The sequence below is a fragment of the Ovis aries genome, chromosome 6 (genome assembly GCF_016772045.2).
Source record: "Ovis aries strain OAR_USU_Benz2616 breed Rambouillet chromosome 6, ARS-UI_Ramb_v3.0, whole genome shotgun sequence".
Lineage (NCBI taxonomy): Eukaryota > Metazoa > Chordata > Mammalia > Artiodactyla > Bovidae > Ovis > Ovis aries.
In genome coordinates, this window is record NC_056059.1 from 80417668 (window position 1) to 80706025 (window position 288358).

The 288358-nt window shown below is 35.7% G+C and overlaps 1 protein-coding gene across 6 annotated transcripts; it reads right to left on the bottom strand.

Moving 5' to 3' along the window:
• Positions 1–38818: 38818 nt before the first annotated feature.
• TECRL (trans-2,3-enoyl-CoA reductase like) lies at positions 38819–228523 on the bottom strand. 6 transcript variants are annotated; one of them, XM_060417641.1, is made up of 14 exons: positions 228243–228523; positions 185333–185384; positions 159964–160008; positions 154836–154939; positions 144536–144651; positions 138904–139009; positions 137600–137672; positions 126447–126490; positions 113777–113834; positions 92910–92995; positions 92318–92363; positions 91147–91270; positions 83163–83259; positions 73462–79341 (listed from the first exon to the last, which is right to left on the bottom strand). In XM_060417641.1, the coding sequence occupies exons 1-14, from the start codon at positions 228519–228521 to the stop codon at positions 78937–78939; spliced, it is 1635 nt and encodes a 544-aa protein (XP_060273624.1). In that variant the 5' UTR covers positions 228522–228523; the 3' UTR covers positions 73462–78936. The 6 variants fall into 6 exon arrangements, with proteins under 6 accessions (XP_060273626.1, XP_060273624.1, XP_060273625.1 ...); XM_060417642.1 differs by lacking the exon at positions 159964–160008; XM_027971027.3 differs by lacking the exons at positions 73462–79341; positions 83163–83259 and adding an exon at positions 86687–87145.
• Positions 228524–288358: the final 59835 nt, after the last annotated feature.

The window sequence follows — 288358 nt, forward strand, 5'->3', positions numbered from 1 at the left end:
TTCTGGTTTCCTCGGTGTGTATGCCCAGCTGTGGGATTGCTGGGTCATAAGGCAGTTCTATTTCCAGTTTTTTAAGGAATCTCCACACTGTTCTCCATAGTGGCTATACTAGTTTGCATTCCCACCAACAGTGTAGGAGGGTTCCCTTTTCTCCACACCCTCTCCAGCATTTATTGCTTGCAGATTTTTGGATCACAGATATTCTGACTGGTGTGAAGTGGTACCTCACTGTGGTTTTGATTTGCATTTCTCTAATAATGAGTGATGTTGAGCATCTTTTCCTGTGTTTGTTAGCCATCCGTATGTCTTCTTTGGAGAAATGTCTATTCAGTTCTTTGGCCCATTTTTTGATTGGGTCATTTATTTTTCTGGAATTGAGCTGCAGGTGTTGCTAGTATACTTTTGAGATTAGTTGTTTGTCAGTTGCTTCACTTGCTATTATTTTCTCCCATTCAGAAGGCTGTCTTTTCACCTTGCTAATATTCTCCTTTGTTGTGCAGAAGCTTTTAATTTTAATTAGATCCCATTTGTTTATTTTTGCTTTTATTTCCAGAATTCTGGGAGGTGGATCATAGAGGATCCTGCTGTGATTTATGTCGGAGAGTGCTTTGCCTATGTTCTCCTCTAGGAGTTTCATAGTTTCTGGTCTTACATTTAGATCTTTAATCTATTTTGAGTTTATTTTCGTGTGCGGTGTTAGAAAGTGTTCTAGTTTCATTCTTTTGCAAGTGGTTGACCAGTTTTCCCAGCACCACTTGTTAAAGAGATTGCTTTTACTCCATTGTATATTCTTGCCTCGTTTGTCAAACATAAGGTGTCCATAGGTGTGTGGATTTATCTCTGGGCTTTCTATTTTGTTCCATCAATCTATATTTCTGTCTTTTTGCCAGTTTCATACTGTCTTGATGACTGTGGCTTTGTAGTAGAGCCTGAAGTCAGGTAGGTTGATTCCTCCAGTTCTATTCTTCTTTCTCAAGATTGCTTTGTCTATTCGAGTTTTTTTCTATTTCCATACAAATCTTGAAATTATTTGTTCTAGTTCTGTGAAAAATATCACTGGTAGCTTGATAGGGATTGCATTGAATTTGTAAATTGTTTTGGGTAGTATCCTCATTTTCACTATATTGATTCTTCCAATCCATGAACATGGTATATTTCTCCATCTATTAGTGTCCTCTTTGATTTCTTTCATCAGTGTTTTGTAGTTTCCTATATATAGGTCTTTAGTTTCTTTAGGTAGATATATTCCTAAGTATTTTATTCTTTTTGTTGCAATGGTGAATGGAATTGTTTCCTTAATTTTTTTTTCTACATTTTCATTATTAGTGTATAGGAATGCAAGGGATTTCTGTGTGTTTATTTTATATCCTGCAACTTTACTATATTCATTGATTAACTCTAGTAATTTTCTGGTGGAGTCTTTAGGGTTTTCTGTGTAGAGGATCATGTCATCAGCAAACAGTGAGAGTTTACTTCTTCTTTTCCAATTTGGATTCCTTTTATTTCTTTTTCTGCTCTGATTGCTGTGGCCAAAACGTCCAGAACTATATTGAATAGCAGCAGTGAAAGTGGGCACCTTTGTCTTGTTCCTGACTTTAGGGGAAATACTTTCAATTTTTTACCATTGAGGATAATGTTTGCTGTGGGTTTGTCATATATAGCTTTTATTATGTTGAGGTATGTTCCTTCTATTCCCGCTTTCTGGAGAGTTTTTATCATAAATGAATGTTGACTTTTGTCAAAGGCCTTCTGTGCATCTATTGAGATAACCATATGGCTTTAATTTTTCAATTTGTTAATGTGGTGAACTACATTGATTGATTTGCGGATATTGAAGAATCCTTGCATCCCTGGGATAAAGCCCACTTGGTCATGGTATATGATCTTTTTAATGTGTTGTTGGATTCTGATTGCTAGAATTTTGTTGAGGATTTTTGCATCTATGTTCATCAGTGATATTGGCCTGTAGTTTTCTTTTTTTGTAGTATCTTTGTCAGGTTATGGTATTAGGGTGATGTTGGCATCATAGAATGAGTTTGGACGTTTACCTTCCTCTGCAATTTTCTGGAAGAGTTTGAGTAGGACAGGTGTTAGCTCTTCTCGAAATTTTTGGTAGAATTCAGCTGTGAAGCCGTCTGGACCTGGGCTTTTGTTTGCTGGAAGATTTCTGATTACAGTTTCAATTTCCGTGCTTGTGATGGGTCTGTTAAGATTTTCTATTTCTTCCTGGTTCAGTTTTGGAAAATTGTACTTTTCTAAGAATTTGTCCATTTCTTCCATGTTGTCCATTTTATTGGCATATAATTGCTGATAGTAGTCTCTTATGATCCTTTGTGTTTCTGTGTTGTCTGTTGTGATCTCTCCATTTTCATTTTTAATTTTATTGATTTGATTTTTCTCTCTTTGCTTCTTGATGAGTTTGGCTAATGGTTTGTCAATTTTATTTATTCTTTCAAAGAACCAGCTTCAGGCTTTGTTGATTTTTGCTATGGTCTCTTTTGTTTCTTTTGCATTTATTTCTGCCCTAATTTTTTAAGATTTCTTTTCTTCTACTAACTCTGAGGTTCTCCAATTCTTCCTTTTCTAATTGCTATAGGTGTAGAGTTAGGTTATTTATTTGAGTTTTTTCTTGTTTCTTGAGGTATGCCTGTATTGCTATGAACCTTCCTCTTAGCACTACTTTTATAGTGTCCCACATGTTTTGGGTTGTTGTGTTTTCACTTTCATTCATTTCTATGCATATTTTGATTTCTTTTTTGATTTCTTCTGTGATTTGTTGGTTATTCAGAAGTGTGTTGTTCAACCTCTATATGTTGGAATTTTTGATTTTTTTCTCCTGTAATTGAGATCTAATCTTAATGCATTATGGTCAGAAAAGATGCTTGGAATGATTTTGATTTTTTTGAATTTATCAAGTTTAGATTTATGGCCCAGGATGTGATCTATCCTGGAGAAGGTTCCATGAGCACTTGAGAAAAAGGTGAAATTCATTGTTTTGGGGTGACATTTCCTGTAGATATCAATTAGGTCCAACTGGTCTAATGTATCATTTAAAGTTTGTGTTTCTTTGTTAATTTGCTGTTTAGTTAATCTGTCCATAGGTGTGAGTGGGGTATTAATGTCTCCTGCTATTATTGTCTTATTTTTAATTTCCCCTTTCATACTTGTTAGCATTTGTCTTACATATTGTGGTGCTCCTATATTGGGTGCATATATATTTATAATTGTTATATCTTCTTCTAGGATTGATCCTTTGATCATTATGTAGTGGCCTTCTTTGTCTCTTTTCACAGCCTTTGTTTTAAAGTCTATTTTATCGGATATGATTATTGCCACTCCTGCTTTCTTTTGGTCTTTATTTGCGTGGAATATCTTTTTCCAGCCCTTCACTTTCAGTCTGTATGTGTCCCTTGTTTTGAGGTGGGTCTCTTGTAAGCAGCATATAGAGGGGTCTTGTTTTTGTATCCATTCGGCCAGTCTTTGCCTTTTGTTTGGGGCATTCAACCCACTGACGTTTAAGGTAATTATTGATAAGTATGATCCCATTACCATTTACTTTATTGTTTTGGGTTCAGGTTTATATACCCTTTTTGTATTTCCTGTCTAGAGAATATCCTTTAGAATTTGTTGGAGAGCTGGTCTGGTGGTGCTGAAATCTCTCAGCTTTTGCTTGTCTGTAAAGCTTTTGATTTCTCCTTCATATTTGAATGAGATCCTTGCTGGTTACAGTAATCTGGGCTGTAGTTATTTTCTTTCATCACTTTAAGTATGTCTTGCCATTCCCTCCTGGCCTGAAGAGTTTCTACTGAAAGATCAGCTGTTATCCTTATGGGAATCCCCTTGTGTGTTATTTGTTGTTTTTCCCTTGCTGCTTTGAATATTTGTTCTTTGTGTTTGATCTTTGTTAATTTGATTAATATGTGTCTTGGGGTGTTTTGCCTTGGGTTTATCCTGTTTGGCACTCTCTGGGTTTCTTGGACTTGGGTAATTATTTCCTTCCCTATTTTAGGGAAGTTTTCAACTATTATCTCCTCAAGGATTTTCTCATTGTCTTTCTTTTTGTCTTCTTCTTCTGGGACTCCTATAATTTGAATGTTGGAGCATTTCATAATGTCCTGGAGGTCTCTGAGATTGTCCTCAATTCGTTTTTCTTTTTTCCTCTCTGATTCACTTATTTCTACCATTCTATCTTCTATTTCACTAATCCTATCTTCTGCCTCTGTTATTCTACTGTTTGTTGCCTCCAGAGTGTTTCTGATCTCATTCATTGCGTTATTCATCATATATTTACTCTTTTTTATTTCTTCTAGGTCCTTGTTAAACCTTTCCTGCATCTTCTCAATCCTTGTCTCTAGGCTATTTATCTGTGATTCCATTTTGATTTCAAGATTTTGGATCATTTTCACTGTCAATATTCAGAATTCTTTTTCAGGTAGATTCCCTATTTCTTCCTCTTTTGTTTGGTTTGGTGGGCATTTCTCCTGTTCCTTTACCTGCTGAATATTCCTCTGTCTCTTCATCTTGGTTATATTGCTGCGTTTGGGGTGGCTTTTTATATTCTGGTAACTTGTGGAGTTCTCTTTAATATGGAGCTTCCTCACTGTGGGTGGGGTTCTATCCATGGCTTGTCGAGGTTTCCTGGTTAGGGAGGCTTGTGTTGGAGTTCTGGTGGGTGGAGCTGGGTTTCTTCTCTCTGGAGTGCAGTGGAGTGACCAGTAATGGGTTATGAGACATCAAAGGTTTTGGAGTAACTTTGAGCTGCCTGTTTATTGAAGTTCAGGGGAGTGTTCCTGTGTTGCTGGAGAATTTGCGTGGTATGTCTTGGTCTGGAACTTGTTGGCCCTTGGGTGGAGCTTGGTTTCAGTGTAGGTATGGAGGCATTTGATGAGCTCCTATTGCTTAATGTTCCCTGAATTCAGGAGTTCTCTGATGTTCTCAGGCTTTGGACTTAAGCCTCCTGCTTCTGGTTTTCAGTTTTATTTTTACAGTAGCCTCTAGACTTCTCCATCTATACAGCACTGATGATAAAACATCTAGGTTAAAGATGAAAAGTTTCTTCACACTGAGGGACACCCAGAGAGGTTCACTGAGTTACATGGAGAAGAGAAGAGGGAGGGGGTAGTTAGAGGTGACTGGAATGAGATGCAGTGAGATCAAAAGAGGAGAGAGCAAGCTAGCCAGTAGTCACTTCCTTATGTGCGCTCCATAGTCTGGACCGCTCAGAGGTATTTATGGAGCTATACAGGGAAGAGGAGAGGGAGGAAGTAGACAGAGGTGGCCAGGAGGATAAGAGAGAGGAATGAAAAGGAGACAAATCCTGCCAGTAACCAGTTCCTTAGGTGTTCTCCACCGTCTGGAACACACAGAGATTCACAGAGTTGGATAGAGAAGAGATGGGGGAGGAAAGAGACAGAGGCCACCTGGTGGAGAAAAAGGAGAGTCCAAAGGAGGAGAGAGTGGTCAAGCCAGTAATCTCGCTCTCAGGTAAAATGGGGTAGTGAAGTTTGGGTTTTAAATGTACAAAATTGACAACAAAAAACAAACAGCAAAGATTAAAAATCTAGAGTAGAGGTTGGATTTTCAAAAATACAATATTAAAGAAAAGAAGTAGAAGGAAAAAAGAAAAAAGAAAAAAAAAAAAGCCGCAAGAATTATTAAAAAACACCAACAACAACCACACAAAGACTACATATGGTGTTTGTCTTAAAAAAATAGAGTCTTTTTTTTTGAAAAGTAATAGTCGGTTATAGAAATAAAAATTAGAGGAGAAATAGAATACAACAGTTAAAAAAATAAGTTAGAAAAAAAAAAAGGAATGATTGTAAAAATAGTAAAGATATTTCTGGCCCTTCTCTGATGTTGTGGGCAGTGTGGGGTCACTTCCAAGGCATTTCCCTCTGTTTAACTTCTTCTGTTTGCTAGTTTTTTAGGCTCACTAGTTCAGTCACGCTGTGGGGAGGGGGTGATGCTGCAAACAAATAGCACTGTCATGTGCACACAGTGTCTCAGCCCCACTGGACCTGTCCCTTCTCGAGGCACACAAACCACTCCGGTTCTACGATGCTCAGCCGGGAACCTTCTGAGGCCGGCCCTAGGCTGCATGCACCTCCCTGGTCTAAGCCGCTCAGGTTCGGTGCTCAGATAGCCCTCAGAGGCACAGATTTGGTTGGGACTGTGTTTTGTGCCCTTCCCAGGTCCAAGTAGCTCAGGAGTTTGGCAAGAGCAGTCGCCGTGACTTGTCGCCTTTTCTGCCTCTGCTGCTCAGTTTTCTGGGTGTACCGCTGGTGCCCCTTGTGAGGCAGGTGGTGACTGTCCAGCACCCCCAGAAGTCTTAGCAAAGAAGCCTGCTTGCAGTTTGGTAGGTAAAGTCTCTCTGGGGCTGCAATTGCCCCTTTCCAGCCCTTATGGCTCTGGCTGCCTGTCCCCAGCGGGGGATGGTCTGCAGCTGGCTATTTCCATTCTGTCCTTTGTTCTGTGCGCGGTCCTGGTGATGTCTTATGTTCGAGCTTTTCTCGTGGTAGCTATCTCACAGTCTGGTTTGCTAGCCCAAGTTAGATTGTTCTGGTTACGCGTGGGGTGATCCTGCCTGATTCTTACAAAGCACTGCAGCCCATGCCTCAGGCTCTTCCCTGACCTGCCCCCACTTGCTAGTGGTGGATGCAGGTGTCTGTGCTGCTTTTCCACTGGGGGGAGTTACTGTTGGGCTTGTAATCTGTTGGTTTTAATTATTTATTTATTTTTCCTTCCTGTTATGTTGCCCTCTGTGTTTCCAAGGTTCACCACAGACTCAGCAGGGAGAGTGTTTCCTGGTGTTTGGAAACCTCTCTTCTTAAAATTCCCTTCCCAAGATGGGCTTCCCTTCCCGGGACAGAGCTCCCTCCCCACCTCCTTTGTCTCTTTTTTCATCTTTTATATTTTTCCCTACCTGTTTTTGAAGACAATGGTCTGCTTTTCTGCTTGCCTGATGTCCTCTGCCAGCATTCAGAAGTTGTTTTGTGGAGTTTGCTCAGCATTGAAATGTTCTTTTGAGGAATTTGTGAGGGAGAAACTGGTCTTCCTGTCCTATTCCTCCACCATCTTAAGACCCCTGAATACTGAGTTTTAAGGCAGCTTTTTCACCCTCCTCTTTCACTTCCATCAAGAGGCTGTTTATTTTTTCTTCGCTTTCTGCCATGAGGGTAGTGTCACCTTCATATTTGTGGTTATTGATATTTCTCCTGGCAATCTTGATTTCAGCTTGTGCTTCATCCAGCCCTGCATTTAACATGATGTACTCTGCATATAAGCTAGAGTGAGATATTGTATATTCTTGCTGATTTTTTATGTCTAATATTTTTTTTTAATTGCTAAGAGGAAGGAGGCTGATGAAGTCCCTAATACTATTGAGGATAGTTTTATTTTTCCTTTCAGTTCTATAAGGCTTGCTTCATGACTTTTGAGATTCTCCTGTTTGAAACATACCCATTTAAGGTTATCATACTTTTCTTGTGGAATGGCCTCATCAGTATGAAATGTTCCTCTTTGTCTCTAGTCATTTTCTTTTCTTTTTTTTAAATTTAATTTTATTTTTTATTTATTTATTTTTTTAATTTTAAAATCTTTAATTCTTACATGCATGCCCAAACATGCCCCCCCCACCTCCCTCCCCACAACATCTCTCTGGGTCATCCCCATGCACCAGCCCCAAGCATGCTGCATCCTGCGTCAGACATGGACTGGCGATTCAATTCTTACATGATAGTATACATGTTAGAATTCCCATTCTCCCAAATCATCCGACCCTCTCCCTCTCCCTCTGAGTCCAAAAGTCCGTTATACACATCTGTGTCTTTTTTCCTGTCTTGCATACAGGGTCGTCATTGCCATCTTCCTAAATTCCATATATATGTGTTAGTATACTGTATTGGTGTTTTTCTTTCTGGCTTACTTCACTCTGTATAATTGGCTCCAGTTTCATCCATCTCATCAGAACTGATTCAAATGAATTCTTTTTAATGGCTGAGTAATACTCCATTGTGTATATGTACCACTGCATTCTTATCCATTCATCTGCTGATGGACATCTAGGTTGTTTCCATGTCCTGGCTATTATAAACAGCACTGCCATGAACATTGGGGTACATGTGTCTCTTTCAATTCTGGTTTCCTCGGTGTGTATGCCCAGCTGTGGGATTGCTGGGTCATAAGGTAGTTCTATTTGCAATTTTTTAAGGAATCTCCACACTGTTCTCCATAGTGGCTATACTAGTTTGCATTCCCACCAACAGTGTAGGAGGGTTCCCTTTTCTCCACACCCTCTCCAGCATTTATTGCTTGCAGATTTTTGGATCGCAGCCATTCTGACTGGTGTGAAGTGGTACCTCATTGTGGTTTTGATTTGCATTTCTCTAATAATGAGTGATGTTGAGCATCTTTTCATGTGTTTGTTAGCCATCCGTATGTCTTCTTTGGAGAAATGTCTATTTAGTTCTTTGGCCCATTTTTTGATTGGGTCGTTTATTTTTCTGGAGTTGAGCTGCATAAGTTGCTTGTATATTTTTGAGATTAGTTGTTTGTCAGTTGCTTCATTTGCTATTATTTTCTCCCATTCAGAAGGCTGTATTTTCACCTTGCTTATAGTTTCCTTTGTTGTGCAGAAGCTTTTAATTTTAATTAGATCCCATTTGTTTATTTTTGCTTTTATTTCCAGAATTCTGGGAGGTGGATCATAGAGGATCCTGCTGTGATTTATTTCTGAGAGTGTTTTGCCTATATTCTCCTCTAGGAGTTTTATAGTTTCTGATCTTACATTTAGATCTTTAATCCATTTTGAGTTTATTTTTGTGTGCGGTGTTAGAAAGTGATCTAGTTTCATTCTTTTACAAGTGGTTGACCAGTTTTCCCAGCACCACTTGTTAAAGAGATTATCTTTACTCCATTGTATATTCTTGCCTCCTTTGTCAAAGATAAGGTGTCCATATGTGTGTGGATTTATTTCTGGGGTTTCTATTTTGTTCCATTGATCTATATGTCTGTCTTTGTGCCAGTACCATACTGTCTTGATGACTGTGGCTTTGTAGTAGAGCCTGAAGTCAGGCAAGTTGATTCCTCCCGTTCCATTCTTCTTTCTCAAGATTGCTTTGTCTATTCGAGGTTTTTTGTATTTCCATACAAATCTTGAAATTATTTGTTCTAGTTCTGTGAAAAATGTGGCTGGTAGCTTGACAGGGATTGCATTGAATTTGTAAATTGCTTTGGGTAGTATACTCATTTTCACTATATTGATTCTTCTGATCCATGAACATGGTATATTTCTCCATCTATTAGTGTCCTCTTTGATTTCTTTCATCAGTGTTTTATAGTTTTCTATATATAGGTCTTTAGTTTCTTTAGGTAGATATATTCCTAAGTATTTTATTCTTTCCGTTGCAATGGTAAATGGAATTGTTTCCTTAATTTCTTTTTCTACTTTCTCATTATTCGTGTATAGGAATGCAAGGGATTTCTGTGTGTTGATTTTATATCCTGCAACTTTACTATATTCATTGATGAGCTCTAGTAATTTTCTGGTGGAGTCTTTAGGGTTTTCCATGTAGAGGATCATGTCATCTGCAAACAGTGATAGTTTTACTTCTTCTTTTCCAATTTGGATTCCTTTTATTTCTTTTTCTGCTCTGATTGCTGTGGCCAAAACTTTCTAGTCATTTTCTTTACTCTGTAATCAAATTTGTGGTTACGTTATTGTAAAGTAATGTTTGCATGGTAAATAATCTTTTTTTCCATTCTTTTACTTTGAACTGACCTATGTTACTGAATTTGTGGTAAGCTTTTCTCATAGTTTCATATCATTAGAGAATTCTACTCTGCCAATATTTATCTTTTGGTGTATTTTACCATGTGTGTTTTTACATTATGTCCTTACAAAGAAACAAACATGCATCTGTATATTTACAGAAGCTTTATCCATAATCAACAAAAACTAGAATTAGTCAAAATCCCCCTCAGTATGTGAATGGATGAGGAAATGGTAGCAAATGTATAAAATGCATTACCACTTAACCATTAAAAGGAAAGACATATCATGCAACCAAATGCATCAATGAATTTAATGCATATTGCTAAATATTATAAAAGGTGGTGATCTGATAAGGCAACATAATTTATGATTCCATTTATATGATATTCTGAAGAGGCAAAATTATAGGAATTCTAAAACAATCATTGCATGCTAGGATTTGGGGATGGAGGTTTTTAATACATGAATCACTGGGAATCTTTAAAGCACTGAAAGTGTTCAGTATTGTACAGAATTCTTTAATGTCATTATGCGACACTATGCTGTGGTAAAGCCCATAGTACTTTACAACACAGAGAGTGGACACTAAGAATTAAAATTTTGAAAAAAAAAAGTCTTTAAAGAATGCAAAATGGTACAACACTTTGCAAGATAGTTTAGCAGTTTCTTACAAAACTAATCATACTCTTACCATAAGATCTAGAAGTTGTACTTCTTGATATTCCTCAAATGAGCAACAGTTTTGTCCATACAAAAACCTAATGACAGTTGTCTCTACCACCTTTTTTCATATTGCCAAAACTTGGAGACAACCAATATATCCTTCTGTAAGTGAAGAGACAAATAACTGTGTTATATCCAAACAACTGAATATTATTCAGTGCCAAAGAAATGTTGAATATATGACATTATATGGTTGTCAAACATTCCATGTATAAAAACCTTAATGTAAACTTTGAACATTAAGTGATAATGACATGTGACTGTAGGTTCATCCTTTGAAATAAATGTACAATTCTGGAGCTCAATGTTGACAGTGAGGATGGCTGTGTATGTGTGAGGTCAAGGGACATGTTAGGAACACTGTGATTCTCCTCAATTTTCCTGTGAATCTAAAACTGCTCCAATATCTCTTTAAAAATTCATTAAGGTGTTTAAAGAATGCCAGTTGAAAGTTAGCATGTGACAACAAAATTTAACTGTACCACAGATATGTAAAACAACTTCCTGAAGCGGATGGGGAAAGGTGCTGATCTAAGAAACCTGGCAAATGAGTAGATTCTGAGAGACTAAATGCAAGAGGAGCTACAAAGAAGCTTTGTGCTATGGTTAATAAAAGTTTTGTCCCCTAGGATAGCAATTCTGATGTTGTTGTATGTGCATACTACAGTTAAACAATTAAGTAAAAAAATGTGAGATGGTGGAAGCCAGAACTTTTACTCCTAGAGTGGGAATTTATAAATAAGAGAGGGAAAGGGTTAGGATTATCCATGTGGCAATGGATTAACTTGGAAACATCTGTGTAAACTCATGTTTAGCTTAATACAAATACAAATGGTTGCATAAAACCAATACAGTATTGTAAAGTAAAAAATAAAAATAAATAAAATTTAAAAAGAAAGAAAGAAATACTTATAGATATGCAGCTATATACTGGCTTGTATACTGGTTGTTAGTGTTAGTTGCCCAGTCGTGTCCATCTCTTTGAGACCCCATGGACTGTAGCCTGCCAGGATCCTCTGTCCATGAAATTCTCCAGACAAGAATACTGGAGTGGGTTGTCATTCCCTTCTCCAGGGTATCTTCCTGACCCAGGGATTGAACTGGGTCTCCTGCACTGCAGGCAGATTCTTTACTGTCTGAGTCATCAGTGAAGTCATCATATACTGATTGATAGTAGACATATATATCAATATTTCCTTCCTCTCTCAGCTTAGAGAGACTTGAAGCACAGAGAATGCACAGCAAGGGAAGCCCATCAAGGAACACACCTGTTTTCCAAATCGTGTGTTTTTTTTTTAGTACACTCTCAATGAAATAAATCAGTTGGTAATTAACATCCTTGATATGTTGTGATGAAAACACCACTTTAATTTTGGTCTTCCTCCAATCACACACATACACCCAGTCTATGAGAAAATTTTAGATAAACTCCAACTAAGAAACTCTACAAAATACCTGGCTAGTATTCCTCAAATCTATCAACGTTATCAAAAACAAGAAAAGTTGAAACTCATCGCAACTGAAGAGACATGATCAGTAAATATATTTTGGTAACCCAGATTAGTGCAATTGACATTATTTTGCTAGTCCAGCCTGAAGGAGATCAGTCCTGGGTTTTCATTGGAAGGACGGATGCTGAAGCTGAAACTCCAATACTTTGGCCACCTCATGCAAAGAGTTGACTCATTAGAAAAGACTGTGATGCTGGGAGGGATTGAGGGCAGGAGGAGAAGGGGATGGCAGAGGATGAGATGGCTGGATGGCATCACTGACTCAATGGACATGAGTCAGAGTGAACTCCGGGAGTTGGTGATGGACAGGGAGGCCTGGTGTGCTGCGATTCATGGGGTTACAAAGAGTTGGATACGACTGAGCAACTGAATTGAACTGAACTGAACCCAGATTAAATCCAGGAATATAAAAACAACAATAAGCAACAAATAAGGAAATCAAAATAAGCTATAGGTTTTAGTTAAAACTAATGGATGAATAACTTAAACTGCACAATAATAATTAAGATGTCAAGAAATGGGAATACCAGACCACCTGACCTGCCTCTTGAGAAATCTGTATGCAGCTAAGGAAGCAACAGTTAGAACTGTACATGGAACAACAGACTGGTTCCAAAAAGAAAAAGGAGTAAGTCAAGGCTGTATATTATCACCCTGCTTACTTAACTTATATGCAGAGTACATCATGAGAAATGCTGGGCTGGAAGAAACACAAGCTGGAATCAAGATTGCCAGGAGAAATATCAATAATCTCAATTACACAAATGACATCACCCTTATGGCAGAAGGTGAAGAGGAACTAAAAGCCTCTTGATGAAAGTGAAAGAGGAGAGTGAAAAAGTTGGCTTAAAGCTCAACATTCAGAAAACAAAGATCATGGCATCCAGTCCCATCACTTCATAGGAAGTAGATGGGGAAACAGTGGAAATAGTGTTAGACTTTACTTTTGGAGGCTCCAAAATCACTGCAGATGATGACTGCAGCCATGAAATTAAAAGACAGTTACTCCTTGGAAGAAAAATTATGACCAACCTAGATAGCATATTCAAAAGCAAAGACATTACTTTGCCGACTAAGGTCCCTCTGGTCAAGGCTATGGCTCTTCCAGTAGTCATGTATGGGTGTGAGAGTTGGACTGTGAAAAGGCTGATCACTGATGAATTGATGCTTTTGAACTGTGGTGTTGGAGAAGACTCTTGAGAGTCCCTTGGACTGCAAGGAGGTCCAACCAGTCCATTCTGAAGGAGATCAACCCTTGAATTTCTTTGGAAGGAATGATGCTAAAGCTGAAAGTCCAGTACTTTGCCCACCTCATACAAAGAGTTGACTCATTGGAAAAGACTCTGATACTGGGAGCAATTGGGGGCAGGAGGAGAAGGGGACGACAGAGGATGAGATGGCTGGATGGCATTACTGACTCGATGGACGCGAGTGTGAGTGAACTCCAGGAGTTGGTGATGGACAGGGAGGCCTGGCGTGCTGCGATTCATGGGGTCTCAAAGAGTCGGACACGACTGAGCGACTGAACTGAACTGAACTGATGCTTTAGGAAACTGAGTGATGAATATATGAGAACTCTGTATTATCTTCAAAATGTTTCCATAAGTACAAAATATTCTGAAAATTACATACCCCAAAATTTGGAGAATGATTTAGAGCACAGATTGAAAGGAAACAGAAGTCAAGTGTCTGCTATAATAATCCATGCATCAGGTCATAGTGGTCTGTCTAGGGGAAAAAAAAAAAAAAAAAAAAAAAAAAAAAAAAACAAAAAACAAAAAACAATAAGGATGGAAAGTTGTAAACATCTTACAGAAGTATTTAGGAATTAGAGTAAAAGTGATTAGCTGTTTACTGGGATATAGTATACATTGTCAAGGAGTCAAGCACTGCATGCAGATTTTTATGACTAAGTGAATATTAGCAAGTGAATCTTGAGCAATGATTTAAAACTAAATGCATTTAAAGAGTTGCCTTACTGTTATGTTAAAAGAAATAGCAGATGAGTGTTTGGCTATGGTCTTTGGTTTTTGTGGTGGGTTTACATTTATTTACATCATGAACATATGCTCAAATGATAAGTAATTTTTTTAACTACTTACCCTCATTGAGATGGTTAACATATTTTGAAATTGTTTCCCCATTTAGATGTTCATACATGGTTTCCCTGTTTATGTGTGAGTGTGTGTGTTAGTTGTTCAGTCATGTCCATCTCTTTGTGACCCTATGTACTATAGCTTGCCAGGCTCCTCTGTCCATGGAATTCTCTAGGGAAGAATGTTAGTTGGTGGACGATTTCTTCTCTAGGGGATCTTCCCAACCTAGGGATCAAATCTGGATCTCATGCATTGTCGGCAGGTTCTTTATCATCTGAGCTACAAGGGAAGCCCTGTAGCTTCACTGCTTATAACTCTGAGATAAAAAGAAATAAGAATTTTTATCCTGCTATTGTGTGAAAATTTTATAAATCTTAATTATGTTGAATTGATTCCTCTTCAGGTCTACTAGGTCTTTCTACTTTCCTGTCCTTTCTGTTAATTTTTGAGAGTTTGATATTGAAACTCCAACTAAGAATCTTAACTTACCTGCTTAAAAGTAATTGTAATATATAGTGGAACTGTATATAACTCTGTTCTATATTTTCCAAGTCTCCTGTAAATGTATTATCATACTTTCATTCATTAAAAAATAAAAAAGAAAGAAAAACAATATTCAAGTGTAATACAAAAATTTTTAAATGAGTATTGAAAACTCTCAGTATTCTTTCTGAACTTTACATGAGATTGCATGATAAATGATTGAAATGTTACGTGCATTGTACTTCCACTATGGTGTAAGTTGAGTTAAAACTATTTTCACTCTGCAAGGAAATGTGCCCCTTGCTACAGATTTAAGAGCAATTATTATTAGAGCAAAATGTCTTGATCAATTTCATAGACATAAGGTACATTTTCTGACCCAAACAAACACATCAAAACCTAATGACTTTATTATAAAATAAATTATTCACTCAGTTCATCATTTGAATCTCAACCAATTCTTCTGAAGTAGATTTGTCATCACACATCTCTGGCACAGCTAGTGCCAGAACTAGTAAAAATATACTAATGTTATGATGGAAAACTGCAAGGATCTCAGTCACATCTGATTCTTTGCGAACCCATGGACTGTAGCCTTCCAGGCTCTTCTGTCCATAGGATTTTCTTTTTTTGTTGTTGTTGCTTGTTTTTGTTTTATCTTTTAATATAAATTTATTTATTTTAATTGGAGGTTAATTTCTTTACAATAATGTATTGGTTTTGCCATACAATCTGCCATGGTTGTACCTGTGTTCCCCATCCTGAACTCCTCTCCCACCTCCCTCCCCATACCATTCCTCTGGGTCATCCCAGTGCACCAGCACCGAGCATCTTGTATCATGCATACAACCTGGAATGGCAACTTGTTTCACATATGATAATATACATGTTTCAGTGCCATTCCCCCAAATAATCCCACCCTCGCCCTCTCCCACAGAGTCCGAAAGACTATTTGATACATCTGTGTCTCTTTTGCTGTCACATACAGGGTCATCGTTATCATCATTCTAACTTCCATATATATGTTTTAGTATACTGTATTGGTGTTTTTCTTTCTGGTTTACTTCACTCTGCATAATAGGCTCCAGTATCATCCACCTTATTAGAACTTATTCAAATGTGTTCTTTTTAATGGCTGAGTAATACTCCATTGTGTATATGTGCCACAGCTTTCTTATCCATTCATCTGCTGATGGACATCTAGGTTGCTTCCATGCCCTGGCTATTATAAACAGTGCTGCGATGAATATTGGAGCACACGTGTCTCTTTCAATTCTGATTTCCTCAGTGTGTATGCCCAGAAGTGGGATTGCTGGGTTATATGGTATTTCTATTTACAGTTTTTTAAGGAATCTCCACATTGTTCTCCATAGGGGCTCTAATAGTTTGCATTCAAACCAACAGTGTAAGAAGGTTCCCTTTTCTCCACACCCTCTTCAGCATTTATTGCTTGTAGACTTTTGGATTGCAGACCTTCTGACTGGCGTGGAATGGTACCTCACTGTGGTTTTAATTTGCATTTGTCTGATAATGAGTGATATTGAGCATCTTTTCCTGGGTTTGTTAGCCATCCGTATGTCTTCTTTGGAAAAATGTATATCTTGTTCTTTGGCCCATTTTTTGATTGGGTCGTTTATTTTTCTGGAATTGAGCTGCAGGTGTTGCTAGTATACTTTTGAGATTAGTTGTCAGTTGCTTCATTTGCTATTTCTCCCATTCAGAAGGCTGTCTTTTTATCTTGCTTATAGTTTCCTTTGTTGTGCAGAAGCTTTTCATTTTAATTAGATCCCTTTTGTTTATTTTTAGTTTTATTTCCAATATTCTGGGAGGTGGATAATAGAGGATCCTGCTGTGATTTATGTTGGAGAGTGTTTTGCCTATGTTCTCCTCTAGGAGTTTTATAGTTTGTGGTCTTACATTTAGATCTTTAATCCATTTTGAGTTTATTTTTGTGAATGGTGTTAGAAAGTGTTCTAGTTTCATTCTTTTACAAGTGGTTGACCACTTTTCACAGTACCACTTTTTAAGGAGATTATCTTTTCTCCATTGTATATTCGTGCCTCCTTTGTCAAAGATAAGGTGTCCATAGGTGTGTGGATTTATGTCTGGACTTTCTATTTTGTTCCATTAATCTATATTTCTGTCTTTGTTCTAGTACCATACTGTCTTGATGACTGTGGCTTTGTAGTAGAGCCTGAAGTCAGGTAGGTTGATTCCTCTAGTTCCATTTTTGTTTCTCAAGATTGCTTTGGCTATTTGAGTTTTTTTGTATTTCCATACAAATCTTGAAATTATTTGTTCTAGCTCTGTGAAAAATACCGTTGGTAGCTTGCATTGATAGATTCCTTTGGGAAGTAGACTCATTTTCACTATATTGATTCTTCTGATCCATGAACACGGTATATTTCTCCATCTGTTAGTGTCCTCTTTGATTTCTTTCATCAGTGTTTTATAGTTTTCTATATATAGGTCTTTAGTTTCTTTAGGTAGATATATTCCTAAGTATTTTATTCTTTTCAATGCAATGGAGAATGGAATTGTTTCCTTAATTTCTCTTTCTATTTTTTCATTATTAGTGTATAGCAATGCAAGGGATTTCTGTGTGTTGACTTTTATATCCCTCAATTTTACTGTATTCATTGATTAGCTCTAGTAATTTTCCGGTGGAGTCTTTAGAGTTTTCTATGTAGAGGATCATGTCATCAGCAAACAGTGAGAGTTTTACTTCTTTTTTTCCAATTTGGATTCCTTATATTTCTTTTTCTGCACTGATTGCTGTGGCCAAAACTTCCAAAATTATGTTGAATAGTAGTGGTGAGAGTGAGTACCGTTGTCTTGTTTCTTGTTCCTGACTTTAGGGGAAATGCTTTCAAATTTTCACCATTGAGAATAATGTTTGCTTTGGGTTTGTCATATATAGCTTTTATTATGTTGAGGCATGTTCCTTCTATTTCTTCTTTCTGGAGGGTTTTTATCATAAATGGATGTTGAATTTTGTCAAAGGCTTTCTCTGCATCTATTGAGATAATCATATGCCTTTTCTTCTTCAATTTGTTAATATGGTGCATTACATTGATTGATTTGCAGATATTGAAGAATCTTTGCATCCTGGGATAAAGCCCACTTAGTCATGATGTATGATCTTTTTTTTTTTTTAAATTAACATTATTTATTTATTTATTTATTTTATGTCCAGGTTTGATGCATGTATGATCTTTTTAATGTGTTGTTGTATTCTGATTGCTAGAATTTTGTTAAGGTTTTTGCATCTATGTTCATCAGTGATATTGGCCTGTAGTTTTCTTTTTGGGGGCATCTTTTTCAGGTTTTGGTATTAAGGTGATGGTGGCCTCATAAATTAGTTTGAAAGTTTACCTTCCTCTGCAGTTTTCTGGAAAAGTTTGAGTAGAATAGGTGTTAGCTCTTCTTAAAAGTTTTGGTAGAACTCAGCTGTGAAGCCGTTTGTACCTGGACTTTTGTTTGCTGAAAGATTTCTGATTAGAGTTTCAATTTCCTTGCTTGTGATGTGTCTGTTAAGATTTTCTATTTCTTCCTGGTTCAGTTTTAGAAAGTTGTACTTTTCTAAGAATTTGTCCATTTCTTCCAAGTTGTCCATTTTATTGGCATATAATTGCTGATAGTAGTCTCTTATGATCCATTGTATTTCCGTGTTGTCTGTTTTGATCTCTCCATTTTCATTTCTAATTTTATTGATTTGATTTTTCTCCCTTTGTTTCTTGATGACTCAGGCTAAAGGTTTGTCAATTTTATTTATCCTTCAAAGAACGGATACAGCTTTTGGCTTTGTTGATTTCTACTATGGTCTCTTTTGCATTTATTTCTGCCCTAATTTTTATGATTTCATTCCTTCTACTAACCCTGGGGTTCTTCATTTCTTCCTTTCTAGTTGCTTTAGGTAGAGTTAGGTTATTTATTTGACTTTTTTCTTGTTTCTTGCTATGTCTTGCTATGATCCTTCCCCTTAGCACTGCTTCTACAGTATCCCACAGGTTTTGGGTTGTTGTGTTTTATTTTCATTCATTTCTGTGCATATTTTGATTTTTTTTTATTTCTTCTTGATTTGTTGGTTATTCAGTCAAGCATTATTCAGCCTCCATATGTTGGAATTTTTAATAGTTTTTTCTCCAGTAATTGAGATCTAATCTTACTTGCATTGTGATCAGAAAAGATTCTTGGAATGATTTTTTTTTTTTTTCACCAAGGCTAGGTTTATGGCCCTGGATATGATCTATCCTGGAGAAGATTCCGTGTGCACTTGAGAAAACGGTGAAATTCATTTTTTGGGAGTGAAATGTCCTATAGATATCAATTAGGTCCAACTGGTCTATTGTATCATTTAAAGTTTGTGTTTCCTTGTTAATTGTCTGTTTAGTTGATATATCCATAGGTGTGAGTGGGATAGTAAAGTGTCCCACTATTATTGGGTTATTGTTAATTCCCCCTTTCATATTTGTTAGCATTTGTCTTACATATTGTGGTGCTCCTATGTTGGGTGCATATATATGTATAATTGTTACATCGTCTTCTTGGATTGATCCTTTGATCATTATGTAGTGTCCTTCTTTGTCTCTTTTCACAGCCTTTGTTTTAAAGCCTATTTTATCTGATATGAATATTTCTGCTCCTTCTTTTTCTTGGTCTCTGTTTGAGTGGAATATCTTTTTCCAGCCCTTCACTTTCAGTCTGGTATGTGTCCCTTGTTTTGAGGTGGGTCTTTTGTAGACAGCATATATATGGTTCTTGTTTTTGTATCCATTCAGTCAGTCTTTGTCTTTTGGTTCGTCATTCAACCCATTTACATTTAAGGTAATTATTGACAAGTATGATCCCGTTGCCATTTACTTTGTTGTTTTGGGTTTGAGTTTATACACGCTTTCTGTGTTTCCTGTCTAGTGAAGATCCTTTATCATTTGTTGGAGAGCTGGTTAGGTGGTGCTGAATTCTCTCAACTGTTGCTTGTCTGTAACGATTTTGATTTTTCCTTCATATTTGAATTAAATCCTTGCTTGTTACAGTAATCTGGGCTGTAGGTTATTTTCTTTCATCACTTTAAGTATGTCCTGCCATTCCCTCCTGGCCTGAAGAGTTTCTATTGAAAGACCAGCTGTTATCCTTATGGGAATCCCCTTGTGTGATATTTGTTGTTTTTCCCTTGCTGCTTTGAATTTTTGTTCTTTGTGTTTGATCTTTGTTAACTTGATTAATATGTGTCTTGGGGTGTTTCACCTTGGGTTTATCCTGTTTGGAACTCTTTGGGTTTTTTATCTCATTTATTGCATTATTCATTATATATTAGCTCTTTTTAAAATTTCTTCTAGGTACTTGTTAAACCTTTCTTGCATCTTCTCAATCCTGTATCCAGGCTATTTATCTGTAACTCCATTTTGTTTTCAAGATTTTGGATCATTTTTACTATCATTATTTGGAATTCTTTATTAGGTAGATTCCCTATTTCTTCCTCTTTTGTTTGGTTTGGTGGGCATTTATCCTGTTCCTTTACCAGATGGGTATTTCCCTGCCTCTTCATCTTGTTTATATTGCTGTGTTTGGGTGACCTTTCTGTATTCTGGCAGTTTGTGGAGTTTTCTTTATTGTGGAGTTTCCTCACTTTGGGTGGGGTTGGACTGGTGACTTGTCAAGGTTTCCTGGTTAGGGAACCTTGTGTCAGTGTTCTGGTGGTTGGAGCTTGATTTCTTCTCTCTGGGGTGCAATGAAGTGTCCAGTAATGAGTTATCAGATGTCAGTGGGTTTGGGGTGACTTTGGGCAGTCTGTATATTGAAGCTCAGGGCTATGTTCCTGTGTTGCTGGAGAATTTGTGTGGTATGTCTTGCTGTGGAACTTGTTGGCCCTTGGGTGGTGCTTGGTTTCAGTGTAGGTATGGAGGCATTTGATGAGCTCCTGTCTATTAATGTTTTCTGGAGTCAGGAGTTCTCTGGTGTTCTCAGGATTTGGACTTACGCCTCCTGCTACTGGTTTTCTGTCTTAATCTTACAGTAGTCTCAAGACTTCTCCATCTATACTTCACTTTCAGAAAGTCCCTTGATCCGGCTTATACTTCTCAAGATCTATAGGCCCCTTGTTATGTAGCCGGTGCTAACTAAAGGGTTTTAATCTATTGCACCCATCACTTCCAAGGCAGTTCCCTCTGTTTTTGCTTCTTCTGTTGGCTGGTCTCTTCAGTGTCTCATTTCAGCCCTGACACACGGGGGCGGTGGTGGTCACTTTTTTAGGCTCCCTTTTTCAGTTGTGCTGTGGGGAGGAAGGAATGCCTAAACAGATATCACTGGCGGCTATGGAGAGTGCTCTCAATGTCTCAGCCACACTGGGTTTGCCCCCACTCCCGGTGTTTGTGCTTTCCCTATCTACACTGCTTAGGCTCTAGGTTGCTCTGCCAGGAACTGTCTGAGGCTGGCCCTGGGTTGTATGTACTTCCCAGGTCTAAGCCACTCAGTTTCAGGTACTCAGTAGTCCTCATAGGCGCAGACTCAGTTGGGCCTGTGTTTTGTGCCCTTCCCAGGTCCGAGCAGCTCAGGTGACCAAGTGTTTGGCAAGCACAGGTGCTGCGACTTATTACCTTCCCCACCCCTGCCACTAGGTTTTCTGGGTGTACAACCAGTGCACCTTCTCAGGCGGATGTTGACCATCCAGAATCCCAAGAAGTCCTGGTTAGCAACTAAGCCTGCTTGCAATTTGATAGATGATGCCTCTCTGGGGCCATGATTGCCCTCTTCTAGCTCTGGCTGCCCTCAGCTGCCTGTCTGGTAGGGGATGGGCCAGTCCTCAACCCTCAGTGGGCTAGCTCTGCTCAGTCCTTTGTTCTGTGAGTGGGCCTGGCAGTGTCTTAGGTTAGGTTTTTTCTCTGAGAAAACTATCCCACAGTCTGGTTTGCTATCTCTTTAGTTCCCTCAGATTACCCTTGGGTCATTCAGGCCCTGTCCTTACTGTAAGCAATGCAGCCACACCTCCTTGTCCATCCCCTACTTGCTAGTGGCAGAGGCAGGCATCTGCACTGCTTCTCTGCTGGGAGTTACCATTGGGCACGTAATCTTTGTGTTTTAATTATTGATTTATTTTTCCTCCCAGTTATGTTGCCCTCTGAGGTTCCAACGCTAGCCACAGACTCGCCAGTGAGAGTGTTTCCTGGTGTTTGGAAACCTCTCTTTTAAGATTCCCTTGCCAGGACAGACCTCTGTCCCTACCTCTTTTGTCTTTCTTTTTATCTTTTATGTTTTTCCTACCTCATTTCAAAGACAATGGGCTGCTTTTCTGAGTGCCTGATATCTTCTGCCAGCATTCATAAGCTGTTTTGTGGAATTTACTCAGCATTCAAATGTTCTTTTGATGAATTTGTGGGAGGAAAAGTGGTCTCCCTGTCCTATTCCTCCACCATCTTAGGACCGCCTTGTCCATGGGATTTTCTAAGCTAGAATACTGGAGTGGGCTGGCCATTTCCTTCCCCAGGGGATCATCCCTACCCTGAGATCAAACCCAGGTCTCCTGCCTCAGAGGCAGGTTCTTCACCATCTAAGCCACCAGGAAAGCCCTAGGAAAAAAAATAGAACTCCCTTCAATTACGAAAAAAAAAAAAAAAAAAAGTAAAAGCTATAAAGCTGACTATCATTAAAAACACAGGTCTCATTACTTAATTTTAAACTTTTTGGTTAACATTTTTAGTGAGACAGATGCATCAACAATATGACATAGATAATTTATATGACACAATTCTCTCACAGTACCTGGACTTGCAGATGTTACTTGATAATACTTTTTTTTTGCTTTGGGGAGTAATAAGTTCTCAGTTGTAAAGCTGATGTCAGCAAACTCTATGACTTTGATCTTCATAAGGTTATGCCTTAAAAATTTATGGGACAGCTATATATGAAATCAAAATCAATGTACTATTTTCTACAGTGAGGCAAAAATGAGTTATCAATATAAAAGTGTGGAACACTATAAAGGCTGCAGTCTCACCTCACTATTCTTATGCTTTCTTTTAATAAACTGTTCATGCTTTTTCCTTACAGTTTATGATATTAAAAGGACTCTTCTGTAAAATTACAGCAATAAATTTCACCTTATGCTGGACAGATTTTATTTCTTTTCTATCTGACATCCTGTTTTGCAAATAATAAAGACATGACAAAATTGAGTAAAGATTTATCTTGCCTTCATAAAATACAATAACTGCCTTACTTAGTTAAAAAATGGCAATGTAAAAGCAGAGCTAAGTTTAGATTATGTTGCTATTATTTATCACAACCCAGAGATAAGTGTATTAAGGTAAACCAAAATAGTTGCTTTTATCATCATTGAATATTTAATTCCTTGTATTTCAAGATAAAGTGGATTTCTTTATTACTAGCATTTGGCAAAAGTTGTTAATCAGTTATTTAAAAAAAATGCATTGTTTACTACCATCTGCTGTCGCATCTGTTTTACAAATCCATGGCTGCAAAGAGATTATATATAGTTTGAACACAGAACATATAGTTTTCAATGTATTTTGAAATGCTAAACAAAGATTTTTTTTAAATAGTATCTAACACCTGAATTTTCAGGATTTTTGTTATAACACCAAAAAATCACTGAACCATGTCTTACTTCTGGAATAAACTTTCTTATATATGTTCTGATTTTATTTTTTATAATTTGTTGACTTTTGTGCTCAGACCAAAATAACAAACCATCATTTATCCCCCCTTAACTATCTGATCATTAAATACTATTACTAAACATTGGTCACTAATACCAGTAAAAGTCCATCCATTGTTGCTCATTGTTTCTCATTTTCAATGATACTGCTCCCATTTTCTTGGGGTTTTACATGCCTCCTACCTGGTTTCTCTGCCTTTGGTTAATTCGGTAATTGTCACAGTCATATTGATTTTACACTAGTAGTTTTATTTTCCCACTCTTCTGCTTCAAAAAACTCCCAATAAAAAACCTCAAACTTCTTATTTTGTTGAATGTTATTCATATATGACTATACTATTTATTTACTCCTAATTCTCACTCTTTAACTATAATGACAAGATATAAACCTCTCTGTACATAATTTAAATTTCTCTGTACTTCTTCCTTGTAAAAATATTTAATTCCTTATTCTGCAAGCATTCCATTTTCACTCTAACTGTTCACCACATAGACACTGCCTACTTCCCTCTCTTCTACACCCAGCATATTTTATACCTGTTATGCCCACTTTCTTGAAAAGCTTTGTTTTATGAATTATAGAATTCACCACTAAAGGGAGACTTATTAGGTACCCACACTCATCCATCACCCAGCATAGCTTGCAATCATTGCTTTACACATGTGAAAAATAAACCAGTTTTTTTTAACTTCATCTGTTTTACCTGATATTACTTTCAATCAACACTCTGTGTATCATAATGCTGAGACACAGAGCTGTAGTTCTTTGTAATTCAGTCTGCCATGAAAAAGTATGATATTAAAGGCTATGGAATAACACATGAACTAGCAAGTAAAGAACTTATTATGTCTCACTAAGGTCTCACTAAGGAGGCCTATTTCAAAACAAAACATTGTGTTTTATAAATGGGATAAATTTCCAGGATTTACATGAAGGCCACCTAGTTCTGAGATCTCTAGATAATGCTGCCTAATCTCCCACAGTAAGGTCACTTCCATCGGTAATCTATAATATTGGCCTACAAAATCTTATATTTTATAAAGATCCCAATTTTTCCCCCACTGTGTCCACAACCCACACATTCTCTCAAAAACTTCTGACCAATTTATATCCCTGCTAAACTTGACTACTTTGTCTTTCAGATTCATCCAAGCATCCCCTCATAGCCTAAATCTCTTCTCTACATGTTCCCTCTACCGATTTTGCTCTTTGTCTCTCCTGTGAGGATAGTGCTTCCCCCTTGGTGTTACTAAATATTGGCTAGATTCTCCTGGCTCAATACCTACCAGTAAGTCCCAAAGGTTGAGTGTGGGACTCTTTACTTATCATTGCTATTTTCACAACCCTCACCATAGGTGAAAAGATAAGAACTAAGGTTATAGTTGTCTAATTTAGAATACTAACAGTATGTAGAAATTAATAATTGCATCTCTGTGAATTAGTATTTTACAAAACTAGTGGCAGAATAATTAAAACATTTTCAAATGCTAATATGTCCTTAAAATAAGTTTTAGACTTAAAAACAGAGTTTTAATTGACTGTCTATGGAAGTTCTTTGCAATGTCTGTGCCTGTCCGTCAAGTCTGCAGAATAAGAAACATTCATGTTTTCTATTTGGAGCTTTCAGTACCTTTAAGAATTGTTATTGAAATTAATCATTATGTAACATAATGAAGTTATTTTTTTCCTTCCTAATTAAAATGTTTCAGTGAAGCTGTTGCTTCAACAGAAATGACAAAGGAATTTAAAACTACCTTTTTATAATCTAAATATTCAAAACACCTCATATTAAGGACCAATTTAAGATTTGTAGTTCTCTTCAGTATTTTAGTAGTAGACAAATTTGATTGAATGTGGAATGTGAATTAAAAAATAAAACAGATAAGATCTATGTGTCAGTAAAGCTTATTACAGAAATAGTCTCAGAGTCTTCCATTAAGAGGCAACACCTGCTTTAGTTTAAGCTCAGGTTTGTCAGTGTAAATTTAATATAGTGAGCAACTAATCCAGCAACATGCATTTATATAAAACATGATCCATGAAAACCAATTATGGAAAACATTGACTCTGAAATATGCATGCCTCTGTAAAGCTTTGTTTTTCATTTTGAAACAAATTTTTCTTGGCAAGAATGTCCTATGATTTTATTTAAAGGCAAAACCTTACAGATGTTATATATCCTCATTTTCACTTTATTCTAAATTTTAGTTTTAAAATAAGATGATGTCTTCCTAAAGAAAATTAACATAATTGCATACCATTTTAAAAATGGATAGGAGGAAAAAAAAAAAAAAACAACTTAAAGAACTTGCATTTCTGGATCATTCCTGAATAATAGTTATCATTTCACTCCAAATAAAAATAAGCAAGTATAGTTATTTTTAAACATAGCCCTGTTCTGTACTTGAATCTGAGTCTTTAGAAAAAAAGAAAAATATATAATGATTAAATGAGACATCTTAAGCAATTTAGTACACACGTGAAGCATATTTAATACTTAAACATCCACTTTGGCTCTATATGTGCTCTGCAGAGGGCTGCAGTTTTGATCCAGCAACTCTGTTGCATAGGGATCCTACTCCCCGGATTGTGTAGGCCAAGGGCAGAGTCCCTAGTGGCTTTAGGTAGAGGTCAGCTGGCCTACAGGAAGGAAGTAAATTATGGCTCCCCCCTTTGAAGCAAAGGAGGCAGTCCTGACAATCTTTGAGTTGCCTTTAGGGTTTGTTCTTTCCTTTGTCTAGAAATAATGATCTTTACAGCCAAGTAGTTCTATTGTCTCATCTTGTAAAATCCAAAATATCAGACAACTTTCCTTTTTTCCTTCGGATCTCCTTTTCATGCAATCAAACTAGTAGTTTTCCTGCTTTCTTTATCAGATAGTTAGTTGGCCATGTTCCTAATCTCTTCTGAGTGTGCTTGCTCATTTTCTGCATTATTGATAAGCTGAGAATTTCTGAATGTATGTTCTAGTTCCTTTTTTATTAATAATTTGGTCTTCATGTTACTTCTCTCTTCTCACATTTTACTGTAACCAGACAGGAGGAACCATGTTATTCCACTACTTTACTTTGAAATCTACTCAGCTAAATATCCAATTGAGTTTCTCACAAATGCTACCTTTCAGAAAGTTATATAACAGGAACACATTTCAGTGATTTTTTTTTTTCTTGTCGATTTAAACAAGCATTGCCTTTCCTCCAGTTTTCAACAACATGCTCCTCATTTCCATCTGAGACCTCTGCAAAATCTTCTTAATATACATATTCACAACCATTCTGGGCATGATTATTTATGTATTCTCTAGGAAGGGGGAATCTCTGGAGCTTTCTCCTATTCTTTGAGTTCTAACCAGAATTGCTTTTCAAATTCCCTTCACAGCAGTATCACATTCATCAGTTCAGTTCAGTCACTCAGTCGTGTCCAACTCTTTGTAACCCCATGGACTGCAACATGTCAGGCCTCACTGTCCATCACAGATTCCTGGTGTTTACTCCAGCTGATGTCTATTAATGTCCATTGAGTCGGTGATGCCATCCAAACATCTCATCCTCTGTTGTCCCATTCTCTTGCCTTCAATCTTTCCCAGCATCAGGGTCTTTTCAAATGAGTCAACTCTGTGCTTCATGTGGCCAAAGTGTTGGAGTTTCAGCTTCAGCATCAGTCCTTCCAATGAATATTCAGGACTGATTTCCTTTAGGGTGGACTGGTTGAATCACCTTGCAACACAAGGGGCTCTCAGGAGACTTCTCCAACACCACAGTTCTAAAGCATCAATTCCTTGGTGCTCAGCTTTCTTTATAGTCCAAAACTCATATGCATACATGACTACTGGAAAAACCATAGCTTCAACTAGACAGAACATTGTTGGCAAAGAAATGTCTCTGCTTTTTAATATGCTGTCTATATTGGTCATAGTTTTCTTCCAAGGAGCAAGCATCTTTTAATTTCAGGCTGCAGTCAACATCTGCAGTGATTTTGGAGTTCAAAAAACATAAAGTCTGTCACTTTTTACACTCTTTCCTATCTATTTGCCACGAAGTGTTGGGAATAGATGCCATGATCTTAGTTTTCTGAATATTGAATTTTAAGCCAACTTTTTCACTCTCCTCTTTCATTTTTATCAAGAGCCTGTTTAGTTTTTCTGTGCTTTTTCCCATAAGGGTTGTGTCATCTGTATATCTGAGATTGTTGATTTCTCCTGGTAGTCTTGATTCTATCTTGTGTTCATCCAGACCAGTGTTTCTCATGAGGTGCATATAAGTTAAATAAGCATGGTGACAATTTACAGCCTTGATGTACTCCTTTTCCTATTTGGAACCAGTCTGTTGTTCCATATCCAGTTCTAACCTGACCTGCATACAGATTTCTCAAGAAGCAGGTCAGGTGGTCAGGTATTTCCATCTCTTTAAGACTTTTCCAGAGTTATATCTATTACTTTGGGCAAGAATCCCTTAGAATAAATGGAGTTGCCATCATAGTCAACAAAAGAGTCTGAAATGCAATACTTGGATGCAATCTCCATAATAACAGAATGACCTCTGTTCGTTTCCAAGGCAAACCATTCAATATTACAGTAATCCAAATCTATGCTCCGACTGGTAATGCTGAAGAAGATGAAGTTGAATGATTCTATGAAGACCTACAAGACCTTCTAAAACTAGCACCACCAAAAGATGTCCTTTTCATTATATGCAACTGGAATGACAAATTGGAAGTCAAGTAACACCTGGAATAAAAAGAAAATTGGCCTTGGGATACAGAATGAAGCAGGGCAAAAGCTAATAGAATTTTGCCAAGAGAACACAGTGGTTATAACTAACAATCTCTCCCAACAGCACAAGAGAAGACTCTACACATGGACATCACCAGATGATCAATACAGATATCAGATTGATTATATTCTTTGCAGCTAAAGATGGAGAAGTTCTATACTGTCAGCAAAAACAAGACTTAGAGCTGACTGTAACTCAGATCATAAACTCCTTATTCTCAAATTCAGACTTAAATTGAAGAAAGTAGAGAAAACAACTAGACCATTTAGGTATGACCTAAATCAAATCCCTTGAGATTATACAGTGGGAGTCACAAATAGATTCAAGGCATTAGATCTGTTAGCCAGAGTTTCTAAGGAACTATGAACAGAGGTTTGTGATATTGTACAGGAGGCAGGGATCAAAACCATCCCCAAGAGGGGGAAAAAGGCAAGATAGTTGTCTCAGGAGGCCTTATAAATACTTGTGAATGGAAGAGAAGCATTCTGGGAGGTGGATCATAGAAGATCCTGCTGTGATTTATGTCGGAGAGTATTTTGCCTATGTTCTCCTCTAGGAGTTTTATAGTTTCTGGTCTTACATTTAGATCTTTAATCCGTTTTGAGTTTATTTTTGTGAATGGTGTTAGAAAGTGTTCTAGTTTCATTCTTTTACAAGTGGTTGACCAGTTTTTCCAGCAGCACTTGTTAAAGAGATTGTCTTTAATCCATTGTATATTCTTGTCTCCTTTGTCGAAGATAAGGTGTCCATAGGTGTGTGGATTTATCTCTGGGATTTCTATTCGGTTCCATTGATCTATATTTCTATCTTTGTGCCAGTATCATACTCTCTTGATGACTGTGGCTTTGTAGTATAGCCTGAAGTCAGGCAGGTTGATTCCTCCAGTTCCATTCTTCTTTCTAAAGATTGCTTTAGCTATTCAAGTTCTTTTGTATTTTCATACAAATTGTGAAATTCTTTGTTCTAGCTCTGTGAAAAATACCACTGGTAGCTTGATAGGGATTTCATTGAATCTGTAGATTGCTTTCAGTAGTATCCTCATTTTCACTATATTGATTTTTCTGATCCATGAACACGGTATATTTCTCCATCTATTAGCGTCCTCTTTGATTTCTTTCATCAGTGTTTTATAGTTTTCTATATATAGGTCTTTAGCTTCTTTAGGTAGATATATTAAGAAAATAAAAGCAAAAATAAACAAATGGGATCTAATCAAAATTAAAAGCTTCTGCACAACAAAGGAAACCATACGCAAGGTGAAAAGAGAACCTTCAGAATGGGAGAAAATAATAGCAAATAAAGCAACTGACAAAAGCTAATCTAAAAAACATAGAAGCAACTCCTGCAGCTCAATTCCAGAAAAATAAATGACACAATCAAAAAGAGGGCCAAAGAACTAAATAGACATTTCTCCAAAGAAGACATACGGATGGCTGACATACACATGAAAAGATGCTCAACATCACTCATTATTAGAGAAATGCAAATCAAAATCACAATGAGGTAGCATTTCACACCAGTCAGAATGGCTGTGATCCTAAAGTCTACAAGCAATAAATGCTGGAGAGGGTGTGGAGAAAAGGGAACCCTCTTACACTGTTGGTGGGAATGCAAACTAGTACAGTCACTATGGAGAACAGTGTGGAGATTCCTTAAAAACCTACAAATAGGACTGCCTTATGACCCAGCAATCCCACTGCTGGGCATGCACACTGAGGAAACCAGAATTGAGAGAGACACGTGAACCCCAGTGTTCATCGCAGCACTGTTTATAATAGCCAGGACATGGAAACAACCTAGATGTCCATCAGCAGGTGAATGGATAAGAAAGCTGTGGTACATATACACAATGGAGTATTACTCAGCCATTAAAAAGAATACATTTGAAGCCGATTATACAGAGTGAAGTAAGCCAGAAAGAAAAACACCAATACAGTATACTAACACATATATATATGGAATTTAGAAAGATGGCAATGATAACCCTATATGCGAGACTGCAAAAGAGTCACAGATGTAAAGAACAGATGCTTGGACTCTGTGGGAGAGGGAGAGGGTGGAATGATTTGGGAGAATGGTATTGAAACATGTATCCTATCATGTAAGAAGCAAATCGCTAGTCTAGGTTCGATACAGGATACAGGATGCTTGGGGCTGGTGTACAGTGATGACCCAGAGAGATGATATGGGGAGAGTGGTGGGAGTGGGGTTCAGGGTTGGGAACTCATGTACACCTGTGGTGGATTCACGTCAATGTATGGCAAAACCAATACAGTATTGTAAAGTAAAAAAATAAAAGTAAAAATAATAAAATAAAAAAAAAAGAAGAGAAGCAAAAGTTAAAGGAGAAAAGACAAGATACATTTGAGTGCAGAGTTCCAAAGAATAGCAAGGAGAGAAAAGAAAGCCTTCCTCAGTGATCAATGCAAAGAAATAGAAGAAAACAACAGAATAGGAAAGTCTAGAGATTTCTTCAAGAAAATTAGAGATAGCAAAGGAACATTTCATGCAAAGATGGGCCTGATAAAGGACACAAATGGTATGTACTTAACAGAAGCAGAAGATATTTAGAAGAGGTGGCAAGAATACACAGAACTATACAAAAAAGATCTTCATAACCTGGATAATCATGATGGTGTGTTTACTCACCTAGAGTCAGATATCCTGGAATGTGAAGTCAAGTGGGCCTTAGGAAACATCACTAAGAACAAAACTACTGGAGGTGATGGATTTCCAGCTGAACTATTTCAAATCCTATAAGTTGATGCTGTGAAAGTGCTGTACTCAATATTGTCAGCAAATTTGGAAAACTCAGCAGTGGCTGCAGTACTGGAAAAGATCAGTTTTCATTCCAATCCTAAAGAAAGGTAATGCCAAAGAATGTTCATACTACCGTACAATTGCACTCACCTCACATAATAGCAAAGTAAATTCAAAATTCTCCAAACTAGTCTCAGCAGTACATGAACCATGAGCTTCCAGATGTTCAAGCTGGTTTTATAAAAGGCAGAGGAACCAGAGATCAAATTGCTAACATCCATTGGATCATAGAAAAAGCAAAAATTTCAGAAAAACATCTATTTCGGCTTTTTCACTATGCGGAAGCATTCATATATATGTTTAATTGACTGTAAAAGCTTACATCTTCAAATACTAGGAAAGGAAATGAAGAAATATAGTCTAACCTGGGTAAACCAAGACATAAATATAAACATTATTAAATATGCTATTTAGCATATTAAAATATTGTTTAGAAGAGGCAGTGTGACAGTTCAAAGGAACTGAGGTTCACAGTGGGACTGACAGGGTAATGAGTGTTGGTGGTGGGGGTAAGGGATTCCTGCTTTTAGACACTGGGCACTACCTTAATAAAAAGAAATAAATAATTTAAAAAGAAAAAAAAAAGATTTGGGGCCAAATATAAACTATTACTATAACATAAATAGCAACTAACAAAACAGAAAATATAGGTATTAACAGAAGAAAAATCACTAATCATCACACAATCCAAAAATAAATAGTGTTCACATTTGCTGCAGGTTTTGCTTTTTGTTTTTCTGTCTTTTCTCCATGAAAATATTTTTTTTCTTATTTTTACATAGCTGTGTTCATACAATTGACTATTCTGAATTTATTTATGTATTATCATAGCAAAAACATTTCCCCATGATCATATTATAATTTAAACATACTTTCAATGGGGTGCACTATAGCAATATTGAGTAGCTGTATTATAACACTTTAAAAATTGAAATACAGTTAATTTACAATATTATTTTCAGGTTTACAACATAGTGAATCAATATTTTTGTATATTATTTCCACAAATTTATTACAAAATGAAATCTTTGTTTCCCTATGCTGTACAATATGTCCTGATTGCTTTTTTTTTTTTTTCTTTTAAATGCATGGTAAAACAAGGGAAGGCTCTTAAAGTTTCTTTTTGTAAAGTATCACAGCTCAATTTTAACCTTTTTAGAATTTTTGGCTAAAGCTTGTAACCAAAGATTGCTACATCTACCTTAATAGAGTGCAGAAGTATACTCCTCTCTCAGTGAAGCACTGCAAGTCACAAGGCAATATGTGGGATGTAGGAATCTTTTTCCAGATACAGCAGATAATAATTTATAAGTATATGCATTGCTTTGGGGGACAATTCACTTGTTTTCACTAACCACTTTCTACCAAAAGGTGTAGTACTTTGAAAATCTTGTTCAAGTCTACTTTGTGTATCTTGGGAGATTTTCTCATTTATGTTGCCCCCCAAAATCATTACATTTAATGTCAAAATAGCTTATCCATGAATTGTTATATTAAATAAGACTTTTTCTCATTGTTATTTTAATTTGAACCATTTAAAATGTATTTTTCCTATTTACTCATTAATAAACAAATAGCTTTTAAAGACTTTAACTAGGAGGCAATATAAAATGTGAAAAAATAAATAAGAAAGTATCCCTGTTTTTAAACAACTGCCCATAATATAAGAGATAAAACATACTCGGGTAGTGTCATTTCTTATGAAATTTAACATAGTAGGTGGTATATATAAGTGGTTTGATTTTATATAAAATGGTTTGATTTTGAATGTAATGAATTTAGGCCAGTATTCCTCCATTGATTGAGCTGAGTAGATTTAATCCATGTGGTTCTTTACTGTTCTCTGAATATACCTCCTGAACCAGAAAATCTCATTCAGTAATATGAATATGTATGTGAAAGAAAAATTTTCTATCTGGCGATTTGTTACTTAATATAGATATTCTGAGTAAATATAAAAGTGTCACCCTAGTAGCTCAGTTGGTAAAGAACCTGCCTGCAGTGCAGGAGACTTGAGTTCAATCCCTGGGTTAGGAAAGTCCACTGGAGAAGGGAATGTCTACCCACTCCAGTCTTCTGACCTGGAGAATTCTATGGACTGTATAGTCCATGGGTGTCACAAAGAGTTGGACATGACTGAGCAACTTTCACTCACTCACAGATAAAATATTTCAAAACAGATGAAAAAGTGATTAATATACTTCTGATTGGCATAAATACTGGTTTAAAACAAAATGTTTTCTTTTCAATTTTCTGAAGATAAGCTTTCAATCATGTTAGATGGTGGACGCATTAAAGCACCAACACTTGAGATCTCAAAAAATGACACATGGTTTAATTATTCTGAAGTACAGGTGGTTGAACAAAATTATTGCTGCTAAAATCCAAATATATGTTTCATTAAACTAATAGAAGCAGTTAGAATTTTATTTTAGTTTCAATATTTGTGTGTCAAAGAAACTTCTGCCCTTCTGACACCAATAATGTTACTAAATGAATTATTAATGTCAGACATTTTATGAAGTACTTTTTAAATATTTAATACAGCTCCTGTGAAACAGTCTAGCTAGTTCATGGTACAGACTAAAGATCTTCGGTTTAGAGAGTTTATGTAATTGACAAAAACTCAAAAGGCTAGAAGCCAGAGCTTACCTTCTGGTCTGTCTCTTCCAAAGTACCTGCCCCTGCTCAGTTTTGCTTAGTTGTGTCCAACTCTTTGAGACCCCTAGACTATAGCCCACAAGGCTTCTGTGTCCATGGGATTTTCCAGACAAGCATACTAGAGTGGGTTTTCATTTGCTTTTCCAGGGGATCTTCCTCACTCATGGATTAAACATTCATCTCCTGTGTCTCCTGCAGTGCAGATAGATTCTTTACCACTGAGCTGCTGAGGAAACCCCCAAAGTAACATACTAAATATTTATGTTGCATATCATGAGAAATGCTGGACTGGAAGAAACAAAAGGTGGAATCAAGATTGCCGGGAGAAGTAACAATAACCTCAGATATGCAGATGACACCACCCTTATGGCATAAAGTGAAGAGGAAATTAAAAGCCTCTTGATGAAAGTGAAAGAGGAGAGTGAAAATGTTGGCTTAAAGCTCAACATTCAGAAAATGAAGATCATGGCATCCGGTCCCATCACTCCATGGGAAATAGGTGGAGAAACAGTGGAAATAGTGTCAGACTTTATTTTTTTGAGCTCCAAAATCACTGCAGATGATGATTGCAACCATGAAATTAAAAGACGCTTACTCCTTGGAAGAAAAATTATGACCAACCTAGATAGCGTATTCAAAAGCAGAGACATTACTTTGCCGACTAAGGTCCGTCTAGTCAAGGCTATGGTTTTTCCTGTGGTCATGTATGGATGTGAGAGTTGGACTGTGAAAAGGCTGAGCACTGAAGAATTGGTGCTTTTGAACTGTGGTGTTGGAGAAGACTCTTGAGAGTCCCTTGGACTACAAGGAGATCTAAGCAGTCCATTCTGAAGGAGATCAGCCCTGAGATTTCTTTGGAAGGAAAGATGCTGAGGCTGAAACTGCAATACTTTGGCCACCTCATGCGAAGAGTTGACTTATTGAAAAAGACTCTGATGCTGGGAGGGATTGAGGGCAGGAGGAGAAGGGGACGACTGAGGATGAGATGGCTGGATGGCATCACTGACTCAATGGACGCGAGTTTGAGTGAACTCCAGGAGATGGCGATGGACAGGGAGGCCTGGTGTGCTGAGATTCATGGGGTCGCAAAGAGTCAGACACGACTGAGCTACTGAACTGAACTGAACTGAACTGATGGTTCTTATGTGTATCTTATGTGTTACATAGTTTGGAAGATGAATAAACTGAAAGTTTGGAAGCTGGCTAGTAAGAGACAATTAATAATAATTAATAATTTTTAAGATATGTGGTAGTAACCTGAATTTTAAATTTTCAGTACATATTGATTAAAACAAAAATGTGTAGCTTTCTGCATAATAAACTGTTAAATACAAGTATAGTGCTATTCTAAATGTTCTTTTGGGTTTTTCTGTAACATCGTATGGAAAAACTCTAATGATCATTTTTGCCAACCCAGTAATAAAAAAATTTAGTACTGCTGTTACAAGCAGGTATCAAAGAGAACATAAACAGAGAGCATTATATTATAAAGTTAGAAAATTATTTAGAAAATTATGCAAGAAAAAATTGGATACTCCAATATTATGGAATTATAAACATCATTTTCTGCAGATTTTCAAGGGATTTTAACTTAATTATTAACATTCAGATGATGAATTTAGGTGTAAATTATAGGAAAAGTATATATTATCACTTTTGTTGTTCATAAATGCTAATAAAATGAAACTTTTTATATGGAGTTGATAGGATTATATTATATAATTAATGTCAAATATATCACACATTTTGAATTCTGGCTTTCTTTTCTTGAATTTTAAATGATTCCTAACTTGTATACAGGTTTCTGACTTTCCTGGGTTTATAATTGCAAAATAAGTAAATAAAATATAACTCCAATTCTATATTTGAAAAACTGTAAATAGATTGTCAAAGTTAGAATCCATTGTATATTTTGGTATTTGAAATATTGTCAAGATATTTTCAATTAAAAACAAAAAGTTAAAATCAACAGGTGTTACCTGAAGTCGAAAAACATTAAATATACACAAATGTATTAATATTGTGTGAAACACTATGCACAAGACATGTATTAACATATTTAAAAATAATCATTTAAAAATGTAACAAGTGATTAATATGTTATATAGCTAATGTCACAACCTGATGAACAACATTAAAATAAAAAAGACTAGTAGAAGTTAAGAAAAAGAAATGAAGGCCATACTGGGCACATACATGATTATTTTTCTTATTAACATTTTTCCAACCAATTTTTTGTTTGTTTCTTGCATTGCATGTGAAATTTCTTTCAGCAATAACTTCAGTTAACATGTTTTATTGATATTCACTTTCAGACACTATTTTAACAGATACTGAGGATATAATAGTTAACAAAATAGGAATGTGATGTCCAGTCACAGGACTCTGCCATTCTAATACTATAATTGTGACTGTTGTACTTTTATATTAACACAGATAAAATTTTATTCTACTTCTTCTTTAGAAAATAAAAATGACCCTTCCATTTCATTGTGTTTTCATCTACTATTTTGATACTAAATGAGAAAAAACTGAATAAGAGTATATTCTGGGTGTATTCTAGAAACCATCCTCTGAACTTTAAGGAAGATCATACATAGCATCAAATATAATGCTGCATGTAAGTTAAGGTTAGGTGACATCTATTTTCCTTCAGCTCAGTTCAGTTCAGTTCAGCTGCTCAGTCGTGTCAGACTCTTTGCGACCCCATGAATCGCAGCACGCCAGACCTCCCTGTCCATCACCAACTCCCAGGGTTCACTCAGACTCACGTCCATTGAGTCGTGATGTCATTCAGCCATCTCATCCTCTGTCGTCCACTTCTCCTCCTGCCCCCAATCCCTCCCAGTATCAGAGTCTTTTCTAATGAGTCAACTCTTCACATGAGGTGGCCAAAGTACTGGAGCTTCAGCTTTAGTATCATTCCTTCCAAATAAATCCCAGGGTTGATCTCCTTTAGAATGGACTGGTTGGATCTCCTTGCAGTCCAAGGGACCCTCAAGAGTGTTCTCCAACATCACAGTTCAAAAGCATCAATTCTTCGGCACTCAGCCTTCTTCACAGTCCAACTTTCACATACCTTCCTTATGCAACTGCAAAAAACCGTACAAGACATGACCACATATAGCTAAGGGAGAACAAAGAAAGGTTAGCAGTGTTGTCAGTCTCTAGTACATCTTCACTATCAAGGAATTAATACAAATTGCTGCCATGATCTTTGAAATCTTTTCAAAAAGATTATGCATAAACGTAAATAAAACATAAAATTAATGTATTCTCTTAAAGCAAAACTTAGCTCTACTAGGCTTCCATCTTTTGAATACTTCCTGGATTATCAGGGGGCTTCCCTGGTAGCTCAGCTGGTAAAGAATCCACCTGCAATGCAGGAGACCTCAGTTTAATTCTTTGGTCTGGAAAATCTGCTGGAAAAGGGATAGGCTACCCACACCTGTATTCTTGGGCTTCCCTGGTGGCTCAGCTGGTGAAGAATCCGCCTATAATGCAGGAGACCTGGGTTCAATCCCTGAGTTGGGAATATCCCCTGAGAAGGGAATGGCTACCCACTCCATTATTCTGGCCTGGAGAATTCCATGGACTGTATAGTCCATGGGGTTGCAAAGAGTTGGATACAACTGAGTGATTTTCACTTTCACTCTGATTATCAGGTGTCATATGATTTAATCACAAAAAATCAGAGCAGGCAGAGATTGGTCACAAAGCAGCAGGCGCAGTTTGCAGCATAGCAACAACACCCTTGACTGAGGATCTGCTTTCTAGCTCTTTGGGAAGAAAGAACCCTACTTTTGAATATCAGTTTTCTCCAGGCCTTGGGCTAAAGCTATTACAATTAAAATTTCTTGTGTGCTTTTTACCTTCCTAAGATCCAGGAGAAAAGAGGAAAACTTTATATTTGTGTTAAATCTTGTGTTACTTGAAAGAAAATTACTGCAAATAAAGATAAAATATTTCTTTACCAAATCCTGATAACCACTTAAACTGTCTTGTCATGAATTTTAAATAAAATATTTTAATATGTGCAAGAATAAATACAATAATATTCAGTAATGGAATTTGTACTTAATGAGTGACATCTATTTCACATTTTAACTTTTTCAAAATTAAAGAGTAACAAAAAATTTAAGAAATCTCTTCTAAAACTACTTACTTAGATTTTTAGTTTAAAACTCTTATTAAATAATAGGATGAAACTTTTTAACCTATGTTACAGAGAAAGGGTACTTTATAATTTGATGCAAGCAATGGGAACATTATTTTGTTACTATTATAACTCAACTGTGCAAATTTATGATTGTATCATAAGATGGAACGTGTTGAATTCACGTGTTCTCCCTGACATCATTTAAATTGATGCCAAGTTTGGAAACTTGTCATTAAGCTTGCAATAGTATATACTTATGTTTAAAAACTCAGCAAAAGAGTGAGTTTTATATGACTTATTTATTTATTTATTTATTTTGCCTTAAAACCTATTATTGCAATTGACTAGTGAAAAATGCTACCATAAAAGAGATGCTTTTGTAATTTGTTAATATTTCATTTAAACTGTTTCAGGAATGAATACTAAATGATAAGAAAAAGCTGTAAGGATGTATCACTGAAAAAGAAAGAACACAATAGAAAAAAAAATATTCTTATCTATATATAAATAATGGCTAAGCTGTTGTATCCTACTGTTCCTGATAAAAGGAGAGATCCTTTTTGTGCATATTTTCTGACAGAATGAGGACGTTCATTTTATCCCTGATTAGCTGAATAATGTCCAGTGGCATTTTCTCCATCGATGCAACATAGCAATGACAGCCTCATCTGCTGTTCATCCTGGCCTTCTTCCCACCCACCCCTTACTACAATCCCTCCCTCAAACAGACTTAAGGAGATCAGTATGTTCCAAAGTCAAAATATAAACTGCAATTTTCTTCTGGCTTACAATACTAAAATGAGACCATTTTCATTAACATTTCCACCTACATTATGCTTTTTAAAGTGTGCTTTTCTAAGAAAGTTATTAAATCTTATAAGAATTAATTCCTCACTAGGTGAAATTTTTGTTTAGATAAGATTTAATTTTAATTATACTTTACCTTGGTTGTATATTTGTATATATAAACTGGATCTATGTTGCTTTTTTATCTTAAATATATTTACTTAATTTAATGTATAAATAGCAAATATGGCTTTGAAGGATATTTGTAAGAGGAAAATATATGAAATAATATTAACTTAATGATAAGCTAAATAACCCATTGAAAACATATCTTTTAATTTTCTTTTTACATCATCGATACATATAAAAGGCAACCTTGAGAATCTTCAGTTCAGTTCAGTTCAGTCCAGTCGCTCAGTCATGTCTGACTCTTTGCGACCCCATGAATCTCAGCACGCCAGGACTCCCTGTCCATCACCAACTCCTACAGTTCACTCAGACTCGCGTCCATTGAGTCAGTGATGCCATCCAGCCATCCCATCCTCGGTCGTCCCCTTCTCCTCCTGCCTCCAATCCTTCCCAGCATCAGAGTCTTTTCCAATGAGTCAACTCTTCTCCTGAGGTGGCCAAAGTATTGGAGCTTCAGCTTTATCATCATTCCCTCCAAAGAAATCCCAGGGCTGATCTCCTTCAGAACATACATAATAAAAGTAAACACATTGCTTTCACCAAAATGAAAAATGTTACTGTCTTGAGTTATAGTGGAATATAGCCTGCTTTCTTAATAACATCATGTAATAGCCATTTAGAACAAAGGGTCTTTCTGTATAGTCTGAACAGCTGCAAGAAATAGATGAAGTGGTCACATCAGGAAGGGAAAGATAGCCTAATACATTTCCCAAAATATGTCTCATGGTTCATTAGTTGTATTGAATGTTTCATGTATGGCATCACAGGTTGTTTTTGTTTCTATAGATTTAGAAAGTACTGTATGAAACAAACTCAAATGCATTTCCTTCTTTTTACTTGATTTAATAGCAGTATTTAATGTGCATTGTGGTTCTTTCATACTTCTAAAATCTAATGAACATGAAACATTTTCCCCAGAGGAGCCCATAGAACTAATTCCCTAACCACATATTCTTCTGGGAAATAATAATTTAATATATCTTAGCATTCTTTAAAATAATAAAGAACAGCAAAATAAATGGAAACTTGAGAAAGAGAGTTATAGTTAGCACATAATTCAATTGATTTCCGAAGTAGAAACTTCATATATTTCTTGTTGTTCAGTCACAAAGTCATATCCGACTCTTTGCGACCCCACAGTTTGCAGCATGCCAATCTCCTCTGTCCTCCACTATTTCCTAGAGTGTACTCAAATTCACATCCATTGAATCAGTGATGCTATCTAACCATCTCATTCTCCACTGCTCCCCTCTCTGTTTGCTTTCAATCCTGCTCATGATCAGTGTCTTTTCCAATGAGTCTGCTCTTCAGGTGGCCAAAGCATTGGAGCTTAGCTTCAATGCTGGGGGCCAAGACGGGAGATCCCACCAATGGCAAGGTCATGCAGAAGAGTCTGGTGGGTAAGGCAGGATCAGAACTCTAGGGGCTCTCTGATTCCACCCATGGCAAGGTCATGCGGAACACAAGGCAGATCAGGACTCAAAGGGATCCCCTAGATCTGCTTGAGCATCTACCCCAGAATCAAAATCTGTCTGTTTACTGTTTGCTATATTATACTCTTGACATTAATGGAGAGATATCCCTGACCACCTTTCTTTGGAAAATTAACTTAGAGCTCCAGTTAATAGTCTCTTGCATATAAAAGGAGTGTCTTAGCTCAAACCCCTCTGATGGCTCTCTAACTTGCTTGACAGGTTTACCCAGACTTTTACAACTACACATGTGATTATTCACAGCCTCCCAACCATGAGAGGCACTGGAAGCTTAAAACATCTTAAAGATATAGGGCTTTTTAAAGAGCTAAGAATTATATTGGTGAAGGGTTTCATTGTTGTTAATATTTGCCACCAGGCCTCCATATCCTTTATATTTTAGGCACCTGGGAGAATATTAATCAATGTAATTGGGATGTAGAAAGAGGAATATAGTAGTTTTGATATTAGCAATACTAGACTTTTGAGTTAATGAATTCTCTCTTTGTTATAAATCATTATACTCCTTTTTATGTAGAAATGTAACTTTATCATTTTCCAAGGACAAAGCAGATTTCAGAAAAACATCTTAAGGGGAAACAAGTTTTCTGGTTAACTAACCTTTATCAAGAAAGATGGGGCCATAAAATGTTAACAAGGCCACCTGGCCAGAAGATGATGTAAATCACCTAATACCTGTGTATACAGATAGGTATGCAGAGAGGAAGCCTGGTCTCGATAAGGGTCAGAGCTGCTGACCCTGCATGACTCAGTTTCTTACATTTATCTCTATGTACAGCCCAAAGTATAAAAACTTCCCTGAAAAATAAAGTGACCGACCAGTTCCATGAAAGCCTGGCTCCCTTGTGTCAATTCTCTCTCTCTCTCTCTCTCTCTCTCTCTCTCTCTCTCTCTCTCTCTCTCTCTCTCTCTCTCTCTCCCTCTCCTTCCCTCTCTTTTTCAGGCTGATACCTTGGAGCACAGAGGCTCTCTGCATTCACTTTTTTGCCTGGGCTTCTAAGACTTGACCGGGAAGGTGCTCTGTGTCTTCACTCCTTCAGGAGACTGAGATGGTGCCTGCGGCCTACATGAACAGAGCAAGTCCCTCGTCTGGGGTTTTATTGGCTTTCTGTGTAAACCAAGAAATATCCAGCCTCCATTCTATACTCTCTCTCCCCTCCCCCATTGCTGACGCTATTCCTCCTGAGGGAATCTCTGGATCCAACCAGGGCTGGTCCCCAGTAATTCATCATTAGTCCTTCCAATGAATACGTGGGGTTGATTTCCTTTACAATTGACTGTTTTGCTCTCCTTGCTATCCAAGGAATGCCTAGGAGTCTTCTCTAGCAGCACAATTTGAAAGCATCAATTCTTCACTGCTCAACCTTCTTTATGGTACAACTCTCAGCTCCATATGTGAATGCTGGAAAAACCATAGCTTTGGTAATGTGAACCTTGTCAGAAAATGTATGTCTCTGCTTTTTAATACACTGTCAAGATTTGTCATAGCTCTCCTTCCAAAGGACTCTCAAGAGTCTTCTCCAGCACCACAGTTGGAAAGCATCTGAGGGTCATTTCTGTTTTAGCCCAGCCACTTCATTCTTTCTGGAGCTATTAGTAATTGCATTCCACTCATTCCTGGTGGCTCAGTTGGTAAAGAATCTACCTGCCAATGCAGGAGACACAAGTTCAATCTCTGTGTCAAGAAGATTCTCTGGAGAAGAAAATAACAATCCACTACACTATTCTTGCCTTGGAAATCCAATGGACAGAGTAGCCTGGCTGGGCTATAATTCACAGGGTTATAAAAGTTTAGAACAAAGCTTAGTGACTAAACAACAAGAAGAGTCTGGCCTACAAGAGATACTTAAAGTTTTCCAGGCTCTGCAGTGAAGGGCACACAGGAGAAAGGAGGGAGTGGATGAGGGTGTCTATCCACCATATGGAACACACCAGTGACCAAGATAGTGCAAGTTCATTATTGAATGCAAATATGACATAGGAAACAATTATGGGTTAAATTGTCTCTCCAAAGCTCATGTATTAAAGTCCTAAGCCCCGGAAACTCAGATGTCTTTATTTGGATGTAGGGTCTTTATAAAGGTAATCTAGTTAAAATGAGGTTATAATCTAATTCAACATGACTGATGTCCTTTTAAAAAGAGGAAAATTGAACTAGAGACATTCTTAGCAAGATCATGATGTGAAGAAACAAAAGTAAAGACAACTGTCTACAAGGAAAGAGGCTTGAAACAAATCCTTCCCTCATTACCTTCAGAGAAATTCAACCTAGCTAACACCTCAATGTTTAGACTTCTGGCTTCCAGCTAAGATAATACATTTTTGTTAGCTAAGCCATGTTATCTGAGCTACTTCGCTATGGTGGCCCTATGAAACTTGTACAGAAACTCGCATCCCACTTTATGCTATTTTATTTAGGTCTACATTGTGAGCAAGCACATATCTAAGTTAATAAGTTTTTTTCTTCATCTACTTTAAGTGTTGTAATATTTCATAATACAATTAAATGTTTGAATTATAAACCATTTCCTTTTACTCTATGAGGTTTCTGAAAAGTGAAAGTGAAAGTCTCTCAGGCCTGTCCAACTCTTTGCAAACCCATGAACTATAGAGTCCATGGAATTGTCTAGGCCAGAATACTGGAGTACGTAGCCTTTCCCTTCTCCACGGATCTTCCCAACCCAGGGATTGAACCCAGGTTTCTCGCATTGCAGGCGGACTCTTTACCAGATGAGCCACAAAGGAAGCATTGGGTTTCTAGGTAAGTCAAATAAATCTAATGGTAGAATATCCATTTTCCTTTGATTATCAGTTTATTCTCTAGCTGAATGTTTGCTTGCTATGTTCTTTTTAAATTGCTGGGTGATTTGTATGTCACTAAGCTAAAATAAAAATTTCCCCAAATTCCAGGAAACATAGAGTCTAATTAAGCTATGTTACAAGCAAATAAATGAAATATGATTAAAAAAACATAAATTCAATGTGAATAATTAAAAAAATAATTAATCATTGAAAAATAAATCAATGGTGTATCTTAAGATTTAGTTTCACTCCTGCTGGTATTCTTTTCACATAAAATCTGTGTATGTTAATGTATATGAATTAGTTTTGACTCAGAGTCTATAGGCATGTTAGTATTATGGTGATTCATAGTATGCATTTCATTTATAACATTGCTGTTAATGATTGATTATAAATAATAAAACAGTCCATAATTTATAAAAATATAGTAGTAAAAATTTTCCATTGACATGCAACACAATTGCACTGTAATTTAAAGCCAATCTGAATTACAGATTTAATGTGTTAGATTCTACACTTAAATGTATATATATTTATATTTTAACACATGTGGGGAGATGATACCAAAATAAAATAAAATATACTCAAAATCCTATTCAGATAACGTGCCATATAACATGACAATTCATATTACTTATTACACTGGGTGTGTATTTAAATGACAAGTTGAAAGTTATCAAATAATAAATTCCAGTAATTCTTGGGAATGTAAGACAGGCTTTATAAACACACACAAACACATCAGTACTGTTCAGTTCAGTTGATTTCAGTCGCTCAATCATGTCCGAATCTTTGCAACCCCGTGAATTGCAGGCCTCCCTGTCCATCACCAACTCCCGAAGTTCACTCAAACTCAAATCCATCGAGTCAGTGATGCCATCAAGCCATCTCATCCTCCATCGTCCTCTTCTCCTCCTGCGCCCAATCCCTCCCCGCATCAAAGTCTTTTCTAATGAGTCAGCTCTTCACATTCGGTGGCCAAAGTATCAGAATTTCAGCTTTAGCATCATTCCTTCCAAAGAACATTCAAGACTGACCTCTTTTAGAATGGACTGGTTGGACTTCCTTGCATTCCAAGCAACTCTCAAGAGTATTTTCCAACACCACAGTTCAAAAGCATCAATTCTTTGGCACTCAGCTTTCTTTGCAGTCCAACTCTCACATCCATACAAGACCACTGGAGAAACTATAGCCTTGAAAAGACAGACCTATATTAGCAAAGTAATATCTCTGCTTTTGAATATGCTATCTAGATTGGTCATAACTTTCTTTCCAAGGAGTAAGCGTCTTTTAATTTCATGGCTGCAATTACCATCTGCAGTGATTTTGGAGACCCCCCCCCAAAAAAAAAAAAAAGTCTGACACTGTTTCCACTGTTTCCCCATCTATTTCCCATGAAGTGATGGGACCAGATGCCCTGAATTAACCTTCTGAATGTTGAGCTTTGCACCAACTTTTTCACTCTCCACTTTCACATTCATCAAGAGGCTTTTTAATTCCTCTTCACTTTCTATGATAAGGGTGGTGTCATCTGCATATCTCAGGTTATTGATATTTCTCCCGGCAATCTTGATTCCAGCTTGTAATTCTTCCAGCCAAGCGTTTCTCATGATGTATTCTGCATATAAGTTAAATAAGCAGAGTGACAATATACAGTCTTGACGTACTCCTTTTCCTATTTGGAACCAGTCTGTTGTTCCATGTCCAGTTTTAACTGTTGCTTCATGACCTGCATATAGATTTCTCAAGAGGCAGATCAGGTGGTCTGGTATTCCCATTTCTTTCAGAATTTTCCACAGTTTATTGTGATCGACAGAGTCAAAGGCTTTGGCATAGTCAATAAAGCAGAAATAGATGCTTTTCTGGAACTCTCTTGCTTTTTCCGTGATCCAGCAGATGTTGGCAATTTGATCTATGATTCCTCTGCCTTTTCAAAAACCAGCTTGGACATCTGGAAGTTCACAGTTCATGTATTGCTGAAGCCTGGCTTGGAGAATTTTGAGCATTACTTATTACACATGTATATAATTTATAGTAATTCTTTTATAATAGTTTAACTTTGGAGATGAGGATAGGGTAAACCCTACGGCCGAGAGGAGGTACCCTGCATCCGAGGCCAGGGATGGTGGCCAGGAGGAGCCACTCTTCATCTGAATTCAGGAGAGCGGCTGAGAGGAGCCACCCTGAGTCTGAGGCCAGGGGTGGCATCTGAGGCTAGGGGTGGTGGCTGGGAGGAGTAACCCCACACCCGAGGCCAGGGCGGTGAATGGGAAAAGCAACCCCACTACGAAGGAACGGTGGCTGCGAGGGTGGAGGAGGGCCTAGATGAGCCATCCCACATTGAAGGTCAGGAAGGGTGGTGGTGAGGAGATACCCCTCATCCAAGGTAAGGAGCAGCGGCTGTGCTTTGCTGGAGCAGCTGTGAAGAGATATCCCACACCCAAGGTAAGAGAAACCCAAATAAGATGGTAGGTGTTGCAAGAGGGCATCAGAGGGCAGACACACTGAAATCATACTCACAGAAAACTAGTTAATCTAATCACACTAGGACCACAGCCTTATCTAACTCAATGAAACTAAGCCATGCCCGTGGGGCAACCCAAGACGGGCGGGTCATGGTGGAGAGGTCTGACAGAGAGACCTGGAGAAGGGTCTGGAGAAGGGAAAGGCAAACCACTTCAGTATTCTTGCCTTGAGAACCCCATGAAGAGTATGAAAAGGCAAAATGATAGGATACTGAAAGAGGAACTCCCCAGGTCAGTAGGTACCCAATATGCTACTAGAGATCAGTGGAGAAATAACTCTAAAAAGAATGAAGGGATGGAGTCAAAGCAAAAACAATTCCCAGCTGTGGATGTGACTGGTGATAGAAGAAAGGTCCGATGCTGTAAAGAGCAATATTGCATAGGAATCTGCAATGTCAGGTCCACGAATCAAGGCAAATTGGAAGTGGTCAAACAGGAGATGGCAAGAGTGAACGTTGACATTCTAGGAATCAGCAAACTAAAATGGACTGGAATGGGTGAATTTAACTCAGATGACCATTATATCTACTACTGTGGGCAGGAATCCCTCAGAAGAAATGGAGTAGCCATCATGGTCAACAAAAGAGTCTGTAATGCAGTACTTGATGCAATCTCAAAATTGACAGAATGATCTCTGTTCGTCTCCAAGGCAAATTATTCAATATCACGGTAATCCAAGTCTCTGCCCTAACCAGTAACGCTGAAGAAGCTGAAGTTGAATGGTTCTATGAAGACCTATAAGACCTTTTAGAACTAACACCTAAAAAAGATATCCTTTTCATCATAGGGGACTGGAATGCAAAAGTAGGAAGTCAAGAAACACCTGGAGTAACAGGCAAATTTGGCCTTGGAATGCAGAATGAAGCAGGGTAAAGACTAATAGAGTTTTGCCAAGAAAAGGCACTGGTCATAGAAAACACACTCTTCCAACAACACAAGAGAAGACTCTACACATGGACATCACCAGATGGTCAACACCAAAATCAGATTGATTATATTCTGTTTAGCCAAAGATGGAGAAGCTCTATACAGTCAACAAAAACAAGTCCAGGAGCTTACTGTGGCCCAGATCATGAACTCCTTATTACCAAATTCAGACTTAAATTGAAGAAAGTAGGGAAAACCGCTAAACCATTCAGGTATGACCTAAATCAAATCCTTATGATTGCATAGTGGAAATGAGAAATAGATTTAAGGGCCTAGATCTGATAGATAGAGTGCCTGATGAACTATGGAATGAGGTTTGTGACATTGTACAGGAGACAGGGATCAAGACCATCCCCATGGAAAAGAAATGCAAAAAAAGCAAAATGGCTTTCTGGGGAGGGCTTACAAATAGCTGTGAAAAGAAGAGAGGCGAAAAGCCAGGGAGAAAAAGAAAGATACAAGCATCTGAATACAGAGTTCCAAAGAATAGCAAGAAGAGATAAGAAAGCCTTCTTCAGCAATCAGTGCAAAGAAATAGAGGAAAAGAACAGAATGGGAAAAACTAGAGATCTCTTCAAGAAAATTAGAGATACCAATGGAACATTTCATGCAAAGATGGGCTCGATAAAGGACAGAAATGGTATGGACCTAAGAGAAGCAGAAGATATTAAGAAGAGGTGGCAAGAATACACAGAAGAACTGTACAAAAAAGATCTTCAAGACCCAGATAATCACGATGATGTGATCACTCATCTAGAGCCAGACATCCTGGAAGGTGAAGTCAAGTGGGCCTTAGAAAGCATCACTACAAGCAAACCTAGTGGAGGTGATGGAATTCCAGTGGAGCTATTTCAACTTGTGAAATGTGATGTTGTCAAAGTGCTGCACTCAATATGCCAGCAAATTTGGAAAACTCAGCAGTGGCCACAGGACTGGAAAAGGTCAGTTTTCATTCCAATCCCAAAGAAAGGCAATGCCAATGAATGCTCAAACTACCAGACAAATGTACTCATCTCACATGCTAGTAAAGTAATGCTCAAAATTCTCCAAGCCAGGTTTCAGCAATATGTGAACCGTGAACTTCCTGATGTTCAAGCTGGTTTTAGAAAAGGAAGAGGAACCAGAGATCAAATTGCCAACATCTGCTGGATCATGGAAAAAGCAAGAGAGTTCCAGAAAAACATCTATTTCAGCTTTATTGACTATGCCAAAGCCTTTAACTGTGTGGATCACAATAATCTGTGGAAAATTCTGAAAGAGATGGGAATACCAGACCACCTAACCTGTCTATTGAGAAATTTGTATGCAACAGTTAGAACTGGACATGGAATAACAGACTGATTTCAAATAGGAAAAGGAGTACGTCAAGGCTGTATATTGTCATTCTGCTTATTTAACTTACATGCAGAGTACATCATGAGAAACCCTGGACTGGAAGAAACGCAAGCTGGAATCAAGATTGCTGGGAGAAATATCAATAACCTCAGATATGCAGATGACATCACCCTTTTGGCAGAAAGTGAAGAGGAACTAAAAAGCCTCTTGATGAAAGTGAAAGAGGAGAGTGAAAAAGTTGGCTTAAAGCTCAACATTCAGAAAACGAAGATCATGGCATCTGATCCCATCACTTCCTGGGAAATAGATGGGGAAACAGTAGAAACAGTAGCGGACTTTATTTTTTGGGGCTCCAAAGCAACTGCAGATGTGACTGCAGCCATGAAATTAAAAGACACTTACTCTTTGGAAGAAAATTTATGACCAAACTAGATAGCATATTCAAAAGCAGAGACATTACTTTGCCTACTAAGGTCCATCTAGTTAAGGCTATGGTTTTTCCAGTAGTCATGTATGAATGTGAGAGTAGGATTATGAAGAAGGCTGAGCGCCAAATTTGATGTTTTTTTTTTTTTTTTATATTTCAACATTGTTTAGTAGAACATTTTCGTTATTTTTCAAAGATAAGTTTTTCAAGGGAAACTGTTTTGAACAGTTGTGGAAATATTTGTTCATTATGTGACATCACAGGTCCACTTACTGTTTTAACATAAAATTACAGAAATATAGAATACAATGAAATCATCTAGGAAAAAAAAAACAAAACAAAGCTTCCTCAAATGATTTCTGATACAAAACATCCTATAAAGAAGTTTCCTACTGGTTGGTTACTTGCCCATGTAACAAGTAACGGTGGGATCTCTCCATTCACACTACAAGTGTGAATGGAGAGAAAGTGTGAACACAGGCTGTGGGATATGGCAGGAGTTCTTTTTTGGAGTTAATGGTGTAATTGTTTTCCTAAGATAGAATTGTTTAAGTGTTCTGTTAATTAAGGGACACATAAAACAGGCAAGTACAATTCCTAATGTTCAATAACACCTGAAAGTTTGACAGCTCTTTTTATTCCACAGATATCTGAAAAAATTCTAACAATACACATTAATTTGCTTCACTTTCACATTATTCATTGTCTTATCTTATTGTTTCCTAGGCATATAGGGTTTTTATTTCCCTCCCAATTTCCATGTATTTTCTTAAGTCAACAGTTTTCACCATTTGGAATGTGTTCTGGGCCAGAATGGCCTCACCTGGACTTGCTTTAACCCACTCCACTCTATTTTCTAGTGGAAGGACAACATTCCTTCTACTTAAATACATATATTCTCCATCCACGCTGAATCCACTCTATCCATGCACACAGACAATGCATCTACTGTCCCAGCCCCTCACTCACTATTTGTGTGAATTCTTAGACATTTTCCCCATATACTGAATGAACAAATGCTTTAAGCTGTAGAGTGCTATATATTTTTTTTTGACACTGGTGTTTCATAGGTCACTAATCTGAGTTAGATAAAGCAAGGGAACATTGCAAGTGACTTTTTCTCCACCAAAGACAACAAAGCAAGTTATTACTTTGAAACCATACCTCCTAATTGTCAGAATCCCAGCTCCTCTGACACTCCCCGCCCAAAAGTCCCTCCTGTTTCCCAGCTGGCAACTGGAGGAAGGACTTCATAAACTTCCCTGGCTTTAGCAATCAGCCCTATCAACTATCACAAATAGCATATACTTTTCATAAGACAGGCACACTTTCCTGGCTGATTCACACCTCCTACTTACAGCTGCCATTGCAGCCATGGTAACAGTTCTGTTGCTTCATATTGTTGCCTGTGAAGTCAGCCAGAAAGAAAAACACCAATACAGTATACTAACACATATATATGGAATTTAGGAAGATGGCAATGACGACCCTGTATGCAAGACAGGGAAAGAGACACAGATGTGTATAACGGACTTTTGGACTCAGAGGGAGAGGGAGAGGGTGGGATGATTTGGGAGAATGACATTCTAACATGTATACTATCATGTGAATTGAATCGCCAGTCTATGTCTGACGCAGGATGCAGCATGCTTGGGGCTGGTTCATGGGGATGACCCAGAAAGTTGTTATGGGGAGGGAGGTGGGAGGGGGGTTCATGTTTGGGAATGCATGTAAGAATTAAAGATTTTAAAATTTAAAAAAAAGAAGCAGCTAAAGAAGGTGTAGGGACCAGACTGTGGAGGAGAGGCTACTAAGCTGTGCTCACAGACCACTCCCAGGGCCTAGCCCTGCTAAGCCTTCCGGAGTGGAAGGTCCCACCTTGATAGAGCTCTGCTGGCCTTGGAACAGTGCAAATTTGATGTTTTTGAACTGTGGTGTTGGAGAATACTATTGCGAGTCCCTTGAACTGCAAGGAAACCAACCAGTCCATTCTGAAGGTGATCAGCCCTGACATCTCTTTGAAAGGAATGATGCTAAAGCTGAAACTCCAGTACTTTGGCCACCTCATGCGAAGTGTTGACTCATTGGAAAAGACTCTGATGCTGGGAGGGATTGGGGGCAGTAGGAGAAGGGGACAACAGAGGATGAGATGGCTGAATGGCATCACTGACTCGATTGATGTGAATCTGAGTGAACTCTGGGAGTTAATGATGGACAGGGAGGCCTGGCGTGCTGCAATTCATGGGGTCACAAAGAGATGGACACGAATGAGTGACTGAACTGAAGTGAACTATCTATATCTGTATTGTATACTTTGTTTTCTTACTAAAGCTAATGTTTCACCAAATATCCTAAGATTAAAGGCAAGATAGATATGCAGATGATAAACGATAGTTGGGTGTATGGATAGATAGATTAAAATTATGCTTTTGAAATTTAAATTTTACATAATGCCACCATGAAGTGGTGTCAATATTTGCCTGGTGAATTTATGATCTCAACAAATATTGATTGCTAATATTAAAAATAATGTTAAAACTCATTTTGATAAAGGAGATGAATATTATGACTGGATTGGGAAATATCTCACTAGTGGTGGAGCAAAATAAGCTATGAAACTAAAGATATACAATGCAAGATTTGGAAATCCTGAATATATCCTTGACTATTTAAATCCAAGAGATTCCTAATAAAGCAAAAACAAATAATCTACTTGTATATGTCTTTTGCTTCAGTCACCTCCGACTCTTTGCAACCCATAGCGTTTTGCCTGCCTGGCTCCTCTGCCAATGGAATTCTCCAGGCAAGAATACTGAAGTGGGTTACCATGCTCTCTTCCAGGAGATATTCCCCAACTAGTGATCAAACCTGCATCTCCGGCATTGCAGGTGAATTCTTTGCCACTAAGTCACCATGGAAACCCATCTAGTTGCATAATGGAACTCAGTTGCTGGTATTATATAGAATCATCAGTGAAGTTCTTAAAAATGCAAATACTGAGTCTTCACTTGATTATATTGTGGTAAAGTAGATTGAATCAAGCTAATAGTATATGTATCTTTATCAAACTTCTCAGATGTCTGTGTTATACACTAAAATTTAGAGAAAGAATCATTTATAAATAATGTCATTTATGTACATTTTAATGAATCAATTTATAATATTTATACATACATTTTCACAACTGGCTAAAATTTAAATTAATTAAAATATAAACATTAATTTCACTAGTACACTGGAACTAAAAATGAAGAATTTCTTCTAATACTGAGATATCTTACAAAAACCAATCAAGGATTTATAAGATAAGTATCAGTAATTAAATGTAAACAGACTCTTCTTATATCCTCTGAAAGAGATTAGGGAGAATTGATATAAATTCTGCTTTTAATGAATGGTAGAATTCATCAGAAAGCCCATTTGGGACTTGTGTTATCTCTTTTGGAAGATTATTACTTATTATGTTCATTTATTTAAAAGATATTGGATAATTCATATCAATCATGTATTCTTGTATGAGTTTTGGCAAACTGTGTCTTTCAAATAATTGATCCATTTCCTTCATGTTGACATATTTGTGGACGTCAAGTTGTTCATAGTATACCTTTATTATCCTTTTAATTGCCATGTGACCTGTAGAGATGTTCCTTTCATTTCTGATGTTAGTAATTTGTGCATTCACTCTTTTTTTTCCTTATATAGCCTAGTAGATATTTATTGAATTTATAGGCCTTTTCAAATTTCAACTTTGTTTAAGTGTTCAATTCACTTTGGTTTAATCTTTGTTGTTTTCATTATTTAGAGTAGTTTTCTTATTCACTTTATTTATTTTCTAATTTTATTATTATTATTATTATTATTATTAACTTTATAATATTGCATTGGTTTAGCCACACATCAACATGAATCTGCCACGGGTGTACACGTGTTCCCAATCCCGAAACCCCCTCCCACCTCTCCCCCAACACCATCCCTCAGGGTCATCCCAATACACCAGCCCCAAGCAAATAAATACTATTTGTTTTACTTTCTGTTGATTTCAATTTTAGTCTACCATACTGGTTGACTTTGTTTTTGTTGGAAGGGTTGTGAATGTAAAATATCAACACAGCTCCAAAAATAATAAAGAAGCAAGAAAAATGCTCAGACAAGTATTGTTGCTTCTCAATTATATCTGTGACATTCTTAACACTAATTTCTTCCACCACAACCATTTCTTCTTTTAGTGACAGTCTGCTGTTGGCACAAGGAGAGAATGACTAATAGACCAATGCTACATATTAGTGAGTCCAGGAGTAGGAACAAATAGACACACATATATACATGTACATGTACACTCAGGCATTTGATCATTTGTTTACCAATAATGTATTCTTTGGAACAGTAGGAAAATGATGCTTTTATTAAATAGTGCTAGGTCTGTTGAATATACTTATGGAATACATCAGTGAATATCATTTCTACTTAACATAAGTATAAAAATTACAAATAATTGCAGCTCTAAGTGAGACAGATACAACAGTAAAATATTTAAAATATAAAATAGAAATATATCTTAATTACTTGAGTGAAGAAAAGATGCTTTCCACTATAAAAACCACTAACCATGTAAGATTGATAAATTTGATTTCTCAACATTTTAAACTTTTGTTCTTATAAGAATATGAAAAAGGCAAGCCATTGATTAAGGAATTACACTTGTAATACATATATTCACAAAAATATTGAAACCAGAATATTTAATAAGCTTCAACCAGTGAAAGTGAAAACAACTGAATGCCCTCATCCCATCATGGACAGAAAAAGGAAACTTTTTTGGGGGGGATAGAAAACTTTTTAAATGCACTTTACAAAATAAGATATAAAATGTCCTCTCTCTCTCTCTCTCTCTATATATATATATATATATATATATATATGCAAATATACCAAAATTGATAACAAAAGATAAATATAAATTAAATGTCATGACATACACAAATTAAATGATATATAACACAGAAAATTAAAAATTAATCAAGATTTAGAAAGAATGCAGAGTAATTATGTTTATATGCAGTGAAATGAGAGTATAGTTGCTACAGTTACTTTGGATAATGACTGACCCTAGTTAGAAAAGCAGGACAGCGTTTGAGACCCATAGTACAGAAGTACCCCAAGTGGCCATTATCAATAGAATATATATATATATATATATATATATATATAACACATTTTACACTGTAATTTTATACAAGGAAAAATGACTGGTTTTTGCAATAGTAAACAGTATGTTAGTATCTCTCAGAAAAATGTCTGAGCAAATAATGTCAGACACAAAATCTATTTCTCTATGATTCATTCTTATAAAATGTTCAGTTCAGTCAGTCAGTTCAGTCGCTCAGTTGTGTCCAACTTTTTGCGACCCCATGAATGGCAGCATGCCAGGCCCCCTGTCCATCACCAGCTCCTGGAGTCTACTAACTCATGTCCATAGAGTCGGTGATGCCATCCAGCCATCTCATCCTCTGTCGTCCCCTTCTCCTCCTGCCTCCAAATCCCTCCCAGTTTCAGGGTCTTTTCCAATGAGTCAAGTCTTTGCATCAGGTGGCCAAAGTATTGGAGTTTCAGCTTCAGCATCAGTCCTTCCAATGAACACCCAGGACTGATCTCAGGAAGAAGCAAATGTAATAAATGGTGATAGGAACTTGAACAGTTTGGGTTCAAGGAAATGATATGATCCAGGTTTCTGACATACAAGTAACATTTTATGTCTTGATATGTTGGATTGTTATAAGAGTGTTTTTACTCTAAATCTTCATTGAATAAAAATAATGAATTAAGCATTTTTCTTTAGGTATGTCATTGCTTCGATAGTTTATTTAAAAATACATTGGACTTCCCTGGTGGATCAGAGGATAAAGCATCTCCCTGCAATGCAGGAGACCTGGGTTCAATCCCTCGGTTGGGAAGATCCCCTGGAGAAGGAATTGGCAACCCACTCCAGTACTCTTGCCTGGAAAAATCCCACAGATGGATACGTCTGGTTGGCTACAGTCCATGGCACGCAAAGTGTCAGACATGACTGAGTGACTTCACTTTCATGACATAAAACTAAATTAGAACTTAGATAAAAATAACTATATAAACTTGTGTGCTTAATCACTTCAGTCATGTCTGACTCTTTACAAGCCTATGAACAGTAGCCCACAAATCTCCTTTGTCCATGGGACTCTCTAGGCATGAATACTGGAGTGGGTTGCCATTTCTTCCTCCAAGGGATCTTCCTGACCCAGGGATTGAGCCTGCATCTCAATTGGCAGGTTTTTATCACTAGTGCCACCTGAGAAGACTTTATACAAATATAACAGGAATCAAATAAGATTATAAAATAATGAGCTGAATGGTCAACTCAGAAAATTATTTAAAAAAAAGAAAGAAAGAAAAGTATCTCAGGAAATCTAAAATAGAGAAGAAATATTTTTTTTAAAAAAAGGAGCAAACGAAAAAGAAAATAGAAAACAGATTATTTGAGAAGATTAGTAATATAAAGATATAATTGACATAACCCAATACAGAAGAAAAACATTGGTTATAAGTATGTGGTATAGCTTGTACTGTCATTCAAAGAGAAAAAGAAAAAAAAATAATATGTGATGCTGTGAAGAATGGCTGAAAAAAAAGGAGGAAACCAAAACAAAACCACCTAATTGTTTCAGAATATCACATACATAAGTCAAATTCATATTTATAAAGCCCTTTTACACAGCTGTATCACAGAAATATTCTCATACACTTTCTTTTATTGAGTTTTCAGAATTAGCATCTATTAATAATACATATTGCATTATTAATTACACTAATAATACATTAATAGATCCTAAATCTGAAAAATTAATTACAGCATTAATATATATTAATAATAGATCCTAACTCTGAAAAATCAATAAAAGAAAATGTATGAGAATATTTATGTGATATAGCTGTGCAAAAGGGCTTTATAAATAATTCTTTGTAACTGTCATGGAAAAAAGGAATATAGTTACAACAAACAACTATTTCTGTTTACTGAAGAATACAATGAATAAAGTTAATGAGCACATAAGATACTGAAAGATAACTATAATGTATAAAAATAACCAGAGAATGGTATCCAAAATGTATAAAAATAACTAAGTAACATAAAGACAACAAATATAATCAAATCAAAAGGACTTAAAGTCTTTTGTATTGACAAAAGAAAACAAACGAGCTAAAAATGTAATGCCATGGTGAAACTAGTTAGTAACTGGAAACATGAGAGAATGAAATATCACTTACAATACTGGGGAAAAAAAATTGAAAGCAAAATGAATGCCATCTGAGAACATACAGCACAAACAAGATATTTCCAGAAGCAGCATTTAAGGATGCATTTCAGAGTGAAGGAAGATAATTCCTGAAATATAAAGAAAGGATGAAGAAAGCATGAAGTAGCATGCATCTGTTGCTATTTAAATGATGCATTGTATAAAATAATGACAAGAAGTTTATAAAATTTGAAAGTTTTCCATTTGTTTAAAATTCTTGCCAAAATTTCAAATTTAAACCTTACAAAAAGAAGAATGTAAAATATGAATTTCAAACCAGAACAGTATAAATTTCAAAGGAAATGAAAAATTTGAATAAAAGAAATTAAGATAAACTCCAGACTCACAATGTTAGCTCATTTTAAAAGGGATAAAATATACAAATAGAAACTGTACAAAATTGAAAATAAAATAAGATGAGAGAAACAAGACCAAATACATTAACAAGCATTACAATTGCAAACTGTGTAAAATTGAACTGTAGTGCTGGAGAGGATGCTTGAGAGTCCTTTGGACAGCAAGGAGGTGATCAAACCAGTCAATCCTAAAGGAAATCAGTCCTGAATAATCATTGGAAGAACTGAGGCTGAAGCTGAAGCTCCAGTACTGTGGCCACTTGATGTGAAGAGCCAATTCTTTAGAAAAGACCCTGTTACTGAGAAAGGTTGAGGGCAGGAGGAGAAAGTGATGACAGAGGATGAAATGGTTGGATGGCATCATCCAACTCGATGGACATGAGTCTGAGCAAGCTCTGGGTGTTGTTGATGGACAGGGAAGCCTGGTGTGCTGCAATCCATGGAATTGCAAAGAGTTGAACATGACTGAGTGGCTGAACTGAACTGACAGTTGCATGTAAGAATTAAAGATTTTAAAATTTAAAAAATAAAAAACTAAAATTAAAAAAAAGAGAGACTAAATGCAGAATTCAGAAAATTAAAAACAATTGTTTATCAGAAAATAAAATCCAGCTGCGTTCTGGCTATCACACATACACACACCTAAAAATAATAATCCTTTAAAGCTGTAAATAAAAATATTTAAGTATATATTCTAGGCAAATATAAACGACCCCATGGACTGTAGCCTATCAGGCTCCTCCATCCATGGGATTTTCCAGGCAAGAGTGCTGGAGTGGGTTGCCATTTCCTTCTCCAGGGGATCTTCCCGACCCAGGAATCGAAACTGGGTCTCCCGCATTGCAGGCAGACGCTTTACCATCTGAGCCACCAGGGAATGGTAATAGAAGTCTTACATGACTGTATAAATGCCTTTAACATTTGCTTCTATGCACAACATTTATTAATAATGAATGGAGTCACACAGAAGGGGAAAAAAAAACAGTATAAACTTTTATGTTCCTTACATGATTGTCCTAAATATTTATAAAGCAAAAATTAATTTAACTGCTGGTTTGATGAAAAATAAACACCCAACTAATTGGCTGCCCTTCATGCAATAACCGAAAGTTCAAATTAAATATAAAAACAACTAGAACAAACTTAAGATTTTGGATGTCGAATTAAAGCTGCCAGTTTCTATAAAGCTGTCAAAACTTTAAAGAAGGGTTGATGAACTAGTGTTCATAAGTACAGAAGTTCTTTTCTTTTAATAATGAAAATATTCTAAATTTTGATAGTGCTGTTGATTTTATCACTCTGTGAATACATTGGATACCACTGAATTATGTACTTAGTAATTTTATTCATTTATTTGTGTATTGATTGCGCTGGGTATTTATTGCCTTGCAGCCTTTTCTTAAGTTGCGGAGAGCAGGGGCTACTCTCTAGTTGTGGCGTGCAAACTTCTCATTGAGGTGGCTTCTCTTGTGGGGCATGGGCTCAAGGGCACAAAGGCTTCAGTAGTTGCTGCTCCCAGGCTCTAGAGAACAACAGGATGAATAGTTGTGTCACATGGGCTTAGTTGTTCTGAGGCCTGTGGGATCTTCCAAGATCATGAATCCAACCTCTGTGTCCTATATTGGCAGGTGCATTCTTTACCATTGTGCCACCAGGGAAGTCCTGAATTACGTAGTTTAAAATGGAGAATACTATGGACTGTGAATTATAGTATAATTCAATAAAACTGTTGTGTATACATAAAGAAAAATTTGAGGACAGGATTGGCATAGGATGATTTTCTGTTTTTCTTTGATTTCTAGCCTGAAATTAGGCCTCAGCTGCAGCCCTGTATGGGGCAGATATTTTACCCTGACATTTTACAATGGGACTAAACTGCTCATATTTCTAATTTATCTCTGAAAGATACAGGCATGAAGCACACAACAATGGCCCAATGAAGGGGGAAAAAGAAAAACAACACACACACACACACACACACACACAAAAGAGCTAGAATTTGAGCCAAGTATCAACCAAGAATTAAGAGGAAATAAAAACATTTTCTGGGCTTCCTTGGTGGCTCAGTTAGTAAAGAATCCTCCTGCAATGTGGGAGACCTGAATTTGATCCATGGGTTGGGAAGATTACCTGGGGAATGGAATAGCTACCCACTCCAGTATTCTGGCCTAGTGAATTCCATGGACTGTGTAGGACATGGCATTGCAAAGAGTCAGACACAACTGATAGACTTTCACTTTCAAAGACATTTTCAGATAAAGGAAATCAAAAGAATCTATTACTGGGAGATGTACATTATTTAAAAAGTTAAAGACATTCTTTAGATGAAGGGAAATCATATTTGAAGGAAAGTCAAATCTTCTTGAATGAATGAAGAATATCAGATATAGCATGTATTGTGGAAAATATAAATGATTTATATTTTCCCTTAGTTCCAGTAACATCCATATATCCTTTCAAAGCAAATTTAATAGCATAATGTATGTGTGGGCTTCCCCAGTGGTGCTGGTGGTAAAGAATCTGCCTGCCAATACAGGAACAGAGGTTCAGTCCCTGGGTCAGAAATATCACCTAGAGGAGGACATGGCAATCCACTCCAGTACTCTTGCTTGGAGAATCCCATAGACAGAGGAGCCTGGCAGGCTACAGTCCATGTGGTCAAAAAAGTCAGACATGATTGAAACAGCTTAGCAGGCACGTATGGATACAATACATAGGATGTAGATGGCATAAAAGTCAATGAGATTGGAAAACGGAAATGTAGGGTACCTATATTTCACATAAGACAGAAATAAGTAACTATTAATGCATTGTGACAGTGACAATCCACTCCAGTACTCTTTCTAGAGAATCTGATGGACAGAGGAGCCTGGTGGGCTGCTGTCCATAGGGTCGCACAGAGTCGGACATGACTGAAGAGACTTAGTATGAATGCATGCATTGGGGAAGGGAATGGCAACCCACTCCAGTATTCTTGCCTGGAGAATCCCAGGGATGGAGGACCCTGGTGGGCTGCAGTCTATGGGGTCGCATAGAGTCAGACACGACTGAAGCGACTTAGCAGCAGCAGCAGCAATGCATTATGAAAAGTTAATGATCCATTTTTTAAAATATAAATTTATTTATTTTAATTGGAGGTTGATTACTTTACAATATTGTATTGGTTTTGCCATACATCAACATGAGTCCGCCACAGGTGTACACGTGTTCCCCATCCTGAACCCCCCTCCCACCTCCCTCCCCGTACCATCCCTCTGGCTCATCTCAGTGCACCAGCTCCAAGCATCCAGTATCATGCATCAAACATGGACTGGCGATTTGTTTCATATATGATATTTTACATGTTTCAATGCCATTCTCCCAAATCATCCCACCCTCTCCCTCTCCCACAGAGCTAAAACAGAGGGAACAGCCTTGGAAGCGACAGGTGAAATAGATTAAAACCCTGTCATTAGTACCGACTACATAGGAAGGGGCCTATAGATCTTGATAAATATAAGCTGGACCAAGGAACTATCCAAAAATTAACTGGCCCCACAATACCCACAACACCAGAGAAAGTCCTAGATATATTTTTATTATTTTTACGCTCATCCTTTTTTTAAATTATTTTTTTTATTTTAAGTCCTCTGTTACTCCTTTAATTTTCACTTTTATAACCTACTACCTTGCAAAAAAATAAAAATAAAAAAGGATCCATGTTTTAATACCTATAGCAATGAAGGAGGAGAAAAAGTAGAGGAAGGAGTGAAAGAAGGAAGAACAAGGGAAAGGGAGGAGAAAAGCAGCAAATAGGTATATTTTAAAATATTAGTAATAATCACAAAAGAGGAAGAAAAGGAAGAAGAGATGCAAAACATGGGGTAAACAAAGGGAATTTTAAAATAGTAGCTGTAAATATAGCCATGTAAATAATTACATTTAATGTTTACAAAATTGTCAAAATGGACATAAAAGCTAGTTCCAACTAAATGCTATATATAATAAGTGTATTTAAAAAATAAAAATAGATGTTTTGAAAATAAAAAGAAACATTATATTGTATACAAATCAAAGGAATAAAGAGAATGGGATGGTTATATTAATCTAACATACGTTTTAACACAAAAAGTAGTTCCTGAGATAAAACACTTTTTGTAATGACAAAAGGACTAGAAGAAACGAACTTGCAAAAGTTATACTGAGTGAGTGAAGTCGTGTCTGACTCTTTGCGACCCCATGGAATGTAGCCCACCAGGTTCCTCCCTCCATGGGATTCTCCAGGCAGGAGTACTGGAGTGGGTTGCCATTTTCTCTCCGGGGGATCTTCCTGACCCAAGGATTGAGCCCAGATCTCCCGCATTTCAGGCAGACGCTTTAACCTCTGAGCCACTACCTGACTTCAAATCCTATTATAAAATTTTCTGAGGAGTATTAGTATAAAGCTTGACATATAAATCAATAGGCTAGAATAGAGAACCTAGAAGTAGATCCTCATGTTTATGATAATCTGATTCTTAGCAAAATTACCAACTCAATCCTATGGAGAAAGAAAGACCATTTCAGCAACTGTGCTGACATAATTGAATGTCCACCAAGAAGAATACAGAACCGAACAAAATAATACTTTTACTCTACCTTATACCATACCTCTCAAAATTGAGGTTAATTTAAATATAAATTAACTATAAAGATTTTAAAATAAAACAGAAGGTCCTAGTGATTTGGAAATATGTTTGGAAAAATTTGTTTCCAAAAAGTTTGGAAAAAATTTCCTGGAAAAATTGCAGAAGAGAAAAATCATGTTTGTTTTCCTTTTAATTGATAAATTAGACCTCATTAAAATTGAAACTTTTGGGGTCATCAAAATATAGCACTTGAGAAGTTTTAAACACATGCCACATAGTGGAATAAAAATATTTACAGAGAATAGATTTGATGAAAATTTACAGTACATAGTTATTTACAACATATATTTGGGATATTTAAAATCAATAACATTAGTAGTAGTGTTAGTCAGTCAGTCATGTCTGACTGTTTGTGATCCCATGGACTGTAGTCTGCCAGGCTCTTCTGTCCTTATAATTCTCCAGGCAAGAATACTGGAGTGGGTAGCCATACTGTCTTTCAAGGGATCTTCCTGATCCAGGGATCAAATCTAGTTCTCCCAGGTTGCAAGGAAATTCTTTATAGTCTGAGCCACCAGGGAATCTCAAAATCAATAATAGCAAAAGAAAATAGTAAAAGAAAAAATCCAGTTAAATAATAGGCAGTATTTTAACAGAAATTTTATCAACAGATAGAAATGCCCAATAAGCACATGCAAAATTACTCAACATGATTAAGTTAGTTAAGTCGGTCAATCGTGTCCAACTCTTTGTGACCCCATGAATCGCAGCACGCCAGGCTTCCCTGTTCATCACCAACTCCTGGAGTTTACTCAAACTCACGTCCATCGAGGCAGAGATGCCATTCAGCTGTCTCATCCTCTGTCGTCCCTTTCTCCTCCTTCCCCCAATCCCTCCCAGCGTCAGGGTCTTTTCCAATGAGTCAACTCTTCCCATAAGGTGGCCAAAGTATTGGAGTTTCAGCTATAGCATCAGTCCTTCCAATGAACACCCAGGACTGATCTCCTTTAGAATGGACTGGTTGAATCTCCTTGCAGCCCAAGGGACTCTCAAGAGTCTTCTCCAACACCACAGTTCAAAAGCATCAATTCTTTGGTGCTCAACATTCTTCACAGTTCAACTCTCACATGCATACATGATCACTGGAAAAACCACAGTCTTGAATAGACAGACTTTTGTTGGCAAAGCAATGTCTCTTCTTTTGAATATGCTACCTCGGTTGGTCATAACTTTCCATCCAAGGAGTAAGCGTCTTTCAATGTCGTGGCTACAGTCACCATCTGCAGTGATTCTGGAGCCCCCCAAAATAAAGTCTGACACTGTTTCCACTGTGTCCTCATCTATTTGCCATGAAGTGATGGGACCAGTTGCCATGATCTTCGTTTTCTGAATGTTGAGTTTTAAGCCAACTTTTTCGCTTTCTTCTTTCACTTTCATCAAGAGGATCTTTAGTTCCTCTTCACTTTCTTCTGTAAGGGTAGTGTCATCTGCATATCTGAGGTTATTGATATTTCTCCCAGCAATCTTGATTCCAGCTTGTTTTTCTTCCAGTCCAGCATTTCTCACGATGTACTCTGCATATAAGTTCACTAAGCAGGGTGACAATATACAGCCTTGAAGTACTCCTTTTCCTATTTGGAACCAGTCTGTTGTTCCATGCCCAGTTCTGACATTTGCTTCCTGACCTGCATGTAGGTTTCTAGAGAGGCAGGTCAGGTGGTCTGGTATTCCCATCTCTTTCAAAATTTTCCACAGTTTATTGTGATCCACACAGTCAAAGTCTTTGGCATAGTCAATAAAGCAGAAATAGATGTTTTTTCTGGAACTCTCTTGCGTTTTCCATGATCCAACAGATGTTGGCAATTTGATCTCTGATTCCTCTGCCTTTTCTAAAACCAGGTTGAATATCTGGAAGTTCACAGTTCATGTATTGCTGAAGCCTGGCTTGGAGAGTTTTGTGCATTACTATACTAGTGTGTGAGATGAGTGCAACTGTGCAGTAGTTTGAGCATTCTTTGGCATTACCTTTCTTTGGGATTGGAATGAAAACTAACCTTTTCCAATCCTGCATCCACTGCTGAGTTTTCCAAATTTGCAGGAAATGTGAAGTAAGACTACAGTGGGTCATTTCTTTTAAAACTCACTCTGTGAATGAGCAATACCACTTTCAGGTAGTTATCCAAGAAAATGTAAAATGTATTTCACAATAGATTCATATGAGAATATTCTTAGAAGCTTTATTTTAGTAGCCAAAATTGAAAATTACTTTGTTATCCAACTATTGAGGTGGGAGGTGTGCTTACATGAAACACCCATAGCAAACTGAATGACTCTCAAAACCTTATGCTACTGAGATAAACTTTTTTCATAGAGCAAATATTGCATGTTTCCATTTATACAAAGTTTTTAAAATGGCCATTTATGTATAAATGGTCCTAACTAAATTAGTAAATGTGCTCATTTATTTTTTTTCAGCTTTAATAAATGTTTGAATATTTTCAATGTAGAAATCTTATAAATTGGTTATAAAGAAACAACAAAGTAGATATTTCTGTAACCAGATGTCATATATGGATTGCCAAACAAAGAAAACAGAATATTTGTTTAGATCTTGTCAATTTTTATCTGTAAGCAGCATTTAACGTTAACACTCTTGGCTGATACATTTTTTTAACTTGATTTTTAATAAATACATGGGCTCTTTCTTTGTTTTTTAAAATATTTTACCAATCCCATCACAATTTTCTTTGCTGAATGATCTTGTGTTTTTGACCATCACAGGAGTGTGCCAGAATCAAGAGATTTTATTCTCTTCTGTTTATAAACATTATTTTGGTGCATTCATTTTGTCTCTTGCTATAAAATACTAGGTACGTATTTTCAACTCACAGTTGTATATCTTTTGACCATATCACTCTTCTAAATTCCAGAATTTTCCTACTCAGTAATTCCATTTAGATGTTGAATTTCATCCAGAATTTATAATATCCAAATGCTGAGTCACTGAAATTTTCCAAAACACTCTATATCTGCAATCATCCATATTTAGTTCATTACAGTGTCATTATTCCAGTTGGCCAAATTAAAAAACAAAAACAAAAACAAAAACCTCTTCCTTTATTACTCTTTCTTTTTCTCTAATACCCAGTTCTATATACTAGACTATTGTATTAAATCTGTCTTCAAAATATATTCAGAACTTGGCTTCTTGTCTCAATCTCCACTTCTAGGACCCTAGTTCTAATTACCATAATTTCTGCCTGGATTTTCTGCACTTTCCTTATGGTTGCCTTTTTTCCATCAAGTCTATTCTAAGAGCAGATAATCCCACTAAAACAGAAGGCAGAGAATGGTGAATATGTTATAACTCACTATTTGATATGAGTAAAAGCTCAAACTTTACTCCATGATTTAATTCTATTTCTCTTCTCTGACTTCATCTGCTACAACTCTCTCTCAGGCTTGATTACCTCATTCAAGCCATAAGGTCATACTTGCTATTTTTAAAAACTACTAAGGATATTCCTAAATGAGGGGAATTGTACTGACTGTTTCCTATGACAGGGAACAGTACCTGTTTTGATCCCTCCCTCCCATCTATGATGTCTGTGTACAAAAATTACATTTCAATGAGGCCAAGGTTAATCAGTTCATATAGTTCTGTAAATGTTATGTAATGTTAATGATAGCCATTACCTCTTTTTTTTTCTCTCATGCAATTTATCATCTCCAATTTACATTTAATACTTTAGTCAGTATATTAATAATTTCTTGCCTGTTATTAAAAAAAAAATCAACTCACTGGGAGCTGGGAATGTTGTCTATTTTCTTCATTAACATTTCCCAAGTGTAAACATCAAGGTTTAAGGTATAGAAAGTACCAATAAGTATTTCTCTAGTCACCAAGTTTAAATAACATTATCTAGTGTGTCTGTGTATTAAAAAATAATGAACTAAAGAATACACATTTTTTTAGCATGCAAAAGATATTTCTGTAATTTAAAGGCAAACTGGATCATTTAAGATTGTAAAATTAAATAATTGATATTAAATAGCATGTTCTGATAATAACAAAATTTGGATATACACTAATAACAAAGAAATATATACTTGAAACATAATTATACATTTGAAGACTCACAAACACTGTCATAAACACAAGAGAAGGCTCTAAACATGGACATCACCAGATGGTCGGCACCAAAATCAGATTGATTATATTCTTTGCAGCCAAAGATGGAGAAGCTCTATACAGTCAGCAAAAACAAGACTGGGAGCTGACTGTGGCTCAGATCATGAACTCCTTATTGCCAAATTCAGACTGAAATTGAAGAAAGTGGAGAAAATGACTAGACCATTCAGGTATGATCTAAATCAAATCCCTTATGACTATACAGTGGAAGTGAGAAATAGATTTAAGGGACTAGATCTGATAGAGTGACTGATGAACTATGGACAGAGGTTCATGACATTGTACAGGAGACAGGGATCAAGACCATCCCCAAGAAAAAGAAATGCAAAAAGGCAAAGTGGCTATATGGGAGGCCTTACAAATAGCTGTGAAAAGAGGGAAATGAAAAGCAAAGGGGGAAAGGAAAGATATACCCATTTGAATAGAGAGTTCCAAAGAATAGCAGGGAGAGATAAGAAAGCCTTACTCAGCAATCAATGCAAAGAAATAGATGAAAACAAGAGAACTGGAAAGATTAGAGATCTCTTCAAGAAAATGAGAGATACCAAGAGAACATTTTATGCAAAGTTGGGCTCAGTAAAGGACAGAAATGGTATGGACCAAGCAGAACCAGAAGATATTAAGAAGAGGTGGCAAGAATTCACAGAAGAACTGTGCAAAAAAGGTCTTCAGGACCCAGATAATCATGATGGTGTGATAATTCACATAGAGCCAGACATCCTGGAAAGGGAAGTCAAATGGGCCTTAAGAAGCATCACTAAGAACAAAGCTAGTGGAAGTGATGGAATTCCAGTTGAGCTACTTTAAATCATGGAAGTTGATGCTGTGAAAGTGCTGCACTCAATATGTCAGCAAATTTGGAAAACTCAGCAGTGGCCACAGGACTGGAAAAGGTCAGTTTTCATTCCAATCCCAAAGAAAGGCAATTCCAAAGAATGCTCAAACTATGACACAATTGCACTTACCTCATATGCTAGTAAAGTAATCCTTTAAATTCTCTAAGCCATGCTTGAGCAATACATGAACTGTGAACTTCCAGATGTTCAAGCTGGTTTTAGAAAAAGCAGAGAAACCAGACATCAAATTGCCAACAACCACTGAATCATCAAAAAAGCAAGAGAATTCCATAAAAACATAGTTTTCTGTATTATCGACTATACCAAAGCCTTTGACTTTGTGGATCAAAACAAACTGTGAATAATTCTGACAGAGATGGGAATACCAGACCACCTGACCTGCCTCTTAAGAAATCTGTATGCATGTCAGGAAGCAACAGTTAGAACTGGACATGGAACAACAGACTGGTTCCAAATAGGAAAAGGAGTACGTCAAGGCTGTATATTGTCACCCTGCTTAGTGAACTTATATGCAGAGAAACATCATTAAAAACACTGGGCTGGAAGAAGCACAAGCTGGGGTCAAGATTGCTGGGAGAAATATCAATAACCTCAGACATGCAGATGACACCACCCTTATGGCAGAAAGTGAAGAAGAATTAAACAGACTCTTGATGAAAGTTAAAGAGGAGAGTGAAAAGTTTGGCTTAAAGCTCAACATTTAGAAAACTAAGCTCATGCCATACCATTACATTATGGCAAATAGATGGGAAAACTTTGGAAACGGTTGCTGACTTTATTTTTCTGGGCTCCAAACTTACTGTAGATGGTGATTGCAGCCATGAAATTAAAAGACACTCACTCCTTGGAAGAAAAGTTATGACCAACCTAGACATCATATAAAAAGCAGAGACATTACTTTTCCAACAAAGGTCCATCTATTCAAGGCTATGTTTTTTCCAGTGGTCATGTATTGATGTGAGAGTTGGACTATAAAGAAAGCTGAGCATCAAATAATTGATGCTTTTGATCTGTGATATTGGAGAAGACACTTCAGAGTCCCTTGGGCTGCCAGGAGATCCAACCTGTCCATCCTAAAGGAGATCAGTCCTGGGTGTTCATTGGAAAGACTCATGTTGAAGCTGAAACTCCAATTCTTTGGCTACCAGATGGAAATAGCTGACTTATTGTCAAGGACCCTGATGCTGGGAAAGATTGAGAGCAGGAGGAAAAGTGAATGACAGAGGATGAAATGGTTCGATGGCATCACCAACTCAATGGATATTAATTTGAGCAAGCTCTGGGAGTTGGTGATGGACAGGGAGGCCTGGTGTGCTGCCATTCATGGGGTCGTAAAGAGTCGGACATGACTGAATGACTGAACTGAACTGACTGAAACATCTTCATAATTAACACTTGAGTTAAACTATAGCAATAAAAATTTTAAGTACTGTAAACTATGCTGTAAAGAAATGACAATTCTCAATATTTATATTTGTAAATACCTCATGATTCAAAGAAGAAACAATAATAAAATTTTAAATTAATTTGAGATCTCCCATGAGGGATATATATTTTGACTGCTAGTATCAAACGATTTATAAATAGTAAAAATGTATTTTTAAATGGACTTGTAGGAAATCACAAAAAGAATGACAAAATTAAAAAGTGTGGCAGATTTTATTTCCTAAAGCTGATTGATGAACTGTGTGTGCTTCCAACAATGTAACTGACTATTGGTGTTCATTTGCTTCCCTTGAATATCAGCAGAAACTTTGGAGTATCCATTTAAGTAGAGGATATTGGAATGATGCTAAGTCAATTCTGAGGCTTAGTCTTAAAAAGGATACAGTTTCCACCTTACTTCTCACTCTCTAATGAGATGACTTGGGGGACCTGTGTGGGCATGTAAAAAAGTCCAAATACTTTGAAGTTTCTGTGCTAAAGAGATCACATGTAGACACCACATAAAGTAAATATTCCAAAAGAAATTCAGCTGTACTGGTCCTTAGCTCTTTGGATTTTCTCATCACCAATTACCAGACTTGTAAATGAATACATTTTGAGATGATTCCATCTTCTGGCTTTCAAACCTCAACAGAAGATGCCAAGTAGTACAAAGACAAACATCCCCCTACTGTGTCCTGTCAAAATTTCTGGCTCACAGAATCTGTTAGCATAATAGGTATTTGTCAACTTAGTTAAAACTGGAAACTATATTTTCTATTTTCTTCTTTCATATATATTTCTTAGAGTTAAACAAAACAGGAAAATGGATAAGACTCAAAAGCTGGAAATAAAGAAACATAACTTTTCAAAGGTCTTAGGACCACATCAGAGCTAGACATAGCTAGATTTGGAGTCCAGAATCCAGGTGATATTTCAAACTACTGGCCCCAGCAGTTAATTGTGGATCAAGTCAGCTGCCAATTCTTTCACTGAAATTGCATCAAAAATAGCTAATTCCACAGATCTCTCCACCAGATTTTCTTTCATGGTCTCACTTTGAAAGCTAGACATGCACAGCTTCTAAGATTTCCCTTAAAGCTGAAATCAGTGCAACTGTTTTAATGCCTAAGACTATTATTGACAATAATTTTACCTTACCTCCCAGTTCTTATCTATTTTATTTCATTTAGCCAGTTCCAATCACATTCATGTAATTCCTGATTTCTGTCATAAACTCTTTAGCCCTCTAATATTTTAAATAGTTCTGTGCTAATTGCTAAGTCATTTCCATTGTGTCCAACTCTTTACCACCTTATGGACTATAGCCTGCTATGCTCTTCTGTCCATGGGATTTCCCAGGCAAGAATACTGGAGTGGGTTGCCATTCCCTCCTCCAGGGGATCTTCTGGACCCAAGGATCAAATCCACATCTCTTATGTCTCCTGCGTTGGCAGGCAGGTCCTTTATGACTAGCACCACTTGGGAAGTCCCTGTCCTAATTAAGCACTAATATAATAATGAGTTTATTACATATTACATAAAAAATGTCTATGGCAAACTGGGTCAGAAAGAGCCCCTGGAGTAGTAAATGGCAACCCACTTCAGTATTTTCCTCTGAAAAATTTTATGGACAGAGACTGGTGGGCTATGATCCATGGGATTGCAAAGAGGCAGACACACTGAGCAACTGAGCATGCACACTCACACACACACAAGTCAAAAATAAACCTTTTTCTAGCTTGTCTTAGAGACTGCATCACTGGAAAGGAGACTTTGAACATTAAAAAAGGCAAACAACTTATACTAGTATTTAACCTTCAAGAATTTTCATACATTCAGCATGGAGTTGGCAAAATATTTTTGCAAAAGATGAGATAATGCATATTTTAGATTTTATAGGCCTTATAGTCTCCATAACAACTACTCAACTCTGCAGATGCAGCACTAAATCAACCATAGACAATACATAAATGAATGACTGTCACTGTGTTCCAATAAAATTGTATTTGCAATAAACTTTTAATATGACAAACTTGGTCCATGGACCATAGTTTGCTGAACATGGTCTGTAGAATATGGTTGAAATAAAGAAAAAGAAAGCAATCTGAAAATCTGTTCTATTTTGGATTCTACTTAATTTAAACTCACAAAACTGCTCTGTGGAAACCATATTTTATTACATATTTCTGTTGCAGCCATTCACTGCTTTCTAATTTGTATTACACATGCATTTTTCTTCTGACACTAAATATCTTAGATACTTCACTTTCACTTTTGAAATACGCAGCCCATTTCCAGCTAAAATCTAACTCCACATATCAATTGACAAATTACATATATTCACAGTCTCTTGTGTATCAGTTCATACTCCTCTGACTATCCTCCTGTATTTATTATGGAAACTTGGTATATGCATGGGATCCCCCATGGTAAAATGTCAGGGGAAACAGTGGTACATGAAACTCAAATTGATTGAGCCCCACAATTCTGAACTTCAACTTGCAAGCATATGTGAGGATTTATTCCCTTTACTCCATGCTAATAATATAGCACTTAAAGAGTGAAAAATATAAAGAATAAATGAAACGCTAGTTCAAAGAGCCTGAAGAATTTGTTAACATTCACATCTTGTGGACTTCACCTCTTTTAGGCAATGGAATCTCTGATTTATTTGGTTACCTTTAGAAGAAAACAAATTACTGTGACATTCCAGAAACATTTGTAATTCTGTCCACAGGCAGCTTAGAGCCTCTCTTTCATTAAGACTCTACATTCTGTAGCTGCTGTTGTCTATTAAAGTCACAGTAAACACTTCTGACAGCCAGCTGTTCCTTTCTTATACCCTAACTAAACTGCTTAAAGTAAATCATTAGTTAGATTAAATCCACATACATTATATTTGCCACTCAAATGATAAAAGTATTTATCTGCAAATATCAGTAATGTGGATTTTGAGTAACATAACATACTTCTCTGAGAGAAGAATTACATTTCATGTTACAAAATTTACTCTTAATTGTACACAGACTTCAAATACTACTGAGCATCTATATAACTATGTTTTGGCTTTGAACAGTGACAGGTTAAGAAGATTCTTTTGTTATGTGAAATGGTATTATTAGAAATGTTAAAGTGCTATCAGTCAACTGTAGCTGTTGATTGTTCATTTAAACAAAGGTTAAATTTAAGGTGTTCAAAATGAATATCATTCTTTTCCCTAAGTAAAAGATGATATTTTCATCTTTGAATTTAATTCAGACAGTTATTAATAAGTGAGATGTTTATATATTTTTGGCATCCTTAAATCCCCAGTAATTGTACATGTGCATGTGATTTTTTTTTTTTTTGGTGAAAATAAGTCTATAGATAATAGTAGATTAAAAAATGGAACCATGAACCAAAACGATCATTAAAACAAAAATGATTGTTATGATGTTAAGATCCAAAATATAACTTTTAACCCCATTTCTTTTCATTTAATAATAAAGCAGCAACATATGTTTTAACTTGATTGTGGAAACTTAGACTCTAAAAATAATTTTGTTTCTGGATTTAAATCCTTTATATTTAAAGACAATTTTCATGTCACATGCAAAAGGCATTACATGAGACAATACAGAAATGACAGCAGAATTAATGCCTTTTCTTGAAATCAGTCAATAACTAACATTAGGTAACAAATAAGTATATTGTAAACCAGAATTCTTCATTGTGGTTCTAATAATGACATGTGGCCCTATGATATAGAACAGATTTTAGAGCTTTAATTTTCGAGGTTGTCAAACTTTGGTCTGTGCCAGGGCACCAATTATTTCATACCATTTGAAAATTCCTGAACAAGTGTTTATTGGTAGTTTGATTGACTTTGTTATTTAGATGGCTTTCTCCTTCAATATATTTTGAACCACAAAATCAAGACTTTAGAGCACCCTCATCTAGAAAATGGGTCTGGGTTAGGTTAGGAGAACTAGCAAATAAGGCATATTTATAATTATCCTTAAGAAACATTCAAGTTTAAAATGAAATAAAAACTAGTTTCAGAAGAAGGAATGAAACAAAAGACATTTAACCTTCCTGATTCTGTAGTTTTATCATATGTAAAATCTCTTTTTGCTTGAAACTGCTGTGATTTCAGTTCAAAAAAAGTCTAGCAAATGAACCATGAAAATAATATAGCATTGACCAGGATAATGGATTACAAAGGATGTAATAAGAATTGGTGATTCCTTCTAAGAGGAATGAAGCTACCAAACCCCTAAGGGCAATTTCAGTCATCAGCTAGTGAGATATTTTCACTTCAGTTGCCAAGTAAATTTAATTGAGCAGAATCTGGGCCTGTAAACTGGACTTAATAAGGTACAATGAAAACTCTAGGACTTCCCTGGTGGCTCAGATTGTAAAGTGTGTGCCTAAAACGCAGGTGACCCAGGTTCAGTCCCTGGGTTGGGAAGATCTCCTGGAAAAGGAAATGACAACCCACTCCAGTATTCTTGTCCGGAAAATCCCATGGACAGAGGAGCCTGCTAGGTTACAGTCCATGGGGTTGCAAAGAGTCAGACATGACTGAGCGACTTCACTTTCACTTTCTTTTTTTTTTTTTATGTGTAGAAATTCTTTTTTAAAAATATAAATTTATTTATTTTAATCGGAAGCTAATTACTTTACAACATTGTATTGGTTTTGCCATACATCAACATGAATCCGCCACAGGTATACACGTGTTCCTAATCCGGAACCCTCCTCAGGTTCGATGCATGATACTGGATGCTTGGGGCTGGTGCACTGTCACTTTCACTTTCAGTTGAAACTCTAAGGTAGAGTATCTGATGTTAATGAGGCAAACAACCTACCTATTCCTCCAGGCATATTGAATAGACCTAAGAACAATACTTCATGGCAAATAGATGGGGAAACAGTGGAAACAGCAGCTGCCTTTATTTTTCTGGGCTTCAAAATCACTGCAGATGGTGATTGCAACTATGAAATTAAAAGAGGCTTACTTCTTGGAAGGAGCAACCAACAAAGCCAGCATATTAAAAAGCAGAGACATTACTTTGTCAACAAAGTCCATCTAGTCAAGGCTATTTTTTTTCCAGTGATCATGTATGGATGTGAGAGTTGAACTATAAAGAAAGCTGAGTGCCAAAGAACTGATGCTTTTGAACTGTTGTGTTCGAGAAGACTCTTGAGAGGCCCTTGGACTGCAAGGAGATCCAACTAGTCCATCCTAAAGGAGATCAGTCCTGGGTGTTCATTGGGAGGACTGATGTTGAAGCTGAAGCTCCAATACTTTGGCCACCTGATACGAAGAGCTGAATCATTGGAAAAGACCCTGATCCAGGGAAAGATTGAGGGCAGGAAGAGAAAGAGACGGCGGAGGATGAGATGGTTGGATGGCATCACTAACTCAATGGACATGGGTTTGGGTGGACTCTGGGAATTGGTGAAGGACAGGGAGGCCTGATGTGTTGCAGTTCATGGGGTTGCAAAGGGTCGGACACAACTGAGCGACTGAACTGAACTGAAGAAAAATACTTGATAAATATTTTAATTGGCCAAATGATCCACTCTTCATTGCCATGGAGAAAGAGCAGAAACAGACTCCAGAGGAGGTTTACCAGAGACATGAATCTTCTGAATTATAATAAATACATGAATGCATCTGAGATAGTCTACTGAAAAAAAAAAACAAACAATATGACTCCTCATTTTTTAACTATAATGAAACACTTGATTATGTATCCAGTATAGAAATGTATGGATATTTTATTTCCAAAAGTTTTATCTTTTTGTTTATATAATTTATACCAGAAGAATTGACCCCACCTATCTCAGTCAAATGGTACAATTAATTGCTTATATTTTGAAACATAATTTTCAGCTACCACTGTCAATATTTTAAAAATAAGTTCAAGGGTGCTAATGAGGACTATCCTCTATCATGTCATTTAAAAATAAACATGCACAGTTGAGATTAACAAATACAAACACCTGGGTGAAAGAATTACAAATGTAAGAGATATAAATAACTACAACATAATTATATTTTTAATTATTTATGGTCTGTTAGAATGTGATTTTAGATCACCTTTACTGGAAAAGCTATTAAGATTTGTTTTTTCTCTTAATATTAGCCTTTTTAGAAATTTGGTAGTTATAGTTTAAATTAGTAAGGTAAAAGGTATACACATTAATCATATAAATGAATATAAAAATTGAACATCTAAACAGATTCTAGGTTCAAGGATTACCTGTGTTTGAAAATCTGATAATTTGATAGGAAGCAGAAGGTGTTTCCTATCAAAAGCACAGCAATCTAATGCACAGCTTCTTTCAAATCCTGAATAAGTTGCCTTCATTCTTTCCACTTAAGAAAGAACCAGGTTGAAGTACAAAGATTTTTTTTATTTGAAAATATTCAGTTTCAAGATTTTCCTGTGTAGACAGCAAAGTTTTCTTTCAATTCAGTGGACATAGTTCTATAGCTTACTATTTTCTCTTGTCAGAGAAATGGAAGAACACGGAAACTGAAAATTTGAGGCTATCAAGATATTTATTATGACCTACATTGTAGTGTAGTTTCCAGAGACTCCATTTGGTTAACTTAATACATAATCAATCTTTGGACATGTGACTTGCAGGTCCCAAGCAATAAATACTTTCTGTAACATTAAGTGGACTGTGCTTTCAGGCAAGATTTCAAGACCAAAATAAAATTAATATAAATCATGAATAAAGATGATATTTATAATTACATCATTTAAAACAGAGTGTGAACATTAAGGGAAGAGATTAAAATTCACTTGGCTAAGGCTTTGGAAATGTATCAATTATCAGACTCAGGAATGAATGGATAGAATAAATAGAAAAGTAACAAGAATTATTTTATTGAATGCCTATTATATAATAGAGGCATTATGCATGTAGTGTTTCACCTAATCTAATAATTTTACCATACATTTAGTATCTTAATTCCCATTTTCATAAATAAGAAATCAAAGATAAGTTTAATTTAAAGATTCCATGTGTTCACTTAAATAATGAGGACAGTTAAAATCTCATCTAGAGTTTAGCTTGGAAGGTATAAAGCTCTTCTGCAATTGAGCATGTTTGGGAAGGAACAACGACTCCTATATTCCAATATAAGAAAAAAAATTTTAAATGAGTTTTCTTTAAATTCTCAAATACCTTACCTTGGCAGCCCTTCTCTAATTAAAAATCAACTCTGAAACATAAAATCTGTATCGCCAGTCCAGGTTCGATGCATGATACTGGATGCTTGGGGCGGGTGCATTGAGCTGACCAAGAGGGACGGTATGGGGAGGGAGGATGGAGGAGGTTCAGGATGGGGAACACGTGTTTACCTGTGGTGGATTCATGTTGATGTATGGCAAAACCAATACAATATTGTAAAGTTAAAATAATAAATAAATAAAATAAAAGGTGAAACAAACAAACAGACAAAATCTGTATAAATTAAAGATTTACTCTGCATGCAGTGTTGAAAATGTTGAAAATCTAGTATGCTAACAATATCTTTATTGATTTTAGAAATTTACCTCAAAACTGGAAATGTGCAAAAATTACTCTTCTGGTAAAATTATCTAAAAATTAAATAGGCCTAGAGAGTACTCCCCCCTGGAAGAGGTCATGGCAACCCTCTCCAGTATTCTTGCCTGCAGAATCCCCATGGACAGAGGAGCCTGGGGGTTTACAGTCCATAGGGTAGCAGAGAGTCGGACACAGCTGAAGTGACTTAGCAGCAAGAGCAGAAAGGACTCATAAATGTAAGCTTTGAGCATACAGAATCTCAAATTCAAAGATATATATGTGTGTGAAATTATTAATTATGAAAGCATGAATTTTATGTGTAGGTCTATGTAAGAAATTGATGGGGCCCAACTTTTGTGCAGCAGGCCCTACGTATCTGCAGACACAGAACTCACAGATAAGGAGGGCTGACTATAAGGGACTTGAGCTTTAGAAAATTTTTATATCCGCGGGGATCTTGAATAAATGAACAAAACTGATGAATAGCAAACTAAAAGTGTGTGTATTATGTATGTAAAACCAAACCAAACTAAACCAAAAAAAATCCATCAAATTTAGAACAGTCCACTTTAGGAAAGCTGAGTATGCATTTACTGCTGGGCAACAGATTCTTCTTAGTTCTTAGGAGAAACCTTTCCCCTGTTCTGAGTACAGTGAACTTCTTTGTTTTGCTTGACAGTGTGCATTATAGGGCATTTGGCCAGTTCCACCAGTATATCTGTCCCTTCAGGAAGGGGAGAGGATCTTCACCTGCATCATAAGGGGGGTGCATGCTATTCATCACCCCAAATCATCTATGGGGTGAGGCCTGCTGGCCATGGGAGTTCTGCACACACTATAGATACTGATTTTGTTGTATCTCATTTCCTTTCTTATGTAAAGCATTGCTCTACCAGTGACTTGTGAGTTGAGTCTTTCTTGAAAACTCCACACCTGTAAGAGTATGCTTAGTTATGTCTGTGAACAAATACTTCTGATGGTTGGCATTATGACTTTTGCCATCATTTTTATTATGGGAAACCTCACTTGGGACTGGTAGTGTGGATCTTCCTTCCCAACAGATAGACTATCCTGTTTATGTCTGTGATATCTAGTTGTGTGATTCAAGTCCTCTCTCTGTTTACTTATCATTTGTCTAGTTGCTCTTCAGTTAAGTTCAGTTCAGTCATTCAGTCATGTCTGACTGTGACTCCATGAATTGCAGAACGCCCGGCCTCCCTGTCCATCACCAACTCCCAGAGTTCACTCAGACTCACATCCATCGAGTCAGTGATGCCATCCAGCCACCTAATCCTCGGTCGTCCCCTTCTCCTCCTGCCCCCAGTCCCTCCCAGCATCGGAGTCTTTTCCAGTGAGTCAGCTCCGCATGAGGTGGCCAAAGTACTGGAGTTTCAGCTTTAGCATCATTCCTTCCAAAGTAATCCCAGGGCTAAACTCCTTCAGAATGGATTGGTTGGATCTCCTTGCAGTCCAAGGGACTCTCAAGAGCCTTCTCCAACACCACAGTTGAAAAGCACCAATTCTTCAGTGCTCAGCCTTCTTCACAGTCCAACTCGCGCATCCATACATGACCACTGGAAAAACCATACCCTTGACTAGACGGACCTTAGTTGGCCAAGTAATGTCTCTGCTTTTCCATAGGCTATCTAGGTTGGTCATAACTTTTCTTCCAAGGAGTAAGCGTCTTTTAATTATAGGGCTGCAATCAACATCTGACGTGAGTTTGGAGCCCCCCAAAATAAAGTCTGACACTGTTTCCACTGTTTCCCCATCTATTTCCCATGAAGTGATGGGACCAGATGCCATGATCTTCATTTTCTGAATGTTGAGCTTTAAACCAACTTTTTCACTCTCCTCTTTCACTTTCATCAAGACGGTTTTTAGTTCCTCTTCACTTCCTGCCATAAGGGTGGTGTCATCTGCATATCTGAGGTTATTGATATTTCTCCCTGCAATCTTGATTACAGCCTGTGTTTCATCCAGTCCAACATTTCTCATGATGTACTCTGCGTATATGTTAAATAAACAGGGTCACAATATACAGTCTTGATGTACTCCTTTTCCAATTTGAAACCCATGTCCAGTTGCTTCCTGACCTGCATACAGACTTCTCAAGAGGCAGGTCAGGTGTTCTGGTATTCCCATCTGTCTCAGAATTTTCCACAGTTTATTGTAATCTACACAGTCAAAGGCTTTGGCATAGTCAATAAAGCAGAAATAGATATTTTTCTGGAACTCTCTTGCTTTTTCCATGATCCAGTGGATGTTGGCAATTTGATCTCTGGTTTCTCTGCCTTTTCTAAAACCAGCTTGAACATCAGAAAGTTCATGGTTCACGTACTGTTCAAGTCTGGCTTGGAGAATTTTGAGCACTACTTTAATAGCATATGAGATGAGTGCAATTGTGCAGTAGTTTGAGCATTTTTGTCCATTGCCTTTCTTTGGTATTGGAATGAAAACTGACTTTTTCCAGTCCTGTGGCCACTTCTGAGTTTTCCAAATTTTCTGGCATAACAGCACTTTCACAGCATCATCTTTCAGGATTTAAAATATCTCAACTGGAATTCCATCACCTCTACTAGCTTTGTTCGTAGTGATGCTTTCTAAGGCCCACTTGACTTCACATTCCAGGATGGCTGGCTCTAGATGAGTGATCACACCATTGCGATTATCGGGGTCATGAAGCTCTTTTTTTGTACAGTTCTGTGCATTCTTGCCACCTCTTCTTAATATCTTCTGCTTCTGTTAGGTCCATACTGTTTCTGTCCTTTATTGAGCCCATCTTTGTATGAAGTGTTCCCTTGGTATCTTTGATGATCTTGAAGAGATCTCTAGTCTTTCCCATTCTGTTCTTTTCCTCTATTTCTTTGCATTGATCGCTGAAGAAGGTTTTCTTATCTCTTCTTGCTATTCTTTGGAACTCTGCATTCAGATGCTTGTATCTTTCCTTTTCTCCATTGTTTTTTGCCTCTCTTCTTTTCACAGCTATTTGTAAGGCCTCTGCAGTCAGTCATTTTGCTTTTTTGCATTTATTTTCCATGGGGATGGTCTTAATCCCTGTCTTCTGTACAATGTCACAAACCTCATTCCTCAGTTCATCAAGCACTCCATCTATCAGGTCTAGTCCCTTAAATCTATTTCTCACTTCCACTGTATAATCATAAGGGATTTGATTTAGGGCATATCTGAATGGTCTAGTACTTTTCCCTACTTTTTTCACGATAAGTCTGAATTTGGCAGTAAAGTATTCATGATCTGAGCCACAGTCAGCTCCCAGTTTTGTTTTTGTTGACTGTATAGAGCTTCTCTATCTTTGGCTGCAAAGAATATAATCAATCTGATTTTGGTGTTGACATCTGGTGATGTCCATGTGTAGGGTCTTCTCTTGTGTTGTTGGAAGAAGGTGTTTGCTATGACTAGTGCATTTTCTTGGTAAAACTCTATTTGTCTTTACCCTGCTTCATTCTGCATTCCAAGGCCAAATTTGCCTGTTACTCCAGGTGTTTCTTGACTTCCTACTTTTGCATTTCAGTTCCCTTTAATGAAAAGGACATCTTTTTTGGGTGTTAGTTCTAAAAGGTCTTATAGGTCTTCATAGTACCATTCAACTTCAGCTTCTTCAGCGTTACTGGTTGGGGCATAAACTTGTATTACTGTGATATTGAATGGTTTGCCTTGGAAACGAATAGAGATCATTCTGTTGTTTGTGAGACTGTATCCAAGTACTGTATTTCAGACTCTTTTGTTGACCATGATTGCTATTCCATTTCTTCTGAGGAATTCCTGCCCTCAGTAGTAGATATAATGGTCACCTGAGTTAAATTCATCCATTCCAGTCATTCTAGTCATTATAAAATCTGATAATGAAATCTTTATTATTTTAGAAATGTTTGTATCTGTTTCTTGAATTCTGTAACTATATGCTTCGTGTTATATGATAGTTTATTATTAGGGGCATCAGTTCAGTTCAGTCGCTCAGTCATGTCCAACTCTTTGTGACCCCATGAATTGCAGCACTCCAGGACTCTGTGTCCATCACCAACTCCCAGAGTTCACTCAGACTCATGTCCATCGAGTCAGTGATGCCATCCAGCCATCTCATGCTTGGTCGGTCCCTTCTCCTCCTGCCCTCAATCCCTCCCAGCATCAGAGTATTTCCCAATGAGTCAACTCTTCTCATGAGGTGGCCATAGTACCGGAGTTTCAGCTTTGGCATCATTCCTTCCAAAGAAATCCCAGGGCTGATCTCCTTTAGAATGGACTGGTTGGATCTCCTTGCAGTCCAAGGGACTCTCAAGGGTCTCCTCCAACACCACAGCTCAAAAGCGTCAGTTCTTCGGCACTCAGCCTTCTTCACAGTCCAAATCTCACATCCATACATGACCACAGGAAAAACCATAGCCTTGACTAGACGGACGTTAGTCAGCAAAGTAGTATCTCTTCTTTTGAATATGCTATCTAGTTTGGTGACAACTTTTCTTCCAAGGAGTAAGCGTCTTTTAATTTCAGGGCTGCAGTCGCCATCTGCAGTGATTTTGGAGCCCCCCCAGAAGAAAAGTCTGACATTGTTTCCACTGTTTCCCCATCTATTTCCCATGAAGTGCTGGGACCAGATGCCATGATCTTAGTTTTCTGAATGTTGAGCTTTAAGCCAACTTTTTCACTCTCCTCTTTCACTTTCATCAAGAGGCTGGTTAGTTCCTCTTCACTTTCTGCTATAAGGGTGGTGTCATCTGTATACCTGAGGTTATTGATATTTCTCCCAGTAATCTTGATTCCAGCTTGTGTTTCTTCCAGTCCAGCGAGATATTTATATTTTCTATGTCTTCTTGATATATTGAAACTTTTATTAACATATGATGTCTCTTTCGGATCTTGCAAACTCTTTTGATTTAAAGTAGTTGATTTGTCTTATATTAGTGTTGCCCAACCTTGCATGGAATACCTTTTTCAAGCATTTCTCTACCTATTTATATCTTTGGATCTAAAGTAAATCTCTTGTAGATAGCATATATATGAATCATGCTTTTCTTTTTTGTTAAATTCATCCTGCCAGTATCTTTCTTTTGATTGGAAAGTTTGTCCATGTATATTTAAGCTACTTACTGATAAGGAGGGGCTTAATTTTGCTATTTGTTTTCTATTATAACTATCTTGTAGCTTTTTTTGGTCCCTCATTTCCTACATTACTGTCTCTTTTTTGCTGAGCTGTATTTTTTCTAGTGAAACATTTTAATTCCCTTCTGCTGTCCTTTTCTGTATATTATGTAATTATTTTTTTGGTTACTATGGGGTGATATTTAGCATTCTAACATTAAACACTCTAATTTGAATTTATACCAGCTGAATTTCAGTAACATAGATAAACTCTGCTCAGTTACACTTCCATCCCCACTCTTTTCACTTATTGATGCCACCAAGTTATATCTTTGCATGTTGTGTGCCCAAAATCATAAGGTAACCATTTTTAATATATTAGTATCAAATTATTCAAAAAACAAAAAAAGAGTTACAACCCAAAGTTATAATAATACTAGCATTTTACTTTTTTTATTTTTAAAAAATATAAATTTATTTATTTTAATTGGCAGTTAATTGCTTTACAATATTGTATTGAATTTGCCATATAACAACATGAATCCACCACAGGTATACACGTGTTCCCCATCCTGAACCTCCCTCCCTCCTGCCTCCTTGTACCATCCCTCTGGGTCGTTTCACTGCACCAGCACCAATACAGTATACTAACGCATATATGCGAGACAGCAAAAGAGACACAGATGTATCAGTTCAGTTCAGTCACTCAGTCATGTCCGACTCTTTGCGACCCCATGAATTGCAGCATGTCAGGCCTCCCTGTCCATCACCAATTACTGTAGTTCACGCAGACTCACAGTTGTTGTATAAATTCAACAAATTCTTCCTATTTGGAACCAGTCTTACTTACATTTATTATAAACTTAAATCCACATGTTAAGTTGTAAGTGCTTAATAAATAATGACAAGTAGTTATAGTCAGGGCTTCAAAGTTTAAAAGTATATGTGTACCTATTCTTCTCTAATTGATCACAGGTGTGGAGAATTAACCAGGGAAACAGCTTTTTAAACCAAAATAGGTTAAATAGCAAAATAGCTAGATGAATAATTTGCTTTCAATTTTTCTCTTGATGAAATATGTTAGATAGTAATGAGGTTACTTTATTTATGACAATTATATGTTTCAAATGTTAAAGGTGCACAGATGAATCAATAAACATATCTTCTGGACCAACACAGATATACTGGTGGAAAATGTGGAAATGTTCCAGTTGATCCAAGGGCTGGCAGTGTGCAGAAATGAGAAGGTTTTACTGTAATCAAGATCTTCTGTGGTTGTGGGATGACTTCAGGTACTGGGTTTTCAATCACCAGCACAAAAAGAAAAAAAAAATCAGTTTATCAGGATAATCTATTAAAACTGGAAAGTCCTCTAATAACATAGGTCTAGATATGTAACATAACTTTTCGTTCATGAAGTGAGAAGCCAAAGTGAAACTGCACAGTTGGTATCAATATAGAAAATCACCAAATGCACTGTTGTGCCTATTGCTGATGCTTATGGATTACATAGTTTGGGGGATTTTCCAAATGAAAATTTTGTGGATATTGATAGCTTTCACCTCTTGAATCCTAAATACAATTACATGTTTTTGTTTTTGCTTTTTCATGATCATTAAGTAATGATAGAAGATTGTTTTAAAGTCTATAATGATTATGTTTTATTTTTCTCATATACCCTATAATTAATTTCAGGACTATTTGGACCAGTTTACTACTTTATAATTTCCAAATTATTATCCATATTTCTTTAATCTCATTGTCTGCTGATGAGTGGGGCTGTGCTCCCTCCCTGTTAGTTGTTTGTCCTGAGGCAGCCCAGTTCTGGGGTCTACAGGCTCTATGGTACGGCTCCTGGAGATCTCCAAGAAGAGGTCTTATGCCAACATGTGCCTCCCAGGACTACTGCTGCCAGTGCCCCTGTCCCCATGGCAGGCCACTGATGACCCACATCTCCACAGGAGACCCTCAAACACTCACAGGTAGGTTTGGCTCAGTCTATCACAAGAATAGATTTGAAAGTTTTTCTTCTTTCTCCATGCTCCTCTTGTGGTCCCACTGCTTGATCCTGTGCTTCTCTCTGGGGAGAGGTGTTGGTCTGGCTGATTCACTGTTTTAAACATTGTGCATTCAGAATCATGGTTCTTTCCTGGGGCTCCCACCTGTCCTGGCACCAGCAAAGGACAGGGAAGCCTAACATGCTAAAGTTCATGGGGTTGCAGAGAGTCAGACACGATTTAATGACTTAACAACGACAATCCTATTTCAGCTCTACTAATAACTGACAGTGTAACTGTGGACAGTTTAACAATCCTATATAGCCAAGATTCTCAATGACAGCACTATTGCCATTTTTAACCAAGTAATACTTCATTGTTCATATTGAGGGCTGTTGGAGGAGGTATATCGTGTGTATTGAAGGAGGCTTAGCAGCACTTCAGGATTCTTTTCTGTTGTTTCCAGTAGTAACCTCCCAGTCATAGCAATCAAAAATACCTTAAATATCATAAAATATTTTCTGGGGGACAAAAGCACCACGTTTGTAAGCCACTGATATAGACACTCTTAAAATCTACTGTCTTCAACAATACTATTAATATTTGAAGCTTATTAAATGAAAATATGTAGTTCCTGATGGTCAGTAAATGTTAGCTGTTCTCATTGTTTTGATTTTGTTACATGTTAATACATAGATTTGTTTTTCTTTTTGAAATATGTGTCTATAAATTACAGAGATATGTTTCACAAAGGAATATTTTATTATCTATAAATTATACTTATATGTTTCCTGTGCCTGCTAGAAAAATAAATTATGAATAAAGTTGTGACTATATTACATTTTTATAGGAAATGGAAGAATAAGAAGGCGTGCCTTATTCAAGTGGGTAGGTACAACTCTGTGCTTTTGAGAAGACAAAGATGGCAAAGCCCCAAGAGGAAGCAATAATTATTCTTGTGAAATTTGAAAACCCTGAATATTACTATTAAACAAGGAGATGCTAATTGGGTGAACGGAAATAAGTAGTAAATGTAGATGTGCACAGAATAGATACTTTTGGAAGTAAGAATATAGATGTTGGAGCTGGAAAAGTTTTGCTAAGTAGAGAGAGGTTACTATATTTCTTTTTAATATAAGCAATATTGCACATCTTTTTTGTCTTTTCATCCTAGCTAGAGTGCAGGTCACTATGACCTATCATCAAAAAAGAGAATCTCAAACTGAGATAAAATAAATCATGTTTTAATCTATTCTCATTTATTAGTGAAAGGGATAACTATATGTAATATGGCTGGGAAATGAGCTCAGCATCTTCATTATTTTGGGCTACTATAACAGCATACCATAGACTGAGTACCTTAGGGGGAGAAATATTTCTCACAGTTCTAAAGGTTGGGATCAGGGTACCAGTGTGATTGAGTTCTGATGCAAATGTTGAAAGGGATGAGGATGTCAAATAAACAACTAGAAGAGTTTGTGCAAAGCTACATATGATAATGTTTATTAATCTTGCATGTTTTGAATGAAAAAAAATGAATAAATCACAGCAATTGTACAGTTAGTCTATATTTTTAGAAGTCATGCTCACTTTTCTTTTTGAGAGGTCAGTGGTAACTACAAGATAGCAGAATGGGTTGCAGGGAGGGGGCCTCTGGGATGCTGGAGCATTCTTTTTCTGGAATAATCTGAAAACAGATTAAATGTTACTAGATTCTTCTAAATGTATTCCTATGTCATCTCTTTTACCGATAACAATTTTCCAGAAGAGATATAGAATATCACATTTCTAAAAGCATATCTAAAAGCATATTTCTAAAAGATTCCATTGTAATGCTTGTTACCCAGCATATATTTTTTCTTAGTTAGAATTAATATATATATACTATACTGTCCTCTTTAAAATTATCTTGATGCAAATTTAAATGTGCCAACTCCTCATTTTCTTATCTTCTCTGACAAATTTAAATATTCTAAAATAATACATCAAAGTAATGTTAGATCCAGACTGGTCTAAGAGTTATGCATGTCCTCTCAATATCTCTCCAAACCCAGTACAGTTTACTCAGTATATTCTAAGTATAGTGGGTGATTTGTTGATCCTCAAACACACCAAGGTTTTGCTGTATCAGTGCCTTATATAAATCAGTTTTATTTGTCTCAGACATTGTTCCAGCAATACTTCACCTGGTTAAAATACTCTATAAGTGACAGCTGAAAGATCACCCAGTTAGAGAGGAAATTCATGGTCTCACCATATGTCTCATTCTGCCCCTCATATTAGTCTTTATCTGTCATAGCATATAATTCATTTCCTTATAACATGATCACAGTCTAAATTTACTTTGCTACTCACTTGATTATTATGTTCTCATTTTCTCTCTTAAATGAAGTTCCAAGAAACCAGAAACCCTGTTTACTTTATTCAGAAGGGCTCAGAACTATTTCCTCAGAAACCAAATACCAATAATTATTTTAACAAATTACTTGACATTATGTTGTATAAAAACTAAAAACCAGTAATATAAATCAAACAAAGATGTTATATAATTTTAGAAGTAATAATAATTGAAAATTACTTGACTCTATGACCATTCCCTATAAGCGAAAGGATATTATAGGTTGCTTACCTCAAATATCTCATTTTATAAAAAGAAACCACATATCTAAACAGGTTAAAAACCTTAGCCAATGTATAATATTTAACAATAATAATTCATAAATTACTTACTCTTTTTCTATAAATTTATTTATAATGTAGCAGTACTTGGATTAAAAAATACTCATCAGTATTATATATCCTATTGTACTTTTTATTGAATTAACCAAGAGATGATTAGGTAAAATATAACAATTCCATCCACTTAGAAATCCTGCCAGGGAGTATGAGAGAGCTTTTGGAAAAAAAATCATTTGGTGAATGTATAGCAAGTAGAAAAATGAATTGTAAGTAAGAATTCATTATAGAAATAACATTTATTTCCAGGTTTAGTAGAATGACAGGATATACAGAAAATTTTGCTTTGTCATTGTTGTGAACATATCTTATATTCAATGTAAAAAGTAAAAATTTTAGGTACCAGTCATTTCTCAGTCAAATAATATAAAAATATTACTTCTATATCACCAAGAAAATAAATTTTTATGCTTATACATTCATTTTAAAAAGTATTTCTGAGTATATTTTTCTTACATATTTTTAAAACTTTTATCAAGCTACCGTTAAAAACCAAAATCCCATTTTAGCAAGGAACTTCTGACTCCAAAAGTGATTTTGTACATTTCCATGATCAAACCTCCTCTGAAGGAAAGCTAATTATAGGTTTCAGTATGCACCTGGGTGAAAATAAACTTTTAAGCAGCCTTTAAAATAAATGGTTTTTAATTATTATCATTATGCAAAAGCTGCATAAATGCCTTTAATTGTACTTATAAAGTAACATTTGTTATAATCACCTCTAATATCCAGGAGAAACTACAACATTTTTTTGGGGGGGAGGGAGGTGGGAGGGGGTTCATGTTTGGGAACACATGTAAGAATTAAAGATTTTAAAATTAAAAAAATTAAAAAACTAAAGAAAGAAAAAAAAGAAAAGGAAATGCAAAATAAAATAAAATAAAATAAAATAAAATTAGAAGTAATCCTCATTATTGATTTTCAGGTCATTTTATTAGCACAGATATCATAATTGAAATACATCAACTGCTAAAATTTAACATGTATTGATAGTTACTCAAAATTGACCTTAAAATTTCCAGAAAATAAGTTTAATTACTAGAAGAAGAGTAAAAGTCAGTATGCACGATATTCAACTATAATGTTGAATTTTGTGATTTGATTACCCTTCAATATTAAGCATAATATTTTTCAAAGAGAAGTAAAATTGAAGATGCACATTTGAAAAATAAGACTATATTTCATCTATTTAAAAAGATTTTATGCTTCCATTTTGTATTGTATCTTTTAAGAAATGATATTGCTAAAAATTATTGTGTCTGTCTGTGTATGAGTTAGAGAATAATGTTTCCACAATATTTTGCTAAAAAGCAAAATGTGCTAAGGGTCTATTTTTATTTAAACTTAGAAATTTTAAAAATGTGAAAACAAATTAAAAATATCTTTAAAGTAGCAACTTGAGGTAGAAATGATGAAAGGGTGATCAAGAAAGGCAACAGGTCATGATAATATGAAGTGGTGTAGCAGCTGATTCAACTTTAGTTTCTTTGTATTTCTTTTGATTTATCTCCCTCTTCAGCTACTTTTTATAAGAAATGTGTAAAAGATGAAGATGTGGCATTTTAAAAACACTTTCATTTTTTTTTTTACTTTTGTGTTGAAAAAGTATTATTCCAGACAATTATTTAAAAATTAGCTATCAATGACTAAATTTAACTGTGATGCTTCTTTTTAATATTGTATGTAATTACAAATCTAGTATCTGTCAGAAAATTCTAACTTTAATTCATTAAATCTTGAATACCTATATTATAAAACTTCAGTGAAAGATATTAGCTACCACTCTAATACTTCAAATTGAAGACAGAAACTATAGCTTGCAGGCATTCTAATTGTTACATAAAATGATTTGGAGGTAGAGGCTAAGATCTGTGAATTGTGACTCTGCTTACTGCTGTTTAAAAATATCTCCAGCATTTGCTTGGAATAGGGCCTTTATTAGTAAAGACATAATAATTCCTACTTTGACCTTTTTAGCATTCTTTTTTTTAATTTTATTTTTTACATTTAAGCCATACTGTGTGGCATGTGGTATCTTGATTTCCTGACCAGGAATCAAATCCATACACCCTGAGGTGGAATTGTGGATTCTTAGTTTACTGGACTGCCAGAGAAATTCCTAGTAAATTCTACATTAAGAGAGGCAGGTTTATTTGAAAAACTCACTCCAGTCTGCTTTGGCTTGTTTTATCCTCCTGAAAATCCCTTAAGTTGATTCACATAGATTTGTGTTAATAGAAGAGAGTTACTAAACACCAAATAAATGAGTGGATAACTCCATTTATGAAAATATTATTGGACATTAATCATTAGTTCATAGATCTATCTCAGAAGAAAGACTCATGGTATATTTGTATATATCAAACAGCAATGGTATATTTCAAGTTTTTAAACTTTTTTTATTTTATTATTAATGGTATGTCCCACAAAAATGATAGAAATGGAGAGTAAATGCATTCTAATGTAAAATAATGGAGAAATGGCCTGAGAGAAAACTGCTCATGTGAAACAGGACATTTAGTACAACCATGGTAGATAATTTTTAACAGGAATATACAGATTGAGGTAGTAGCCATGCCTATGAAGACCAAGGAATAAAAGAACCAAAATTATCTTTACCAGTTCAGTTCAGTCGCTTAGTTGTCTCTGACTATTTGTGACTCCATGGACTTCTGCATACCAGGCTTCCCTGTCCATCACCAACTGCTGGGGCTTACTCAAACTCATGTCCATTGAGTCGGTGATGCCATCCAACCATTTCATCCTCTGTTGTCCCTTTTTCCTCCTGCCTTCAATCTTTCCCAGCACCAGGGTATTTTCAAATGAGTCAGTTCTTCCTATCAGGTGGGCAAAGCATTGGAGTTGTCTTCATATATGTTTTCAATTAAATTAATTCTGCTAGCAATGTATTTTATCCTCATAAGTTATATAGGGGCTTCCCTGGTGGTTCAGATGGTAAAGAATCTGCCTGCAATGCAGGAGACATGAGTTAGATCCCTGGGTCAGGAAGATCACTTGGAGAAGGGAATAGCTACCTGCTCCAGGATACTTGCCTTGGACATCCCAATGACAGAGGAGCCTAGCAAGCTACAGTCTGTAGATCACAGAATCAACAAGATTTAGTGACTAGCAATTACAGCAATAGCAAACATAGTCCAATACTTCATAGGGCTCATTTCCCCAAACACTGAATGAATAAGGGAATATACACACTTTGTAATTTGCATAACCTCATTGTGAATTGATTTCTTGGGCTATAGAGCCAGAACTATTGCCATGGGGAAAACCAAGTGGAGCCTCTGAAATTACACTCATTCTTTTGTAAGTATAAACAAGCTGCATCCCAATGAATGATTCAGTTCAGTTCAGTCACTGTGTTTCCTCCGACTCTGTGACCCATGGACTGCAGCACGCCAGGCTTCCCTGTCCTTCACTATCTCCTAGAATTTGCTCAAACTCATGTCCACCGAGTCGATGATGACATCGAACCATCTTATCCTCTGTCCTCCCCTTATCCTGCCTTCAATATTTCCCAGCATCACGGTCATTTCCGATGCATCGTCTCCTCACATCAGGTGACCAAAGTATTGGAGCTTCAGCTTCAGCCTCAGTCCATCCAATGAATATTCAGAACTGATTTCCTTTAGGATGGACTGGTTGGATCTCCTTGCAGTCCAAGGGACTCTCAAGAGTCTTCTCCAACATTACACTTCAAAAGCACCAATTCTTTGGTTTTCAACCTTCTTTATGGTCCAACTTTCATAACCATACATGACTACTGGAAAAAACATAACTCTGACTAGATGGACCTTGTTGGCAAAGTAATGTCTCTGCTTTTCAATATGCTATTTAGGTCACTGATAGCTTTTCTTCCCAGGAGAAAGCATCTTTTAATTTCATGGCTGCAGTCACCATCTTCAGTGATTTTGGAACCCCATCCAAAATAAAGTCTGTCACTGTTTCCATTATTCCCCCATCTATCTGCTGTGAAGTGATGGGACCTGATGCCATGACCTTCGTTTTGTGAAGGTTTGTTTTATGCCAGCTTTTTCAATATGCTCTTTCATGCTCATCAAGATGCTCTTTAGTTTCTCTTCACTTTATGCCATAACTGTAGTGTTATCTGCATATCTGAGGTTATTGATATTTCTCCCAGCAATCATGATTCCAGCTTGTCCTTCATCCAGCCTAGCATTTCCCATGCTGTACTCTGCCTATAAGTTAAATAAGAAAGGTGACAACGTACAGCCTTAATGTACTCGTACTTCTTTCCCAGTTTGAAACCTGTTCATTGTTGCAAGTCTGGTTCTAGCAGTTGCTACTTGACCTGCATGCAGATTTCTCATGTGGTCTAGTATTCCTATTTCTTTAAGACTTGTCCACAGTGTTGTGATCCACACAGTCAAAGGCTTTAGTGTAATAAATGAAGCAGAAGTAGATTTTTTTTTTTTTCTGGAATTATCTTGTTTTTTTTTTTTTTTATGATCCAATGGATGTTGGCAATTTTATCCGTGGTTCCTCTGCCTATTTTAATTAGTGATTAGTGCTACGCCTAAAGAGTCAGACTGAACTAAGTGACTAACACTGCCCTGTTAAGTGGCCATATAGGAACTCTGTTTCCTAGTCGATATGGCTGATGATAGCATCTAAATTGTTCCTTTCTCAAACAATGCAACTTATTTTTAACCAATCCCATATTCTTTGATGGTGACATTATATGTTCAGTTCAGTTCAATCGCTCAGTTGTGTCCAACTATTTGTAATCCCATGAACCACAGCACACCAGGCCTCCCTGTCCATCACCAACTCCCGGAGTTTACCCAAACTCATGTCCATTGAGTCGGTGATGCCATCCAACCATCTCATCCTCTGTCATCCCCTTTTCCTCCTGCCCTCAATCTTTCCCAGCATTAGGGTCTTTTAAAATGAGTCAGCTCTTTGCATCAGGTGGCCAAAGTACTGGAGTTTCAGTTTCAACATCAGTCTTTCCAATGAACACCCAGGACTCATCTCCTTTAGAATGGACTGCTTTGACCTCCTTGCAGTCCAAGGGACTCTCAGGAGTCTGCTCCAACATTCATAGTTCAGTTCAGTTCAGTCGCTCAGTCGTGTCTGACTCTTTGCGATCCCATGAATCGCAGCACGCCAGGCCTCCCTGTCCATCAAAGTAGAGATGAGGCCTATTTGTCTTTCTCTGTTTAAAGCATAGAATTTTTCACTTGCTAATATCTTCATAATCTTTACATTGACATAAAAATCACAATTATTGAAAATATACACACAAGAATTTTAGAATTTGAGAATGTAGTTGCATTTATAAGATGAAAGTATTCACCTATTTGGAAATACAGCAGCATATCTGCAGTAGAGTATTACTGCAAATAATTGTGATTTCATGCTTTTATGCTGAACAAATATTAAAATATGCTGTTATATTGTTTTGAGATATTTTAATAAGGTGCACTTGGGAGTACTAAAGCTTTTGAATAGAGGATTTTGTTATTTCTTGAATAGTTGGTCACATATCTTAATAAGAAACACCTACAAAATGCATTTAGACCTACCTTTACCAAGAATATTTTGTCAAATATCTAAATATCTAAGAGCTTTAATAATGATATTTTGATATATGTATGTCTACCTATCTATCTATTTAGATACATTTATATCCAATAACTGGAAAGACTCTAGAAATTAACCAGTGTAAAAAGACCCAATTTAAATATGAATAAATTTTTCCTTTAAGCTTTTAACTAATATGTATTTAATTTTTAAAATATAATTCATCTCTTTGTCAAAGTATATTTGCATATTTACATGCACAATCTTACACTCACTACATGTATTTGAGAAGACATAGAAATTTAAAAACATGAAAATAAAGGAAAATATCTTTCCATTCTTAATGCAGAGGTTAAAAGCGTCTGCCTGCAATGTGGGAGACCTGGGTTTGATCCCTGGGTCACGAAGATCCCCTGGAGAAGGAAATGGCAACCCACTCCAGTATTCTTGCCTGGAGAATCCCATGGGTGGAGGAGCTTGGTGGCCTATAGTCCATGGGTGGAAAGAGTTGGACATGACTGAGCAACTTCACTTTCACTTTCACTTTATCTTTCCACTCTTAATCTCAACATTTTAATGCATACTTTCCTCATCATCACCTATTGTCCATTTGAAATATATCTATTTCTATATTCACATATAAACATGATCTATATGTAAATATATATATATATATCAGCATAGTATATTCAAATGTTTAATGAGTAATGTCTAGAAAATATTTTGAATGTTGTATTTCCAAAATGATATACAATATATATTATGAATTACCAAGATGCATGGCATATTACAAATATTTAACTTTTAATATAGGTAAAATTGAACTACTGACATAATAGTTTCAAGACATCTGAAATTTCTCGATAACATATTGAATAGAAACAAAAAATCACTCTCAAAATAATATGTAAAATTCAAGTTTTTGAAATATTGCAATATTCACTTTATAGAATTCAAATATTTTAAATTTTCTTAAGCCAATAGTATTATGAAAGATTTAATGAAGTAAGAACATATCATTCAAGTATCAGTCCCTTGCAAACATACTGGATGCTATTTTCAATTAGCTGTATCTATAATTTCAATTTTTCATTTTCCTCAAGTTTATTACTCTAAATTCAGCTAAATTTTGTTCTTATGTATTTTTACTCAAGCAAAAATACTATTGTTTGTGAATTTATGGAACATAATAGGCAATTATCTTTTGTCAAATTTCGTTTAGTGAGTTATTATACTGCTTTTCTGTACATGAGATAAGATCACTTATTTTTCTTACAGTATGAATGGAATCATTGCTGATTTCCTATGCATATAAGAATTGAATTTCTTCAGATAAATCTTATGTTTCTTTTGTGCCCACAGAGACATCTGGATACTCATCAGAAGTGTAAAAATCCCAACTAGAAGAAAAAAAAATATTGTTTCTTTTTTATTTTTATTATGGACATAACAAGTTATGCTTGAAAAATAATAGCTCTTAAAACATTTCCCAAGTGTCATATAGTTCTCTATCAATTTTTCCTTATTTATATTACCTAGCATCATATACATCCTATCAATACTGCATGGTTGAATAAGCATAAAAATATAGAAATTGACATAATTCTACATTTTTTATATCCCAATACCACATAATATTTCCAAAGAAGAAATTCTTAAAATACATTTGAATTTTTCAATAATAGTTTTTCATATGTATATAAAACACTTCTTCTACACACATATATACATATAAGACAAATCACATTTTTGTACAGTGTAACAAGAATGAATGAAATTGAAATAATATATATCCCTTCTAATAAAATGAGTTTATTACAATTTAACTTCTTTGTGTGTTAAAATGACCAGCATTCAAGGTGACACATTCATGCCCCCAGCCTTCCCTTCACAGATGGATGTGAACACTTGAAGACACAGTATGTACAAGTCTGTGTGCATACATGAGAGAGTTTAAAGTGAAGTGTGTTATTACCACTTCTTTTTAACAAAAACTTGTCTCTTAATAAATATGTTTGGACTATATTTTCTAGTTTGGATTAACCACAGTTCGGTCTCCCTGGTGGCTCAGTCAGTAAAGAATCAGCCTACATGTGGGAGACCTGGGTTGGGATGATCCCTTGGAAGAGGAAATGACAACCCACTCCAGTATTCTTGCCTGGAGAATCCTATGGACAGAGGAGCCTGTCAGGCTACAGTCCATAGGGTTGCAAAAGAGTCACACACACTGAGTGACTAGGCACAAGCATGCAATCACAATTATACAGACATGCATAGTAAACAATGTTTCAATATAATTTTATACTGATAAAAAATCCAAAATATAAATAAAGGCAAAAAAATCCCATTGCAAACATGCCTAATTTCAGTACTACAGCAATTTGTTCTCAGAAACCACTTCTCCTAAAGGTGTATCTACTTCAATCATTAGTAAACCTAGGTCTTACCTGGCAATGTTTGAGTCATGATTGTGAAACTAATCCATGATCCAATCTGTTAGATTAAAACATAAATTGACAAATATTAATAGTCAATCTAGAAATTTGTTCACTTGTGAACAATTAAATAGGCATTGATTAGGTATTTTAAAAGCTTAAAACAGTGGAAAATTTTAAGTAAAAATATATTTCCCAAAGTTATCATTTCATTGTTAAGTATGATAGTGATTTAAAAACTCATAAAACAGTATCATTTTCCTAAGAAAATGAAAGATATTATTCGAAAATTTTTTTATAAAATTCAGAGGCTTCTTAAGACATTTAATGTGCTGTTTATAAAATTTTCTTTAAATATAGATGGATAGATCCACAAATACTATTTATTCTGCAGGAAAAATTGTAAGTGAAATATTCTAATTTTCTATGCCTATAACTTCAATTGAAATCTGTGTCATAATCTATATTTCTGTCTATGCCTGTATCTACAGACTAAACATAAATATATATCAGGCATGATCTATAATACATGTAAGTACATAAACATATGTAGTTAATATATTATCAAATAAAGTTCAGTTATACACATGCATATATAACATACCTCATAGGTGTAATTAGGACATGAAACCAGGAAAAACATCCATGTAAAGGGGTTATAATTTGGACTTGGAAAACAGGCATTATTTCCTTTTAAAAAGTAGAGTACAATGTCAGTAATGTTTCATATTTCAAATACAGTCATTTATTTATTATATACTTATAAATTCCCTACAACAACTATATATCATATGAAATCTTCATATATTTATAGAAACCTGTTTTACAAATTATTCAAAGGAGACACAGTTTCAAATGTCATAAACTTTTGACTCAAAAAATTCCTTATCATTTTCTGACCATGTCTACAGCTATGTTGCAGTAAAATTACAGGATGTCACCACAATAATCAATTCCTTAAGTTTTAAAATTAAAGGATATATAAACATTATTTTGTTTATCATAATAGTTCAGCAGTATTGCCTACTGAGATTCACATTATATTTTAATACTGCTAATGTATTATAACAATTGCTTGCCTCTTCTTATTTTCCTTTAGTGTCAAGAGAATATACTTTTGGTTGAGATTATTAAATACCTCAAAACTCTCTTTCTGTTAAATTAGTAATGATCCAGAGGGAATTTCATAAGTGTGTCATTTGTACCAGAAAAGTATGAAAATCTCTCATAAGAGGATTACAGTGTATATCAGAATAGTTAATATTCAGAAAGTGAAGTCGCTCAGTCATGACTGACTCTTAGGGACCCCATGGATAGTAGCCTGCACCGGGCTCCTCCATCCATGAGATTTTCCAGGCAAGAGTACTGGAGCGGGTTGCCATTTCCTTCTCCAAGGAATCTTCCCAACCCAGGGATCGAACCCAGGACTCCTGCATTGTAGACAGATGCTTTACCATCTGAGCCACCAAGGAAGTCTCATATTCAGAAGTACCACACAAATTATTTCTGCTTAGTAACCAGGATTGTTATTTACAACTCTCATTAAACTTAGCATATTATCCTTTATTTCAGTTACTTTTTGCCTTTAAAATTTTTCAAGAAATATTTTGTATAATTGATTCATAATGATATCGATTTGAACTTTGACCTGTGACATTTGTAAAAGTAAATGTGAATTATAAAATTACTGTGTATTCATAGCAAGACTTAATTGGATAACTAATCTCTTCTATTTAGATTCTAAAGTCTTAATGAAATGTCAATATGCTGTTTTCAAAACTGTAAGGATTGTTGAACTATCAAAGTGAAAATATATTAGGCAATGTGCAAATTTAATGGACTGCTTATTTCAAGATAAGGATATATATATATGCCATTTAGTAGAACAGATTCTCTTGGTGACATTTATGCAAACACCTTTGTGTAACATTCATGTATTTATCAAGTGAAAGATGATTAAGGAATCTATCCATGTTAACTGACTTTCAGAAGCAGAATGTGAACACAAGGTAATTTGGGTTAAAGCCAGTTTATGTCTGTTCAATCCCTGGAGGTAGTGGAATGAACAGGGTCCACAAATACACATTTCTTCCAGATGTGGCTTGTAGATTAGATAACCAATGTGTCTTATGATACAAAGAAATATATGTATCTAGGTATTTTCTTCAGTGTGTTAGCTGCTATTATTATAGTAATATGTAAGTTTAGATATTCAGTTCAGTTCAGTTCAGTCGCTCATTCGTGTCCGACTCTTTGCAACCTCATGAATAGCAGCATGCCAGGCCTCCCTGTCCATCACCAACTCCTGGAGTTCACTCAGACTCACATCCATCGAGTCCGTGATGCCATCCAGCCATTTCATCCTCTGTCATCCCCTTCTTCTTCTGCCCCTAATCCCTCCCAGCATCAAAGTCTTTTCCAATGAGTCAATGCTTCGCATGAGGTGGCCAAAGTACCGGAGTTTCAGCATTAGCATCATTCTTTCCAAAGAAATCCCAGGGTTGATCTCCTTCAGAATGGACTGGTTGGATCTCCTTGCAGTCCAAGGGACTCTGAAGAGTCTCCTCCAACACCACAGTTCAAAAGCATCAATTCTTTGGCGCTCAGCCTTCTTCACAGTCCAACTCTCACATCCATGCATGACTACTGGAAAAACCATAGCCTTGACTAGACGGACGTTAGTCAGCAAAATAATGTCTCTGCTTTTGAATATACCATCTAGGTTGGTCATAACTTTTCTTCCAAGGAGTAAGCATCTTTTAATTTCAGGGCTGCAATTACCATCTGCAGTGGTTTTGGAGCCCCCCAAAATAAAGTTGACACTGTTTCCACTGTTTCCCCATCTATTTCCCATGAAGTGATAGGACCAGATGCCATGATTTTGTTTTCTGAATGTTGAGCTTTAAGCCAACTTTTTCACTCTCCTCTTTCACTTTCATCAAGAGGCTTTTTAGTTCCTCTTCACTTTCTGCCATAAGGGTGGTGTCATCTGCATATCTGAGGTTATTGATATTTCTCCCGGCAATCTTGATTCCAGCTTGTGTTTCTTCCAGTCCAGCATTTCTCATGATGTACTCTGCATATAAGTACCATCCTAAAGATCAGTCCTGGTTGTTCATTGGAGGGACTGATGTTGAAGCTGAAACTCCAATACTTTGGCCACCTGATGCGAAGAGCTGACTCATTTGAAAAGACCCTGATGCTGGGAAAGATTGAGGGAAGGAGGAGAAGGGTACAACAGAGGATGAGATCGTTGGATGGCATCACCAACACAATGGACATGGGTTTGGGTGGACTCCGGGAGTTGGTGATGGACAGAGAGGCCTGGCATGCTGTGGTTCATGGGGTTGCAAAGAGTTGGACACGAATGAGCAACTGAACTGAACTGCACTGAATCTAATACTTAACATTACTATGAAATGTTTCTCAGTGTATAGTTTCTATTTATAATTAATCTTTTATTATATTAAAAGTCTGAATATATTTTTACATTACAATGCTGCAGCTACCCAGATTCTTCTCTAGGTATAAAGGATTTATTCCACAGCTTTGGGATTTACTGCTGGCAGAAAGCCTTTAACTTTTAGCATCCCCTGTGAAGATAACCTGGCTGAAGGGAACAAACTCATGCAAGGTCACACTCACTGTTTGGTTTATCCTTATCCATTATTGGATCAATGTGGCAAATTGATGACTTAATTCAGAACAACATTGTTTGTTCAGCCCAGCTTTAGAAGGCCCCTAGATTCATCTGATACTCTCACTGAAACTGTGTTACTCTCGATTTCCTACCCAGACATGATTTCTTTCTTTCCATCTATCAAATCACCCTAATACAACTCCTGAATGAAAATCTCTGTTTCAGTGTCTGTATCACAGAAAACTGAACCCATGGTATTTGCCACAAGAAATGGCCCCCAAAGCAGATACTGGAATGGCATTTAAGAGTTGAATGACCTACTGACCAGCCTGTGGTGAGTGCCCCACTGTTGATGGCAGGGGCCAAACAAAGGACCACTGTTACAAGGTAGCCTTGCAAACATAAAGCCTTTTATCCTGGTTTGCTGGTATTTTATGCTCTTGGAAAGGATTGCTTTATTTGGTACAATAGAATTTAGTGGTGACACTATCAGTGTTCTTGGTGAAGATAGCTAAAACTGAAATGGATAAAAGCCATTAAAAGCCAACTGTAAAAACTGGAAGACCTCCTTGGTAGTATAATGGATTGGCCAAAAAGTTTATTTAGATTTTCCATAAGATGTTATGGAAAACAGAAATTAACTTTTTGGCCAAACCAATATGAAGAAGCTCTAATCTGCAATGAGAGAAATGAAGAGTAACTGAAGACCAGCCCTGGAACTTAATTGCAAGAGTAATCAAGCACCAAAGAACACACAACTTTATTCCAAACCAGGTTTGGTAAGCTAAGTTGTCATTCATAGAATATTAGGCTGTACAGATTTTCATGAACTGCCTGAGCTTGTAGAAGTAGGCTGCTCTTCCCTGTTCAAAATTAGTGCACTCCCTTAGGGGAACTAGTGATGCAATCTATAATTCATCTGACTACAAATCAGAAAAATTAACATACTCCCTTCCTTAAAATTAATACAGAGACTATTAAATTGCAATAAAATCCCTATCTTCCTCATACCCTCTCTTAACCTGTATGCTATAGCTAGTGTGACAGTACTAAATGACTTACCACAGGTTATTGTGACCAAATAAGAGAAGAAGAATGTTATTCCCCAAGGGAATTACAGAACCCAGCCAGCGTGAACTAGCACATTATAGGAGAATTTAGCTATAATTGGATTCTGTTGATGCTGGATAACAGAGAAAGTGAAGTTGCTCAGTCGTGTCCAACTCTTTGAGACCCCATGGACTGTAGCCTACCAGACTCCTCCATCCATGGGGTTTCCAGGCAAGAATACTGGAGTGGGTTGCCATTTCCTTCTCCAAGAGACAAAGATGGAACCTGGGTCTCCCACATTGTAGGAAGCAAGATATAAAAATGGATAAGGGGTTTCTGCTATTGGAACACTCTTATGGGATATAGGAATTCAGTTCAGTCACTCAGTTGTGTCCATCTCTTTGCAATCCCATGGACTGCAGCATGCCAGTCTTCCCTGTCCATCACCAGCTCCTAGAGCTTACTCATGTCCATTGAGTTGGTGATGTCATGCAACCATCTCATCCTCTGTCTTCCCCTTCTCCTCCAACCATCAATCTTTCCCAGCATCAGGGTCATTTCAAATGAGTCAATTTTTCACATCAGGTGTCCAAAGCATTGGAGTTTCAGCTTCTGCATCAGTCCTTCCAATGAATATTCAGGATTGATTTCCTTTAGGATGGACTGGTTGGATCTCCTTCCTGTCCAAGCCACTCTTAAGAGTCTTATCCAACACCACAGTTCAAAAGCATCTATTCTCCAGTGCTCATTTTTCTTTATAGTCCAACTCTCACATCCATACATGACTACTGGAAAAAAACATAGATTTGACTAGACTAACCTTTGTTGGTGAAGTAATGTCTCTGCTTGTTAATATGCTGTCTAGTTGGTCATAGCTTTTCTTCCAAGGAGTTAATCTTTTGCTAAGCTAGTACAAACACATTAACATACACCTGAAAGCATGAACAAAGCAACAGTCCTCAGTAAATAAGGGGGGAAAAGTGTTGTGATTTCACTGGCAAACAGAAAAAGGTGTTAAATTGCTTAGAAAAGTGGAGGTCTTTGGGTAGATAGTCTAAATAAGGCCAAAAGGGAAGTTCCCTTTCCATGGAAGGAAAAAAATAATGTTCCCCATTTTTCATATTCCCATAGTATTCCCCATGTTTCATTGGAAAACCTAGAGGACACACCATTTTCCAAAGCTCTAAGAAAAGTGTTAGTGCAAGGGCATCATCATTACTAAGATCAAGGTCGGCTCTCGGACATCCCAGACTGAATATAAGTGATGTCATCTTAGAATGGGATGATTTGTAGTAACCGGGATTAAAGAATTCTTCCTTCTATCCCAAATCAAATTCATTTCTATTTGCGGCACTTCTTATAAGCCAAAATTAATGGGAAGTTCAGAAGTTACTTGATCCACAGAAAGCATGGCTGGTTATAAGAACACAGTGTTCTGAAAGGTTAGAATTGATGGATACACCAAAATGATTTTCTAAATTTAGACAAAATAAATTTGAGATGAATAATCCAGAGACATGGGGAAGCTAGTTCAATACAAAATTCCCTTTCTTTCCCAGGTTTTAGACTTAAACGAGTTGTAAGACACTAAACTCATTGATGAAATAACAGTTTGGGACCCCAAGGAGAAAGACTCCAACATGGAAATAACTGTAGATATATATAAGCATTCTCATAACCATTCATTAAAATAACTTCACTAAATGATATACTGGCATCTGTTCATGGAACTGTGTACTAGTGAGAATAGACTATGCCCACATTTTAAAGACAGCTACAATCTCAACATTCAGAAAATTAAGATCATGGCATTTGGTCCCATCACTTAGATGGGGAAATAGTGGAATCAGTGGCTGACTTTATTTTGGGGGGCTCCAAAATCACTGCAGATGGTGATTGAAGCCATGAAATTAAAAGATGCTTACTCCTTGAAAGAAAACTTATGACCAACCTAGATAGCACATTCAAAAGCAGAGACATTACTTTGTCCACAAAGGTCTGTCTAGTCAAGGCGATGTTTCTTCCAGTAGTCATGTATGGATGGGAGAGTTGGACTATAAAGAAAGCTGAGTGCCAAAGAATTGGTGCTTTTGAACTGTGGTGTTGGAGAAGACTCTTGAGAATCCCTTGGACTGCAAGGAGATGCTACCAGTCCACACTAAAGGAGATGAGTCCTGGCTGTTCATTGGAAGGACTGATTTTGAATCTGAAACTCCAATACTTTGGCCACCAGATGCAAAGAGCTGACTCATTTGGAAAGTCCCTGATGTTGGGAAAGATTAAGGGCAGGAGGAGAAGGGGATGCCAAAGGATGAGATGGTTGGATGGCATCACCGACTCAGTAGACATGAGTTTGCATAAACTCCAGGAGTTGATGATAGACAGGGAGGTCTAGAGTGCTGTGGTTTATAGGGTTGCAAAGAATTGGACATGACTGAGTGACTGAACTGACAACTTGATGGCTCATTGATTATATAATCTGCCTGCCATTGTAGAGGATATGGGTTTCATCTCTGAATTGGAAGGATCGTCTAGAGAAGGAAATGGTTACCACTCCAGTTTTCTTCCCTGGGGAATCCCATAGAGAGAGAGGTCTGTTGGGCTACAGTACATAGATTGCAAAGAATCAGACATGACTTAATGACTAAGCAGCAACAATAATCATAGTCTACTTCATAGGGCTCATTTCCCAGGCACTAAATGAATAATTGGAATATACATAGTTTGTAGTTTGTATATCCACAGTGTACATTGATTTCTTGAACTTTAGGGCAAGAGCTATGACCATGGGGAAAACCAAGTGGAAGTGTCTGCAATTGTACTCAGTCTTTGATAAATATAAACAATCTGCTTCCCAATGAGTGATTAGTGCTACACTGAAGATCCAAAGCATGCTTGTATGATATTATTCATTATATCATTGTTTAAGTCACTTCACAAGCTCTGCAGAAGCCAGATATATTTTGGAGGGTGACAGTGGAGTACTGCAGACTTATCACATATTATCCAACATTTCAAGTGATGCGCACATGGTCAGTAGCTAAGTCATATTACTGCCAGGTCTTTTTTTTTTTTTTTTTTTCCTGCTTGGTTCTTGTGTCCTTAAAGCAAAGAATTAGGCTGACAGACTAGTCACAGCTCAAGCAGGCAGGATTTACTAAGCAGGTAGTATTCTCTGGAGGTTCTTGCCTCATCGTAGCAAAGAATTGTAAGGCACACTAGTTAGAGCTCAAACAGGCAAGATTTGTTAAGAAGGAGGCATGCTGTACAATCTCAAGACAGGAGAGTGGACCAAATCCTGGAGGAGTATTTTCAACTCCTTTCCGCTTCCCTTTTTATACTTTTTGTCTCTTCCCCTTGGTGGTTCCTAGGGCTTGACTGGCTATTCCTCAAGCAAATTAGGGTTTGTACTGGTGACCAGTCAGGGAAGGGAAGGTAAATAGAGTGTTCAAGGCCAACCCGGGAAGGAGGCCTGTTTGGGTGTGTTTTCACGCCTGAGGTTCTTACTGTGGCTGTGGTTTTTCTCAGGCCTTTTCTCTTTCTTTCTTTGTCTATTTCATGTTGTTGTTGTTGTTGTTGTTGTTGTTGTTGTTTTCCTTTCTTTTTTACTTTCAAGGGCTTTTTAAACTGCTCCTTCTTCTGAGTGCCATTTTGAACTCTTTTCTTTCTACTCTAACTACCTAATACTACTAGTTAGATTAACCCAGCCTTGGGTCTATGGATATAGACTATGAATTAAAAAGAAAAAAAAATGTGTTTTTCCATCTCTATTACAAAGGGAGGTCAGAATAGTTTACTTTCCTTTAAAATGAGCAATAGCACAGAATTTCAGTTTTTGTTTTTTTCTAGAATTATTATTCCCACCCTTTACCATGAAATAGTCCAAGAAGGCTCTGGCTGGGCATCTCACTGAAAATTACTGTATCAATAACATTATGCTATTCATACTGAGTGAGTAAGTGGCTAATATGTTGGTGGCCTTTTAAAGACATTTGTGGTCCACAGAAAGTGTGGGGGTTGCTAATAAACACTACAAAGATTTAGGGGCCAAATGATTGTGGGGCATCCTCTCCAAAAGGGAGAAAATATAGTGCAGTGTGTACCTCCTATCATTAAGAAGGAAGCAAACTATCTTATAGGCCTTTTCCAGTTTGGCAGGTAGCATATTACACACCAAGGAAACCTTGGAACTAACTGTACACGATGGAGAACAAAAGCTATGAAAATTTAATAGGGTTCAAGGCAGAAAATTGCAGCAGTTTCAAGTTTTAGTGTAAGCACTCCTGCCCTTGGACTTATAATCAGATAGATTCTACATATTAAACTTATCAGTAATGGAAAAAGTTAAGGTGTGGGACTTATGTGTAACCTGCTGTTATATAATGATGTAAAAAGATGATATTTTGCCTCTAGCATTTGGACATCTCATGATATTCTCTCGACCCAAGAACAAGGGCCACAACCATGTCCTGATAAGCTCCCTTCAGGTGAGTGTACACATCACACCATATATAATCCTTGAAGTGTTAATTGTGCCAGTTGATGCTGGAGGGAATCTAGAAGTTTGTGAAAAAGAAAACTGGTGCAAATCAGTTGTTAGATGAAGGCCATGTGCAGCAGTGAAGGCTGTGTAATTTCCCACTAATGTCTCTCTTTTAAATTTCTACTGGTAGCAGAAAGGTTTTGAGTAGTATACCCTCTGAAAGGTTGGCCTTGACAAAAGAAAGCTGCCTTATCCAAGATAATTTCCTCATTTTCAGGGAGCCCCAAATCCAATCTAAATTTTTTCTAGTCATTCCAGCTTAGGCTAATTCAGAACGATTGCTCCAGTTTCAAATAACCCAACAAAAATCGCAGAGACCATCCTTGAGAGAGCTTCACAGCTCAGTTTCCTACTTGGCATAAATTTATCTCTCTCTCTCTCTCTCTTTTTTCAGTACTTAGTAATACAACTTTAAAAGCTTGTTCTATGTGAAATTGTTATTTCCTGGTGAACACATTTTGTAGATCTTGCTTAAACAGTCAGTGAAAGATAGTTCCCATCCATTATTCATGTCTACAGCATATCTAAGATATAGAGATATTAGTATAAATTCCAATGAATACATAAGTGGGGAAATAAAAATCTGGAAGAAACAGAGACTCCATTAGAGCTGACACAGGAACTGAGAGTTGGATAAAAATTTTATGTAAGGAAAAAATTGCAGTGTGTGTGTGTGTAAATGTCTATATTTCATGATCAGAAGAGGTTTTACTCTCAGAAGAGGTCTAAGAATTGATATTATTGGAACACTAAATATAGAGAAAAAACACACAATGACTTGACAGTAATGAGTCCAGAATTTCTCATCTTAGAAGACACTGCTTCCAAGAAATGAGATAATGCTTGAAGGCTTAGAGGGGAAAGAAAGTAGGAAACACTTCCAGAAATTAAGAAATTTAGAAAACAAAAGAGTATATAGAGAATCAAAAGACACAATGAAACATCCCATGTCCTCCAGAGCACACTTTATCCTTTAGAGACTTCACTTCATCACCACATCTGTGAAAACATTTGTTATTTCTGTTCAAGGACAATCCATACACTTAAAATGAACATAATTTGATCAATATTCACATAAAACTTTTATGTGAATAAAATATAAAGCAACAATTTTTCCCAAGTGATAAAATGAATCCTCTCCAAAATAAAAGAAAAAAATTAACATACAGAAGCATTTGCAGATAATAGAGAATGTAACAGTGATGAAATCCTAGAACTCAAAAAAAATATATATGTATATAACAGGAAGGAAAAAGAGTTGATTGTTTTTGAGAATTAAATTGTAGAACATTAAAAAAAAGTAATATGGGTGGAACATATTTCAGTTTGTGTAAGGGTGGAATGATCAATAGAATAGGGGATATTTAGTAGATAAACAAAAACAGTAAAAAAAAAAGCAAAGAAATGAACAAAAAGCTAAATATTGAAAGCAATAGAAATATAAAATAGAAGCAAATGTAACATGTTCACCCCACTATCTTCTCACCATCCACAGTGTAACAAATAAAATTTAAACTATAATGCAAGAATAATAATACAAGAAAACTTTCTAGAACTTAAACAAGACCTGAGTCAACCAACTAAAAGATTACATCATGTCTCTGGGAAAACTGGGTTTCCTGGAGGCTCAGACGGTGCTGAATCTTCCTCCAGTGTGAGAGAACCAGGTTTTATCCCTGGGATGGGAAGATTCCTTTGGAGAAGGAAATAAATGGCTACCTGCTCCACTATTCTTTCCTGGAGAATTCAATGGAAAAGGAACCTTGTGGAACACACTCCATGGGATCATGAAGAGTCAGACATGATCTAGAATTATCAGCTCTAAAACATATTCTATGAAATTCAGTACACAATTAATAGACTTTAGTGATAATGAAAAGTGTTCTGAGTCTCAAGGCAAAAGACCAAGCCAATTAACCAAGGAGAGATTGCACTGGCTTCTGACTTGGCAAGAGCAACATACAAAGCAAGTTAAAGAGTGCATTAAACATACACACACGCACACACACACACAAGTCTTTCTTACATAAACATGTTCAGAGTTTGAGAATGTGATGATTTAAAATTTTCAGATAATGACAGCATATTCTAGGTGAAGAAACTTGAGCAAGTCACCTTGTTAGAGGCTCAGAGAAAGGAATAAACTTTTTGATAGTCGTAGGCTTGTCAATGTTGATATTTTTATAAAATTGCATTGTGATCTGTTTTTATGCTTAAAAAAAATCAGACCATCACAAGCTTTTTATCTGGACTTCACATAATTCCAAAGAGAAACCAGTAGATCTATGTATTGGGGTCAAATGAAAATAGTATTTAACCTCTTTGTTAAATGTAGGTTTTACTTCAACACAAATGCAGAAAACAGAACACAAAAGTATTTGCAATATTATGTTAAATTTTTTTCAGCAAGAGAAAGTACACATCCTGGGCCATAAATCTAGACTTGATAAATTCAAAAAAAAATTGAAATCATTTCAAGCATCTTTTCTGACCACAATGCAGTAAGATTAGATCTCAATTACAGGAGAAAATGTCCAAAGAGCAGTTGCTGCACGGGCGCAGGAGGGCCTAGAGGAGCAATTCCATGTTCAAGGTCAGGAGGGGCGGCTGTGAGGAGATACCTCTCATCCAAGGTAAGGAGCAGCAGCTGCGCTTTACTGGAGCAGCCATGAAGAGATACCTGACATCCAAGGTAAGTGAAACCCAAGTAAGATGGTAGGTGTTGCAAGAGAGCATCAGAGGGCAGACACACTGAAATTAAACTCACAGAAAACTAGTCAATATAATCACACTAGGACCACAGCCTTGTCTAACTCAATGAAACTAAGCCATGCTCTGTAGGGCCACCGAAGTTGGGCAGGTCATGGTGGAGAGGTCTGACAGAATGTGGTCCACTGGAGAATGGAATGGCATACCACTTCAGTATTCTTGCCTTGAGAACCCCATGAACAGTATAAAAAAGAAAATGATAGGATACTGAAAGAGGAACTTCCCAGGTCAGTAGGTGCCCAGTATGCTACTGGAGATCAGTGGAGAAATAACTCCATTAAGAATGAAAGGATGGAGCCAAAGCAAAAACAATACCCAGTTGTGGATGTGACTGGTGATGGAAGGAAGGTCCGATGCTGTAAAGAGCAATATTGCATAGGAACCTGGGCTGTTAGGTCCATGAATCAAGGCAAATTGGAAGTGGTCAAACAGGAGATGGCAAAAGTGAATGTCAACATTCTAGGAATCAGCAAACTAAAATGAACTGGAATGGGTGAATTTAACTCAGATGACCATTATATCTACTACTGCGGGCAGGAATCCCTCAGAAGAAATGGAGTAGCCATTATGGTCAACAGAAGAATCAGAAATGCAGTACTTGGATGCAATCTCAAAAATGACAGAATGATCTCTGTTCGTTTCCAAGGTAAACCATTCAATATCATAGTGATCCAAGTCTAGGCCCCAACCAGTAACACTGAAAAAGCTGAAGTTGAATGCTTCTATGAAGACCTACAAGACCTTTTAGTACTAACACCCGAAAAAGATGTCCTCTTCATTATAGGGGACTGGAATGCAAAAGTAGGAAGTCAAGAAAAACCTGGGGTAACAGGCAAATTTGACCTTGGAATGCAGAATGAAGCAGGGTAAAGACTAATAGAGTTTTGCCAAGAAAATGCACTGGTCATAGCAAACACCCTCTTCCAACAACACAAGAGAAGACTCTATACGTGTACATTATCAGATTGTCAACACAAAATAAAATCGATTATATTCTGTTTAGCCAAAGATGGAGAAGCTCTATACAGTCAACAAAAACAAGACCAGGAACTGATTGTGGCTCAGATCATGAATACTTTACTGCCAAATCCAGACTTAAATTGAAGAAAGTAGGGAAAACCACTAGACCATTCAGGGTTGACTTAAATCAAATCCCTTATGATTATACAGTGGAAGTGAGTAATAGATTTAAGGGACTAGATCTGATAGAGAGAGTGCCTGATGAACTATGGACAGAGGTTCAAGACATTGTACAGGAGACAGGGATCAAGATCATCCCTATGGAAAAGAAATGCAAAAAAGCAAAATGGCTGTCTGGAGAGGGCTCACAAATAGCTGTGAAAAGAAGAAAAGTGAAAAGCAAAGGAGAAAAGGAAAGATATAAGCATCTGAATGCAGAGTTCCAAAGAATAGCAAGGAGAGATAAGAAAGCCTTCTTCAGCGGTCAATGCAAAGAAATAGAGGAAAAGAACAGAATGGGAAAGACTAGAGATCGCTTCAAGAAAATCAGAGATACCAAGGGAACATTTCATGCAAAGATGGGCTTGATAAAGGACATAAATGGTCTGGACCTAACAGAAGCAGAAGATGTTAAAAAGAGGTGGCAAGAATACACAGAAGAACTGTACAAAAAAGAGCTTCAAGAACCAGATAATCACGATGGTGTGATCACTCACCTAGAGCCAGACATCCTGGAAGGTGAAGTCAAGTGGGCCTTAGAAAGCATCACTACAAACAAAGCTAGTGGAGGTGATGGAATTCCAGTGGAGCTATTCAAATCCTGAAAGACGATGTTGTCAAAGTGCTGCACTCAATATGCCAGCAAATTTGGAAAACTCAGCAGTGGCCACAAGACTGAAAAAGGTCAGTTTTCATTTCAATCCCAAAGAAAGGCAATGGAAAAGAATGCTCAAACTACTGCACAATTACACTCATCTCACACACTACTAGTAAACTAATGCTCAAAATTCTCCAAGCCAAGCTTCAGCAATATGTGAACCATGAACTTCCAGATGTTCATTCTGATTTTAGAAAAGGCAGAGGAACCAGAGATCAAATTGCCAACATCTGCTGGATCATCAAAAAAGCAAGAGAGTTCCAGAAAACATCCATTTCTGTTTTATGGACTTTGCCAAAGCCTTTGACTGTGTGGATCACAATAAACTGTGGAAAATTCTGACAGAGATGGGAATACCAGACCACCTGACCTGTCTCTTGAGAAACCTATATGCAGGTCAGGAAGCAACAGTGAGAACTTGACATGGAACATCAGACTGGTTGCAAATAGGAAAAGGAGTATGTCAAGGCTATATATTGTCACTCTGCTTATTTAACTTATATGCAGAGCGCATCATGAGAAACACTGGTCTGGAAGAAGCACAAGCTGGAATCAAGATTGATGGGAGAAATATCAATAACCTTAGATATGCATATGACACTACCCTTATGGCAGAAAGTGAAGAGGAACTAAAAGCCTCTTGATGAAAGTGAAAGAGGAGAGTGAAAAAGTTGGCTTAAAGCTCAACATTCAGAAAACAAAGATCATGGCATCCAGTCCCATCACTTCATGGGAAATAGATGGGGAAACAGTGAAAATAGTGACAGACTTTATCTTTTAGGCTCCAAAATCAGTGTAGATAGTGAGTGCAGCCATGAAATTAAAAGACGCTTACTCCCTTGGAAGAAAAGTTATGACCAACCTAGATAGCATATTGAAAAGCAGAGACATTACTTTGCCAAAAAAAGTCTGTCTAGTCAAGGCTATGTTTTTTCCAGTGGTCATGTATGGATGTGAGTGTTGGACTGTGAAGAAAGCTGAGCGCCTAAGAATTGATGCTTTTGAACTGTGGTGTTGGAGAACAGTCTTCAGAGCCCCTTGTACTGCAAGGAGATCCAACCAGTCCATTCTAGAGGAGATAAGCCCTGGGATTTCTTTGGAAGGAATAATGCTAAAGCTGAAAGTCCAGTACTTTGGCCACCTCATGTGAAGAGTTGACTCATTGTAAAGAACTCTGATGCTGAGAGGATTGGGGGCAGGAAGAAAAGGGGGTGACAGAGGATGAGATGGCTGGATGGTTTCACTGACTCGATGGACGTGAGTCTATGTAAATTCCGGGAGTTGGTGATGGATAGAGTATCTTGGTGTGCTGTAATTCATGGGGTCTTAAAGAGTCGGACACAACTTAGCGACTGAACTGGCTGAACTGAACAGGAGAAAAAGTATTAAAAATTCCAAAATATTGAGAGTGAACAACGCTTTGCTGAATAACCAACAAATCACAGAAGATTTCAAAAAAGAAATTAAAACGTCCATAGAAAGGAATGAAAATGGAAACACAGCAACTCAAAACCTGTGGGACACTATAAAAGCATTGCTAAGGGGGAAGTTCATAGCAATACATGTATACATCAAGAAACAAGAAAAAAGTCATATAAATAACTTATCTCTACACCTAAAGCAACTATTAAAGGAAGAAATGAAGAACTCCAGGTTTAGTAGAAGGAATGGACATGACTGAACACACACACACGCACAGACACACACACATCAAACTATACCATCTTAAGAAGACAAAGGTATTTGAGTAACTGTTAATATTTGTAGTAATGAGTATAGCTATTAACTGCTAACCAGACCTCTGTTTTTTTGTAGACATTTTAATGGCATCCCACTCCAGTGTTCTTGCCTGGAGAATCCCAGGGACGGGGGAGCCTCATGGGCTGCAGTGTATGGGGTCGCATAGAGTCGGACACGACTGAAGCGACTTAGCAGCAGCAGCAGCATATTTGAAAATGCAAGGTTAGAGGAATTTTCAAAATTTTCTTCAGAGTTCAGGCACATGGTAAAAGTTTCAAGCAAAATGATAATTTAGATGTTATAAAATTAATGATAGATGAAGAAATCAATACCTATATGTATCTTTTACAAACAGAATATACACTAACTCTGTGAATAAACCTATTGAGGGGAGCATTAACCAAGAGCAGTCAAATGTACTAACACAAATAAGTAATTTTTGCTAAAGTTTGAGAATGCCTTGTTTATCAGAATGTGACTTGCTAATGATCTTTGAATACTACTTTTTTTTTTTAACTGATGAATAAAAACTCCTCTCCTCTTTAAAGAGAGTTGGTTTAGAGTAATACCTTCAAATGTTGAAGTCAGTTTCTCTGGCAACACTTCCAAGTTCAAAATAAGAGCAACTAAATAAACAAGTCAGATATATGAGTGACTCTTTCTTATGAAGAGGTGGTATTGTCAACCACAAAGCCCACTAGGGTCCCAGGGAAAAATAATATGGAACCTAGTTGGTAAGATAAAGTTAACTTCTTCTTTGGGCTTAGTCTAGTTTCACTTGCCTGAGGGGGGCCTTGTGCAGAGACTGTGCACCTAACATGTTGGATTAGAGTTCCCAAAGGAGAACCTCAGTGCCCAGTACCTCAGCTCAGCTGGCAGTGTGCAGAAAGGCCCAGCAGGACTCTGCAGTTCAACATGGTGGGGGCGGGTCATGTGCAGAGATGCTGCACACAGCACTGTGATCTGAAGCCTGAGTAGCACAGCTCAACCTGCCCTGCCCCTGCTGCCAGAACTGCACCTCTTCCCCAGGACAGAACCCTATAGTAAAGCTCTGCCCGCAGCTAGTTAGGAAGAGGTGTATTCAAAGCATCCAGCTTGAGCCTGTCTATTTTTTGATCAAAGATAAAGCTTTCCTTGCTTCAGAACTGAACTCAATCTCCATCTATTGGCAGGAGCAACACCAGGCAGGAGGCCCTTGTTGGGGCCCAGCTCTAAAGGGTGGGTAACAGTGAGTGCATTGTGTGCTAAGTCAGTTCAGTCGTGTCCAACTCTGTGACCCCATGGATTGTGGCCTACCGGGCTGCTCTGTCCACGGTGTTCTCCTAGCAGGAATGCTGGAGTGGGTTGCCATTTTCTCCTTCAGGGGGTCATCCTGACCCAGGGATCACGTCTCTTAATGACAGTATCAGTACTGAAAAATGGAAGGTCAAGACTTTAAAAATCAATAAAGAAAGTATTAAAAAAAATGGGGGCAGAAATAAATGCAAAAGAAACAAGTGACCATAGCAAAAATCAACAAAGCCAAAAGCTGGTTCTTTGAAAGGATAAATAAAATTGATGAACCATTAGCCAGACACATCAAGAAACAAAGGAAGAAAAATCAAATCAATAAAATTAGAAATGAAAATGGAGAGATCAAAACAGACAACACGGAAATACAATGGATCATAAGAGACTACTATTAGCAATTATATACCAATAAAATGGACAACTTGGAACAAATGGACAAATTCTTAGAAAAGTACAACTTTCCAAAACTGAACCAGGAAGAAATAGAAAATCTTAACAGACGCATCACAAGCAAGGAAATTAAAACTCTAATTAGAAATCTTCCAGCAAACAAAACCCCAGGTCCAGACAACTTCACAGCTGAACTCTATCAGAAATTTAGAGAAGAGCTAACACCTATTCTACTCAAACTCTTCCAGAAAATTGCAGAGGAAGGTAAACTTCCAAACTCATTCTATGAGGCCACCATCACCCTAATACCAAAACCTGACAAAGATGCCCCCAAGAAAGAAAACTACAGGCCAATATCACTGATGAACATAGATGCAAAAATCCTTAACAAAATTCTAGCAATCAGAATCCAACAACACATATAAAAAGATCATACACCATGACCAAGTGGACCTTATCCCAGGGATGCAGGGCTCTTCAATATCTGCAAATCAATTAATGTAATACACCACATTAACAAATTGAAAAGTAAAAGCCATATGATTATCTCAATAGATGCAGAGAAAGCCTTTGACAAAATTCAACATCCATTTATGATAAAAACTCTCCAGAAAGCAGGAATAGAAGGAACATGCCTCAACATAATAAAAGCTATATATGACAAACCCACAACAAATATTATCCTCAATAGTGAAAAACTGAAAGCATTTCCCCTAAAGTCAGGAACAAGACAAGGGTGCCCACTTTCACCACTACTATTGAACATAGTTTTGGAAGTTTTGGCCACAGCAATCAGTGCAGAAAAAGAAATATAAGGAATCCAAATTGGAAAAGAAGTAAAACTCTCACTATTTGCTGATGACATGATCCTCTACATAGAAAACCCTAAAGACTCCACCAGAAAATTACTAGAGCTAATCAATGAATATAGTAAAGTTGCAGGATACAAAATCAACACGCAGAAATCCATTGCATTCCTATACACTAATAATGAGAAAATAGAAAGAGAAATTAAGGAAAAAATTCCATTCACCATTACAAAGATAAGAATACTATACTTAGGAATATATCTACCTAAAGAAACTAAAGACCTATATTTGGAAAACTATAAAACATTGGTGAAAAAAATCAAAGAGGACACTAATAGATGGAGAAATATACCATGCTCACGGATTGGAAGAATCAATATAGTGAAAATGAGTACACTACCCAAAGCAATCTTTAGATTCGATGCAATGCCTATCAAGCTACCAATGGTACAAAAAAACTCAAATAGTCAAAGCAATATTGAGAAAGAAGAATGGAATGGAGGAATCACGCTACCTGGATTCAGGCTCTACTACAAAGCCACAGTCATCAAGACATTATGATTGTGAAACAAAGACAGAAATATAGTTCAATGGAACAAAATAGAAAGCCCAGAGATAAATCCACACACCTATGGACACCTTAATAGAGAAGGCTATGGCACCCCACTCCAGTACTCTTGCCTGGAAAATCCCACGGACAGAGGAGCCTGGTAGGCTGCAGTCCATGGGGTCGCAAAGAGTCAGACACGACTGAGCGACTTCCCTTTCACTTTTCACTTTCATGCACTGGAGAACGAAATGGCAACCCACTCCAGTGTTCTTGCCTGGACAATCCCAGGGACGGGGGAGCCTGGTGGGCTGCCGTCTATGGGGTCACACAGAGTCAGACACGACTGAAGTGACTTAGCAGCAGCAGCAGCAGCTTGGACACCTTATCTTTGACAAAGGAGGCAAGAATATACAATGGAGAAAAGACAATCTCTTTAACAAGTGGTGCTGGGAAAACTGGTCAACCACTTGTAAAAAAATGAAACTAGAACACTTTCTAACACCATACACAAAAATAAACTCAAAATGGTTTAGAGATCTAAATGTAAGACCAGAAACTATAAAACTCCTAGAGGAGAACATGGGCAAAACACTCTCTGACATAAATCATAGCAGGATCCTCTATTATCCACCTCCCAGAATATTGGAAATAAAAGCAAAAATAAACAAATGGGACCTAATTAAAATGAAAAGCTTCTGTACAACAAAGGAAACTATAAGGTGAAATGACAGCCTTCAGAATGGGAGAAAATAATAGCAAATGAAGCAACTGACAAACAACTAATCTCAAAAATATACAAGTAACCCCTGAATCTCAATTCCAGAAAAATAACACAATCAAAAAATGGGCCAAAGGACTAAATAGACATTTCTCCAAAGAAGACACACAGATGGCTAACAAACAAAAGAAAAGATACTCAACATCACTCGTTATCAGAGAAATGCAAATCAAAACTATAATGAGGTACCACTTCATGCCAGTCAGAATGGCTGTGATCCAAAAGTCTACAAGCAGTAAATGCTGGAGAGGGTGTGGAGAAAAGGGAACCCTCTTACACTGTTTGTGGGAATGCAGACTAGTACAGCCACTATGGAGAACAGTGTGGAGATTCCTTAAAAAAACTGGAAATAGAACTGCCTTATGACCGAGCAATCCCACTGCTGGGCATACACACAGAGGAATCCAGAATTGAAAGAGACACATGTACCCCAATGTTCATCACAGCATTGTTTAGCCAGGACATGGAAGCAACCTAGATGTCCATCAGCAGATGAATGGATAAGAAAGCTGGGATACATATACACAATAGAGTATTACTCAGCCATTAAAAAGAATACATTTGAATCAGTTCTAATGAGGTGGATGAAACTGGAGCCTATTATACAGAGTGAAGTAAGCCAGAAAGAAAAACACCAATACCGTATTCTAATGCATATATATGGAATTTAGAATGATGGTAACAATAACCCTGTATATGAGACAGCAAAAGAGACACAGATGTATAGAACAGTCTTTTGGACTCTGTGGGAGAGGGAGAGGGAGAAGGTGGGATGATTTGGGAGAGTGGCATTGAAACATGTATAATATCATATAAAAAACAAATCACCAGGCCATGTTCGATGCAGGATATTGGATGCTTGGTGCTGGTGCCCTGGGATGACCCAGAGAGATGATACAGGGAGGGAGGTGGGAGGGGGCTTCAGGATGGGGAACATGTGTATACCCGTGGTGGATTCACGTTGATGTATGGCAAAACAAATACAATATTGTAAAGTAATTAGCCTCCAATTAAAATAAATAATTTAATTTTTTAAAAAAAGAGAAAGTACAGATAGTTTCAAGTCATATTCAGTTGTTTTATATATACAAATGTATAATTTGCTGTCAATCAAAAAGTTAGTTATCAAAATATGTGAATATTATAATAAAACAGTTATGTTATATATCATATATAGCTTTTTATATGTTCATAGATAGTCTAATATAAATTTCCTTTGTAATTTTACATATTATGTAAAAAAATATTCTGGAACATATTTCATATATCTACTTCTCCAGCCTGCTAGAAACTTTCAAGAAAATGTTGGCAATTTCATGGCAATGGTAAAACAAACTTTAACACACAAACACACTTGCAACTAGATAATGAAAATGTGAAACCCAAATGTTGACCACTGCTATTTGAAATTACAATTAAGTTATATATAATGTAAAATAAGTCATTGTGCTATAATTGAGCCTGAAGGAGAGTATTGATTTACCAAAAATACCTTGAAATTATATAGACACTCTGTGTGTTCAGTCACTCAGTCCTGTCCATCTGTTTACGATCCCCACGGACTCTAGCCTACCTGGTTCCTCTGTCCATGGAACTTTCTAGGCACTGTAAATATTTCAAATCTTTTAGCAGAATACTAAATTCAATGTTCTCTCAGGTATTGCTATTCCACTGCCACTAAATTTGTCAGAGAAGATTCACTTTTTTTTTTCAATCCTGTTGAATTATAACAGATATTGTCCCGACCAGATTAAGATTGAAAGTTAAACTAAGAAATTTGAATAATCATCAATAGATTTCACAGTTCTTTACATCTTAATCATGTTTTTTTTTTAAATATGCTTAAAGAAAATGTGTGTGTGTATGTGTGTGTGTGTGTGTGTGTGCATGTGTATACATACATTTCATTTTAGAGAAACCATAATTAGGGACTATAATTTAGATCAACTATTTTGAAAAATTAGACATAATAAAACAAGAATTGGGGAACACAAACTTTAATGTTTCCAACCATTGATTTAAAAAAATAATAATTCGCATAATTCACTCTGGAGAAGATTAAAAAAGTGACTAACCTGTGTGACTGGGATGAGCCAACACTACATTGATGAAATGATTTCCAGCTTCACAAATCTGCAAAACATTTCAACATTTTGGTGTGATATACTTGGGTCTCTTTAAAATATATATTTTTATTTTTTATTTATTTATTTTTTATTTTTTAATTTTATTTATTTATTTATTTTATTTTTTATTTTTTTAATTTTAAAATCTTTAATTCTTACATGCGTTCCCAAACATGAACCCCCCTCCCACCTCCCTCCCCATAACATCTCTCTGGGTCATCCCCATGCACCGGCCCCAAGCATGCTGTATCCTGCGTCAGACATAGACTGTTGTATACATATAGAATCAAAAGAATGAGTCACATTGAGGTAGAGATTTTGAAGGTATCCTCAACCCCATTTGATAGCTATATTCAGATTGCCTTGTTAATCAGGTTCTGTTGATCATCTGTTCTTTATTTGATACAATGGGATACAGGTCTTATCACTGAAGATAGATTTGGCATAGGTTTACATATTCCGTTTGCTAACACACTAGCAACCCTTCCACTGCAAGGGTAGTAGTATGGTTCCCAGCTGGTCTCAGCTTAGTTTAGAAAACCTAGTATAAGCAATACTGCCCCACACAGGCACTTGTTGTTTGTCTATCACCTGACCTTTTAGTCAGGTACACTTCACTAGTTGTTCCTGTTTAGCACGTTACAGTGGAATCAGTGACAGACTTCATTTTTTTGAGCTCCAAAATCACTGCAAATGGTGATTGCAGTCATGAATTAAAAGACACTTACTCCTTGGAAGGAAAGTTATGACCAACCTAGATAGCATATTAAAAAGCAGAGATATTATTTTGCCAACAAAGGTCAGTCTAGTCAAGGCTATGGTTTTTCCAGTGGTCATATATGCATGTGAGAGTTGGACTGTGAAGAAGGCTGAGAGATGAAGAATTGATGCTTTTGAACTGTGGTGTTGGAGAAGAGTCTTAAGAGTCCCTTGGACTGCAAGGAAATCCAACCAGTCCATCCTAAAGGAGATCAGTCCTGGGTGTTTATTTGAAAGACTGGTGCTAAAGCTGAAACTCCAATACTTTGGCCACCTCATGGGAAGAGTTGACTCATTGGAAAAGACCCTGATGCTGGGAGGGATTGGAGGCAGGAGGAGAAGGGGACAACAGAGAATGAGATGGCTGTGTGGCATTACCGAATCTATGGATGAGTTTGAGTGAACTCTGAGAGTTGGTGATGGACAGGGAGGCCTGGGGTGCTGCGATTCATGGGGTTGCAAAGAGTCAGACACGACTGAGTGACTGAACTGAACTGAACTGAACTGATGACCTGCCAAGAAGTTTAACTGTTAATTTCTCATGAGTTAAAGCTATTTGAGTTTGCAACATGTATCCTCTGAAGATAATCCCTTTGTCTGTTATATACATTTGACATAATTTAATGCAAAGTATGTATTCAAGATATAAGTATTATGTTATTTATAGTAGGTTATGTTATCCAAAATTTTTGTTGTTTAGAGTATCCAACTTTTCATATTAATGTACCCCATAAATTGCACACTGTTTTAACTTGATGGCTTTCATGCTAAAATCTTTTGCAATATATCTGATTTTTTTTATTTTCAATAATTTCTGAATTCATTTCTTCACATATACTAATAGTCCTATAGATTTTATTTTGTAGGTGACTTTAACATAACTGGCATATAATTCTACTCTGTAAATTTTAGGAAGAAATAGATTGAAAGTGAAAACAAGACTCCATTTATCATCATCTAGAACTGTTGTACAAAAAGTCATTTGGAATAACCAACTTCAATACATTAATTCTCATAGAAGAATAATATTAGCAAATATACAAAATGTAATAAAATATTTGAAGAGTTACAAAATCATGATTGTTAGCAATCATATTTGTGCATAAAATAATTGTAGAAAAGACTTCTAGTTTTTTATTTTACCACTAGAAAGACAAAGCGAAAAATTGAATTTGCAGATTATTATTTTATATTTGAAATGATTTACACATTAATGTAATTAAGCTTGTAGGCTTTTTGCTAGATGGACCTGTGTTTGAAACCTGAGTCCTTTGTTTTTCATTGTTAGAGATTAAATGATTTAGATTTATTCTACATTGATTTCACTCCTCTTAGTTTCTGGGTCACATAGTTTCAGCATTACAAAACATATAATTTAAAAAAATATATAATTACCAAGTTTAATGTTATATTTGTCTAAGTTTCAGGTAGACTACTACTAGAGTAGCCTTGTAGCACAAGGCAATAACTTGTCTTTGGGTGTCTTTATTCCACCATCGCTACAATCAACCCCAAATATATAATATACTAACATAAGAAATATGAGAGAAGGGAATTTTAAAACTGGTAAATAAACCAAATTTTTTATTTTGCTATCTACTAATGAAATGTTTTTCTATATATATATTCTAATGGAAAAATCAACTCTATATGCTTAAAGACGCTTAGTTTACCATTAATTTAGCAACTCTACTGGAATTTAAATAACAGTTGTAATATTCATAATTTTTACCTTAAGCACTGGTTTTCAAAGTCTAGGCAATGAATTACTCCAATACATACAGGTGTCAATGCTAATAGATTGAAATAAAAGTATTTGATTTAATTTCTTCTTGAGTCAGCACTAAGATTAGGAAATTTAGTCTGTGCTATAAAACTCAGCTTATAGTTTTATCACTGATTAAAATTTCAGGGCACATTAACTTTGAAACATTGGAATATTTCTCAGCATGATTCACATATTTCTCCGGAGTTGATTCTTCCCTAAATTAAATATCTTCATTTGGTGTATTATATGTTAACACAACAATTTCATTAATATTAGAGCTCATGGGAGTTGCTAATAGTAGATTTTATTTCAGTTCAGTTCAGTTCAGTCGCTCAGTCGTGTCTGACTCTTTGCAACCCCATGAATTGCAGCACGCCAGGCCTCCCTGTCCATCATCAGCTCCCGCAGTTCACTCAGGCTCACGTCCATCGAGTCAGTGAGCCCATCCAGCCATCTCATCCTCTGTCGTCCCCTTCTCCTCCTGCCCCCAATCCCTCCCAGCATCAGAGTCTTTTCCATTGAGTCAGCTCTTCGCATGAGGTGGCCAAAGTACTGGAGTTTCAGCTTTAGCATCATTCCTTCCAAAGAAATTCCAGGGTTGATCTCCTTCAGAATGGACTGGTTGGATCTCCTTGCAGTCCAAGGGACTCTCAAGACTCTTCTCCAACACCACAGTTCAAAAACATCAATTCTTCGGTGCTCAGCCTTCTTCAAGATTTGATTTAACAGTCCTTAAATTGCAAATTATTGTAGATAACAAAATATATGAATACTTTCTACTTTGAGCCATTTATTGCTCTTATGTAGCACGTATTATGAAGGAAGCTGTAGACAATCATAAATAGTAAGGAAAAAATGTCCAAATATATTTACAGAAGTTATACCCAAATATTATATACAAAAGAAGCATGATTTTCTTCACTATAGTAATATAAAAAACAAATATGAAAATATTTCTGTCAGGTTGCTCATATACAAATTGATAGTCTGCAACAATTTTACTTTTTTTTCAAATAGTTTAATATAACTGAAAATAAGTTTATATATTTTAAACAACTGACATAAAGAGAGATAAGCAACTCACAGATATTATCAGAATTACTGTAGTTGTGAAGAACAAGGTGGCCTAGATTTTAAAATTGTACAACAGTCTGAATATGCTTAATACTACTGAACTGTACACTAAAACTAGTTAAGATAGTAAAACTTAAGCAATTTTTTTTACCACAATTAAAGAAGTCACTAGCTAGAGTGCTGTGAGAAAGAACATTAGAATGATAAATGATAAAAATTCAAAAGGACTTATATCTGAATGCCTATGGGTGGCTTAAATTAAAAATTATTCACTTTTGCTTTATTTTATATAAATTTATTGATTACTTGTTGCTCACACTAGCATTCATTTAAAAAATAGCATGGTGTTGAATGATTTAATAGTTCACTTTCTTCTACAGAATTATCATTAGGTGGATAAATATGAAATATGAAATTTCAAGCTAGTAGAATAGAAAAAAATACATTTTTACATAGAAAAATCATTTTTTAAACAATGTTTTCATTCAAAACATTTGTAATCAAAACATGTTTACTTTCTTCAGCACCCTTTGTACTCTCAGTTCATTGAGATTTCCATTTTATTTTTAATCAGCACAACTAAACATTTAACAATGTAAAGTGTGGGAAATGTTAAATTTTAATAAAACACGAAGAACCTTGGTTAATATATTAGAAGTGACATATGCATTATATTGTAATCCATAGAGTTTTCTGAAAATGCAGGCGTGTGTGTGCATGCTTAGTCATGTCTGACTCTTTGCGACTCCACAAGGCTCCTCTGTCCGCAGTATTTTCCGGGCAAGAATACTGGAGTGGGTTGCTTTTCTCTACTCTAGGGGATATTCCTGATGACCCAGGGGTGATGGAAGTTACATCAGCTGTCTTGGCAGAAGGATTGTTTACCACTGAGCCACCTGGGAAGCCCAAATAGGACTATCCAAATTAAATCCCATTGTTTTCAGGTTGAAAGGTGTGATTGATTCAGAATATACAATATTTCAACCTTAAGATTATTATTGTTTACTACTAGGTGAAGTATACCCTTGACTTTATCTGCAGTTTCACTCTCTGTGGTTTCAGTTACCCACAGTCAACTGTGGTCCAAAGTATTGAAAAGAAAATTCCAAAATTTAAAAATCCATAGATTTTATTTTCTCGAACATTCTAAGTAGCATGATGAAATCTCAGGTCATTCTACTCTGTTTGGACATTCTCTTAGTGTGCTTAATTTATAAATTAAATTTTGCCATATGTATGCTGAGAAAAAATACAAGGTATGTATAGGGTTCTATATCATGATATGTGATATTTTATATCATATATATCTCTGATATATGAGATCTTAGACATTCAATAAGTGCCTTGAAATGTGTAACCTATAGATAAGGGGAGACAAGTATATTGTTCCTCAACATGTTGGCATTGTGGCGAATATGCCAGTGGTCAATGAGCAAAAGGGTCAAGGGAGATCAAGTTTCTGGGATATATAGTTTATATATTATTCTCTTAACAAGCTTCATCATGTTAACCATTCTCAGCTTTAAATAGTGAAAGTGATGTATCCACAGGGAAAAAAAGAAAACAGCATAATACAGAATTTATTGCCATCAGCTAGTCAGGCTGTCACATTGTGAATGTAAAATTCTTTCAGTTTCCATGGTAAAAACAAGCAGTCTTTATTTTATGACTGCATAATATTTTTATAGGATAAATATAATCTATCTTATTTCTGCATACATGTTATCCTTACAGTTTATATGTATTATTATTGGCAACTCGAATATCTTATAACTATCAAGCAATTTGATAGTCATTTTACTAACTGATTTGAAACACAGAATCTGCTAAAATGTTTCTATCACTTATAAGCTTGAACTTCAGATATTTTTATTTTGTCTATTTATAATGATGATAATAAAATAATTATAATTTTATCATGTTTATTTTTCCTAATACATATTTCAAGAATAAAGACAATTCAGGATAAATAAATAATTAAAAAAAAGTTTCACCTATAAAATATATCAATGCTTTTGATCTTGGGAATTTAGTTTCCTCTTGTTTTTTCATCTTGTAAGTGTTCATTTATACTTTAAGGGATAAGACATCACATACACTGTAACACTGTATGACAATATAAGCTAATATTATACTGTTTCAGCATTCATGAAGTCTTTTAACTTATGATAATTTATATTACTGTGATCACAAAATTATAGAACTATATATTAGTCCATTTATTAAAAAGATAACATACATGTATTACAGAAGAAATGCATTTGATATATTAATTATTAAAATATTTAAACATATATTGTTGAAAATTATGAATGCCAACCTATAATTTTTTCATTGAGTTAATTTTTTAAAGCAGTGTAAAATACACAGCAAAGTTGAGGAGAAGTTACACAGATTTCTCATACATCCCCTCCCCCTGTATATGCATAACTTCCTTCTTTAGCAACAATTCCCACCAGAGTGGTACTTATGTTATATTTGATGAACCTGCATTAATACATCATTATTACCCAGTGAGCACAGTTTACATTAGAGTTTGCTTGGTGTTGTACATTCTGTGGATTTGGACAAATGTATGACATCTATGATTCTCTATCATATAAAGTATTGTCACTTTACTCTGTACTTTCCCCTTCCTGTTTATCCCTCTCTCTCGAACTCCTGGAAACCACTGAATTTTGTTTTTTAACTATCACTACAGTTTTGCCTATTCCAGAATGTCATAGATTTAGAATTGCATGATATATATAAGCTTTACAGATTGGTTTAAATATACCTTTAAGATTTAAATATACCATTAAGTTTTTCATGAATTGATAGCTCATTTCCTTTTAACATTGAATGCTATTTCATTGTCTGCATGTACCATAGTTTATTTATCCATTCACCTATTGAAAGCTAGCCGTTACTGCTTCCAAAATTTGGCAACTGTCAATAAATCTGCTTTAAACATCCCTGTGCAAGGTTTTGCATAGAGATATGTTTTCAACTCCTCTGGAGAATACTAAGAAGCATGATTTCTGGATCACATGGTAAAAATAAATTCAGTTTTGTAAGAAATACCAGTCTTTTTTAAATGCCTTTACTGTCCTCATCAGCAGAAATGATAGTTCCTGTTGTTTCACATCCTCTTCAACATTTGTTATAATTAATGTTCTGGATTTAGGCTATTCTAATAGGAATATTATGATATCTTATTATTTTAATTTGCATTTCCTTAATGAAAATGATGTGGAGCATCTTTTCATATGCTTATTTGTCATTGCTATACCTTCTTAAATGAAGTGCTGGTTAAAGTCTTGGTCCATGTTTTACTCAAGTCGTTTTGTCTTTTGTTAAGTTTTAAGAGGATTAAAAAAATATTTTGGATAACCATCTCGCATCAGATGTGTCTTTGCAAATCTTTTTTCTAGTCTATGCTTTTTGTCTCATTCTCTTGATATTGTCTTTGCAAATCAGTTGTATATTTTAATAAATTAGATTATCAGTTATTCCTTTCATGGATTGTGTTTTGTTTAGTTTAGTGTTTCATTGTCAAGTCTGTGATCCATTTTGAGTCAATTTGGTGATAAGTGTAAGTTCCAGGTCTAGATTTTTTTTCTTTTTAATATGTGTATATCTAGTCATTTCAGCATCACTTATGACTATCTTGGCTCCATTGTATTGTTTTGGCTCTAACCAATATACTTTTCTTCTGAAAATGAAAAACTAAAGGGTTTTAAAGAAAATATCAAACATCATATTTATATTATTGTATAATAAAACGATACATTTGCTAGTTATTTTATTAATTTTTCCATAAATCTAGCATTTTATTGTATAAAAATGCCTATAACAGATGATATTTTAAGTCAGTAAATTGTAACTTAATTTTGGAATTGATTTAATGTTTAAAAATAGGATATATTTATTTCTCTAACACATCTCATTACCACAGTCTTGGGGATATCTGCATTTTTTTAATCCATAGAACTTTTATGAAATATTGTGTAACATAATAGTATGCACATATACAATAAGAATATAGTGTAAGAATAGCACAATAAAGTAAAATTTTAAAAATAAATATATTTTACACATAGTAACTATGTAGTTCATTATTGTCAAAACACTAGTGATGATTATTTTTTAGACTTTTTTTACATTAGCTCTGATATTATATATTAATATATGTATATAATTTATAATTATATATTTTTATAGTTATACTTCAAATGACAATAGTAACAGCTGATTTTAATTTAAATCATTATTTTGCTTAGGTATAAGTTTTAGGTGAAAAAATAAGGATTTTTATAATAAATTATGATGTAATAGCAAAATAAAATATCTGTATTAATTTATATAATCAATTTCTTAAACTAGTTTTTTTAAAGCAAGTTATTTAGGAAGCAGCAAGTTCAACCTGATTTAGGTACAAAACTTGATTCCTTTTTATGTTATTATTGATATCAGATATATCAGTGACTTTGAGAAGAAACTAAAATGATAAGAAAACGGTCATTGATTTTAAATCTCCAATAAGGAGTAAATGTAAGTTTTTTTATTGATGTCTCCCAATAGTCAGAAAAGTATCAGAAAAATATCGTCACGTCTAATTCTGAGCAAAGTGATGAAAATATTTAAGTTTGGTACATCCTTTTTCCTCTCACATTTATCTTATCCACGAATACTAAATACAAGCACTTCCCTAGCCTTTCTGTGGTTTCCACAGCAGGGTCCCACTCTCCCCCACCTTTATTAAAATCTATCATATATCATTCCCAGAATCTTCTTCCCTAATCAGAAATTACTGTTCCATACATAATGATTTTTTTCAGCTAGATGTTATAAGAACAGCTATAACTTCTTGATAAGAGCCCAATTTATTACTTTTCCAAGAGTATTTGCATTCTAATAATGAGAAAAAAAAAAGCTCAACCTAAATGAGTGAATAAGTAATGGTGACAATAAAGACACAGAAGTAAAACCAGGGAGAAAAGTTATTTCTATCACGCAAATATGAATGTTTCTCAAATTTTAGTTTTCAAATTTAAATTTTAATTTTTATTTATTTATTTAATAATTTAATTCAGAATTATTTTTTCAAAATTTAATTTTCCCTCAAAATGTAAATTTTACCACTTAAAATGTAAATAATAGGCTCTATGAACTATCAAGTTTGATACCTGGGTCAGGAAGATCCTCTGGAGGAGGGCATGGAACTACATTCCAGTCTTCTCACCTGGAAAATCGCATGGGCAGAGGAGCCTATTGGGCAGTAGTCCATAGGATCACAGATTGTTGAACACGACTGAAGTGACATAACACACATGCATATGAACAATAGGCTGTTATGTTCTTAATGATACAGTGCATGTGTGCTCAGTCACTCAGTCATGTCCAACTCTGATATGGTAGGAACCTTCAATTTTAGGTGATTATATACAAACTTAATAAACACATTAGTTGTTATATTCTAATATAACAACTAATTCTAATTTAGAATCAATTTCCTAAAATTTATATCTTGCTATCCTATTTTATTTGTAAAAGTTAAATGGATCTTACCTACATTATTATTAAAAAGTACTAGGACTAGCGGACCTTCTATTTCATTTGTTGTTGTTTTTTTGTACTTTTCCACTATAATTTATTACAAGATATTGACTATTGTATATTATAGCTTGGCTTCCCTGGGGGCTCAGACAGTAAAGTGTCTACCTGCAATGCGGGAGACCCAGTCTGATCCCTGGGTTGGGAAGATCCCCTGGAGAAGGAAATGGTAACCCACTTCAGTACTCTTGTTTGGGAAATCCCATGGATGGAGGAGCCTGGTAGGCTATACAGTTCATGGGGTCACAAAAAGTCAGACACAACTGAACAACTTCACTTCACCTATTGACTATTGTCCCTGTACTATACAGTAGGCCCATGTAGTTCATATACAGTTGCTTGCATCTGCAATCCCAAACTCCTAATTTATGTCTTCCCCCACATCACTCTTTCCTTTGTAACCATAGATTTGTTTTCTATGCCTGTGAGTCCGTTTCTGCTTTTTATTATTTTATATTCAACATATATGATATAATGCAATATTTGTCTTTCTCTAACCTACACCACTCAGTGTGATAATCTCTATGTCCATCCATGTTGCTGCAAATGGCATTTTAAAATTATTTCTTATGACAGAATAATATCCCATAAATGTATATTTATATATACCACATGTTCTTTATTCATTCATCTGTCAATAAACACTTAGAGTGCTTCATGTCTTAGCTATTGTAAATAGTGCTAGTATGAATACTGGGATGCACATATCTTTTTGAATTAGTGTTTTCTCCAGATGTTTGCCCAAGGGTGCAATTGTTGAAACAAATGGTAACTCTAGTTTCAGTTCTTTAAGAAACCTCCATACTATTTCCCATAGTGACTGCACCAATTTACATTCCTACCAGCAGTGTAGGATGGTTCCTTATTCTATTGAGGAATATTTTAAACTAGTTTCATGCTGCTGCTGCTGGTGCTAAACAGACAGTGGCACAACCTGCCCCTCTCACAGCCCTCACGGTAGTGTATGTTCTTAACTAAATTATTAATTCTATGTGTATACACACACACACACACACACACACACATATTTGTGTGTATTCATAGATCAGTTCAGTCACTCAGTCATGTCTGAATCTTTGCGACCCCATGGACTATAGCATGCCAGGCTTCCTGGTCCATCACCAAATCCTGGAGTTTATTCATACTCATGTCCATCGAGTCAGTATCCACACATATAGAGGTTCATAAGAGAGCTTTTTTACAAAGGTAAATGTTCAATTTGTGCCTGTATGAAATGGTGGGGTATAAGTTGTTCACTACAAACTTCACAAAGGATCTTGTCATACATGTGAATCATGTGAGTTAATCAGTGTATTAGGGATAGGAACAGAGTGAGTTAATCTATTACGGGCAAGAATGAGGGAAAATACTAGTGAAGAATAAAAGCATGGAATTAATATATGACATGCAGAACTAACTATGTTCCTAATACAGTAATTAAGGCACTTCAGAAATTATGAAGAATCTTTTGTAATCAGATTTATTCATATCAGCTTCAGGTAATGCATATGTTAAGTTAAATAGAATGATCTAAAGACTTGGACTGAGGACAATTAGTAAAGAGCCCTGTTTCATTCACAAAAATAGACTTTATTTTAATTCAGAATTAATTAACAATTAAGCCAAAGTATTTTGATTGATCATCAGGTAGACTTGTAAAACTTTTTGCTCTTAGTAGTTTGTAAGTTGGTAAATGTGAAGCTGCTATTCATGGCGTCGCAAAGAGTCAGACACTACTGAGCGACTGAACTGAACTGAACTGAAATGTGAAGATAACAGGAAGAATTACTGAGTTTAATTTTTTCCCAAATTTTATTGTATTTCAAATAATGCTAATCATCCTTTAAGATGAGTTCAGTTCAGTTCAGTCGCTCAGTCATGTCCAACTCTTTGTGACCCCATGAATTGCAGCACGCCAGGCCTCCCTGTCCATCACCATCTCCCGGAGTTCACTCAGACTCACGTCCACCGAGTCCGTGATGCCATCCAGCCATCTCATCCTCGGTCGTCCCCTTCTCCTCCTGCCCTCCCAGCATCAGAGTCTTTTCCAATGAGTCAACTCTTCGCATGAGGTGGCCAAAGTATTGGAGTTTCAGCTTTAGCATCATTCCTTCCAAAGAAATCCCAGCGTTGATCTCCTTCAGAATGGACTGGTTGGATCTCCTTGCAGTCCAAGGGACTCTCAAGAGTCTTCTCCAACACCACAGTTCAAAAGCATCAATTCTTCAGTGCTCAGCCTTCTTCACAGTCCAACTCTCACATTCATACATGACCACAGGAAAAACCATAGCCTTGGCTAGATGGACCTTAGTCGGCAAACTAACGTCTCTGCTTTTGAAGATACTATCTAGGTTGGTAATAATTTTTCTTACAAGAAATAAGCGTCTTTTAATTTCATGGCTGCAATCACCATCTGCAGTGGTTTTGGAGCCCCCCAAAATAAAGTATGACACTGTTTCCACTGGTTCCCCATCTATTTCCCATGAAATGATGGGACCAGATGCCATGATCTTTGTTTTCTGAATGTTAAGCTTTAAGCCAACTTTTTCACTCTCCTCTTTCACTTTCATCAAGAGGCTTTTTAGCTCCCCTTCACTTTCTGCCATAAGGGTGGTGTCATCTGCATATCTGAGGTTATTGATATTTCTCCCGGCAATCTTGATTCCAGCTTGTGTTTCTTCCAGTCCAGCATTTCTCATGATGTACTATGCATGTAAGTTAAATAAGCAGTGTGACAATATACAGCCTTGACACACTCCTTTCCTATTTGGGACCATTCTGTTCTACCATGTCCAGTTCTAACTGTTGTTTCCTGACCTGCATACAGATTTCTCAAGAGGCAGGTCAGGTGGTCTGTATTCCCATCTCTTTCAGAATTTTCCACAGTTTATTGTGATCCACACAGTCAAAGGCTTTGGTATAGTCAATAAAGCAGAAATAGATGTTTTTCTGGACTTCTCTTGCTTTTTCCATGATACAGTGGATGTTGGCAATTTGATCTCTCGTTCTTCTGCCTTTTCTAAAACCAGCTTGAACATCAGGGAGTTCACGGTTCACGTATTGCTGAAGTCTGGCTTGGAGAATTTTGAGCATTACTTTACTAGCATGTGATATGAGTGCAATTGTGTGGTAGTTTGAGCATTCTTTGGCATTGCCTTTCTTTGGGATTGGAATGAAAACTGACCTTTTCCAGTCCTGTGGCCACTGCTGAGTTAAGATGAGTAGAACATTTTAAATAAAACACTTAGAGAGTAATGACTTGATTATAGGAAGCTATTTGATTTATTTCATTTAATACCATTATGTATATGTATAAAAATAAATCATATTTTCTGTATGACAAATTCTCAAATGCAGTCTATTTGAATTCATAATAATGCCATGATTAGAGCATGAATAGCAAATAATATAAAAAATACATACCAGAAAATTGATAGCAGATACTGCAACTTGCCTGTATCCAAATGCTAGAAAGCAAAAAAAGATAAACAACATTCATTTTTTGGATTTACATACTGTAGACATATTTCAGGCAAGATTTACTGACTATCACTACCCTCTAAATTGAAAGCACTGTGTGATATGTAATTGAGCTTTTGGAATGATATTTTTGCAATCTGCAGAGATGGTAATATTCTTGCTTTCTACATACACTTTTCTTCTAGTGACCTAATGATATTTAGAATATAAATGGAGTCTATTTGTAATTTTATTATTAAACTTTTTAAAAGCAGGTTTGATCTATCCTGTTTGCCACTAATTCTTAATGAATTAATTTAGTTTTATTTTTGGCTGCATTGAGTCCTCTTTCCTGTACACAGGCTTCTCTCTAGCTGTGGTGTGGGGGCTTCTTGTTGTGGTGACTTTTCTTGTTGCAGAGCACAGGCTCTAGGCACAGTGGCCTCAGCAGTTGTGACTTCAGGGCTCTAGAGAACAGGATCAGTCATTGGGATACACAGGTTTTGTTGCTTTGCACCATGTGGGATCTTCTCAGACCAGAGATTGACCAGTGCCCCCTGCATTGCAAGATGGATTCTTAACCACTAGACCACTTGGGAAGCCACTTGTTTGTCACTGTAAAAGGACATTAGTATGACCTAGTGTGTAAATGAAATCAATAGTATTATCTTTTTAATGTTCAACAATAAAAAGAAAAATGCTAATAATAATAATTTTTTATGTCAATGTATGGCAAAAACCAGTACAATATAGTAAAGTAATTAGCCTCCAATTAAAATAAATAAATTTAAAAATAATAATTTTTATTTTTCATTGATGTTTTCCAACAGACAGTATTTTAAGTGTTTTATATATTTTCAACTTGAAAACAAATACATGGAGCAAATACTATTTTTCTCACCATTTGATAAAATATATATATGTATATATACTTTACATAATTTGTCAAATCTTGAAGAGTAATGAACAAAATGGAATTTGAAGCAGAGTTCTACATTCACCTTGTTTATACTGGACAAGTTTGAATATAAAAAATAATGCAAATGGAGTTTTCTAATAAGCTCATTATCTATTTAATAGTTGCATTTCTTCTAGTTTTATGTATTGGACTGGCCAAAGAAATCCATTCATGTTTTCCAGTAACATCTTATGGAAAAATTGGAAACTACTTTTTGGCCAACCAAATAAATTGTGTTTATTTTTGTAAACATATCTACAAATTACACATTAGTGTAATTACTCATTTTGAATCTTGGATTTTTTAACATAAGAATATATTTATAGAATTTTCTGATATTATAAACATTCATTGTCAAAGGTATGATAGGAGGACCTATGCAATATTTAATTTAAGAGCTAAAAGGAGGGATTTGTTGTAATCAGGAAGATCAGGGAGGACTTTGAATACGTATATGAACTTTTATCTAAAAAGTGAATAGATGTTAACACGGAAGAGAGGGGTTCAGAACCATTCATGCATCAAGATATGCTTTGTTTTCATTTTTTGTTTGGTTTTCATTTTTAGTGAGAATAAATAACGATGTGATAAAAAGGTATTGGACCTAAGAATGTAATTTTAAAATATTTTTATATTTATTTCCCAAAATAAGTTGTAGATAATATAATTTGAAACAAGCTTTCTAGAAAAAATATTAGATACCATTAAAACTGTCTATAATGTTTTTATAATTTGTATAATACTTCACATATAGATCGACAAAACATAGGTCATTTTTTCTTGAGTGCTTCTGAGACTAAACATTTTTATATATTTATTAAGTTTCCTGTACACATGCATTCTGGTTTGTAGTTAATAGAGTGTTCTTGCCACTGGGCAGTTCAATTATGATAATATATTTTCCTTATTTATTTCAAGCATTGTTCAAGTATATAAAATGATATTCTTAATGGTATATGTGTTGGAAATACATACCAATAGATTGCTTTTCATTTAAGTTAATGTGTGTAAATATGCAGATGTTATGTACTTTATGCAGTCAAATCTATTGAGAATAAGGCTATAAAAATGTGAAACTATTTGTACAGAGAATACAGAAAGAAGTGAATAAAATAATTGATACAATGGGTAAAGAACAATAATTTAAATTATAACAACATAAAAATAACAGAAAATTTTAATAATCATGTTTGTAGTAAATAAAAAAATATCCTGAATTAAACACGAGTATGTATTGGGTTGGTCAAAAAGTTCCTTCACATTTTTAAGTTAAAAATAAAAGACAAATTTTTCATTTTCACCAAGAACTTTATTGAACATCATATTCACCATTTTGTTCCACTATTTTCTGCTATTTTTCAAGAAACTTCATAATCCCATCTTCCCAAACCTTTTTATTTTCTTGAACAAAGAACTATCCCAGGTGCCTTTTACAGCCTTACAGGGAATAGAATTTTTTCCCTTAAGAGGATTCTGTAAAGATCGAAATAAATGGACACCCAGAGGTGCAACATCTGGTGAATATGGCAGATGTAAATCTTTAACAGTTTTCACCTAGTCATCAAAGAAACATGCAGTCTTATGTTATCCTGATGGAAGATTACACATTTTCTACTGATAAATTCCAGACAGTTTTCATCAAGTGCTGCTTTCAGTTGGTCTAATTGGGAGGAATACTTTTTAGAATTAATCATTTGATTTTTCAGAAGGAGTTCATAATAGAAGCTTTCAATTCCACCATATACACGACATAGCATCCTTTGGATGAAGACCTATCTTTGGTGTGGTTGGTGGTGGTTCCTTTCCCTTGCTACGTAGTCACTTCTGTACTACATGATTGCACAGTATCCACATATCATTGCCTGTCACAATTTGTTTTACAAATGGAGTGTTTCTCTATATATTTAAATAAAAAATCACATGTGGAAATGTAGTCAAGAAGATTTTTTTCCCCTTAACTTATGTAGAATACAAACACCAAAGCTATTAACATAACCAAGTTGGTGCAAATTATTTTTGGCACTTTATTTGGATAAATTGAATGTATCAGCTATCTCCCATTGATTTTTTCAGTTAGTGTCTCAGTTTGATGACCATCAATTGCAACTGGTCTACTCAACCATGGAGCTTCGTCCAGCAAGAAATCTCCAGTACAAAACTTTGCAAACCATTTTTGACACATTTGATCAGTCACAGTACCTTCTCTATACATGGTGTAAATCAATTTTTGTGTTTCAGTTGTATTTTAACCTTTCTTGAAATAATAACATAAAAGGTGCCAAAAATGTTGCATTTTGTGTTCCATCTTCAATATTAAAAAGCTACATAAAAATTCACCAATTTCCATAAGTAATTTTGTTAAAAAACTGCACACTGTAATGACAGCTGTCATAATAAAATATAACAGAATTGTTTTGAATGAAGTTAAAGACAATTAAGCAGACTATAGATATCTTATGGGAAAAAATAAATGAAATTTTTGGCCAGCCTAATGTCAAAAGAACATATATAAAGTGAAAGCACAGAAAAATATGATGAAAAAATCAGACACACATAAAAATACAATCATTGTTTCTTTCATTTTTATAATTGTAAGGTTAAATGAAAGGTTACATTATATTGTAAGCATTCAGCTTTTACAGAAAATTTTCAAGGGAAATAGTACAAAAATTAGCTCAAATCTTCTGCAACTCTTAAGTATCTGAACTTAATACAGTACATAGTTTGATTACAGTGTTTTAATCTAAAATAACTTCTAACTTCTGTAATTAGTATGCTCTTTTATTTTCATTAAATATAATCATTTAATAAGATTCTAAATACTTGGCTGAAAAAGTTTTTATATGCATCTTTACTCTTTTTTTCATAGTCTCTTCTATAATGTTAGTATTTTTTTTATTTTACTTTATTTTACTTTACAATACTGTGTTGGTTTTGCCATACATTGACATGAATCTGCCAAGGGTGTACATGTGTTCCCAATCCTGAACCCCCCTCTCACCTCCCTCCCTATACCATCTCTCTGGGTCATCCCAGTGCACCAGCCCAAAGCATCCTGTATCCTGCATCAAACCTAGACTGGTGATTCACTTCTTATGTGATATTATACATGTTTCAGTGCCATTCTCACAAATCATCCCACCCTCTCCCTTTCCCACAGAGTCCAAAAGTCTGTTCTATACATCTGTGTCTCTTTTGCTTTCTCACATACAGGGTTTTCATTACTATCTTTCTAAATTCCATATATATGTGTTAGTATACTGTATTGGTGTTTTTCTTTCTGGCTTACTTCACTCTATAATAGGCTCTAGTTTCATCCACCTCATTAGAACTGATTCAAATGTATTCTTTTTAATGGCTGAGTAATACTCCATTGTGTATATGTATCACAGCTTTCTTATCCATTCATCTGCTGATGGGCATCTAGGTTGCTTCCATGTCCTGCCTATTATAAACAGTGCTGAGATGAACATCGGGGTACACATGTCTCTTTCAATTTTGGTTTCCTCGGTGTGTATGCCCAGAAGTGGGATTGCTGGGTCATAAGGCAGTTCTATTTCCAGATTTTTTAAGGAATCTCCCACACTGTTTGCATTCCCACCAACAGTGTAAGAGGTTTCCCTTTTCTCCACACCCTCTCCAACATTTATTGCTTGTAGACTTTTGGATCACAGCCATTCTGACTGGCATGAAATGGTACCTCGTTGTGCTTTTGATTTGCATTTCTCTGATAATGAGTGATGTTGAGCATCTTTTCATCTGTTTGTTAGCCATCTGTATGTCTTCTTTGGAGAAATGTCTATTTAGTTCTTTGGCCCATTTTTTGATTGCATTGTTTATTTTTCTGGAATTGAGCTGCAGATTCAATGCTGATTTAGGAATATATTTTAAATATCTAGTTTTAAATTTCTTGCTCAAAAATTTTTATGTTTTTCTATGTTTTCAGATTTAGTTCATCTCATTCAAAGATAATGTAGTTTGTACCACCTTTTTTTTTAAGATTCCACATATAAGCTTATTTACAAACCATAAATAGAGTCACAGAATAGAAAACATAATTATGGTTACAAAAGGGCAAAGTGGGAGAGGGACAAATTGGGAGACTGATATTAATATATACACAACTCAGCTGATAAAGAATCTTCTTGAAGTACAGGGAACACCAATTTGATTCCTGGGTCAGGAAGATCCTCTTTAGAAAGGATAGGCTACCCACTCCAATATTCTTGGGCTTTCCTGGTGGTTTAGATGATAAAGAATCCACCTGCAATGTGGGATATCTGGATTTGACCCACGGGTTAGGAAGATCTGGAAAAGGGAGCGGCTACTCACTCTAGAACCTTGCCTGGAGAATTCCATGGAAAGGAGCCTGGCGGGCTACAGTCCATGGGGTCTCAAGAAGCAACTTTCACTTCATTTTATGTATAAAATAGGGGCTTCCTTAGTGGCTCAAGGGTAAAGAATTTGCCTGCAATGAAGGAAACACAGGTTTGATCCCTGGTTTGAGAAGATACCCTGGAGGAGGGCATGGCAACCCACTCCGATATTCTTGCCTGGAGAGTTCCACGGACAGAGGATCCTGGAGCACTACAATCCATAGGGTCACACAGAGTCTAACACAACTGAAGAGACTAAGCAACAGAAGCATATATAAAAGAGATAACAAGAACCTCCTGTATAACACAGGAAATTCTACTCAATATACTGTAGTAACATTTATAGGAATAGAATCTGAAAATGAGTGGATATATGTATAACTGATTCAATTTGCCTTATAGCGGAAACTAACACAATGTTGCAAATCACTATACCCCAATAAAGAATAAATTAAAAAAAATAAATAAAGATAGCGTAGAGTAGTCCTGCTTTGGAGGAACAGTGTTGGATTTTCCCTGTGGCTCAGTTGGTAGAGAATCTGTCTGCAATGCAGGAGACTTGGGTTCGATCCCTGGGTTGGGAAGATCCTCTGGAGAAGTGAAAGGCTAACCACTCTAATAATCTGTCCTGGAGAATTCCATTGACTGTATAGTCCATGGGATTGCAAAGGGTCAGACAGGACTGGGCAACTTTTTCATTAATTTCGTTTTCAATGTAAAATCAAAAAGTTTAACCTTAAGCTCTAAGCAAACATTATAAAAGGGAAAGAATCACTCTTTAAACATCTTTTGCAGATATAATGAATGCAGAGTAGATCTTTTTGTAGATTAAAGCAGAAAAGTGAAATTCTGAGGAAAAAATTAAATGTAACAAATGTCATAATCATATGACAAAGTTAGATCTGTTGGATCCCATTATTAGGCTTCAATGTGGGCTAATTAGCCTAGGCCCACACCACTATTGCTACAGACTTAATGGTGCTCCCTAATAGTTAGATGTTGAAGCCATAAATTTTGATATAATGATATTTAGAGACTCCCTGATTCTTCAGTTGGTAAAGAATTCTCCTGCAATGCAGGAGACCCCAGTTCAATTGCTGTGTGAGGAGATCTGCTGGAGAAGGGATAGGCTACCCATTCCAGTACTCTTCCCTTGTGGCTCAGCTGGTAAATAATCTGACTGCAAAGCTGGAGACCTTGGTTTGATCCCTGAGTTGGAAGATCCCTGAAGATGGGAAAGGCTACCCACTCCAATATTCTGGCCTGGATAATTCCATGGACATAAGCTAATTATTGTAGGGATCCCATTATTGCTATAGGTTTAATGGTGTCCCCTAATAGATGTTGAAACCATACACTTTAATAAAATGGTATTTAGAGATGGAACTTTGGGGAATTAAGTTTAGATGTGGTCATGAGGAGAGGGCCCTTGTGATGGGACTAGTGTCTTCGAGAAATGCCAGCAAGCTTGCTTTTGCTTTTCGCCATGTGAGCAGTCACTGATAAGGGAGTCATCGACAAATCAAGAAGAGAGTCCCCACTAGAGAACCCCACCTGCCAGCACCTTGATCTTGGACTTTTCAGGCTGAATATTTGTGAGAAATAATTCTTCTGGATTAAGCCAATCTGTGGTATTCTGTTAGAGCAATCAGTGCACACTAAGAAGCTATCAATTTAAGAAGATGAGGCTTTTTCTCAGTTCAATTCAGATGCTCAGTCGTGTCTGACACTATGTGACTTCATGGAATGTAGCACTCCAGGCTTCCCTGTCCATCAACAACTCCTGGCACGTGGTCAAACTCATGTTCGAGTCAGTGATGCCATCCTGCCATCTCATCCTCTATTGTCCCCTTCTCCTTCTACCCATCTTTCCCAGCATCAGGGTCTTTTCCAATGAGTCAGCTCTTAGCATCAGGTGGCCAAAGAATTGGAGTTTCAGCTTCAGCATCAGTCCTTCCAATGAATATTCAGGACTGATTTCCTTTAGGATGGACTGGTTGGATCTCATTGCAGTCCAAGGACCTCTCAAGAGTCTTTTCCAACACCAGTTCAAAAGCATCAGTTCTTCGGCTTTCTTTACAGCTCAAACCTCACATACATACATGACTACTGGAAAAAACATATCTTTGGCTAGACAGATCTTGTTGGCAAAGTAATGTCTCCACTTTTTAATATGTTATTTAAGTTTCTCATAGCTTTTCTTCCAAGGTGCAACCGTTCTTTAATATCATGGCTGTAATCACCATCTGCAATGCTTTTGGAACCCAAGAGAATAAAATCTGTCACTGTTTCCATTCTTACCCCATCTGTTTGCCATGAATGATGTGACCAGATATGATGATCTTAGTTTTTTGAATGTTGAATTTTATGCCAGCTTTTTCACTCTCCTCTTTCACTTTTATAAAGAGATCTTTAGTTCTTCTTCACTCTCTTCCATAAGGTGGTGTCACCTCCATATCTGAGGTTACTGATATTTCAAATCCCAGCAATTTTGATTCAAGCTTGTGCTTCGGTCAGCCTGATATTTCTCATGGTGTTTACTCTATAAGTTAAATAAGCAGGGTGACAATATAAACCCTTGACATATTCTTTTCCCAATTTGGAACCACTCCTTTGTTCCATGTCCAGTTCTAACTGTTGCTTCTTAACCTGCATACAGATTTCTCAAGAAGCAGGTCAGGTTGTCTGGTATTACCATCTCTTTAAGAATTTTCCAGTTTGCTGTGATCCACAGAGTCAAATGCTTTGACATTGTCAATAAAGCAGAAGTATATGTTTTCCTGGAACTCTCTTTCTTTTTCTATGATCCAATGGATGTTGACAATTTGATCTCTGTTTCCTTTGCATTTTCTAAATCCAGCTTGAACATCTGGAAGTTCTCAGTTCATGTACTGTTGAAGTTTGGCTTGGAAAAAAATTTAGTATTACTTTGCTATCACGTAAATGAGTTCAATTGTGATGTAGTTTGAACATTCTTTGACATGGCCTTTCTTTGGAATTGGAATGAAAACTGACCTTTCCCAGTCCTGTGGCCATGACTGAGTTTTCTAAATTTGCTGGCATGTTAAGTGGACCACGTTCACAGCATCATCTGCAATTCACATGTGTGGTAACTGAAATCTGAAGTGTGGATTTAGGGGCTGGTATTATTTAACTGAACTATAAGAACTGAAATACATGCATATCAGAGCCATGCAAAGCATGCAGTGCCTATACATGATATTCACTCTCCATTTGGCATAGTTATTGTAATGCTCTATTTATCTTCACAGAATTGGAATCCTACTTACATCATATTTATTATAAAGTCTTAAGCATGGTAAAATTAAGCTTTTAGCATCTTAGTATTCTAATATATAATGGGGATTATTACCTGTTACATAATGATATTTTTTCTCATTTAAATTTTTTTGTACTTTTAAATTGGAGGATGATTTACAATGTTATGTTGGTTTATGCCATACATCAATGTGAATCACCCATGATTATATATATATACATATACATATATATATATATATACACACACACACACACACACACTCCCTTTCCTCTTGATTCTACGTAACCCTCAAATGTTGTTTCTAATTACAAAACAAATAGCGATTTTACAGTTCTTGCCAAATAATAAATTTTCTATAAGTATTTTGCACACATTAAGCACAGTTAACCTCTATTATTTTGCATCATATATATGAATGCTGCAATTTTCAGAGGCTCCTTTTCTTAAATACCATGAATCAACAATATATTTATTTATTTTTCTGTTCATATTCTAAAGTTAGAAAGCACATTTTCAGATAAAATATTTTAAAATATCAGAGTTTTGTGAGATCAAGATTGGGGAATTTTTTTCTTTCATATTCATAGTTCATTGGTTAATATTTTGTTGTTCAGTTGCTCAGTCATATCCAGTTCTTTGTGACCCCACTTAGTGCAGCACACCAGGCCTCCCTGTCCTTCACTGGAGCCTGCTCAAACTCATGTCCATTCAGTGAGAAAAGACAGCCAACCATCTCATCCTCTATCATCCCCTTTCTGCCTTCAATCTTTCCCAGCATCAGGGTCTTTTCTGATGAGTCAACTCTTCGCATCAAGTGGTCAAAGTATTGGAGCTTCAGCTTCACCATTAGTCCTTCCAATGAATATTCAGGGTTGTTTTCCTCTAGGATTAACTAGTTTGATCTTGCTATTCAAGGGACTTTCAAAAGTCTTCTTCAACACCATAGTTCAAAAACATCAATTCTTTGGCACTCAGCCTTCTTTATAGTACGACTCTCACATCCACACATGACTACTGGGAAAACCATAGCCTTGACTAGATGGACCTATGTCACTAAAATAATGGCTCTGCTTTTTAAATGCTCTGGGTTGCTCTTGCTTTTCTTCCAAGGAGTAAGAGTCTTTTAATTTCATGGCTGCAGTTATCAATGACAGTGATTTTGGAAGCCAAGAAAATAAAGTTTGTCACTGTTTTCATTGTTTCCCCATGTATTTGCCTTAAAGAAATGGGACTGGATTCCATGATCTTAGTTTTCTGAATGTTGAGTTTTAAGCCAGCTTTTTCACATTCCTCTTTCACTTTTATGAAGAGGCTTTTTATTTCCTTTTTGCCCTGAGAGTGGTGTCATCTGCATATCTGAGGTTATTGATATTTTAAATCCTGGAAATCTTGATTCCAGTTTGTGCTTCATCCAGCCTGGCATTTTGCATGATGTACACTGCAGAGAAGTTAAATAATCAGGGTGAAAATATGCCATACTCCTTTCCCAATTTTGAACCAGTCAAGTTGCTTCTTGACCTGCATATTCTTAGGAGGCAGATGAGGTGGTCTGGTATTCCCATCTGTTTACCGAGTTAAAGTTCTGAACACTGAAATCATTTACTCTGATGGCTGAAGTAGATTTGCTGAATTTTGGCAAAAACTCTGAATAATGTAATTCTCTGTGTTACTATTTCAAGTAAGGATATTAATTTAACATCTTTAAGTTTATCTTGTTTTATAAAATCTAAAATAAAGCTCGAATACATAATTTATATTCATTTATTTTCAAACTTAAAAAGTAGAAACTGACCACAAAACACTCTCAGTTAAGTGTGAAATATCACATATAATACTATGCGTATTATAATACATAAATATAATACAAAGGATCTGCTATGAGTGCCTTTTGGACTACAGGAAAAGATGATGAAAGGTCCACTGAAGATTTAAAACAATGTAATTCTTTGATCAGGACATGTATTTCTCCCCCAAGAATAGGAAATAAGGGTTTAGATTTTGTTACAGTGTGCATTGCACTAAACTGGTTCATCTGCATCAAGGGATAAGACATTCAATAAAGTTATAGGAAGCAATATGTCACAAGGGGAAAAAAAAAGCCTTTATTTTTCTTTTTGAATTATATTTTAAAAAATAACAATTATTTATTTAAAAACTCCTGACAGTTTATTGTACATAATTATGTGATTATGTGGAATTTTTTTTTATCTTTACCTTTTCATTTTACTATCTGTCATTTTTGAGATTTATAATCAACTTATATTTTTGCTACAGTTTCTATGGAGAGAAAATAAATCAAAATATGTCAGTCAAATTTGATCTTCTAATCCTACATAAAAATTTAATGGAGTATGTGTGAAAGCAATTTAAATTTATATTTTTTCATTATTTTCTTATTCATTTATGTGTGCCATGTCATGCATCATTTCTATGTAGTTTAGAACAGAGTTTTGATGTTGGCAATTTAGTATGGGGATAGTTAAGAAGAAATTCTACATACATGGTGGTGTATACCGTGGATGATTAATGTAGTAGGCAATCCAAGAAGTGAATCCCCAATAAAAGGCACAACTCTACAAATAAAACAAAATAAAAGTTAAGGAATATATATACATATAACGTCATTTGAATCCACCCCAGACATTAATATTCTACATCACAGTATTTTGGTCTAAAAAGGTTATAAATTTTCTAAGCCTGATAAATGGAATGCTTCTTCATCGAGTCAAGTAACTAACATCTTAAAAACACCTATCTGATATTATTAAGAAAATACATTTCTTTGCTCAAACCTTGTTAATATAAATGAGTGTTTAGATATAGGGAAATGTAGAAATGTATTTGGGGAAGATTTTTCAAGAATAGCTTTTGTCTGTCAAGTAATAAATAGGAGGGAAGTAATAAAAATAATAAATTAATCTATTAGATAAGATTTACCAATAGTCATATCGCCAAAGTAAATGAATAAAAGCATGAGTTACTCAATGTTTTTTGATTGATTATGAAGAGAAATGGACTAGTTTGGGTTTACTAGGTTATGATGCTGATGTGATGAATGTTAATACCTTCTTTCAAAAGAGAAGCCAGTCTAAATGATTTTTTTAGGTTTCTAAGAGTTCAAGAGTTTACTCCTTCATTTTAATGACAAAAATAGAATAGCTCCCTCTTCAAACATTTTAGAAAGTAAATATTTGCTGAAACCCAGGAAGGTCTTAAAGATATAATTCATTTTGAAACCAAATTTTAAATAGGAAAATAAAATCAATTTAAACTGGAAAATTGAGTCATACCATATTGTCTAATGTACATTTCCATGTCAATATTCCACAATGTTTTCTGTTTTCTTGATAACTATTTGACAATTAATAGCATTTATATTCATTATTTTGGGGGACAGCAAAGATCCTGCCATTACACTGACAACAACCACAAATAGAGGATATAGCATCATCATTTTAGTCATACAAATTTATATTTATTAGGGGGTTTATGTATCAGATTCTTCGCCTTTAAGTGGTACTTAGTCTGAATTCAATGCTAAGTATTTTCACAATTAAAGGTGCCTAAAAGTACCTTGTAACATAAGGTCATGGCAAATATTTCATGTAACATTATTTGTTAAGGGCAGCTCTGATGAACCAGATCACTCACAAAATGGCATTTTAGCAGTTTAAGATATGCTGATACACCTGAACAGAAAAATCTAAGCTTGAGAGAAACAGCATGATTAAATGATGATGCAGATGATCCTCTACATAAAATTTATCAAAAATAATTAAAATTACAGAACATATCAGTGCCCACCTTTAGCAAAATTTTCAAAGACGTATGTCCTGAAGAAACCTTGTGAACAAATAAGGTTTCCAAAAGGTATCGGATATAATGTATACAATGACAGAAGCAGGCCAAGCTAGAAGGAAATAAAACACAACTCCATTAAATTCCCTTCCAAAAATCTGGATCACCTTATGCATAAGATGTTTTCTTTTTTCTTTCTTTTTTCTTTTTTTTTTTAGTTTGCTATTACTTTCCTTTCTATTTTTGAAGATAAATCTCTTAAAGTTAATTGTATTGGAGTACAGTTAATTTACAATGTTGTTAGTTTCTGCCTTTCAACAAAGTGAATCAGTTATACATATCCACTATTTTTAAAATTATATTCCCATATAAATTATTACAGAGTATTGAGTACAGAGTTCCCTGTGCTATATAGTAGGTTCTTATTCATTATCTGTGCTATATTTAGTAATGTATATCAATCCCTGTATCCCAGTTCAACTTTTCCCCATCTTTCCCTTTTGGTAACTATAAGCTTGTCTTCTACATCTATCAGTCTATTTTTGTTTAGTAAATAGGTTCATCTATATTAATATATTGTAACTTTCTCTTTATCAGGAAAATACTGGTTTTGATAACTAAAAGACAAATGTTAGTTTTCATGTTTTTATTTTATTTATTCTACAAAATTTCTAAATTTAATAATATAAATACTATTACAACAGTTTCTTTAAATTTACTTCTGATGACACTCAATATATTTTATAACACCAATCATAAACAGTATGTTCACATCTTTCCAAGGAATGACTATGCATATATATATATATATATATATATATATATATAAAGTACTTATAAATTTGATCATATGAAAATGGTTTAAATTTGAAGCAGAAAATTTACAACCTACTTAGAATACATTTGACATGTTATAATATTGAAACTAGCTTTTCATTGCCTGGTTGTTCTTTAACAAGTACTGCAGATTGAAAAAGTTTAATTCACTTCCTATGGGTTCAATGCAGCTTTTTGTTTGTTTGTTTGTTTTCTTGCCTAACATATTGCAATATTTTGTATCTCTTTATGTCATTTGTTTTTGTTGCTTTTCTAACTCATCACCTCTTCTTGTCATTTGTATAATTAATATTTAAAAAGTCAATGTCAAATACAGTTTACAGTTGTGTTTCCTTGTTTATACTTAAAATATATTTCCATTAAAATACACACCTATTTTATGAATAAACATGTAAAATTTCAACAACTATGATTGCTATTCAAGAAAATCAATATTTATCAAAGATTATAAATTTAAACCAATAAATGTTAAGCATAAAAATCCGCATTTCATCTATGACACATAAAATCAAACACTGTACATTTATAAAACCACAATGAATTGATGATTTCTGGTACTAATGAGCGATTTGGGAAAAACAGATAAACAAAAAGCAACATACCTTAATCATTAGTTAATATATCACTGTTCATTAATTCATAAAAATAAAACTGCACCTGTTATGGGAGAGATGTTCTATGTGGTGTAGAAATTTATGAACAATAGGTAAATTCTGAGGGAAGTGAGAGAGTAGAGTGTATATATTTGGGGACAAAGCTTTCTAGAGAGTAACAGAAACAAAAGCAAAGGTTCTGATATAGGAAGTTGCCTGTGGGTTCAAGGGACTGACAAAGTCAGTATCTCTCATAACTTGTTGGTTTAGTTGTAGAAGTATTTGTATAAATACCTGAGAAATATAATTTTACTTTTTTTTTCTACTTTACAATATTGTATTGGTTTTGCCCTACATCAACATAATGATAACCCTGTATGCAAGAGAATTTTACCTTTTCTAAGAAAGCAAAAAATTTATCTTTTGCCCAACAATGAAGCAGAGCACTGAATGAGAAATTGTAGTTTAAGCTATGATTAAGTAAGTTCACTTATTTAATTTTTATTCTACCATTAGGGCATAGAGATTAGCATAGCAGATAGCAATGCCTTAATAGTTGGATATACACCATTTTGTACATTATTGATAGCTCACCAAATATGATTTCACTTCAAAATATTTAATTATGGTCAAAAAAGTGAAAGTCACTCAGCCTTGTCCAACTCATTTGAGACCCCATGGACTATATAGCCCATGAAATTCTCCAGGCCAGAATACTGGAGTGGGTAGCCATTCTCTTCTCCAGGGGATCTTCAAAACCCAGGGATCGAACCCAGGACTCCTGCATTGCAGGTGGATTCTTTACCAGTGAGCCACCAGGGAAGCCCTAATTATAGTTGACCTCTATTCAAACATAAAATCTTTCTCTTTCCAGTGCTAAGCTAACAGAACATCCATAAGTAGATTTGGATTCATTTATTTTTCCCAGTTATAATATTTGAAGATTTCTTATGTTTTATCAACGAAGTTTCAAGATATGTGAAGTGAAGTGAAGTCCCTCAGTCCTGTCCTACTCTTTGAGACTCTATGGACTGTAGCCTACCAGGCTTCTCCATCCATGGGATTTTCCAGGCAGGAATACTGGAATGGGTTACCATTTCCTTCTCCAGGGTATCTTCCTGATCCAGGGATGAAACCCGGGTTTTCCACATTGGAGGCAGGCGCTTTAACCTTTGAGCCACGAGGGAAGCCCTAATTATAGTTGACTTCCATTCAAACATAAAATCTTTCTCTTTCCAGTGCTAAGCTAATAGAACATCCACAAGTAGATTTGGATCCATTTATTTTTCCCAGTTGTAATATTTGAAGATTTCTTATGTTTTATCAATGAAGTTTCAAGATATGAGGACTGTTAAAAAGAAACTTTATTAAGTTGCAAGGCAGTCATTGTATCAGGTTTCTTTTGAGGAAGAATATGAAAGCAATATTCAGATAAAAGTTTGTCAGTGTAAGAGAATTTGCTAACAGTGATACTGAATTGCAGAAGGCACAGTGTAAGAATTCCAGGAATTGAGGAAAGTTCAGTAAAAGCAACAAATAGAAGGTTTTAGGGCATATTTAAATGGAGTGTGAGATATGAGGGATGATCTGAATGTGGGGAGTTCATAAGGGCAGTGACCTAACCAAAGACAAAGTATCCAAATATCAAAAGCTGTTTTGTTGTTTTTTGTTTGTTTGTTTTGTGTTTGTATTTAAGGCAGATATTCAAACTGTGGATACTGAGCACAGGAAAGTTTTCTCCGGCTACTTTTTCATCCCTGATGTTGCAGTTAAAGCCTTAAGGAGATGCACATAAGGCATATGTGCATCTAGATCACTAGATCCCTCTGCTGGGAGGGACCATGGCAGTTCTAAGTATGTGTCTGCTCTCTAAAATACTATTGACTGAATAAAGAACATCTGCTTTACATCAAGCCGTGGGCCACCATTTCACTACTTGAGGAGCATAGTGATCATGTTATTTGTCCTTAGTCCTAGTATGCAGATTTGTCCTTAGTCCTAGTACGCAGATTTGTCCTTAGTCCTAGTATGCAGAGTTATGTAGGAGATTCAAAGAATTTGGGGGCAGTTGAGTCACAAAAGGAGTGTAACCTAGCAGAAAAATGCTCTGGAATATGATTCAAAGTGAGTTAGAAGAAGTAACATTGGATTATATGTCAGGTGAATATGGGGTTTGAAATTTTATCTTTTTAACTTTGAGAAATGACATCATCCATCCTGAAACTGAATTGCCTTAGAGATTTTGGGATTATTTTATAAACCTCTACTAGACACTTAAATTTCAAAAGTAGTTTGTGTGTACCTACTCTGAATGATTTCATATAAACAACATATTTGTGCTTTAGGAAGAATGCATTTATCACTGAGATGGTACAAAGCATGCCATGTTTGTGTTTAAAAATAGCAACCAACTATTAGTCAATTCCTTTGAGAATGTCGCTGGGTAAAAGAAGAAAAAGGTCTTCTTTCCATATATATCTGATGCACATTATTATAATATGTCTGATCTAAAAAATGAGGGCAATTACATTCTCCAATAAACTCTCCACCCAAGACTCTTTCTAAATGATTTGGGAATTCTCTTCACTTAAGAAAAAGAAAGACTGATTTTCATGTTACTAAAGGACCTGAACAACTTGTCCTATACTAACCAGACAATGATCCCTGAGATCCAACCTTCCCTTGCTTCCTGTGCACATGCTCCACATGCTTTCTCTCTGCTCCTACAAAGCATCAAACTTCTATGTACCACAGATAATTTCCATATGAATATTTCTCAGATTTACTAGTTTGGCAATCTCACATATCTTCAGAAAACATAGAAAATATTTAAACATAACTTTCTTTAAAAAGCCCATCTCAGAACACACATCCAGTTCAGGTTCGTTTCTTTTCATACTCTAAAAAGTCCAATGAAAAATAAATTTGTATGTAATTGTTTCATGCCTCTATTCTTTCAAAACATTACTATTGAGCATTTTTTTAAAAATCATGTAATGTATTATTAACAGAAAAGATTGAACATCAAAAGACACTCATTATATAACAAATTCATAGAGTGAAAAACACAAATGACTATGTAAATATATAATTTTAAAGTAATAAAATGTAGGGAAACATTTAGTAAAATATTTCTCATGGAAGGAATAGAAATGCTAATACTGATAAGAAATATTGAGCTTTATGTGAAGCTTGAATAAGAGATAAGAAAGTGAGAGGCCATAAAGAAAGGTTGGAGGAAGAGGGATGGCGTGTGTAGATGCCCTTGTGCGAAAGGGCATGGCAAATATAAGAACAAGAAGGGTGGGCATTGTGGCTGTAGTACAGAGGTAAGAGTGAATGAAAGATTAATTTGATATGGGACATCAGGAGTCAAGTTATTCTCTATCATATAGCATCCCTATGATCTGAATTTTGCTTCTTAATTCACTTAGAGTTTAGGCATTTGCTCAGATTCCTTTTCTGAAAAAATGAATTGGTAACTCTACATATCAAAGTAGCATCTTGAATGACTATTCTCTTTAATTTGATATGTGATATAGGGGACAGAGGTAAAGAATTCACCTGCAATGAGAGACCCAAGTTTGATCCCTGGGTTGGGAAGATCCCCTGGAGAAGGGAAAGGGTACCCACTCCACTACTCTGGCCTAGAGAATTCTATGGACTATTACAAAGAGTTGGACATGACTGAGCAACTTTCACTTTCACAGAGAAAGAGGTTATTTCCATAGTATGTAAAGAATCATATATTCATCTTTGATAAGTGTCCCTGGTCTTTTTTTTTGTATTTTATATGAGAGTTAAATTTGATTTTGGCCTTTAATTTACTAAATGTAAATTTTAAAACCTTTTTTTGTTCTTCTAGTTTATCAGTTCACTTATTATTGATTTTCTATGAAATTTTGCCCATATTTTTAGAGAAGTATTTATATTCTGAGCCCTATATATGACCTCTAAACTTTGTAACATTAAGCATTTCATTTGCTTGTTGCTTGTGATCATAACTATCAGAACTTACCTCCACTCTAAGGTATACTTAATATGTTAAGTATATTAAGTAATAGGTACTTGTTTATAAACTTGCAAAAAGATATTTCCCTAAAAGTGAATTCATGTTCATTGAGTTTACAATATTTGATAACATAATATACTGTGTATTAGTCTGTCTCCTTCTTAATCTATATGCACCACTTGAATGTATTACTTACTGTACCACTGGGTGACATAATCTTCTAGAGCTCTCTTTCATGTCATATATATATGGGATCCTCAAATAAAAGAGGAGATATATTAGCAGAGGTCCTGTGTATTCAGCCAAAAATACCTGAAAAAAGAAAGTGATTTAGTTTAAACAGTACATTTTATAGCTTCCCTGGTGGCTCAGACAGTAAAGAATCTACTTGCAATGCAGGAGACCCAGGTATAATCTCTAGGTCTGGAAGATCCCCTGGAGAGGGGAATGGCAATCCACTCTAGTATTTTTGCCTGGAAAATCCCATGGACAAAGGAGCCTCATGGATGACAGAACACCTGGGATCTCAAAGCACTGGACATGACTGAGCTGAGAGACTAACACAGAACCATGATAAACATGTCCCCAGACTTACCCTGTTATATAAGCTGGTGAAATGGATAGGTGAGCATCTGTTCTCTAAAAACAACTAGACCAAGTGCTGTCACAAACAACAGGAAATCTTCCTTAGAAAAATTAGCCAAGAGTTAAGGTAAAGGACAATTATAAATAATAAAATAAAAATATTAGACATAAATATAGTGATGTCTTCATAAATAGTACACATTTAATCATATGTTTTTAATATAAATTTATTTATTTTAATTGGAGGTTAATTACTTTACAATATTGTATTGGTTTTACCATACATCAACATGAATCCGACACAGGTATACAAGTGTTCCCCATCCTGAACCCCCTCGCTCCTCCCTCCCCGTACCATCCCTCTGGGTTAAATAATTTCATTTAATCAAATGCATAAGCGCATTTCTCATGTCTTTCCAGCCCCATACTAAATAAGTCTTCTATATTAACCATCCCTGTCACTAAATGGAATGGGAAATAGCTTTTTGCTGCCATGTCATCTAGAAGTCAATCAGTTTGAAAGTGAAAGTGTTAGTCGTTCAGTCCTATCTGACTCTTTGAGACTCCATGAACTGTAGCCCACCAGGATCCTCTTTCCATGGAATTCTCCAAGTTAGAATACTGGAGTGGGTTGCCATTCTCTTCTCCAGGAGATCTTCCTGACCCAGGGATCAAACCCAGGTCTCCCGCATACCAGGCAGATTCTTTGCCATTTGAACCACCAAGAAAAATCAATTTGACCGTTGTTCAAACTGAAATAATTCACTTCTCTCTCCTGGAAATTTTAATTTTTACTGAGTCTGAGTGAGTAGTTTTAGAGGATTGCTTTCTGAATTTTGGAGATTCTTTTGGAATCTGCCACAAGTATGGCAACCATGTATGTGGAGAGAGATATCCAATCTATAGAGAGACAATCATAAGATTTGGAAAGATAATTGGAAACGAGACACATGATTTCAAAAAGATTAATTGGCTGATTTTCTGATGGCTTTCTGAATCTGGTGAGTGTTCATCATTTGATTTTGTCTTGATGCTAAAACCAGCTTAAAGTCACATTCTGAAATTTTCAGTCAGAAAAGGGAAAATAATTTCCCTATGAGTTTTCAAAGAGAAAAGCAGAGAAGAGAAAGAATACAAACATGACAATGATAAATTCAACTGCCACTTCTATTTTCCTTTGTCTTTGCCAATTTTCATCATTTCTAAGGAAGGAAACTTGAAGCTGTACATATTTTGCTCAAATATGCAAGTGGGCACATTGATTTTTTTATTATTAATTATGTTTTTATCTCTGTTTATAATTTTGTGGAACTACATGATTAAAGTATATGATATATAGGCACATACATATAACCATATGTATATACATACAGATGTATAAATATTTATATTGTAACTGTCTTGTTATACATTTTTAACAATATTTATTATCTCACAAGGTAAGAAATATTTTTATACGAGGACAAGAACAATGCAATAAGTTTATGTTTATAAATCCAATAAACTCAGTACTAAAGCAACCTTTTAATGTATTAATTAATGGCATAAAACATTCTTGATTATTCAGATATAAATAAAAATATCTTCTGAATGTTTGAAAATAGAATCTAGTTAATACTTTGGAATAATTAGTATAATGATTGTTTTAAAATATTTATTTCGATGTCTCTGACCTAGTCAAGTCAATTTAAAGCAAATTCTATAGTAAGATGTCAGAAATGAAAAACGTTGTAAACAATAGTCAACATGACCAAATATCACTATTTATTAAGTTGATAAACATATTGTCACAAAGAGGAAGTTTATTTGGATCAGAGGAAATTAAACTATAATCTTATCTCCATCATCTCTTAAAAAAATTGGACATCCTGCTATCTTATAGTAATATGTTCTAGGAGACCCAATATTTTATCACAAATATTGTTCATTCTGAAACACTGGGATTAGAAGAATGCCAAAGTGTAAAGGATATATTCTGATTTAAAAGCCCTGGAGGGTAATTTAAAAAAAAAAAAAAAAAACCTTTTGGACAATGCATCTTTCAAGAAAAGTGTATATTTGGGTGCAGATAAGATGTTTGATTAAACCTAGAAAGTAATCAGAAAATAGATATATAATTTTAAAAAGCCAGTTATATAAATGTTGATAAAACAGATTTCTGAAGCAGAAATTTCTCTTCTACTAAGAAAAGAATAAAAACAAAACTAAAGATGAAATAAATATATAAACAAAATATATATTTATAGGTATGCAGCCTGGTGGATGAATTTACAATGATGGAGAAAAAAAAATCCACTTTAATCCAAAATTTATTAGATATTTTATTTTCAAAATAAGCAAGTACGCTTTCTTATTTTTAGTTTGACAATATATACTACTTCTAAATTCAATTTATTTCTAATATCAAATTGTTTTCATACTTCCCCTTTATAAAAGTTCTCTGTTTCAAAATAATGTGTTGCTTTTAATGTAAAATTCACTATTTCCACTGATAAAATTCACTAATTCCACTATTTCCACTAGCTATGAAACTGGGATTTTTTTAGAACTTCTCTAGAATATTCAACTTGTTATGTTTAAAAATTGAAAAGGAATAAGACAATAAACTGTTTTAGAAAATATAAATTGTATTCAACTGTAGTTGTTGTAAATATTGTAAAGTGATTAACCTCCAATTAAAATAAATAAATTTATATTAAAAAATAAAAGAGTCTCCAGAGTAGTAATCAACCAGGGGTATGAAATTTGGTAAGAGCCTGATGTAAAGACCAATCTTTTGAGGGTACTTAAGAATGGAAGAACCATAATTACTGCTTCTTGTCTTTCAAAGACTAAGGTGGCTATAAAAACCCCAGAATTTGGGTTGGAACATAGAACAGTTAAAACTTAAGAGTGAGGATCCAACAGGTCTGTCTTCATAGGTACTTCATATGTACATATGAAACTCAGCCTGAAGTCATTTCAGTCATGGATTGGAATGAGATGACCTGTACTCAATAGTACCAGTAGTCCATCTGCAGAATGATAAATTATATTTGTAAGGTAAAATAGCCCAAGGCTTCTTCAAGTAATCTTTAAAATTATTAATATAATTTTTCTGCAATGTCAGAAATCTGCAGTTAGACAAGTAGTGACGATATCCTGACCATAACCAAAAGCAGCAGCAGGCATTGAAAATAGGTGAACTAAAGGTTCACATAACAGAATTATCAAGCACTTACTTTTAGAAAATAATCTTTTAATGTTCAAAGAAAAATAAAAGTTTGAAATTTTAGTGATATTTGAAAACTTTGGAAAGAAAAATATGATAATGTAATATGAATCCCAAAAGGAGAATACAAAGAGAATAATGGAGAATCAAAAGAAGAGATTATGCAGTTTTGTCAAATTAGATATAACTATAAAACCAGGAACTCAGATAAAACAATAAACCCAAAGCAGAATAAATAATACCACAATCATAACTATGTGTACCATAATTAAATAAAATTAAAAATTTGAATAAACCAGGGAAAGACTTTAAGGAGAACAGTAGACTTTTCAACAGAAATAATGGGAGTCAGAAATCAAACTAATAGTGTTTTGAAATAAAGACAGAAATAGCTGCCAATGTGTTTTTCTGAAAAAATATTCTCCAAGAATATAAACTAAATGAATACATTTTAAGATGAACAATAATTGGGAGAACTAATCAAAGACAGAATGGTAATACAAAATTAAGGTGTTTTTCAGAAAGAAGGACAATGATACCAGATGTAACTTCAGTATTAGAAGGAAAAATTAAATTGCAGTAAAAATATTAAAGATTGACCATATGAAAAATTATAGTAGTGTATTTTTGCTTTAAAATATATAAAGAATTAAAATAATTCACAATAGAAAACTCAGAAGGAGACCAAATACCTCAAATAAAACTCATTCAACTATTAATGCATTATCTTCACATTAGTAAACAATTTTATTAGTGTTCAATAGTTTAAATGCACAGTGTAATCTCTTGGGTAATCATTAGAGTTATTGAAACATAGGATATAGCTACATCTAATTCTGCTTCATTGACTATGCTAAAGTCTTTGACTGTGTGGATCACAACAAACTGTGGAATATTCTCAAAGAGATGGGAATGCCAGACCACCTTACCTGCCTCCTGAGAAGCCTGTATTCAGGACAAGAAAGAATAGTTAGTACTCGACATGGAACAATGGACTTGTTCAAAACTGGGAAAGGAGTACATCAAGACTGTATATCCACACCCTGCTTATTTAACATATATACAGAGTACATCATAGGAAATGCTGGGCTAGATTCACAAGTTGTACTCAGGTTTGCCAGGGGAAGCATCAACAACCTCAGATATGCAGATAATAATTCTCTAATGGTAGAAAGTGAAGAGGAGCTAAAGAGCCTCTTGAAGCTGAAAGAGGAGAGTGAAAAAAAAGTTGGCTTAAAACTCAGTCAGTCAGTTCAGTTGCTCAGTCATGTCTGACTCTTTGTGATCCCATGAATTGTAGCATGCCAGGCTTCCCTGTCCATCACCAATTCCTAGAGCTTGCTTAAACTCTTGTCCATCAAGTTGGTGATGCCATCAAACCATATCATCCTCTGTCATCCCCTTCTCCCCCTACCTTCAGTCTTTCCCAGCATCAGGGTCTTTTCTAATGAGTCAGTTCTTCACATCAGGTAGGCAAAGTATTGGAGTTTCAGTTTCAGCATCAGTCCTTCCAGTGAATATTCAGGACTGATTTCCTTTAGGATTGACTGGTTTGATCTCATTGCAGTCCAAGGGACTCCCATGAGTTTTCTCCAACATGACAGTTCAAAAGCTTCAATCAAGAACAAGACCAGTTTCCCCCACAGTCAGTTTCTCCCATTAGGAAGTTTCCATAAGCCTTTTATCCACCAGAGGGCACACAGAATGAACACCACAATCACAGAAAACTAATCACACTGATCACAAGGACCATAGCCCTGTCTAACTCAATGAAACAATGAGCCGTGTCAAGTAGGGCCATCCAAGATGGACAGGTCATGGCGGAGAGTTCTGACAAAAGGTGATCCACTGGAGAAAGGAATGGCAAACCATTTCAGTATTCTTGCCTTGAGAACAGCATTAACATTATGGAAAAACTTAAAACTCAACATTAAAAAAAAAAAACAAGGATCATGCCATCTGGTCCCATCACTTCATGGCAAATAGATGAGGAAAGAGTGGAAACAATGTCAGATTTCATTTTCTTGAGCTCCAGAATCACTGTGGACAGTGACTGCAGCCACAAAATGAATAGATGCTTTCTCCTTGGAAGAAAAACTATGACCAACCTAGACAGAAAGCAGAGACATCACTTTACTGACAAAGGTCCATATAGTCAAAGCAATGGTTATTCCAGTAGTCATGTATGGATGTGAGAGATGGACCATAAAGAAGGGTGAGTTCCAAAGAATTGATGCTTTCAAACTGTGGTGCTGGAGAAGCCTCTCAGGATAGAAGCCTCTCCTATCCTTGAACAGCAAGGATCTCAAACCAGTCAGTTCTAAGGGAAATCAGTCTTGAATATTCACTGGAAGGACTGGGGTTGAAGCTCCAATACTTTGGCGAATTGATACTAAGAGCCAACTCATTGGAAAAGACCCTGATGCTGGGAAAGATTGAGGACAAGATGATAAGTGGGCAACATGGAATTAGATGGTTGGATGGCATCATTGACTCAATGGACATGAATTTGAGCCTACTCAGGGAGATAGTGAAGGACAGGAAAGACTGTTGCACAGAGTCAGACACGACTTAGCAACTGAATAACAACAACCAAAATACCAGAGAAGCTAAGAGTACGGCGATTAATCCAAATGGGACAAGAAAAAAAAATTAGAAATGGATTATAAGATATGTGAGACAAATTAAAAGAAAACATTAGGCCTGGTGATTAAAAATAGATAATTATTTACAATAAAAATTCTATGATTAAAATGTAAAATATAAAAATGTTAAATGATTAGAAAAGCTCAGAAGAAGAACTCCTAGGCCTAGGGCTAGGCAAATATTTCTTACATAAGAAAGTGAAGACAAGATCCTTTAAAGAAAATGTTAATAAATTATGCTGCATTAAAATTGAAAACTTTTTGTACAGCAACAAAAATCTTGTTAAAATGATGAAAAGACAAGCTAAAACAGAGAAAATATTTGCAAACCATGCATTAGACAAAAGACTTGTATGTAGATATGTAGAATATTAAAGGTAATCTTACAACTCAACAGTGATTGCAGAAAATTAAAAACTTATTTTCATATAAACACCAACACACAGGTAGGTTGTTGCTTTATTTGTAACAAAAAATACCGAGGACCATTCAAATGTCTGTCAGTGGGTGAATAAACAAACCCTATTATATACATATAACCAAGTACTGTTCACCAATAAAAAGAAGCATAAGTATTGATATACATGCAATAACCAAGATGGATCACAGAGTCATTATACTAAGAGAAAAATAAACATCAGTCTCAAAAATTTTTCGATTCTGTTTATAGAACAATCACTACATGGCAATAATATCGAGATGAAAAACAGATCAGTGGTTGCCCCAGGATAGATTTATCTGTGTAAATACAGAGGAGTAAGATGAGGGAGTTCCTTTTGAAGGATTGAATAATTCTATATCTGAATTTGGTAGATACATGAATCTATGCAAGAAATAATATACATAGCAATAGTAGTCATGTCCAATTCTTGTGACCCCATGGACTGTAGCCTGCCAGGCTCCTCCTCTGTCCTTGGGATTCTCCAGGCAAGAATCCTGGAGTGGGTTGCCATTTCCTTCTCCAGGAAGTCTCCTTAACCAGGTCTCAAACCCAGGTCTCCTGCATTGCAGGCAGATTCTTAACCAACTGAGCTATGATGGAAGTTCATCATTTGCATAGGACTATACATACACATGCTTCCCTTGTGGCTCAGATAGTAAAAAAAATCTGTCTGCAATACAGGAGACCTGGGTTTGATCCCTGGGTTGGGAAGATCCCCTGGAGGAGGGCATGGCAACCCACTCCAGTATTCTTGTCCAGAGAATCCCCATGGACAGAAGAACCTGGCGGGCTACAGTCCATGGGATCGGACACAACTGAGTGACTATGCACAGCATGTACAGACACATTCATGGAGATAAAAATGATGAAAACGGAATGTGATCTTTAGTTAATAAGATTTGTATGATGGGAATTATTTTTATTTTAATTATATTAATTTATAACATTATTTATCCTAAGTCTTCCAATTTATCCTAAGTTCCACGAGACAAGAATTTTCTCAACATTCTGCAGCAAACTCTTGCTTCTTGAAAAATCTTATTAAATTGCTAATTTTGACCTTGCTAAATTAAAGAGATTGTTGCTTACAAAAAAGAAAGCATAATAATGCTTTTATTATAGGAGTGAATTTTAATATTTTATAAATGTGTTCAGTTCAGTTCAGTTCAGTTCAGTCCAGTCGCTCAGTCGTGTCCGACTCTTTGCGACCCCGTGAATCGCAGCACGCCAAGCCTCCCTGTCCATCACCATCTCCCGGAGTTCACTCAGACTCACGTCCATTGAGTCTGTGATGCCATCCAGCCATCTCATCCTGGGTCGTCCTTTTTTCCTCCTGCCCCCAGTCTCTCCCAGCATCAGATTCTTTTCCAATGAGTCAACTCTTCGCATGAGGTGGCCAAAGTATTGGAGCTTCAGCTTTAGCATCATTCCTTCCAAAGAAATCCCAGGGTTGATCTCCTTCAGAATGGACTGGTTGGATCTCCTTGCAGTCCAAGGGACCCTCAAGAATCTTCTCCAACACCACAGTTCAAACGCATCAATTCTTCGGCGCTCAGCCTTCTTCACAGTCCAACTCTCACATCCATACATGACCACAGGAAAAACCATAGCCTCGACTAGGCGGACCTTAGTCGGCAAAGTAATGTCTCTGCTCTTGAATATACTATCTAGGTTGGTCATGATTTTAAGAATGTTAATTTTGGTAAAATATTACTTTTATTGTGCAATTTAGTTGATATAAAGTGGGTGTGATTGCAATGTAATGTGTATATTTTTATCATTTATCATTTGGAGCAAAAAAGTGTGAACCATAGGGTTGATTTTTAAATATCCAGCCTATTTTCGTAGTTCTCTTTGTCACCTAAACGACTTTCCTCTCAGATAAGCTATAATTTTCTAGCACAGTTGTCACAGAATTCCACCTTAGCTTTTTTTTTTTTCCCTTAGTGCTTATCCCAATGATGCAGCCGAAATTTATTATGAATTACAGTTACTGCCACTCACTCTGACACAGCTTCTGTAGATAAAATTCCTTTTTCATCATAAATGTAGGCAAAGATTCTTTGAATATTTTAACCTTTGAAGATCAAAATCTCTGCTTGTCTAAAATCTCTTTTAGCAAGGGTCTGTAGATATCACTTTTAAACTCTAAACCCTTTGTTACAATATGTATGAGTTATTAGCTTTTTGGTAAACATTATGACATACTACACAAAGATTCAGAATACTCTATACTTCAGTTCAGTTCAGTTCAGTTGTTCAGTCATGTGTGACTCTTTGTGACCCCATGGACTGCAGCATACCAGGCTTCTCTGTCCATCACCAACATCAAGTTGGTGATGCCATTCAACCATCTCATCCTCTGTTGTCCCCTTCTCCTCCTGCCCTCAATCTTTCCCAACATCAGGGTCTTTTCCAGTGAGCCATTTCTTCCATCAGTTGGCCAAATAATTCTAAACTTAGTTTTATTTATTTTTTAATGCAACAAATTAGTACTCAAAGGCTCAATAAATCTTGGAAACTAGAGCAACCATTTAGCCAAACACACTAAATGTAATTATCTAAATGCAAGAAGATAATACAGGAAAAATTGGTGGAAAATTAAAGCATGTGACATTTTGATTAATGAATATAAACTTGAATTTCTCATTATGAGATTTATATAACAATGTATAAATTATCTTGTGTCTTTAATAATTTTAAAAGTTGATTGTTTAACTATACAGGGAAAACTCAAAACACTATGCTGGCAAAAGAAAGCCATTTTGAATAGAAAATATTAAAAGTAATCACATCACAAATATGAATTTGAATGTAACCAGAAAAAAACATTAAAAGTCTGAATAACATAAAGAAAATAGCTTAAATTTCATTGAAAAATGAATGATTGCACTAATTTTTGTACATCAGTGTCAAAGTTACTCATCAGATTTACTCCTTCACTTCCTGTCACTAAATACCACATAGCTTCTTGCTACTGAAGATATCCCATCTGTCTATTCATTACTCATGAATCCTTCAGTACTTGTGAAGTAGTATCAAGTATTTTCTGTTTCTTACTTCTCCTGTTTTTTAATATGGTCTTCATTCTTCTAATGCTATTGGATTCAGTTGCCACCACTTTGAAATACCTCTTTCAAGAAAGTTGAAAGAACATCCCAACCCCTCCAACTCAAATAAGTCTTATTTCTTCACCCTCAGTTTTTAAAATGTCCTCTCCACTGTCTTGGGACATTTTTTTTTGAATATTCTATCTCCCCTCTTTCCAATGACAAATGTGTCTTCTTTATACTGAGGCTCCTAGAAGGAAAAGATGAAGAAATACCAAGTAACTGACAAGACATAGGGAAAATAGAAACGAGGCCATCAGTCATGAGATAGATTGACATTTAGATTATAATTATCTTTCTTCTTTCAACCATTTTTTTCCCCATTTCTCCAGTTCTTGAATGGAAATTTGGCCATTGATCATGGTAAGAATGGAGAATTTAAAATACTTTTAGTGCAATATTTTGTTTCACTATGAATTTGTTTGATAGAAAATATCCTCTCTCAACAAATCATTCACATCAAAATGTGGGACATCTATATTGTATTTTAAATTGATACTTACTGTAGTCCAACTGACTTGTTGACCTAGGTCTGTAAAATAGAGTGTGACAATGGAGGAAGCTGCAACACTTTGAACGGTTAAGTTGTCCTTCAGAAAGGGCCCACCTTAAACAATAAGGAAGTAATATTTTAATATAATTTTGAGGGAAACAGATGATAAACATTTTTAATGTGAAACCAGTGAGAGCTAAGGATAAATTTTATATAGAAATTGCAATTTATAGTAAATCTTTAAAGTAAGATAGCATATGAATAAACCAATTTTATAAAGTATATCTGGCAAATTTTCAAATACATAGTGGTTTTCTAATGCTATTTAAACAAAGTAGAGGTTACCACTAGCTACTATTGTGTTCTGAGAAAAATGTAATTTTAGATAATATCATAATCAAATATGATAAAGTATATTTTGAAGTATAATTTTGTGTGTCGGTACACATACATATCAACTGTTCTATAATTGATTTTACTGTAAGATGAATTAGATGGAGTCGAATTTTAAAAGTCATTGCAAAGCACCTGGGGACGGGCTTGATTCATCTTTCAAAAAGATCATTATGTTTGCTATATGGTAACTGGGAAGAAAGGAAGCAAGATTACTTAGGAGAAAGTCAAAATTCACCAACCAGGGTATGAGGCTTATTCGGACTTAGATGGCACTGGTAGAGATGTTAAAAATTCATCAACCCCCCCAAAAAAAAGTCATCAACCCCAAAAAGTTTGATCTTAGAGCAAGTTTAATCTGTGAGATTCAAGTTGAGGTAATTTTTTGTCCTGAGCACTTAACTGCATTTTAATATCATTAACTGACAAAAAGAAGAGTGAGGAAAGAGCAGATTTGCACTGGATGAAACAGAGGGATGGTACAGGGAGGGAGGTGGGAGTGGGGTTCAAGATGGGGAACACGTGTACACCCGTGGCAGATTCATGTTGATATATTGCAAAACCAATACAATATTGTAAAGTTATATATATGTATATATATATATATATAAACATAAACAGCAAAATATACCAAAAAAAAAAAAAAGAAAATTTCAGTTAGGGTACATTTAGTGTGAGATATCTATTAGCCCTTCAATTGGGAGCTGTCAAGTAGGCAGTTGGGTGGCTGTATCTGAAGATGTTTTCAAAGTCATTAACAGTTAAAGCCATGGGGCATGGTGAGATTATTTATGCATACAGTTTGAAATGAAGGAATACAAACTGAGACTGAGTTTCCTAGCACTCCAGGCTTTTGAAGTCAGAAGACAAACATACAGCAAAAATTATTGAGAAGAAGTTTCTCATGAAATAAGAGGAAACAGAAGTGATGATGGAAAGTGTGTGAAAGAAATGTTCTGCTCTTAAAAATGAACACTAGGTAAGTTTGCAGTTGTTTACTGAAAGAAATGTACAAATATGTCTTTTTTAGTATTGTTTGTAATAGCAAAATGTTGTAAAAATCATAATATTCATAAATAAGATATGGATAAATATAATCTGTTTCTTTCAAACAAAAGTATATTATACAGAAAGAAAAATGAGTAGATTAGAACAATGTATACCAGCATAGATACATCTCACAAGTACAATGATATTAATGTTATTATTTTTATTTGTATTATACTTTATGCTAAACTATTTATGAATTATACTAACTCTACTCATGTACAAATTTCTTTTCATTCTTTATTATTGAAAGAAACAGGAAGATATTAAATTTTGACTATCAGGTGATTTTCAAAATATAATATTTAGATTTATAATTATGCTTATAGGTATTGTGTATAAGATAAAAATAGGCAATTGTTATATATTAATTTTGATAAATCCAACATGAATATAGTAAACTATGACTTCCTTGCCTAGTTTATGATATATGGCCTCAAAAGAGATCATCTTAGTGGGCCAGAGTTAATAACAAATTCTTTAAATCTGAATGGAGTCAGAAATATGGATACCAAGATTCAATATACTGGGAAGAGTCACTATACTATTGTTGGTTTAAAAATGCAGAGGGCTACATGGCAAATAATTAAAGTGACTTCTAGGAACTGATAGCCATCAAGGAATTAAGGATCTCTGTCATAAAAGCTAAAGGTGGATTCTGCCAATAAGACTGAAGGTAGAGGTAAATTTTCTCAGAAGTCTAGATGAGAATTCAGTGTAGCTGATACCTTACTCTAAACTTGGATACCTTGAGTAGAGAATCCAGCCATATTATATCTTTGAGCTAATAAATAATTGTTGTTTTAAGCTGCTGAGTTTGTGGTAATTTGTTGCACATTGATGAAACATGGTTCAAGGTAAAGACTTTGATATACAGCTGATCAGAATGTCATTGTGACAGTCACTCATAACAAGAAGAAATATTGATAAGGACTGCTGAAAACTTCTTTCCAAAATGCACCTATTGACATCATAGTTGCCCACTGTTCTATCCCCTTTGCTGACATCAAAGAACAGAATATTGGCATTTTTTTTTGAAATATGGAAAATCAATATAGTATTTGGGTGAAACAATGTGAGAGAACCAGACATATCATTAATCATATCACTCTTAGACACAGTAATCAGGAACCCCTTTCCTTGGCATTCTATATCTATGTCCTTTTCCAGTGGGAGAGGAATATGTGGGACCAAGAGAATGCACCTAATGGAGCCCATGCCATTTATACCATAATTTGGCCTCTTAAGGCCCCTAAATTTTCTGCCTAAATTTGCTCACGTAATATATCTTTTGGGAACATTTTCTCCCAAGAATGGGCCAAACCCTGAGGTGCATACTTCTAACCGTAGAAGATTGTATAAAGGGTATGTGGATGGTTGGAATCGGGGATGGGAAGAGAAGGACCAATTCAATATATACTTAAACCTTCTATTAAACAAATCTAATGTTTCTAAGAATTAGAAATTTAACCCCATACTTCCAGGACATTATAAATTATATTAATCACAGTTACGAGAGAACACATTTTAGTTACCAGTTTGTATGACAGATTTATTTCAACAATGCCTGCAATTATTCACAATTAGCTTGTTCTTTTATTTGTGTTTTAGCAGTCTTTTGTGTACAGAAACTGTAAAAGACTCTAAAATAACATGATATAATTATTCATAGTGCACTCATTCTGGCAAAGATACTCTGGCAGCAGATATGTAATATTCATGCCTTGCTTTGTTTTGGTGTTATCTTTTTCCTTAGTATTAATAGTTACGACTATGTTTAATGAGGCATTAACCATGCACAAATCATTTCAGTACTTTATAAACATAATCTTACTTACACACTAGCCACCACCTGCAAAAAGCACACATACACACAAACACACACACACACAAACCATAAGTTAGATTCTTTATTAGCTCACTTTACAAAAGAAGATTCTGAATATAAGTAAGTAAAAAGATAGGTTTTAAATTGCATTATTCCAAGTAAACATTGTGCCATATCCTGCTTATATCACTAAATTCATAGATTCCTTTTTTCAAATATTTCATCACATTCTTATCAAAGAACACTTACAGTATACTAACACATATATATGGAATTTAGGAAGATGGCAATGACGACCCTGTATGCAAGACAGGGAAAGAGACACAGATGTGTATAACGGACTTTTGGACTCAGAGGGAGAGGGAGAGGGTGGGATGATTTGGGAGAATGACATTCTAACATGTATACTATCATGTGAATTGAATCGCCAGTCTATGTCTGACGCAGGATGCAGCATGCTTGGGGCTGGTGCATGGGGATGACCCAGAAAGATGTTATGGGGAGGGAGGTGGGAGGGGGGTTCATGTTTGGGAATGCATGTAAGAATTAAAGATTTTAAAATTTAAAAAATAAAAAACTAAAAAATAAAAAATAAAGCATGAAAAAAAAAAAAAGAACACTTGGAGGGTTATACATTATTCACATCACACACTGGTACTTCCAACCAGGTATATGAGTGAAGGGAAATAAAATGTCCACATTCACCAGAAAAGTTGAAGTAACAGAAATTCCTCAGTCCCTTATAATGTCCTTCAAATTGAAATTACAGCTGACATTGATGCTTGTGGTATTTTTTTTTTTAATTTATATAAGAATCAAGTTCAGAAAATAATACCATTATTCCATTTTATGTTATTTCAGCATCCATGTGTTGAAAGGCACATCCTTTGCCCCATAGGAGCAAAAAGAAACAAGACAATGATTCTTCTCTTTAAATCTCTAGCTGGATGAGAATTTGTCTTGAACACTTGAGTTTAGAAAAATGTGAGACCTCAAGAAACGGTGATTTATAAAAATATTCTGGATAACTGTGTTTTCAACATAGACATCTCAGAAAAAGTTGGAATATTTAAGATAGCAATGAAAACAACAAAATATCTTAGAGAAATCCAGAGAAATCATTTGTCCCTAAGTGAATATGATATCTAAGAAATGAAAAGCTGAATATTAGCAAAGTACCAGAAAAATACAATGCAGGTCAGGATTGTGTAGAACAATTTAAAGATTGAAATTTCTTGAAAGACATCTCTGTAGATTTATTATCATGAACCTGAACTGAATATTCCTTAGAAATTTCCAATCTACCCAGAGCTTTTATTTAACAAGTTCAAATGTAAGGTCAAGTGATGTGATGTCAATAACAATGATTCTTAGCAGGACTCACATTTGTGTATATTTAGCGCACAATTTTTAAATTTTATGATCAGAAAATAAGGTTTGGAATTTTGAAATACTTGAGGCTTATTAATGGAAACAATACTTCTCCCTATAATTCATTAACGCTATTCCTCCTTACCTCCCTTATTCTGCTTTTGAACAGAAAAATGGGAGAGAACTGAGCTGTACCCCTAACACTATATTAGGAGGCAGTAGACTGAGGGGATATAGCAATAAAAGCTTTTGAGACAGATGTTAGTTCAGATCCTGACTTCAATACACAATGACAGTGAATGTATGAAATTTATTTCTGTGAGACTAAAATTCTTCATAAATGTGAAACACTAGCTTTTGAGGAGGCTCAAATAAAACAATATATTTAAAGTATTTATTATAATACCTGCCTTTTGATAAGCAATAAATAAATATTGCCTATTGATGACAGAAAAGGGATTCTAAATTAAATAAATAGATGAGTGAAATTATTTCTTACCACGTTCTAGCTGCAGGCCTACTCGAGAAGGATACCACTGTGGACCTATTCAATGAAAAATGACATTTAATTGTAAGCACATGTGTAAGCATATTTTAAAAGCAATAGTTTCCATTAGAAGACAGATTAGGAGGTGGGAGGGGGGTTCATGTTTGGGAATGCATGTAAGAATTAAAGATTTTAAAATTTAAAAAATAAAAAACTAAAAAAAAAAAAAAAAATGAAGACAGATTAGATCTCAGGAGGTGATTAAAAGTGATTATCCATTGTTAGAAATGGAGATAGTAGTTATCCTTTACAGGGTAAACACTATGGATAATTCTGGAAGAAAGCATGATGGGTGGGTGCTTTAGTCATGATGATTTTCTGGTTACGGTCTAGGAACTTGTTACACAGATGAATTCAACTTGTGGACGTGTAATAAAATAAGTGACCTATGTATGGTGGTGATTTAGTCACTAAGTTGTGTCCAATTATTGTGACCCCATGGACGGTAGCCTGCCAGGCTCCTCTGTCCATAGGATTTCCCAGGCAAGCATACTGGAGTGGGTTGCCATATCCCTCTCCATGGGATCTTCCTGACCCAGGAATTGAACTCAGGTCTCCTTCATTGCTGGCAGATTCTTTACTGAGTGAGCTATAAGGGAAGTTGATCTATGTATAACTTGTGCAATTCGAAAATTATTCTTAAAAAAAGTCTTAGATAGCTTCATTTAAAACTGGAGAACTTTGACCTCAGTCAAAATTTATTTAAAATTAACATGCGGAACTGAGTTATTTTCTCTATCAGGAATAAACCACTCTATCAGAATAGTATGTACTACTGACTTTTAGTATTATGAGCAAAATAATTATAGCAGAAATATCACTTTACTGTCTTCTACATATAATACTATAAGTAATAAGTAGAATACTAAAATTTCTATATGATTAGGAAAGTCAAAATATTTTTATTACACACTGCCATAATAAAAAAGTTGATTCACAATTATCAGAATATTTTTATTTTCTCTTAAAATGAAATGTTTATTATTACTTTAAAGGCTGTGCTGAAAATTTAATTTTGAGGTACAATTTTAAGCAAAGTCAATTCATAAATAATAATTTAAAGTATTGTCAAAAGAATATTACACAATTGTTATTTCATTTTCAAAACATTACTTTCTAAATTGTCAGTAAGAGTAATGATAACGTAATACAACAGAATTGCAGTCAATTCTTTCTAGATTTACTGCAAAAATTCCTGCAATTTACACATGCAAGTTTTCATGAGTAAATAACTCATAGGTCAAAACTTGTAATCAGAAGTTAAACTTTATTAGGCTTACATCTAAACAAAATTTAATAATAGTGTGGCAAATGAGAAATATATAAACATTTAACTCTGACATTTGATTTTTTAAAATTAGAAAACATTCAGGTAAAGAAACTATTTTTTTTTCTGTATTTACTACTATTTGTTTTATTTATATAGCCATTTGTTGTTCTGAAATGCATGCTAAAAGTATTTGTTGAAAAGAATTTTTAAATACCTATATTTATTACTCATACTGAAAATATGCTACCAAAGAAGTATGATGGATACAAATGCAAAGAGATATCTACAGTTTAAAATGAGTTTGCAATTATGGATATAGAAGAAAATGTAAAACTTATGAAAATCCATTTATATTTGACAAATAGTCATTGACTACCTATGATTATACATGTTGTCAAGTTCAGTTCATTTTAGTAATATTGGTGTAAGACATTATTTTCAATAGCACGTTTTGAGGTTTCTGGGCTTTGGCGACTCAGATGGTAAAGAATCTGCCTGCAATGCAGGAGACCCAGGTTTGATCCATGGGTTGGGAAGATCCCCTGGAGAAGGAAATGGCTACCCATTCTAACATTCTTGCCTGGAAAATTCAATGCATAGAGGAGCCTGGCAGGCTACAGTCCAAGGGGTTGCAAAGAGTCAGATATGACTGACTGAATTTCACATCACTTTTTCCACATTTATAACATCTTTTTAAAAATGGGAAATATCAATGCAAAAATAGTTCAATCATTCTAGGCAAATAAATCAATCTGTGACCTAGATGAGTCAATTCTGGCTGTATCCACAATGATCAATCAGATAATTTAGAAGCTGTTAATGCCTTCAAGGAAAACCGCTTCCTTTCAACCCTCTCAATAAGATATAAATCTCAGTTCAGTTCAGTTGCTCAGTTGTGTCTGACTCTGCAACCCTATGAACCACAGCATGCCAGGCCTCCCCGTCCCTCACCAACTCCCGGAGTCCACCCAAATCCATGTCCATCGAGTAGGTGATGTCATCCAATCATCTCATCCTCTGTCATCCCCTTCTCTCTTGCCCTCAATCTTTCCCAGCACCAAGGTCTTTTCAAATGAGTCAGCTCTTCACATCAGGTGGCCAAAGTATTGGAGTTTCAGCTTCAGCATCAGTCCTTCTAATGAACACCCAGGAATGATCTCCTTTAGAATGGACTGGTTGGAATTCCTTTCAGTCCAATGGACTCTCAAGAGTCTTCTCCAACACCACAGTTCAAAAGCATCAATTATTCTGCACCCAGCTTTCTTTATATTCCAAATCTCACATCCATACATGACCACTGGAAAAACCATAGCTTTGACTAGACAGACCTTTGTGGACAAAGTAATGTCTCTGCTTTTTAATACGCTATCTAGGTTTGTCATAACTTTCCTTCAAAGGAGTGTCTTTTTATTTCATGGCTACAGTCACCATCTGCATTGATTTTGGAGCCCCAAAAAATAAAGTCAGCCACTGTTTCCACTGTTTCCCATCTATTTCCCATGAAGTGATGGAACTGGATGCCATGATCGTGGTTTTCTCAATGTTGAACTTTAAGCTATGACTATAAATCTACTTATAAAATAAACATGGAATTTAAAGTTTATGATCTTTGAACACTGTGTCCCAGAGAAAGAGCTACTAACTGCTACGTAAACCTTTAGATTAGTTTCAATCATGTTTTCTTTTTTTTTAATATAAATGTATTTATTTTATTTGGAGGTTACTTTACAATATTGTATTGGTTTTGCCATACATCAACATGAATCTGCCACAGGTATACATGTGTTCCCCATCCTGAACCCCCCTCCTTCCTCCCTTCCTGAACCATCCCTCTGGGTCATCTAAGTGCACCAGCCCCAAGCAACAAGTGTCATACATTGAGCCTGAACTGGTGATTCGTTTCATATTCAAAGAGCAAAACATAACATTTTCTGATATTCTCTATGCTTGTTGAGCTTAGATGGAATAGGCTGGAAAAACATCAAGAAAAATAGACAGTGTATAAAGGATAAAGACATACATTGCATAATGAATTTTAGCATGTGTGAATAGTCCTGAAAATTATAATACTGAGTACATTGAACTCGGACAGCTGGCTCACAGCTGAATTAAGACTATGTAGTAGCTCTAATGCATCTACTAGTATCTTAATTTATTTAAGATGTTGAACTCGACTTGTATAATTCCTAATGTGCACTGACTGAAAATCAAAGCAATCTTCATTTTGAAGTGTCATCTTCTCTTACTCTAAGCAACAACAATGAAAAATTTTTTGATTGGTTTGTGACACGCAACAAAAAGTGGATACAACTGGCAATGACCAGCTCACTGGTTAGACCAGGAAGAGGCTCCAAAATACTTCCAAAGCCAAACTTGCACCAAAAAAAAAAAAAAAAAAAAAAGGTCATAATCACTCTTTGGTGGTCTGCTGCTGGTCTGATCCACTATAGCTTTCTGAGTCCTGGCAAAATCATTATATCTGAGAAGTAGGCGCAGCAAATCGATGAGATGCACAGAAAACTGCAATCCATGCAGCCTGCACTGGTCAACAGAAAGGACCCAATTCTTCCCTATTATAATGCCCAACCTCAGGTCACACAACCAATGCTTCAAAAGTTGAACAAATTGGGCTACAAAGTTTTGCCTCATCTGCCAAATTCACCTGACCTCTCACCAACCACTTCTTCAAGTATCTCGACAATTTTTTGCAGAGAAAACATTTCCACCACCAGCAGGAGGCAGAAATTTTATGCTACAGGAATAAATAAACTTACTTCCTGTTGGCAAAAATGTGTTGATTTTAATGGTTCCTGTTGATATTTTGATTAATATAGGTGTGTTTGAGCCTAGTTATAATGATTTAAAACTCACAGTCCAAAACCACAATTACATTCACATCAATCTAATATGATTAGAATTCTTCTGTAGAATGTTGATCAGCAGTATAGATTTTAACTTAAATACTTAAATTCATGTCTCCAGATATTCAATTTTAGAAATAATAAAAGTCAGCAATAGACTTGATTTTTAATAATGAAAATCAGAAATCTTTAATTATTGACTCACTGATGGCATGTGTTCTGTCTTTGTTTTTATGAGAAGCAGGAAGTATTAGGCACTCAGTCATGTCCAGCTCTTTGCAATCTCAGGGACTGAAAACTTAGAGTCAGTTAATATTAATAGTTAGATTGTACAGACTAAAGCTTGCATAGGTTAAATTATTTAATGTCATAATTTATAAAGTATCAAAATTATTTTTCATCAATCTTAATTATAGATGGAGTTGGATACTAACTGAAACCTATATTCATAGTAATACTGAAAGAGGAAAAATGTAGGAGAAAAAATACTGAAGGAATTTTTCAAAAATAATAGTATCCTTCATGAACTAAAACTTGAGTCCCGTACTTAAGACTTGGTATACCTGCCACCTAACCTGTACCCTTATTATTTGATCACTAATCCTACTAGGAAGAAGATGGCTTCCCAGGTGACACTAGTGGTAAAGATTCTGCCTGCCAATGTAGGAGACGGAAGAGACATGAGTTTGATCCCTGGGTCAGGAAGATCTCCAGGAGTGGGGAAAGGCAACCTGCTCCAATATTCTAGCCTGGAAAATTCCATGAAAAAAGGAGCTTGGCAGGATACTGATCATGGGACTGCAAAGAGTTAGACATGATTGAATGACTGAGCACTCACATTAGGAGGGATAAATTTCAAGAAGAGTTAAGGATTAATTAAATAAACCACTTCACTAATGCGGTGGAATATTCCTGGTGGACCATGCAAAATATTTGGGGAAAGAAAGGAGTGATCAATTTTGGTTGTCTACATCTTGAGTGCTTTGAGACTGCTGTGATGAGATAGGATGAAGAGTAGAAATAAATAGAGTTCTGATCTTAAAAGTATGCTACGCTATGCAGGGCTGGCATCAATGACATTAATAACCTCAGATATGCATATGACACCACCCTTATGTCAGAAAGCAAAGAGGAACTAACGAGCTTCTTGATGAAGATGAAAGAGGAGAGTGAAAAAACTGGCTTAAAAACTCAACATTCAAAAAAAAAAAAAAAAAAAAGAAGATCATGGCAAGTGGTCCCATCACTTCATGGCAAATAGATGGGAAACAATGGCAACTATGACAGACATTATTTTCTTGGGCTCCAAAATCACTGCAGATGGTGACTTCAGCCATGACATTAAAAGATGCTTGCTCCTTGGAAGAAAAGCTATGACCAACCTAGACAGCATACTGAAAAACAGAAACATCACTTTTCCAACAGAGGTCCATCTAGTCAAGGCTATGGTTTTTCCAGTAGTCATGTATGGATGTGAGAGTTGGATGATAAGGAAGACTGAGCTCCAAAGTACTTATGCTTTTGAACTATGGTGTTGGAGAAGACTCTTGAGAGTCCCTTGGACCTTGAGGAGATCAAACCAGTCAATCCTAAAAGAAATCAATCCTGAATATCCATTGGAAGGACTGATGTTGAAGCTCCAGTACTTTGGCCACCTGATGCAAAGAGCTGACTCATTAGAAAAGATCCTGATGCTAGGAAAGATTGAAAGCAGGAGAAGAGGATGGTTAGATGGTATCACTGACTCAGTTTACATGAGTTTGAGCAAGCTCTGGGAGATTGTGAAGGACAGGAAAGCCTGTCATGCTGCAGTCTGACAAAAAGTCAGACACGACTGAATGACTGAAGAACAACAATGCAGGGCTGGCTCTGTTGAAAAGTTTGGTGGAAGTAAGAAAATGTTGTACAAGTTCCTATGTGGCTCGGTTCAGTTCCTAAAATTCCAGAACTTCATGTCAGAGAAAAAAAGTGAATTTGTATGGATTGTGCACTGTGATATGCCACTAGATACAGGTGTTTCAGTCAATCTGGGAGATGATAAGTACTGAGAGGAAGAAGCAAAGAATCTATTTTCTAGATAATTAATATATACAGACTATTAGGAAATATATTTGAACTGCTCAGAAAAATAAATATGCTACATCAACAACCTTTAGTTAGTAAAGACTCAAAAAATGTAACATCATAGATTTAAAATGTGCTAATTATTATTTTCAATAACCCATTTGTAGAAAGCAAACTATATGATTAATGTGTTCCTATGTAATATAGATGTGTTGATATTATAAATATTCATTTTTCAAATATATGTATATATAAAAGAATTATACATATATAAAACAATATAAATTCATTTAAAGTTAAAAAAATGGATAAGGATAGTTACATCAATGGGTGAATAACAGGACCTTAATACAAAAGAAACATTTTTTGTTTCAAAATTCTATTTGTAATGATAAAGTCTGGTAAAGTGTGAATATGCACTAAAGTTATTATAATGTAAAATCTCTTAGTGATATTCCTTGTGTGAAAATTAATAAAGGAAGGATATCAACAATAGTTGATTAAGATGTTTGAGATTTTGGTGATAAATTGTTGAGCATAGAATACTATATTTCACATTCAATGGACTTTTTTCTTACCATGGAAAATGATATTAATAATACAAACAAAATAAACAAAATTAGAAGGCCATTAAGATCCTATAAGAAAGAAATGTTTAAAAAAAACTTTAACTCATGAAACAAAGTGGCTTTAATCTAAAATGACTTCCTGAAATGAACTAAAAAAACTGCAATTGTAATTGAAAAACAAGTGTCAATCCAATAGTTATTAGGTGCATTTCAAATGACATTCCATTTCAGGATAATCTTGTAAGGCAAGCAAATAAAATAAGTGTATTGTGAAATAAAGAAACTACAAGCACAAAGTAAAATAAAGAACTTAACTTTCCAGAAAAGAGATGGTAATAGTCTGCTATGCTTAAATTCTATGAAACCATATCTGAGCTTTGAATATATATCTACATGCAACACTTTGAAGAAAACAGGCAAGAGGCAGTTCATAAAAAACATCAAGCATGGTGACTGATCTTGAAATTTTGCTTTTCATGTGATGATTCTGAAACATTGTATACATTTTATCTAAAGAAAAAGATTTAGGGAAAAATGAAAGTAATTTTTAAATCCTGAAAAACTATTAAATAGAATACAAAGTATTAAAAACACCTTTAGGGTTATTTGGAAGAAGGAATATTTGCACAAGGTCAAATTTCATTGAAAGTAGTTCAACCACTGTTTTCCTCTCATGCATGGGTGAGTGAGTGCTCAGTCATGTCTGACTCTTTACAGCCCCATGGACTATAGCCAGCCAGACTCTATCCATGGGATTTTCCAGGCAAGAATACTGGGCTGAGTTGCCATTTCCTTCTCCAGGGGATCTTCCTCACTCATGGATGGAACCCATGTCTCTTTCATCTCCTGCATTGGTAGGCAGATCCTTTACCACTGAACCACCCAGGAAGTCCTGGTTTCCTCTCATAGACATATGTTAATGTGAATATTTACAAGATAATGTAGCATAAATAGCTGTATTTGGTGGGAAGGCAGACTGAAAAACTTTTAACCAATATATCACTTCTCAAAAAAATATTAATTCAGTTCAGTTCAGTTCAGTTGCTCAGTCATGTCCGACTCTTTGCGACCCCATGAATTATTATTAAAAAATGAATACCTGAAACTTTGCATTAGCTTTTGTCAGTTATCCTAATAGCATATATTTTTAATCCTTGTTAAAGATAAATTAAATTAAGAAAACTGATTGGCCTAATAAGCATAAACTGCTACACATAGCAAGCATAATACTTATGCATAATAAACTGATAAATAATTTTTCATCATAGATATATAATAAATAATTTTTCAATACTTTTACATTATTCATGCTATACTGTAAATGTGTTTGAAATATATCTATTATTAATCACATATGTGTCCATAAGTTCTTACAGGCTGTTCCATAACATCTTACTGGAAACTTTTTGGCCAACCCAATATATGAACAATAAAAAAAAATAAGGCCAAGAATGATTAAATTGTAGGACTAAATTTAATCAATTTAATCAATTTGATTTGATGTAATGGCTAATCTTGTCTAGCATCTAAGGATCTCAATTCTCAATTTACTAATTTTCTAATGTATCATTTTTTTTTCTGAGTGTTTTCAGTCAGTAAATATGATAAAGAGGAGTAAAATAAAAACAGTAAGTGCAGGAAAAGGAAAATTAACATATGTAGCCACTGTTATTCTTCAATTTCCTGATTGTTTCAAGGTTTACCTGGGACTTTTATTTTATTTATGTATTATTTGTTGACATATAGTTGATGAACAATATATGTTAAATATATACAATATAGTTATTCACAGTTTAAGGGTTGAGCTCCATTATTAGTTATTATAAAATATTGGCCATATTCCCTATGTTTCAGAGTATATCCTTGTAGTTTATCTTATATATAATAGTCTGTACCTCTTAATCCCCTATCTTTATGTTGCCCCTCTCCCTTTCTGTCTCCCGTTGGTAACCATTGGTTTGTTCTCCATATTTATGAATCTGCTTTGTTGTTGTTGTTATATTCACTAGTTTGTTGTGTTTTTTTAGATCCACATATAAGTAATATTATAGAGCATCTTTCTGGCTTATTGCACTTCTCATAATAACCTCCAAGTACATCCATGTTGCTACATGTGACAACATTTCATTCTTTCTTATGACTGTTTCCATTTTACATCTCTATATCACATCTTTATCCATTCATTTGTTGGTAGATATTTATGTTGCTTGCATATCTTGGCTATTGAAGTAAATGTAGCTTTGTAGAAATTATGTTACTTCTATAAAAATAACAAATTAAAATAGATAAGACAGATGATGGACTCTATTCATAATTAGTTTGTGACTCTCCAAGGCCAATGATTGTATTTGTTTGAAAATTACATTTCCATTATCATGATTCACTGCATTCACACTGATAATAAATAAAGCCTCCAAGGTATGTTTATGATATAAATAGTCAATAATATGCTCAATCATCAGTATTTTTTTTAATAAACATTGGAAATGCAGCATACAATGTAATAAATTATCAAAGCCCAAGATTAATTTCAAAGAGAATTAGATGTATAAAGTGTCTCATTAACTTTATCACCTAAATTTATTTAAAAATGAGTAAAGATGTAAAATAAAAAAATCAAAAACATGAGAAAATGTGGATGGTACTATAAACACTGTTTCATTTGATAAAGTACCAAATAAAATGTATAGAAATCAAACAATTTTATGGCAATAAAAATGTAATGGAATGATGGTATAGCCAATTAGACTAAGCAGAAGAATTTGTCAATTAGAGAATGAACCACAATAAATTTCTCAGAAAGTAGAAAATTAAAAGGAATAAGAGAATATAAAAAACAAATCATGTGTGCATGCTAAGTCGCTTCAGTCATGTCTGACTCTTTGCAACCCTATGAACTGTAGCCCATCAGGCTCCTCTGTCCATGGGATTCTCCAAGCAAGAATACTAGAGTGGGTTTCCATGCTCTCTTCCAGAGGATCTTCCCAACCCAAGGATCTCTTATGTCTCATCTCTTATATCTCATGCATTGGCAGGCAGGTTCTTTACCACTAGTCCCCCCTGGGAAGCCCTCAAAAAAAAAAAGAAAAGAAAAGAAAGAAAATTGAATGATATTCTACGTATTAGGTATCCTTAAGCATAAACAAAGAATTCCATCAACTTTAACGGTAAACTGCATGTTCTACCCAAAACTTCCTTCCGAGGACAACTAGGAAAGTATGACAAAATACTTTATCAAAATCTCCATAGAGTTAATAAGAAAGTCAAGTATTAGGAAGCTAATATTTGGAAGGAGGGGAACCCTAGAAAGCCGAGCCCAGAAAGTGAAGCCACATTCCCCTAGAGACATCTGCTTATATCAGAAAATACAGTTGAGCAAGGCTTTCCATAGACCCACAAGCCTAAGCAAACAAAAAAGCAGACTTTATTTCCAGTTAAGAAGGATAATCCTTTTGGCTTTTAAACAAAAAATTCACTGATATCACAAAATAAAGAAATCAAAAAGAGAGCAGTTCTCAGAAGGAATTAAGCTGAATTTTGAATCATCTTACCACTTGTTTGGATTCAAGTGATCTGTAATTTCTAAAGTTCAGCCCTAAAGATGGAGGAAGCAAAAGTAATTCTTCTCTGGAAAGATACAACTTTATCCAGAGTCTTTAATTACCTCCACATTGTTTGATATTGTCATGTTTCATGGAGGGCAATTAGACCAAGAGCAGGGTTCTAAATGATGGCAATAAGAGATTTTGTCCAAATGGCTTCTGAATGAAGTGTTTTTAAAGAAAATGTAAATCAATAACATTATTAGTTAGACTGATCTTTTTTTAAATTTTTTAAATATAAATTTATTTATTTTAATTAGACTGATCTTATACTCGAGACCCTTTTCTTGTCTGTTAATAGATGACATCCAAAGGATCAACTTTGGAAAAAAGAAATTGATTCCAGAACTGAAATGAGATAAGCTGAACAATACTAAGCAAAAAAACTGAGACATAGTATGTCTCTATAAAAAATAGCAGAATATATATTATAATATGAATATATAAAATAACGATAAATAATAATTTATCTTTATATACAAAACCAAAATACTGAACAGCAAAAGTATGTAAAGTGGAAAGTATTCTTTGAATAAAACGTCCTGGATGCTTTGTAAAATTTAGGAAGGATGTAAAAAATAATCATTAATCTCAGATTTTGATAAAAGATTTATTAAAATTTTAATAGTATTATTAGTAAAGTTTTATATATCTGCAAAGCCAAACTTTTTCTTAATAGAAGCCACCTATTTTCCTTGTTCTGGCATCCAAGGATGTATACAACTTTCTCCTTTCTTGTCTTATAAAAGCTCTGTTCTAGTGGGAAGTTCTCATGTGTATAAAGCAAAATTAAGGGACAGCAAATATTAACCAGGCCATGGAAAACTATATAGGAAATGTGGTTTTATCACAGAATGTCCTGTGCACATTGAATTATCACTTTAGTTACACTGCGTTAGTAGTAGTATTGTGTTCTTTCCAAACAGTAAAAGACTAACAACCTGTTTAGTACAGCCACTATGGAGAACAGTGTGGAGATTCCTTAAAAATTGCAAATAGAACTACCTTATGACCCAGCAATCCCACTTCTGGGCATACACACCGAGGAAACCAGAATTGAAAGAGACACATGTACCCCAATGTTCATCGCAGCACTGTTTATAATAGCCAGGACATGGAAACAACCTAGATGTCCATCAGCAGATGAATGGATAAGAAAGCTGTGGTACATATACACAATGGAGTATTACTCAGCTGTTAAAAAGAATTCATTTGAATCAGTTCTGATGAGATGGATGAATCTGGAGCCGATTATACAGAGTGAAGTAAGCCAGAAAGAAAAACACCAATACAGTATACTAACACATATATATGGAATTTAGGAAGATGGCAGTGACGACCCTGTATGCAAGACAGGGAAAGAGACACAGATGTGTATAATGGACTTTTGGACTCAGAGGGAGAGGGAGAGGGTGGGATGATTTGGGAGAATGACATTCTAACATGTATACTATCATGTGAATTGAATTGCCAGTCTATGTCTGACGCAGGATGCAGCATGCTTGGGGCTGGTGCATGGGGATGACCCAGAAGGATGTTATGGGGAGGGAGGTGGGAGGGGGTTCATGTTTGGGAATGCATGTAAGAATTAAAGTTTTTAAAATTTAAAAAAATAAAAAACTAAAAAAAAAAATAAAAAAAAATAAAAAAATAAAAAAATAAAAAAAATAAAAATAAAAATAACTTAAGCCTTAAACAAAAAAAAAAAAGACTAACAACCTGAACAGAAGGGCATGCACATGAGTTCTATTACTTTTTTTTTAATGAGAAATAAACATCAAGTATCACTAAAAAAAAAACAACAAAAAAGTCTTTCTTGATGTACTGAAATACTTTCTGGTGATTTAATATTGTTGAATCAGTTATTTGTGAGAAATGATTCCTTCATTGTAATTCACTCAAACTAAATGAACCATTTTATTTCCTGTATACCATTTCTTTGCAGTCTTATAAATGCCACCTACATAATTAAGTGATAAAGATAAAATGGAATCAAAAAACCAGTAAAAAAAAAGTAAAAATATGTGTGATAGTGTTTAATATCTGAAAAATAAGAGAACTATTTCCAATCTCATACCCTATAACAACAACAAGAAGTTATAACACTCAGATCAGCATGAAACAATGTGTATAATTTGCTGACCTTGAAAAGACAAGACATCTGCTAAGGCATTTGCTATTAGAGAGCTCTCAAATAAAAAAGACAAAGTGCTATAATGCTGTAAAATCAGCAATCACAAAGCAAATCCTCTGTGGGAAAACAGACATGATTATAAAAATATGTAAAAGCTGTGTAAACAAGTATTTCAGTTCAGTTCAGTTTAGTCACTCAATCGTGTCTGACTCTTTGCGACCCTATGAATCGCAGCATGCCAGGCCTCCCTGTCCATCACTAACTCCCAGAGTTCACTCAAACTTACGTCCATCGAGTCAATGATACCATCCAGCCATCTCATCCTCTGTCGTCCCCTTCTCCTCCTGCCCCAAAACCCTCCCAACATCAAAGTCTTTTCCAATGAGCCAGCTGTTTGCATGAGGTGGCCAAAGTACTGAAGCTTCAGCTTTAGCATCATTCCTTCCAAAGAAATCCCAGGGCTGATCTCCTTCAGAATGGACTGGTTGGATCTCCTTGCAGTCCAAGGGACTCTCAAGAGTCTTCTACAAAACCACAGTTCAAAAGCATCAATTCTTCGGTGCTCAGCCTTCTTCACAGTCCAACTCTCACATCCATACATGACTACTGGAAAAACCATAGCCTTGACTAGATGGACCTTAGTCGGCAAAGTAATGTCTCTGCTTTTGGATATGCTATCTAGGTTGGTCATAACTTTTCTTCCAAAGAGTAAGCATCTTTTAATTTCATGGCTGCAGTCACCATCTGTAGTGATTTTGGAGCCCAAAAAAATAAAGTCTGACACTGTTTCCACTGTTTCCCCATCTATTTCCCATGAAGTGATGGGACCGGATGCCATGATCTTTGTTTTCTGAATGTTGAGCTTTAAGCCAACTTTTTCACTCTCCTCTTTCACTTTCATCAAGAGGTTTTTTAGTTCCTCTTCACTTTCTGCCATAAGGGTGGTGTCATCTGCATATCTGAGGTTATTGATATTTCTCCCGGCAATCTTGATTCTAGCTTGTGTTTCTTCCAATCCAGCGTTTCTCATGATGTACTCTGCATATAAGTTAAATGAGCAGGGTGACAATATACAGCCTTGATGCACTCCTTTTCCTATGTGGAACCAGTCTGTTGTTTCATGTCCAGTTCTAACTGTTGTTTCCTGACCTGCATACAGATTTCTCAAGAGGCAGGTCAGGTGGTCTGGTATTCCCATCTCTTTAGAATTTTCCACACTTTATTGTGATCCACACAGTCAAAGGCTTTGGCATAGTCAAAGCAGAAATAGAGGTTTTTCTGGAACTCTCTTGCTTTTTCCATGATCCAGCAGATGTTGGCAATTTGATCTCTGGTTACTCTCCCTTTTCTAAAACCAACTTGAACATCAGGGAGTTCACGGTTCACATATTGTTGAAGCCTGGCTTGGAGAATTTTGAGCATTACTTAACTACCATGTGAGATGAGTGCAATTATGCGGAAGTTTGAGCATTTTTTGGCATTGCCTTTCTTTGGGATTGGAATGAAAAGTGACATTTTCCAGTCCTGTGGCCACTGCTGAGTTTTCCAAATTTGTTGGCATATTAAGTGCAACACTTTCACAGCATCATCTTTCCGGATCTGAAATAGCTCCACTGGAATTCCATCACCTCCACTAGCATTGTTCATAGTGATGCTTTCTAAGACCCACTTGACTTCACATTCCAGGATGTCTGGCTTTAGGTGAGTGATCACACCATCGTGATTATCTGGGGCATGAAGATCTTTTTTGTACAGTACTTCTTTGTATTCTTGCCACCTCTTCTTAATATCTTCTGCTTCTGTTAGGTTCATACCATTACTGTCCTTTATCGAGCCCATCTTTGCATGAAATTTTCCCTTGATATACCTAATTTTCTTGAAGAGATCTCTAGTCTTTCCCATTCTGTTGTTTTCCTCTATTTCTTTGCATTGATCACTGAAGAAGGCTTTCTTATTTCTTCTTGCTATTCTTTGGAACTCTGCATTCAGATGCTTATATCTTTCCTTTTTTCCTTTGCTTTTTGCTCGTCTTCTTTTCACAGCTATTTGTAAGACCTCCCCAGTCAGCCATTTTACTTTTTTGCATTTCTTTTCTAAGGAGATGGTCTTCATCCCTGTCTCCTGTACAATGTCATGAACCTCATTCCATAGTTCATCAGACACTCTATCTATCAGATCTAGGCCCTTAAATCTATTTCTCACTTCCACTATATAATCATAAGGGGTTTTATTTAGGTCATACCTGAATGGTCTAGTGGTTTTCCCTACTTTCTTCAATTTAAGTCTGAATTTGACAATAAGGAGTTCATTATCTGGGCCACAGTCAGCTCCCGGTCTTGTTTTTGCTGACTGTATAGGGCTTCTCCATCTTTGGCTGCAAAGAATATAATCAGTCTGAATTCGGTGTTGACCATCTGGTGATGTCCATGTGTAGAGTCTTCTCTTGTGTTATTGGAAGAGGGTGTTTGCTATGACCAGTACATTTTCTTGGCAAAACTCTATTAGTCTTTGCCCTGCTTCATTCTGCATTCCAAGGCCAAATTTGCCTGTTACTCCAGGTGTTTCTTGACTTCCTACTTTTGCATTCCAGTCCCCTAGAATGAAAAGGACATTTTTTGGGGGGTGTTAGTTCTAAAAGATCTTGTAGGTCTTCATAAAACCATTCAACTTCAGCTTCTTCAGCGTTACTGGTTGGGGCATAGACTTTGATTACCATGATATTGAATGTTTTGCCTTGGAGACGAACAGAGATCATTCTGTCGTTTTGAGATTGCATCCAAGTACTGCATTTCGGACTCTATTGTTGACCATGATGGCTACTCCAATTCTTCTGAGGGATTCCTGCTCGCAGTAGTAGATATAATGGTCATCTGAGTTAAATTCACCCATTCCAGTCCATTTTAGTTTGCTGACTCCTAGAATGTTGATGCTCACCCTTGCCATCTCCTGTTTGACCACTTCCAATTTGCCTTGATTCATGGACCTGACATTCCAGGTTCCTATGCAATATTGCTCTTTACAGCATTGGATCTTGCTTCTATCACCAGTCACATCCACAACTAGGTATTGTTTTTGCTTTGGCTTCATCCCTTCATTCTTTCTGGAATTATTTCTCCATTGATCTCCAGTAGCATATTGGGCACCTAATGACCTGTGGAGTTCCTCTTTTGGTACCCTATCATTTTCCCTTTTCATACTGTTCATGGGATTCTCAAGGCAATAATACTGAAGTGGTTTGCCATTCCCTTTATATGGTAAATGTTATATGATCTGTTACTTAAAAAAAAGATTAAATTTCATTTACTATTCTTGAAATACTCAGAATTTACATGCCATCCAACTTTAAATCTAGTTTTAATTATAATGATGGTAGAGTGCAGTGTATAGAGACATGAGGGTGAAAATCACTGATGTTCTCCAGGAGGGACTTCAAGATACAAGCAAAAACAATGATTACAAATGTTAATGAATAAATAGAGAATATGCAGCGAAGGGACTTTTACCATTTTTCATACATTAAAGAAGTGAAATAGGCGAAAATATATATTTGTTGCACATGCATATATGTAATTTATAGTTTTATATGTATCTCTTCTTCAGGAAAGCCACTGGTCTTTCTCCTTAGTCTTGCTGCTGTTGCTGCTAAGTCACTTCAGTCATGTCTGACTCTGAGCGACCCCAGAGACGACAGCCCACCAAGCTCCCTTGTCCCTGGGATTCTCCAGGCAAGAACACTGGAGTGGGTGGCCATTTCCTTGTCCAATGCATGAAAGCGAAAAGTGAAAGTGTGATCGCTCAGTCGTGTCTGACTCAGTGACCTCATGGACTGCAGTTCACCAGGCTCCTCTGCCCATGGGATTTTCCAGGATAGAGTCCTGGAGTGGGTTGCCATTGCCTTCTCCCTCCTTAGTCTTAACAGCTAATATTACAGTTGTAGTTTTCTCCCTCTCATCTTTTCACCAGTCTGATTGTTCATTACAGTATCACCAGCATGATCTAAAAGATGACTTATACCAAAGCAGAACTGAAAAACATGGACCTTATGAAGACATAATAGTCATTTTACAGAATGAGAAAAATCACAGTAAAGTGAGTTCTAAAATAGAGCTAAGAAAAATATTAAACTGACACAACTCAGAGAGGTAGGAGGAAGACAAAAAATAAAGATCAGTTTTCAGTAGTCATGTGTGGATGTGAGAGTTGGACTATATAGAAAGTTGGGTGCTGAAGAATTGATGCTTTTGAACTGTGGTGTTGGAAAAGACTCTTCAGAGTCTCTTAAACATCAAGGAGATCCAAAGAGTCCATCCTAAGGGAAATCAGTCCTGAATATTCGTTGGAAGGACTGATGCTAAAGCTGAAACCCCAATACTTTGGTCACCTGTTGAGAACTGACTCAATGGAAAATACCCTGATGCTGGGAAACATTGAAGGCGGGAGGAGAAGGGGACAACAGAGGATAAGATGGTTAGCAAGCTCAGGGAGTTAGTAAAGGACAGGGAAACCTGGCGTGCTGCACTTCATGGGGTCGCAACGAGTTGGACACGAATGGGCAACTGAACTGAACTGATCGAGATAAAAGACATACAAGGGGAAATTTTCCTCTCAGGAAATCTACTCTTCTGATAAGAGTTATATATAATTTTCTTTACAAAATTAACACACATTCTTATTATAACTCCAAGGCCTAGAAATAAACAGCATTTGAAGTATATTTAAAAAAAAAATCACGGTGTCAGAAACGTAAGAAGTGACTATAAAAAATTTATAGTTCTAACACTTTAGTTATATTGTATATGCAAAATATATAACTACACATGTAATATATTTTTATTGTTTAAATAATTTATGAATTTAAATAAATGATATTAGCAAATTTTAAAATATGTTAAAAAGATGAAATATTAAGGTGATCAACAGATCACTCTTTTTATGATTATGTATACAGTCACTTCCTAAGTCAAGTTGGCCTTAGAAAGAATCACTGCAAACAAAGCTAGTGGAGGTGATGGAATTCCAGCTGAGCTACTTCAAATCCTAAAAAATGATGCTGTGAAAGTGCCACACTCAATATGCCAGCAGATTTGGAAAACTCAGCCAGGGGCCACAGGACTGGAAAAGGTCAGTTTTCATTCCAATCCCAAAGAAAGGCAATGCCAAAGAATCTTCAAACAACTGCATAATTGCACTCATCTCATGTGCTAGCAAAGTAATGTTCAAATTTCTCCAAGTGAAGTTTCAACACTGTGTGCACAAAGAAATTCCAGATGTTCAAGCTGAATTAAGAAAACGCAGAAGAACCAGAGATAAATTGCCAATATCTGTGGATCATCAAAAAAGCAAGAGAGTTCCAGAAAAACATCTACTTCTGCTTCATTGCTATGCCAAAGCCTTTGACTGTGAGGATCATGATAAACTGGAAAATTCTTCAAGAGATGGGAATACCAGACCACCTAACCTGCCTCCTGAGAAAACTGTTTGCAGGTGGAGAAGCAACAGTTAGAACTGGACATGCAACAATGGACTGGTTCCAAATTCAGAAAAGAGCATGTTAAGGCTGCATATTTTTTACCCTGCTACTTTAACATATGCAGAGTACATCATGCGAAATGCCAAACCAGATGAAGCACAAGTTAAAGTCAAGATTGTGGGGAGAAATATCAATAACCTCAAATATGCAGATAACACCATCCTTATGGCAGAAAGAAAAGAAGAATCAAAGAGTCTTTTGATGAAAGTAAAGAGGAGAGTGAAACACGTGGCTTAAAACTCAGCATTCAAACAACAAAGATCAAGGCATTCAGTCCCATCACTTCACGCAAATAGATGGGGAAATAATGGAAACTGTGACAGACTATTTCCTTGGGCTCCAAATCACTGAAGATGGTGACTGCAGCCATGAAATTAAAAGATACTTGCTCCTTGGAAGAAAAGCTATGACCAATCCAGACAGCATATTAAAAAGCAGAGATATTACTTAACCAACAAAGGTCTGTATAGTCAAAGCTATAGTCTCTCCAGTAGTCATGTATGGTGTGAGATTTGAATCATAAAGAAAGCTGAGCACCTAAAAATTGATGATTTTGAATTGTGGTGTTGGAGAAGACTCTTGAGAGTCCCTTGGACTGCAAGGAGATCCAACCAGTCCATCCTAAAGGAGGTCAATCCTGGGCGTTCATTGGAAGGACTGATGCTAAAGCTGAATCTCCAATACTTTGGCCACCTGATGAGAAGAACTGACTCATTAGGAAAGACCCTAATGCTGGGAAAGTTTGAAGGTAGGAGGAGAAAGGAATGACAGAGGATAAGATGGTTGGATGGCATCACCAACTCAATGGATATTAATTTGAGCAAGCTCTGGGAGTTGGTGATGGACAGCAAAACCTGGTGTGCTGCAGTCCATGGGGTTACAGAGTCAGACACGACTGAATGACTGAACTGAATTGAATACAGTCATATATTGTTGGATTTAGCAAATTTTTTTAGTGAATTAAGCATAATTTAATTGACATCTAGATATTTCTCTGTTATGTAATATGGAAAAAAATGGTTTTGTGTTTCCGTATTTTTTGAAATCTGAACACCAATACTTTTTTGAAGTGCATTCTAATAAATGCAACATTTTATGGATATTCTCTTTCTTTAAGTGACAGATATACTTTTAAAGGAAAGGTAATTTTGAAAAAGTAGAAAAATTTACAATTTACTTAAAGTTGTTAAAGTTTAGAACTGGTCTTTGAAAAGTTATAAAAATAACAGTTGTCAAGAAATCCTTAAGTATATATGTCTTACTACCTTTAATATAGGTATTAAAACTAATCATATTGTCATATATTCAACTGTCCTGTCATAAAACTGGATATTTCTAGGAGTTCTCACAAGCTAATACACCTCACTTTCCTAATTACTAGAAAGAAGTTCTAGACAATATAAATGTAGTGTGTGCTCAGTTGCTCAATTGTGTCCAACTGTTTGCCATATCAGGAGTTGTAGTCCTCCAGGCTCCTCCGTCCAAAGAATTATCCTGGCAAGAATAGTAGAGTAGGTTGCAATTTCCTCCTTCCGGGCATCTTTCCAAGCAAAAATTGAACCTATGTCTCCTGAATATCCTGCATTGGCAGGCAGATTTTTTACCAGTGAGCCACCAGGGAAGACAACATAAATGTAGAGGTGGTTAGTTGCTAAAGCATGTCCAGCTTTTTGCAGCCTCATGGACTATGGCCCACTAGATTCCTCTGCCATTGGATTTTCCAGGCAAGAGTACTGGATTGAGTTGCCATTTCCTTTTCCACAGGATCTTCCGCACCCAGGGATTGAACTAGGGTCTCCTGAATTGCAGATAGAATCTTTACCAGCTGAGTCATAAAAGAAGACATACATAAATGTAGAACTGGATCTAAAATTTTGTTGACATATAAATAAGTCCATAGGTAGATACAGACTAACATAAAAATAGTCACAATATCACACATCAAGGTGACTGCACATTCTTTCTAAATATACATTAGTTTCTGATTAATTTCTTTGTTTTCAGACAATAATACAAATAATACATTTATACTGTCATTATTAAATGAAATAATTTTGTCTTATCTTTTCCTTTACAGTGAGAAAAGTGTTTCTAAAATGTTTTCACAATTATTATTGTAATCTAAACTTTCTGAAACCACTTTACTAGATAGAATTACTAAGTCTTTCCAAGGATGGCAATTCGATTGCTAGCTTAACAAAACAACTGCATTTAGAACCTAAAATAAATGGGAGATAATCATGGAAATAACCAGGGCAACATCTTTCACATAAACTATGTAAGATATAAATTTGGAGTTTCAATAATTTAGAAAAATATTGGCATAAATATACAGAGAATTTTTAATTACCAACCTAAAAGAATTAATCCACTATAAATCTCTTCACTTCTCTTGCTTTATTCTTTTTCTATCCACTATATAATCCATTTCTGTTTCTTTTTAACATATCCAAATCCAACATGTCTTTATGGAAAATATCAGAACTCACCTTCCTCTAGAATTTTAAACTGCCTAAACCAGTTTTCCCCTTCATAGATCATAGCCTTGTTAAGTGAAGGGGTTTGTGTAACTCTGAAGCTATGAAACATGCCATGTAGGGCCACCAAGATGGAGTGGTCAAAGTGGAGAGTTCTGACAAAACATGGTTCACTGGAGGAGGGATGGCAAACCACTTGAGGATTCTTGCTGTGAGAACCCTATAAAGAGTATAGGAAGGCAAAAATATATGAAACCAGAAGATGAACCCACCAGGTCAGAACATGTCTAGTATGCTACTGAGGAAGAGCAGAGGGTACTTACTAATAGTTCCAGAAAGAATGAAGAGGCTAGGCCAAAGCAAAAATGATACTCAGTTTTGGATGTGTCTGGTGGTTAAAGTAAAGTTCAATGCTGTAAATAATAATATTGCATAAGAATCTGGAATGTTAGGTCCATGAAACAAGGTAAATTTGGATGTGATCAAACAGGAGATGGCAAGAGTGAACTTCGACATCTTAGAAATCAGTGAACTCAAATGGGCAAGAATAGGAGAATCTAATTCAGATGACCATTATATCTACTACTGTGGACAAGAATCCTTTAGAAGGAATGGAGTAATCCTCACAGTCAATAAAAAAGTCCAGAATGCAGTACTTGGGTACAATCTCAAGAACAAACAAACAAAAAAATGATCTCCATTTGTTTTCAAGGCAAACATTAAACATCACAGTAATCCAAGTCTATGCCCCAAACACTGATGCTGAAGAAGCTTAAGTTGATCAGTTCTATGAAGACCGACAAAACCTCCTAGACTAACATCAAAAGAAAAAGAAAAAGTCATTTTCATCATAGATGATTGGAATACAAAGGTAGGAAGTCAAGAGATTTCTAGAGTAACAGGCAGGTTTGGCCATGGAGTACAAAACAAAACAGAGCAAAGATTAAGAGTTTTATCAAGAGAACACACTGGCCATAGAAAGCACCCTTTTCCAGCAACAAAGTAGACATCTCTACACATGGACATCACCAGATAGTCAATACCAAAATCAGATTGTTTATATTATTTGCAGCTGAAGATGAGGATGTTCTATAGAAGACCTGGGGATAACTGTGGCTCAGATCATAAACTTCTTATTGCAACATTCAGTCTTAAATTGAAAAAAGTAGGGAAAACTACTAGGCCATTTAGGTATGACTTAAATCAAATTTCTTATGATTATACAGTGGAGGTGACAAATAGATCCAAGAGATTATATATGATAGACAGAATGCCCAAAGAACTATGGATGGATATCCATTACACTGTAAAAAAGGCTGAAGCCAAAATCATCCCAAGGAAAAATAAATGCAATAAGTCAAAGTGGTTGTCTGAGGAAATTTTACAAAAAACTAAGGAAATAAAAGCAAAAGGCAAGGGAGAAAAGGAAAGATATACACAACTGAATGCCAAGTTCCAGAGACTAGCAAGGAGAGGTAAAAAAGACCTTCTTGAATGAGCAGTGTAAGGAAGTTAAGGAAAATGATAAAATGGGAAAGACTGGAGGTCTTTTAAATAAAATTGTAGATACCCAGTGAACACTGCATGCACGGATGGGCATGATAAAGACAGAAACAGTAAGGAACTAGCATAAGCAAAAGAGATTAAGAAGAGGTGGCAAGAATACACAGAAGTACTATACAAAAAAACTCTTGATCTGGATAACCATGATGGTGTGGTCACTCACCTATAGGTAGACATTCGGGAAAGTAAAGAAGAACTAAAGATCCTCTTGATGCAGATGAAAGAGGAGAATGAAAAAGTTGGCTTAAAACTCAACATTCAGAAAACTAAGATCTTGCCTCTAGTCCCATCACTTCATGGCAAATAGAAGGGGAAACAGAGGAAACAGTGATAGACTTTATTTTGGGGGCTCCAAAATCACTGCAGATGGTGACTGCAGCCATGAAATTAAAAGATGCTTACTTCTTGGGAGGAAAGTTATGACCAACCTAGCAATGGCAACCCACTCCAGTACTCTTGCCTGGAAAATCCCATGGGCAGCGGAGCCTGGTAGGCTGCAGTCCATGGGGTCACAAAGAGTCGGACACGACTGAGCGACCACACTTTCACTTTTCACTTTCATGCATTGGAGAAGGAAATGGCAACCCACTCCAGTGTTCTTGCCTGGAGAATCTCCGGGATGGGGGAGCCTGATGGGCTGCCATCTAAGGGGTCGCACAGAGTCGGACACAACTGGAGCGACTTAGCAGCAGCAGACAGCATGTTAAAAAGCAGAGAGACATTGCTTCACCAGCAAAGGTCCATCTAGTCAAAGCTATGGTTTTTCCAGTAGTCATGCATGGATGTGAGAGTTGAACTATAAAGAAAGCTGAGCACTGAAGAACTGATGCTTTTGAACTGTGGGGTTGGAGAAGACTCTTGAGAGTCCTTTGGACTCTCCTTGCAAGGAGATCAAACCAGTCCATACTAAAGGAGATTGGTCCTGAATATTCTTTAGAAGGACTGATGTTGAAGCTAAAACTCCAATATTTTGGCCACCTTATGAGAAGAACCAACTCATTTGGAAAGACCCTAATGCTGGGAAAGATTGAAGGCAGGAGGAGAAGGGGACAACACCGGATGAGCTGGATGGCAATCACTGACTCAATGGACATGAGTTTGAGTAAACTCCGGGAGTTGTTGATGGACACGGAGGCCTGGGGTGCTGCATTTCATGGGATTGGAAAGAGTTGGACGCGACTGAGTGAACTGAACTGAACTGAATTGATTACATACACATCCAGTTTTGATGATGGAATTCCATCTGAGCTATTTAAAATACTAAAAGAAGAGTTCTTGTTAAAGTGTTGCACTCAATATGTCAGCAAATTTAGAAAACTCAGCAGTGGTCACGGACTGTAAATGTCAGTTTTCATTCCAATCCCAAAGAAGCATAGTGTCAAAGAATGTTCAAACTACAGTACAGTTGTGTTTATTTCACATGCTACTGAGGTTATGCTCAAAATCCTGTATGTGAGGTTTCAATAGTACATGAACAGAGAGCTTCAAGATATATAATCCATATTTAGAAAAAGCAGAGGAACCTGAGATCAAATTGCCAACATTTGTTGGATCATAGAGAAATTTTGTAATGATTCCAGGAAAATACTTAATTCACTGACTACACTAAAGCCTTTGACTATGTGGATAGCAATAAACTGTGGAAAGTTCTTAAAGAGATGGGAATACCAGACCACCTTACCTGTTTTCTGAGAAACCTGTATGCCTGTCAAGAAGCAACAGTTAAAACTGAACATGGAATAATGGAGTTCCAAACTGGGAAAGGAGTATGTAAAGGTGACAAGTATACTGTCACCCTGTTTGTTTAACATATGTGCAGAGTACATCATGCAAATGCCAGGGTGAATGAATCACAAGCTGGAATCAAGATTGCTAGGAGAAATATCAACAAGATATATCTTTATATATATAATATACATATAGTATATATATTATAGTGCATATATTTATATAAAATAAAATATAATGTAATACTATTAATATAATATAATATGTGATATATATTTATATATATATTTATTATATATGGAATCTTCTTCATGAGAAAATTTTTGAGGGCTAATGAGAAATTTTGTTTTCATTTATTCATTATGCTTATCATAATGTCATATACACAAAAAGTATTTAGCAAATATTCTGCATCTTTTCTGAAAGAAAATAATGAAATAATTTTCCTAGTTTGCTCAAGTATTTTTTTAATTGATATATTAAATTATGAGCTTTAAGTATTTTCTGAAAAGAAGCATTGCTGAAATAAATCTAGAAGTATTGAAAATGCTCCTCTTCAAAATCTATAGAATGTGCAACACCGAAAATGAATTCTAATGTAAAGATTGTAACTACACACTTAGGGCAATAATGATGTGTCATTGTAGGCTCAGGGAGTATAACAAATATACTCTTTTGAATGCTATGGTGGAGAATGCTGCCCATGGTCTTCTGTGTTTGCTCAGCACAAACGAGGGTTTGATCGCTGAGTCAGGATGATCCCCTGGAGGAGGAATGACAATCCATTCCAGTATTCTTGCCAGGAAAAATCCCACGAAGAGAGGAGCCCATGGGATCCCCAAAAGTCAGACATGACTGGGACTGAGGGTGCATGTTGTCCATGTGTGGGATAGGGTTATACTGGAACTCTGTGTATTTTCTGAACAATTTATTGTGAATCTAAAAATGCCCTAAAAATGAAGTTTATTAAAAATTGTTAACTGGTAATTATAGGCAACATCACTATGTTAACAATTATAGGTAAACTATTCAAAAAGTTGAAAAATAAAAATTAAACAAATTTCATATTATATATATATTTCTCTATAAATAATAGGATATCTATTAATGAGGAAAATCTAGCTATTAATAAAATTAAATAACAAAGGCAGTTTTAAGTATTCCTATGTGATAGATATTTAATCAGTATAAATACATGAAATTTAAAAAATGCTCTATATTTGCTTAAATATAAAGAAATACCTTATATTGATTAATGACTTTCACATATAGGATGTTTCCTGTTAGAATGGAAAAGTTCAAATAAAACTGAGTTTTGAAAATTAAAGTGTGAATTAAAGAGGTAGATATGAAAATGTTCACTATGAAGGGGTATTTAGCACAGTATTATTTCTGAGTTCCATGTAAAAATATGATTTCCATGTAATCTTTCCATCATAATATTGAACTTATTCTTATAGTAAATCTGAACCAATTTGAGAAAAACACTGTAATATAAATTCAAAATTGTATATAAAACTTACATGCTTTGTGAAATTTCTGCTTGACATCATGAATGGTAGATTTTTGTGTCACCTGAAAAATGGAGAGAATGATTAAGAAAAAGTATTCATTTGTTTGCTTCATATTCCTTTAATAAGAAAACATTTGTTTAATATGTTTAAAATATACAATAAGTACAAAATGTCTAGATTTTTGGTTTAGCTCTCTAGTCACTCTCTGATGATTTTGAAACATTGCCTCTTTAAGGCTTTTGCAAAAGTTTTGTATTTATATATTACAGCAATAATGTAACTATGAGGTCATCCAAATTCTTATTTCAAAATTTATTTTTACTAATTTTCTCTGCCTGTGATATTCAGTTTCTGATTTCCAAATTGATGGGACTATCAATTCAAATTATGAATGAATTCAAAAGAAATAAAGTAAAAGAGTTATCAGAGGGATCCAGGAATATAAAATTTATTTGCACAAACAAAAGAGGGAAATATTTACTTCAGAATATCATGTAAAAAATAAAAATATTCAAATCTTCATAGTTATGTTTTTAAAATTTTCACCCAAAGATGCCATAGGACCAACAGAAATCTGTTAGATATATACATATATATATATATATATATATGTGTGTGTGTGTATAATGGATATATATATATATAATGGAGATATATATATATAATGGAGATATATATATATATAATGGAGATATATATATATAATGGAGATATATATATATAATGGAGATATATATATAATGGATATATATATATAATGGATATATATATATATCCATTCTTTAAGTATAGTATTATTACTTGGTCCTAATCTACAGAAATTAAATCTTTCCAGTGTTAGGTGGTACAGTGATAAAGAATCCACCTGCCAATGCAGGAGATGCAAGAGACACAGGCTCTATCCCTGGGTCAGGAAGAACCTTTGGAGTAGAAAATGGCAACAGCAGAAAAGGAGAAAAGTGTGTCAGAAGATAAAATAATTAGTTAGCCTTGCCAACTCAATGGACTAGAACTTTAGCAAACTCAGATAGTGAAGGACAGGGAAGTCTGGTGTGCTGCACTCACAAAGAGTTGGACATGACCTAGCAACTAAACAATAACAACAAAAATGCTAGAAAAGAGAATAAGGGAAAATGTTTCTTCATCTAAATAGGAAAATTCATTAGGATAAGAGTTTTATCAAAACACCCTAAACCATTACAGTACTTTCTGACTTTCTGATTCAGTCCCTAGCCAGCTTGCAAACTTAAATTCCCCTCTGCTTCTGATTTCTCATTGGCTTGTGAAAAACCCAACAATCCTTCAAGGACTATGTCAAAGATATTTTCATATTCATGCAAGTCAAATATATTTCCTTTCTCTAAACAAATATAGAATATTGTGTACATGGTTTTAGTTTTTGCTACATTAAAATCTTCTTATGGCTATTTTGGGAGGATAAAATTAAAAAAACAAAGTGTCCAAAAGGATGGTACATAATAATATTAATATTCTAGGCAGTTGTTATTGAAATTATTATACTTAATATTGTGTTATATATCAAAAGCATAACAAAGAGTACATTATTTTACTATATTTCATTCCCTCCTGCAACCAAGTGTGACAAAACATTCAGAATTATTTCTTATTTCTTCTATGTTTATAGTCTACTAAACCAGAAAGTTCCAAGGACTGAAGGCTGATATTTTTTCCATTTGTGTTATGCTTTAAATTACAAAAGAAACCTAAATGATTCTGTTAGTGTATCATTGTCTTTTCTAAATGTAGGAAAATATTTGAAAATTTTAGAGAAGATAATACGTATTTGAATGCTTAAACATAACATATTTTGATTTTGATTATTAAACTTTGACACTTGAATTATATTTTTTAAAGGTGATGGTTTGTTTTAGTAATAGTCACTTCATTATTTCATTGTTATTTAATAATTATCAGTCGGTTCAGTTCAGTTCAGTCACTTAGTCGTCTCCAACTCTTTGCGACCCCATGAATTGCAGCATGCCAGGTCTCATTGTCCATCACCAACTCCTGGAGTTCACTCAGACTCACATCCATCGAGTCAGTGAGGCCATCCAGCCGTCTCATCCTCTGTCGTCCCCTTCTCCTCCTGCCCTCAATCCCTCCCAGCATCACAGTCTTTTGCAATGAGTCAACTCTTCACATGAGGTGGCCAAAGTACTGGAGTTTCAGCTTTAGCATCATTCCTTCCAAAGAACACCCAGGGCTGATCTCCTTCAGAATGGACTGGTTCCTTGCAGTCCAAGGAACTCTTCAAGAGTCTTGCAGTCCAAGGGACTCTTGGAAATTAAGATGATAACAGGATGAAGCACTCTGTGCTTCAGACAGAAGAAATTAAAATGATAGCAGGATGCTCTATGGTTTGGACAAGCAGGGCCTCACGTGGTTAGATGTGTCTCAGGAAGAATTTTAGTGAATGAAGTTTTTTACAACTTTCTGTGCATTGAAAAGCACCAAAATCATTAGCTCAATACATTCATTCTTGATGACTAACAGTAATCTGTTACCAAGAAATATAATATACTTGACTGCATGTATTCCTCAGCCAAAAATCATATATAAATTAGTTTCCCCAGCTATCTCTTCAGAGCAGTTTCTCAGAGCTACTGAAAAGCTCTTACTCGGGTTATAGTCTTCAATAAGACCCTAAATGAAACTTAGCTCACAACTCTTATATTGTGCAATTTTCCATCAGTCTGTAGTCCTTCACCTTGGAAAATTCCATGTTTTTCTATGCCTTGAACCCTCCCTCCCCTGACTCCCTGCCATGGCGCAACACAACCACTATTCTGATTTCTTAACATGCTTTTGTCTGTTCTTGAACTTCCTATAAATGGAATCATACAGTGTATGCTGTTATGTATATCAATTGTCCCTTCCTTTATATAGCTGTAGGATACAACTGTATGAATATATCACAATTTCTTTGTCCATTATTCTGTCAATAGACAGTGGGGTTGTTTCCAGTTTGTGTTATTATGAAAAAGCTGCGGTTAATATTCCTGTACAAGTACAAGAATATTCCTGCACAATAAAGTGACGAATACGGAAAGTGTAAGAAAGGTTTGTGGCAAGTGTAAAAAAGGTTTGTGTACATGGTAAAGGTTTCTTGAGACATTAAAAAATAAATAAATAAATAAATAAAAGCATCCCTTGCAGTCCTTGGGACTCTTCAAGAGTCTTCAAAAGTCTTCTTCAAAAGCATCCCTTGCAGTCCAAGGGACTCTTCAAGAGTCTTCTTCAAAAGCATCAATTATTCGGCACTCAGCTTTCTTCACAGTCAACTCTTACATCCATACACGACCACTGGAAAAACCATAGCCTTGACTAGATGGACCTTTGTTGGCAAAGTAATGTCTCTGCTTTTCAATATGCTATCTAGATTGGTCATAACTTTTCTTCCAAGGAGTAAACATCTTTTAATTCACCATTATATGGTGTGGCCTCTGACAAAGATGCCAAAGATTAACGTACTATTCTCTAGAGTAACAGATATCCGTTCTTCAGTCTTTTCAAGAGCCATATATTTAAAAACATAATAATATATAATATAGTGATAATTTTCATGATTAACAACTCCTCAGTTAGGGTTCACTGTGGGCTCAACTCCCGCTATTTGAGGGCACATAATCTTGACTGTGTGGATCCCCCAAAAATGTGGAAAATTCTGAAAGAGATGAGAATACTAGACCACTTGCCTCCTGAGAAATTTGTATACAGGTCAAGAAGCAACAGTTAGAATTGCACATGGAACAACAGACTGGTTTCAAATAGGAAAAGGAGTACATCAAGGCTATATATTGTCACCCTTCTTATTGAACTTATATGCAGAGTACATATGAGAAATGCTGGACTAGATGAAGAACAAGCTGGAATCAAGTTTGCCAGGAGAAATATCAATAACCTCAGATTTGTAGATGACACCAAATTTATGGTAGAAAACGGAGGGGGAAAAAAAAAAAAACACTAGAGAGCCTCTTGATGAAAATGAAAGAGGAGAGTGAAAAAGCTGGCTTAAAACTCAATATTCAGAAAATTAAGATCATGGCATCCAGTCCCATCACTTCATGGCAAATAGATGGAGAAACAATGGAAACAGTGACAGGTTTTATTTTGGGGGGCTCCAAAATCACTATAGATGGTGACTGCAGCCGTGAAATTAAATGACGCATACTCCTTGGAAGAAAAATTATGACCAACCTAGACAGCATAGCAAAAAGCAGAGACATTACTTTGCCAAAAAAGGTCTGTCCAGCCAAGGCTATGTTTGTTTCCAATATTCACATATGGATGTGAGAGTTAGACTACAAAGAAAGCTGGGCACCGAAGAATTTGGTGCTTTTGAAGTGTGGTGTTGGAGAAGATTATTGAGAGTCACTTGGACTGTAAAGAGATCCAACCAGTACATACTAAAGAAAATCAGTCCTGAATATTCATTGGAATGATTGATACTGAAGCTGAAACTCCAATATTTTGGCCACTTGATGTGAAGAACTGACTGATTAGAAAATACCCTGATTCTGGGAAAGATTGAAGACAGGACAAGAAGAGGATGAGAGAGGATGAGATAGTTGGTTGGCATCACTGACTCAATGGACATGAGTTTGAGTAAGTTCCAGGTGTTGGTGATGGACAGAGAAGCCTGATGCACTGCAGTCCATGGAATCGCAAAGAATCAGATATGAGTGAACTACTGAAATGAACTGAACTGAATCTTGTGTATACATGCCAGTGGTTCTAACAGTCTATGAAATTCTTGAAAACAATTATCTAGTGTATTGTAGTTTGTGTTTCAATGTGTAGCATACCATATAGCATATAATAAAGTGTTAGGTTACTTTTGTTGAAGTGAAAAATAAAGCTATTAGCAGAAATTTGCATGGAAACAGAAGCCCCTTGATTTGATATGAAAAATCTTTCACAAGTAGATTACTGTGGAAAAGCTGTATGTTTTGTTTTTCAAACCAGCATACAGTAAATCTCGATCTTCTAACTTGGCATATACACATTTCCCCCCCCCTGAATTTATAGACTTCCAAGACTAAAAGTATGCTACCGTGAAAAAAATCTACTTGTGGAAACTGGGTTATTATTATAAGCTTTTCTAAAAGTTTTCAATTTAATATTTTTATTAAATTACATTTAAATTTCACTTGTTAAAAAAAAAGCTGCTGACTTTGAATAAATCTTTGAGAACTGCCCTTTTCTAGAATAATTTTAGTCAAATACAGCAGAAAAATATATGATTAACCATGAAATGATTCAGACAGTAAGTGTTGCTCAATTAGCCACAAGCTTGTGCTTGGTCAACTCTTTCAGTACTTTAGTCACACTCAGCACAAAAAGAGGAAAATATGATCATTAATAGAGCATATAAGACTTTCTTATTACTAAATAAATGTCTCTGTAGATTCATTAAGAAATTTTTTCATAATAATTTCTACTTTTAGCCAGTTTAAACAACAGGGACCAGCTATCTGTAATAATTCATTCATTTTGGTAAATCACAATTGTGCTGTTGGGAGAAAAAATATTCTGTCATCTGAAATCCTAAAATTCTCATTAATCTTTCTTTATAATCAGAGTGACTTAATCTTAAAATATTAGGTACACAAGGTAATTGATGTTTATTAGTTGAACCAAAAATTTATCCTTAAATTTCAACTAATCATAATTGAGTTTTGTGTCATCATTATGTTTTCAACATTTAGGTTGATGAACTTAGAAAAATATTTTCACATTAAAGTACAATTTAGGGTTTGCTTGAATACCCTCCTTATGAAGATACTGCAGTATTTCACAAAATAAGTATTTTTTTCACTATTACTACCTTTTGAAATTTGAAAGTGGCAATTCTTTTACCATCTGAGCCACCAGGAAAGCTCTTTATATACTACAGTGTGTTATTTTAAAAAAGGTTTTGCACAGTAAAAAAAAAAATTTATACCTTCCATGTATTTCAGATCTTATTATCATAGCAAATGGCTCTTTATATGTTACAATAGCACATTTGGTCAATTATTTATTAAAAATAAAAATAAGCATAAATATATAAATTATTAAAATTTTCACCATGGAAAGTTTCAAAAATATATCCTTCTGAATAATTTTCTTTTAAATAAATATTTGGCTACTATGCCAAAGCATTTGACTGTGTGGAACACAATAACCTGGAAAATTCTGAAAGAGATGGGAATACCAGACCACCTGACCTGCCTCTTGAGAAATCTGAATGCAAGTCAGGAAGCAACAGAAGAAACTGGACATGGACCAATAGACTGGTTCCAAATAGGAAAAGGAGTGCATCAAGGCTGTATATTGTCATGCTGCTTAGTTAACTTATATGCAGAGTATATCATGAGAAACGCTGGATTGGAAGAAACACAAGCTGGAATCAAGATTGCCGGGAGAAATATCAATAAACTCAGATATGCAGATGGCCCTACCCTTAGGGCAAAAGTGAAGAAGAACTAAAACGCTTCCTGATGAAAGTGAAAGAGGAGAGTGAAAAAGTTGGCTTACAGCTCAATATTCAGAAAACGAAGATCATGGCATCTGGTCCCATCACTTCATGGGAAATAGATGGGAAAACAGTGGAAACAGTGTCAGACTTTATATTTTGGGGCTCCAAAATCACTGCAGATGGTGACTGCAGCCATGAAATTAAAAGACACTTATTCCTTGAAAGAAAAATTATGACCAACCTAGATAGCATATTCAAAAGCAGAGATATTAGTTTGCCAACTAAGGTCCTTCTAGTCAAGGCTATGGTTTTTCCTGTGGTCATGTATGGATGCGAGAGTTGAACTGTGAAGAAGGTTAAGCGCTGAAGAATTGATGCTTTTGAACCGTGGTGTTAGAGAAGACTCTTGAGAGTCCCTTGGACTGCAAGGAGATCCAACCAGTCCATTCTGAATGAGATTAGCCCTGGGATTTCTTTGGGAGTAATGATGCTAAAGCTGAAACTCCAGTACTTTGGCCACCTCATGCGAAGAGTTGACTCATTGGAAAAATCTCTGATGCTGGGAGGGATTGGGGGCAGGAGGAGAAGGGGATGACAGAGGATGAGATGGCTGGATGGCATCACTGACTCGATGGACATGAGTTTGCGTGAACTCCAGGAGTTGGTGATGGACAGCGAGGCCTGGCGTGCTGCAATTCATGGGGTTGCAAATAGTCGGACATTACTGAGCAACTGAACTGAACTGAACTGAACCAGTAAATTATGTGTAAATATACATTTTACCTAGAATTATAGCTTAAATGTTATTTATTTTCTCATTACATGTATATATATAAGTATTGTAAATATAAGAGAAGAAAGAAAAGTATGGTTGAAAATATGACTGAGTATCTGATTTTATTCTATATAACTATTATATGATTATAGCATTGTAGACATAAATAGAGTGTCAATAACCACTCCAAAACTAACATTTAATTTTTGTAATCCTTCAATATAATTAAATACACTTTAGTGACTAAAATATCCATTTATACTGTCTATTATCAAGCCATTTCATTTCATTTAATATGAAAATAATAGTCTTTATACATTATGTACTGAACAAGTGGCTATTTCTTTACATTATTTTTTGCCTTATAGCTAGATATTTCTAACATATGGAAAATATGAAACAATATGTAAAATTGCAGATAGAGTTTGATGCCCAACTCAGCAGTGGCCACAGGATTGGAAAAGGTCAGTGTTAATTCCAATCCGAAAGAAAAGCAACCCCAAAGAAAGCTCAAACTACTGCACAATTTCACACATCTCACACGCTAGTAAAGCAATGTTCAAAATTCTCCAAGCCAGGCTTCAGCAATATGTGAACTGTAAAATTCCAGATGTTCATGCTGGTTCTAGAAAAGGCAGAGGAACCAGAGATCAATATACCAACATGGGCTGGATCATTGGAAAAGCAAGAGAGTTCCAGAAAAAAACATCTATTTCTACTTTATTGGCTATGCCAAAGCCTTTGACTGTGTGGATCACAATAAACTGTGGAAAATTCTGAAAGAGATGGGAATACAGACCACCTGACCTGCCTCTTGAGAAGATGTATGCAGGTCAGGAAGCAACAGTTAGAACTGGACATGGAACAACAGCCTGGTTCCAAACAGGAAAAGGAGTACATCAAGGCTGTATATTGTCACCCTGCTTAGTGAACTTATATGCAGAGTACATCATGAGAAACGCTGGCCTGGAAGAAGCACAAACTGGAATCACGATTGCCAGGAGAAATATCAATAACCTCAAATATACAGATGATGACACACTTATGGCAGAAAGTGAAGAAGAACTAAGGAGCCTCTTGATGAAAGTGAAAGGGGAGACTGAAAAAATTGGCTTAAAGCTCAACATTCAGAAAACTAAGATCATGGCATACAATCTCATCACTTCATGGCAAATAGATGGGGAAACAGTGAAAACTGTGGCTGACTTTATATTGGGGGCTCCAAAATCACTACAGGTAATGATTGCAGCCATGAAATTAAAAACATTTACTCCTTGGAAGGAAAGTTATGACCAACCTAGACAGCATATTGAAAAGCAGAGACATTAGTTTGCCAGCAAAGGTCCATCTAGTCAAGGCTATGGTTTTTCCAGTGGTCATGTATGGATGTGAGAGTTGGACTATAAAGAAAATTGACTGCCGAATAATTGATGCTTTTGACATGTGGTGTTGGAGAAGACTCCTTGGACTTGAGAGTCCCTTGGACTGAAAGGACATCCAACCAGTCCATCCTAAAGGAGATCAGTCCTGGGTGTTCATTGGAAGGACTGATGTTGAAGCTGAAACCCCAGAACTTTAGCCACTTGCTGCAAAGACTCATTTGAAAAGATCCTGATGCTGGGAAAGACTGAGGGCAAGAGGAGAAGGGGAAGACAGAGGATGAGATGATTGGATGGCATCATAGACTCGATGGGCATGGGTTTGGGTGGACTCTGGGAGTTGGTGATGGACAGGGAGGCCTGGCATGCTGCGCGTTTCATTGGGTTGTAAAGAGTTGGACACAACTGAGTGACTGAACTGAACTGAACTGAACTAAAAATACAAAATAAATAAATAAAAAGAAGTGTTTCTTTTTATTAAAGTAGAAAATAATGTGCTGGATTTTAAGACCACAATGTTTTCCACGGTGAATAACCTTTCTGGAATATTTTTTAGAATATATGTTTTATTACCTAAATGAGAATATTTAGCACTAAAGGAGACCATAAAGACCAAAGAATTATAAGCATATTTGTGAAATTAATGTTTATGATTATTTCTTTGATGACATTGATTATGCTTTCCTATTGCAAGTTTGTGAAGTCAAAATAATCCTTGAACTCAGGGAAGTTTGCACTTATCACTGTATTACTGAAATAAGGAAGCCCAAATCATTTTTAAATAAAGTGGCTTCTCCATACATATTGGAGGACTCTTTCAAATAAAATAGTATCACCTATGAGAAAAATAAGTAATCATTTAAAAAATCTTATAAAAGCTTGTGATCGAATGACAATTTTATTCCTTTCCAAATAATCAACACATATCATTAATGAAAATTAATTATATGAAGAAAACCTTTAGCAAATGATTGATATTCTTTTACTTATTGATTAATTATTCAGCCTCATAATCATTGGGAAGAAACTATATATATATATATAAAAAATATGCATTATCCAAATTAATTTATATTTATTTCTTTGACAAAGATTATTGTTTCATAAATACAAAAATTCTACACCAATACGCAGAAGAATTAATGTTTTTGAACTGTCAGGTTGAAGAAAACTCTTGAGAATCCCTTGGACAGCAAGGAGGTCCAACCAGTCCATCCTAAGTGAGATCAGTCCTGGGTGTTCATTGGAAGGACTGATGTTGAAGCTGAAACTCCAATACTTTGGCCCCCTGGTGCAAAGAGCTGACTCATTTAAAAAGACCCTGCATTGGTGAGAGATGGTATGGTGAGGGAGGTGGGAGGGGGGTTCAGGATTGGGAACTCATGTACATCCGTGGCAGATTCATGTTGATGTATGGAAAAACCAACACAGTATTGTAAAGTAAACTAAAGTAAAATTTAAAAAAAATTTAAAAAAAAACTAAAAAAATATAAAAGATCCTGATGCTGGGAAAGGTTGAAGGCAGGAGGAGAAGGGGATGACAGAGGATGAGATGGTTGGATGGCGTCACTGACTCAATGGACATGGGTTTGGGTAAACTCCAAGAGTTGATGATGGACAGGGAGGCCTGGCATGCTGCGTTTCATGGGGCCACAAAATGTCGGACACAAACAAGCAACTAAAATGAACTGAAATGAACTACAGTTCATCAAAATGTAAATTCAGATAAAATTAAAGGGGAAATAAAATGCCCATATGGTATATTTTAAATCTAGTTTGAGTTGTCTTTATTACAATCTGAAATGTTTCAGGGCCACATTTAAGTGATATAATTGCCTAATAATTATCAGAATAAAAGTCTTGGAAAAAGTAAGGATTTATGTGCTTAGTTACTCAGTCTTGTCTGACTCTTTGCGACCCCATGAACTGGCTCCTGCCCGGCTCCTCTGTCCATGAGGATTCTCCAGGCAAGAATATTGGAGTGGGTTGCCATGCTCTCTTCCATGGGAACTTGCCAACCAAGGGATCGAACCCAGCTATTCCACATTTCAGGCAGATTCTTTATCCTCTGAGCCAGCAGGAAAGGACAAGGATTTGTAGTCTATTGAAAAAATGTTCATTAAAATATAATTGGTTGTCAGTTGTTGATTTGCAGTGACAATGACAAAGACATTTACCAAAGCTGCTTAGCCTTTAGATGTAAAAGGAAAAGATGATGTTTATGAATACTTCAATAAGTATTGCCATGAAATATATGTTGAATAAAGGCTGAAATATAGTGAAAATACCAATGGAAGTGATAAGCAATAATGAGTTCAGCATTAGAAGTATCTATCAATCTGCATTGTTTGTATGTATCAGTTCAGTTCAGTCACTCAGTCGTGTCTGACTCTGTGCAACTCCATGAATCTCAGCAGGCCAGGTCTCCCTGTCTATCGCCAACTCCCAGAGTTTACCCAAACTCATGTCCATTGAGTTAGTGATGCCATCCAGCCATCTTATCCTCTGTCTTTCCCTTCTCTTCCTGCCCCCAATCCCTCCCAGCATCAGAGACTTTTCCAATGAGTCAACTCTTTGCATAAGGTGGACAAAATATTGGAGTTTCAGCTTCAGCATCAGTCCTTCCAATGAAGACACAGGACTGATCTCCTTTAGGATGGACTGGTTGGATCTCCTTGCAGTCCAAGGGACTCTCAAGAGTCTTCTCCAACACCACAGTTCAAAAGCAACAATTCTTCAATGCTCATCTTTCTTCGCAACGTTCATCTTTCTTCCACTCTCACATCCATACATGACCACTGGAAAAACCATAGCCTTGACTAGACAGATCTTTGTTTGCAAAGTAATGTCTCTGCTCCTGAATATGCTATACAGGTTGATCATAATTATCCTTCCAAGGAGTAAGTGTCTTTTAATTTCATGGCTGCAATCGCCACCTGCAGTGATTTTGGAGCCCCAAAATATAAAGTCAGTCACTGTTTCCACTGTTTCCCCATCTATTTCCCATGAACTGATGGGATTGGATGCCATGATCTTAGTTTTCTAAATGTTGAGCTTTAAGCCGACATTTTTACTCTCCTCTTCCACTTTCAACCAAAGGCTCTTTAGTTCTCCTTCAGTTTCTGCCATAAGGGTGGTGTCTTCTGTATATTTGAGGTTACTGATATTCCTCCTGGCCATCTTGATTCCAGCTTGTGCTTCTTCCAGGCCAGTGTTTCTCATGATGTACTCTGCATATAAGTTAAATAAGCAGGGTGACAATATATGCTATTTATTGGTAATAAAAGTACTCATTATTCTCTACTATTGTGCTGTGATAAAAACAGTCACAATATTTTGCAAGTCCTCCCATCAAGAAGTAGAATTATTGCCCTCAATGTTAAATTTAAGCTAGCCTTGCTATTTGCTTTAACTAAAAGTATGTTTTGAAAGTGAGACTGCTAGTCATGAAGCTAAGATTCAAGAGGCCATGTATTTTCCATTCTTTTTGCGAACACCCTGATCAGCACCTTGTAACAGAACCTAAGTTAACTTCCCCAGTGATGACAGACACATGGCCCTGTTGCACCTTTTCCTAGAGCTCACTCTCAGATCAGTCACCTAGCTACTTGGCAGCAAGCTGGAAGTCTTTGCCAACCCAGCAGACATCATCAGAACTGTTGAACAACTGTATGCTAAGTTCCCAAACAGAATAATGAGGTAAATAAATGGCTTTTGCGTTGCTAAGTTTTTGAGTATTTGCTCTCAAGTGTAAAAGAGCTATTAAAAACATTAATCATGTAAGGAGGACAAGAAAAAGAAATACATAGCTCATTTATTTCACTGTATAGGCTACAAACATTCAGAAGAGTGATGTTTACTTTTAATGTTTATATCAGGTTTGTAAATCAACTGAGATATTAACTCTGTTGTGTGTGTGTGTGTATGTATATATATATATATATATATATATATATATATATATTGCTTTTTCTCTACTGATGATGTTAAAGAGACATGTAGATTAAATTAAAGAAAATACACTCAGCTGTCAAATTCTATATACAAAAAAATTTATGTAATATGATACCACTGTGAACTATGCTATCTGTTTTTTTATAATAAATCTGAAAATATTCTTGACTCACATAAATATGTAACCTCTATATTTAAGATACTTAGTATTTGCTTTTGAAAGCTGCACAAGACAATAAAACTGAATTTCAGCAAAAGCTAAAGCAACACAATATCAAAAGCAATAACAAAAACAAAACCAAAAATGTATAATGCATAAAGTCTTAAAATGTGAGATTTATTCCCTTGAGATTCAAGGAAATCCTCATTTTAAGATTAATAGTATCTCTTGGAAAATGAGTCGTTACAGGTAACCTAATTTCTGAAAACATAGGAGTTCATCTACCTCTTTAAGCATCAGATATGTAAATCTATCCAACTTGAATACTTTTATTCCTAAAATATATTATATTTATTGTCATTTCAAGAAAGGAATAATTTAAATGATTATTGGGAAATGAAAATCTTTGGCAAATTAGTAATGTTTAGCAAATATTTGTTGTATTTTTCATTTCCACTTCTTTAGAAAGTGATGGTTGTTGTGTTGGACTTGGCTCTTTGACTTGCTTTGGACAATGGACTGTGGAAGAACTGGACGGTGTCAATTTCAAACGTTAGAAATCACCCCATCTATGTCATCTTTACTGCAATTAAAACTAAGACACCCCATCTCTGTTCACTCTACTTGGAAATAATGGTAACAGGTTTGCTTCATCAACCTGGTTTTGTGGAACAGAAAGCTAAGAGCACAGTCATAGCTCATCCACGTTGGCATGCTATGAGTGAGAATGAAATCTTTGTTACTGTCCATCATTGGTTATTTGGAGTCATTGGTTAGTCTGTAGTCTGGACTGAAAATTGCTCTATATACATTCAGAAACTGATGGGACTGTCTTTTAGATAACTAGATTAAACATATTGGTGTGGAAGGACTTCATGTCTTATAACCTTGATCGATAGATAGATAGATGTTTCCAAAACATCAAAGGTTACTTCATATTTTGCAGTGATTCTCATAAATATCTTAATAACTACACAAGATTTATACTACATTTTAAAAAATATAAAGAATGTGAAATGAGTTTCAAGCAAAAATAATTAGGGAGGAAATATAGAAAGTTCATATTTGTAATTAATTGTTTGACATCAAACCACAGAGATAGGTGCTAAATTTTTTTCTGCATCATTGGCTCACTATAAATGCTACTCATAATGCTACTGTAGAGTGCTGGCCACTGAAAGTAATCACATTACTTTTCAAATTTCACTGTGTGTATTGCATGTTCGTGGACCAATTTATCTTCAACAATTAAACAAATTAATAGTTTATCTCATCTTAGAACAATGAAAAATTAATTATTTAATGTGCCTTAAAATCTGAAAAATGTTTGATGATTAAAAAGAATCATGAAGCTTAAACATCTTCATTACATCACATTATATTACATCCTGGATAAAGATAAGACATGTTTTTATTAAGAAAGCTGGTCTAATATATTCTCATAGCTTCTAATGCCATATATTTTCATAATCCTCAGGTGTATATCTCCCATACCATCCTGGTTCATAGCTGCAAACTTACATATACAACTGAATATTTAACACATCTACATGGGTGTCTGACAGTAATCGTAACTTTAAACATCCAGTACTGAATGCTATATGGATTAAGCCAAACACTATTTCTAATCTAATGACACAAATATTCAAATGTTTTTTCAAACCAAAATCATTTTATTAACCATAAATTTTCAACTTCATTAGCTGAAAAATCACACAGTTCTATTGGTCCAACCTATTCTATTGATTGTTTAGAATCATCCCTTTCTGCTGACCATTACAGTTATTTTCATCTACTATAATCACTAAAGAAATTAATGTCACATGGAGAGATTGAATATCAGTCAATTTATTGAAGTGAAGTGAAGTGAAGTCGCTCAGTCATATCTGACTTTTTGCGACCCCATGGACTGTAGCCTACAAGGCTCTTCCGTCTGTGGGATTCTCCAGGCAAGAGTACTGGAGTGGGTTGCCATTTCCTTCTCCAATTATATGTATAATAAAATAAAATATTTAAAAATTTACAGTTTATGCATGTTTATGAAAATATTTTATTTAAAATTTGTTTTGGGTTTATTGACATATAATGGCAAGTTAAATAAGATATTTAAAATGTATAACATGATTTGATATACATATATGTTATTAAAAGATTTCACCCGTGAATTAACTAACACATCCATTTTCTTATATATTTACCATTTTGTTTTGTTTTCGGTGAGAACATTTAAATTCTACTGTCAGCAAATTTCAGTTCTCAGTTCACTTCAGTTCAGTTGCTCAGTCATATCTGACTCTTTGTGACCCATAAATCGCAGCACAGCAGGCTTCCCTGTCCATTACCATCTTCCGGAGTTCTCTCAAACTCATGTCCATTGAGTCGGTGATGCCATCCAGTCATCTCATCCTCTGTCATCCCCTTTTCCTCCTGTCCCCAATTCCTCCCAGCATCAGAGTCTTTTCCAATGAGTCAACTCTTCACATGAGGTGGCCAAAGTATTGGAGTTTCAATTTAGCATCATTCCTTCCAAAGAAATCCCAGGGCTGATCACCTTCAGAATGGATTGGTTGGATCTCCCTGCAGTCCAAGGGACTCTCAAGAGTCTTCTCCAACACCACAGTTCAAAAGCATCAATTCTTTGGTGTTCAGCTTTCTTCACAGTCCAACTCTCACATCCATACATGACCACAGGAAAAACCATAGCCTTGAATAAATGGGCATTTGTTAGCAAAGTAATGTCTCTGCTTTTCGATACGCTATCTAGGTTGGTCATAACTTTTCTTCCAAGGAGTAAGCGTCTTTTAATTTCATGGCTGCAGTCACCATCTGCAGTGATTTTGGAGCCCATAAAGATAAAATATTACAGTGTTTCCCCATTTATTTCCCATGAAATGGTGGGATCAGATGCCATGATCTTCGTTTTCTGAATGTTGAGCTTTAACCCAACTTTTCACTCTCCTCTTTCACTTTCATCAAGAGGCTTTTTAGTTCCTCTTCACTTTCTGCCATAAGGGTGGTGTCATCTGCATGTCTGAGGTTATTGATATTTCTCCCAGCAATCTTGATGCCAGCTTGTGCTTCTTCCAGCCCAGCATTTCTCATGATGTACTCTGCATAAAAGTTAAATAAGCAGGGTGACAATATACAACCTTGATGTACTCCTGTTCCTATTGGGAACCAGTCTGTTGTTCCATGTCCACTTCTAACTGTTACTTCGTGACCTGAATACAGGTTTCTCAACAGGCAGGTCACATGGTCTGGTATCCCATCTCTTTCAGAATTTTCCACAGTTTATTGTGATCCACACAGTCAAAGGCTTTGGCATAGTCGATAAAGCAGAAATGGATGTTTTTCTGGAACTCTCTTGCTTTTTCCATGATCCAGCAGATGTTGGCAATTTGATCTCTGGTTCCTCTGCATTTTCTAAAACTAGCTTGAACTTCTGGAATTTCATGGTTCACGTATTGCTGAAGTCTGGCTTGGAGAATTTTGAGCATTGCTTCACTGGTGTGTGAGATGAGTGCAATTGTGTGATAGTTTGAGCATTCTTTGGCATTTTCTTTCTTTGGGATTGGAATGAAAACTGACCTTTTCCAGTCCTGTGGCCACTGCTGAGTTTTCCAAATTTGCTGGCATATTGAGTGCAGCACTTTCACAGCATCATCTTTCAGGATTTGAAATAGCTCAACTGGAATTCCATCACCTCCACTAGCTTTGTTCGTAGTGATGCTTTCTAAGGTCCACTTGACTTCACGTTCCAGGATGTTTGGCTCTAGGTGAGTGATCATACCATCGTGATTATCTTGGTCATAAAGATCTTTTTTGTGTGCAGTTCTTCTGTGTATTCTTGCCATCTCTTCTTAATATCTTCTGTTTCTGTTAGGTCCATATACCATATAATAATATCAGCTATAGTCGTCATGCTTTACAATAGATCCTCTGGCCTTATTCCACTTATAACTGAAAGTTCATACTCTGTTAACAATCTCTCTTTATTTCTCCCAACTCCCAGCCACCAACATTCACTTTTCTATTCTCTGTTTCTGAGTTCAACTTAAATTTATTTTTTTTAACATATAAGTGATACTATGCAATATTTACCTTGCTTGTCTGATTTATCTGACTTAGCATTATGGTCTTTAGTTATATCCATGTTGTTACAAATGGCACAAAATCTTTCTTTTTAAAGGCTGAATAATATTTCTTTTAATATATATATAATGCATATATATGTGTATATATATGTATATTTATCCATTCATCTGTAGATAGACACCAGTTATTTCCATATTCCAGCTTTTGTAAATAACGGGAGTACAGATATCTCTGAGAGAATGATTTCACTTCCTTTGGCTATATACCGAAAAGTTTGATTTTGGATTATATAGTAGTTCTATTTTAAAGTTCTTGAGAAGTATCCATACTGTTATCCATAGTGTCTGTGTCAATTTACATTACCAACAAATAATTCACAAGGGTTCTTCTTTATTGCCATCTTGGCCAACATGTTATGTCTTGTCTTTTTTTTTTTTTTGTCTTGTCTTTTTGATGATGGATGCTATAACAGGTATGAGAAAATGTCTCATTGTGGTTTTGATTTTCGTTTACCTGATTGCTAGTGATTTCAAGAATCATTTCATGTACCTGTTGGCCATCTGAATGGCTTTGGAAAAAAAAAGTTTATTTAAGTCTCATTTATTTTAAAGTTGGGTTATTTATTCTTTTGCTATTGAGGTACATGAGTTTCTTATACATTTTGGATATTGTTCCCTATTGCCTATGTAGTTTGCAAAATTTTCTCCCATCTTACAGGTTGTCTTATCTTTTTCTGATGGTTTATTTTACTATGCAGCAAGCTTTAGTTTAATGTAGTCCTGTCTTACTGCAATCTTACTGTTTTAAATAGAAGAGGAAACATTACACATTTGTTGTTCAGTCATTAAGTTGTGTCACACCCTTTGCAATCCCATGAACTGCAACACACCAGGCACCACTGTACTTCACAATCTCCTGGAGGTTTGCTAAGATTCATGTACATTAAGTTGCTGATGCTGCTGGCCCCCTTCTCCTTTTGCCTTCTGTCTTTCCCCGTGTCAAAGTATTTTTCAATGAGCCAGCTCTTCACATCAGGTGCCCAAAGTATTAGAGTTTCAGCTTGAACATCAGTCCTGCCAATGAATATTTAGGGTTGATTTTCTTTAGGATTGACTGGTTTGATTGCCTTTTGGTCCAAGGGTCTTTCAAGAATCTTCTCCAGCACCAAAATTCAAAAGCATTAATTCTTCAGCACTCATCCTTCTTTCTAATCCAACTCTCAAATCTGTACATGACTACTGGAAAAATCATAGTTTTGACTATATAGAACTTTGTCAGTAAAGTGATGCCTTTGCCTTTTAATATGCTGTCTAGGTTTGTCATAGCTTTCCTTCCAAGAAGCAAGCGTCTTTTTAAATTTCTTGGCTGCAGTCACCATTGGCAGTGATTTTTGCAGCCCAAGACAAGAAAATATGTCACTTCTTCCACTTGTTTGCCTTCAATTTGCCGTGAAGTGATAGGATTGGATGCCATGATCTTAGTTTTTATAATGTTGATTTTAAAGCCAGCTTTTTCCTCTTCTCCTTCACCTCAAGAGGCTATTTAGTTTCTCTTCACTTTCTGCCATCAGAGTGGTATTATCTGCATATCTGAGGTTGTTGATATTTCTCCCAGCAACCTTGACTGCAGTTTGTGGTCCATCCAGCCCAACATTTCACATGATGTATTCTGCATATAAATTAAACAAGCACAGTGACATTATACAGCCTTGTCATACTTCTTTCCCATTTCTGAAACAGTCCATTGTTCCATGTCTGGTCTAACTGCTGCTTCTTGACTCACATACAGGTTTATCAGGGACAGGTAAGATGGTCTGGTATTCCCATCTCTTAAAAAATTTTACACAGTTTGTTGATATCTGCACAGTCAAATGCTTTCATGTACTCAGTGAAGCAGATATTTTTCTATAATTCCCTTTTTTCTCTATGATCCAACAAATGTTGGCAACTTGATCTCTAATTCCTCTGTCTTTTTAAAACCCATTTTGTGTATCTCTGGAAGTTCTCAGTTCACATACTGCTGAAGCCTATTTTGAAGGATTTTGAGCAGAACTTTACTAGCATATGAAATAAAAGCCATTGTACAGTAAGTTGAATGTTATTTGGCATTGCCTTTCTTTGGAATTTAAATGGTAACTGACCTTTTCCAGTCCTTTGGCCACTGTTTCTTAGTTTGCTAACATATTGAGTGCAGCACTTTAACAGTGTCATCTTTTAGGACTTGAAATAGTTCAGCTCTAATTCCATCAGTTTCACTAGCTTTGCTCATGGTAAATTTTCCGAAGGACAGCTTGGCTTCACACTGTAGGATGCTTGGCTTTCGGTGAGTAACAACACTGTCGTGGTTATCCAAGTGATTAAGGCCTTTTTTGTATCATTCGTCTGTGTATTTTTGCCACCTCTTCCTAATCTCTTCTTCGTCTCTTAGGTCCTTACTGTTTCTGACCTTTATTGTACCCATTTTTGAGTGAAGTGTTCCCATAATATCTCTGGTTTTATTAAAAAGATTCAAGTTTATTGGAATACACCTTTCAGAATATTCTAGATTGTGCTGCAGTTTTAAAGCATATACGCTGTTTTCACATGCATTACATGTATATCACAGGCTAACTGAAGGAACTACCCTGCATTTTTCCCAATCTAGGCTCTTCATTGATGTAGCAAACATCACATGGAACACTGCTTGTTTCCAAGGTAGACGTTAGGGGGCAGAAATTGTGTGAAATTAGACTAGGTTCCTAAAGCTTCCCTCAGGAAATAAATATACATCTTTCACTCTCATTTCACAGAACAGAATACATTATTTCAAAAAAGGTATGAAAGTTTCATTTTACCATATTTGTGTGTGAGAACAAGAAAAAATCTTAATAAATAACACTAATATTTACCATCTGATCAAATATTTGTTCCCCTATCCTTTACTCATGTTGTATGTTTTCAAAATATAATACCAGGTCCTCATGAAAGCAGTGAAAATTTCCTTTCATTTATGGTATCAATCTCAAAGCCTGAGATATTTGAATGATTTGAAGGATTGTATACCTACTCAACCCAGAAAGCTGTGAACTAAATGACAAGGAGTCTGCTCTCAAAGAGCCCACTTCCTCCCAATGGGTATTGAGAAACCAAAAATTATTTTAATACTTTTAAGGTCAATCTCCAAAATGATTACAATTTTATTTTATTATCCATGCACCATTTCCATTGTTTCTGTGTGTCAGAAATAAGATTACACCACACATGTTATTTTACTCTCATGATAGATATATAGATATAATGTTGCAAAAATATTTCAAACATTATTTTATACATGGTTGAGAGAGAGGGAGAGAGAAAGAGTAAGAAAAGAGAGGCTGGATTTTTTTTTTTAATACTGGAGAGACAGAATATGAAATATAATTAATTTTCCCTGTTTTATGTAAGACGTAGTGTTTCCATCTTTGATCATGTAAAACATGTTTCCTAAACACATGATAAAAATCAAATATAGTGATCTCTCTCCATTTTCATTTCTAATTTTATTGATTTGATATTTCTCCCTTTGTTTCTTGATGAGTCTGGCTAATGGTTTGTCAATTTTTTTTTTATTCTTTCAAAGAACCAGCTTTTGGCTTTGTTGATTTTTATTATGGTCTCTTTTGTTTCTTCTGCATTTATTTCTGCCCTAATTTTTAAGATTTATTTCCTTCTACTAATCCTGGGGTTCTCCATTTCTTCCTTTTCTAGTTGCTTTAGGTGTAGACTTAGGTAATTTATTTGACTTTTTTCTTGTTTCTTGAAGTATGCCTGTAATGCTATGAACTTTCCCCTTGGCACTGCATTTTATAGTGTCCCACAGGTTTGAGGTTGTTGTGTTTTTATTTTCATTTGTTTCTATGTATAGTTTGATTTCTTTTTTGATTTCTTCTGTGATTTGTTGGTTATTCAGAAACGTGTTATTCAGCCTCCATATGTTGGAATTTTTAACAGCTTTTCTCCTGTAATTGAGATCTAATCTTAATGCATTATGGTCAGAAAAGATATTTGGAATGATTTCTTTCTTTCTTTCTTTCTTTTTTTTTAATTTATCAAGGCTAGATTTATGGCCCAGGATATGATCTATCCTGGAGAAGGTTTCATGAGCCTTTGAGAAAAAGATGAAATTCATTGTTTTGGGGTGAAATGTCCTATAGATATCAATTAGGTCTAACTGGTCTATTGTATCATTTAAGATTTGTGTTTCTTTGCTAATTTTCTGTTTAGTTGATCTGTCCATTGCTGTGAGTGGGATATTGAAGTCTCCCACTATTATTGTGTTATTGTTAATTTCCCCTTTCATACTTGTTAGCATTTGTCTTACATATTGCGGTGCTCCTAAGTTGGGTGCATATATATTTATAATTGTTATATCTTCTTCTTGGATTGATTCTTTGATCATTATGTAGTGGCCTTCTTTGTCTCCTTTCACAGCTTTTGTTTTAAAGTCTATTTTATTTGATATGAGTATTGCTACTCCTGCTTTCTTTTGGTCTCTATTTGCATGGAAAATCTTTTTCCAGCCCTTCACTTTCAGTCTGTATGTGTCCCTTGTTTTGAGGTGGGTCTGTTGTAGACAACATATAAAGCAAATGAAGCAACTGACAAACAACTAATCTCAAAAATATACAAGCAATTTATGCAGCTCAATTGCAGAAAAATAAATGACCCAATCAAAAGTGGGCCAAAGAACTAAACAGACATTTCTCCAAACAAGATATACAGATAGCTAACAAACACATGAACAGATGCTCAACATCACTCATTATCAGAGAAATGCAAATCAAGACCACAATGAGGTACCATTTCACACTAGTCAGAATGGCTGTGATCCAAAAGTCTACAAGCAATAAATGCTGGAGAGGGTGTGGAGAAAAGGAAACCCTTTTCCACTGTTGGTGGGAATGCAAACTAGTACAGCCGCTATGGGGAACAGTGTGGAGATTCCTTAAAAATACTGGAAATAGAACTGCCTTATGACCCAGCAATCCCACTGCTGGGCATACACACCAAGGAAACCAGAATTGAAAGAGACACGTGTACACCAATGTTCATCACAACACTGTTTATGATAAACAGGACATGGAAGCAACCTAGATGTCCATCAGCAGACAAGTGGATAAGAAAGCTCTGGTACGTATACACAATGGAGTATTACTCAGCCTTTAAAAAGAATACATTTGAATCAGTTCTAATGAGGTGGATGAAACTGGAGCCGATTATACAGAGTGAAGTAAGCCGGGGGTGGGAGGGGGAATACCAGTACAGTATACTAACACATATATATGGAATTTAGAAAGGTGGTAATGATAACCCTGTATGCGAGACAGCAAATGAGACACAAATGTATAGAACAGACTTCTGGATTCTGTGGGAGAGGGAGAGGGTGGGATGATTTTGGAGAATGGCATTGAAACATGTATACTATCATGTAAGAAAAGAATCGCCAGTCTATGTTTGATACAGGATACAGGATGCAAGATGCTTTGGGCTGGTGCACTGGGATGAACCAGAGAGATGATATGGGGAGGGTGGTAGGAGGAGGGTTCAGGATTAGGAACTCATGTACACCTGTGGCAGATTGACATCAATGTATGGCAAAACCATACAATACTTTACAGTATTGTAAAGTAAATAAATAAATAAAATAAAATAAAGAGCAAAATAAATAAAATATAGTCAGTTTATCAAGTTTTAAATAAATATAAATCAACTATTCTATTACATGAATTACAAAGTTACCTCCATCATCAGGGTGGCCTTATATATAGTGTCCATAAAAGCATGATTGCAAATAATAATAAAAATTTTTTCCCAACTGTATAAATCAGGCAGCTTAGTCTCTGTTTCTCATGGTCTAGAAGTTGTAGTTATTAAGCATGATAACATCATCATTCTTCTCATTGTTGTACAGTTAACATTTTTTTGGAAACTATTATCAATCTTGAAAATAGAAAAATTAATCTTTTGTAGTTGTACAGGCCATAGGCTTATAGAGCACACTCATCTCAGAGACTGTGTAGAAAAGGCAAACACAGACCTCCTAGCCTTAAGTAAGACAGTTTTAAATGTAAAAACTTTGTTTTATTAAACACAGGATAACATAAGAATAAGAAGCATTATATAAGTAAGTAATTATACCTCTGGACATATGATCTCTGGTTTCTGTAACTGAACAGACTTTAGGTGACAAAGTGATAATGCAATAACAAAACTATTTGTAATAACAAATAGCAAATTCTATTTCATCTGGTGATCTTGTGGAAGCCTTATGGCTGTACCTACTCCTATAGAAACTAGTATATTTACATTATATATTGTATATTTACTCTGTTTTGCTACATATACTGTGGGTGTTCCATGAAGACTGATGTAGAATGTAGATTAGTCCATATGTCAGAGATGATGATAATTTAAACTGGGATGTTTACATTCAGTGAGAAGATATTTTGTGTATAGAATGAAATGATTTACTGACAGGATGTAGTAAAGACAGAGAGAGATTCTAGAGAGTCAGCAGCTTGATAAACTGGCTAAGCTGAAACTTTCTCCCACTGTTCATTTAAGAAGTCTCTTCACAGGTGAAATCTCTGTTGATGGGGATACTTTAATCATGTGGCAGTCAGTTTCTGATTGTTGGATTCTTCAACCTCCCAAATAAATAACTTTGAGTTAATGATGTGACCAGGTATGAAAAAAACTGCACATTCAGTCATATGTGCATTTTGGCACTCCACAAGTCGGACCCTCATTTTAGGACTAATGAGATAGTGAGTGGTGTGTGTAATTAGAAGATTCATGATTAGGAAAAGGGGTAGTGGGTGTGTTCATGAAAACAAGCAAAGCTAACCTAGAAGTCCAGATTTTTTTCCGTTACAATACAGTATAGCCTTAATATCACTCTACTAGAAACTTAAGTATTTTAGCCAAATTGTGTTTACATATTAGGTTGGTGCAAAAGTAATTGCAGTTTTGCATTGTTGAACTTTGCCAATTGACTTTGGACTGCATTCTTAAATAAATGTGGTTATGTTATACATCATTTTAATGCTCATTTCTAGCTTTATGTTTATTTTTGCTAATGACTTTTTGCTTGCTGTTTATTTTACATTTATTATAGGCTATGGAAATAATGTTAGACAAAAAACAAATTTGAGTGATTTTTTAATTCGAGTTCAGAATTGGTCATAATGCAGCAGAGACAATTCACAACATCAACAATGCATTTGTCTCAGGAACTGCTAATAAATGTACAGTGCAGTGGTGGTTCAAGAAGTTTTGCAAAGGAGAGGCAAGCCTTGAGGAAGAGGAGTATAGTGGCAGGATATCATAAGTTAATAACAACTAATTGAAATCAATCATAGAAACTGATCCTCTTAACAACTACACAAGAGGTTGCTGAAGAACTCAATGTCAAACATTCGATGGTCATTCGGCATTTCAAGCAAACTGGAAAGGTGAAAAAACTATAAGTGGGTGCCTCATGAGCTGACTGAAACAAAACAAAATCACTTTGAAGTTTCATCTTCTCTTATTCTATGCAACAATAATGAACAATTTCTCTATCAGATTGTGACTTGCCATGAAAAGTGGATTTTATATGACAACTAGTGACTATTAGCTCAGTGACTGGAACTAAAAGAAGCTCCAAAGCACTTTCCAAAGCCAAACTTGCACCAAAAAATGTGGTGGTCACTGCTGGTCTGCAGGTCTGATCCACTATAGCTTTCTGAATCCTGATGAAACCATTATATCTGAGAAGATGCACAGTAAATCAATGAGATACACCAAAAACTGTAATGCTGCATCAGTCAACAGAAAGGGCCCACTTCCTCTCCACGACAATACCCAACCACACATCACATAACCAGAACTTCAAAAGTTGAAAAAATTAGGCTAAAAAGTTTTGTCTCTTCCACCACATTCACCTGGCCCCTCACCAAACACTACCACTTCTTCAAGCATCTTGACAACTTTTTGCAGAGAAAATGCTTCCACAACCATCAGGAGGCAGAACATGCTTTCCAAGAGTTTGTCAAATCCTAAAGCATGGATTCTTACACTACAGGAATAAACAAGCTTATGTCTTATTGGCAAAAATGTGTTGATTGTACTGATTCCTGTATTGACTAATAAAGAAGTGTTAGAGCCTAGTTATAATGATTTAAAATTCAGGCTCTGAAACTGCAATTACACTTGTATGAACTTAATACTTAAACTATGACATATATGTACCATTAAGTTATCTAATTCTATTATCAACAGTGACCTAGGAAGACATTAGGTCTACACAATGCCAGAAGTGCTATTTGAAAAGTGAAAGCAAGTAAGTAAATTTATGGTTCTATCTATTTAAAATTATGAAAAACCTATTTTATCTTTTTCGCCCCACTTTGAAGTAAAGCAGGTTTTATTTTATCAATGAACACCACAGGCTTTATGGTTTTTCTTGCTATTTATGTTATCATGTCAACAGTTAAAAAAATTCTACATAAAATAGCTTTTCAGATAAAAGTAGTTCTCAGGAATTTTAGAGTGAAATCTTTTTGAAACTTTTCTATCTATTAAAAAAAGTAGTAGCATATGTCTATATGATTGCCTCAGGATTCTTTGTTAAAGTCTGATTAAATTAAATTTAGACTATAACAGGATTTTATTAAATAAAGTTTATGAGAAGCAGATACTATATATTCATTCAATGACACACAGACCAGTATTGACAAATAAAGGATCCAATTAGACAGGCAGTAATTAATCAAATGTTTTAATAAATAATTAACTACATTTTTAAATTTAAAAAAAAAAACAGTCAAATCAGAAAACTAATCAGAAACACACAACATGAAGTAATGTTACATGGTTATTTGGGAGACAATAAAAATATGTAATGAGAAAACTTAAACTGCAATTTAATAAAAAGTACAGGTAATAATTAAATTATTCTTTTTAAAATACAATGTTAGAATTATGAGTTGATAAGAAAGCAGAAGTACAACATTCTTCAGTTTAAGAGTAAGATAAATTCTCAAAATATGTGTTTTAGTAGGAAGTTAAAAATAAACTTGTCTTAAAGAGAACTAACTTCTCGTAGGAAAATACATGTGTGTGATATTCATAAATTTTATGTGGTGACAGACTGGTAGGCTCAGGTTACTTTTTGAATCCAAGTTGATCAACAGGGATTGAAAATAACTTGACCTAGATAGCATATTCAAAAGCAGAGAGATTAGTTTGCAGACTAAGCTTCGTCTAGTCAAGGCTATGGTTTTCCTGTGATCATGTATGGATGTGAGAGTTGGACTGTGAAGAAGGCTGAGCGCTGAAGAAGAGATGCTTTTGAACTGTGGTGTTGGAGAAGACTCTTGAGAGTCCCTTGGACTGCAAGGAGATCCAACCAGTCCATTCTGAAGGAGATCAGCCCTGGGATTTCTTTGGAAGGAATGATGCTGAAGCTGAAACTCCAGTACTTTGGCCACCTCATGTGAAGAGTTGACTCATTGGAAAAGACTCTGATGCTGGGAGGGATTGAGGGCAGGAGGAGAAGGGGATGACAGAGGATGAGATGGCTGGATGGCGTCACTGACTCGATGGACGTGAGTCTGAGTGAACTCTGGGAGTTGGACATGGATAGGGAGTTATGACTAACCTAGATAGCATATTCAAAAGCAGAGACATTATGTTGCCAACAAATATCAGTCTAGTCAAGGCCATGCTTTTTCTAGTGGTCATGTATAGATGTGAGAGTTGGACTGTGAAGAAAGCTGAGCTCCGAAGAATTGATGCTTTTGAACTGTGGTGTTGGAGAAGAGTCTTGAGAGTCCCTTGGCCTGCAAGGAGATCCAACCAGTCCATTCTGAAGGAGATCAGCCCTGGGATTTCTTTGGAAGGAATGATGCCAAAGCTGAAGCTCCAGTACTTTGGACACCTCATGAGAAGAGTTAACTCATTGGAAAAATCTCTGATGCTGGGAGGGATTGGGGACAGGAGGAGAAGGGGATGATCGAAGATGAGATGGCTGGATGGCATCACAGACTCGATGGACGTGAATCTGAGTGAACTCTGGGAGATGGTGATGGACAGGGAGGCCTGGCGTGCTGCGATTCATGGGGTCACAAATAGTCGGACACTACTGAGCGACTCAACTGAACTCAACTGAAATGAATGGAGATTTCAACTAATTATTATTGGGACAAAGATCACATCTGCTTATAGGATATAATACTAGCATATGAAATGGTTGTTGTCTCAGTTGAACCATGAAGAATGAATGTGAATTAGACATAATATTGTAACAGTACACTCCAGGGACATGAATCAAATTTGATCAAAAGTGAAACAATGCAAATTATAAGACTATTTTGGGACAGCTGAGTAGTATGGAATATTGCAACATGTAGTAATAAAGAAAATGTAGAAGATAATCCCAAGTGTATGAATTGAAATAACTAAGAGTACAAAGTTGAGGAATAAAGACAAGTATATTTTTCAAGAACCCCTCCCCCTTCCCCCAAAGAATAAAAATTTTTATTCTACATTGCTTGGCAGTACCATCCCAGACTAGATTCCCCCCAAATTACTGTATCTAAAGTGGTCTCATTAAATTCAGCAATTAATGCTGAAACCTTTAATATACGAGACACTTACAGCATTCCTCTTCTCCGTTCCATTCAGTCGCTCAGTCATGTTCGAATCTTTGTGACCCCATGAATCGCAGCACACCAGGCCTCCCTGTCCATCACCATCTCCGGGAGTTCACTCAGATTCATGTCCATCAAGTCCGTGATGCCATCCAGCCATCTCATCCTCAATCGTCCCCTTCTCCTCCTACCCCCAATCCCTCCCAGCATCAGAGATTTTTCCAATGAGTCAACTCTTCTCATGAGGTGTCCAAAGTACTGGAGCTTCAGCTTTGGCATCATTCCTTCCAAAGAAATCCCAGGGCTGATCTCCTTTGAATGGACTGGTTGAATATCGTTGCAGTCCATGGGACTCTCAAGAGTCTTCTCTAACACAACAGTTCAAAAGCATCAATTCTTCGGTGCTCAGTCTTCTTCACAGTCCAACTCTCACATCCATACATGACCACTGGAAAAACCATAGCCTTGACTAGATGGACCTTAGTTGGCAAAGTAATGTCTCTGCTTTTGTATATGCTATGTAAGTTGGTCATAACTTTTCTTCCAAGGGGTAAGTGTCTTAATTTCATGGCTGCAGTCACAATCTGCAGTGATTCTGGAGCCCCAAAAAATAAAGTCTGACACTGTTTCTACTGTTTCCCCGTCTATTTCCTATGAAGTGATGGGACCGGATGCCACAATCTTTGTTTTCTGAATGCTGAGCTTTAGGCCAACTTTTTCGCTCTCCTCTTTCACTTTCATCAAGAGGCTTTTTAGCTCCTTTTCACTTTCTGCCATTAGGGTGGTGTCATCTGCATATCTGTGGTTATTGATATTTCTCCTAGCAATCTTGATTCCAGCTTGCATTTCTTCCAGTCCAGTGTTTCTCATGATGTTCTCTGCATATAAATTAAATAAGCAGGGTGACAATATACAGCCTTGATGTATACAGCCTTGACGTACTCCTTTTCCTATTTGGAACCAGTCTGTTGTTTAATGTCCAGTTCTAACTGTTGCTTCTTGACCTGCATACAGATTTCTCAAGAGGCAGGTCAGGTGGTCTGATATTCCCATCTCTCAGAAATTTCCACAGTTTATTGTGATCCACACCTGTCAAAGGCTTTGGCATAGTCAATAAAGCAGAAATAGATGTTTTTCTGGAATTATCTTGCTTTTTTCATGATCCAGTGGATGTTGGCAATTTGATCTCTGGTTCCTCTGCCTTTTCTAAAACCAGCTTGAACATCAGGAATTTCACGGTTCATGTATTGCTTAAGCCTGGCTTGGAGAATTTTGAGCATTATTTTTCTAGCATGTGAGATGAGTACATTTGTCCTGTAGTTTGAGCATTCTTTGGCGTTGCCTTTCTTTGGGATTGGAATGAAAACTGACCTTTTCCAGTCCTGTGGCCACGGCTGAGTTTTCCAAATTTGCTGGCAGCACTTTCACAGCATCATCTTTTAGGATTTGAAACAGCTCAATTGGAATTCCATCACCTCCACTAGCTTTGTTTATAGTGATGCTTTCTAAGGCCCACTTGACTTCACATTCCAAGATGTCTGGTTCTAGATTAGTGATCACTTCATCATGACTATCTGGGTCGTGAAGATCTTTTTTGTACAGTTCTTCCATGTATTCTTGCCACCTCTTCTTAATATCTTCTGCATCTTTTATGTCCATACCATTTCTGTCCTTATCGAGCCCATCCTTGCATGAAATATTCCCTTGGTATCTCTAATTTTCTTGAAGAGATCTCTAGTCTTTCCCAATCTGTTGTTTTCCTCTATTTCTTTGCATTGATAGCTGAAGAAGGCTTTCTTATCTCTTCTTGCTATTCTTTGGAATTTTACAGTTAGATGCCTATATCTTTCCTTTTCTCCTTTGCTTTTCACCTCTCTTCTTTTCACAGCTATTTGTAAGGCCTCTCCAGACAGCCTTTTTGCATTTCTTTTCCATGGGGATGGTCTTGATCCCTGTCTCCTGTACAATGTCATGAACCTCATTCCACAGTTCATCAGACACTCTATCTATCAGTTCTAGGCCCTTAAATCTATTTCTAACTTCCACTGTATAATCATAAGGAGTTTGATTTAGGTCATACCTGAATGGTCTAGTGGTTTTCCCAAGTTTCTTCAGTTTAAGTCTGAATTTGGCAATAAGGAATTCATGATCTGAGCCACAGTCAACTCCTGGTCTTGTTTTTGCTGACCGTATAGAGCTTCTCCATCTTTGGCTGCAAAGAATATAATCAATCTGATTTCGGTGTTGACCATCTGGTGATGTCCATGTGTAGAGTCTTCTCTTGTGTTGTTGGAAGAGGGTGTTTGCTATGACCAGTGCATTTTCTTGGCAAAACTCTATTAGTCTTTTCCCTGCTTCATTCTGCATTCCAAGGCCAAATTTTATTAGCTGCATTTGACTCTACTGATCTCTAATCAATTTTTTTCTCAAATCAATTTTTTATTCTTCTGTTATATAACATTTGACATATTTCTTCTAAATCTCTGGAGCCTTCTCTTAATTTATATCTTTATTTAAAATCTTCTTCATCTCTTTATTTAAAATCTTTACATTTTGGAATTCTTAGTTTTCTACAGTTGATCCTTTTCCCTTCCAATCAATCACATTGTTCTTTCTTAATTTTATCTTCTCTACTCAAAAGGCTGCAAAGACTACCTATATGATTCTAATCCTCAGTTTAATATATTTCATCAGGACCACTGTCCTGAGTTCTACATCTTCAAACACAACTGCTTACTGGTTATCTCCCAAAGTTCTCCAACTTAAAATGTACAAACTTGAGTGTTTACTTCCTCCCTTACTCTCAACTAGTCTGAAAAATAACAAGAAAGCAAACTAATAGCAAACATAAAAATCCACAATAAACATTCAATCAGTTCAGTCACTCAGTTGTGTTCTACTGTTTGTGACCCCATGGACCACAGCCCACCAGGCTTCCCTGTCCATTGAGAGGGTAACAGGCAGGAAGGCCAGGGGTCTCCAAATGGAGAAAATAACCTGCAAGTGTCAGACATTTTTATCTCCCTTAAGCGTCAGGAGGAAACAAACTAGCGATATTTTTTTCCTTCTCTATACAAATTTAAAAAGAGGTTTCTCTTAAAATTCTGTGTTGCCATGACACCTGGTTTCACCTAAAGTTAACCAATGCCTTTTTCTTATGGAAATGTTCATCTTAAGCTATGCTAATGTACTATGCATTTACCCCAAACTCTGTCTTCAAGTTGGTTCCACCTTCTGGCTCAGAACCTACTTGATAAACCAGTATATTATACTCGGATATTGTTCCTCTAATCTATGTAAATGACAGTTTGTATGTTGCTCTGCCCTTCTTCAAGATTCAAGTTAATCCTTTTATGGCCCAAGATGAACCATTTGGAGCCAAGATTACCCCAAAATACATCTTATGTGTGAGGGGCCTAGGGGCATGGTGCCATTCTAAGTTTTGAGACATTCCTTTCTTTCATTAACAGACTGCTGATGACTATATAACATTCAGCTAAAGACTAGCAAGGGGGTACTCTTTCTGCCCTCTTCTGATGCCTATGTCAGAAACTTTCTCTATCTCCTTTATACTTTAATAAAACTTTGTTACAAAAAGCTCTGAGCAATCAAGGCTCGTGTCTGGCCCCGGATTGAATTCTTCTCCTCCGGGGGCCAAGAATCCCGGCGTCGTAATTCAACAACGACCTTTCACCATTACCAACTCTCAAAGCATGCTCAAACTCATGTCCATCCAGTCAGTGATGCCATCCAATCATCTCATCCTCTGTCATCCCCTTGTCCTCCTGCCTTCAATGTTTCCCAGCATCACAGTCTTTTCCAATGAATCAGTTCTTCACATCAGGTAGCCAAAGTATTGGAGCTTCAGCTCATGAGTCATTATAATGCAAACTGAAGACCCCCAGTAAGTACAAACTGATGAGTCCTTCCAGTGAAAACCAAGGGAGTGATTTCCTTTAGATTTGACTGGTTGGATCTCCTTGCAGTCCAACGGACTCTCAAGAATCTTCTCCAACACCACAGTTCAAAAGCATCAATTCTTCTGTGTCTGGCTTTTTTTATAATCCAACTCTCACATCCATACATGATTACTGGAAAAATTTTAACTTCGACTAGGTGGACCTTTGTCTGCAAAGAAATGTCTCTGCTTTTTAATATGCTGTGTAAGTTCGTCAGAGCTTTCCTTCAAGGAGCAAATGTATTTTAATTTCACAGCTGCAGTCACCATCTGCAGTGATTTTGGAGTCTAAGAAAATAAAGTCTGTCACTGTGTCCATTGTTTCCCCATCTATTTGCCATGAATGATGGGACTTGATGCCACAATCTTTGTTTTTTGAAAGTTGAGGTTTTGTTGTTTTTTTTTTTTTTTGTAAGTCGAATTTATTTCAATTAAATAAACAAAGATAATAAAATAAACTACATCAAAGAATTACAAATTGTTTCTAAATGAGTATGAATAATAAATTTGAGGATCAGGATCAGAGTTTGCTCAAAGAAACAGAAGAACAGCACACACAAATAAACGTATATGCACACGTGTTTAACCAGCAGAATTTGATGTTGTACAAGCCAGCTTTTTCACTCTCCCCTTTCACTTCATCAAAAGACTCTTTAGTTCCTCTTCCCTTTCTACCATAAGGATGGTGTCAACTGAATATCTGAGCTTATTGATATTTCTCCCACAATCTGTATTCCAGCTGTGCTTCATCCAGTCCACCATTTCTCATGAAGTACTCTGCATGTAAGTTAAATAAACAGGATGACAATATACATTCTTGAAGTACTCCTTTCCCTATTTGGAACCAGTCTCTAGTTCCATGTGCAATTCTAACTGTTGCTTCTTGACCTGCATAGAGATTTTTCAGGAGGCAGGTAAAGTGGTCTGGTATTCCCATCTCTTGAAGAATTTCCACAGTTTGTTGTGATGTACAGTCATAGGCTTTGGTGTAATCAGTAAAACAGAAGTAGATATTTTTTCTGGAACTTTTTTGCTTTTTTGATGATTCTAGCAGATGTTGGCAATTTGATATCTGGTTCCCCTGCCTGTTGTAAATCTAGCTTGAACACCTGGAAGTTCTTGGTTCAAGTACTGTTGAAACCTGACTTAGAGAATTTTGAGCATTACTTTGCTAGTGTGTGAGATTAGTGCTATTGTATGGTAGTTTGAATATTCTTTGGCATTGCCGTTCTTTGGGATTGGAATAAAAACTGACCTTTTCCAGTCCTGTGGCCACTGCTGCATTTCCAAATTTGCTGGCTTAATGAGTGCAGCAGTTTCACAGCATCATCTTTTAGCATTTGAAATAGCTCAACTGGAATTCCAACACCTCCAGTTGCTTTCTTCCTTATGATGCTTCCTAATGCTCATGTGACTTTGCATTCCAAGATGTCTGGCTCTAGGTGAGTGATCACACTATCATGATTATCTGGGTCATGACATTCTTTTTTGTATAGTTATTCTATGTATCCTTGCCACCCCTTCTTAATATCGTCTGCTTCTTCTAGGTCCATACCATTTCTGTCCTTTAGTGTGTCCATCTTTGCATGAAATACTCCCTTCAGTTCAGTTCAGTTCAGTTCAGTCGCTCAGTCGTGTCCGACTCTTTGCGACCCCATGAATTGCAGAATGCCAGGCTTCCCTGTCCATCACCATCTCCCGGAGTTCACTCAGACTCACGTCCATCGAGTCCGTTGTGCCATCCAGCCATCTCATCCTGGGTCGTCCCCTTCTCCTCCTGCCCCCAATCCCTCCCAGCATCAGAGTCTTTTCCAATGAGTCAGCCTTTCTCATGAGGTGTCCAAAGTACTGGAGCTTCAGCTGTAGCATCATTTCTTCCAAAGAAATCCCAGGGCTGATCTCCTTCAGAATAGACTGGTTGGATCTCCTTGCAGTCCAAGGGACCTTCAAAAGTCTTCTCCAACACCACTGCTCAAACGCATCAATTCTTCAGCACTCAGTCTTCTTCACAGTCCAACTCTCACATCCATACATGATCACAGGAAAAACCATAGCCTTGACTAAGCAGACCTCAGTCGGCAAAGTAATGTCTCTGCTTTTGAATATACTATCTAGGTTGGTCATAATTTTTCTTCCAAGTAGTAAGCGTCTTTTAATTTCCTGGCTGAAGTCACCATCTGTAGTGATTTTGGAGCCCCCCAAAATAAAGTCTGACACTGTTTCTTCTGTTTCTCCATCTATTTCCCATGAAGTGATGGGACCAGATGCCATGATCTTTGTTTTCTGAATGTTGAGCTTTAAGCCAACATTTTCACTCTCCTCTTTCACTTTCATCAACAGGTTTTGTAGTTCCTCTTCACTTTCTACCATAAGGGTGGTGTCGTCTGCGTATCTGAGGCTATTGATATTTCTCCCGGCAATCTTGATTCCAGCTTGTGTTTCTTCCAGTCCAGCGTTTCTCATGATGTACTCTGCATATAAGTTAAATAAGCAGGATGACAATATACACCCTTGACAAACTCCTTTTCCTATTTGGAACCAGCCTGTTCCATGTTCAGTTCTAACTGTTGCTTCCAGACCTGCATACAGATTTCTCAAGAGGCAGGTTAGGTGGTTTGCTATTCCCATCTCAGAATTTTCCACAGTTTATTGTGATCCACACAGTCAAAGGCTTTGGCATAGTCAAAGCAGAAGCAGATGTTTTTCTGGAACTCTCTTGCTTTTTCCATGATCCAGTGGATGTTGGCAATTTGATCTCTGGTTCCTCTGTCTTTTCTAAAACCAGCTTGAACATCAGGGAGTTTATGGTTCACATATTGCTGAAGTCTGGCGGTATCTCTAATTTTCTAGGAGATTTCTAGTCTTTCCTATTCTATTGTTTCCCTCTATTTCTTTGCATTGATTAGTGAGGAAAGCTTTCTTATCTCTCCTTGCTATTCTTTGGAAACCTGCATTCAAATGGTATATATTTCCTTTTCTCCTTGCCTTTAGCGTCTCTTCTTTTCTTAGCTATTTCCAAGGCCTCCTCAGACAACCATTTTGCCTTTTTGCATTTATTTTTCTTGGGGATGGTCTTGATCCTTGCCTCCTCTACAATGTCATGAACCTCCATCCATAGTTCTTCCACCACTCCATCAGAGCTAAACCCTTGAATCTATTTGTTTCTTCCACTGTATTATCATAAGGGATTTTCATCTTCAGGATCTTCAGTTGCTCAAAGATGTTATTATTTTAACATCATATCTACACCCTTCCTGTCCCTCATTCTTGACAACCAAACAACATGTACTGTTGTTTCTGATTCTTAAGTGTCTATCTTATCCTCCTACTTCTCATTTTATTCACTATCTGGGTCACACATAAACACCTTTTCTCCAGGAAGATTTTCCTGTTCAACAGACCAAGTGATCTTTCTATGTTTACCACCCCAAATTACCTTGCTTTTCCTCTCACATTCTATATATTTTTGCATGTAGGAATTGTATCTGTTTGTGTTAATGCATTATCTTGAAAATGTAATAGAACACTGGACAATATATTAATAAATATATTTTGGATCAATAGATACTTGATTTTGATACTATAAAATGTCAAAATACAGAGTGAGAGAATGACTGAATCAGGTAAATTTCAACCATTTTATTTCTAGAGGCATCCTCTAAAACCTAATCATCCATGTTTACTTTCTAAATGGAGTATCATGACCTCATGTATTAGGATATAAAAATGAAATCTTAGCCTTACTGTAAACAGTGATACCAGTGGAAAATTGAAATATGTACACATAAATTGGTTAAGCATTTACAACAACGTATATTAGCTTTGTAAATGTCATTCATGAATAGTTTCCTAGAATAAATTAATTTTTTCTCTACTAAGAAAGTGACAGGAAATGCTTGTACATCTATTGACATCTCTCATGGTATAACATAGTATAAGTAAGCATGCATATTATTTGGAGTATGAGGGTGGGATACAGACTTCTAGAATTTAATTCTGCATAGATGGGAGCCTGTGACTATGCCTTCTCATTCTAATGCTTCCTAATCAGTCCTCTCTGACTCTTTGCAGCCCGATGAACTATCCAGTCCATGGAATTCTCCAGGCCAGAATACTGGAGTGGGTAGCTTTTCCCTTTCCCAGGGGATCTTCCCAACCCAGGGATTGAACCCAGGTCTTCCACATTGTAGGTGAATTCCTTATCTGCTGAGGCACAATGGAAACCCAAGAATACTGGAGTGGGTAGCCTATCCGTTCTCCAGCAAATCTTCCTGACCCAGGAATCCAATAGGGGTCTCCTGCATTGCAGGAAGATTCTTTGACGACTGAGCTATCAGGGAAGCTCTTACTAATCATTTCAGAAAGGAATAATAATAACTATCATTTAAAGGACTAAATTTTTACAGTCATAATGAAAAATTATCAATTTAGTTATTTTCCCACTTCAGTGGAATAATATTTTAAAATGTATCACCACTATCTAAAATAATGTTCATTTGCAGACAAATAACTGTGTGACACACATGGTACAACATTTTTCATAGAAATATAAAATCCACAGATACTCCTGGAAGATAGATGTTTACCCTACTTTGGATTGATATTTACCCTACTTGAAAAACTAAAAATCAGAATAGTTAAGTAATATGTTAAGGTGAGAAGACAATGATTTGCAAAGCTCAAATGCAGATACAAACATATCTGACTTCAGGGCATAAATCATTGCAACAAATTATCTCTTTAATCACATTATATATTTAAACTACATACCATGAACAAATGTACAAGATAGGTATACCTTTTCTGAGAGAAATATAAGACAGGGCAGAAAATATTAAACAATGATTATTTTGAAATCAGAACTTCATGCTGCATTATGGAATTCTCAATCATATATAAAAGAAGAGTAGGCACTGGGGATCCCATGGGTTCATACAAAATGATTATCTAATTACCTCTTTTGGGGGGAACCATTCAATTTCTTAATTTAAAAAAATAAAACACAATTTGTCTTTATTATTAGAGAAAATTTTAAGTAGTTTTAGTTTTTGGGTTTGAATATTAACTAATGTTATTTTATGTATATATATCTTTACTGTCTGAGCCACTAGGGAACCCTGTAAAATATGTTTTAATATACTTAAGAGTCTTTCTTTATGTTAAGTGGAAAGGCAAGTAGACATCCTTATAAAATAGGACTAATGGCCTGAAACACATTTTACTGGAAGTCAGATGCCTCAATCATGAAATTAAATAGAAAATGAGAATTTTGGCTAGTACAGGTCAATAATTTTCCACATAATAGTGTATGGTAGTTAAGAGCAAGCCACAGACTGTATATTGACCAGATTCAAAGTTTGGTTCTAAAACACACTAAGTTCTTTTCAACTCCCAGTGCCAATTTTTCTTCATCTATACAGGGGGAGAAGATTAATAATATCTAGATACTTTTCTAGAAAAAGATAATAAGGGACAGATATATTGGACTATATCCAAGGAAAAAGATTAAAAAAAAAAGCAGGACAAATTTATACTAAAATATGGTGTATTTGAGTTCAAAATTCATAAACTTTCAATTATATGATGCCACATCATAAGAAATAGAATGGAGGAGATAAAGTGGAGAGGAGAAAAAAAGAGAGTAGGGATGTGAAGAAGAGAGTGAAAAAATAGAGGAGAAAGGAATAGGAAACAAGAGAAGGAGAAAGAAGAGGAGGAATGGAAGAACAGGAAGATATTTGTATTTGCATATGCATGAAATTCTGAAAACTTCCATTAGACCATTTTAAGGCAAGTGTCATTCTCATTTTACAGATTAGCAGATTAAGGCACACATACGCTAAATTACATGTCCAAGATAAAATATTAAAAGTGGCAAATTCAGATATTAAGAATTCTCAAATTTTCTAGCTTAAGTAATAAAAGTACAATTTTTGTGAACTCTTACTAGCCTATTATTTTCTTCACAGTTTCCTAGTGAACACTGGTATTTTTGCCTTTAAAAGGATTGCAGAATTACTGAGTATTCATAAGAAGTCTTTAAAAAGTTTTTGACAATTTTTTCATAGAGTATACAAAATAAGAGATAGACGGCTCCTGAGGTCAAGTTCCTTGGAGAAAAGATTAAAGAAAAAAGAATGTGATGGTAATGGAAATGTTAATGAGCCAGGTTTTTAGAGTTCTTTCCATGCTCTTGAATCATTCACTTGTCACCAGATAAGCTTCTGACATTTTAAAAAATAGAAGTGAGATAGGAATAGTTAGCAACTAGAAACTACTCATTGCTAATTTTAAAAATGTACTTTTCATCTGTATTTTTAATGTTCAAAAAATGCTTAAAATTATATTTAACAGTAGTTGTTAAATCTTCTCACTTTTATCATTCTTTATCGTCATACTTAGCTTCCCAAGTGGTGCTAATGGTAAACAGCCTGCCTCCCACTGAAGGAGATGTAAAAGACACGTGTTCAATCCTTGGGTAGGAAAGATGCCCTGAAGGAGGGCATGGCAACCCACTCCAGTGTTCTGGAAAATCCCTTGGATAAAGGAGTCTGTAGAACTACAGTCCACAGGGTCACAAAGAGTCGTACACAATTGAAGCAATTTAGCATACATGTGCACACACACACACACACACACACATACATACACACGAATAGTCGTATTGCACATTTCTGGTGGCTCAGTGGTAAAGAATCCGCCTGCCAGTTCAGAAGACGCAGGTTCAATCCCTGAGTCAGGAAGATACCCTGGAGAAGAAAATGGCAACCCAATCCAATATTTTTGTCTGGAAAATCTCTTGGACAGAGGAGCCTGATGGTCTATAGCACATGGGGTTGCAAAAAGAATCAGACAGGACTTAGCCACTAAAGGACAACAAGAGAGGCATATTATCTGCAGTTTAATTATTCATGGGAATTAACTATACCAATTAAATATTCCCATACACATTGCCTTTTTATGAAAGGCTTGTTAGCGTCTGTAATCAGAACATGACTATTTGTTAGTAAATTATACACAATAAAAAGTTAATTTCTATACATCTTTTTGGGAGCAAGCCAAGAGTAATCTGTGCATTCAATGAAATGATTTAATTAAATGTTTTTCTATGAATATATTTACACTTATTTGATTTGTAATTAGATTTAAGTGTTAGTCACTCAGTCATGTCCAACTCTTTACGACCCCATGGACTGCAGCTTACCAGGCTCCTCTGTTCATGAGATTTTCCAGACAAGGATACTGGAGTGGGTTGCCATTTCCTTCTCCAGGGGATTGTCCCAACTCAGGGATCGAATCTATGTCTCCTCCATTGCAGGCAGATTCTTTACCAACTGAACTACTAGGGAACCCCAAATTAGATTTAGAAAATTGTAAAAAAACAGTATTTTTAAATATCGTACTCCTCCATCCCAAAACTACCACTGCTAAACATGAGTGAATCATCAAATCCACATATTTCTTGAACAGGCATTGAGTTATTTAACAAATAATTGAACAAAGTTTTTTTTTTTTTTTTTTTTTTTTTTTACCAAACACCGTTTCAAGTGTTAGAGAACAGGAGTGGAAAAAAAAAAAAAATCCTTGACTTTGTGAAACTAGCATAATAGGGTTAGGCCAAATAATAAACAAAATGAAAAAAGGAAAATAAACAATATGTCAAATAGTAATAGATTTTAGTAAAGAAGTAGAACAGGGGAGGGTAATAACAAACAATAGCAGATTTTGCAGTTTTAAGTAGGTAGTCAGGAAAGGCCCCAAGGAAAAAGTGACAGGAAGTAACGACTCAAAGGAGCACATTGACTAGTTATGAGTGGGAATGATGTTCTCTGACATGATTTAACAGTCTAGTTCTGGTTGCTATGTAGAGAATATATTGAATGTGCTAAGGACAGAGCAAAGGAAAGATTTAGGAGTGCTGGTGGGAAAGGTGGTGAAAATATGTCATTCTGGATATATTTGAAAGTATCATGAAGAAGATGGATTGTATGTAGGCTGTGAGATGAAGAAACTACTCATGATGCCTCTAAGTGTTTGGCTTGACCTATTTGAAGGGTGTAGTTGCTACTTGTTGATTTGGAAAACCCTGTGGAGAAATTTTCAAGGAAGATCCAGTGCTCAGTTTTAGATACTTTAGTTTGAGATACCTAGTAAAGATCCAAATAGCTGGATAGAGAGATGGATGAATACATAGCTACATAGATACATACATACATAGATAGGAAGATAGACACAACGATAATTGGATTTACATTTCAGGGGAAAACATAAGCTATGATTACATGTTTATGAGTCATCAATAGAGAGATGATATTTAAAGCTACAGCACTCCGTAGGTAAATGATTAAACATGGAGAAAAGTCCTGATGACTGAGTTGGTGACAGTCCACATCTAATAAGTCAGTTAATAAAGAAGCAGCAAGAAAAAAGGAAGAGGTCAGCGATATTGTCTTTTTAAAAATGCATGTGTATTTTCCTAGAGCTCAAGTATCAAACATATTTTATGGAGGATGATGTAGTTAACAGTGGCAAATGGTATCCATATACTGAGTAAGTAAAGAATGAAAATTGACCTTTGGATTTAGTGAGGTATTTATCACTGCCTCACTGGCGAAACTCGGCAAGTTCATGTTCTGAGAAGTGATGGAGGCAAATGCCTGAACGCAGTGGGTTTAAAATAGAATGAAAAGAGGAAAATGTGGACAGACATCATGACCACAATGAAAGTAATGAGAAAAATGAGATAGAAACTGGAGAAGATAATAGAAGGATTTGTATTTCCTGGGGTGTTTGTGTGTATGAATAAAAGAATGTGATTCAATGCTTTCTTTAATCCAAAGAATTCTTTTAATATTTTTGTCTTATGAATATCATGAGCAAATATTTTTTGCCCATTCCTCAGTTAAAGTTGTAATTACTAGATGCAACAAAATTTCTACTAGAGTTCAGCACATATTACTAAATACATACATCTTATGCATATTTGAAAATTCATATATAACATATTATAACAAATCATGTCAATAGGTAACTTTCAAGTGTTCCATCACTTATTTTTTTCTTGGATTTGTAGGCATAATAAATTTCTCCCTCCAAATGATTATTAAGCTAAAAAAATATTGCTTTTCCCTATTATGTTCAAGACACTATGCTAAATGTGTTACATATCTTATTCTTACTCTTCACCATAGGCTTATAAAATAGATTTTATTAACCTATGTTCTAAGTAAGAGTCCTGGTGATCAGTGCTTCAATCGTTTTCCTGAGTGTTTGATAGATATGACTGATGTAGTAGGTATTTGGTCACAATATACTTAGTTCCAAAATATATAACCTTTAACTTTTACTACTTTTTAACTTTAATTACAGTTACTGAAAGACAGAGATCAACTTTATGTAACACGATTTTTATATACTAGGTAGAGCCAAGTATAATGAGAGGCAATTAACATGACCTACTATTAATACAGCTGTTAATTTGTTTAAGAAAAAACTGTTAGACAAGAAACACTATTTTTTCATGTTTACAATCATAAAGCAAACTAGCAAACTAATTTTCTTTTATATGTCTTGCCATCATTATGAGACAATTTACCAAGTTGCAAAACTAAAACAAGACAAAACAAAACCCATTGTACTGACAAGTCAAAGATTTGGATGCAGCAAGTTACACATCAGATGGTGTTGATTATGCAATAAAGTCTGTGAGGAATCCCAAATTAATCCTGTAGCTAGCCTAATGTGTTTCCCTAAAGATTTGCCATTGGAGATGCAATTACTGGGTCTCTTAGAGTTCAAATGTGAGATTCTGAAAAAAAAAATCCTTATCTGAAAAGAATACTGGTTTTCTGTATGCTTAAATTTTGTGCAGTTTAATTAATACCTAAAAAAAACCCCTGCATGTTAAAAATATCAATAATAGGAAATTTAAATGCAGTAGGGAAATAATTAGTAGCTCAATATTTTCTCATTACTTTAAAATAAATTTCATGTCAAAGTTTAGATACATATCAGAAAAGACACAATAACATCTTATTTTAGAATCATGGTCATTGGAAATCCTTGGCTAATATTATATATATTCCATTTATTGTTTTATTCCACCTTAATTTTATTATATTTTCCTTGTAAGTTTTCAATTTTAAGTAATGAGAACCTACAAACATCAACAACTTCTAAATAGTAATTTTATTTTCAAAATTTATCCTACTACTGTATGATATAAAAAATCAAACATTTTACTGAAATACTTAAATTGTAACATGCCTGAAGTTTGTAAGTTTAAAATATATTATACAAAAATATATATATTATAATGCATATTTATCATTTATACATGACTCTAGTGGTACTATAGAGAAATAATATGATTTAGAATTCTGAAGTAAAGGTTTTCAATTTCATACATTCCGCATATGACCTGCATGAACTTGTAAAAGTTCTCTCTTTCATTTCTACCTATAAATAGAAGTATTTTCCAACTAATAGACTGGTCACAATGTTTAATTACTAATAAGAAGGTATATATTATGTTCTTGGCAGTTTAAAGCAAGTAAATAGTTTCTTCTCTTTTCCTCTTATCTAGAAACATAGCTAGAGCATTGATAAATGGAATCAGTGATTGAATTTTCATTTTAGAACAATAGCAAAATACTTACTCAACATGTCTTTAAAGCAAAATAAATAAATGTTTTATAAAATGTCAGTCTTTCCCATAATAAACTGAAGTACTCATGTTTTTTTTCAAACTTTAGAAAAATTGAAAATGATTGGAAGATTGTGCATACACGTCTATCTACAATGCACATATATACTTGTGTGTTATTTTTCTAACCTGGGAAGTATGTATCTTATCTTTCCTTAGTGAAACATCAGTGATGTGAGTGTAGAAGAATGATATATTAAGTAAGACATTCTTCTTAGGAACTCAGACTCTGTAGTTTTAAGCAGTAATTTAAGTTACTAAGCACTGTAACACTGTAGACAATTAAATCAATTCTAAATAATTTTCAAATGGCTAGATTTTATCCCATAAGCTAAATATTATTTTAATAAATTTAGTGCCTTTTGCCTGCTGTTTTCTATAAGCACTGTTAAAAATATGGAAATTTGAATATGCAAGGAAGTGCATGAAGAGAAAAATCTAGGCAAATATCACATAGGCTGAGAAGATGAGCACTGAAATTTTGCCTCCTGACAATGGCCCAATGTTAGGAAGAAAATCGGAACCTAATAATTATTAGCTACCCTTTAAATTGAAAATGAAAGATGCAGTGGGTATCTTTTATAGAAACAAAGTATGCAAAACATAGTTTAAAGTATATGCTAAAGTATCCATCCTACTCATCATAAAATTGATATGAAAACCCAAAAATACATTTTGGTATAGTCTTTTTCAGCAGCAATCAACTGATCAATGATCTCTGAGGAAGAAAAGAGAAATTCAAATAAATAAATAAAACTCACCTTGTCCACAATACATATCTGCTTTTTGGTTTGAGCATCAAGTATTTCAATCTCAAAGTGAGTAGTTTTTGTATGTTTAACTGCTGACGTTGATTTTAGAGGGCCTGCTGAGAGTATAAATTGTGACAAAAAATGAAAATTTCTCATGTCATCCTTCAGTATGGACCGTGTAGCTCTTGGAGAAATCAACTCTCTCCTGCGTTCTGAAGCAAGAGACCTGTGCCTTTTGAACATTCTGCGAACTACCAGGAGAAGCTGTCTTGTCAACAGAAGACACATGCAAGTGTGCTCCCTTTGAACAAGTTAAATACTGCTTGTGAAACTTGGAAAGGTCAAGTGACATGCCATTCCAAGAGTTCAGTTTTATTTAGCAGCCTTGAAAACAATGACTGATCTCTTTCTATATATAACACACTATTGTGAATTGCTGCGGTGTAGATTACTAGCGTTCAAATTATTTCTTGCTTTCTCCTTTTATCTCAGGTTCTTAATATGGCCAGTAGTATCTGAAATTCCAAAGCAAGAAAGAAATTGACAAGAGTTTTTATGATCTCTGGATTCTGGATGCACTAATTTTCAAACACATGAATTATTCTTGCATTCATATATAGATGTACGAAAAATTATCATACTGCTATCTTATATCTTATACTGCTGTTAGTAATATACTAATACTTAGTACATTGTTACATAAACACATTTTTTGGCAAATACTTCCTAGAATAAAGATTTGTGCCGTATTTTGAATACTCACATATACATCTGATAGAAAATGGATAAATTCTTCATTCCGTATGGAGAACAGAAAAACAAGTCATCTATGTGATTGGGATATATAGAGAAGAACTTTATAATTTAAGGAAAAGGAAAAAAACCTTATTTTAACACTTTTACATACATTGTATCACAGGGAAATCATTAAATGTATATGCAAAATCAGTACTAAACCTCAAAAGCATCATAAAACTAGGTTATGGCAAATTCAAATAAGTTCAGATGAACAACGAAAAGTAAAACACAACCTGAAAAGAGGGGTTTGTAAAAGACTCCAAGTACTCTAAGACCTGTAAAGCAGGTGAAGGAATAACAAAAATCCAAATTATAGAATGTTACAAAATGTTACAAGAAAATATTCTAGGATACTATTTTCAATGAAAACATGAAAAAGAAAAGAGTTACAATAGTAGAGGGGAAATCTATATATCTATATTAGGAACTAATCTTTAATTTTTTAAATAAAATAAGGCAATTAAAATATTTTGGTCTGTGCATTGTGTGCCAGAGATTCACATGCACATTGTTCAGTAATCGTTTTCATACTCTAGACCACAATTCCACTCAATATTTATTATTAAATACTAGAAGTCAGAGATGTATGTTCATATATGTTTGCACATACACACGCACACACACATTGTCAGTTTTATCACCATAGTTGTCCAGCACTTTAAACTTGAAATTATCCTTAACATTTCCCTTTCTCCCACACCTCAGATCTAATCCATCAAAAATCCAGAGCACCGTCTTACCACCATCCCACAGCTAATTTCAGAGTATCTTTTCACCTGTATTGCTTTTCCAAACTGACCTCCCTGTGTGAACATTGGTCAGTCTATAGTCTTTAATGAAGCTGCTGAAAAGATCGGTCTTCATATTAAAACAAGCAACGTGATTAACTTCTCAGCTCATTCCTTGAGGATTCATATTTTATTCGTATATAATTAAAAAGCCAAAGTTTTCTGAAGAGATCTACGATGCTCTCCGTCATCAGCATTTTGTCATATCTTTGATGCCATTCCCTAAGCTACCCACAGTGCTCAGAGGAGTGTCTAGCACATAGTAGATGCCCCATACACATATATTAAAGAATCAACTAATAAATAGTTGATCAATAAGTGTATCTTGAAGGTGTAGTCAGAAAGATGTAAATTAATTACGTGGTGAGGTGAACTATTAATGCATTATACAAAAATAACATTACTTTGCAACCCATATAATATAATCTTCAGAGATAGCTTCTATTAAAAACAAAAAAAAGGAATAGTCAAAGGACACAGGTGCCAAACTGAAAGAGCTGCCATTGCCAACACTGAAATAATTCAAAAACATAAATATTGATGATAATGTATTCTGACTCAAAGAACTTTGTAAATATCTATGAGTCCATACTGCTATAAATAAGTTAAGGAATAAGTGATAAATAAATAAATGGGGACAAGAGATGAAATTTTCCTACATAAGAATTCCAAATTGTATATGCAGATAATCTCCACATAAGTGTAAGTTTCACTTAAGTAACACAATGAATGGGAGCAGAAAATAGAAGCTTTACAGTGAGTAAATAAACTGGCAAGGAGACATATTTTAACCTAGAGATAGAGTCTAATATCACCATGAAGAGTCATGTTGATATTAAATACTGAAAGATATCATGAGATGAGGGCACATCAGTTTTGTGGTATTCTTCCAAAAGTTCATTACATAAGTTTAACCCTGAGAAAACAGCAAACACAAATTGAGGGACTGCTGCTACTGCTGCTAAGTCACTTCAGTCGTGTCCAACTCTGTGCAACCCCAGGGACCCACCAGGCCCCCCCATCCTGGGGATTCTCCAGGCAAGAGTACTGGAGTGGGTTGCCAGTTCCTTCTCCAATGCATAAAAGTGAAAAGTGAAAGTGAAGTCGCTCAGTTGTGTCCGACCCTCAGCGACCCCATGGACTGCAGCATTCCAGGCTCCTCTGTCCAGGGGTTTTCCAGGCAAGAGTACTGGAGTGGGGTGCCATTCACTCTACAACAATACCTAATAGTCTCAAACTGTTAAAAATAAGAAAAACAAGTAAACAATTGAGATAAAGTGATAGATCAAGAGATACTATATAAAGACACAAATAGAAAATGCAATGTAGTATATTGTTTTTTAAAAGAGAAAATAAATGAGAATAGCATCTGAAATTTAACTAATTGTGTAGTACCAATATCAATATCTGACTTTTGATAAATACGATTATGAAAGATGTTGAAATTAGGGGAATTAGGTAAAAAAAAATACACACAAAACAATTATTCTCAATGTTTTTCTAAAGTTATTCTAAAGTAAAAGTATAACTAAAACATAGCCACACATGCAAAAAAAAAAAAAAAATTGAAGAAAGAAAACATGGGTGTAAATGGCATTATTTATAAGGGAGTAAATTGCAGATTTTTTTCTATGCCAGTAACCTATATTAAAAGTTTTCAAAGAAAAAAAATCATTTTGTGTATTAGGCTATTTATTATTTCATTAGTATTTTGAAGTAGCTTTAAAAGTAAAATATTTTCTACTTGCTAAGTTTTTTTTTAATTATTGCTAAATAGATCATAATGAAATTAACATCATTAATTACTACTGGTTTAATGCTAGACCTGGGATACCACTTTAAAATATATAATAGTTTGAAAATGTTTTTAGTGGAAAACTATTATAAAATGATGCATGTAAAACAGGAATCTTTATTCCAATTGAACACACTTATAGTAAAATGTGAAGGGAGGCCTTATTGTATCATTGTTCTTTACCCTCATATTTTTCATTTCTTTTTGACAGAAAGCATATCATTTAAATTTATTTTCCATTTGAAGTGCTACTTCTTAAGAGATCACTTTAAATAATAAATACAGCTATTTTATATAGCGGTTTTAGTTCACACAGAATTGAGTAAATATATTTATTCCATTCCCTCCTGATATACTATATATCTTATTATTAATATCTTGCATTAGTGTGAAACTTCATTACGATTAATGAACCAATATTGATAAACATGAATTAAAGACAATATTTTATTTTAGGATTTAGACTTTGTGTTTTATAGTTCTGAGTTTTGACAAATAAATTCATGCATCCACCATAATAACAGCATACAAAATATTTTCATTGACCTGAGAATGTCCTATGCTCTACATATCCATTCCACTCTTTACTCCTCCTAAATTCCTGGTAACCACTAATCTGTTTTACTGTCTTCACAGTTTTATCTTTTCCAGAATGTCATTAGTTGAAATCACACTGTATATAGTTTTTCCAGACAGACTTTTTAAAATTAACAATACACATTTAAAATTATAGCTTATTTAAAAAATCATTGAATAATATCTCATTATATCTTCTACCATAGTTTACTTATTCATTCATCTATTGAAGGACTTCTTTGTTGTTACTTTGGAACATTTGTGTTTTAGGTTTATGTGTGAGCATAATTTTAAATTTCTTTCAGTAAAGAACTAAGAATCTGATTGTTTAATTGAATAATAGGTCTTTGTTTAGCTTTGTAATAGTCAGACTGCCTTTCAAAATGCACCATTTTGCATTCCCACCAGCAATGAATGAAAGTTCCGGCTGCTCCGCATCCTCCACAGATTTGGTATTATAACTGTTCTGGAATTGGCCATCCTAATAAGTGTGATGTAGTATATCATGTTTAAATGTGCAATTCTCTAATGACAAATGATGTAGAGTATCTTTTCTTATGCTTACTTGCCATCTGTACATCTCTGCTGAAGTGCCTGTCCAGATCTCTTGTCCATTTTGTCATTGCTTTCTTATTCCCTACTGTAGAGTTTAGAGAGTTCCTCTTATATCCTAGAGATAAGTCCTTTATCATATATGTGTTTCCCAAATATTTTCTTACTGTTTGGTTTGTCTTCTAATTCTCTAAAGAGTACTTTTTGTAAAGCAAAAATTTTAAAATTTAATGAATTCCAATTTATCTTTTCATCATTCATGGATTCCACTTTTCTGATGTTATTTTCTATAAAATGTATGATTTTGTATTTTACATATAGGCCCATGATCCATTTTGAGTTAATTCATGTGAAAGGTGTAAGGTCTATAAATAGATGTTCTTTTTGCATGTGGGTATCTAGCTGCTTCGGTACCATTTGGTAGAAAGACTATCCTTTCTCCAATGGTCTGCCTGTACTTGCTTGATTATATTTATGTAGATCTATTTCTAGACAGTCTGTTCTGTTCCACTGATCTATCTGTCTATTCTTTTGGCCTAAACTACATTGTCCTTCTGATGGTAGCTTCATAATAATACTTGATGTCTGGTAATTTCAGCCATCTAATTTTGTTTTTCTTCTTCAGTATTGCAAGGGATAGTCTGAGTCTTCTGTCTCAGGTTTTATGATAGATACCCATGTATTGGAGCTTCCCTGGTGGTTCAATGGTAAAGAATCAACTTGACAATGCCAGGAGCTGCAGGAGACGTGGATTCAATTCCTGGGTCGGGAATATCCCTTGAGGAGGAAATGGCAGCCCACTCCAGTATTCTTGCCTGGAGAATCCCATGGACAGAGGAGCCTGACAGGCTACAGTCCACAGGATTGGAAAAAGTAAACACGATTGAGTGGCTGAGCACACAAGCATGCACTCCATGTGTTTCCACAATTGCACTGTGGATTTAATAAATCATAGTGGATTTTCTAAATTTGAATATCTGCATGTTAACAATGAATATTCTCATAAGATTATAATATTAGGAATTTCCAGAATTGATGCACTTTTACTCTAAATCAAAGGCAAAAATGCAAGAAGAAAGGAAATTATACCCATCATAGGAAAAATTGTTCTTGGCCATTTTACTGGAGAATAGTTTATTTCACTACATGTATATTTTCGCTGATAATTTATCAAGTAATGGAAATTATAATCATACATACATGTACAACTTCCCTGATGGTTCAGACGGTAAAGCATCTGCCTACAATGCGGGAGGCCTGGGTTCAATCCCTGGGTTGGGAAGATCCCTTGGAGAAGGAAATGACAACCCACTCCAGTAGCCTTGCCTGGAAAATCCCATGGACAGAGGAGCCTGGTTGGCTACAGTCCATGGGGTCCCAAAGAGTCGAACACAACTGAGCGACTTCACTTTCACTTTTTTCGCTTTCATACATGTTTGTGCCATTTAGCCACCAGATCATAAAATTCAAGAGGCAAAGACTAGATCTAATTTTGTCCATCACTCTACCTTCAAGGCATAGTATAATTACTGACATATAATAAGTATCCAACACTGTTGAATGAATAAATCATCATGTGAATATTTTTTCTCTTTAAATTGAGATTCTAATCAATGATATCGCAATAATGTAGTCACCTTTTTTTTTCCCTAGTGTAATTATTTTATTAACAAACAGAAACTATGGGTTCAGACAAGAGTACAAATTACAATATTTTTCCCATGGGTTAAATTGCTACATTTTTATAAAAAAAAATAGAGTCTTCATAGTTAACTTATCAAAACATAAAGTGTGCCTATTGAGTTTCGATTTGTGCAAAGCAAATACAAGAAAATAAAGTTGTGCTTGTGAAAGTTTTGTCCTAGAAATAGACTCACACAAGTATAGTGGAAAGGACTTTATGATAAGAACTATGGTTTTAATCTGTACTAAATGTCACCTGAGTAAGTCCTTGAAGACACTAAACCCAGAGTTAAGTGAGTTAAAGAGAAATGAATAAGAAGACAAAGACAAACCCTCATGTCCTGGATATTTTTGGTCAATGTTCATGAGAAAATCTTGTATATTAGGTGCAAAGAATTAGAGTTTACGAAGTTAAGATGGAAGCAGAATATTAAGCATTAAGGCTTACTATTATTGGACCTAGGAACATATATAAGCAAGTAACATGTGTCTAGAAAATGACATTTTTTTTTAGTGCAAATAGTATGGATTCAAGAAGTTCCTTGTTAAACAGTCATGTAATATCAAGTTTTCCATTATCTGTCCCATTTTGATAACATTATGGATTTCACAAGACTTATGAAATACAAGACCCTATATATAAATTAAACAGAGATGTTTCTGAAAAATTTGGAAGGCATTCAATAGACACATACAACATATTTTCTCAGTGTTGGTCTCCAAAATCAGATTTATGCCTCCTAAAAATCAGATCTTTAATTTTTGTTACCCCATCACCCTAATTAAACATTCAAATTATTCCCCTTCTCTACTTTTCTAAATCTAGATGGTTACAATCATTGGAAAAATGAAATTTACTTATCATTACTACACTGATGCCTGTAAAGATTTCTAACCTAAGGCTATTGGCTCCCTAAAGTATTCAAAAGTATATTTATTATTGTTTTCCCCTATAAAGTTTATATAGTCTTATTTTTATCCACTTTTCTCAATTTTAGTGATACCAATGAACTATAAAATGGGCTCTGAGTCAGCAGGCTAAAGGCAGATAGAAAAGTCTTAGCAATATGAAAATGAATTGTTTTCTGAGTCTCCAGAGAATATGAGTTTTCCCAAAAGAATGTTTTATATTTGTTACACAAGATTCTTAAAGTTCTGAAACTAAGTAGTTAAACCACTTATGTTAACATTTGAACTAATACATAATAATTGAAAAATCACATATATTTATTGTGCATTTATTCAGGTTACATAAAATAAATTACTTATAATAGAGAAAAGTATTAAAAGGAGGATACATGTTCTTACCATGACAAAGTTTGTTTTACATTTTTGATAAACAAATTAGGATAGCTTGTCAATTAGAAATAATGATGAATAAATAAATCTGTTCAGATTATAGATAAATAATAGTTGTTCTGTTAAAAAATACCATAGCTGAGATGTAGGGGAAAGAACTCTAGAGTTAAGTTCAAAGATGCAAACTCTTGGTCTACTCTGAAAGCATGTGCTGTATGATACTGGATAAATTGAGAAACCTCTCTTACTACTAGTTGTATCATTCATGAACACTTTCTTAGCATGATATCTAATGATCCTTTTAATTGTAATTTCTGGGTAATATTTAATTTTTTTTTCCTATTTAAAGCCAACCATAAAAAAAAGTAGAAATAAGACCTATATAGTTGCCATTCCCTCACAAATTTACTGTACCATTATAGTAATGTTAGTAAAAATGGACTGCATAATTCAATACATTAATTAATAAATTAGACTGGAGTGAGAGTCTCTGTACTGTACTTCACTGACTATGGTAAAATTAAATGGTTTCCTGAAAAGCAAATCAATTGGACTGAGATACAATCATTTTTTTTTAATTGAGGGAAACACTGTCATCTTGTATGTATGAGGTTCAAGTGACTTGTAAAATTAAAATATCCATAGGAAAAGAAAAGTAAAAAGGGGGTGACAGAACTTAATTCATATTCAGTTCTGAGCAGACTATATATTTCTATTTATCTTGTCTTTTTTTGAATTTTGAGTTGAATATTTACCAAAATGTCTTCTTTGAACCATATATAGAAATTACAAAGTCCTCACAAACCATTCAATCCAGTATTTAACTCAGCTCTATATGCTTTCTTTTTCCTTGATTGCACACTGTGTTTTCATGAGAGCAGTTGGCTATGCCCTCTTCTGTGTTCTCTGATTCCACCCTGGAGAGTTTCCAGACATTCAGGCCTGCCATTCCTAAAGCTGGCCACATGATTGCAGTTGTCCTCTGATGTATTCTGGCAAGTGCTGTCCTTTATTTTGGGAGCTCAGGCCATGCCTCTTTCTCCTCTCTCAAGGATTTCTTGTCATAAATAGAATAGACTATAGAGTTCCTCTCTCAACTTTGAAAGAAAAACTTGAAAAAGAAAAACCTGAATATTTTGGGATCTATATATTTAGCAACAAACTCATACACGTTCTTTGCAGTTTTATCTCTGCTCTGTTAAACTGTGAGGAAATCATAGTCAAACAAAAAATTAAAGTTTCATTTGAGAAATAACAACTTAGTGTGTTCTTTTTTTAATTTAAATTCATTTATTTTAATTGGAGGCTAATTACTTTATAATCTTGCATGGGTTTTGTCATACATCAAGATGAATCTGCCACGGGTGTACAAGTGTTCCCCATCCTGAACCCCCCTAACACTTCCCTCCCCATACCATCCCTCTGGGTCATCCCAATGCACCAGTCCCAAGCATCCTGTATCCTGCATCGAACCTAGACTGGCGATTCGTTTTTAAATGATAGTATACATGTTTCAATGTCATGCTCCCAAATCATCCCACCCTCTCTCTCCCACAGAGTCCAAAAGACTGTCTCTTTTGCTGTCTCGCATACAGGGTTATCGTTACCATCTTTCTAAATTCCATATATATGTGTTAGTATACTGTATTGGTGTTTTTCTTTCTGGCTTACTTCACTCTGTATAATAGGTTCCAGTTTCATCCACCTCATTAGAACTGATTCAAATGTATTCTTTTTAATGACTGAGTAATATTCCGTTGTGTATATGTACCACAACTTTCTTATCAATTCATCTACCGATGGACATCTAGGTTGATTCCATATCCGTGATGTGATGAATAGTGGGGTATATGTGTCTCTTTTGATTCTGGTATCCTCAGTGTGTATGCCCAGCAGTGGGATTTCTGGGTCATAAGGCAGTTCTATTTACAGTTTTCTAGGGAATCTCCACAGTGTTCTCCATAGTGGCTGTACTACTTTGCATTCCCACCAACAGTATAAGAAAGTTCCCTTTTCTCCACACCTTCTCCAGCATTTATTGCTTGTAGACTTTTGGATCGCAGCCATTCTGACTAGTGTGTAATGGTACCTCATTGTGGTTTTGATTTACATTTTTCTGATAATGAGTGATGTTGAGAATCTTTTCATGTGTTTGTTAGCTATCTGTATGTCTTCTTTGGAGAAATGTCTATTTAGTTCTTTGGCCCATTTTTTGATTGGGTCATTTATTTTTTCTGGGATTGAGCTACAGGAGTTGTTTGTATATTTTTGAGATTAGTTGTTTGTCAGTTGCTTCATTTGCTATTATTTTCTCCCATTCTGAAGGTTGTCTTTTCACTTTGCTTATAGTTTTCTTTGTTATGCAGAAGCTTTTAATTTTAATTGGGTCCCGCTTTTTTATTTTTGCTTTTATTTCCAGTATTCTGGGAAGTGGGTCATAGAGGATCCTGCTGTGATTTATGTCAGAGAGTGTTTTGCCTATGTTCTCCTCTAGGAGTATTATAGTTTCTGGTCTTACATTTAGATCTTTAATCTATTCTGAGTTTATTTTTGTGTATGGTGTTAGAAAGTGTTCTAGTTTCATTTTTTTTACAAGTGGTAGACCAGTTTTCCCAGCACCACTTGTTAAAGAGACTGTCTTTTCTCCATTGTATATTCTTGCCTCCTTTGTCAAAAATAAGGTGTCCATAGGCAGATGGATTTATGTCTGGGCTTTCTATTGTATTCCATTGATCTATATTTCTGTCTTTGTGCCAGTATCGTACTGTCTTGATGACTATGGCTTTGTAGTAGAGCCTGAAGTCAGGCAGGTTGATTCCTCCAGTTTCATTCTTCTTTCTCAAGATTGCTTTGGCTATTCAAGGTTTTTTGTATTTACATACAAATTGTGAAATTATTTGTTCTAGCTTTGTGAAAAAATACCTTTGGTAGCTTGATAGGGATTGCATTGAATCTATAGATTGCTTTGGGTAGTATACTCATTTTCACTATATTGATTCTTCCAACCCATGAACATGGTATATTTCTCCGTCTATTAGTGTTCATTTTTCATTACATACAGCTTCATTTTTTAATTTTTTTATTTTTTACAGCTTCATTTTTTAATTGGGCTTGGGAAATTGAGCCCAGTACATTTTTTGGGTCACAGATTTTCCGAAAAACTATAAAAACATTGGAGAGATAATAATAAGACAGTACCAACAGGATGAGGATGTTAACTCTTCATCCTCATAATTTAAAAATCAATAATATTACTATTATTTATGTTTCTCATGCACATTTCAAATAATTTAAGTAATATGAACTGAGATTGTTGAGGTACATTTTCATCTGGATAGAAAGATGTTGACTAGCACTTTTTGAAATACTATCTTGTTTTAGGATTATCTGGAGTTGTAATGTTTTCATTTCTGAACATTTTATGCCACAACGTTTACATTGCTTAATCTACTTAGAAAACAGCAGAAGTTATATCTGTAGTGAAATAATTGGTATTCACCGAGTAATAGTCAGTGACCATGTGAAGCTTATCATGACTCCTGCAATGTACTCAGTGCCTATCCACATAACTGTATTAGATAGTTTTTATTATAGATGCAGAAACTGAGGCACAGAGAGTTTAAGTAACTTCGCCAAGTGATAAAGTCAAAAGTGGTATAACTAATGCCAAATCACTACAAGTTATTAATAACGTTCCAGCATCAACTTTATGGCTGCATATACACACATCCAGAACTAAATGCATATGTAGGGATCTATTATTTATCATCACAGAATTAAAATCATACAACACCTATATATGTATACACTATCAAAGTATAATTGTGTTTTGCAATTGTTGATTGCAAAAGGATAGCTGCTTATTTTTCAATGGTAAACATAATATCTTCTCTGTGTTAGTATATTTGTGCTTACAAATGAGCATGAATGAATGTGTGTGTGTGCATGTGTGTGTGTTTGTATGAGAGAGAGAGAGAGAGATGACATAGTAATTGATGATGCTCTTTGGGGAACTTGTCCTTAATCAAATAACAAACATACTTGTCCCTCTACAGATACATATGTTTATGCTTGTCTGACTCTCATTCACTCTAACTTTTCCCTGTGAGTCGATTTTCCTGCCATTTCTACATCCTAGACATTCTGGAATTACTTGTGCCATAGTGATACCCAGAGTTGCACAATTTTCATAAGGACTTAGGACATCACAGAATCCTTCTGTTTACTCTGCAAGGACATTAAAGTGCACCATACTCAAATCATGTTATTTGCCTTTTGATGTGGTATGTTATGCAGTTTGGGATGAGTTTTCCCAATGGCCCAATGGTAAAGAATTTTCCTGTAGTGCAGGAGACACAGGAGATGGGGGTTTGAACCTTGGGTAAGAAAAATCTTCTGGAGTAGGGCATACAATGCACTCCCTGAAAAAGTCTTGCCTGAAAAATTCCATGGCCAGAGTAGCCTAGTGGGCTACGGTCCAAAGGGTCACAGATTGTACATGACTGAGTGACTGAATACAGAATAGCATTTTGCAGGTTTTCTAAAGGAATTACATTTTCTTTAAATATCAGTATTTATCTTAGATAATTTGTTTTTAAAAGAATATAGCACAATACTAATGTAGTACGACAGGTGCTGAATAAAATTTAATGAATGTACAAATAAATGGCAATATAAGTATTATGTTTGACAGTATAAAACAATAGGTAAACTGTACAGTTTTATATTAATAAGTAGAGTGAATATTAATATTTGGTTAGATTGCATGCTGGGCCAGAATATTTCTTTGAATATATTAGTAAAGAAAGATCTAGTCAAGTTTAGTTATACTCAAACTCTGAAGTGTCTGTCTCCTGGTAGAATGTACTGACCACAGATTAACTAAGACATATCAGATATTAAAAAGATATAAAATTCAGGAAATTTTTTGTATCTCCTCTCTTGTCTACACAATCACACAAATAGTGAAGAATGGTAATTCTTTAGGGTAATATCAACTAATAAAGAATAAAAGAATCACAAAAAACTATTTTACTATCATATTAAAAACTATTTTCTGATAAGAATGTTCAATGGACATAAAACAGGATATTTACATAGTTTTGACTTATCTACCAAATAATCACAAACTAAAGAAGGAAAATGGTAATGTTTCCAACAATATATGATAAACTGGTGTCTTGTATCTCCTAATATGATACACTTAGAGGCCTGTATTAATTCTAAAATATTCCTTCCAAAAATAAATTTTCACTTTAATCATAAAGAAATATCAAATAAAAATAGACAAGACCTCTGAAATAACTTTCTCAAAATTACAGTATAAAATAATGATTCAGTAACCATTCCAGATGAAGAAAGACTAAAGAAACCTGAACAACAATTAATATTTACTTCTCAGTTGGATGCAGGATAAGGTAGACACTTGTATAATGCTATAAATTATAGATTTGAGATAACAGAAGACACATTGAACTGTATATTAAATACTATCTTTGTAAGAATAATGTTTTAAGTTGGATAATTTTTAGCACAGTTATATAAGAAACTATATATGATAGCACTCTTATGACTATCATAGTGAAGAAATTGAAGAGGAATTAAAGAGACTCTTGATGAGTATGAAAGAGGAGAGTGAAAAAGCTAGCTTGAAATTTAACATTCCAAAAGCAAAGATCATGGCATCTGGTCCCATCACATCATGGCAAATAAAAGGAGAAAAAGTAGAGGCAGTAACGGATTTTATTTTCTTGGGCTCCAAAATCATGTGGACGGTGACTGCAGCCATGAAATTAAAAGGCACTTGCTCCTTAAAAGGAAAGCAGTGACAAGCCTAGACAGCATATTGAAAAGCAGAGGCATTACTCTGCCAACAAAGGTCCATGTAGTCAAAACTATGTTGTTTTTTTCCAATAGTCATGTATGGATGTGAGACTTGGACCATAAAGAAGGCCAAGTGCTGAAGAACTGATGCTTTTGAATTGTGCTGCTGGAGAAATCTCTTGAGAATCCCTCTGCCAGGACATTCAACCACTCAATCCTTAAGGAAATCAACCCTGAATATTCATCGGAAGGACTAATGTTAAAGTTGAAGCTCCAGAACCTTGGCCACCTGATATGAAGAGCTGACTCTTTGGAAAAGACTCTAATGCTGAGAAAGGTCAAATGCAAAAGAAGGGAGTGGCAGAGGATGAGATAGTTAGATAGCAACACCAACTCAATGGATGTGGATATGCGCAAACTCCAGGAGGTAGTAGAGGATAGCTGAGCCTCCTGTGCTTCAGTGGATGAGGTCATAAAGAGTAGGACTAAGCAACTAAGCATGGCACAACACAGCAACCTTGTATAACTACTTAAAATTCAGAAGTATTTTTGTTATAAGTGGAAAGTCCCAAACTATATCACTCAAGAGAGATGAAAGTTAAAGATAAAAAGATACAAACTTTTAATTTATCATATTCTTCTCATTTACAATGAGATTAAATGGAAAAAAGTAGTTGAAATCAAGAATTTTCTTCCAGGTATCCATGACATCTTGAAACTTTCAATCCCCTAGTAAGTGTATTAGTAGCTTTTTTTTTTTCTGGCTTGTCTTCAGAGTAATGAGTTTCTGTTATGACATTATATAATTTATGTTTTAGTGCATTCTGCATACAGAAGGCACTGAAAAATTATAGAAATGAATAATTACTATAAAATGTACATTATACCAATACCTTATAATGGGAAAAAAATGATATTTGCCATAGAATACTGATTGATTTTGTCTTAATTTTAGAATAATTTCTCTTGACTTTTCTTTGTCTGTAAATATTAGTAAATATGCAGAATAATTTTAAACACACCCTAAACTTTGTTTCTAAATATCATATAGGTCATCTGCTAAGGGATGAATATTAATGTGCTTATTATTTAACTCCTCATTGATATAACACAATTTAAAATCTTTCAATACACAAATATGTTTCTGTTAATATTATTTTAAATCTATTCAAGTTAATATAAAAAAATATTATGTTTCAGTTCAGTCGCTCAGTCGTGTCTGACTCTTTGTGACCCCATGAATTGCAGCACGCCAGGCCTCCCTGTCCATCACCAACTCCCGGAGTTCATTCAGACTCGCATCCATCGAGTCAGTGATGCCATCCAGCCATCTCATGCTCAGTCGTCCCCTTCTCCTCCTGCCTCCAATCCCTCCCAGCATCAAAGTGTTTTCTAATGAGTCAACTCTTCACATGAGGTGGCCAAAGTACTGGAGTTTCAGCTTTAGCATCATTATGTTTATTAACTTATTAATGTCTTATTATTATACCTGTTATCATTAAAAACAGTTAAACTAGATAAGATATCAAAAATTAAAACTTTTGAGGCTTCAATACTTATGTAAAGATAATATATATTTGCAAAGGTGAAAAAATACATATATCAAACTATATATTTTTGATATATATTAATACATATTCATATATATCAAACTATGGATAAAATTGATTTCTTGATAAAATTTATTTCTTAAGAAAATGTTAGGAAATTATTATGTGATAAAATCATAATTATTCACCACTGCGCACTGAAGAATTGATGCCTTTGAACTGTGGTGCTGGAGAAGACTCTTGAGAATTCTTTGAATAGCAAGGAGATCAAACCATTCAGTTCTAAAGGAAATCAACCCTGAATATTCATTGGAAGGAATGATGCTGAAGCTGAAGCTCCAATATGGTGGCAACTTGATGTGAAGATCTGACTCATTGGAAAAGACTCTGATGTTAAGAAAGATGGAAGGCAAAAGGAGTAGAGGTCACAGAGGATCAGATGTGTGGATTGCATCACCAACTCAATAAACATGAGTATCAGCAAACTCCAGGAGATGTAAAGGATGGGGAAGCCTGGTGTACTGCAGTCCATGGGGTCCAAAGACACAGATGCAACTTAGTAAGTCAACAACAACAACAACAACATAAATTCATTACTCTTCTGTCCAATATGTACAGAGAGAGACTTTTTTTGGAAAAGATAATCCATAAACTCTGCTATTGACTCTCTACACTTCTATATTTAATTGTCTGGAACCTTCTTTTTCTTTCTTAACACCTTTACCCCACACTTCTCTCTCTCAGCTATTGAATTTTCCTCAAATGCCAATAAGAAAATATAACCAGTGATAAGAGAAGTTCCACATCTGTTAATAAATCTGATTCTTTTTTTTTTTAATTTTAAAATCTTTAATCTTACATGCGTTCCCAAACATGATCCCCCCTCCCACCTCCCTCCCCACAACATCTCTCTGGGTCATCCCCATGCACCAGCCCCAAGCATGCTGCACCCTACGTCAGACATGGACTGGCGATTCAATTCTTACATGATAGTATACATGTTAGAATTCCCATTCTCCCAAATCATCCCACCCTCTCCCTCTCCCTCTGAGTCCAAAAGTCCGTTATACACATCTGTGTCTTTTTTCCTGTCTTGCATACAGGGTCGTCATTGCCATCTTCCTAAATTCCATATATATGTGTTAGTATACTGTATTGGTGTTTTTCTTTCTGGCTTACTTCACTCTGTATAATTGGCTCCAGTTTCATCCATCTCATCAGAACCGATTCAAATGAATTCTTTTTAACGGCTGAGTAATACTCCTTTGTGTATATGTACCACAGCTTTCTTATCCATTCATCTGCTGATGGACATCTAGGTTGTTTCCATGTCCTGGCTATTATAAACAGTGCTGTGATGAACATTGGGGTACATGTGTCTCTTTCAATTCTGGTTTCCTCGGTGTGTATGCCCAGCAGTGGGATTGCTGGGTCATAAGGTAGTTCTATTTGCAATTTTTAAGGAATCTCCACACTGTTCTCCATAGTGGCTGTACTAGTTTGCATTCCCACCAACAGTGTAGGAGGGTTCCCTTTTCTCCACACCCTCTCCAGCATTTATTGCTTGCAGATTTTTGGATCGCAGCCATTCTGACTGGTGTGAAGTGGTACCTCATTGTGGTTTTGATTTGCATTTCTCTAATAATGAGTGATGTTGAGCATCTTTTCATGTGTTTGTTAGCCATCCGTATGTCTTCTTTGGAGAAATGTCTATTTAGTTCTTTGGCCCATTTATTGATTGGGTCGTTTATTTTTCTGGAATTGAGCTGCATAAGTTGCTTGTATATTTTTGAGATTAGTTGTTTGTCAGGAATATATCTACCTAAAGAAACTAAAGACTTATATACAGAAAACTATAAAACACTGATGAAAGAAATCAAAGAGGACACTAATAGATGGAGAAATATACCATGTTCATGAATCGGAAGAATCAATATAGTGAAAATGAGTATACTACCCAAAGCAATTTACAAATTCAATGCAATCCCTGTCAAGCTACCAGCCACATTTTTCACAGAACTAGAACAAATAATTTCAAGATTTGTATGGAAATACAAAAAATCTCGAATAGCCAAAGCAATCTTGAGAAAGAAGAATGGAACTGGGGGAATCAACTTGCCTGACGTCAGGCTCTACTACAAAGCCACAGTCATCAAGACAGTATGGTACTGGCACAAAGACAGACACATAGATCAATGGAACAAAATAGAAAGCCCAGAGATAGATCCACACACATACGGACACCTTATCTTTGACAAAGGAGGCAAGAATATACAATGGAGTAAAGACAATCTCTTTAACAAGTGGTGCTGGGAAAACTGGTCAACCACTTGTAAAAGAATGAAACTAGATCACTTTCTAACACCGCACACAAAAATAAACTCAAAATGGATTAAAGATCTAAATGTAAGATCAGAAACTATAAAACTCCTAGAGGAGAATATAGGCAAAACACTCTCAGAAATAAATCACAGCAGGATCCTCTATGATCCACCTCCCAGAATACTGGAAATAAAAGCAAAAATAAACAAATGGGATCTAATTAAAATTAAAAGCTTCTGCACAACAAAGGAAACTATAAGCAAGGTGAAAAGACAGCCTTCTGAATGGGAGAAAATAGTAGCAAATGAAGCAACTGACAAACAACTAATCTCAAAATAAACCTGATTCTCTGTCCATACATTCATACTTCTCTGCACTCATAGTGCAAGACTGACCTCCCACTGAAGGACAGAGCCTCCAAATGTATAGTAATTCACATTTCGTTTTGCTGGTTAACAATACTGTTCCACCACTTACTTCTTTGTTTTCTGTATTATCATTTTAAATTCTTCTTACATTGTCATTAATATTAGCGTAAAATTCCATAGACCAAAGAGCCTGGTGGGGTACAGTCCATGAGGGTGCAAAGAGTTGGACATGACTGAGAAACTGAGTGCACACATACACACACAGACACATAAATGTTCTGATATCACTTACAATGAAAACTAATCTCTCTTTACCCCATGTCTTCTTCCATCTAGCTATCCCTTATCTGTATCAGTTCAGTTCAGTTCAGTTCAGTCCCTCAGTCCTGTCCTACTCTTTGTGATCCCATGAACTGCAGCACTTCATGCCTCCCTGTCCATCACCAAGTCCCAGAGTCCACCCAAACCCATGTCCATTGAGTCGGTAATGCCATCCAATCATCTCATCCTCTGTTGCCTCCTTCTCCTCCTGCCCTCAATCTTTCCCAGCATCAGGGCCTTTTAAAATGAGTCAGCTCTTGCATCAAGTGGACAAAGTATTGGAGTTTCAGCTTCAACATCAGTCCTTCAAATGAACACCCAGGACTGATCTCCTTTAGGATGGACTGGTGGGATCTCCTTGCAGTCCAAGGGACTCTAAAGAGTCTTCTCCAATACCACAGTTCAAAAGCATCAATTCTCCTGCACTCAGCTTTCTTTATAATCCAACTCTCACAACCATATATGACCACTGGAAAACCATAGCCTTGACTAGACGGACCTTTGTTGGTAAAGTAATGTCCCTGCTTTTTAATATGCTGTCTAGGTTTGTTATAACTTTCCTTCCAAGGAGCAAACATCTTATTTGCATGTTTCTCTCTATATAGAAACTCTAACAAATTTTATCTGAAATCCTTGCCCTGTCTTCCTCGTCTCCTTATAAATCAAATTTTCTGTTCTCATTCTTCAGTTTTCAAACCAGTCTGCAGGGTTTAACTGAGTAAATCAAAATCTCTATAGCATTTTTAAGTTTTGGCCTCTGAGAGTTCATCTCTTCTTGTTCTCTTTTATCACTTTGCATTGTCTCCCAGGGATTTTTTCTAGGATTCCTTTGAATCCCTAGATGCCAGCTCTTTTCCCTTGTGTTAATTAAAAGACTTGCTTTCACCACATAAAATCGCTCTCTAAATAATATGATTCTATCTTATGGCTTTTCTTTTAATCATCAACTATTAAGCACCTGTTCTGTACCAGGCAATAAGATGAATGGCAATGTTGCCTCAAAAACTTTTTGGAACTTTCTGAGTATTTATTTGAAACTGATCTCTTTATGTAGAGGGTAGGGAAAAACCTAAGAAAAAGATAGACCACTCCAGATTGGCAGGCGGCAATTTTTAAAGCAAGATAATTTACTCACAAGTTTTGTCTTGAATGGCCACAAGACAAATAGATTTCCTCATCTGCTTACCAGAATCATAAACGTTTATTTAAAGGGCTTAACTGTGTTCACATACCATTCCAGATAGCTTCTGCACTACGTTTCTATTCCAAGGTTGTATGCTTAGAGCAGCTTTTGGGAGCAGGGAAGGAAATGTGAAAGCACATTCCAAGGACTGGGAGAGGATGTGGAGCCTCCAGTTGCCCAGGTCCAGCTCATAGGTAAACTGCTGATCACATATTTTTGATGGCTTCCTCCATCAGGTAGAGAAATATGAATGAGCAAAATAAACATGTAGCCTGCCTCCTGGTGTGCACATTCTATTGGGTAGAGAGACCTGTAATATATAGCAAGTTATATAGTGTAGTGCATGCTACGCTATAGTGAAGTGCACTAGTGAAGTGCACTTCATTCATGTCTGACTCTTTTTGTGACTCTATGGACCGTAGCCTGCCAGGTTCCTCCACCCATGGGGTTTTCTTGGCAAGAATGCTGGAGAGGGTTGCCTCACTCTCCTCAAGGGGATCTTCCTGACCCAGGGATCAAACCCACATCTCTTATATCTCCTGCATTGGTAGGCAGTTTCTTTACCACTAGTGCCAGCTGGGAAGCCCATATAGTTAGTAGAAGGAAGTACGTATTATGGAGAAAAATAAATCCGTGCTAAGGGGAGTTTTGTAATTTAAAATAAAGATGACATGGAAGATCTTGAAGTGTGGGTGTTATTTGAGCAGAGGCCTGAAGAAAGTGGAATAGTGAGCAAAGAATTCAGGAAGTCTTATATTTTAAATGGGGAAAATATCTCAATTTACAGCTCCAGCTCTGCGCTATACACATACAGCACATTCCTGTACCCAATTACCTACTTATATCTCATGCGGATAAATAACCAAAGAGACATCTCAAGTATGCCATGTTGAAAAGAGAACAAATGTTCAAAATCCTGATTTTCTCTGACAAACATTTTCATTTACATTTCAGTAAATGACATGTTCAGTTTTGCTGGCCAACATGCATGTATCAACATTTTTTCTCACAACCCATAGCCAGTCCAACAGCAAATACTGTCGATTTCATTATTTAAAAGCATCTGGAGTCCGATCATTTTTATAACAGACAATGCTGTGAAGACACCATATCTCTCAAGATATCATCATCTCTCATTTTGAATAGCCTCCAGACTGCTATTTCTTGTTCTAATGTTTCTCAAAAGCCAGTCCCTGCAGAAACCAAATCTATCTTATCATCTCCCTAAAAAGTAAATGCAAAATAATGCCATACACTGCAGAGTCTTGTATTGCTAGAGCCCCAATCCTATTTCTTTCCCCGCTGTTCTCTTTGCTCATTCTGCTCCATCACCCTGATTCAGCTGTTTCTAGAAATCACCAAGCATTTCTCCCCTCAGGTTTGCATCTTGTCTTCACTCTTCTTGGAATCCAATTACTCAGATATTTGTATGAGTACTTAAAAATTGTTCCAGGCTTCTGCTTAAATATCATCATTTTAAAGAGGACATTCTTAATCACTCTGTTTCTATTGGCCAAAAGTCTGTGTCCGTATCCTCCATTATTTCCTCTGAGCACATATTATAATTTGGCACATTAAAAATGCATTTTAAATTTCTCCTCCCACTTCCACTAGAATAAAAGTTCCACAGAGTAGGATATAGTCTGTTTTGTTTACCATTGTATCTTCAATGACAAGAATAATTATCAGCCATATAAGTATGAGAAAAATATTTGTTAAATGTAATTGAATAAGTTAAAGATGAAACAAAGCAGATAGTTTAAATAGGCTGCAGATCAGTGTAGCCGAAAATATTCTTAAGATTTAGTAGTTTTGTAACTCTCAAAACCAAAATGGACAGGAGACACAATAATGTGTGCATATGTAAGTATATTTCTATTTACCTCTACATTAAGAAAAGATTTTAGATTAGAAGCTCTTCTCAAAAGAGTTTCTAGGCTTTTTTGTTTGTTTGTTTGTTTGTTTAGGTAGATTACATTATTCAGGAGAATGGATAGGATATATACTATTTCTTGGATGCAAATCTAAATTGGCGTCTTGAATTTTCCATAAAAGTGAGAAAAAGAATAGCTATAGACCGTCCCATTTTTGAGAACAAACACGAACACTGATGAACTGATATGCTCACCAACAGTTTAAAATTTTTACAAATGCTTATATGCCACAGTGCTTTAGAAAAGTCTTTTAGTAATCATGAGACTACCCTTTCCACTGTTATGCATTAATATATTTTATTTAATGTACTAACTCACAATCTCTCATTTGCCCCCATTCCACATCATAATTATATATAATGCATGTGTATGTGTTCAGTCTCTCAGCCGTGTCCGACTCTTTGTGACCCATTAGATTGTAGCCTGCCAAGCTCCTCTGTCCATGGGCTTTTCCAGAGAATACTGGAGTGAGTTTCCATTTTCTATTCCAGGGGATCTTCCTAACCCAGGGATCGAACTCACAGCTCCTGCATCTCCTGCACTGAAGGTGGATTCTTTATCACTGAGCCATCAGGAAAGTGCATTATATATACAGTACTTTTGTCAAATTCCAGATATTCATTTTTCTCATAAAAATCAACTTCTGTCATTTAGTATTTCATATTCTCTACATTGATGCTTACTGGATTTGTAAAGCTAAATGATTTATTATTCCAATTACTTTGATAAATAATAATATTGAGTAGAATGTTTACATGAACATTTAGAATCGATAGAAAATGGAAAATAAATACATTACTAGATGTAGTAAGCAGTGAATGGGGGCATGAAACATTTTGCCTGGTATTAAAAAAAAAAAAAAAAGACTGCTTACCTTTTTCAGAGTATCAGTATATTTTTAGGATAAAAACTAATATGCACTAATGGCTGCTTCAGTAGGTTCACAGATTCAGATCTGGGGTTTTCTCTTAAAAGTTGCTTTCCCTTAAGTTTTTATGGTCTGTACTAGTATGGCATTACATAAAGTATTAAAGTTTTACATCAGTAAAACAACATATTTATCACATGCACACACATGCTTCTTGGACTCACATATTCATTCTAGACTACTTTTCAACTTTAGAGACAGTCCAGCTAATTTTTAAGGTATGTTTTTTAGACTACTAGAGCAGTTAATATCCACTTATACTGTGTGTCATAAATTTGTAAATTCTGTGTCTGAAATATTTTAAAGAAAGACACTTCAGAATCATAGTATTTTACCCTTTTGGTTCCAATTTAATTAAGAAAAAACTAAGCTCATTTAAAAATATAGTTTAATCATCATATTTGGTTGCATATTCATTTCACTTAATATATAGTTTTGAAAAAAGGAAATACAATGTTGTTTGGTTTTCTAATAGTCACATTCTTTAATTGAACATATTAATGCCAACATGAAACAAATAAACTGATATTTTAATAAGTTCTCTGGCCTCATCATTAGTCATAATCTTCAACTGTCTGTGGCAGATCATTCTGGATGTTGAAAACTCCATTGTGTGGAATAACTGTTTGCATATTGAGTTATTTCCATTCTATCATCTTGTTTAGCAAATGACTAAGTACTATGCTATTAGATAATGTTTGCTTTTATTATGGAAGGACAGAGAATAAGTTCTTGGTTCAAAATTACTTAAATACAATTTCAATAGGCATTTCCAAAACGCATGCAGGCTGATTTTGAAAAACAACGATCAAATACATCACCACATTTTTTGTATTGTCATATCATACACTATTAACTAGCAATTTATCTATCCATACATATACACAGTACATACACACACACACTACAAACACAGACATACATGTTCACATCCTATTGTTCTGTTTCTTCGGAAAAAACCTGACTAATAATACACTATATAATAGACAAATTGTGAATCATGCTTGCATTTTCCCTCTGACCTAGTCTGCTCCAACTGGAGACCTGAAGTGAGAACAACTGATTTTCTAACTTTCCCTTGCCTTATGCGTCTTTTTCTCACAATATCTCCAACTTGCTGAACATGCTTTATAAGCCTTCCAGTAGTTGGAGTAGTGGCCAGGCCAGGTACGGTTGACCAATACTGTCATGATCTATCATATGAACGAAGGATAATTGGATAATTTTACCATATAAAAGTAAATATAAAATCTACAGTGTTAACCTTAAATTGCATCAAAAGATTTAAAAAAAAAAAGCTCTATATGCAAAATTTGTTGTGGGAAATAATTATTTTGCTTTAATCAAGGCTTAAGATAATACAACATAAGAATGGTAGCAAAGTGAAGCAAAATCTCCTTTTCTTTCTCGGCTATTACCAAGAAAGTAATTATTTGTGTAATCGATTACACATTTAGAAGGAAAAAAAAGTCTATCTTCTTCAGCAAAAAATCTCATGCCCAATCTAAATTCCATACAGATGAGTCTCAAAAACAGTCTATTATTGGTCATGAGAACAAGTAAACCATATTACATTTTTACTCTACTCTCTTAGTTGTCTTTCTCCAAATTTTTCATCCTTTCAGACTCCAAAGTTTCTTCCATATGCAGGTTATCAATATATGGACAAGCTGTCATTTCTTAGTAAAACTAGAATCAATAAAGAGATATTTCACATATTCTTCTAATCAGGAATAAATTTTGTTTCCATGTAAATTGCTTCAGCTACTGTTAAGATGATTAAACTCTTATACTACTTTCTAAGGCCAATCTCCTTTTATACTAGAGCTCATCTCTTGTTGCATAACAAAGACACTGCTCCAGGTAGTATATCCTTTCTCATCTATCGTTTTGTTTCTCTAGTGTATCATTCTGATAGAGCAAACATATGCTATGAATATAATAGCAAAACATTCAATAACATCTCATATTTACATATATATAATCTTTTCTTGACCTTACTTTCCCCTTCCAGCTCCCCTTGTGGCTCAGCTGATAGAGAATCCACCTGCAATGCAGGAGACCTGGATTCAATCCCTGGGTTGGGAAGATCTCCTAGAGAAGGGAAAGGCTACCCACTCCAGTATTCTGGCCTAGAGAATTCCATGGACTTTATGGCTCATGGGGCACAAAGAGTCGGACACGACTAAGCAACTTTCACTTTCACTTTACATTGCTCTTCAGTGACTATTTCATTTTTCCTTCACTCTTGAAACCAAACTCCTAAACAAACTTTTCTTACTCATTGAATCCATTTCTTTACCTCCAACTGCTTTCTAAACTCATTCTAATGAGACTTTCATGCCTACCAGTTCAAAGAAATGTTTTGTCAGGGTCACAAATGGAGCTTCTTTGACTTCTCTTTTTTCATTTACCCCACAAGCAAATCAAAGTATGCCCCTCCACTCTAGTACAGTCTAGTCTGTATCAGTTTCCATACAGCAACCAGGATTATTTTTTAATATAAATTTATTCATTTTAATGGGGAACACATGCAACCAGGATTTAAAAATATATATTTTAACAAAATGAAATCGTACCAATAGTCTTCTTAAAGCATTGCAATGGCTTCCCATCTTATTCAAAGTATAAGTCAAAGGTTTTCTAATGATACAAAGCTATTTGTAATCTTCTCCCCAACACATATATGGCTCTCTAATTTCATTTTCAATCTTTATTCTGTAGTTTATTATTTTCCAGTACTATTTACTCCCTTTATGGGCACCAAACACACCAAGGATATTTTTATTCCAAGTCCTTGGCACATGCTCTTTCCTCTTCCTGAAATCCACCCCATGCCTCCATGTGGGAGATGCTCACTCTGGCACTTCTTTCTTTTATCTGCTCTAATGTGACATTGTCACAGAGTCTCTGTCTCATCACCCTCTGTGAAACAGTCAGATTTAGCCAAGATGTCTGTCTCTGTTACCAGTCATCATATAACTATCCAGCACACATGATATATGTGTTGATTTCTTATCCCACCCGAACGTGAGACTCAGGATGGTAAGAACTTTATATGTTTTGTGCAATGACACAATACTTGCACCAAGAATATTATCTGACACTCAGTAGATATTCAATAAATATTGCCAAAATAATGAACAGTGATAGTTAGAAGTCATCAGATCAAGAAGAGGTGTCACATGATCTTCGTTGGTGAAGATATTCACAAAGTTGAAGAAAGTCCTTTCCTTAAAGCAGAGGAACCCACCCTGCAAAGCATTTCACTGATGAGGAGGTCGAAAAGCTGAATCATATAGTTAATTCTAAGGCTTCAGGATCTATGAAAATATCTGTGCACAAAGACGGTCTGCCATAGAGACAGGCCTTTCTTCTTAGGGCCAGTTCAAGCCCTCATTAAAGATATGGATACAACTTTAAACCAACTGTCTTTTGTTTCCTGACTTAATTTATGCAGATTCCTCTTAACAACTTTAAACCAACTGTCTTTTGTTTCCTGACTTAACTTATGCAGATTCCTCTTAATAATGTTATTAAACATTTCAACTTTTTCTGAAGATTGGTGTCTCTAGGAACAGCGTAAGTGATATTCAATTCCTAGAGATTTTGACATCACTTAGATTACAGTAGCTTTAAAGGTGGAGCCATTGTTGCTCTGGAGGATCTGTACAGCACAGACCTAGGAATAATTTCATGGATTACAATTTTTATAACTTCCTTAGCCTGTTCACTATGGCAGGGAAAGGCCACAATCCATCCAGTAAAAGTGTCTACCCAGACCTGTAAGCAAGAAAATCCGTTTGTTTTGGGCATATGAGTAAAAGGAACCCTAGCCTCATTTATTAGTCATAAATCTTGAATTAGTTTCCATTTATCATTAGACTATTTCTACACCAAAATAGGAGTGGTTCATGGACTGTTATGGGGAATTAATAGCACTTGCTCCTTTAAATTTTCAATGATGGGCCATAACTCCTCAACCTCAGGCTTTAGTGAGTACTGTGTTTGATGTGGAAATAGGTGAGGGTCTTTGAGCTTGATAATGACAGAAACAGCATTTTGTGCTTGACACAGTTATTCCATCTGCCCACTCTAGGATTTGCATTTTGTTCAACTGAAAAGAGTGAGTTTCATATTTATAAAGACAGAGGCCTGGGCCTTGTTCAGTATATCCCTCCCCAGAAGGGGTAAGGGAGATTCCAGCACAATCAGAAATTCACTAGAAAACAGCACAGAGTCCCAGCTGTGGCTTGAAGGATTACTGAAATAATAGCATTTGGTTCATCCAGGAGCCCCATTACAGTAGTGGATCAGGAGGAAAGCAGATGAGGGGCTTCAATGAGCCCAGAGAAAGTTCCCCAGGATCCAAAAGAAAATCTACTGATTGGCCTCTGCAGTTATTAATCCCAGACTTCCTCAGGTGTTGTTGAATGGGGGCTTATGTGGGGATCCCCTGGCATCTTCAGTCCTGATTGTCTTGAGAGTCCAACCCCTGGGGCCTGTGCATCAGAGCACAATCTCTTCTCCAATGTGGTCCTTGTAGACCTGACATGGAACCAGGGACAGCTTAGACACCTAAGGGCAATCCAACTTGAGATGCCCCTCCTTTCCATAGTAATAACAAGTCCATCCCTTTTCACCTGGGTCCCTCTGAGTGTTTTTCCTCAGGCTGCTTCAGAGCAGGTCTAACAGCCATTGTTGGGGTTTCAGTCTTTCCCTGATCTTTTTTTGCCTCATTTTCCTCCTCATATTTCTTTTACCATAATATGCCATCTGAGCCAGCTGTAACAGTTTTTCTAAAGACTGATTTGGTCCAAATGCCTTTTTTCCTAACTTATGGTGGATACCTGGAGCTGAAAAAGTGAGAAATCTATCTTTTAAACTCATTCCTCTCTCTGCACTTTCAGGATCAGCATCAGTAAACTTTCAGAGAGCCTCCCATAGTCTATCTAGGAATTTCCCTGGAGTTTTCTTCTCTCCCTCTTCTGTCAGCCAACTTAGCATAAAGTCTTAGCACATGCTCACTTGAGTCCTACAAGAATACATCCAGCAAAGTGGCTCTGTTATGGGAACCATTTGGCTCCCAGTAGGAAGGAGGACTATTTTGTGTTACCTCTTTTCCCTTGTCTCATGTTCAAGCCATTCATCTCCAAAAGTAGTAGCTTCCACAGAAACTCAGCTCTCAAGTAACGAGTTAGCGTGTGTCTCAAGACATGTATTTTATCTCTCCAAGCAACATCATAAAGTAAAATTAGTCCCTTAAAGGCTTCTATGTACTTTTTGGATCCTAAAAAGAGTCTCAACAATAATTGGGACTGTCTGAATTTCTACTTGAACTGAGGCAACCCCTCCTAGAAGGATACCCTAATTCTAAGTCTGTTCAGTTGGGAGTCCCAGATACAGGGGCACAGTAAGAGGACAGGAGGAATCTGAAAGTTTCACACCCAAATCTGTACCCTTAGGACATAAGTCTGGCATGTTTCACAGAGAGATAAAGAGCAACACACATGTCATTTCTACCCATTTCCCTTGTTTTCTACAGAACCGGTCTAATTGTAAAACAGCAATAATTGAGACTTTTCAACCAGCCAGTGTTCCCCATCTTCCATTCAGTATCACAGAAGATCAGGCATGCCTTTTTTTTTTTTTTTCCAAATTCTTGGGATCAAACTAGTCCCAACTTTTTAAAAATATGTTTTAAAAGAGTAGTTCTGTAGCTGTCAACTTTCATCAGTAAGAGAGAAGAAAGTGGCATCCATTGCTGTGACTTCTTTCCTCTAGAGGTGTCCCTCCCTGCTCTAGATGAGTGTGTAGATAGACTCTCCACCAAAACTTTCCTTCCCTGATCAGACTTTGTTTATCCCTTACCAATGCAGGTGCTTTCCTTATCCCTCCCATGGTCCTACCATGGAAGTGGGGTGGAGATGCACCAAGTGTAGTTTTCTAGGCTAGTACTACAAGGGGAAGCATCTGTCTTCTATGTGCCCATTTACAGTCCTAATTGCCATAGAGGCAATGAATCATTGCCATGTCAACAAGCCACTTGAGAGCTTTATCTTGTCTGCTAAGAGCTAGTACTGCCAAAGGAAGAAGCCCACTGTATTCCTAAACAGGGATTCCTGACCTGTGTTCTCAGAAACCTCATTCTCACTAACAATGTTTCCATCCATACAGTTTGGAAGCACAGCAATAAAAAAGTGCCTCATATAGTGAGGCACAATGATTCATTCATTTCACTTAGTTCTTAAACTCACTCCTAGTAAATCTGGGTTCCCATGACTACCAAGCCTGGGGTCTAAGTAAAAGTATATAGTAATGGCATGAATCACAAGACCATTGAAAGTCTACGATCTGATAGATTAGGTTAGTAGTTCTAATTTCCCACCTAATTATGAAATAGTCAAAGAGACTAGGAAAAACTGACCAAGAAAGGAAAGTTCGGCCCACACACTTCACCCATTTCTGGTTGCTACCCTCTCAGGGACCTTAGGTGTCTCTTGGCATTGGCAGGTCAGTATAAACCCCCAACAAGACTCCCCTTTTGGGGGCTGCCTTCAGTCATTATGAGGCACCGCAAAACCACAGAGCAGGGCTCATCACTTGCTGCATGCAGGGTATGTCATTCATTCACACAAGCACACCAAAGAGTTAGTAAAACAGAAAACGTGTATACTGAGAAAGCAGAGAGGCTAGAGCTCTGAGTGTTTTTACCTTGTCCTGAAGATCCTGGACAAGCCCTCAAGATGATAGCTTACGGTGAAAGGTGTCGATATATTGATCTCTGAAGAAGATTTAACTTCGGGACCAGGGACCAGGCTTGCTCACACAAGAGCTTTTGTGTAGCAGTGTTTTATTAAAGAAAGAAAAAGGACAGAGAAAGCTTCTGCTATAGACATCAGAAGGGGGACAGAGAGTGCCCCCCTTGCTAGTGTTAGCAAGGGAATTATATACTTTTTGAAATTGGTTATTACAGTTAATCAAAAGAATGTCTCAAGGTCGTAAAATTTTTACCAGACCCACTGACAATATATATTTTAAGATAACAGGATTAGTCAGAAGGTTTTCAAGAAGGAAAAACTGTCCTCAAGAAGGATGTACATAATCTTTAGTACAGACTTTAAACTGAGTTGTTTGCTGTGTAATCACCAGTTCTGGGCTTGAAGAAAAAAACGTTTTGTGTGACTAAGACTAGGGAATGCAGAGAAAAAAGAAGTTTGTCCTTTCCTCCTTGAGAATTCCAGACCCCTATCTCCTCTTCAAGAGCCCAGACCCCTCTTTCCTCCTCCCAAGCTTCTTATCAACCTGCCTAGGAATTGACTCTCCCAGATAGATGGATGTATGGGCAAATTAGCCAGGTTGTGGTATCAGAAATTGGAACCATTATGCTCTTTCATAGACCAAACTTCAAGGAGTAACTAAAGCATCTAGAAACATATGTGCATTTGAATCAGAGGACATTATCCCATTTACAGGATAACGTTCAAGAATAGAACAAAATTCCAAATAAAAGTTGGTTTACTATGAGTTTATGCAGACCGTGTCTCACAGGCTTACTAGTGCTGGGCCAGGGGAAATATAGTTTTAAGTTTAAAGTCACCTAGCACAGGTGGCACTAGTAGTAAAGAATCTGCCTGCAGTCACAGGAGACAGAAGAGACATGGGTTCAATCCTTGTTTTGGAAGATTCCCTGGAGTAATGGCAACCCACTCCATTTTTTTTTCGCCTGGAAAATTCCCTGGGCAGATAAGCCTGGCAGGCTACAGTCCATGGAGTCGCAGAGTTGGACATGACTGAATGATTCAGTACACATGCAGAAATAGCAAAGAAAGTTACTGGGACTGAAGTGGACAGAAAGGTGCTCCCTTATAAATTAGCAGAATCCCAATGAGATCTTCATGTATAGATGATGGAGGTGAAGGAGTGGAGTACATGAGGTGATGCATTTCTCAGAGAATCTCCTCAGGTGTTAATGGTATTAAGTATTGCAGGGACACTTTTTCTTCCAGCTTTGGCACAAACAATTTCTCCAAGATATAGGATGAAATGCATTATGACTGACTACATTATTGTCTCTTACTGTTAATTTTCTGAACTCTTCAGAGTATAGAGGGCTGGTTTGTGGGAATGTCTCTAATTGGCTTAATGAAAGCCTCAAAAATGTGTTATAGACATAGTATTAATAGATTTTATAAATTATCATGATTATAATTTTATAAATTATATATAATTATTATCCATTTAATATTACTATTGACATTTTATCTCATGATGGCTAATATTTATCCACTATCTGCTCAACTTGCTTTTTGATAGAGTTAGCTTAAGTTAAAAATATTACCTTCCCTATTGTGGAATGATTTGTTATTTTCCTATTTGTCCCCTTTCTAAATCCAGTGATATTTTTAGTAATAAACTTAGAAAAAAATGTATATGCATATTGTTATTTGTTGTTGGTTAGTTGCTAAGTCATGTCCAACTCTGTATCCCATCAGACTCCACTATTCAGGGATTTCCCAGACAAGAATATTGAAATGGGTTGCCATTTCCCTTTCCACAGTATCTACCTGACCCGATGATTGAACACATGTCTCCTTCATTGGCAGATGGATTCTTTATCACTGAGCCACCAGGGAGGCCTATATATGTATCAGTTCAGTTCATTTCAGTCTCTCAGTCGTATCCGACTCTTTGTGACCACATGGACTGCAGTACACTTGGCTTCCCTGTCCATCACCAACTCCCAGAGCTTACTCAAATTTATGTCCATTGAATCAGTGATGCCATCCACCATCTCATCCTCTGTCGTCCCTTTCTCCTTCCTTCAATCATTCCCATAATCAGGGTCTTTTCAAATGAGTCAGTTCTTCTTATCAGGGCCAAAGTATTGGAGTTTCAGCTTCAGTCTTTCCAGTGAATATTCAGGACTGATTTCCTTTAGGATGGACTGGTTGGATCTTTTTGCTGCCCAAGGGATTCCCAAGAGTCTTCACCAACACCACAACATATATGTATACATGTCATTGAATTATTTTGATAGAGTATTGAAATTATACAATCAAGCATAGAATCTTCTACAGATTTGAATGGGAGACATTTGATCAGGCCATCCCAAAGATTAAGGAAAAAAAAAAAATCAGGAGTTTAGAAGACAATCAACCATACAAACATTATATTTTCCCACAAAAATAAAATGGATAGGCAGGTTTTTTAGCTAAACAACTATTTTACATAAGCACATGAAATTGATTGAATAGGAAAATTAATTTCACCAGATAGTTTTCAATATGATTAAATATGTGAAGTAATATGGCTCCTTCTCCTTTATTAATAGTTTTTATTTTAATGATACTGAAAATAAGGGAGTTATAAACATATCACAGCATCCTAGGCATTCTTTAGGGGTAGCAAGTATGTCATTTTGAAAGCTAAACAAGAATTTATATAAAGTAGTTTGATTTCATAAAGGCAGAGATGAATGGAACAATTTAATCAATGAAGTCTGTCTAAATAAATGAGCTTCTTCATCCTCAAATCTACACAAAAGTTCTAACCCATATCAGACAAAAATTAAAGTTGTGTATAGAGGGCAGGAAAGCTTATGATTCATTCCATTTTCATTGATTAATGGATTTCTCATTTTTGCCAGGAGATAGCTTCAAAATTGCAATCTATGTGAGTAATTAATTGGAGAATCTTGTTATTTTTCTGTCTAACAGGAATGAGCAAGATACACCTAAAGTTTAGGTAGGATAAATAGACTTCTTTTTATCATCTTGGTAACATTTTCCCACTATTTTCTTTTCAATTAACATGTAAATGAAAGTGCTAGTGCTACAGAACAGATATTATAACAGAAAAGAGATTTAGCACATATCTGGTGTGCATTAGAAACACCATAATTTTTATAACTTAGAGAAAAATAGAAGCAATATTATATATTTCCCATTTTATCATAGAGATCTAAAAGCAGATCAATGAAAGTAAGTTATATTATACCCATTTATAAATATTATAATACAGAAATATTCTGTTATCTGTCATTTAATAGAATTACATACAGCTTTTTAATCTAAAATATTTCTTGAGAAATTTATTCAAGTGTTGGTAGAAAATTGCTCTTATAATATACAATCAGTATTTGCTGGCTTAATTTATATAGGATACTTTATAAAAATACTTGTTGAGGAGACGCTATAGAAAATCGACAAAATCAACTAACTAATACTTAATTATTTCTTATATCTAATCTTTTTCCATTATAAGATGTATCTTTAAATATTTATACAGACACACAAACATATATATATATATCACACATGGGCAGATGTATTTTCTCATAAACATCTTAGTTAGTTTCTTTTTTTTTTTTTTATTGTTTAGTCACTAAATCATATCTGACTCTTTGAGACCCCATAGACTGTGACCTAATTTCTCATATTAAATATATACGGAAGACATAACATTGTGTTGTAGGCCAATTATACTTAAAATACAAGCACATAAACTTATGGGAAAGAGGTAGGATTTATGGTCATCAGAAAGGTGGAGGTAGGGGAAAGAAGTATTGGATCAAAGTGGCCAAAAGGTCAAAATTCCAATTATAAGACAAACAAGCACTATCGATGTAATTTGCATGATAAATATAATTACTGCTGCATGTTATATACAATGAAAGTTGTTAAGAGAGTAAATCCTGAATTTTCATTACAAGGAAAACTATTTTTTTTTTCTTTCACTTTGTCTCCATATGATATGATGGATGTTCACTAAACTTATTGTGGTAATCATTTCATGATGTATATAAATCAAATCACTAACTGTACACCTTAAACTTATATAGTATCAATTATATCTCAATAAAACTGGAAGAAAAATTATATACTACTGTAGATTTATAGTTAATGTGCATGTTCCTTGTTATAATTACCAGTATTCTAGGGTTACTTGGCTAGACACAATTGAAAATCATTTGTCAAGATTAAGGTGAATCATTAAATGGAAACTTTAAAAGTATTATTTTTTTGAAATATTGACAATAAATATATGTTTATAATAAATTATTTCTCTTAGTAAAATGTATCCAACAGAGAAAACCAGAATCAATGATGCTTGATGTTCTTGAGAATGCATGAAGCCTACTTTCAGGTTTTGCATGACCTACACATATATGCACTGATATGTGTAGAAACTGGAAAAAAACTTTGGGGCATATTTAAAGGACTGATGCTGAAGCTGAAGCTCCAGTACTTTAGCCATCTGATGTGAAGAGCTGACTCACTTGAAAAGACCCTGATATTGGGAAAGACTGAAAGTGGGAAGAGAAGGGGATGACAGAGGATGAGATGCGTGGATGGCATCACCGACTCAATGGACATGAGTTTGGGTAAACTCCAAGAACTGGTGATGGACAGGGAAACCTAATGTGCTGCAATCCATGGGGTCGCAAAGAGTCAGACACAACTGAGCAACTGAACTGAACTGAACTGAACTGAACTGAGGTGCCAAGGGATAAATATTTATTGTAATACAACTGACTCACGAGAACTTTTGGCCAAAATATTAAAACAAATTGTGGCTATAAATATAGCAGTGGACATTCTGAGATTAGAGATCTAGGTTAAAAATTGGAACAATGGGCCTCTGGTTTTATTTTACTCCTGATCCACATTAGCAAATAACAGACTCTAAATAAATGTGCTTCAAACGTGAATGGATAAAGGTTTTTAGATTTATTTTCTTTCATGTTAATGTAAAATAAAATTCCAAAGTCATTTTACACCTGATATTTTTTTTCCTGTTAATAGCTGTGGGAACTAATAAAATATGCATAAGATACATTTCTAAATGGTAAAAATATGTTTTATTCATAAAGCATTTTTACTACTTGTCAAAGAAAACTCAAGTTAACATGTTGAACTTGATATGTGCAGCAGATTTACCATAAAGATTGTATTGTATTACAGGTGAGCTCTATGTATAATTATAAAAAGAAATAAGAAAATTTTTATCATTTACTGGAGAGTCACTGAGGCAATATTAGGACTGTGGATAGGTGCTTTGGAATGAATATTCTCAAGCACAAACATAACAAAAAAGAGGTCTACACAGTACTTAACTATAAAGCATTCTGAGATTTCTCATTTAGACAAGAAATAAGAGGAAACATTCAAAGATAGAAAGAACTGACATTAGGGGAACTAAACCAAATCTTGGACTGGCCTTTAAGCTGTGTAAGTCTTAATTTTATTTTTTCACCTTTTGATTTGGTACTTTTGATTGATTTTTAGTACTTGATTTGCACCTAGTAAGTTTAATACAGTATAGAATAATGAACATTATGGCTAGCAGGCAATATGAGAAGTAGGATGTTTTCGGCAGCACAATTCACTGTGGTGATAAAAAAAAATAATAATAACTGAGATAAGCTCCAAAATAAATTGAAAATAATTTGAGCATATGGGGCATAAGGCAAAAGACAAGCGAAAGCTAAGCAGGATTCCAGGATCATATAAAGAAGGCCAGGTTCAGGGTAAGGCTCTATTATCAAAATAAAGTAAAATGTAAATCAGAAAAGACAAGCATCAGTATTTTGTCAAAAATAAATGCAAAATGAGCAGTCAGGAAAATTTCCAGAAAAGACAAAACCATTTAGTCCATATTAGAAAAACTAAGTTTAGCTTATTTCATAAACATTAATTGAAACTTGGGTTATTTCTTGTTAATATCTCTGAAAATAATAAAGTTAAACTTTTCCTTCAAATTAGCATGAGGTAACCATGTTTAACCAATCCCTTATCAGTAGGAAAACTTTTATGCCACAGCCCATCATTGGAAAGAATAAACAGCCTCTGCATTTTCACTGTCCTGTAACAACGTGCCTCTGAGCCTCATCCTACTATTGACTTGAGAACTCCAAGTTCACAAAATATTCATACATGCATAATAAGCTCTTGTTGAATACTATTTTATTGATCTGGTAGCTTTAACTTTGCTATTTATGGAGTTTCAACAGCATGGACTGGGACTAGGAGAGCAGGCTTCAGGCCTATCACTGCCCTGTGGTCACCACAGCCAGATTTGCTGAATCTGCTGGCTGAATGCCAGATCTGCTACAGGGAGGTCAATGCCACGTGAACACTAAACTCACATAACAAAACCAGAAACAAAGAGTCCCCAAACACTCCTTGTCTGATTAGAATTGTTTAAGGAACTTGGAATATTTGAACTGAGTAGATATTTTCCTGTTTTCCATAAATTAAACATATTCCACAAGTGCTGTGCTAGTCTTACAGTCGTGTTTGACTCTTTGAGACACTATGGACTGTAGTCCACCAAACTCCTCTGTCCATGGGATTCTCCAGGAATGAATACTGGAGTGGATTACTATGCCCTCCCCTAGGGGATCTTCCTGACCTAGGAATTGAAACTGCATCTTAATCTCCTGCATTAGCAGGTAAGCTCTTTACCACTAGCACCATGTGAGAAGCCCATAATCCATAAGAGACATAGTTTATTCACTTTACAGTAGATCAGCATCCAGAGGCCTGAGCTTGTTTCTCTATGATCTCTTATAGTTTGGAGTTTCGTTGATTTTTCTATCTTCAGTCTTTTAAAAATAGCATAAAGTAATTTTTGGCATAATTTTTTGAATTTGTCATTAAAAATAAGTGGATCAACACTACCTGCATCAGGAACAAAATCGCCAATGTCAATATGAGTACAAATCTTGTGAAAACCCATTGTAAATAGGTAATCTTCCATCTAAATAAGAAAAATATTTTAGAGTTTCTCTCAGTTGCCATATAATTGAAGATTATTTATGCCTTATTTTATCCTACCTGTTTTAAAACTTACAGGAACCTAATGGGAAATGCCTCAAGAGTCATACTTTACATAACTTAGTAAGAAAATATAAACTTGCTTTCATGGGGGCCATATCACTTTTTTCTCTTCATTGCCAACTGACAATGGAGAGGAGTGATTGCATTCTTGCATTAATTTCTGTGTGATAGCACTGTGAGAAGAACACTGGCACTAAGAAACAAAAGTAATGACAGACAGTTGCCATAGGGTGGTTAAAGATACCTGGACAAGACCAATATGTAAGCAGACACTGCCAAAAGGAAGCCCTTGGCACTCACTATGCAAAAATAGTAGCATGTCTGTCAGTACTCCTCAATTCTGAGAGTCGACATATGAAAGCTTCTAATTAGACATTAGATCCGTTTCATTCAGTTGTAGGGTGACAACAGCAACCTCTAAATCTCATCTGGAAAATAACACACACAAAAAATTGGTGACATTTATTTATTTCCTATGTTGAAAAAACTTGTCAAGATGGCAAAGTATATACGTTGCATATCTTCTTCTTTCTCCTCTGAAATTTTTGCAGAGAAAATAATAAAAAGATACTTCAAAACACTATGATTAAAAATCATGTATAGAATTGAGGAGATTGTGCCTTCTTGAAATACAATGAGAAAATAAATATGAAATATATTTTAATGTTGACTTTATATTCTTAAAAGGATTAAAAAACTATAAGAAAAAAGAATCCTCAAGTGCTTGTGTGTCCACACACACACATACACATGCAAACACTCATATCCAGATTCTATTCATAATAGTGAAGATAGTATAAATATATAATAAACATGAAAACAGTGCATAGAAGATAGAAGATTGGATCAAAATTTCAAAACATTCTGAAACTTAAGAGAAAAATTAAATAGCTAATTTCAATTTACCTAAAATGCTTCTTTTGTGAGAGACACCATTATTCTATATATTGCTAATATCATAGAACCCAAACCTAGTAAAACTGCAATATTAATTTTAAAATGTGTGTCCCTATATCAAAATGTTATATACTAAAATATATTAGAATCAGTTAAACGCAGTAAATGAGGATATATACCAGTTTATAGAATGGAATGGCATCACTGAAATTATATCAACTACTCTCACACTTTATTTATAAGAATATATTTATTGACATGTGAGTAAAATTAAAACTCCAGGTACTTTTTGACCTTAGAGAAATTCTTCTGGAAAAGCAAATCACATAATAAAAAGAAAATTAGTTCTTATACATAATAGTAATTAAATCAGGTCTTTCCTACTAGATGTTAAAATACATATAAAAGATACTAGGATTGTAAGAGGACAATATTACAATAAGATTAGTCAATGGAAGTTAAAATAAAATGAAATAAAAACTACTGGGAGTAAAAAATAGATACACAAGAAACATATCAGTAACCTGCAGGATGAAAATGAGTCATTTTAAAAAATATATCAAAAAGGACTTCATCCAGAATTTTAAAGATATAATGGACAATGTAGGATGTTGGAATCAAATCTACTCCTTGGGATATTCCTTTAGACTTTGGTTTCCAATATTATCTACAGTAACAAACATTTTTTTTTTTCATTCTGTATTTCACTACTCATAGAGTAAGGATATTATGAAATAATCTGTACTTATCTTTGTATTTCCCTTTATACCTTCCTCCACATTATTAATAGTAGTTTCCAAACTCTTTCTTGTATGACTTCCTCTGTGGTGAGTGTAGAGCCAGATTCAATCCCTGGGTCGGGAAAATGTCCTTCCCAGAGAGACGGAAAGAGAAGGAAGGCTACACATTCTGGTATTCTTGCCTGGAGAATCCCATGAACAGAGGAGCCTGGCAGACTATAGTCCATGGGATCATAAAGAGTTGGACATGATTGAGCGACTAAACACGCATACACATGGTGAGCCTATGTCACCTCTAGGAGTAAGACCAGGGTCAGCTGAGCAGAACTGTAGACAGTTAGTCATCTACTTTACTCAGAGAAGCCCTGCATTTACCTATTTAGCATCCTGGCCTAAGAAAAGTAGAGAAATTCACCTGCCCATGAAGATTGTAGCATTATTATTTGACAAGGTAGCATATCTGAATTCAGGATATATTTGGTGATGCCGATTCACAGTAGTATTCTTTTTTTTAACTTAACTGCTGTCAGAAATTTCCTAAGACTGTAAGAATGTTAGTTCAGAATTAAGAAAGAAATCTTGTTCAGTGAATACATTTAATGGGAAAAGAAAAGAGAGAGAGAGAAAAAAAAAATCTTTGTTTTAAATTACAGCCAATAAACATTGTCTGTGTTAGTATACAGCTATATTACCTTAGATAATCTACAGGCCTAAAAACCTTTTCTAAAATTAGTGGCAAAAATCCTTAAGTGGCCTAAAAGACCCTCATCTATTCCTTGCTTTCTCAATAGCTTGATCATGTGTTGTATTGACCTTGATATCCATGTGCCAGCCATGCTGTCTTCTTTCCTTTTTTAAAAAAATGTCATCTTCAAAATGTCTTCTTCAGAAGTCTCCCTGGTGGCCATGTATGGCTCTTGAGACCCTTAGATGTCTGATCATACATGATGACTCCATTTCAGCAGTTTATCTTAGAATACTCAGCAAAAGGACTTGTCCACACATTATTTTTCTCTTTAATAGACCTTCATGCTACTTTAGACTATTCTTTAATACATGCCTTTAATTGTGCAATTCATTGGCAAGTAAGTATCTCTCAGTTAAATATTGTAGCATGTATTTTCAAATTTTATTTTATTCAGCTAAACCTAAAAACAGATTTAAAGTATAAAAATCCAATAGTATGTCTTTTAACTGTAAGAGATTTGGAATCATATTAAATGCATATACCCCGATGTTCACTGCAGCACTGTTTACAATAGCTAGGGCATGGAAGCAACCTAGATATCCATCGGCAGATGAATGGATAAGAAAGCGGTGGTACATATATATAATGGAATATGACTCAGCAGTTAAAAAGAGCACATTCGAATCAGTGCCGGAATTCAACTCCAGCAGCCAGGGATTCAACCTGAAGAGGTGAACAGTGTCAGCGAATGAGACAGCGTCTCAGTTTTCTATGGACTGTCTGTTTATTTCAAGTTTTAAAGATTCTCTTTTACACTTTTACAAAAACATTAGGCCAGAAGTTTGACATTTTCCGTTCCTCCTCTCCCAGATTTATCATCTCCATAAATCATTGTTGCTCTTCAAACAGAGTTCCTGCTTCAGTGATTCTCTGGGAATCAGCCTTATCATCTATTATCTACCTCTTCAATGTGTCCTATAGTTAACTTGTGATTATATTGTAACTCATGCTACATTCCTCAGTTTATTACTTATCTTCCTAAGTCCTGTTTGCCCCTAACATCCTGAGCTCAGTATCTCTTAAAAAGTTTTCTAGTTATAGTATCTCTAAAAATTCCTAACTTATATAAGCTATAGTAAAATATGCTAATTTTACAACATTCCTTAAATCTTTAACTTCTAACTATTTTAATTATTTCTAAGCCCTAAATTCAGTAAACTCCTTTGCCATAAACATTCTCCTCACAAATAAGCTTCAGATAGCAATCCCTCCCATGGTCTCAAGCTACAGCCTATGTGCTCATCCTAGAACACTCTTTTGCAAAAGTCCTTGAACTAATGTCAATGATTAACTTTATGAATTATTTTCTGAGCACAGCTGCAGAAGGCTTTGTGCCTTCCCATGATCCTCTCAAGAACAATAAGCACCTTAATATTCTTTTTCAGATAACTCAGCCGAGAGGAAAAGACAAGTCAGAATTACAAGGCCTAACTCCTTCATCTGGGTTCTGTGCCTGCAGAATGAGGAGAGGGGACTAGGGGCCATGCCTCCATTTTGTCAGTAATGCCTAATGCAGCTCCCAACAAATCAGTACTAATGAGGTGGATAAAACTGGAGCCTATTATACAGAGTGGAGTAAGTCAGAAAACAAACAAACAAAAAAACCATGAATACAGTATATTAATGCATATATATGGAATTTAGAAAGATGATAATGGCAACCTTATATGCGAGACAAAAAAAGAGGCACAGATATAAAGAACAGACTTTTGGACTCTGTGGGAGAAACTGAGGATGGTATGATTTGAGAGAATAGCATTGAAACATGTATATTACCATCTGTGAAATAAATCACCAATCCAAGTTTGATGCACTCAAAGCCGGTGCACTGGGACAACCCAGAGGGATGGGATGGGAAGGGAGGTGGGAGGGGGATTTGGGATGGGGAGGGGGCTGTACATACATGTACAGCTCTGGCTGATTCATGTCAATGTATGGCGAAAACCACCACAATATTGTAAAGTAATTACCCTCTAATTAAAATAAATTGATTAATTAAAAAAATGCATATAAGGTCATATTACTCCTACGAGTATATTTAACCTAAATACAACTATTAAATCATATTTACTTAAGCAACAAAGGTTTTATAATTTGCATTGCATCAGATAATGCAAAAATAAATATTTAAAATATAGCACATCCTTGTATGTTTCTATTCATTATATAGCTGTATATATCCCCTAAAGTAGCATAAAATAAAATAGCAACAATCTAAGAGATCTTTTATATATGAATAATTTCAGTGCTCTTAAAACATTCTATCAATTATATTTACCTTGTTATTTGGGGGTGATATAAATAAAGCAAGTACATTTCATAACTGCTTAAAAATATATAACACTTCTAGGGCACTTGACTACTTGCTGCATAAAATCAAAGAGAGAAATAAATATTTTGAATTAGATACTACTGAATGTATATTATAACCTATAAACTTAAAATTGTAATCTATGACAATATATCCAAATTTTAAGTATTTTTTCACATTTCTAGCATATTTTTTGAAAGACAATGATCAAGGAAGAAAAGTATTTGTAGGAATTCAAACCTTCATCTAATTAACTTGATATCAGGGGGAAAGTTATTTTCTTCCAGGTACCAATAGGGCAAATGGCACAAACACAGACATATATACTTCTTCTGGGGTGATGATCAAGCTAATGCATCCTAGCAGAGTAGTTGACACTTACTTGCTACTTACAGAGAATGAGACTTTGGTTTTAGTAAAATATTAAAAAAACAAAACAAAACAAAACAAAACACTACTATATGGGTTTATTTTCAACTATGAAGTGTGCATAGTCAGAAGATTTGTAGTGAAATTTAAAACCTTCCTGAATTGATTTTGATATAAAAAAGTATAGTCAGTTTAAATTGTGGCTGTTAATAAATGATCACCCAGATGACATTTGTTATTTCAGAGGAAGAAAATGCCTTTAGAAGAATGGAGATGCGTCCGTATCATAAGGAATTAGTAAGGGAAAAAAAAAAAAAACAGCAAGGAATACAGTCAAAATTAGTGTCCTTCAGGGATGAAGTATTAGGATCAGGCTATGGCAAACTGGGGAAGAATAAAGGAAACTCAGCATATGTCTCTCAAAGGACATTAAAAGAAGAGATGAAAGTAAAGGATGTTACAGCTGCTTGGATGTTACTTAAAACAATCATGTGATAGCCACAGATCATTTTAGTCAGTTCAGTTCATTCTCTAAGTCGTGTCTGATTCTTTGCGACCCCATGGACTATAGTACCCCATGGACTGTAGTACCCAGGAACCCCTGTCCATCACCGACTCCCAGAGCTTACTCAAACTCATGTCCATTGAGTCTGTGATGCCATCCTATCATCTCATCCTCTGTAGTCCCCTTCTCCCCCTACCTTCAATCCTTCCCAACTTCAGGGTCTTTTCAAATGAGTCAGTTCTTCGGATCAGGTGGCCAAAGTATTGGAGTTTCAGCTTCAACATCAGTCCTTCCAATGAACATTCAGGACTGTCTTTCTCTAGGATGGACTGGTTGGATCTCCTTGCTGTCCAAGGGACTCTCAATAGGCTTCTCCAAACCCACAGTTCAAAAGCATCAATTCTTCAGTGCTCAGCACTTTTTATAGTCCAACTCTCACATCCATACATGACTACTGGAAAAACCAAAGCTTTGACTAGACGGACCTTTGTTGGCAAAGTAATGTCTCTACTTTTTAATATGCTGTCTGTGTTGGTCATAACTTTTCTTCCAAGGAGTAAGCCTCTTTTAATTCCATGGCTGCAGTCACCATCTGTAGTGATTTTGGATCCCCCCAAAATAAAGTCAGCCACTGTTTCCAATGTTTCCTCATCTATTTGCCAGGAAGTGATGGGACAAGATGCCATGAACTCAGTTTTATGAATGTTGAGATTTAAGCCAACTTTTTCACTCTCCTTTTCACTTTCATCAAGAGGCTCTTTAGTTCTTCTTTGCTTGCTGCCATAAGTGTGGTGTCATCTGCATATCTGAGATGACTGATATTTCTCCCAGCAATCTTGATTCCAGCTTGTGCTCCACCCAGTCCAGCATTTCTCATGCTGTATTCTGCATTTAAGTTAAATAAGCAGGATGAAAATAAACAGCCTTGCTGTACTCCTTTCCCGATTTGGAAGCAGTCAGTTGTTATGTGTCCAGATCAGTTAGACTTTGTTATTCAAATAATTGGAAAATATTTAAGAACAGACTTAAAAGTATCTAATGGAATGTTGCCACCAAATCCAATATTTCTTATTCATTTAAATTATCTGTTTATGTTATCCATTCTGGGATCATACACAACTTAACAAAAATTAATTCGCCCACAGTTTCTTTTATATTTTTCAACCATTTGATTTTTTTGATATTTATTTTTAATTTATAATTTATTGCTTTCTATATATCAGCTTTAACATCATCAATAAAACCACATCTTTCACCATTTTCAAGATATTTAAAAATTCCTGCTTTGATTGAACTATTATATTTAACATTATAATGAATGTTATTATAATGTTATTATAAAAGTTATAAACATTATGGAAATAAGAGTAGAAAAGTGTTTATGTTGACAATTTTATTTAATTTTTATAGTTAAAAAGATAATAAATGATGATTATTGTAGACAGGTCATCAATAAGGTAATTACTTAGCTAGGTTCATGTTAGTCTTATATTTTTTCCTTAAAATATTTCTAAAAAAGTAAATGGATGTCTATCAACCATGATTGAGAAAAGTATGATACCCAGATTTGCTAAATTCAAATTGCCTTTGTACAATGCCAGTTAGAAGAAAAAGTTACCATTTATTCTTTCTCTGATAAGTATTAAGAACATATACAAAATATGTGTTACCTTTAAAAATATTAGTATAACATACAATCACGATATACGCCTTGCCCATTTCAGTTCAGTTCAGTCGCTCAGTCGTGTCCGACTCTTTGCGACCCCATGAATCGCAGCACGCCAGGCCTCCCTGTCCATCACCAACTCCCGGAGTTCATTCAGACTCACATCCATCGAGTAGTAATGCCATCCAGCCATCTCATCCTCTGTCGTCCCCTTTTCCTCCTGCCCCTAATCCCGCCCAGCGTCAGAGTCTTTCCAATGAGTCAACTCTTCCCATGAGGTGGCCAAAGTACTGGAGCTTCAGCTTTAGCATCATTCCTTCCAAAGAAATCCCAGTCACTCCTAATTAATCCCCTACACCACTAAGTTATGATATATGACTATTGGAATTTTATAGGGCAATTATACACATTAGGTAATAAGAAAAGCAACACATATAAATGTAACATCTTTATTACTTACGGTAACAATACTTGATGTAACATCTCAGAATAATATCTAAGTAGAAGAAAAATTACATCTTTGTTACTCATTGGAAAAGACCCTGATGCTGGGAGGGATTGGGGGCAGGAGGATAAGGGGACAACAGAGGATGAAATGGCTGGATGGCATCACCAACTCAATGGACATGAGTTTGAGTAAACTCCAGGAGTTGGTGATGCATAGGGAGGTCTGGTGTGCTGTGGTTCATGGGGTTGCAAAGTTGGACACAACTGAGTGACTGAACTGAACTGAGCTGAACTGAATGGAATAAAGTCTCCATGTTGACTATCCTGATTTCTACAGATTAATTGCAAATAAATGTGAGCTAGAAGTCTTCAGATTAAAAATTTTAAAAAAAGAATGCATGGATTAGTAAGCAACATGAGTAAGAGTTAGCAGAAGTATTAGCAAAGATTAGAAGTAGATAACCGAAAAAGTAGCTATTTAGTTACAATATATTCAAATACCACAGTTAACATATAAATCAAGTTGAAAAGAGATAAATATAAAAATAAAAGTTGACCTTAAAATATGAGCAATGAAACAAGAAACCTTAAAAATCAACAGTTTACTTTACAAAGAACAAAGTAGAATTCCTAGGGAGCATAACTATATATTTCACAATTAGTAATTTTATCAATGTCTAAAACAGTAAACAGGGTAGATATAACAGAACTAAGAATTAAAGTGTATATTTAAATTGAGAAATAATCACAAGAAATATAAAGTATAGTAAAGAAATAAGATAAATAAATATGAGTAAATTTTGAGGGGAAAAAATCACCTGAAAAACTGTTTTAAAATGTCTGATAAAACAATATGGAAAGGAAATAATAAGAATTTTTTTAAAAAATGTGAAGCTATGTTAACATGAAAAATGTCATAATGAAAAAACATTAAATAAAAATGGGTACCTAGATAATATGAAGGACGACCTAGATGGTGCTAGTGAATCCACCTGCCACACAGGAGATGCAAAAGATTTGGGTTCAATCCCTAGGTAGGAAAGATCCCCTGGAGTAAGAAATGGCAAACAACTCCAGTATTCTTGCCTGGAAAATCACATGGACAGAGGAGCCTGAAGGGCTACAGTCACGGAATTGCAAAGGGTCGGACACAACAGGGCGCACATACACACACACATACACACTCATTCACTCACAAACAATGTGAAATGTTTAATCTGAAAACATGATTTCCTTTTTGAACAAGTCAAAGTTCAGTTCAGTTCGGTCACTCAGTAGTGTCTGACTCTTTGTGACCCCGTGAAGCCTGGCACACCACTTCACTCAGACTCAGATCCATCAAGTCGGTGATGCCATCCAGCCATCTCATCCAATGTCGTCTCCTCCTCCAGTCCCCAATGCCTCCCAGCATCAGGGTCTTTTCCAATGAGTCAACTCTTCGCATGAGATGGCCAAAATATTGGAGTTTCAGCTACAGCATTAGTCCTTCAAATGAAAACCCAGGACTGATCTTTAGGATGGACTGGTTGGATCTTCTTGCAGTCCAAGGAACTCTCAAGAGTCTTCTTCAACACCACAGTTCAAAAGCATCAATTCTTTGGTGTTCAGCTTTTTTCACAGTCCAAATCTCACATCCATACATGACTACTGGAAGAACCATAGCCTTGACTAGAGGGACCTTAGTCAGCAAAGTAATGTCTCTGCTTATCAATATGCTATCAAAGTTGGTCATAACTTTCCTTCCATGGAGTAAGCATCTGTTAATTTCATGGCTGCAGTCACCATCTTCAGTGATTTTGGAGCCCCCCAAAATAAAGTCTGACACTGTTTCCACTGTTTCCCCATCTATTTTCCATGAAGGGATGGGACCAGATGGCATGACCTTTGTTTTCTGAATGTTGAGCTTTAAGCAAACTTTTTCACTCTCCTCTTTCACTATTATCAAGAGACTTTTTAGTTCCTCTTCACTTTCTGCCATAAGGGTAGTGTCATCTGCATATCTGAGGTTATTGATATTTCTCCCGGCAATCTTGATTCCAGCTTGTGCTTCTTCCAGTCCAGTGTTTCTCATGATGTGTTCTGCATATTAGTTAAATAAGCAGGGTGACAATATACAGCCTTGATGTACTCTTTTTCCTATTTGGAACCAGCCTGTTTTTCCATGTCCAGTTCTAACTGTTGCTTTGTGACCTGCATATAGGTTTCTCAAGAGGCAGGTCAGGAGGTATGGTATTCCCATCTCTTTCAGAATTTTCCACAGTTTATTGTGATCCACACAGTCAAAGGCTTTGGCATAGTCAGTAAAGCAGCTGCTGCTGCTAAGTCGCTTCAGTCGTGTCCAACTCTGTGCAACCCCATAGACGGCAGCCCACCAGGCTCCCCCGTCCCTGGGATTCTCCAGGCAAGAACACTGGAGTGGGTTGCCATTTCCTTCTCCAATGCAAGAAAGTGAAAAGTGAAAGTCAAGTCGCTCAGTCGTGTCCGACCCTCAGCGACCCCATGGACTGCAGCCTTCCAGGCTCCTCCGTCCATGGGATTTTCCAGGCAAGAGTACTGGAGTTGGGTGCCATTGAGAAATAGATGTTTTTTTCTGGAACTCTCTTGCTTTTTTGATGATCCAGCAGATGTTGGCAATTTGATCTCTGGTTCCTCTGCCTTTTCTAAAACCAGCATGAACATCTGGAATTTCATGGTTCACGTATTGCTGAAGCCTGGCTTAGAGAATTTTGAGCATTTCTTTACTACTGTGTGAGATGAGTGCAATTGTACATTAGTTTGAGCATTCTTTGGCATTGCCTTTCTTTGGGATTGGAATGAAAACTGACCTTTTCCAGTCCTGTGGCCACTGCTGAGTTTCCCAGTTACTAGTAGTGGTAAGAATAATCTTTTTGGTTGTATTTAAACATCACAATACCTCTTCCACTCCCACAGTCTACTTGCCACATTTTCCAGTCCTGTATTATACACTAATCATGCTCATAGAAATATCATTGATTTTAGAGGAAAATTCCATTTGGTGACAATAAAGTTTTATATTGTTCCCTTTCTTAGAAAGTTTAACATGGCAAGAATCTCCAGTGAGATGACTAGTAGTTTTGCCTTTTCCTACTGTTCATGTGGTTCTCGTGGCAAGAATGCTGGTGTGGTTTGCCATTCCCTCTTCCAGTAGACTGCGTTTTGTCAGAACTTCTCACTATGACTGGTCTGTCTTGTGTGGCCCTGCATGGCATGGCTCATAGCATCATTGAGTTACATATGTCCCTTCATCATGACAAGGTTGTGATCCATGAGGAGGCATGGATGATTATTGTTATACTTTATAAAACATTATTAAATTAATGTACTTTAAGTCTGTTGGTACATTTTCAGTATAACTAGATGAATGCTTTTGACATTATTATAGAGAGTATGGTTCTCTCAAAACTACAAAAGTGAATTTCTAAATACTGGCTATTTATTCAAAAAGAATGCCATGTAATTTGAGCTATGATTCATCTTAAATGCAATAAAAACTTGAAAATAAGTTTCATACTTTAACTGAAGAAGAGAAAACCAGATGGTTCAGTTTAGTTCAGTTCAGATCAGTTCAGTTCAGTCGCTCAGTCGTGTCCAACTCTTTGCGACCCCATGAATCGCAGCACGCCAGGCCTCCCTGTTCATCACCATCTCCCAGAGTTCACTCAGACTCACGTCCATTGAGTCTGTGATGCCATCCAGCCATCTCATCCTTGGTAGTCCCCTTCTCCTCCTGTCCCCAATCCCTCCCAGCATCAGAGTCTTTTCCAATGAGTCAGCTCTTCGCATGAGGTGGCCAAAGTACTGGATTTTCAGCTCTAGCATCATTCCTTCCAAAGAAATCCCAGGGTTGATCTCCTTTAGAATGGACTGGTTGGATCTCCTTGCAGTCATACTTGTAATTTTGAAGGAAAAATACATTTAAAAAAATGCACACTAATGCTGTATCACATTATTTAAAAAATTAAACATTTACCAGTAGTTTAAAAATAATAATTTTAGAGTTTCTGCATTTAAATCAGCCATGTCACAGTTTAAAAAATGTTATTAGTATGTCTCTTGGCAGATTATAAGAAAAAAGGATTTGAATTATAAATAGATACTTATTTCTTTGATGACACATTCAAAAGTATGGTTGAGAAATCTGGATAGTTAAGGACTTGTAGAAAATGATTAATATTTATTAAGGAATCATTATATGTCATGCATCATTCAAAGCATAGATGTTCTTTATGTAGTGCTACCTTCATCATAACCATACAACTTCCTTGTGAGAAACTTGATACTTTGAAATGGATGAACACAAAATTAGTGAATACAATCTCTTAAATTTCAAAATCCAAATTCTTTGTATAATGTATTAGTTCACTTTAATCACTCAGTCATGTACGACTCCTTGCAACCCCATGAATCGCAGCACCCCAGGCCTTCCTGTCCATTACCAACTCCCAGAGTTCACTCAAATTCATGTCCATTGAGTCAGTGATGCCATCCAGCCATCTCATCTGTCCTCCCCTTCGCCTCCTGCCCCCAATCCTTCCCAGTATAATGTATCATGTATCCTCAAATTATCAAATTTATTAACACTTGCTCTTTGGCACCACATAACTTTATAGAAATAACTATATTGCAGTATAGGAGCTGCTTTAAAGAGAAATTCATCAGCACACTTAGAGAGAAAGTATATCATTTCTTACAGAATAAATTAAAAATAAAAGCTTACCAAGTTATGAAAACAAATTTCAATACATGTTTATGTTTATATTCTCCTTTTTTTTTTAATTTTAGCAAGATTGGCATGTCTAAAATACCCAGATATACCAGATTTGGTACTGATATATGTAATTTAACAATAGGAAACATGTTCCTTCCAGGGGAAAACTTTTTATTTTATTCTCCTCTGTAAGACCTGGCTGTAGAATGATAATATTAAAGGACACAACATGGAGTTTAACACATCAAGCTTTAATTTGGTAATAGAGAATTTGCAGCAGCACAGCTATAAAACTTCTCCTTAATAGTCAATAAAACCGACAAGAGTCATTGCTTACTACCTGATAGCTAGTCAGTTTTCAAATTATAAAATTCATTTGTCACACTCCACTTAGCATATCTATAACTTTCCAAAAAGAAATTCCATCTTCAAGCAGTTATTTTAATGAGTGAAGGATTAAGTGCTAAAATAAATGGTGATATAAAGGAAATGTGGAAGGGAATTACATCCTGTATCTTAAGACAAAAATGGGGATCACCTGGAGGTTCATATCTGTTTTCTCAAAGATTTTATTTAGGAAGACATGAAATCACAAGAAAATAAATACCACTGCACTATATTCAAGCATGGTTCAAATGCATCTGTGAATAATATACTTGTGTTGGTGGTATTTATTATAAGTAATCTCAAGCAGCATACAAGGACAGAAGAGGTGACTGTTACTATCCACTGAAGCAAATCTACATCTGTATGGAAATGTAACTCTTGCTGTTACATGTATCAACACAGTAAAACAAATCTACCAGAACTCTTGTCACATTAAATCCTACTTTTTTCTTTTTATTCAATAGTATTTAAATAAATGCTTCCATTTATTAAAACATTTAATATACACTTGAGATTATATAAATTTTCCCAGAACAATTTTGTTACTCACTGTGTTGCAGGAAATGGGAAACCTTCCAGGGCCTGAGAGTGGGTTTTTGTCTAACACTTGGAAATGAATTGTCCAAGGAGACACACATGCTGAGAAAACAAGAGATTTTATTGGGAAGGTCCACCTGGAGAGCAGTAGGGTGAGGGAACCAGGAGAACTGCTCTGCCAATGTGGCTCACAATCTTGGGTTTTATGGTGATGGGATTAGTTTCCTGGTTGTCTTTGACCAATCATTCTGACTTAGAGTCCCTCCTAGTGGTGCACGCATTGCTTAGCCAAGATGACTGCCAACGAGAGGGATTCTGGGAGGTTGTCAGATACATAATGCCTCCTTTTGACCTTTCCTGAACTTTTCTGGGGGTAGTGGCTTATTAGTTCCATGTTCCTTACCAGGACTTCGTGTTATAAAACAACTCATGCAAATAATTACTACGGTGTTTGGCCAGGGTGGGTGGTTTCAGTTACTGTGACTCCCAGATAGTAATAATTTACAGTTTAGAGCCGAACTAAGTTGAAAAAAAGAAACTGTTACATATTAATAATACACTTTGTTCTAAGTGTTAGGAGAAAATTTTCTGAGTTGCTCTACTGTGACAAAGTTGTCATGGAATGCTGAAAATAATACAAAAGGGAACAATTTGATGCTATAGTGCACATTAGCAGTATGTTACAAATTCTTACCATTTTTAGGCTGTGAAAATTGCCTCAAACTGAAGATGGACAGATTAGTTATACCAGTTGCTTCTCTGTGGTACTGAAAACTAGGCTCTTCTCATTGTATATTTAAAAAAAAAGAGTGTACTTTGTGTCAAAATATTGTTTCCCATAATCACATTCCTTCCCTGTATCTCTTGTGAAATGAAATATTTTCTGCTTTATGCTCTACCAGTAAACAAGCCTTTCCCAAATGCAAATTTCTGACCCCAGGGGAAACAAATCCAGCTATTTGGAAGCCATCAACTACTACCTTCCCTTAAGATTGGGGCTTCCCATGTGGCACTAGTTGTAAAGAACTCACCTGCCAATGCATAATACTTAAGAAACTTAGGTTCAATCCCTGGGTCAGAAAGATCTCCTGGAGAAGGAAATGGCAACCCACTCCAGGATTCTTGTCTAGAAAATCCCATGGACATAGGAGCCTGCTGGCTATACTCCGTAGGGTCAAAAAGAGACACGAGGACATGAGTAAAGTGACTTAGCTCAGCACAGCGCAAATGCTGAGGAGCTGGGGTGATGTGAGAGGCAGCCATCGGACACATTTTCCATGTCTTACATCTCTTATGGTAAACAAGGAATTAGTATGTGAGTTAACTGGACTTCTCTGTTGAACTATGGGCTTCTCAGATGGCTCATATAGTAAAGAATCCACCTGCAATGTGGGAGACTTGGGTTCAATCCCTGAGTTAAGATCGCCTGGAGGAGGGCATGGTCACCCACTCCAGGATTCTTGCCTGGAGGATCATCGCTATGGACAGATGAGCCTGGAGGGCTACAGTCCATGCAGTCACAAAGAGTCAGACATGACTGAGAGACTAATCAGAGAGTATGCAAACTGTAAAGGAAGCAAGATTGGCCCCAGGTAACTAGATGCATATCAAAGAAATTATCTTAGCAAGCCCTGACACTTGCATCTTCCCAAACATAGAATATAGCTCAATCTCTTCACGTGAGAAATTCAGTTTTCTTTTAATTAACAGTAATCTTTTATTTTTTTAATCTTTTATTTTTTAAATTTTAATATCTTTAATTCTTACTTGTGTTCCCAAACATGAACCCCCCTCCCACCTCCCTCCCCATAACATCTCTCTGGGTCATCCCCATGCACCAGCCCCAAGCATGCTGCATCCTGCGTCAGACAGACTGGCGATTCAATTCTTACATGATAGTATACATGTTAGAATGTCATTCTCCCAAATCATCCCACCCTCTCCCTCTCCCTCTGAGTCCAAAGGTCCGTTATACACATCTGTGTCTCTTTCCCTGTCTTGCATACAGGGTCGTCATTGCCATCTTCCTAAATTCCATATATATGTGTTAGTATACTGTATTGGTGTTTTTCTTTCTGGCTTTCTTCGAATCAATTCTGATGAGATGGATGAAACAGTAATCTTTTAATATTCAGATTACCTGCCCCTTGCTTCAAACTTGTATATAACCTGGCTCCTCCCCTGACTCCTTGTAGTCAGCTCTCTCGGGGTCACCTGAGATATGGTCTCCTGGGCTTGAGTCCTAATATTCCCAACAAATAAAATCTGACTCTTAACTTTTAGGTATGGCATATTTTTTTAGTTGACACTCTTTTTATTTGAAAATTTATTTGTCAAAATTATTACTCGTGTTCATATTCTTGCCATCAAATTCCAGTATGTACTGATGGCGTTGTGATTAGAGTTCCTCTATGTATTAGGACTTCAGAGGCTGTTGAGCTGGACTTCTACAATGTCTGAAAAGCCTTTGAGAAGGTAAATTCTTTTTTTTTTTTAAATTTTTATTTTTACTTTATTTTACTTTACAATACTGTATTGGTTTTGCCATACATTTTTTTTTTAGTTTTTTATTCTTTAAATTTTAAAATCTTTAATTCTTACATGCATTCCCAAACATGAACCCCCCTCCCACCTCCCTCCCCACAACATCCCTCTGGGTCATCCCCATGCACCGGCCCCAAGCATGCTGTATCCTGCATCGGACATAGACTGGTGATTTGATTCTTACATGATAGTATACATGTTTCAATGCCATTCTCCCAAATCATCCCACCCTCTCCCTCTCCATTCACAGATAATCATCTAAGGACAAGAGTTTGTTAACAAAAGCATGGTTAGTATGTATGTTTTTTGATCTTTCTTCATCACAGAAATCTTATCTCTGTTACTATATTCTAACAAGGGAAAGAAGACAGTTGAAATAATGAATGAATGTGACTGAAAATAAAATTCTTTGTGTATATATATATATATATGTGTGTATATATATATATATATATATATATATATATATATATTGTTTTTTGTAAAGGATGAATGACATAACAAGATGTCTGAGGACCAGGGAAATAGGTAGAATGTGAACTTAACCATACAGAAAGAAAACTGGACCTGGGTCTGCCCTTAGATACCAAAGAGGGGCACTAGGAATAGGTACTTGTTGTATATTTACACTGATGTTAATGTGTGGCAAAATCGCAATTTTTCTTGTGATTTTATAGCCAATTACATTGCTAGTCTCATTACTTTAATACAAATTTTGAATACAGGAAAAAAAAAAGTTCTTCTCAGAGAAATTAGCACTATCACAACCAAGCAGGAATATTTTCTTCCCACATTTTCTAATTATCATTTAAAATCTGAAATTTTCAAAAATAACTAAAAGCTAAATGATTATTTTAGGTTCTTGAAACTTGTTTCTGTAATTATTTTCTTCTTTTTGCCAAAAAGTCCATCTAGTCAAAGCTATGATTTTTCCAATAGTTATGTATGGATGTCACAGTTGGACTATAAAGAAAGTCAAGCACCAAATAATTGATGCTTCTAAATTGTAATGTTAGAGAAGACTTTTGAGAGACTCTTGGACTGCAAGGAAATTAAGCCAGTCCATCCTAAAGGAAATCAGTCCTGAATAGTCATTGGAGGGACTGAGGCTGAAACTGAAACTCCAATACTTTGACCACCTGATGTTAATAACTGACTTATTTGAAAAGACCCTGATCCTGGGAAAGATTGAAGGCGGGAGGAGAAGGGGACAACAGAGGATGAGATTGTTGGATGGCATCACCGACTGGATGGACATGAGCTTGAGCATGCTCTGGGAGTCGGTGATGGACAGGGAAGCCTGGCGTGCTGCAGTTCATGGAGTTGCAGAGTTGGACATGACTGAGAGACTGAACTGAACTGACCTGAATGATTCCCTGCTAGGTTGATGGCTTTTCAAATCCACACATGTAGCTCCACCTGCTGATTATAATCCACATTCTTAATATGGGTAAAAAAGAAATATGTGATTCTTTTTTGATTTCCCACATATATCTTTGGCAACAGCTTAAAATTTATGTAAATTTAATATTTAATGAATAAATAAAGATAAAACTTTCATCAGTCATTTTGTGAATAACTGTACCTTTTGGCCAATTTATCCCATATATGTTTCTCTAAAGCTATATCACTTGTACTTTGGCTTAGTTCACTCATTATATGCTCAAAGCTCTCAATGGAAGAAATGTACCTATAATTCAATAACTTTAAAGTTATTTGATCTATAATCAAGAAAATATGATTGTAGAGCTTATCATCACATAGCACAAAAGCAAATTACACATTTAATGTTAAAATTGAATTATCAGCTAAATGTATCAAGAATAGACTTGGAAGGAAGGTAAGCTAAAGGGAAACATTTTCATGCAACTTTACATGAAACATCTGACTTATAATAACTTTTACCATTCATTCATATGTTAAAATGTTAATACAGTGTCAAATAATTCATTCCAAAGTATTTAATTCATGTGAAATTACTTCAAATAATTTAATCTGAAATTATTAACAAATAATAAATGTGTTATCACTGAAAATATAAAGTTAATAAACACTCTGAGGGCTTACATTAGAAACCAGTGTATCAGAGTTCAATTGAAGAAGCTAAGTCACTTGGTGATATTTATATTAATAGATATAACATGGAATTTGTCACAGGAGGTCCCCCTACACAATTGTAGGAGCCATTCAGGCATTCCCTGTAAGGTTGCTCTGCTCATGTCTGATGCTTGAGCCTAGAGTTGCAGGACTGGTAGTGAAAGTGTGTATAATAATAATGGAGAACAAAGACAAGGAGGACCCCATGAGAATGGACTGAAGCCCATGTCAGCTTTTGCTGTTTCTGGTGCTGATGGTATATGTATCTTGCAGGAGAAGCTTCTATCATTTCCTTGGGAACTAAATGCCTGGCCCAGAAGGTGAAAATCTGAGGACTATTCAGAGGACAGGCAAGAATTTTAGTCCTGGGTCTGTAGCATCATGCTAGGAAGATGAGCCACCAGTTAAGTGACAGCATGTATGAACTACACATACCTGTTCCTTCATTGTAGCCCTCCAAAACTTGCCCAAGAACTTCTAATGTAGCCAATCTAAACAGAAATCATTGAGAGAGTGGGAAGCTGGGAAATGTAGGTTTGCATAGCCAATCTGACACATTAAAAAGCTACCAGAGCCAATAAAATCTCTGATTCTACTTCTAGGTCCTGAATTTCAATCCCCAAACCATCTCTTTTATTAGTGTCAATAAATTTCTATTTTGATTCCAATGACAAATGTATGCATTAACACATAGGCAAGTTACTTCCATGTGGTACGTAAAGATGATCATTTTCTTAAAGTCTGAAGTTATCAAATAGAACTTCTCTAACATTTATCAGATACAGATTATTTATACAATATTTATATAAGTGTAAGAGAGCTAATCACAGTTTTCACTGATTAGAGGGAGAGGGAAAGAAAACTATTTTCTTTCTTGTTCAAAGAACAAAATTTAAATAAAAAATAATCTGAGGTGCCTGTCCACCATCTTTACTGGGGGCATGAAGCAGTCCACAGGTTGAAGGCATGGTGTGGCTGAATTAGTTAACCAGCAGAAGGGAAGCTTGAAGAGACGCCCATCTCCAACTACACTACACTGCTGGAGTCTCCTGCTGAGCCAACTGGGAAGCCCAGCAAAGGAAGAGAACATGGGATTTGATGTTGGACAGACCCAAGTTCAAATCTTATCTCCTGCATTTGGCTACTGCTGCATGGTGATCTCTTCCAAGTCTTTGTCCAGATAGAAGAGACAGGCTCCAGCTGAGTGACAGCCCCTGCCCATATCTTGCCCTGAACCAAGAGATCAAACCCTGAGCCTTTGGAGTGGAAGCACTGACTTCACGACCCTAAACTATCAGAGAACTAACCCTGCTGCTGCTGCTGCTGCTGCTGCTGCTGCTGCTGCTGCTAAGTTACTTCAGTCGTGTCAGACTCTGTGCAACCCCATAGATGGGAGCCCAGCAGGTTCCACCATCCCTGGGATTCTCTAGGCAAGAACACTGGAGTGGGTTGCCATTTCCTTCTCCAATTCATGAGAGTGAAAAGTGAAAGTGAAGTTGCTCAGTTGTATCTGACTCTTAGCGACCCCATGGACTGCAGCCTACCAGGCTCCTCTGTCCATGGGATTTTCCATGCAAGAGTACTGAAGTGGGGTGCTATTGTCTTCTCCGGAACTAACCCTAGGGAGTACCAAATAGCAAGAACTCACAAAAAAGAGACCACTTGAATACAAGGCACAGCATCACCCAACCACCAGTAGCACCCTGTTCAGGACACCTCATCTAAAAAACAAGCAAAACAAAAATATAAACACAATCATCAGCAGACAAGATTATCACCTCCTTCAGCCTTGCCCTCCAGAGGAAAAACAAACAAATAAGCAAACAAACAAACAAAAATTCAGCACAAATCTCACCCAAGCTTACACAAACCACTGGGCCAAACTTAAGAGGGCAGAAACCAAAAGGAGAAAGAATTCAACCTTGAAGACTTGGAAAAGGAGACCTCAAACATAGTAAGTTAAAAAAAAAAATTAAAGGCAGGGAAATACTACACAAATGAAGCAACAAACTAGAAACACAGAAGTCCAAATAAATGAAGAGGAAATAGGCAAATTGCATGAAAAGATAATTCAGAATAAAAGTGATCAGAAACCTTGAAAACAAAATGGAGAAAATGCAAGAATCAATTAACAAAGACCCAGAAGAATTAAAGAATAAACATACAGAAACAGATAACACAATTACTGCAATTAAAAATACTCTAGAATGAATCAACAGTAGAATATCTGAAGCAGAAGAATGAATCAGTGAGCTAGAAGATAAAATGGTGGAAATAAATTCTTAAGAGGAGAATAAAGTAAAAAGAATGAAAAGAGCTGAAGATCCTCAGAGAACTCTGGGACAAAATCAAACACACCAACATTTGAATTATAGGGGTCCCAGAAGAAGAGAAAAAGAAAGGGTATGAGAATATTTCTGAGGACATTATAGTTGAAAATTTCCCTAACATGGAAAAGGAAATAATCAAGTCCAACAGGCATGAAGACTCCTATACAGGATAAACCCAAGGAGAAACATGCCAAGACACACACTAATCAAAATAACAAAGATAAAACACAAAGAAAGAATATTAAAAGCAGCAAAGGAAAAGCAACAAGTAACATACAAGGGAAATCTCATATGTTTAACAGCTGATATTTCAGCAGAAACTCTGCAGGCCAGAAGAGAATGGTAGTATATATGTAAAGCACTGAAAGGGAAAAACCTATAACCAAGATGATGGTACCCTGCAAGGATCTCATTTAAAATTGACAGAGAACTCAAAAGCTTTTCAGACAAGCAAAAGTTAAGAGAATTTGGTACCACCAAATCAGCTTTACAACAAATATTAATGGGACTTATATAGTCAAGATATACAAGAGAAGAAAAAAAGATCTACAAAATCAACCCCAATTAAGAAAATGGCAATAAGAAATATATATATATATATACGTATATGTATATGTATATATATATATATATATAATTAAATGGAAATGGATTCAATACTCCAACCAAAAGACACAGACTGGCTGAATGGATACAAAAAGACCCATATATATGCTGTCTACAAGAAACACACTTCAAACTTAAGGACACATATAGACAGAGTGAGAGGATGGAAAAATATATTCCATGTAAACAGGGAGCAAAAGAAAGCTGGAGTAGCAATCATCACATCAGACAAAATAGACTTTAAAATAAAGATTAGAAGAGATAAGGAAGGATACTACATAATGATCAATGAATCAATCCAAGAGGAAGACATAATAATTGCAAATATCTATACACCCACCTTCAAAGTACCTCGATACATAAGACAAACACTAGCACACATAAAAAGAGAAATTGACAGGAACACAATGATAGTAGGAGACTTTAATACCCCACTCACACCATGGACAGATCATGAAAACAGAAAATTAATAAGGAAACACAAGTCTTAAATGATGCATTAGATGAGATGAATCTCATTGATATCTTCAGGACATTCCAAATGCAGATGAATGCATCTTCTTTTCAAGTGCACATGGAACATTCTCCAGGATAGACCACATCTTGGGTCACAACAAACTTCGGCAAATTTAAGAAAACTGCAATCATATGAAGCATTTTCTCCAGTCACAACACTATGGGACTAGATATAAATTACAAGAAAAAAAATATAAGAAACACAAACACATGGGCATTAAACAACATATATCTAAATAACAAAAAGGATATGGAGGAAATCAATAAGGAAATCAAAAACTTTATAGAAACAACAATAAAAACACAACAACTTAAAACCTATGGGATGTGGCAAAAGCAGTTCTAAGAGGGAAGTTTATAGCAATACAATCCTACTTCAGAAATGAGACAAGCATTGACTAGGCAACCTAACTTTACACCTAAAACAACTGGAAAAAGAAGAACAACAATAACAAAAACAAACAAACAGACAAAAAAAATTAGTAGAAGGAAAGAAATTATGACTATTTGAGCAGAAATAAATGAAAAAGAGATGAAAGAAACAGTAGTAAAGATTAATAAAACTAAAGGCTTATTCTTTGAGAAGATAAACAAAATTGATGAACCTTTAGCCAGACTGATCAAGAAAAAAAGAGAGAAGAATCAAATCAGCAGATGAATGGATAAGAAAGCTGTGGTACATATACACAATGGAGTATTACTCAGCCGTTAAAAAGAATTCATTTGAATCAGTTCTGATGAGATGGATGAAACTGGAGCCGATTATACAGAGTGAAGTAAGCCAGAAAGAAAAACACCAATACAGTATACTAACACATATATATGGAATTTAGGAAGATGGCAATGACGACCCTGTATGCAAGACAGGGAAAGAGACACAGATGTGTATAACGGACTTTTGGACTCAGAGGGAGAGGGAGAGGGTGGGATGATTTGGGAGAATGACAGTCTAACATGTATACTATCATGTAAGAATTGAATCGCCAGTCTATGTCTGACGCAGGTTGCAGCATGCTTGGGGCTGGTGCATGGGGATGACCCAGAGAGATGTTATAGGGAGGGAGGTGGGAGGGGGGTGCATGTTTGGGAATGCATGTAAGAATTAAAGATTTTAAAATTTAAAAAATAAAAAACTAAAAAAAAAAAAGAAAATTAGAAATGAAAAAGGAGAGGTTAAATCAGACAATGCAGAAATAAAGAGGATTATAACAGACTACTATGAACAACTATATGGCAATAAAGTGGATAACCTGGAAGAAATGGACAGATTCTTAGAAAAGGTAAATCTTCCAAAACTGAACCAGGAAGAAATAGAAAAGATGAAAAACCCAATTAGTAGCACTTAAATTGAAGCTGTGATCAAAAATCTCTCAAAAAGCAAAAGCCCAGGACCAAATGGCCTCACAGGGAATTCTATCAAACATTTAGAGAAGAGCTAATGCCTATCCTTCTAAAACGCTTTCAAAAAGTGTGGATGAAAGAACACTTTCAAACCCATTCTATGAGGCCACCATTACCCTGATACTAAAACCAGACAAAGGCAACACAAAAAATAAATCTACAGGCCAATATCACTGATGAACATAGTTGAAAAATTCCTCAACAAAATTTTAGCAATCAGAATTCAGTAAAACATCAAAAAGCTTATACATCATGATCAAGTTGTTTATTCCAGGGATACAATGATTCTTCAATATGTGTAAATCAATCAATGAAATCCACCATATTAACAAATTGGAAGATAAAAACCATATGATCATCTCAATTAGTGCATAAAAAGCCTTTGACAAAATGCAGCACCCATTTATGATTTGTCTGACTCCTAGCGACCCCATGGACTGTAGCCTACCAGGCCCTTCTGTCCATGGGATTTTCCAGGCAAGAGTACTGGAGTGGGTTGTCATTGCCTTCTCTGCCATTTATGATTAAAACTCTTCAAAAAGTGGGCATAGAAAGAGGCTACCTCAACATAGTAAAGGCCATATATGATAAGCCTACAGCAAACATTATTCTCAATGGTGAAAAATTGAAAGCACACCCACTAAGATCAGGAACAAGGGTGTCCACTTTCACCACTACTATTCAACATAGTTCTGGAAGTTCTAGTTACAGCAATCAGAGAAGAAAAAGAAAATAAAAGGAGTCCAGATCGGAAAAGAAGTAAAGCTCTCACCATTTGCAGATGACATGATACTGTACATAGAAAACGCTAAAGATAGTATCAGAAAATTACTAGAGCTAATGAAAGAATTTAGCAAAGTTGCAGGATACAAAATCAATACATAGAAATCACTTGCGTTTCTATATATTAACAATGAAAAATCAGAAAGAGACATTAAGAAATCAATCCCATTCACCATTTCAAGAAAAAGAATTAAATATCTAAGAACAAACTTGCCTACACTGACAAAAGTACTCTACACAGAAAATTATAAGACACTGATGAAAGAAATCAAAGATGACATAAACAGATAGAGAGATATTCCATGTTCCTGGGTAGGAAGAATCAACATTGTGAAAATTATTATACTACCAAACAAAATCTACAGATTCAATGAGATGCCTATTAAATTACTAAAGATATTTTTCACAGAACTAGAAAAAAAATTTCACAGTTCTTACGGAAACTTAAAAGACCCTGAATAGCCAGAGCAGTCTTGAGAAAGAAGAATGGAGCTGGAGGAATCAACCTTCCTGACTTCAGGTTATACTACAAAGATACAGTCATCAAGACAGTATGGTACTGGGACAAAAATGGAAATATAAACCAATGGAACAAGATAGAAAGCCTAGAAATAAACCTATGCATCTATGGGTACCTTATTTTTGACAAAGGTGGCAAGAATATACAATGGGGCAAAGACAGCCTCCCCAATAAATGGTGCTGGGAAAACTGGACAGCTACATGTAAAAGGATGAAATTAGAACACTT

Coding starts and splice junctions, on each gene's coding strand:
- TECRL (XM_060417641.1), bottom strand. CDS start 228,521: ATGTGTCTTCTGTTGACAAGACAGCTTCTCCTGGTAGTTCGCAGAATG. Junction 185,385..228,242: donor AGATATGTATTGTGGACAAG/GTGAGTTTTATT, acceptor TCCATTTTTCAG/GTGACACAAAAATCTACCAT. Junction 92,364..92,909: donor GTCCTAATTACACCTATGAG/GTATGTTATATA, acceptor TTAATCTAACAG/ATTGGATCATGGATTAGTTT.